Source organism: Pseudorca crassidens, chromosome 14, assembly GCF_039906515.1.
Source record: "Pseudorca crassidens isolate mPseCra1 chromosome 14, mPseCra1.hap1, whole genome shotgun sequence".
Classification (NCBI taxonomy): Eukaryota; Metazoa; Chordata; class Mammalia; order Artiodactyla; family Delphinidae; genus Pseudorca; species Pseudorca crassidens.
Genome location: NC_090309.1, coordinates 26,068,990 through 26,350,795, shown reverse-complemented (window position 1 = coordinate 26,350,795; position 281,806 = coordinate 26,068,990). Strand labels below are relative to the sequence as shown.

The window sequence follows — 281,806 nt, the reverse complement described above, 5'->3', positions numbered from 1 at the left end:
GTTTGTGGCTCCCCAAAGCAATTACAATAGTAACATCAACTCAACCATAAAAAAGAATGAAATAATGTCATTTGCAGCAACATGGATGGATCTAGAGATTGTCATACTGAGTGAAGTAAGTCAGAAAACCAAATATCATATGATATCGCTTATATGTAGAATCTAAAAAAAAGTGTACAAATGAACTTATTTACAAAACAGAAGTAGAGTAACGGATGTAGAAAACAAACTTATGGTTACCAGGAGGGAAAGGGGGGAGGGATAAATTGGGAGATTGTGATTGAAATACACATACTACTATATAAAATAGATAACTAATAAGGACATACTGTACAGCACAGGGAACTCTTCTCAATACTCTGTAATGACCTATATTGGAAAAGAATTTTTAAAAGAGTGGATATATGTATATCTATAACTGATTCACTTTGCTGCACAGCAGAAGCTAACACAATATTTTAAATCAACTATAGTCCCAATAAAAATTTTTAAAAAATAGTAACATCAAGGATCACAGTGATCACAGGTCAGCATAACAAATATAGTAATAATGAAAAAATTTGAAATATTGCAAGAACTACTAAAATGTGACACAGAGACACAAAGTGAGCAAATGCTGTTAGGGAAATCGTGCCTATAGATTTTCTCAATGCAGGGTTGCCACAAACCTTCAATTTGCTAATAATGCAGTATCTGTGAAGCACAATGAAGTGAAGAGAGATAAAACAAGGTATGCCTGTATTTAATATTACTTTAAAAACTTAAAATAAAAACACCTCAACAACACTGGAGTTTGTTGAAACACAGTTGTTTCTACCCACAACTGTGACTATTACAGGAAGTTCTTCAAAATACTGGATGGTTGGATAGCACCACAATACATATTTTTATACAGCCATATAGTGAGCTTTTAGGCATCATACCCCGAATTTTCCTTGACTTTCCTTTCCTTGAGTTTTGACTTAGTCAAGTTTCTCCTGCTAAGTTGAAGTTTTACATTCAAAGCTGCCAACTACCAATTTACAACTTACAATATTTGAAATCTGATAAACATTTCTTCCTTGGGCAACATCTATAAATAACAAAAAATTTGGATTCTACCTTCTAACCATTATTTCTGAATCAAAAAGCACAGCATCTTGGGGGTGCTTCTGCTCTCTCCTGATCTCTTCTTTTAATTAATTAATTAATTAATATTTATTTATTTTGGCTGCGTTGGGTCTTAGTTGCTGCACGTGGGCTTTTCTCTAGTTGTGGTGAGCGGGGGCTACTTTTCATTGTGGTGTGTGGGCTTCTCATTGCCGGGGTTTCTCTTGCTGTGGAGCACGGGCTCTAGGCACGCGGGCTTCAGTTGTTGTGGCTCGCGGGCTCTAGAGTGCAGGCTCAGTAGTTGTGGCGCACGGGTTTAGTTGCTCCGCAGCATGTGGGATCTTCCCGGACCAGGGCTTGAACCCATGTCCTCTGCATTGGCAGGCGGATTCTCAACCACTGTGCCACCAGGGAAGCCCTGATCTCTTCTTTATATACAGTGTCTGCCACAAATTGAAGCATATTCTAATGTTACATTTTGTAACTTAATAAATTGAACTATGCTAGTTTGTTAAACTTTACCACTATTCACTTAGAGGAAATCATGAACAAAATAAAATCTCACCCTACTTGAGTAAAGAAGTAAATAAGAAAATACTTACATTGGTACTAAATGCTTAAATGTGGTTAAGATCATGGCTAGTTCATCATGATTATCCCAGCCTGTCTATTTGATCCCAAACCACTAATTGAAATCTATAAAAGTTTGGTCAATTAACCTGTTGATTTTTACATACGGCACCAGCTGAGCTCTCCACCAATTGCAGATCAGATATTCTAGTGCTGTACAGACACACTTACATGAAAACAGCACATGTCCACTTCTCAGTCACCTAGGTTCTGTTTCAGCTGGAGGTTTGGTGGCAGGAGAAGCTGTGTTCAGCTCACACTTCCCCAGGCCGGGCTATAATTTGAATGCAGTGTGGTGATAACTACAGTCATACACAGACTAAGAACGCAGCACACTGTTTCCAAAGGGTAGATTTTTAAATCATTCCCATCTTTAAGATCTAAATTTTTAGTTACTGAAATTTTTAAAAAGTAGTAAATGTAAGGGCCCACTTCAGAAAATGTGATTAACTTTAGCCAGAATAAAATAAACATTTCTCACCATCTTTAAAGAAATCTGGCCACATAGGATTTGCATTCTTAAATTGGCACTGAAGCGGGAGGATGGATAGTGAAACTGGTCACACGCATAGTCAGCCACCAAATCGAGTGTTTGATTACCCTCAATAAAGACCCAGCTATAAATGGGTCAGAAGGAAGGTGTCAGGTTGAGACATACCCTTTTTTTTTTGGCTTTGAAAAATATTTATTCATGTCTTTCCTACATTTAGATAGGAAAATTAGCTTCTTGCCTCTACTTTATGGGCTCATTTCATAAGTTCATATCAGAGGACCAGAAAATGGCAGGAGGGACTCATACTTGTTGCTCTGGATGGCCTGCCTGTGTTTCAAGGTAAGTTAGCTGCAGTCAGCTTACATTTTATACTGGCTACCAAAGTGAGATATAGCAGACTGTACTTAATGACAGCCCAACTTACAACTACATATATAATTTTTTAAATTTTATAATTAAAATTTCTTTTGCATTATTATGCCTTTACTGACATGATATTGATAAAGCCACCTGTCTTGATCCAGACCGCTTCAGGGGATTGTTTCCTTCAGTTCTCCTTTTCAAGTATTGCATCAAGAAAATCAGCTGACCCTTAAATGAGGGAGATTTGTTTTAATGAGCCGTAATGCTCATTAAACTAGTGGACTAACTGCTTCTGGCATTTAACCAAATGAATGGGAGACCAAAGGTATTATAATCTGACCTTCTCATGTCAGATTATGAGCTCACTTCCAAATTGTTAACTACCAGAAAAAGCCTAGAACAGGCCAAGTCAACATTAGTTTTTAAAAAGCCTGCCTTGAAAAACATCCTGTTTTTTGAAGTTTTTTTATTCTTTAGGATTGTGCAGATTTGATTCAGAAAATAGCTCGATTTGTTTGTATAGAGCAAGTGTTGTGTGCATAAACTTATGATCATTATTTTAAGCCATTGCCTCCACACCAAAAACAGATGGAGATATGGGACATTGACTAAAGAGTTCAAGATATTTTGTAGCTGCAGTTCCTTTAGTCAGTGCCTGAAGTATTAGGAAAGGTATTGAACAATTTCCAAAGCAACAGGAATTTCCTTTTCCACCCAAGATATTCTTTTCTTCCAACAGTTCTCTGTTAAATAAAAGAAGAAGAATCTCAGCCTGATTATAAAGTTTTCTTCCTTTATTTTACAGGTTAATAATAACACACTTATGATAGGGACGGAGTGAAGGGACAAAGTAGGTGATTAAATAGTTAATCCCACTAGGAGACTGTAAGTAGAAAAAAAAAGTGTGGGAGACCCCTGTAAGTTAATGATCACTGAAGAAGGCAGGCTTGCTTAGCAACAAAACCATGCAACAGAAGCATGAGACATGCCCCCAAACAATAAAACAATGATGAACTGAGACCCACATCCTGCCCAGTGAGGTCAGTAAGTTAATGATTCCTAGGACATGCTCCTCTGAGCATATTAAAAACAAAAATACAGGGAAAAGATGACATTATACTGAAACCTGAGATGATTTACCATACTTTAGTATATGTTACTGCCTTTTTGCCCATTTCCATTGTGCCATGACAGTCCCAGTTTGACCATGACCATGTAGGGACAAGAAAACTCCCCCGCCTGACATGGAGGAAGAACTGATGACAGAAGCTTGACATCTACTGAAGAATGAGGAAGAAGGTGGTCTTCTTTCTCTCCCCGCTTTTCCTTTGATTATAAAAATGTAGCCCGCCTAGCTTTCGGCGCAGCACTCCCTTGCCTGCCTGCTTGTACCCCTCACAAGGGTCCTAGTCTAATAAACTCTTTCCTTACCTGTCATTCTGCCTCTCACTGAATTCTTTCTGCGTGGAGACAGAAGAACCTATGCTCTACTAAGCCCCGAAGCATGTTCTGCAGTTTCACTTACAGGTTAATAATGTGTGTGTTGAAGTCTTTCCTCCCTAACCTTGTTTATAAATCTACCAAACCTCACCCCAGACAATGCATTTCTTTAAACTCCTCCTGTTTGGGGGAAGCTGTTACTTCCTGAGGTCCAAAACTCAGGGCACTTGTTTTCTTTTTAATAATGCTAGGGCACTTTTTCGGTGTGGTGTCTAACATGTGATTATTTAATGGTTGCCAAAATGTTTAGAATAACTTTCAATTGGCCAATTGGGTTATGACTCCTTTTGTGGTTTTGTTTTTGTTTTTAAAAATGCTTTCAATCAAACACATCTATAATTCGCCACACAGAATATACTGCTGTTTAAAGAGTCACCAAAAACAAGGAAATTATGAGAAACTGTTTTGAGGGAGAGGGGAGCCTAAGGCGACTGTACGACTAAAAGTAATGTGGTGCTGTGGAGGGGATACCTGGGTAAGACATTATGGAAAACGATGGAAATGTGACTAAACTTTGGGCTTTAATTTGTAATACTGTATCAGTATCGGGGTTTACTAACAAATGTACCATAATAATGTAAGCTGTTAATAATAGGGGAAACTGGGGTACAGAGGAACTCTCCATACTATCTCATTTTTTTCTGTAAATCTAAAGCTGTTCTAAAAACACTTATATTCAATATAAACTGTTCTAAAAACTGCTTATAAAAAACAAAAACCTAAAGTGATTACCTGAACTTCAGTTGTTTTAACTTTTTACTCTTTTATCCATTTGTTTAGCTGATTATTCTCCTCCCTAACGACCTTTTTATTTTCATAACTGCCGGAGAGGCTGCCTGCTGGATGAGACACATGAGACTACTATAGACACTTGGGTTCTGAATAAACTGTGTTTGAATAAAGATCAACATGATTGTTTGTTTTTATTCTTATTCTAAAAGAAATGAAACCATCTGGCACCTTTTACTTGTACCCTCTTATCTGCCTCTTTTATAAGTATTATATTTTCCTCAAAAAATTAAAGTGCATAAATGTTCTTTTAAATTCACAGTGTGCAGTGGTTGAGAATCCGCCTGCCAACGTAGGGGACACATGTTCGAGCCCTGGACCGGGAAGATCCCACATGCCGCGGAGCAACTAAGCCCGTGCGCCACAACTACTGAGCCTGCGCTCTAGAGCCCGGGAGCCACAACTACTGAAGCCCGCGCGCCTAGAGTCCGTGCTCCGCAACGAGAGAAGCCACAGCAATGAGAAGCCCGCGCAGCGCAATGAAGAGTAGCCCTGACTCGCTGCAACTAGAGAAAGCCCAAGCCCGCGCGCAGCAACGAAGACCCAATGCAGCCGAAAATAAATAATTAATTTTAAAAAATAAATCCACAGTGTCAGGGTATTTTACCACAGCCTAAGAGCTCACTTCCGTGAAATGAGGTGCCTAACGGCAGACTTCACCCCCACAACAAATGCAAATAAAAAGGCGTCCAAAGCGTGGCTCGGCGGGCGAGCAGCAGAGACCCCGCCGGCCGGGCGAGGGGCGCCGGGAGCCCCGCAGAGGTTGGGGTGGAGGGAGCTGGGTCTTCGGCGGCGCGGAGCCGTGGCCACGGACCCCAGCCCGAGTCTCCGCCGCGCGCCGGCCGGCGTGTCTGAGTCGTCGCAAGGAAGCGCAGGGCGGGAAGGCGGCCGGCTCTGCTCCCCCGAGACCGTCGCGGCTGGTGGAGGCCCTGCTCTTTGGCCTGGTTCCCGGGTCGGATCCCGCCCAGGGCAGCGTGCCCTCGGCCCAGGTTAGGTCGGAGCTGCACCTGGCTGGGGGGCGTCGCGCACTGCCACGCTTTACTCTGCGCAATTAGGGGCCTGGGGGGTGGCTCCCCCTAGACGGTGGGGGCGGAGGTGAGCTGGCCACCTGCCCTCTGTGCAGCAGCTCCTTAGAGGGAAAAGGGGCTGGGCAGGGCAGGCCTCACCCGTCTGGGGGGCAGAGGTGAGGGATCTAGGGTAGGGGGTGGGTCCCGACTCCTGGGCCACTAAGGGAGTCTGTCTTAAACTTGGGCTCTGGAATCCACTCTCCCCACCCCTCGCTAGCTGGTCTCTTAGACCTGGCAGGGACCAGGTATGGGGATTTTTAAAATACCCGAGGTAGTTGTGACTTGCAGTAGGTTGAGAATCGCTGTCTTTATTTCCTAGTGTTGACTTTCTCTTAACTTGGACTTGCCACTGCCCCTCATGACAGCTCCCAGGCCGGTTTTTTTTCAACTTCCGCTTCTCCTTGACTGATTCTCTCCGTATTTCCAGATTTGAACCAGATTTGTTTTCCCAGAGCTTTCCACCAACCATTATCTGTCCTTTGGTCATTTACCCTTTCCAGTTTGGATTCCGATGAAAGGAAATTGAATCTATTGATCCCCTGCCACTGCCATTGTCTGGGTGGGGCTTTGTGGCCCTAATCCCCTCCCAGGTTGCAGGCCAGCTTGTCCCACAACTGCTAGTTGGGTGCTCTAATCAGGGGTGAGAGGGGCACCACAGGAACCCATGGAACAAAACAGGCCTGGGACCCGGCAGTGTCTCTTACTTAGGTTGACTTGCCTAGCTAGCAATCACCTACCCTAGGACACTTTGGATTTTCCACTGGAAAACTGCACAGTCTTCAAAAGGACCCTTGACTCAGAAAATGTCTCAGGTTAATTCAGCAGTTTCCGTAAGTAGCACTTAAACTCTAGGAGTTGGCTGTATCAGATGCAATGTATATACTGTGGCTGCTAACATGAAACAATTTCTTCTTATTCAGTCAACTAAAAAAGAAACCCAGTCATTCCTCTCCCAACTTGCCTTCTAATTTGTGGGTAAGAACAACTGTGTATGTGTGTGTGTTTGACGGGGGGCGGGGGGGTACATTAAAAAGTTCTTGCCATATTTGGGAACAGACATGTGAGGTGGTAGGACTGACACATTTCACTGGGTCTGAAGAGTCCTCTGGGGTGGGGGTGTGATGAAGCAGAGGCAAGAGTCCCAGTTTCTCTAGTGTCTCCACACTCCTATGAGGTCTTTTCTTCCTGTTCTCCCACTCACCTTTTCCTCCAGTTGAGAATTCCTGTTGTTTCGTCCCCAGTCTCTGCTTTGGAGAATAGAACCCCTACTTCTTTTGGCAGTTGTTCCTCCCTCCACTCCAAACCCGAGTCCAGAGAGAGGCTGCAGTGTACTGTGACTCCCGGACTCCAGGTGGCTCCTGATTCATGACAGGCTGATCAAAGGCCCTCCCTGGCATCCTTTGAAGTGGAAGTTGGAAGGACAGTCTGTCTTTCTCATGATCTGCACATTAAGATATAAAAATTAAGAGCTACTGGCAGTAGAGTCGGTTGTATACTGGCAGCATGTGGTGGACGCTGATTTACAGTAGGAGACAATAAAGCTGATCTGCAGAGAGAAGTAGACAGGAGAGGCAAGGAGCCCCAGTGGCGCTGGTGTTCCTGTTCCTGACATTTAGCTGTAACCCTGTCCTTTCTGAGGTTTGGCTGTTCAACCCTTCCTTCAATATGTGTAATCCCCAGTGTCCTCCTAGTAATGCACAAGTGTATCAGTTATCTATTGCTGCATAAACATTCACCCCGGAATTCCATGGCTGGAAACAACAAACATTTATTATCTCACAGTTTCTATTGGTCAGGAATTGAGGAGTAGCCTAGCTGGGTGGTTCCAGCTGTTTGCAGTCAAGGTGTCAGCTGGGGCTACAGTTTTCTGAAGGCTTGGCTGTGACAGACTTGGAAGGATCCACTTCCAAGATGAATGGCTCTTGTCTTGGCAGAAGGCTCAGTTCTCTATGGGCTGCTGGCAGGCCTACTTCATTGGCTGTTGGTAAGAGTCCTTGGCTCCTCACCACATGGACCTCTCCACAGGCTGCTTGAGTGTCCTCACAACATGGCAGCTACCTTCCCCCAGAGCAAGCAATCCAAGAGAGCAAGGAGGAAGCCACAGTGCCCTTTATGACCTAGTGTCTGAAGCTGCAGTCACTTCCACTTTAATCTGTTCTTTAGAAGCAGATCACTACATCCAGCCCACCCTCAGGAGGAGGACACTTACGCTCCACACAAGTAATCAACATGTATCTAATTCTGTGGTCTTTCTGTTCTCACTGACCACTGCCTTCTTCTTGCCTCTGAGACTTGGGTGTTCCCTCACTATACCACCTAAAAGCTGTCCTGTGGGGTGTCTAGGTCTTTTGGAGGTGCCCTGGGCCCTCAGGAGTTGTTTTATCCTGTCTTTTCAAATCTGATACAACTTAGTGAATCTATTCCATGTAAAAGGCAGTTCTGCCTTGGCAGGACACCAATCCCTCCCCCAGACTGTGGGGTTAGAGAATAATTTTAAACCAAAAATGAGGGCACTGTATGTGAACAGAATATTTAAAATTTGTGCTGCTCCAAAGCTCTGGGGCTTAAGGTTGTTTTACCTACATACTTTTATTTCTTAGGGAGGTAAGAGGGATCTTAAGAACTGATAGTGACCAGTGATTTCTCTGGTGGTCAGTTCCATGAAACACAAAGGAGGCGTTTGAGGAAGGAGTGGATGGTCAACCTGCAATCGCTATGGCGACAGGTCATGTGGAGGACTGAGAGAGGCAGTGGATGTGATTTCTCATAAAGCTATCCAGTGGAGAGATGGGAGCAGGAGGGCAGGAGCCACACTGTGAGGGGCGGGTGAACCCATCAGAGCTCTCGGTTGTAAGCAACAGATACTGACCAGGCCGATGTGAGCAGAAAAGAATTCAGTGAAAGGATATGGGGATAATCATAGAATTTCTGGGAACATTGATGAAGCAGCTTCTGAAAATGGGCCGGAAGAGGAAAACTGGCCAGAGCCCAGATCATATTGCAGACACAGTGACTACCACCATGGACTCCAGAGACAGCGGCCTATAACACCGACACCTCCCAGAACACTGGACATTGCTGCCACAGCTGCCAAAATGGACACGCCACTGCCCCGCTTCTCAGCGTCACTTGCTCCCAACGCAAAGTTCAAGGCAGATCCATCTGGCTGAGTCTAGATCATCTGCCTGTGCCGTGTTTGCCAAGGAGCTAGGAAAGCAAGCCTTTTTAGCTTCTGACACTGGAGGCGGGCTCAACCTCCCACCAAGATGCAAAGGGTGGGGGATCTTCAAACGTGAAGAAGACCCTGATCCAGGCAGCCCACACTCCTCAGAGTTCACTCCAGGAAGTAAGAAACTTGAGGGTCCAAGATCATTCTTGTAAGAAGTTTGGAAGGAAAGGGAAACAGAGTGGTGAACTAAGGGAAGAGCAAAACCAAAGGGTCTTTCCTTTTCTTTTTGGTAAAATTAAGGGACCTGAGCAGTTTCACAGAGGAGGAGAAACAAAGTTTCTTGACAAGACAAGGAAGCTGGCACCCCATTCTGCCTCTAGCATCAGGACAGAACTGTTCAAAGACAAGACCACTTTGAACAAAAGGACATGCTTCTGAAGCAAAGGGACTAAAAGCATTACTCATGACTGTTCAAAAATTTCATATAGTCTTTCTTGGTCTGCTTCTTATTAATTACATTATCCCCATATTAAGAATGTTGCCAGGACTTCCCTGGTGGCGCAGCAGATAAGACTTCTCGCTCCCAATGCAGGGGGCCCGGGTTCAATCCCTGGTTGGGGAACTAGATCCCACATGCATGCCGCAACTAAGAGTTCGCATGCCACAACTAAGGAGCCCTCAAGCTGCAACTAAGGCGCCCACGTGGCGCAACTAAGGAGCAGGTGAGCTACAACTAAGGAGCCCCTGTGCTGCAACTAAGACCCAGCACAAATAAATAAATAAATATTAAAAAAAAAAAAAAGAAGAATGTTGCCTAGCACAGAGCAGGATTAAATAAATATTTTTGTAATGAAAAAATTTTTAGTTGTCTGTTGCCTTTAATTAACATCTAAATAGATATCATATTCTTCTATAATTACAATATGGAAATGTCCATGAACAAAATAGATAAATTTTTTGTCATATGCCTAGGAAAGAATGGTGGCAATAAGATACATCCAAGGTTTCAGCAGCAACATCTACGCAGCCAAGGCGTGGTCAGTGTTTGGGGACAGAGGTAAATATCCGCAGTCCGTGCATACCTTTGATTTCTTCTTTTAGTGCCTAAGGAAGCAGAAGAGCATCATCATTGTTTTGTATTTGACACTGATTACAATAAGTCTCTATGGGAGTATTTTTATATAGCTCTATCTCTGTAGGAAACTTTGCACACACTTTCTTTAACAATGTTTCCTTTTTATTTTTGGAATCAGTATTTAAGCTGGCTCAAAAATCAAAAGGCATAAAAGGCATGCAGTAAAGTCTCCCTCCCACACCTGTCCCCCAGTTTCCACCTCCAAACCAAATAGAGAACTGTTGGTATTTTCATGTGCATCTTTGCAAGAATTTAAAAATGCATATTCAAACTAATATTAATATATATTCCATGCCAATACCTTTTTAAAACACAAATGATAGTATTTCAAACACAGTTCTGCACTCTCTTTTCCCCTAACACTGGGGATCTTTCCACATCAGGCACAAAGCATGCCCTCATTCTTTTTTGTATCAGCATAGCATTCCATTATATGTATCGTAACTTTTTAGCCTGTCCCCTAATGAAGAACTTTCAGGCTGTTTTTTGTGTTTTGCTATTTTGAGCAAAGAACAGCTGTTCTTTAAAACCACACTGGGAGTCCCCTGGTGGTCTAGTGGATAGGATTCCACGCTTTCACTGCAGAGGCCTGGGTTCAATCCCTGGTTGGGGAACTGAGATTCCACAAGCTGAGTAGCACAGCCAAAATTTTAAAAAATTACTTGAATAAAAGAAAATATATAGCTTCATGTAAAAAAATTTTTTTAAAATAAAAAGATAAAACCACACTAATCAGCACCAATTCCCCAATTTTACTCTAAATCAGAAAATAAAATTGTAAATTACGAGATTTGTTTAAAGTTACAAATGATGTCAGGGCCCAAGTGTAAATGGGCAACCACAATCAAACAGATATTTAGCTCTTGCAGTACCAGGAGACACACTACAGGACCTGAATGAGGCATGAGAGTCTAAGTCCTTTTATACTAGGCCCAAGACATCACAGTGGGGTAGACATTTTTTTCCAGTCTATCCAGCAATCTCCCTTCTCCCTTTCCACTTTAATTGTGTACTGCTGGTGGGACTACCAGTTGACCTGTACTGAGGTAGCTATGTGCCCCTGGACCAGCCTGACTGGTCCAGGGGAGGCACATGACTCAAACTGGGCCAATCAGAGTCTTCCCTGGGATTTTTCAGTGTAGAGCCTTCTCTCTTGGTCACCACAGATATACCCTGTCTTACTGCACTTTGCTTTACTATATTTTGCAGATATTGTGTTTTTTCACAAACTAAAGGTTTGTGGCATCCCTGTATTATCAGATGATGATTAGAATTTTTTAGCAAAGTATTTTAAAATTAAGATATATAGTTTTTTTTTTTAGACATAATGCTACTGCACACTTGATAGATACAATATAGTGTAAGCATAACTTTTATATACACTGGGAAACCAAAAAAATTCATGTGCTTGATTTATCCTCATGGTCTGGAACCAAGCCTGCAATATCCCTGAGGTATGCCTGCATACTGGAATATTGTCACTTGGAGGCAACTTGGAGTCCTGTTCCCCACCAAGAAGAGAAAGCCCATCTCCAGTAGGAGAAAATGAGGCCAACATACAGAAACTGGAAGCTCAGAAAAAGACAATATGAAAGAACAAGCAGATGAACTTAAGACCCTGAATCTAGATAATTTCATTACATGGGCCAATTAATTACCTTTGTTTGCTAATGCTCGTTTTAACTTTGTCTCTGCCACTTACAACAAAGAGAATATTAACACATGCGGTCAAGTTTATTGAGTCAGAAGGATCCTTAGAGATAATCTAGTCCTATCTCCATCTTTGATAAAAAAAAGAAATAGAGTTTATCCCTTGTCCAACGTCAGCACGTGAGTAACAGCAAGTGAGAGAGAACCTGAACCCAGGGAATCCTGACATCCTGGCCACCCCTGATGCCAGGAGCTGTGGTTGTGTTGGGAGCCAATGAGCTGCCCCACCATCTCCATATTCACAAATAAGCCCCTCAGCTCTGCAGATAAGCAGAAATGCCCCTGGAAAAAGCCTCATGTCACTGCTGCGAGAGGGAAACACAGCGCCCTGAGCCACATGCTCTCTGCTTTCTGCAGGCATGGAATGTTCCCTAGAGGCTGTCCCTGTGTCTCGGCCACAATTCTTAAAGCCTCTGTGGCTAGATGAGGGCCCAGTCACAGCTTCACATGAAAGACCCTGGACAGAGAAACCATCCAGGCTTTGATCCCTAAGCCCTGTGCACTTCCCCTTCCAGGGCCTTCTCCCCACTCTCTTGCAGCCCTCAGAGGGCTCCCCAACACAGGTCACAGGATCTTACAGCTACAGAGGGCCTTAGAGATCACTTGGGTCACTTTAAATAGGTCAGGAAACTGAGGCCCTAGTAGGGAAATGACTTGGCCAAAGTCCCACAGTTTATAAGATGTACAGTAGGTAAACATTTTTCAGCAACCACTATGCCCATGGCATTATGCTGGGTGCTGGGGACACAAATGAAAAAGGCATGGGAAAATGATAAAAAAGGTAAGGAAAGTAACTCAAGCCCACAAGAAATGGATTCAGCACAGACTGTGATGGATGCTGCCAGACCACAAGCCAGCTCAGCGCTGCTGCGGGTACTGTTAGGAAGAAGCATTTGCTACCGCACTGGCCGTTTGTGCAGGAGGTAGCCCAGGAGCGGGACGGCCGGAGGTGCAGCAGGCACAGGGCCCAGAAGAGCAGGTGAGGAAAGGCTGGGAACCTGCTGCAATTCACCAGGAAAAGCCTGGCTTTGAGTCAGGCCCATGGAGGGGAGACTGAGGCCGACCACAAAGAGGATCAGAAATCCCAGATGAGGGTGGGACGGGCTCCATGGGCAACCAGGGTGCCCAGCGAAGGGTTCTGAGTAGGGGAGCAAGGGCAGAGGCACCCTTTGGGGAGGATGATGGACAACAGACAGGAAAGAGGGCAGAGAAAGGGAGAGGGCAACTGCTATTTACCAAACGCCCTTCCCATGCCAGCACAAGGCGGGCACGTGTGGCCAGCACCTCACGTGGTCTTCACCAACGAGGAATCTGAAGCTCTAGTCGCACTGTAACGTGCGGAGCTGGGATGGACCAGCTCGCCCGACACAGAGGGAACACGGCGCTTGCTCTCCTCTGTGTGGCTGCTCCCCAGGGCAGGGGCAGGATGGATGGGGAAGGAATCCTCATCATCCTGCCATCACTGGGGCCTGGCCCAAAGCATATGGCGGTGACGCCCTCTGCCACTGCCTCCTGCCTCACCCACCCCACGGCAAGCAGTGCTTGGCCCAGCAAAGCGGCTGCTATGGTAACCCAGGCAGTAGCTGCTCCAGGTTAAAAGTACACCAATGCCAGGAGGTGAATTCTCTGAAGTGGAAAGCCTTTCAGGAATTAAACATTTAATTTCTCTGTAAATCAACTAGAAAACCCAGGCCAGCTCTCCTTACTCTCTATAAACTCTCAACAAACACTGATTGAGCTGTTTTATGTACCAGGTCCTTTGTTAGGTGTTGGGGACACAGCAGTGAAGAAAACAGACCTGGGTTGTATAAGTGAATCACTCTGCTGTACACCTAAAACTAATACAACATTGTTAATAAACTATGCTCCCATATAAAATAAAAATTACAAAAAAAAAAAAAGAAGAAAAGAAAAAGAAAACAGACCTGGACCTGGCCTGCATAGTCTGCTTCCAGGGCAATGACAGACAAACGAGCAAGGTTCTCCAGCAAGGACGGGGCCAGGGAAGGTACCTGTTCAGTAGGGGCCCAAAGGAAACCTTGAGCCCAAGATGATGTAGGTGACATTCTCCCAAGCAGAGGAAAACTGCTGCCCCCTGAACTTGTGGCAGGTTCCTCACAGCATTTATAGGTAACAGTGATGATGATGGTGACAGCAGCTGACATTTATGAAGGACTTAGCATGTGTCAGACACTGTTCTCAGTGCTTTACATGACTTTACCACTAATCCTCAAAAGAGCCCTTTGAGGCAAATCCTATTACTCTCCCTGTTACAGATTAGGAAACTGAGGCACAGGGAGATTAAGTAACTTGCTCAAGGTCACACAGCAGAAAGTAGCAGAGCCCAGATTTGAAATGTGGGCAGTCCAACTCCAGAACCTGCATCCCTGTAACCATGGCTTCAGGCCAGGGGATGTGCTGTACTTAACAGCACCCCCAGGAGCCCAGTTGCACTAGGCAGCCTGAGTAGTTTTGATAACAAAGTCCTACCAGTTGGGGATGATCTGGGCCAGTTGGGTCTTCCCTGCCTTGTCTTCTACCTTGGCTCCAATCCCTGGGATCACATGGGGCTAGAAGTGCTTCTGGAGAACAGAAGTGGTTGCTGTTCCACCCCAGATTGCCCAGTCAGACCACCAGCATGCCTTAGGGCTGTATGTGCCCACATCCAAGTGAAGGTGGACTCCACGAGGAATCCAAAGATGGATCCAACAAGAAACCAGACCACAAAGGGCTCGCAGGGCCAAGGGATGGAGGCAGGGACCTAAGTTTCCAGGACACAAGCCAGAAAAGCCTGGAGTCAGGCGGTGGAGGGCATTCATTCCCTGCCAGGCAGGTGGGAAGACAGCATTTGAGCCTGGCAGAGGAGTGAGGGAGGGGCAGCCCAGGTAGGAGGTCTGATCTGGACAAAGGTCCAGATGCATGGAGAGACCAATGGGCAGGGCTCAGAGGTAGACTCTAGGCCAAGAAGGGTGGGGAAAGGCCTGGAAGAGCAGTCTGGAACACCTGGACTCGACTTTCATGACCAGAGCTGTGCTTTACAAAAGTTAAACTAGTTCACAAAGTGCAACTTTCCAGAATGATGTCAAACACACTGGCTGAACGGGGTGAGTTTATAGACATAGGCCCAAGGGTCAAGGCTGGAATAAATTCCAAGTAAAATAAGCATAGAAAATGAATACGTTGGGCCTTAGTCTGGTTTAATCTGATGTTCCGGACCCCTGCTGTTGTCACTGGGTCCAGGGCAGCTGGAGCAATTCTCAATCAGGCCATCCTTCAATTTATCCAATTTAGGACTACTTTAGTAGTCCTAAAAGAGGCTTAAAAAAATGTTCAAATCTACAAAAACATATATATTTTAGTACTCCTGTGTTTACAAATACTATTCAATATGCAACAATAACAGTACACAGTAAACATCGGTAGCACTATACAGGGAAATGCAAAATAACTATTGGGTGGCTTGTTTTCAATTTTGAATAAAATTCATATCTGCCTACAATCCAATCCCAGATAGTTTGTTTATGTTTTTCTCAGATCCTGAGTCCTGTTCACATGATTGTGGTATTGCATTCTTCTTTCCTAGGACTGGTGGTACAATACCATCCCCACTTGCAGGCCCTTTCAGATGCGGAGACCAGTGGCAAGGCCTCTACTGACCTGATTTACCATCTGGTGCTGCTGGACAGTTCTCTTCTCCTTAAATTCTTCTGATTCAATTTGAATTTCATACATGGCCCCACAGCCTCCTGAAATAAATGTGATTTGAAAGTGTTTCAATTATTAAGTTACAGCAGCCACAGTTCCTTATGTCCTTGAAGTAAGTACCACACAACCCAAAGAAGGTCTGAATGTTATCATTCTGTAGAAAGTTGCTAAGATTGTTAGAGGATCATGGCTTACAATCTGACCATGTCCTCCTCCTGGCAGGCTGCCTCAATCCAAAACATGCTCTTCCTTTTGTAAGGTACTTGCACTGCCCAGAATTTTGCTTTTGGGGTAGGAAAGATAAGGCACAAAACATGTAAAGCCTAGGAAATGTAGGTTTTCCTACTATTTCCTTTTATTAAGCCAGCAAATGCCATGGAAGAAGGTGGGAGGGACTGAATTTCAGTGCTCCACCTCCCAAAGGACTAGCAATTGGTATTTTTAAAAATGCAAAAACACACTAAAATGTGATTCAAAAACCACGTGCAATACTATCCAAAATAAAAGGAACAAGGAAGCGTGAGAGACAGGGACACAGCATTACAATAAACAGTGAAAACATGCTGGTCACGGAGCTGGGCTCTCCAGCGCCCCTGCTCTACAAGCAGCATTAAGGGTTTCCCCCTGGGCTGCGGCAGGGAGTGGGTGGCTGTCTGGGGATGCTCTCAAGGCAGCGCTTGTGTGGACCCATCCACCCCCAACCCGAGCTTTGTCTCCACATGGCTGGAAAGCTAGTGCTGATGACTGATGATAATAAAATGTGCTGCTCCAGCATGACACAAAGCGGCAAGAAAGAACTCAATAGGCTTTGTTAAGCTTTTTTCATGGGTTCTAGGAGGCTAAGCTTTAGCTAAACCAAGGTTCCTAGCCTTGATCCCCTTTCTGCACTCTACCCAGGGCTGGGCAGAGTGAGACTGGAGGTCAAGTTCCAGCTCTCCCCTAACTGGGCCTGAGGCAGGTACAAGACTGGTGACATCAAGACCTCAGCACTGGGACTTCCCTGGTGGCACAGTGGTTAAGAATCCGCCCGCCAATGCAGGGGACACGGGTTCGAGCCCTGGTCCGGGAAGGTCCCACATGCCGCAGAGCAACTAAGCCTGTGCTCCACAACTACTGAGCCTGCGCTCTAGAGCCCACAAGCCACAACTACTGAAGCCCACGCGCCTAGAGCCCATGCTCCGCAACAGGAGAAGCCACCACAATGAGAAGCCCGCCCACTGCAATGAACAGTAGCCTGCGCTCGCTGCAACTAAAGAAAGCCCGCGCACAGCAATGAAGACCCAACGCGGCCAAAATTAAATTAAATAAATAAATTTTTTAAAAAAAAAGACCTCAGCATTGCCCTGGGACCCCTGCAGAGGGCTCACCCAACCTACCATTCCAACAGATCTTTAGATGGGTTAATTTCCTATAGTGTCCAGAGTAAAACTACTTTCTAAACTTTCTCCCTATCCTTGTAAATGTTATGTTCCCAGAGAAGCCAGTGAGCCCTCGAGCAATGCAGAGTGACAAAGACTGGGTCTGGGTGTGGGAGATGCCACCCCTGGCCAGCTCTTCCACATGTGTGTCTAGATAAAGGCCTTATCTTCCCCGTCTGGTGTGGGCAGAAGTTGATATCCCAGCCTGCTCCTAACTCACAGTCAGCCTGAACTTTGAGGTGCCAACGGCCATCTGAGAAAGGCAGGGCCTGTCTGGGGCTGGTCACTGGGCTCAGGACAGAGTCTGCCCTGGGTTCTGGCTCTGCCACCTATGCCCTGTGAAGGGCTAGGCAGGTTCTTAGACCTCTCTGGGCTCGTCTTCCTGGAGTCTGTTCTAGCTCTGGCATTCTAGGGTGTCAGAAGAATGTGGGGAAATTAAAGTCTGGCTCATCTCAAAGTCAAATTAAAGGCTGTGGACCGGAGCCCCAGGGTGACTGAGAGAGACCTAAATCTGAGCTGCGCCAAGCCTGCAACCACAAGTCCTCGCAGCTCCCCGCCAATGTTTCTGCATCCCCACCTCCACCCTTGCAGCGGGAGAGGCCAAGGTCTATGTGTCTAAAAGCCACATGTATTGAGAAGCCACTGATGGCGAGTTCCATTCAAGCCTCCTGCCCTCTACCCCTCCAGCGGGTAAAATCTTACCAAACTCTGTGGGAAAGATGAGAGAAAACCTTACCTGAAATGTCAGTGACTTTGATAGCTGTAGCTTGAGGAAATTTTTCTTTGAGAATTTGGGTCACTTTGAGCTCCCCCGCAGTCTGCGAGGCAAACATACGCTGGGCACAGTGGAGAAGAGGAAGCTGCCACAGAACAGAGGAGAGTCACTGTGCAGGCCCCCCCTGCCCTCCCCTGCAAGGCAGGGCCCTGAGCTAAGTCAGGGGGACTGCATGGTGTCTGATGTCCATTTAAGCTCTCCAGGATGCAGAATAAACTTCTTTTGAGGGGGGAGTGGAGTTGTAAATAACTCACTTTGACTCTAGAGATAACAAGGGCCCCAACTTAAATCAACAAGTGTTTAACTCCTCATGACAGTGAGACACTAACATGATGACGGTTTAATAAGTGAGGCACCTGAAGCACTAAGTAATATGCCAAGGTTGGATCCCTTAATAAGATGCAGAGTCAGGAGAGGCCGGGCAGCAGCCTGGCTCAGGCATGCCCTGCTTAGGCCAGCATGCCACTGACCATGTAATGATGGGGCCAAATGCCACCCACCCTTTAAGCCTGATTAACATTCTACATTCTCTCCAGTGGGGTGTAACCCTGTGACCTACTGCTCAATAAGCCAGCTACCCTTTGCAGTTCTTACTGGGAGAAGAAACAGAATTCTATTAAAGGACCTGAAGTCAGAACATTTTTAGATTATTTACCACTGACAGTAACACTCCCCCCTCCCCCAATGGCTACCCTAAGGACCCAGTGCTCCTGATGGGAATGTGTCTCAACTCTTACGGATGAAAGAGCACAAAACCATGTCAGCAGCCCCTTGGCTGGGCTGAGCACATGCTGAAAGGGGAGACTGAAAATAGAGCATGGCAGGCCTTCAGTGTCAGGCCAAAGATTTTGGACTTTGTTAGACAGGCTTCTTGGTGCCAAAGTACCAGTGCCTTTTGAAGTAAGTCAGGAAAGATTCCCAGATAATGGTATCATTACAAAGGGAGTAGTACCAGGCATCCCTGACTGGAGGAGGAAGGCAGGTGGAGGGAGCGCTGTTCATCAAGTGCTGGTGCTGAAGGTAACATCCCTTCTCCTCCTCAGTCCTGCCTAACCTCAGGCCTTTTCTGACGGCCCAGAGCAGGGTCCTGGGTTATAGAACCTCAGAGCGCCTCCTTTAAAATGCCCTGTGCATTGACTCTTTCACCAAGTGGTCTTAGAGGCCAAGACTAGGTCTGTCTTGTTACTGCAGTCTTCTAGAGCTGACCCAGGGCAGGCCCTCAGGAGGACTTGGATTATGGATGAATGAGTGAATGAATGAATGAGCAGGGGAAGAACCACACGATTCAAGGCATATGTACTGGGCACCTGCAAAGAAGTCCTGATTCTAGCAGGCAACTGAAATGCAGGTCAGGAGAAAGATCTGGAGGGAGGCTGTCTGAGTGATGTATACAGGGACAGAATCTTAAGTTGTGGGCCTGGGTAAGACTGGGGGGGCAGGGGGGAATGGGACCTCCTCTGAAGACAGTGCCCTGGGGGGCAAAGGCAGAGGGTAGCCAGGTAGCACGCAGAAGCGGCAATCACTAAGGAGTGAGGGTGGTTAGCACTGCTGACTCCTTGGGAGAAGCCTTTTCCTCATCTCAGCTGATCTGCAGGCAGCGGCCTTTAAACCAGTAATCTACTGACAAAATCCCCGGAAAGCCGACTGTCCACTCTGAGAATCACCAGCAGAAGTGTCCTTCATGCCTGGGGGAGGCAGGTCCAAGAGAAGGAGGAATGTGAGAGGAAAGCGAAAGAAGTGGATGAAGTGAGGAAAGAATGAATCAGAAACGGCGGAGAGAAAATTAGCAGGGCGCGTGGTGAGTGCCCTCTGCTGGCTTCCTACCCCGGGAGTATGGGATTTGGGGAGGGTCAAGGTCACAGAAGCCAGGCGGACTTTCCGGAGCCCTGACCCAGCCAACAGTCCCCGGCACGCACGCCGCGACTCCGGGCTATGAGTCCCATGTCTTCGGCTCAGTAAATCAACATTGCTTTTTCCGTGCCCGCTGTATTATGACTACCTATTCCCCTCGGCCTCAACCCCCACTCCGTTCGGGAGCTCCCCCAGCACGCGCCGGGCCTGACACTTCTCCCAGTGCCCGTAGCTGGGCCCACTAAATGAACGAACCAACGAGGGAGTGAATAAGAGAAATGAAGGGTAGGCCCTGGGCCCAGCGCGCCTCCCTCGGTGGACCACTTCCGCGGCCGCGGCCGGCCCCGCGGTCCCAGCGCAGCTCCCGCCCAGGGGAGAGCAGCCCGGTCCCCGCCCGCGCTCACCCGACGGGTTCCGCGGAGCAGAGGCGCTGCCGCGGCCGGGCTCCACGCCGCCATGCCCGGCCGACGCGGCCCGCCGTCTGAGGTCGCTTTGTCGCCCAAAAGACGCGGAGCCTGGGTCCAGGGCCGCCGCCGCCACGGGCTAGGCCGCCCCCTGCCGTCCGGAGGCCGCGAGCCGCCCCCGCACGCCCCGCCCACGCCGCCCCCCCACGCCCAGGGCCCTGTCTTCTGCCCTGGCTCTGGCACCGGCTTCCCCTGCCTCCCAAGGCTCTTCCCCAGCGGGTCCTTCCTCCTCTGCCTAGAAGACGGTGCTAGGTGCTCGGTCCTGCAGGACTTTCCCTCGTCCCAAGGACCCTGGGGCCCTAGGTGGAACGCCTCCATTCCAACTCCCCACCCGAAAACTTGCTGCTAAACTGAGGAGCTTGGGTTTCTCCCTCCAGGAGGGAAACAGGAGAGGATTTTAAGCAGGGGAGTCGTTTTCAGATTCGCGTTTTAGAAAGATCACTCGCTCCTGCAAGGAGCGGGGACAGAAGGAGGCTGAAATTGGAGACGAGGACAGAAGTCCCAAGGCTATTGCAATGGTCCAAGTGAGACTTGAGGCCCGAACTACAGCAGCAGCAGCAGCAGCAGCAGCAGGGATGGGAGGAGTGGACTGAGACACCTGGGAGGTGAATGGACTGGAGTGACCCGATTGGTGGATGAGGGGATGAAGGTAGCAGGGAGGACCCTCAGGGTTCTGGCTTGGACAATGAAATGAGTAGAGGAGAACTAGGTTTGGGGTGAAGGGGGTCGACTAACTTCAGTTTTGGATTCGTCTGAGTCTAAGGTGCCTGCAGGACACGGCCCAGCAGAGATGCTGCTGGAAACACAGACCTTGGATTCTTCACAATGCAGTGGAAACTGACACCATCGGGGACCGGTATTGATAGGGACTGAGTAAAGGAACAAAGTAGGTGATTAAATAGTTAATCCCACTGAGGAATCATAAGTAAATAAAAAAGTATAGAAGACCCCTGTAAGTTAACGATCACCCAAGAAAGTAGGTTTGCTTAATCACAAATCCAAGCAGGCTTGCCTAGCAACAAAACCATGCAACAGAAGCATGAGACATGCCCCAAAACAATAAAACAATGGTGGAATGAGACCCACATCCTACCCAGTAAGTTCAGGAAGTTGATGATGCCTAAGACATACTTCTCTTCACGCACTGAAAACAGTAATATAAGGAAAAGGTGACATTATACTGAAAGCTGAGATGATTTATCACATTTTAGTATATGTTACTGCCTTTTTTTTTTTGCGGTACGCGGGCCTCTCACTGTCGTGGCCTCTCCCGTTGCGGAGCACAGGCTCCGGATGCGCAGGCTCAGTGGCCATGGCTCACAGGCCCAGCTGCTCCCCGGCATGTGGGATCTTCCTGGACCGGGGCACGAACCCGTGTCCCCTGCATCGGCAGGCGGACTCTCAACCACTGCGCCACCAGGGAAGCCCTGTTACTGCCTTTTTGCTCATTTCCATTGTGCCACGGCAGTCCCAGTTTGACCATGTAGGGACAAGAAAACTCCCCCGCCTGACATGGAGGAGGAACTGATGACAGAAGCTTGACGTCTACTGAAGAATGAGGAAGGTGGTGGTCTTCTCCCCCTCCCCACTTCTCCTTTGATCACAGAACTGTAGCCCACTAAGCTCTCGAGGCAGCACCCTTCTTGCCGGTTGCTTGTAACCTCACAAGCATCCTATTCTAATAAATCACTTATCTATCACTTTGCCTCTTGCTGCATTCTTTCTGCGCTGAGCCATAAAGAACCAGAGCTCCTTGGAGCCCCGAGACACATTTCTGTGGTTTCAGTATGATTATCAGCAAATCTGCCCCACTGCTGGAATGCTTCAGATAGATATCAAAGCCAAAATTCAGCCAAGCCCTTTCTCTAGTAGGATATTTGCAGCATGTGGTCTGGTATACACTGAAGGATGTACCAGCTTTTTCGTATTGCATTCTGGCTTATACAATTAACATGTTCGGTGTTGCACTTGGATGGGTTGTGCAAGCAGATAGGGTAGGAGGTCCCCGGAGAAAGAGAATCAGGCATGGCTTTCTTGACATGAGCCATTTCTGGCCTAAGTCATTTTGTGATCTAAGCCTGGCCACAACACTTGCCCTTGAATAGGTCTCAGTAATTAATGATCTTAAGGAAATAAAAGAATGCAGGAACAAACGACTGTAACCCAGGAAGAGTAGTAACAATCGCAAAGATAATAAATCACTTATAAAGACTCCCAGTTCTGTTTCAACGGTAAAGATTAGCCTGGCACACACTCTTGAGTTGTTCTGCAGAATTCAAACACCATCCCCACCCGCCCTGAGAGCTCAGTCACCAGATCAACTGGAAGCTAAGAAATTATGTTGATCTTTCCTGACCCTTGCGACTTCAACTAAAACTTTGACTCTGTCCACCTGTGCCCCAATTCTAGACTGAATTCTCCTCTGCTCAAGCCCCTTCATGAATATGCATGTACCCTTAGCTTAAAACTTCTCCAATTTTGCTCTTGGGGAGATACTGCTTTGGGAAAGATCCCCAGTGTTATTACTTGCTGCAATAAATCCTCCCTTCTCCTCCTCTTTGACTTGGTTGTGTCATTTGGCTTGACACCCACCAAGAGGCAAACCCAGGTGTGGGGTAACAGTTGGACGTGAGACAGGAGACATTTACAGACAGCCTTCTGTTTACACTTCCAGATAGAAGTAACAAAAGGAACAGGGTAAATAGCTAGACTTTGCCTCCAGTGGACACTTTAAGATAACAGTAATGGCAGGGGCAGAGAGGAGCTGAGCCCTGACCACATAAGAGACAAAGAGACCACATATTTCTCATTCTTGACGTCAAGGAGACCTTCCCGACTACACATAGTAGATGATGTCAACCTACCCATAGGCCTCTTCACTAGAAGCCATCTTGGCTAAGAGATGCACGCACACAGGGAGGACCCTGCGATAAACCAAATACGGACTCAGAGCCAGGCAATGCTAGATGATTGGCCAGAAGAAACCCGGAAGAAATGCCCCATATTAAGTGATTCAAACTACCACGAGGGCATGACTCTTGAGTCCGCCTGTGTGTGTCTATTCACACATACTCTTTTTCCTCCTAATAAACACTTCATTTGTTTCACTACTTTCCATCTCCTTGTGGAAATTCATTTCTAAAAACCGACAGGCCAGGGCCTTGTCACTGGCCACTGTCTCTGGTGGTCTAGTGGCTAGGATTCACTGCCATGGCCTGACTTCAATCTCTGGCCAGGGAACCGAAATCTTGCTTCAAGCCGCTGCAGGCCAAGGCCACCTGATATCAGATGAACCTACATTTGTTGTTCAAAGTGATCAGCTAAAAGTATGCTCATTCATTCTAGTATTAGTTGAATGACTCCTATTATTTTTATTATTATTTTTTTTTTTGCGGTACACGGGCCTCTCACTGCCGTGGCCTCTCCCGCCGCGGAGCACTGGCTCTGGATGCGCAGGCCCAGCGGCCATGGCTCACGGGCCCAGCTGATCCGCGGAACGCGGGATCCTCCCAGACCGGGGCACGAACCCATGTCCCCCGCATCGGCAGGCGGACTCTCAACCACTGCGCCACCAGGGAAGCCTGACTCCTTTTCTTTGCGGTACGCGGACTCTCACTGTTGTGGCCTCTCCCGTTGCAGAGCACAGGCTACGGACGCACAGGCCCAGCGGCCGTGGCTCACGGGCCCAGCTGCTCCGCGGCATGTGGGATCCTCCCGGACCGGGGCACGAACCCGTGTCCCCTGCATCGGCAGGCAGACTCTCAACCACTGTGCCACCAGGGAAGCTCCGACTCCTATTATTAAAAAGAAAACCACAGGCCCCAAATGGGGTCACTTATGCCAGGCCACACCACCAAACTGGGGCTTAATACCTAACTTAATTAATTAAAGCTTTAGTATCCTCCTCTTACCCTCAGTTTTCCACACTGCTATCAGAGCCATCTGAAACGAAAATTTGTCCATTTATTTGCTTACTTAAAATCCTTCAGAGTCATCACCTACAGGTAAAAATCTAAGTGCTTTCATATGATCTAACCCCTACCTACCTGTCCAACTGAAATATACCCTTCACTAATACTGGACTGCTTATACCTCCCTATGCAAACCATGCAACAATTCTGGTTATTTGGTAACTACCCTTTTTTTTTTTTTTTTTTTTGCGGTACGCGAGCCTCTCACTGTTGTGGCCTCTTCCGTTGCAGAGCACAGGCTCCGGACACGCAGGGTCTGCAGCCATGGCTCACAGGCCCAGCTGCTCCGCGGCATGTGGGATCTTCCCGGACCGGGGCACAAACCCGTGTCCCCTGCATCGGCAGGCAGACTCTCAACCACTGTGCCACAAGGGAAGCCCCTACCCATCTTTTGAGCTCCTACTCACCTCTGACTGCCCCACAGTAAACTAAACCATAACTTCTGCATAACTTTTACTACACAAAATAGCCCTTTAGAACTATCAATTTATGTATATGTCTGTTTTTCGCACTGGTCCATAAACTCCGTGACAGGATCTTGCTTTAGTAACCTATGTCAAAGGCCCAGCATGGCATGGGACAAAAAGGGTATGCACGTGACTGACAGTGGTTTAACAATTCTAGCTCCACAGTATGAATCTGAACCTTTTTAGAAAAGGATTTTCAGAACAATCTCACGATCTTAGGCTTCCAAATTAGTTCCAACGTAACTTCACATAATTTTTTATAATAGAAGCAAATCAAAGGCCAGTTTTAGGACTTGGATGAAAAATGCAAAAGAAGAGGATTGGTGGCATAAAAAATAGAGTGAGGGACTTCCCTGGTGGTGCAGTGGCCAATGCAGGGGACACGGGTTTGAGCCCTGGTACGGGAAGATCCCACATGCCGCAGAGCAACTAAGCCCATGCGCCACAACTACTGAGCCCATGTGCCATAACTACTGAAACCCGCACGCCTAGAGCCCGTGCTCCGCCACAAGAGAAGCCACTGCAATTAGAAGCCCACACACTGCAACGAAGAGTAGCCCCTGCTCACCGCAACTAAAGCCCTCATGCAGCAACGAAGACCCAATGCAGCCAAGAATAAATAAATAAAATTATTTTTTTAAAAAAAGGCCAGTTTTACTTTATGATTAGAAGCATAATGCCTTTAGTCTCTAGAAATGGGTCTATCCCTTCTGCATTTACTCTTTTTGCCCTGAACTTGAGATTCTCTCCTCTTCACTTGTATCAGTCCATGATCACTCCCAGCTTTCATACTTATATCTGAGCTAACTGCAGAAAATTCCTTAAGTAGGATCTATTTGGATATATCTTTTTTTTTTTTACCTCATTGGGATGATTTTTTAATTGCAGTCATTTTATTTTACAGTCTCCTAGCACTCTTGAGTACACAGAACTTTTACAAATGCAAGCCAGAGAAGGAGACCCACCTCACTATGTATTCGAAGTCTGAGCTTTTGTGACATAGTCTAAAAAACACTGAAAAATTCCTAACATACCTCTCAACTGTCACCCCTTCAACAGATTGCTGTAAGGATTAAATGAGATAAACCTGCTAGAAGTCTCCCCTAAAACAGGTAGATTCCTCTAAGGAAGTGATATTCAAAATGCTGGTCAGCCACAAGACGAAGAGTTTGGTCAGAATCTGAATCAATAATCTACTTCCTTCAGTTAGCAAATCTGCTATAAAAAAATGTCAGCTGAGCTAAACAGTATACTCACATTTCACTATAATGTAAGTATACTTACATTATAGTGAAAACTCATCTTTTCACAGAACAGGAGCAAAAAGTTCACAGAACAGCAGCCTGTCCAAGCTTTTGGACCATCCAGGATTGTTCAACAATTTGCTATGAACTCTGAACCCCAAGTAAAATCCAGAAACTTTTTCCTAGCCCCTCTTGCAGCCAGAAGAGAGCTATGTGACCTAGGATCTGCCAATGGGAGCCACCATTTAAGCTTTTGATTAGGAAGAGACACGAAAGGAAGGAGGTGCTAGGTAAAATCCTTTATTCTGGTCAAGGCAGATGCATCTAGCTTTGGGGAGGAGGTAAGGCTCACTGACATCTAGTGGTCAGCAACAACAATGCAGGCTACAGTGTCCAAAACTACCTCAACAGCACTGGGGTATTTGCTAAAGAAGGCTCAAAGCATGGTTTGGACACTGTTTCTGGCTGTGCAGCTTCAAAGCCAGACTCTGGCTCTCCCAAATATTATTCGAGTTCTTCTACTCATTTATAAAGTTTAAAATAGCTTTCAAACTTAGCCATTAGACACCTTCACAAACTTAACACTTTTGCAACAGATTTTAAGTTTACTGAAATATAACCATCAAAAAAGAAAGTCCAAATTTTGATTACTAGCTTACCCATACCTTTATACAAAATGAGTGTTAACCCATATTATTTAGCCACATTCGTTAAGTTTTCATTAACTCTACTCAAAAAAAGGTCGAAACAATTCTAGCAATGATATTTTGAATGGACCTAAAATTAGGTATCTGTCATTTGAAACTCTAAAAATAATACTTCTCCTATAATAATGAAAAATGTGTATGATGTGGGGAGGGGTGTCTTATGGATAAGCCGAGTACTAAATTTCAAGGTCAGAAAATTAGTAAGTCTAGTCTTTCCTCTTCCCTTTTCTCAATCTCACAACCAGGAATGTACAAAAAAGGTCAAGAGCTTGGTTAGCATGGTAAGAAGGAGACAACTTATTTTTTGTCTGGGACAGGTTTTAGCCACTGCATCCAGAGGCACAGTCTGTTCCTTGGGGGTGGGCCTGCTATTACAAGATGTTTAGTTCATTTAGGAACTTCCCTTTCTTCTAAGAGTTAAGAAAACATTTTTGCTACTAAATGATAAGCAAAGGTAACCTTCCACAGAACCTGCAAAAATCTCAAGTTTCACATTTAAATAGAAACAAGTGTGTTGAGACATACTTTCATCAGTCCTTCCTTTCTTTCAATATATTTTATTCTGATGAAGTTACAAAAGTAGATACAAAATATATTTTTTTAAAAGTACAGTTAACTGACTTAGAAAAATAGATAAAGCCCCTAAAGGTTTAAAAATACAAAATAAATTTTCATGTAAAGAACATTTAAAAATATTTTAGATGATAACCAAGACTAACTTAAACTATTTTAAATGTAGACCAAACATAGAATGTTGTTCTATAATAAATCTATAGCACACTGGTAATCCATTTGGATTTACAGAATACTTGTTTGGAAAAGAACCTGATAATGAGAGAAAACCCAAGTGAATTTCAATGCAGTTGCTTCAATAAAATTACTGCTATCACAGGTAATATCAATAGCATCCCCCAAAGCCCTTTACAGTCTGAAATATCAAAATCTAATGCAAAACAAAGGAACACTGAGGAACTACTTATCTTCCCTCTTTGCCAGAATTGTACAATAGTAAAAAACCAAATCCAGTTACTGAACTGATATTAGGAGGAAATAATGTCCCTGTTGAAGCTGCTTAGTTTGGTGTACCAGCTGGTATTTTCAGGCCAGAATTCTAGACAGGAGAGACAGCCTCATACAACCAGGCAAGGGTAACAACAGCATCATGACTGGAGTTGCTTAGAAACAAATTTCTAGGACTTATACTCTTCAGTAATGATTTATTTATGCTTATAAGGTGATGATGTTATGTTTAGAAGCTTCTCCACTTCTAATGTGACCTCACTGCTCAGAGAGAAGGCCAAGAGTATAATCAAGAAACCTCAACAATATTTGAAAAATTAAAATCACCACCAGAATTGTTCCTCTTGCATTACTAGAAAAACCTTCCTCTTGCTGTTATCAATGTAATCATGAATACAGATGTGCATTTCTCAAGCAGCTACATGAGCTAGGGATCTACAAGTCTAAGATGAAAGGAAATACTTTGTTAGCTGGCAGCTCACTAAAAATCACTTTATTCACAGTTTGGAGAATAAAGGATACATCTGGCTGTCAATACAAAAACTGTAGTACAAGGAAGTTGCACTATTTAAACAAAAACCTGCACTAAAATCATGGGTTGGACAGTACTTGCTAAATTATGCAGTTAATCCTATGGTGCTTTAATTTCCAGGCCTTTAAAAAAAACTTTCCAGGCCAGAAGTTTTTTTTAAAGGCCTCGAAATTAAAGCACCATAGGATTAACTGCATAATTTAGCAAGTACTGTCCAACCCATGATTTTAGTCAGGTGTGAAGGGCAGTGATCAGACACTGAGAGATGACTTCTGATTAGGAGGAGCCAGGCGAATGAGTGTTACTCAGGGAGATAAATCAAGATTGAGAGGAGTCAAAGAGAGACTGATTTCTTCCAACTTTAATCAAAGGTTGGCCCTCCAGCCAAGTCAGAAAGGTGTCATCCTCTCCCTATTCTCTCCCCTTCCTCCAACTCTCCTGTTCTCAACTCCCTGGCCTTGTATGTAAACAAATAATGTTAACACCAATGTTTAGATGCATTGTTGGTTAAGCCAGATTAGCTTGGGAACCTAGTAATGCTTTTATTTTTTTTTAAAAAAAAGGACATTCTGAATTACCTGAATTCCCAAATTACCAACAAATTTTAAAATTTATGTCCCATTATTAAGCTGCCTCTACTACTGTCCTAAATGTGGCCATCTTTAGTTAGTTTTTGGGCTGAGTCATGAAGAGAGGGAGGATTTCTACCACTGAAAATAAATGGAGAAAAGTGAGAATCCTTTTGTTTGATGATATGTGAAATATTAGAAATGATGAAAGTACAATCCTAGGTGAGAAATATTTCATTCCTTGCATACTTAAAGCCAACAATGTTCAAAGTCAAGAGTCAGTAACATTCTAGGTGGCATGTAAAAACCGTCTTTCTTGTTTGGAAATGATCAACATAAACATACAGAATGTGTGACAGGGACTTTGGATATTCTTAAAACATGGATTATGGAATGTTTCATAGAGGGCTTTTCTCTTTTTTTTCATAAGGGATTTTTCTACTCTTTATTTCCCAAAACAACGATGTACGGTTTCAGCCTAAATCAGATAAAATGTTTTGTTTCCTTTAAAATTCTACATATATTTAAGAATTTATTGAAATTGGATTATTACAAAAATGGAGTTTCTAAGCAATTCTTTTCTTTACATTCTAGTGGAATAATAAAAATAAAACCCTATCAAATTTAACCTTAACCAAAGGTATCAAGATGGAAGATGGTGAGTACTTTGCAAAAAAAAATCATAGCTCTGAAACGAAGAACATTGATGAAATTAAAGTGTTGCCAGTCTGGCAAGTCTTTAGTAATATGTGTGCCTCATTACATTTTAAACAGTCTAAATCTTAGAAACCTAAAGAAAATTAGATCTTTTCTTCCTTAAAGATTCTTTTTATCCCAATAGAAATAGAATAATTTCAAGTTTTAATACAGAAACAAAACAGAATAAAATCCCAATCCATCCTTTGACTATTAACAGATGAAGTTTTCTTTTTTTTTTTTTTAACTTATCCCATTTTGTCTCCTTTAAACATATTACCCCCCCTCGCCCAACACACACACACATTAAAGAACAGGCAGCACATCAAACTTTTAGCTGGGTTATAAAATGTGTACACCTTCAAGGTTTTTTATTGTGGTTTTCCTTACGTTTTATCCTTATTGGGATAAGGTTCGTGCATTTCTACACTACACTTAACTAAGTCTCAAGTCACAATAAAAACGTATAAAAGTAGTTTCTTTTTAAAGGAAAACTCAAAATAAAATAGTCAAGTACTCTGAGTACTTTCTTCCATTCTCCTATCCAAATTTTAAGGCCTCTGAAACAAACATGAATGAAAATAATGGTTTATGAGACCCAAATTTGTCATAATTTTTTGGAAGTTTTTCTTTTCTCAGCCAAAACCTACATATTAAAATTAATCTGAATGAAGCATTTCAAAATAAAAATCTGCAAGACGATCCTTAGATGCCTTAAAAAAATTATTTGATACACACACACTAAAAATTTAGATAGGTTTATGTGAATAAAATCCCAAATAAAGATTAAAAAATAAAGTCCTTTTAGAAATGACTTTGGTTACTCCCATACCACATGTCATATGATGATTTAAACTGCAATCATGGATTTTGAAAAAATATACATATATATAATCTTACCTATAAAAACACTAGCATACAAACTTCAAACTACAAGGTTATCCAAAGTGACACAAATGTTCTAAATCTTAAGGAAATTTTAGAACACCTCTTCTATTTGTAAAATAAAAGCAGAATAAAACTGATCTGTGATTGCATTATTAGGAAATTTGTTCTGGAAACCTGTTAATAAATTATTGGAAATTCTTAATATCCATCGTGCTGTCACCTGAAACAGAGTCGATCATCTTCTTCAGTAAAAGAGTAAGTAAACTAATAAACTACAGGTTAGTCCTCACATTCTACAACCAAGTATGGCTCTATGGCAGTAACAGCAGTGGTCACACAGTGCCTCAGATTCAGCTGTGTCCTGAATTTCTCACTCTGAAGGTATTAGGCCAACCTACCTTTGGGACAATTTTATCAGTAGACACAGACAATAGGTGTCTTTTTATCTTGTTTTCTTAAAGTTTGTATCACTAGTCTATAACAGAAAGCAACGAGATAGCTCTAGCAGTAGATGAAGCAAGAGGGTAACTGTTCTAGAAGAAAAATTTATCTGTCTTTCGATCCAAGCTTCTCAATTAATTCCTGAAGAGGTGCCAACTCACGCCTATCAATCAGATTAAACTCCTAAAATAAAGAAGAAAAATAAAATTTAAAAACAGATCTAAAATTAAAACTCTATAAATGTCATTGAGAAGGGTTTCCCAACCCTAGCTTTCTGAAATCCAAAAGAATGATGAAATAATCTCTATGAACGTTTTAAAATGGGGTCATTTTTACTCCCTGTTTTAAAATACAGGGGACTTAATAAGTAAGCAACCGTACATATTAGCATGATCCTGTGTAAAATCAAAATCGTAAAATGTTTGCATTTACACAGAAATTATCTGAAAACTATACACTGAACCATTGATAGTGGCCTCATCTGGGGCAGCAGACCTTTTACTTTCGTATATCTATATCTACACTCTATCTATGCCATGCAATAATCTCAGAAGGAAAACAAAGAAGAGAGCACAGTACATTCTCCTTTGTGTGGTACATAGAATTGTGACATACAATATCTACTATAAAACTACCTGCTTTCCCTCCAAAATATCTAGAGAGACATATTTATATTTTACATATAGAATTATATATCTCGAAAGTTAGGCTAACGAGTCCCTATTCTTTGATATCTTTTTCAAACAGTGTGAATTATTTTGACTTTAAAAAGTTCTAATTCCAACTAAGGGCCCATAAGGAAATAGGCCACACCTCTGAAGAGGGTGGTTCTTTTTGAAGTTTCTAGCTGCTGGCTTTGTAAGATTTGGCCTGAAGTGGACTTCTGGAAACTTAACCCAAGATAGTAGCTAATGAGTTCTTCCAAAAGTTTCTCTTTTAGGCATAGACATCTCATGAAACAACCCAACCATAGATGTTTTCCCATGGCATCCCTTTACCCAGCGGTGGCGATGGAACAGGAGAGGATGGACAAGCTTTCTTGAGTGTTTGGTGCTTCTTGTCATATCTTAACCAGAGACCTGGGGCAGGTCTCTCCAGAGGCAAAAGGTCCAAAATGGGGGTAATGGTTTCTATGCTGCTACGCACATCAAAGAAATAAACATGGAAAAGGGAACAAAACACGAGAACCCTGCATGCTTAGCTCTACATCTATAAATAAGACTCTAAAAATTACTCTATATAAACTACCAATCCGGATATGTCCAGGTCAAAGGACACAAAAGTCAACGCAGTTCAACTTACCTGAACAAAGAAAATAAAGTGCTTAAAGGAGGTGTTGAGGTGGGCCTCCTCCTGCAGCTGCATCACAGAATCAAAGTGCTGGTGATAAATATGGGCATAAACCCTGAACAGACGCTTTAGAATGGTCTTTGCCACAGACATAAAGTTTTTAGGAAATGGGACACCTGTAATATAGGTATGTATCAATCAGTCTTTTATCAATTCAAGAAAAATAGCAGAAAAGTTTAGATGCTGAAATGAGCAACTCCAATACACAAATTCACAAATACAAGCCTATTTCCATTTTTTTTAAAAGGCAAGGGAAACCCCCCCCCCAAACCTAAGTATATGAGGTATCCTCACATACCACACTTTTCCTGACTGCCTCAGAATAGTAGACACAGGTATCAAGTTATGCAAGATGATGAGGAATCAAAAACAATTTTAGTTGTTTAATACAGGAGAGTTTCTTCCTAAAATTAAATGCAACCAGTTTTTTCTTCTTTTTGGCTGCACGTCGTGGCATGTTGGGATCTTAGTTCCCCAACCAGGGATTGAACCCACGCCCCCTGCACTGGAAGCACAGAGTCTTAACCACTGGACCACAAGGAAAGTCCTGGAGAATAAGTATTTTTGACTATAAATAGAAAATTTTTACTTTTTGCAATTTTTAACTCTAAAAAAATTTTTTTACACAAACACATACACACTCAACCAGGACTGGAAACTCTCCCGAGCAAAAAAAAAAAGAAAGGCACACTTTGAGTCATTATTATCTACTGTCTACAAATAAAAAGTATTTCCTCGGGGCTTCCCTGGTGGCGCAGTGGTTTAGAGTCCGCCTGCCGATGCAGGGGACACGGGTTCGTGCCCCGGTCCAGGAAGATCCCACATGCCGCGGAGCAGCTGGGCCCGTGAGCCATGGCCGCTGAGCCTGCGCGTCTGGAGCCTGTGCTCCGCAACGGGAGAGGCCACGACAGTGAGAGGCCCGCGTGCCGCAAAAAAAAAAAAAAAAAAAAAAAAAAAGGTATTTCCTCTTCTGAAGTACTCTGAAAAGCCAGTTTTCCTTCTTAAACTAGGAGTCCTCAACTTTTTATTTAATTTTTTAAAGTGCTATTTTCATTTTCCTATAGTCTAAGAAGGGGAATAATACTTTCTGTAAAGGGGAGGAATGGCACCTCCCTAGTTTTCAAAGAATATAAACACCTCCTTAGAAAAGAACTGGGAGAGGACTTAGTCATCTCTCTCCAAGCACTGCAGGTGGGGATGTGACTGGTTGCATTCCTGAGAATTTTGGTTGACAAGACCAATGTTTCTTAGAAAACAGGGACAGGAGAAAGACAATACAACTGGCACTGTGTGTAGCTAACAAACACATAAGAAGGCATCTGCTTCCAAAATAACCTAGATTAGTTGGCCTTAAAGGTCTGTTCCACTACACTACTCTTGAACATATTGTTTTCTCTAATCTTTCAGAAAACAAACGCTGTCACTTTCTCCTTCCCGCATTTTGTATTCTTTATTTCTCAACCAGTCCTTAATAGCTTGAAATTTAGTATAGTTTGCTCTTGTTAGCTGATTTGTGTGTGTGTGTGTGTGTGTGTGTGTGTGTGTGTGTGTGTGTGTGTGTATGTGTGTGTGTCCCCACCCCCCACCCTTAGTCTTGGTAACAACTTGCCTTTTCACACATTATTCTGGGGCTTATGGACATGTTTTTTCTGGACTTGGTCTTATATTCATGTACTGAAAAGATGGATTTAAGTCAAATCCTTTTTCTCTCAGAATTCGCAAATGGGCCCCATGCTATTAAAAAGAACATTAAGAATTTTAAAAAAAGAATTAAAAAAAAACAAAGAAAAAAACATTAATAAGTTGGATATATTTGTTTAAAAATGAATAATAGACAGTTTTGTCTAATAAGAATAAATAATTAGCATAAGTAAGCTCTGGATAATAGCCTAATGAAGGGGGAAAGAATTCCAGAACATTAGGATAAAATACTGAAGAATTGGGAAGCCGAGGAAAGAGAATAATGACAAAAGTATTCTTTACCTCCATAAGAGGGAGACTTTAATAAAGAAATATACAAGTGATTTGTTTTAATCTAAGCAGCACTTTCCAAGCTGAATTTAACATTCAGGCACACCCTATACACAATAAAGGATCTATGAGAAAGGAAACAAAAGGTTTTATAGAAAGGAAAAGTTGACCAAAAACAAACAGACCAAACAACATGATATAAATTTTTCTCCTGAAAGAGCCTCTGATTAGACTTCAAAAAGGAATCTGCTATGTTCTGAATGTTTGTGTCTCCCTCAAAATCATGTTGAAATTCTAACCCCCTAGATGATGGTACTAAGAGGTGGGGTCTTTGGGGGTGATTAGGTCATAGGGCATCTGCCCTCATCAATAGGATTAGTGCCCTTATAAGAAAAAACTCAACAAAGATGATTTCCCTCTCTGCCATGTGCGGATACAACAAAAACACTGCTTTTTGCTATCTGTAAACCAGGAAGAGGACTTATGACAGAACCTGACCATGCTGGCTCCTGATCTTGGACTTGCAGACTTCAGAACTGTGAGAAATACATCTCTATTGCTTATAAGCCCTCCAGTCTCCAGTATTTTTTGTTATAACAGCCCGAACAGACAAGACAGAATCCAACAATATGTTGTTCATAAGATACCCTTATACTGAAAGTGACAAGGACCAATCACATCCATGAATACCAATGCCAAAATCTTAATCAAAATAGCAGAAATAAAAAAAATACTCTTGCAGCAGAACATTAAAAAAAAATGGAGAAAACCTTATGATCAACAACAGATACTAGAAGAGTATCTGATAAAACCCTATAACCAACTTGATTTTTAAAAATTCACATACCTCTAACCAAAAGCAAGATTCCTACTTAATGCTGAAATACTAGAAGCACTCACGTAAAAGTATACAAGAAAAGGATGTTTGCCATCATCACCATTAATCAGTACTGCTCTGGAAGTACTAGTTATTGCAATTAGATAAGAGTTACACAAGCAGTATATTTATCAGAAAAGAAGAGGTGAAATTAATATTATCTTAGTATGATGTAACTATATACTTTAAAAACTCAAGAAAACCAATCCAAAAGAAACAATCAGAATAGTTTTCCTATATACTAAACAATAACCAGTTAGAAACCAGATTATCAATAAAAACATTAAGTGCCTAGGAATAAACTTAAGAAACCTGAAGGACTAGCATAAAGTAAAATACAGAATCTTACACGAGGAAATAAGAAATAATTAAAAGACATGAATAAATGAATATGAATTGTTCTTGGATAGGAAGACTCAGTATTGTCAAGAGAACGAGAAATCCCTACATTAATCTACAAATTGAATGAAATCATAATAAAAATCTCAGTTTTTATTTTTTTACCTTGCAAAATGTTTCTAAATTCTTTGGAAGAACAAATTTTCCAGAATAGCTGTAAGTATTCTGAAAAAGAAGAGCAAGGAAGAGAGACTAGCCCTACAAGATGTTCAAAGATACATAGCCATGGTAATTAAAACAGTGTGGAATTTCTAAAACAATAGATAAAGAGATTAAAAGACTCCAAGATATATGTCAATTTGGTGTACACATATGATAATGAGGGGATAAAAGACACATGTATTCGATAAATGGTACTGGACAAACTAGCATTTATAGTTGGAAAAAAGTAAAGGGAGCACTGAGAAAAAATTCCTGACAGAACAAAGATTAAAATAAAATGCAAAAACAAAACCACAAAAGTACTAAATAAAAGCATGGACAAATATTTTATAATCTGTAAGTAGGAAAATCCCTTCTAATCATTGTATTAAAATCCAGACATCATAAAGGGAAAGATTAATAGGTCAAAATAAGAACATTATACATAGAAAAAAACCTCATAAACAAGACAATACGGCAACCCAGGGAAAAAATACACACAACATGCATGACAAAGAGCTAATAACCTTAACATAAAGAAATAGAAAAAGGATATAAACAGAAAACACACAAGGATCAATAAACCAAAAAATGCTCAATGTTATTGATATTTTTTAGAATGTACATTATACTAGAAATTTATTTACCCATATTAGAAAAGATGAAAAACTGAGTAACAACTAGTACTGATGAAGAAACACAGGCAGACACAAACATGGCTAGAAGGAGTATACATTCACAGACTTTTTGGAGAGGAATTTGGCAGTCTTTATTACTTTTTTTTATAGTAACAGAGCATTAAAAAGACAATAACACACTTATCTTTTAAAAAGCAAATTAGTTCTACAACATTAACTCACCAATTTTAGAAGGAAAAAGAGTTTCATCATCAAGTTGATCCTGAACCCAAGTCATCAAATAGTCAATGTATTTTGGTGCAGAACATTTGATTGGCTTTTTAATATTAGTACCATCTGCCCAATGATATTCATATCTGGAGAGAAAAAAGTTTTAGTGATAAAGTTTTCAAAAACATGTTGCAACTTGTAATCAAAGTAGGTTCACAGTTTGTCAACAGAAGTTATATATATAGTACTATAGTATAGTATAGTATATATTTTTAGTAAATTACCTAAAGTTCTACTGAAGATTACTTGAGAGTTCCCTGTAGAAGTACAGTTGACGCTTGAACAATGTGGGTTTGAACCACACAAGGTCCACTTACAAACAGATATTTTTCAATAGTAAATACTACAAGATCCACGGTTGGTTGAATCTGTAGATGCAGAGAACCATGGATACGGAGGGCCGACCATAGTTACACTGTATTCTGAAATGTGATGGTAATAAATGGAAAAGAAAAGGAAGCCAGTGTGGCAGCTGGCTGTGCCAGAATCTGTTTTACAACACAGCCCTGAGAAAAACAAAGGAACTGCATTCCTGTCTGTTAGACAGAGGGTGCTGAGGACTGGGTAAGGTGCTGATGGATCCACCACATTCTGAGCTTGTTGGCCATTAAGTAATCATCAACAGAGCCAAGATTATAAAACCCTGTTTCTTGGAGAGGGTTTTAAAGAAACAATCTTAGGCATGCGTCTTTTTCTACCTCACCTTTGCTGAGCTAGAATGATTAATAAGACTTAATCAAAACTTCACTGTGTGAAGCATTTAAGCCAAAGATAGTTTGAGGAATAAAACTTAACACTTCACAAAATAAAAAACATCTCTCCTAAAATAACATAATAAAAATAGGACTCAAATTCATTGGGGCCCTTCTTTTTTTTCCTTTACATCTATAGCAAATTCAGAAAGGACTATTTTTTCCCAAGAGGTAAATATCTTGCTACCAACTGTCATCACATAAAATCAATCATTTGTTATAGGAAAAAAGGCCGGAAGGACACACTAAAATGTTAATTCCATCACATCTTAACTTTATGGGTGATAAAGAGTTCCATCTCTTTCTCAACATTTCTAGAAATTTATGATAGTCAAAAAAATTTTAATCTAGCATTTTTAAGCCAGATAACTAAAGCAGCACAATTTGGAGGTAACTAACAGTAAAAAGCACAACAACAAAAAAATCAAATATTAAAGGGTCAACTAAAAACTATTCCAAGAAATTAATTTAAAATCCAGAAACAGAACCATAAATATTAATAAAATTGAAAAAAATAACGTTTGTAAAAGCAAGATAAATCTAACTCAAATTTCTTTACTTTCAATCCTACTACTGAATATTCATACTTAATATAATGCAATTATAAAAAATCAAAATACTGGGTACCACATACCGAACTATTTAATAACTAAAAGTTTATAGGTAAACTTTTTGTTTTCACAAGCAAATGGGTAAGAAAAACAAGTCTTTATTATTTAATTTATATCAATTGGTGATTAGCTTTATTTGGTAATAATTCAAATACCTATATAATAGCCAGTATATGTACCTTGGACCTGCAGACATGACTGGACAGCTTGCTTCAGTGCAGAATTCTGTGATAGTTCCATATAACATGTTGATCTGGTTGAAGAAATCCACAGCTGGAAAGATAATAGCAAAACTGTGTTAAAATGTCTGTGTAAACACAACAAAACATCAGACCTCTCAGTCGGAGGATTCAGCCAAGAATCCTCAGGAGATTCAACAATCCAGGGGCACATAAATTCTCTTTCTAAGTTGTTACACCTAAGTAAAGTTAACTTTTAATATACATTAACTTTTAATATACTAAGCTTTTAAACAGCCTGTAAGCAGAAAAATAAAATATTAGGGATAATTCTAACGTAATGGTGATTATTACATTAGAATATACAATTTGATCATATACAAGCAAATGAAAAAATCCATAGCTTCTTACCAATCTGGACCAGACAATATCATTTGTGTTGGGAAAGAGAAAAAAATCGTTGCAGAATATACTGGGAGGGAGGTGTATCAGCTGTGTCGGGCATTTAAAAAATCTAGTTCATCATAAAAAATTGAGACCTAGTGCATATTGAGGACATAAAAAAGACAGGAGATAATGCCCCTTCCCCTAGAGTCTCCAGCTAACAAAAGGGACAAAATTAAAAGAGAGGAGTAATACAACATATAAGAAGATAGCATACAAAGGCCAACAATAAGTGCTAGAAGAGTTCAGAGAAAAGGCAACATCTCGAGGAGCTGAGATAGTCAAGGAGTACTTCCTAAAGGAGCTTCAGCTAGATCTGGAAGAAAACAGAAGAGGAAGGGGGTAAGAAATGAACTTAACTGAGTGAAACATATTACTCTGTGCAAAGAGAACCACATAAGCCTTGGCAAGCTTTTTAAAAAGTGTCTTAGTTCCCCATCTAAAAGACTACCTAAAAAATCAACTAGGGCTTTTCCAAGTTTCTTAGAAAACAAATCAATATTCCACCATGTCAAAAGGAATTTTATACAAAACTCCCTCACTTATAAACCTTCCTCTTAAATTAGTCATGTTTCTAAGAAAGTAATACTTAGGCATTCAATTCATTCAAAACAAAGAGTGTGCCCAGATGGTGTGCTGGTTTATTGATCTGTTCTCAAAATACGGTCCAGAGATCCCCTGTTTCAGAGGGGAATCTGTGAGGTCAGAAACATTGTAATTGCTCTGAATTTTCACTCTCTCTCAGGAGGCACAGTGGAGTTGTCCAGAGGCTCCATAATGTATGACATCACAACAGACTGAATGCAGAAGCAGATATGAGAATCCAGCCAACCTCCTATTAAGTCAGACATTAAATAAGATTTGCAAACCTGTAAAACAATGCCACACTTCTCACTAAAATTTATTTTGGAAAATAGTCATTTTTCATAAAAATATATTTATGTTAACATGTATTTTAAAATAAGTATTTAAACTTGCTCAGTTTTAATTTCTAACACAGTATCACTAAATATAACCCACATAATTAAAAGCCCTTTAAGGTTCTCAATAATTTTTAAGAGAATAAAGGGATCCTGGAACCAAAAGGTTTGAGAACAGTTGATTAGAGCATTAAGTCTCAAAGAAAAATTGAAAGCTGAAGGTCAACAGATGCCTTCAGAATAAAAGATGATATACAGATGGCCAACAGACACATGAAAAGATGCTCAACATTGCTAATTATTAGAGAAATGCATATCAAAACTACAATGAGGTACCACCTCACACCAGTCAGAATGGCCATCATTAAAAAGTCAACAAATAACAAATGCTGGAGAGGATGTGGAGAAAAGGGAACCCTCCTACACCGTTGGTAGGAATGTACCAATAAATTGGTGCAGGCACTGTGGAAAACAGTATGGAGGTTCCTCAGAAAACTAAAAATAGTTACCACATGATCCAGCAATCCCACTCCTGGGCGTATATCTGGACAAAACTATAATTCAAAAACATACATGCACCCCTATGTTCATAGCAGCACTATTCACAATAGCCAAGACATCGAAACAACTTAAATGTCCATCAACAGATGAATGGATAAAGATGTGGTACATATATACAATGGAATATTACTCAGCCATAAAAAAAGAACGAAATATGGGACTTCCCTGGCGGTCCAGTGGTTGAGACTCCACACTCTCAATGCAGGGGGCATGGGTTCAATCCCTGGTCAGGGAACTGAGATCCCACATGCCTCACAGTGCAGCCAAAAAAAAAGAGAACAAAATAATGCCATTTGGACCTAGAGATTATAATACTAAGTGAAGTAAATCAGAAAGAGAAAGATGAATACCATATGACATCACTTATATGTGGAATCTAAAATATGACACAGGGGCTTCCCTGGTGGTGCAATGGTTAAGAATCCACCTGCCCAGTGCAGCAGACATGGGTTCGATCCCTGGTCCAGGAAGATTCCACGTGCCGCGGAGCAACTAAGCCCATGACCCACAGCTACTGAGCCTGCGCTCTAGAGCCCACGAGCCACAACTACTGAGCCCACGTGCCACAACTAATGAAGCCCCCACGCCTAGAGCCTGTGCTTTGCAACAAGAGAAGCCACCAGGATGAGAAGCCCTCACACCGCATGTAGAGCAGCCCCCGCTCACTGCAACTAGAGAAAGCCCACACACAGGAACCGAATACCCAATGCAACCAAAAATAAATAATTAAAATCAATAAATTTTAAAAATAATAAAAATTTAAAAATAAAATAAAATATGACACAAATGAACCTATTTATGAATCAGAAACAGAATCATGGACATAGAGAACAGACTGGTGGTTGCCAAGGGGGAAGGGGTTGGGGGAGGGATGGAGTGGGGGGCTGCGGTTAGCAGATGTAAGCTTTTATATATAGAATGGACAAACAAGGTCCTACTGTATAGCACAGAGAACTATATTCAATATCCTATGGTAAACCATAATGAAAAAGAACATAAAAAAAAGATGTATGTATATGTATAACTGAATCACTTTGCTGTACAGCAGTAATTAACACAACACTGTAAATCAACTGTACTTCAATTTAAGAGAAATCAAAAAAAAGAATGAAAGATAATAATTTGAATAAGGTTACAAAAAAGGGGTCTTTTCTGAATAGATAATATGTCACATGGTTCACATGCCAAAAGATAGATAAAAATATACAGTGAAAAATCTAAGTTCCAACCACTCCAACTTCCCCCCTACACACAGGTAACTACTATACTAATTTTTTCTGTGTCGTGCCCCCTAAGTTTCTTTATCCCATCTAACACAAAAGATAACACATTACATAGTTCTACACCTGATTTTTTTTCTCTTAGTAATATGAATAATGGCTTTTTAATGAGTTGAGAAAAATAAAATTTTTCTTAATGTGGCTACTAGAAAATTTTAAATTCCATTTGTAGCTCACAATGTATTTATTTCTATTGGACCACACTGACCAAGGCAATGATTATCAACAGTTGAATACCACATAAAAAGACAACTAGACACTATGGAAATATCTACACTGTTGGAAGTATATACCACCACCTACGAAGTAGTGTTAAACAAAATCAAACCTGAATCTGATCAAAGCTCCACATCTGTTCTAACATGGTAGCCACTAGACACACAGGGCAATTTACGTTAAAATGAAGTTAAATTTAAAATTCACTTCCAGTCACAGTAGCCACATTTCAAGTGCTAAATGGCCACAGTGAAGATATACAACATTTGCCTAATCACAGAAAGTTCTCTTGGACAGTGCTGCTCTAGATTTAACATTTACAGGAAATAAAAGAACAAGATAATGGACGCCTTGGGGATGTTATCAGCAAAACTCATTCTGTAGAAAACAAACTGGTTTCTTCAACAACAACAAAAAGAGCAAGGAAAAATAACTGCAATGAAGGGCAACCTGTGAATTAAGAGATTCAAGAAACATATGTACAGGGCTTCCCTGGTGGCGCAGTGGTTGAGAGTCCGCCTGCTGATGCAGGGGACACGGGTTCATGCCCCGGTCCGGGAAGATCCCACATGCCGCGGAGCGGCTGGGCCCGTGAGCCATGGCCGCTGGGCCTGCGCGTCCGGAGCCTGTGCTCCGCAACGGGAGAGGCCACAACAGTGAGAGGCCTGCGTACGGCAAAAAAAAAAAAAAAAAAAAAATTAAAGATTCCTGGAACAACTAAAATTCCTAATAGACTTAAACCCTATCATCCAGAACTGATCTCATCTCAGAAATGATAGACACTAATATTCAAACCTCTAGCCTCAGCATATCCTTCCATGTCATGCCCTTACTTCTTGAATTCAGAGTGACTTTCAGCTCATGGGTCCCTCTGTTTTCTCCCAATCTCTCAATTTTCTTCTGACTACTCCTAACTCACAATAATCAAGTGACTGACCATAACAACTGCACTTGACTTTTCTGTATACACAGGCAGATGAAAGCTGCTGGGAGTGGGGGCACAACTATGAAGATGGATTCCTACAAAGTCATGTCCACCACAGGTAGAATCTTTGTATTTATCAATCTTTCATTTGACCTTACTCAGCAATTCAGACCATTCTCCTCAGAGATAACCCCAAAGTACTTTTCATTTCTCCTCAGGTCTCTCTCTATTTAACCACACAAGCTATAATCAGGTACACTCTGAAGAGAACACACTTTGGATGTATTTGCACTTACATGTTTCTTTACAGATAATCTGTTTTACTAAGACAGCTACATCCATAAGAAAGTTCATTAACAAAAAGATTTTAGCAAAATCTTCTTATAAACCAGTAAAGTTGAAAGTTATTAAGAACTTACTGTTAACCGCAATCCATTCATTGAGGTCCTCTCCCTCTGGCAACATAACAGCTTGTCTCAGATTCCCACTTCCTAGAGTTGCTTCTGCATGTTTTAAGAGTTCATACTGATGAGATCCTTCAGGGATATTCTTCTTTGGTTTGAATGTTTTAGAAGAGCGGCTACTACTGTTAGGTTAAAAGTAAAAGTACATCAATTTTTAGGACCGGAAGCAGAATGACAATTTTAGGCATATAAATTGTTTTGAAATTTAAAAATATTCCCTGAAAAGTGCCAAGATGGGGGGTAGGGGAGGAGAGAATAAACACAATAAAAGAAAGAGTTATATTTTTTCCCCTACATAGAAACAGGATTAGCAGCACAATTTCACACAGAAGGCAATTTTGCTATGCCTCATGAAGCAGTCTGGTGTAACAGAAAGGGCACCTTAACCAAAAGAAGAAAAAACCTGGATTCTAGTTCTTGATCTGCCACTAACTCTGTGACTGCCTGAGAAACCTAACCTCCTTTGGCCTCAATTTTCACCTAATAGTGCTGTGAGGGTGTTAGCTTTAAGGTTCGTATAGCTCAAAAATCCAGTTTTCTGTATCAAAATATTTGTGATGCCATCAAAGCAAACCAGAGAAGTAGCACTAACATTTTAGAGTTTATAGCACAGAAAATAAATGAGACAACTGGTTTTTGGGGGGGAAAAACAAGTTTTTATTCCTAACTCACACCATTCATAAGGAAGGTCTTCCTAACATGACACAAAGCCCAGAAAAAATGGACAGCTTTCTAACGGTAACAATTAAAACTTCAGTAATTCAGAACAAGGAGACAAGTAGCCAAAAAAAGTACTTGCAACATATATTAAAAATATTAACTAAATTATAAAGGGCTTTTATAATCTGTTAAGAAAAAGGCAAAGAATGCTTTAGAAAAATGGGCTAAGGAGATGAATACACAATTCAGAAAGAAAAACAGAATGACAAATGAACATATGAAAAGCTGTTCAATTAAAATTAGATTTATTTTTCCTTAACCTGTCAGAAATCAGAACAATTACATTAAGTGTGGGATAGGGTAGAGCGAAATTAGTACTTTAATTCACTAATGGTCAAAGTGCATTAACATTTTAAGAGGGCAACACGGCAATATCTATTAACACTGAAATGCTTCTCAATCCATCCCTTCTACTTCTAGGTGTCTCTCCTCGATATGGATAAGGATGTGTTTCCCAAGATTATTTTTAATAGCGAAAAACCTGGAAATGATCCTAGAGCTTACTGGTAGAGGAATGAATAACTATGATACATCTATATCATGGAATACCATACAGTAGTTAAGAATAACAAGATAGAGGTACTTGTATTCACACCGATAGATCTCAATACATGCTTAAACATATTACAGAATGAAATGTACAGCAGAAGCCCATTTTGTAAATGCATAGAAAGTGTCACCCATCAAACTGATCGTGGTGATTACTTCTAGGAAGGGGAAGGGAATAAAACTGAGGACTTTCACTTTACCTGGGTAATTTGAATTTTAAATAAGACTGATTATGAAGTAAAAAGGAGTTATGAAAACAATAAAAATCAAATATGGAAAGTTTGTGTTTAACATGATAAAGAGCTAAAGTTAATAAGGAAGTACTAAATTAGAGGGAATGGCCCTTTCAATAGAAACAAGCTGTGAATGACAGGTAGCTAAATATTTTCCGTACTTAGCAAGAAATGATGTCTCAAGGTTCAGTAAGATCTTCATCTAAATTAAGACTTTCGTGCTTCAAATGGCACCATCAAGACAGTGAAAAGAATCCACAAAGTAGGAGAAAATATTGCAAATCATAGATGTGATAAGGGACTTGTATCCAGGATAAAGAATTTTTACAACTTAAAACCAAAAAGACAACCCCATTTAAAAAATGGTCAAAGGATCTGAATAGACATTACTCCAAAGAAGATACACAAATGGCCAATAAGCACGCAAAAAGATGCTCAACATCATTAGTCATTAAGGAAATGCCAATTAAAATCACAATGAGATACCATTTCACGTCCACTTAGGATGGCTATAATCAAAAATGCAATTAACAAGTGCTAGGGAGGGTGTGGGGAAATTGAAACTCATACAGTGCTGATGGGAAGGCAAAATGGTGCAGTGCTTTGAAGAAGTCTGGCAGTTCCTCAAAAGGTTAAACATAGTTACCATATAACCAGGCAATTCCCAAGAGAAAGGAACACACACGTACATCCAAGTTTATAGCAGTATTATTCATAATAACCAAAAGCAGAAACTCAAATGTCCATCAACAAAACAAAGTTTAAAAGAAATAGAGCCTCACATTTAGGTCCAAAAAGCAAATAAGAACTGTGCATCCACAAAACAGAAAAAAAGACTGGGGGGTGGGGGGAGGGTAGTGGTGGTTTCTAGTAATATGGAAATTTGCAATTAAAATATAAATCATAAAGATTTTTTAAATGCTAATCATACTCTGAAGACTATACGCTTAAAAAAATAATCCAAAGGAGGGGAAAAGCGATTTAGACTAAGATAGTCTCAGTAGTCCTATTTTATAATAGCAAAATACTAGAAAGAATCCAAACTTCTCACAATAAGAAACGGGGTAAACTCTGGTTATGAAACACTATTTTAGATGTCAAGTATGTGGGTGATGCCCATAACTGAAAATGGATTATTTATTCGCTCATACAATACATATTTAAGCAACATGCTAGGTAAAGAGAGCCACCTGAGAAAAATAAGGTGCTAGAGCAATGCTTCTCAAACCTTAATGCGATTAAGAATCATCAGAGAATTTACAAACTTTCCCATTGAAGGCTCCTTTGGGCCCAGACGTTATCTCTAAAATAGGATTCTACTGAGTTAAAAAGAAGTTAGTTAATTATACAAATTCACAAAGTGGGCTGAATCAGAATCGGATGCAAGGCCCGCAGCTTAACTTCAGCGGCACTCCCACATTTTCCTGGGGCGGCATTTTTCCGCGGGGGTAATTTAATACTGACGATAATAAAGCTGGACGTACGGTGGAGTAAAAATCTAAGTCAGCATGCATCGTTACTAAAAGGCTCGAGACTCAAGACAAATTGAGACCCCCCCAGATCGTCCCTCTGCCCTCAGGTGCCCGGCGGAAAAGTCTGGAGGCACTACCGGCCTCAGGGCCTTTCTACTCCCCAACCTTCTCGCTCCGCTTCCTTTGCCTCGACCTTCATCTCCCTCTGCTTCTGCCCACATCCAAGCCTCCCCCGTGACCCAGAGCGTGGGCAAAGCAAGCGCCGGGCACCCGACCCCGGCCCCGGGGACCCGCCCTCGCCTCAGGCGTCCGTCCACCCCTCCGGGCCTCGGCCCTCAGTCCTGGAGCCCTCGACCGGGCCACACTCACAAGAGGAAGCTCATCTTCTATCCTCGGAGGGGAGGGGAGGGGCCGCTGGCCCCTGCCGCGGACAGGATTCGGAGCCGGCGCGGGACCAAGGGGGAGCTGAAGGTCCTCAGCCAGCGGACAGCGGAAGCCCGCGCCGCCGCTGCTCCGGGCCGGGATCGAGCTGGGGCAAGCAGGTGAAAGCAACTGCACCCGCCTCTCCCCCCTCCCCCACCTTACAGACCCAAAATGCGGAACCAGCAAAATCTCGCGAGCTAAGGCTTCGTTCTGCTCCTCCCCGCTGAGAGGGTCTCGAGAGGCCGCTTTTCGCACCGCCCGCTCCTCCGCCTCAGCCAATCAGCAGCCTCTAGGCCGGGACTTCCGCTGCCGGAGGCGTGGTGGAATTGCGGTCTTCGGACTGGAAGAGCGGCTGAGCCTGTGCTTGGTTGGAATTGTTGCTAATGTCTTGCGTGTTCCATCTCACTAGGTGTCAAGGGGCCTCTGTGAGGGCAAAAATTTTTTTAATTTTTTTTTTTCCGCCGTGCTGTGCTACTTGCGGAATCTTAGTTCCCCAACAAGGGATGGAATCCAGGCCCACGGCAGTGAAATGGCCGAGTCTTAACCACTGGCCGACAAGGGAATTACCCAAATTTTTTTTAAATTTTAATTTGATTTTTAAGTTGAGCTCTAACTCTAACTCACGTAGCATAAAATTCACCCTTTTAAAAAGTACTCTCCTGTGTTTGTGTGTATGTGTGTGTGTGTTCAGAGTTGTGCAACAATAGCCATTATCTGATTCTAGAACATTTTTTTCCATCACCCCAAAAAGAAACCGGTACCCATTAGCAGACCCCATGCCTCCCTCCTCCCAACACCTAGCAACAACTAGTGTACCTTCTTTTTATATGAATTTGCCTAATCTGGATATTTCATGTTAAATGGAACCACACAATATGTAGTGTTTGTGTCTGGCTTCTTATGTTTTTCAGATTCATCCATGTTGTAACATGTATCAGTACTTCCTTCTTTTTTATGGATGAACACTACTCCATTGTATGAATATACCATGTTTTGTTTATCCATTCATCTGTTGATGGACATTTGGGTTGTTTCCACTTTGGGCTGTTATGAATACTGTTGCTACGAACATTCCTGTACTGGTTTTTGTGTGGATGAATGTGTTCTTTTCTTTTGGGTATATGCCTAGGAGTGGCTGGGTCATATGGTAACTATATGTTTAAACTTTGGGGTAATTGACAGATTGTTTTCCTAATTGGCTGCACCATTTTACATTCCCACTGGCCAATATCTGAGGGTTCTGATATTTCCACATCCTTGATAGCATTTGCTATTATGTATTTTTCTGATTATAGCCATCCTAGTGGGTGTGAACTGGTATCTCTTGATTCTGATTTGCATTTCCCTGTTGGCTGATGTTGAGAATCTTTTCATGTGCTTATTGGCCTTTGAAACAAATACATTTTAATCTTCCTTTAAGTTACCTCAGGCCCCCAAAAGACCATCTGAAAAAGGGTCCTGGTCCAATAACAGTCTTCATCCACTATCTCCACAACATTACCATTTCTTTTGTTCCTCAACACCAGTCAGTCCACATTCTGCAGGGTGCCTGCCCTCCCACAGAAAATTCTCTCACCAGGCTCTCCAGTGTCAGTTTCCAAATCCCACAGGCATTTTTCAGTCACTATCTTACTTGCCATTTAGTTCTATCTGGCCCATCCCACTAGACTCCTGATTTGATCACTGATTTTATTTTTCAAGAACCTCTTTGTCCCTCCCTGTGATCTGGCTTCTATAGGGTACAAGCAGGGCACAGAGAAGGGGAAACCATGGCCAGATATGTTGATAATAGTTTACTTTAGCCAGGCCCACACTGTTCATCTTTCCATCAGAACTATCTTACGTTTTCTTCCCCACTAGACTGTGAATTCCTTTGGGGGCAAAACATAACTTGTTTATTTGTCATCGCCAGTGCTCAGCACAGTGCCTAGCACCCAATAAATGCTCAATGAATGAAGGGTGATATAGACTGGAATTCCCAGACTAACAGAGGAGACTGACACAGGAATAAACAGTAATTAGTGCGGTATTACCAGTACTGATAAGATGAAAGGTAGAGGAATTCTAGGCTTTTTATGACTTGGCCTTTAGTTTTCTAGTTTTCTAGCTTCATTGCTTAAGGTGGTTTTCCACCCAAACAACTTCTTGCTGTTTCTCCAATAAGTCCTGGGCCTCTTTGAGTCCATGCTCCTGTGCTTGCAGTTCTTTTTGCCTGGAATGCCTCAACATCCACATCTTACCTTGTCCTTCAAGATCCAGCAGGAAATCCTCTTTCCTACCTCTGAACTCTTGTAGCCCTGTATCTATTGATATATCTTTCTTGTAATATAATTATAGTTGAAGTTAAAGAGTAGTATTTGCATATTTAACAGCTGTTTTGTTAGGTGGTAGGACTTTGAGAGTTTATGTTCTTTTCTATTTTTCTGTCTAATTCCAATTTTTCTCTCAAAGCAAATACTAATATTAATTTCTTTCTTTCTTTTTGAAAAGAGAAGCAAGATAGAATAGTGACTAAAAAGCTCATATTTTGGAGGTGACTATTTGTATTTGGACCCTGCCAGTGCTACTTAATAACCATATAACGTTGAGTATTTTCATAACTTTTTGCCTCAGTTTTCTCATTTGTAAAATGCGGGCAATCTCTTAGGGTTATGAGGATTAAATAAGGTATAGAACTCCCTTAGACAGTTCTAGAACATATATTTACTCAATCAACGTTTGCTATTTAAAAAGGAGGACATTTTGACATGTTTTATTACCTTGGTTGGATGACCAGCCTCTTGAAAGCAAATCCCTGACTTACTTATCTTTGTATTTTAACTGTGCCTATTGTGGAGCCTTGTATGAGATATTTAGCAAATAGAAATGTAGCAAATATTTGCTAAGTAATGCAACTGAATATTTGGCTAAGTATTATTTTATTTATTTATTCATTTTTTGGTGGCACTGCGTGGCTCGTGGGATCTTAGTTCCCCGACCAGGGATTGAACCAGGGCCCTCGGCAGTGAAAGCACAGATTCTTAACCACTGGACTGCCAGGGAATTCCGGGCTACGTATTATTTTAGACCAATTTTTTTAAACAGATGCAGTCCCTGAATTTCAGCAGTTCTTGTGTAGCTTAGGAAGTAGTTGCATCTGCTTGCCCAGGGAGTACATTCTCACTTTTTGTTGTTGTTTTTAACCTACCTCATATTTCCTCAATGGGGAACAATCTTTGGTCAAATGGCAGTAAAATGACCAGGTAAGGCAGTATGTATTTTCTGGAAGGGATGGAAGTGCCTGGATCCTTCCCCAAAATATTTTAATAAGGAAGTCATGTGGGAAAACAACAGAGATATTATATCACGAGGCTACTAGAGTGAGAGCCACAAGGAAAGTCCTATGCCGGTTCTGTAACCTTGGCTTCTGAGAAAGAATGCAGCCATTAAATGATAGAGCAGTGGTTTAAACTGGAAACCTCTTCATTACCCACGTGTTTTCTATGAGAATTTTAATTAATTAATTAATTTGTTTATTTTTTGGCTGCATTGAGTCTTCGTTGCTGTGCGCGGGCTTTCTCTAATTGCAGCGAACAGGGGCTACTCTTTGTTGCAGTGTGTGGGCTTCTCATTGCAGTGGCTTCTCTTTGTTGCAGAGCACAGGCTCTAGGCACGGGGGCTGCAGTAGTTGTGGCACACGGGCTTAGTTGCTCCACAGCATGTGGGATCTTCCCGGACCAGGGCTCGAACCCATGTCCCCAGCATTGGCAGGCAGATTCTTAACCACTGCGCCACCAGGGAGGTCCCTATGAGAGTTTTTATATGGTATTTTCAGTTTGTTGTACACATTCTCTCTTTCACACACACACACACACGCACACACACACAATTATTCTAGAAAGGTGCAGTCTAATAGAAACAGAGTTTGAGTTAAAATAAGTAATTTTAAATTTTAAACTAAGTAATTTTAAACTAAGTAATTTTAAATTTTCTAATATATATAAAGATAGATAGATAGATAGATATAGATAGATATTTAAAGCAAAAATTAAAAAACCGAGTGGAATTAATCGATAATATATTTTATTTAGCCTGATGTATCCAAAATAATGTGATTTTAACATGGAATCAATTTAAACATTTTTAATAAGATATTTTACTTTTTTTGCAAAACATGATATGAATGTACTTACATCTACACACAGCTCAGTTTGGACGAGCCACATTTCAAGGGCTCAGTAGCCACATATGGCTAATGGCTGCCGTGTTGGACAATACAGTTCTAGATCATCTGCATAATCCTCTCATAACATACCTTCCTTTTTGCTCTTTTTGGTATCAAAGTGCCAGTTGTCATGATCTAATAAAACATTAACAGAAGCAAGCAATGTGAAAACAATGCATCAGTACCAACTGACAGCCACATGACACGCCGTGGAATGAAGAAACCAAGAAAAAGCAAAATTGGGAGAGAATCAAGACTAGCTCAGCAAATGGTGGTGCAGGATGCCCAGTGCAAAAGAATTTACCCTGTACCTGTCATGACCACATTCATGTTGCAGGTGATTTTATTTCATCCAAATATTCCCTGTCACATTAAGTACTGATGTTATTTGGATTTTATTAACTTTACTGGTTTTGTTGGTGTTTCATTTATAACTGTAATTTGATAGCTTTTTAAAAGTTATAAACATAAGGACATTTAGAAATTTATACTTTTATAATAATTTATATTATTTAAATAATGTAATTGTCATTAAAAATATTTCCAGACAGCATGAGAAGTGAGTTTGTGAAAATTTTCCTCCCTTTTAATGGGATTGTTCCTTAAGTTGGAGAATCACCGAGGATATGAAAGGCCAGCCATTTATAAGAAAACCTTTCCAGATAGCTACATTTGAGAGCAGAGGGGAGGAGGGGGAGCCTTAGGGATTTGGAAATATTTGACCAGGATATCAATATAGATCACTTAGAGATCAAAGATAAGATTTCTGAATGAACAAATATAACAAAACAGAAACAGACTCATAGATACAGAGAACAAACTGGTGGTTGTCGTGGTGGGGGTGGCGGGGGAGATGAGTGAAGTAGATGAGGAAGATTAAGAGGTACCGACTTCCAGTTAAAATGACTTATTTAGTCATGGAGATGTAATGTAGAGCATAGGGAATATAGTCAATGACATTGTAATAACTTTGTATGGTGACACTTAGTAACTAGACTTATGATGATGATCATTTGTGTATAAAAATATCGACCTGAAACTAATGTAATATTGCAAGGCAATAATACTTCAATTTTAAAAGTAATAAAATGTAAAAAAAAAAATAAGATTTCTGAGAGAAAGATAGAGTAAAACATAGGAAGAGAGTGAGAGAAATTGCTAATTGCTACAGGGCAATTTGCTCCCGTCAGACACAGCCTATAGTCTACAAATACTGGGGAGGTTTTACTCTTTCCTTGGCTCAGTTGGCCAGAGAGATCACTGCACACCATCTGGTCACAGCAGATGCTGAAAGCAGAAGCTAAGCAGCAAATTGTACCGCAGCCAATACTGCCTTTTCTGAACCTCTCCCACCCCCTGCCCCACCGGCATTCATCACGCAGTTCCCCTTTTCAGCTCCCTTGGGCAGAATTTGCAACCTTGCATTTTCATTCTGTGTAAGTGTCCTGTCTCATCATTTGAACAAACTCGCTCAAGCCCCACCTCTTCTCACTTTGGTCACAGCAAGGTTCCTGCCCCTCCCAGCCTAGTTGGTGCTCTTGGCAGCCTGTGTTTTAGCCCCTGTCAACAAGTGGATGAAAAAAGACAAACAGACAGTAAAGTTGCTAAGCTGTCCCTGCTCGTTATCTCATGACTCAGGTCACAGGTCATGAAAGAGAAATCCCAATTTGTTGAAACACAGAAAATTCACTCAGTGAAGAAGCCATGTGAAAGTTTCCACTTTGAAAATGTCTAAGTCTAAGTCTAAGTCTAAGGTCAGACCTCTGTCAGTCACATACACTGGTGAATGCAGTTCATGGTCCTTGCACTCCTGGAGCTCACATTCAGTTGGAGAAGATAGATATTAACAAAGAATTACATAATTACTACTAGGAAGAAAAGCACAAAATGCATTAAGAGCATTAAGAGAGCGTAACAGGAGAGACCTAAGAGAGACTGGGGAGTCTCAGGAGATGTCATTTAAGCCAAGACCCGAGAAGGTGAGGTAGCCGAATGAAGAGAGTGGGAAGAGGGTCTGTTCAGAGTCAACAGCACGTGCAAAGGCTTTGAAGCAGGTAAGAGTTTGCTATGATCAAGGCACCAAAAGAATAGAACTACCATATGACCCAGCAATCCAACTACTGGGCATATACCCTGAGAAAACCATAATTCCAAAAGACACATGCACCCCAATGTTCATTGCAGCACTATTTACAATAGCCAGGACATGGAAGCAACCTAAATGTTCATCAACAGAGGAATGGATAAAGAAAATGTGGTACATATATACAATGGAATATTACTCAGCCATAAAAAGGAACAAAATTGGGTCACTTGTAGAGACATGGATGGACCTAGAGACTGTCATACAGAGTGAAGTAAGTCAGAAAGAGAAAAACAAATACCGTATATAAACACATATATGTGGAATCTAGAAAAATGGTATAGATGATCTTATTTGCAAAGCAGAAATAGAGACACAAATGTAGAGAACAAATGTATAGATACCGGGGTGGGGGGCGGCGGGGGTGATGGGAAGAATTGGGAGATTAGTATTGGCATATATACACTATTGATACTATGTATAAATTAGATAGCTAATGAGAACCTACTGTATAGCACAGGGAACCCTACTCAGTGCTCTGTGGTGACCTAAATGGGAAGGAAATCCAAAAAAGAGGGGATACATTTATACGTGTAGCTGATTCATTTTACTGTACGGTAGAAACTAACACAACATCATAAAGCAACTATACTCCAATAAAAATTAATTTTTTAAAAAAAAGGCACCGGAAGAGGCCAGTGTAATGAGAATGTGGTAGGCAAAGGGAAAGTGGAGGAAGCTGAAACCAGCCACCAAAAACTTAGATCTTAGTTGAAGCCGGTTGGCCAGCCATTGAAAGGTTTTCAGGAGAAGGGTGATGCCATCTACACTTTAAAATGTGGAAGCAGTTAAGAGGCTATTGTTGTTGTCTGGGCAGAAGATGGAGTTGCCCTAGACTAGATCAATGGGGAGAAGTAGACAGAACTGAGGTCTACTCTGGAGAAATAATTCAGTGATGAGCTGACTGTGAGTCAAGGTTAAGTTCTGTGTTTCTGGCACAAACAACTAGCTGATTGTTGCCAATTACTAAGATAGAGAAGATGGGAGGAAAAGCAGCTTTGGGGGTAGATCAGGAGTTCTGTTTTGAATGTATTAACACTGAAATATCTACGATGCAGGTATATACAGGTCTGGAGCTCAAAGAAGAGACCAGGATGAAGATAATCTTGGCAGGTACCAACATATAGATATTTACAGCCATGGCAGTGGCTAAAATAGCCAGGGGGAGAGTAGAGAGTAAGAGATGCCAGGGCAGAACCTCGAGGAGCCCTGATATTTAAAGGCCACATAGAAAGAAGAAACTGGCAAAGGAGGTTGAGAAGGAGCAGCCAGAGAAGTAGGAGGGAAACTAGGAGGGGATGTTATAAAAGCAAGAGAAGAGTGTTGAAGGATAAGAGAGGGGGTCAACTCTATGGAATGATCTTGAAAGTTCCAGGAAGAGGACTGAAGGGAAAGTTTATAAAAGTGGTGACCTTGGGGAAATCTTCTGACTGTGTTCTCATCTTCATGTTCCACTGTGGTGATGTAGGAGAGAAGTTTTATAAATGCCATCATTGTGGGGGAGGAGAGTCAGGCAGGAACCAGATGTACTGATGAAAACCTTTGTCACCCAGGCATGTCCTGTGGTACTCACCGAGGAGTAGCCTTCTCTGAAAGTGTACTCTTTTTTTGCTTCAACTGGTTTTAATTGAATGATTCTTTAAATTCTATAGTGCTTTACAGTTTTCAAAATTTTCACATTTCATATAATCCCCTTGAAAGCATACTCTTGAGTAAGAAATGGTGACAAGAATTTGGCTCAGACTGCCTTCAGTCACAAAGAGAGCCCAAAGACTCTAAAGTTTTTAATGCCTTTTCTCATATTTTTTGCCATTTTCCTTTGCTATCTTAACCCTGCCACTTACTAGCTGTGCACCCTGCCACTTACTAGCTGTGTACTTACTAGCTGTGCACCTGTGCACTTATTTATCCTCTTTGTACCTCAGTTTTCTCATCTGTAAAATAGGGACAATAATAAGACTGATAAGAGGATTGGATAATACATGTAAAATACTCAGAACAGTGCTAATATATGTTGGCTATTATTAGTCTCAGAAACCAAAGTTTGTGTTGTTGACGTCTTTTCTCTTCTCCTAGAGTTCAAAAGCTATTTCTCTCGTGTCTTAAAAAAGAAAGGGACTTCCCTGGTGGCGCAGTGGTTAAGAATCCACCTGCCAATGCAGGGGACATGGGTTCGAGCCCCGGTCCGGGAAGATCCCTCATGCCGCGGAGCAACTAAGCCCATGTGCCACAACTACTGAGCCTGTGCTGTAGAGCCCGCGAGCCACAACTACTGAGCCCATATACCACAACTACTGAAGCCCGCACTCCTAGATCCCGTGCTCCGCAACAAGAGAAGCCACCGCAATGAGAAGCCCACGCACTGCAACAAAGAGTAGCCCCCGCTGGCCACAACTAGAGAAAGCCTGCGCGCAGCAGCAAAGACCCAAAGCAGCCAAAAATAAATAAATAAATTTATATTAAAAAAAAAAAGGAAATGGATTTGAAAATTAAATTTGCCATTTACTAGCTGTGTGATCTTTGGGAAGTTACTAACCACTCTGTGCCTCAGTTTCCTCATCTGCAAAATGGGGATAATAGCAGTACACTGCTTTATAGAGTTATGGTGAGGATTAAATGAGTTATGAAGCGTAAAGCATTTAGAACAGTGCCTGGCACATAGTAAGTGCTACCTGTTAGTTATGTTGTTCTCTGCAGCTAATCATTTCCCTCAGTATTGCCATCACCTTTAATCTTGAATGTGATAAAATGAGGACAAGGAGAAAGTGTGTAAAGGATTTTTTTTCATGATTTTTTTTTCATGATAAAATACAAGTTTTGATTTATTTGTAATTAATTCTAAGGAGATAATAAGGAAGAACATGATGGATTGGCATCTAAGTACTGAAGTTTGGAAGATAAACAATATTTTCCATAACAATTTTTGGTGCTGCTGTTAGAAACATGTATTTTTAACCGCTTTGGTAAAACATCATCTCTCTTCTTTAAAAAATCATACAGGGTTTCCCTGGTGGCGCAGTGGTTGAGAGTCCGCCTGCCGATGCAGGGGACGCGGCTTTGTGCCCCGATCTGGGAGGATCCCACGTACCACGGAGCGGCTGGGCCGGTGAGCCATGGCCGCTGAGCCTGTGCGTCCGGAGCCTGTGCTCCGCGGCGGGAGAGGCCACAGAAGTGAGAGGCCCGCATACCTCAAGGAAAAAAAAAAATCATACAAAATTTTTGTAAATGATAAAAATTTAGTAAGAGTTCTTTTTGGCAAGCCAAAAAGAAGAAAAAGGAGGAAAAAGAAGAGGAGAAGAAAAGGAAGAAGGCAGGAAAGCAGGCTAATAAAGTACAACCTTTGGGGAGGAGCATGTCATTAAATGTTCTGTAACCTTGTCAACCTTCCTGTTCCACTTGCTCCATTCCAGCCATTACATTCTGCCAAATGCCCTCTCTTCAATCTGACCTCACACAACTGTGATAGACATATTTTGTGAAAGAACATGGGTTTTGAATGAAGACAGATCTATGTTTAATCCTGGCACTGCCATTACTAGCTGGTGGTCATGGGCAAATTACTTTAATTTTGTTGCTTCTTCTATAATAGATATAATAATATATTGACCTCACAGGAACATTAGGATTATATGAGTAAATGTAGGGGAAGTATCTAGCATATTTCCTGGCACGTGGTTAATGGTCTATGAAACTAGTTCCCTTTTCTCCGCAGTCTGACTCCCTGCCCCCTTTCCTATCCTGTCAAGTAAGTAAGGTCTCCTTCCTTCTTGAAATTAGAAGAAAACTGAACTGCATCTCCTCAGGATGCTACACGGACTCCCCCAATATCCAGAATCCTTGAAACAGAAGCCACCCCCAGTTCAAATATAAGAATGAGAAGAATTGAAGAAAGAACCTAAATCCTGAAAATTCTGAGGCTGATATTCTCCAACCACTGGATCCTTAACCTGCTGCCTTTCACCCTATAATGGTTTATGAAGGAGATATGCAAAGTGGCCCTGTAAATCACTGGAGGCTTCTGTACAGGCTTCTGAACAAAGTTCCCAGCTTCTTATGAGCTGGGATGGACTGCTTGTGAGCCACGAGCTCTCCTGTTTTCTGTCAGCCTTATGGCCCTGTCAAAAAGGCTGAACATACACCTTGGCCTGCTTCCCTGAGTCCACACTTTCACTATGGCCATAAAGTGATTCCAGTATAAAGGCGAGGACAGGACTTTGCCAAGAGTCAGGGGTCCCTCCACTCAGCTCCCAGAGACCCCTGGGCATACCTCTGTCACTTACCTACTCAATGTTAACATGATTTGTCTTCCACCTCACTGAGCTAGAAACCTAGTTAGAACAAGTTTGTATCTTATTCAACTTTTTAAAAATATCCTTACTTCCAAGCACAGTGCCATTTACCTAAACCTGGGTGTTTCTGATTGGTGCTGGAGTGGGTGTCATTTTATCTCTGCTTCTTAATCTTTTTTGTATTCTCCAGTGTGTATGCGTACATGTGTGTGTTTTATTTTTTTATTTTTTTCATGTGTGTGTTTTAAACAAAGAACATGAATTGCTTTCATAGTAAGAAAAAAGGAACAATTCTCTCTGGTTGGGTGTTTCGGAGACTGGGCTGTCCTGTCTTAGTGCTGTCTACTTTGGTGGTATTGAAATAGAAGGCACATTGCCCCAAAAACAGTATGTTCTAAGATGAGAGAAAGTCAGGGGTATGAAATGGATAGGCATGGCCCAAACTAGCCTAGTGTGAAAGCAGGATCATGGTCTGGGTGTTGATATTAATTTCCCTAGGGAGGGCTACTAGGGTGTGGTAGACAATCAGAGGGCTTGGGAGAACAGGTTTTACCAATCGGTACAGAAACATTTCAATATTTTCACAACTGCAGTGGCTATCCTGATGCCATTATGAGCTCTAGGTCATGAGGGGTGCCCAGCATAGTCCTTACTTAGAAATTGCTCTGGGATGATAATGAGTCCTTGATTTCTTCAGGTAAATCAGTTACACTGGAGGTTTGATGGGTGGTGGAATGTGTTGGTGTTCATAAGCTCTGTGGTTCCTTCTAGACGTGGAACACTGTTAGAGTTTAGCTGCCAATTCTGTGGGTCCCACCACCATGGCCTCCTCTGCCCAACAGTTCTCTCTCACCCATTTATCGTTTTAAGTGATTTCGCCTGTGTGTGGTCCGGTTTTCTCCTTAGCTATCTATTAAATATTCAGGCCCACGTGAAGTGGAGGGCTAGAGGGAAGGCTTCCATGCCAGGCCTCATCTTGCTGGTGAGTGACTTCAGGCAAGTGGTCATCTCTCTGAGTCTCAGTTTTTTCATCTGAAATGCAGAACATAATACGTACCTCACAGGGTTGTTGGGATTAAAGAAGATGGTGCTGAACCCAGTGCCTGGCACAGAATAAGTGCTCAATAAATAGTACTTAATAGCAGAGCATGGACTCTGGAGCCAGCCTGTCTGGCTTCAATCTCTGCCCTCCCCTTACTAGCACCCTGACCTTAGACATGTTCCTTAAACCTCCTGTGCCTCATTTTCCCCATCTGTAAATGGACATAATAATAGCACTTACTTCATGGGCTTACTGTGAAAATTAAATAGGATAATATTTGCAAAGGGCATAAAACAGTGCCTGACACATTATGAGTGTTCAATAAAGCTTAGCTATTATTAGAATGATTATTAATAGATGTTTGATTATAAATGTGCTTTGTGCTTGCATGAATGAAATGAATCATGAGATATGAATTGTCTTGGTTTAATAAGCTCACATCATATTGAAACAGGAGGGAAAGGGGCAGGGCACAACCTTTAAATGAATGACATAACCATAGGACATGACAAAAACTGGCTAGAATCAACTAGGTCCAAGATGGCAGAAGATTTGACTTCCAGTGGACCTTGAGCCTCATTATACGCTCATTGTAATATATTAGCATACTAAATGACACACCCACAGGTGCCATGACAGTTCTGAAGCCAACCATAAAAGGCCCAAAAGTGGGTGGTGACCCAATTCATGAAAATTCCTGCCCCTTCCCCAAAATAGTTGGAATAATCCACTCATTAGCCTATCAAATTACCCAGCCCATAAAAACTAATCATGCCATATTTTGGGGCCTCTCACCTTCTGAGATGGCCCATACTCTGTGGAGTGTGTTTCTCTCTAAATAAATCCACTTCTTACCTATCACTTTGTCTCTCTCTGAATTCTTTCTGCGATGAGACATCAAGAACCTGAGCTTCATTAGGTCCTGAGACCAGGTGTGTGATCTCAATTAAAAGACCATGGGGGACTTCCTTGGGGGTCCAGTGGTTAAGACTCCATGCTTCCAATGCAGGGAACACGGGTTTGATCCCTGGTTGGGGAACTAAGATCCGACATGCTGCACAATGGGGCCAAAAAAAAAAAAAGACCCAGCATGTAAGTCCCAATCTGAGTTGCACAGTTTCAGTATTTGAAGAGATAGACAGATGCACAAATATCAAGATGTCCTTCTGAGGACTGACATAGGAGTATTCTCATATTCTATGATAGCCCCAAAGAGAGGGCAATTAATTCTGCCTATCGGCATTAGGTTGGAGCAAAAATGCTCTTTTGCCCGTGTGTGGTCCCAATTCTTCCTTATGTGTCAATGAAACATGTGAGGCCACCTAATGTGAAGGCCCATAGGCAAGATGGGCAAGTCAGGCAGTCTGGGGGTGCAGCCTTGGGGATGAGTAGCAGTGGTTCTGGGGCGTAGATGGAGGAGGGCAATCAAACAGCAGGTAGAAGTACAGGATGTGCTCAGTGGAGGCCAGAGCAAGGAAAGAGTATGCAGAAAGGCTATTTAGGGCCTGAGTTAGAAGGGCCTGAGCACCCCACAGAATTTGGGCTAAAAATTAGAGCATAAAGTAATTTTGTTAAACAAGTGGTATTTCAATATAATACTGTGGGAGCATGGAGGGAAGTTCTTTCATTAGGCATAGTAAAAAATGTATAATAATGTTCTCATGCCTTCACTCTCAAGAGTTTTCTTTTTGGGAAAAGAGAATTTCCAAAATTTTGCAGAGTGGTGAGAGGGTTGTGTATCCTAAAATCTGGGCATGTCTGGTTCCTTTCCCTCTTCAAAGCCACTGCTGCAAGGTCCAAGTAACTGTAAGGTCCTCCTCACCAGGGCTTGCTGGGGATAGATTCTGCGAGTTATCACACTCAGGCATATAACCTGAGGGCACGCTCTGAGCTGTACAACCTTTCACACCTACTGTCTGGAGGGTTCTCAGCACCACAGTCTTTTTCTTAGTCTCTTCTCCTGATCACTGTATGTCTACCTTTCCCTCAAACCCCAGGAGGGAAGAAATCTGATTTAAAAATTTTTTTTGAAATAATTTCAGACACACAGAAAGGTTGCAGGAAAAGTTCAAGGAATGCTTACGTACTCTTCGCCCAACTCCCCAGTTGTTAATATGCTATATTCACTATATGCTTTATTAGCTTCTCTTTTTGTATATACATCTTTATGGACTGAATTGTGTCACTGCCCCCAAAATTCATATGTAGAAGCCCTAACCCTCAGTACCTTAGACTGTGACTGTGTTTGGAAATAGAGCCTTTAAAAAGGCAATAAAGTTAAAATGAGGTGGTCACGGTGGGTTCTAATTAAATCTGACTGGTGTCCTTATGAGAAGAGGAGATTAAGACATACAGAGAGAGGTGCCAGAGGGGTGCTCCCACAGATGAAAGACCATGTGAGGACAGTGAGAAGGCAGCCACCTGCAAGTCAGGGAGAAAGGCCTCAAGAGAGGGCAAACCCGCCAACACCTTGATCTTGTACTTCCAGCCTCCGGAACTGCAAGAAAATTAATTTTGGTTTTTTTCTACCAATTTTACTGATATATAATTGACATAGAGCCCTGTATAATTTTAAGGTGTACAGCATAATGATTTGACTTACATACATCAAGAAATGATCATCACAATAAGTTAAGCAAACAGCCATCATCTCATATAGATATAATAATTTTTTTAAGCCATCCAGTCTGTGGTATTTTATTGCAGCCCTAACAAAACCTATATATATATATTTTTTAACCATTTGAAAGTAAGTTGTAGATATGATGTCCCTTTATCTCTAACAGCAAGTACATTCTCTTACATAATCACAATATGATTAGCTATAGGAAATTTAAATTGATACAATGCTATTAACTGATCTACAGACTTTATTATCATTTTGCCAGTTGTCCTATAATGTCCTTTATAGCAAAAAAGAGACAGAAAAAGAAGAAGAATGAAGGAAAAAGAAAGAAAATAATTGGGGGTGTGTGTCTGGGATCACATATTACATTGAATTGTCATGCCCAGGCTCCTTTGATCTAGAAAAGTTCCTCATTCTTTGTCTTTCATGACTTTGACATTTTTGAAGAGTACAGGCTGCTTTTCTTGTAGAACATCTCTTAGTCTTGACTTGTCTGATATTTCCTTGTGATTAGATCTACTAGTACATTGCAAAATTTCAGGAATGTGCCTTTTTCCTGGACTGTTTTAACATTCCAGGTCTATGATCTCTCCTCTCACTGTGTAAATAAGAAATCTGTAACAATTTTAGGGAATTCAATGGTTTAGGAAAATCACTTTATTCAATATTTAGACTTGCTAAGATTTATGAAGTGGTGTGTCTTCCTCAATGCGTCATATCTGAGGGCATATAATGTGTTTTTGTCCTATTACTGGTGTTAATTTTGATCACTTGTTTAAGGTGATGACTGTCAGGTTTCTCCACTGTAAATGTACCATTTTCTCCCTTTGCTATCTTTTTTTTTTTTTTTTTTAATTTGGTTGCACCCGGCGGGCTCCTCAGTTGCGGCTCGCCGGCTCCACTGTTGTGGTATTTGAATTCTTACTTGTGGCATGCATGTAGGATCTAGTTCCCTGATCAGGGATCAAACCCCAGCCCCCTGCATTGGGAGCAGAGTGTTTTAACCACTGTGCCACTAGGGAAGTCCCCCCCTTTGCTATTAAAAAAATACTCTGTGGGAGAGATACTTTGAGACTATGCAAATAGGGCAGCCAGTCAGATAAAATACAGGTAGCCCAGTTTAATTTGAATTTCAGGTAACAGACGAATACCTTTTTAGTAAAGTATGACCCCTCCTCCCAATCCAAATTTAACTGGGCATCTTGTATTTTTATTGCAAGATCTGGCAACCCTATATGTAAATAACTTGGTCCTCATCCAACTTCACTCAGTTGTTTTGACATCCATTGATGATTCTCAATCAGTTTTTACTATGATTTTGCCAAATAGTCGTTTTCTAACTGCATCATTCTTCTACATTTATTAGTTGCTATTCCATCTGCCTATCTTTTTATCCACTCTTAAAGCGCCTGGCACACAGTAGGCACTCAGATATTTGGGCAGTGAATGAACGCGTTGGCCAGGCTTCCGTGACAACGTTTGGCAGGGGCTTGCCTTCCTCAGCCAGTCTCGGCAAGCTATCGAGCCTTCGGAACCATCCAGGGCCCCGCTCTTGGCGCTTTTTGCTCCAATCACCAGCATGGCTTTACTGGGCTTCTCTACGTTTGAAGGAAGACAACCGATCGGTTCCTTCAGCTCCAGCGGCCCAACAGACTGCAAGTGGAGAGCCGCAGGGACCAATGGGTGCCGGCAGGAGGCGGGGCCTGCCACGCGGCAGCGGTATAACTGCAGGGCCCGCGCGCGTTTGCCTCCCGGCGCTGGCCATGGCTGCAATGTGCCTCTTATCCACTTTGGCCATCCGGCTGCTCCGGCCGGCGCAGAGCTGCCGCCTCCACCATCGCCCCTTCCACCTCTCCGCAGTTCGGTAAGAGGGTCGGGGGGCTGGGTTAGCGCGGAAATCCGAGGGGAACCGAGCGCGGGGCCCGCCCGGGGACTCCCTTCATGAGCATCTCCGTCCCGGGAGGTGGTGGCCACCGAGAAGGGTGTGGCGGGGCGACGTGGCATCCCAGAGTGGCCGCAGCCTACCACCAGGGCGTTCGTTCGGTTGTGTGGGCTGAAATCGAGAGCCCGCCTTTCGGAGGAGCCGGCCTCCTGCAGGCTCCGGGCGTCGTCCTGTCTCAAGGCCAGTCCGCCGGCTGAACGGGGCCCACGGTGTGGAGCGGAGGTGCTGGCGGGCCCTGCGACTCAGCGACTTACCTGGGAGCATACGGAGGTCACCGGCCAGGGCCTGCCGGCCGCCCTTAGCCCTGATACCAAGAGCGGGAAAGCAGAGGAGATGTTTTGGCGAGCGTGGGGAAGAGTTGTGAGTGAGCAGCCTTCAGTGAGCCTTCCCGGGACCCTAGCGGCGGTGGGGGTTAGGGCGGAGCCTTGCTCGCCGGGTACCAGCACTTCCCTCCTTCTCCCGGTCGTGGGTGTGGCTCGCGCTGCTCTACAAGCTGCCCCTTTCCCTCCTAAGGGAATAAATGTGTTGTGGTCACCAGGACTTTGACTGCAGCCCACCCGGAGTCGGTCAGTGCCAGACCGAGTAAATTGAGGTGGTAAACGCCCGGGAAGAGAAGAGGGAAAGCTCTGTTTGCGTTTTCTTAGGGAGGTAATAAATATTTCCTGATTTTTTTGGACCTCAAATTCCTATTCTAAACCTAGGTTGAAGAATCTTTTTCTGGGGGGGGGGCGGTGGAGGGAGAGCTGTGATTTCGTTCCTTTAAGCTATGCACCCTCTTTCCCGTCAATCTTTAGAGCCTTTACACTGCAGAGACCTAAGCCTTGAAACAGCAGCCCCTTTATCCAGGCACTGTGCTAGGCTGTGCGAATTCAGAGATGGTAAAAGCGATTTTCTTTAGTGGAACTTCCATACTTGTCAAGAGGCAGAACACGTACATGTGGCAGAAAATGTAATTTCCAATCAGTGTAAAAATGCTATTAGAGACGTTTCCAAGGTGCTGTTGGAGCACAGAATGGGGATTAATGCGTTCTTGAAAGAAGACTTCAGAGGGGACATTTAAGGATTTTCTTAGTCTGACCCTGACCTGCCTTTCCAGCCCCATCTTTCATTACTGTCTGTTCTCTTCCCTCTTCCTCCCTTCCTGAGTTCTGGCCACATGTGCTTTCATGATTGAAGAGATTTATAAAAATACTCCAATTCCTTACCTAAAGAACTGGAACAGTTTGCTCACACTCTCCAGTAACAAATGCCCTGCTTTTGGGGCTTCCCTGGTGGTGCAGTGATTAAGAAGCTACCTGCCAATGAGGGGGACACGGGCTCAAGCCCTGGCCCGGGGGGATCCCACGTGCCGCGGAGCAACTAAGCCCGTGCGCCACAACTACTGAGCCTGCGCTCTAGAGCCTGCGAGTCACAACTACTGAGCCCACGAGCCACAACTACTGAAGCCCATGCGCCTAGAACCTGTGCTCTGCAAGAAGAGAAGCCACCGCAATGAGAAGCCCAGGCTCTGCAATGAAGAGTAGCCCCTGCTCGTCGCAACTAGAGAAAACCCGCGCGCAGCAACAAAAACCCAATGCAGCCAAAAATAAATAAACAAAATAAATAAATTTATAAAACACACACAAAAAATGCCCTCCTTTCACTTCCTTTTCTGAATGAAATGTAGGTTTCCACGTCTCTGAAGGCAATAAGTACATTTGGTATTCAGGGTTCTAATGTATTGCTTTGATTACTGCTAGCTGGTAAAATTAAAACATCCTTTAAAAAATATGGGTCTAAGGGCAAGACGGGAATAAAGATGCAGACCTGCTAGAGAATGGACTTGAGGATACGGGGAGAGGGAAGGGTAAGCTGGGACAAAGTGAGAGAGTGGCATGGACATATATACACTACCAAATGTAAAATAGCTAGCTAGTGGGAAGCAGCCGCATAGCACAGGGAGATCAGCTCGGTGCTTTGTGACCACCTAGAGGGGTGGGATAGGGAGGGTGGGAGGGAGATGCAAGAGGGAAGAGATGGGGACATATGTATACGTATAACTGATTCACTTTGTTATAAAGCAGAAACTGACACTATTGTAAAGCAATTATGCTCTAATAAAGATGTTAAAATAAAATAAAATTGAACAGAAATGAAAAAAAAATATGGGTCTGCATATATTCCTTTTTATGGGGGGGGTAGTGTGAGAGTTTTCATGGTTAGAGAGATAGTACTGTAGTTTAGGCGACAATGAGGTAAAGGAAAAAATGGACTTTGGAGGCAGAAGTTTGTGTTTTAATTTTTTTTCTACTGTCCTCAGTCTCTTGTTCTGTATAACATGCTTATAATAGTCCCAAGGTAACTGAGAGTAATATATGTAAAACTCTAAGCAAAATATCTCCTGTTTCAGAGATGTTAGATCCATCCCCCTTTGTGTCTTTGTTCACTCATTACTGGTTCCATTAATTAGTAGATAACAGAACTCTTTCCACAATAAGTTGATCATGAATTATAAAATGCACCTGATATTAATTTTTCATGGACAATTACAGTACTGTAAACTATTGAATTAGAAGGAAAGTGAAGATGCTACTGACTTGGATTTCAGTTTTTAATTTTATTTAGATAGTCCTCTTCTTTCTAGTCTGTTGATGCATAATTTTATTGGAAATTTTTCTAAAAACATCTGTGAAAGCACTTCTAAATGTGTTAGCTAATATGGTTAATAAATTTTGGATTCCCCTTGGGACTGATCTCAGTTTCCATTTCCATTTATTTTGGGGTAGCAGTAACTTTATCTGCCCATTGGCAAAAAAAAAAAACTGTTGGGAAATTAGGTAATGACTCCCTCTCAGGACTGTGTTTCACATTTGGCAGAGTTGTGGTATGCAGGCGAGGGCTAAAACACAGTTATGTTGTAAAAGATACTCGTTGCTTTGTGCCTTTGTTTTGGTTCTTGTTACTCTTTGATTTCTTTCTTTCTTTCTTTCTTTTTAAGCAAATTGGCATAACATCCAGAAGTTGCCTTTGGAACTTGGAACAATGGATTCTCCCAGAACCCTGTGTCCTTAACTTTATTATATCATGCTTAGCCCAAATGTGCTGCTACCATTTTCTCTAAGTTTACTGCTTTCAAAAGGAACTTAAAAAACATTTTTTTAAATGAGCTTTTTAATGAAGTGCAATCTAAGTCCTATTCACTGATTATTTTCATAAAGCTATCCTTATGAGTGTATAAATAGATAAATATATCTATTGTATATTAAGGATGTGTGTGTGTATAAATTTAGCCAACAGAATTAGATATTAATTTTTAGTGAATATATATGCCTGGCACTTTATTTATTTATTTTCTATTTTTGGCCATGCCACGTGACACGTGGGATCTTAGTTCCCCAACCAGGGATCGAACTCCTGCCCTCTGCATTGGAAGCTCGGAGTCTTAACCACTGGACTGCCAGGGAAGTCCCCATATCCTGGCACTTTATTTGTTATTTCATTCAATATAAATGACTGTCCTAAGCACTTTTAAAGTAATCTTTCACTCTATTCTATTCCAGGGTTGGGAATCTATTTCTGGCACAGGGCAGGTATTACTATAATTCAAGAATGTTGGGCTTCCCTGGTGGCGCAGTGGTTGAGAGTCCGCCTGCCGATGCAGGGGACACGGGTTCATGCCCCGGTCTGGGAAGATCCCACGTGCCGCGGAGCGGTTGGGCCCGTGAGCCATGGCCGCTGAGCCTGCGCATCCGAAGCCTGTGCTCCGCAACGGGAGAGGTCACAACAGTGAGAGGCCCGTGTACAGAAAAAAGAAAAAAAAAAGAATGTTGCCGGGGTATTTGTATCAGCAAAGCCCTTTTATTTTATTTTATATTTTTTTAAGATTTTATTACAGTTATCTTTTTTTTTAACATCTTTATTGGAGTATAATTGCTTTACAATGGTGGGTGAGTTTCTGCTTTATAACAAAGTGAATAAGTTATACATATACATATGTCCCCATATCTCTTCCCTCTTGCATCTCCCTCCCTCCCACCCTCCCTATGCCACCCCTCTATGTGGTCAAAAGCACCGAGCTGATCTCCCTGTGCTATGCGGCTGCTTCCCACTAGCTAGCTATTTTACGTTTGGTAGTGTACATGTGTCCATGCCGCTCTCTCACTTTGTCCCAGCTTACCCTTCCCTCTCCCCGTATCCTCAAGTCTTTTCTCTAGTAGGTCTGTGTCTTTATTCCCGTCTTGCTCCTAGGTTCTTCATGACCACTTTTATTTTTTTTTTAGATTCCACATATATGTGTTAGCATACGGTATCTGTTTTTCTCTTTCTGACTTACTTCACTCTGTATGACAGACTCTATGTCCATCCACCTCACTACAAATAACTCAATTTCATTTCTTTTTACGGCTGAGTAATATTTCATTGTATATATGTGCCACATCTTCTTTATCCATTCATCTGTTGATGGACACTTAGGTTGCTTCCATGTCCTGGCTATTGTAAATAGAGCTGCAATGAACATTTTGGTATGTGCCTCTTTTTGAATTATGGTTTTCTCAGGGTATATGCCCATTAGTGGAATTGCTGGGTCATATGGTAGTTCTATTTTTAGTTTTTAAGGAACCTCCATACTGTTCTCCATAGTGGCTGTATCAATTTACATTCCCACCAACAGTGCAAGAGGGTCCCCTTTTCTCCACACCCTCTCCAGCATTTATTGTTTGTAGATTTTTTGATGATGGCCATTCTGACTGGTGTGAGATATCTCATTGTAGTTTTGATTTGCATTTCTCTAATGATTAATGATATTGAGCATTCTTTCATGTGTTTGTTGGCAATCTATATCTTCTTTGGAGAAATGTCTATTTAGGTCTTCTGCCCATTTTTGGATTGGGTTGTTTGTTTTTTTGTTATTGAGCTGCATGAGCTGCTTGTAAATTTTGGAGATTAATTCTTTGTCAGTTGCTTCATTTGCAAATATTTTCTCCCATTCTGAGGGTTGTCTTTTTGTCTTTCTGTCTTTATGTCTTTTGTCTTGTTTCTTTGCTGTGCAAAAGCTTTTAAATTTCATTAGGTCCCATTTGTTTAGTTTTGTTTTTATTTCCATTTCTCTAGGAGGTGGGTCAAAAAGGATCTTGCTGTGATTTATGTCAGAGAGTGTTCTGCCTAGGTTTTCCTCTAAGAGTTTGATAGTGTCTGACTTTACATTTAGGTCTTTAATCCATTTTGAGTTTATTTTTGTGTATGGTGTTAGGGAGTGTTCTAATTTCATTCTTTTACATGTAGCTGTCCAGTTTTCCCAGCACCACTTATTGAAGAGGCTGTCTTTCTCCACTGTATATTCTTGCCTCCTTTATCAAAGATAAGGTGACCATATGTATGTGGGTTTATGTCTGGGCTTTCTATCCTGTTCCCTTGATCTATACTTCTGTTTTTGTGCCAGTACCATACTGTCTTGATTACTGTAGCTTTGTAGTATAGTCTGAAGTCAGGGAGCCTGATTCCTCCAGCTCCGTTTTTCCTTCTCAAGATTGCTTTGGCTATTCGGGGTGTTTTGTGTTTCCATACAAATTGTGAAATTTTTTGTTCTAGTTCTGTGAAAAATGCCAGTGGTAGTTTGATAGGGATTGCATTGAATCTGTAGATTGCTTTGGGTAGTATAGTCATTTTCACAATGTTGATTCTTCCAATCCAAGAACATGGTATACCTCTCCATCTATTTGTATCATCTTTAATTTCTTTCATCAGTGTCTTATAATTTTCTGCATACAGGTCTTTTGTGTCCTTAGGTAGGTTTATTCCTAGATATTTTATTCTTTTTGTTGCAATGGTAAATGGGAGTGTTTTCTTAATTTCATTTTCAGATTTTTTATCATTAGTGTATAGGAATGCAAGAGATTTCTGTGCATTAATTTTGTATCGTGCTACCTTACCAAATTCATTGATTAGCTCTAGTAGTTTTCTGGTAGCATCTTTAGGATTCTCTATGTATAGTATCATGTCATCTGCAAACAGTGACAGCAGTGAAGCCCTTTTAAAGAAGTCATCCTCAACCCTAAATCTGGATTGGATTTGTAAATATTAACATGTTTTCAGTTCTTTAATATATCATGAGTATATATGAAATGCTCTTATATATTTTGTGCTCTGCTAGAATTATCATGTAAAATCGGGTAAATGCATTTGGTTTGCTATAAAATTGTGATATCTTCTTCTTCTTTTTTTTTTTTAAGTGAAAGAAGGTTTATTCAGGGAGAAACACACTCACTAGACAGAGGGTGGGCCATCTCAGAAGGCAAGAGGCACCAGGGTATGGGGTTGTCAGTTTTTATAGGGGTGGGTAATCATAGGTTGATGAGTGGAAGGAGTATTCCACCTATTTGGGGGAATGGGTGGGGATTTCCAGGAATTGAGCCACTGCCCATTTTTTTACCTCTTATTGTCGGCCTTGGAACTGTCATATGGGTGTGTCATTTAGTGCACTGATGTGTTACAATGACCATATACTGAGGCTCAAGGTTTGGTGGAAGACAACTTGTCCACCATCTTGGACCTAGCTTGTTCTAACCAATTTATGTCATGTCCTTGGGCTATGTCATTCTTTTTTTTTTTTCCTGTACGCGGGCCTCTCACTGTTGTGGCCTCTCCCGTTGCAGAGCACAGGCTCCAGATACACAGGCTCAGCGGCCATGGCTCACGGGCCAAGCCGCTCCGTGGCATGTGGGATCTTCCCGGACCGGGGCATGAACCTGTGTCCCCTAGCATCGGCAGGCAGACTCTCAACCACTGTGCCACCAGGGAAGCCCCATGTCATTCTTTAAAAGGTTGTGCCCTGCCCCCTTCCTGTCTCATTCCCCCCTCAGAGATTTTACTCCCATAATCTTATGGGAAGCAGAGGGGCAATGGTCTGTCATCTGTAGCTGCTTCAGGGCTGAGTAGGGGCATCAACCCTGCCTGTCAGGGAGTGAAAAATCTCTGGATGCCTGATCTAGGGGCCCCAGGAGCAGGACGGCTTCTTGTTTTAAGTTGACATGAGCTGGAATCATTGCATAGCCATCATCTTGATGTGGAACTGCTTCTGTAGCCTCCCTATGAATCTTCTTGAAGATGAAGCTCTTTTGGAACAGCATCAGAGTACAATAGTAACTGTCTATAAATGACAAAAGACTTAAAAGGTTAAATACCTGATTACAGTGTAATTGATAAAGAAGCTTGGTTACTGTTGTGACATAGAACATTTTAAGATAACAACTAGAACTATAGCATTATACCAGGACATATCCAAATTTTAGAACCTTTACATAATTTTTAGAATGTCTCTATTAATAACATTCATCCATACAGTATTTTTTAAATAGTTTTATTGCTCTTGTGATAATGCTGTCTATGTAACTTAACATACTAAATAATACTAGTTAAATATTTCTCTCTGAGATGCCTCAGGGGCCCTCTAAAACACCCCAAAGTTAGTTGAAAGTCAAAAGAACTTTAATTAAAATTTGACATTTGGGAAGTTTGTCAAAAAGTTTTAAAACACTTGATCAAATAAAATCATTGGTCACTATGAGACAATACTTATTTCTTAACCGAAGTGTCAAGAGATCTCAAAAGCGAATACAGATTAAAGGCAAAGAAACTCACACAATCTGTTATCAAAAACGGCATAACTTTTCAGTATTTTTTCATTCCTCACACGTTCTTTTACTGAAAACACATATCTTACCTTCCTTATAAGTTTTTTCCTCATTGAGTTACTCCCATAACTAAATTTGCTAACAAATTTGCAATACATATAATAAGGTCTAGTAAATCTAGGTAGAACAGAAGTATTCTTTCTTTAAGTAAGTTTTTTTTTTAATTATGTATTTTTTATTTATTTATTTTTGGCTGTGTTGGGTCTTCGTTGCTGCTCTCGGGCCTTCTCTAGTTGCGGTGAGTGGGGACTACTCTTCGTTGCGGTGCGCAGGCTTCTCACTGCCGTGGCTTCTCTTGTTGTGGAGCACGGGCTCTAGGCGCGCGGGCTTTGTAGTTGTGACACGCGGGCTCCGTAGTTGTGTCTCACGGGCTCTAGAGCACAGACTCAGTAGTTGTGGCACACAGGCTTGGCTGCTCTGCAGCATGTGGGATCTTCCCAGAGCAGGGCTCAAACCCGTGTCCCCTGCATTGGCAGGCGAATTCTTAACCACTGCACCACCAGGGAAGCCCACAACAGAAGTATTATACTTAACATTGATGACTCTAAAGACATGTCTATATTAATCAAACCAACAAGCTTAAGCTACCTTCAATACCAGATATCAGTTTAGTACTGAGTATTTTACAGATAACATGAACCTGAAGTTCATTCTGGCCAGATTACTTTCTATTTCTAAGTATTTGTATAAGCACTTGATTTTCTTTAAGTCAACTAAATAGAGCTCTTTTATGAATTAATTTTTGGCAATACCATACAGCTACAGCACACACATAGATACATACAAACATACAAACAAACACAGAAGCCTCATAGTTCCCATTCCAAAATTTTAGCCAAGAGTCACGTACAGCATCAGTCTATAAAGGAGGTTGGATTAAAATTGGGTTTCTGGCAGGTGGAACAAATCAAGCTCACTTGTCTAGATGGCTAAACCCTTTTTACTAATATTTATGGAAAAGATACTTAAGATTTTTTTTTTTTTTTTGCAGTACGTGGGCCTCTCACTGTTGTGGCCTCTCCCATTGCAGAGCATAGGCTCAGCGAGCCCGCTCCGTGGCATGTGGGATCTTCCCTGACCGGCGCACGAACCCATGTCCCCTGCATCAGCAGGCAGACTCTCAACCACTGCGCCACCAGGGAAGCCCGATACTTAAGATTTTTATTTGTCCATGACAAGTTCCAAATTATTTACCCCCTTTTTCAAAATTTGCATTTTAAAAAGATGGCAGAGATAAGGGTTCCTGGAAAAAAACAGGTAGGATATTTGCATCTCAAAGGCACAGGTAAGTTCCTCCTTTGTTTCCCCTTTGTTTAATACTTACAAGCCTCTTCAGATAAATAGGGAAGGTTTGGGGAGTGGTAAAAGGATTGTGAGTTTTGGATTTGTTTTTTGGAGCTACATCTCTGGTCCTGTAAAGACTACATTTGTAAAATTAGGACAGGTGTTTTTTTTTTTAAAGAATTGGGCGGCTACCTCAATGATATTGAAGGACTGCTATACATTTACCTATGTTGAGGTATGTTTTACTTTCCTCATTTAGCTTAGGGGAGAAGTCCTTCTGCCAAATTTCTATCAGGTATGGTTAGCTTAGTCAGACCAGTGGCCTCCCATTTTGGTACTCTATTTACAAACACTTTTGGTCATCCTCCCTGGGTTTAAGAAATTTTTAAATTATGGCCCTCAGTCAGGCCTTTGATCTGAGGCGGCTTGCCTACGGCCTCACGTGATCGCATTTTTAAAGGTAGCTGGACAATTTCTAGCCCACGTTTTTTTCTTTTTTTTTGGTCCATTCCATTCCTACCATGTAAGCACCCTCAGCTTGAATTTTATAAGCACACAGAGTGGAGGCATTCATGGCATTTCAGTGTCTGGATCTGTCCAGTCAAAGGCAAAGAGATACTGGGGTGCAGGGGAATGCAGAAGAAAGCAACCTTTAGTTCTAGAACTATGAACTAGTTTAACAGCCCATAGTTTAAAAGCTTAGATGGAGTGGAATGGAGATCTCCTCTCGCTGGGACTGAGGTAGATTCCTCTGACCAAGAGCAATTGTTTTTCTTGGTGGGTGCTATCTCTGTGAGGATCTCCAGCTTGGATTATTGTCGGGAATTTAGTGAGCAAGTCCCTTGCCAACAAGGGGAGGGAGCACTCAGGCATGAGCAGAAACTGCTGTGCAAAGGTAAAATTTCCTAGCAAGCAGTTGAGGGGAGGAGTGAATCACTGGTTTGGGGCTTTCCATCAATCCCTGTTATTATACAGCTTGTGGAGGACAAGGGTCCAGGGAAATCAGTCACCACAGAGTAGGCGGCCCAGGTATCTAATAAGAAAATAACTTTCCTACCTTCCATGTCAAAGGTTACCCGAGGCTTCTCCGGAGAAATGACCAGGTGTCCTTTGGGAGCCAGGGAGGGTCCCAGGCCCCATCAGTCTTCGATCCTCTTGGCCATCATTGCTTTGGGAGCTCCGAGTCCCCTTCGGGACTGGGAGCAGTTCTGCTTCCAGTGACCCTCTCATTCACACTTAAAACAGATGCTTTTTGGCAAGATAGTGACTCTGATCCAGCATTCCTGGATCCCGTCCTCACCATGGGTCTTCGCAAGGAATGGTAACCCTGAGGTGGTGCAGTGGTTAGGGCTGCTGCCAATTGCTCTGCTTTTTGCTGTTGTCCCTGAATCCTTTTTGCCTCTCTATTGTTAAATACTCCAAAGGCCAAATCCATGAGCTGATTTATGGGGGTCTGGTGTCTCCAGCTCCTCGGATGCGGCATCAGGGGTAAATGGTCTGGAAGACTGTCCCCCCTCACAATTGGGGGAGATAGGAGTTCACGGTAGACCTCTCGGGGAGGTGGACTCATAAAGAGATCATCTAAAACATTTGGCTCCTGTGAAGAAGGCACTTTGAAAGGGGTGTGAGCCAGGTACACCCGGCAGTTCTTTAGACCTGGATTATGGAATAGAGTCATGAACATTTGGATGTATGGGACTTCCCCCCATTTACCTTTCCTTTTACAAAATAGGTCCAGTTGCAAGGTGGTATTGTAATTCAATGACCCAATTTTTTTTTGGCCAGATCACTTCGTCCCCTAGTTTGTACTGGGACCATACAGTATTGCAAAAGAAAATTAATTTTTTTCTTAAACCGTCCTGTCTAAATTTTCCCCAGTTAGTTAATATGCATCTGTAGCAGGGAGAGCCAAATCAGACTACATGTTGGATCTGTTTCATTTACTTTATCTTTTTATTTATTTATTTGATGTTTATTTTTACTTTTATTTTTGGCTGCATTGGGTCTTTGTTGCTGCGTATGGGCTTTGTCTAGTTGCGGCGAGCAGGGGCTAGAGCAGGGGCTACTCATCGTTGCAGTGCGTGGGCTTCTCATTGCAGTGGCTTCTCTTGTTGCATAGCAAGGGCTCTAGGCGCGCGGGCTCAGTAGTTGTGGCTCAGGGCTCTAGAGCGCAGGCTCAGCAGTTGTGGTGCACTGGCTTAGTTGCTCCGCGGCATGTGGGATCTTCCCGGACCAGGGCTCAAACCCATGTCCCCTGCATTGGCAGGCAGATTCTTAACCACTGTGCCACCAGGGAAGTCCTGTTTCTTTTACTTTAACCTTTGCTTTCTGCTGCTTTTTTCACTAAAAGGATACTGTCTATACATAATGGCCTGCCTTGGGGAACCCTGCCCCTCTGCCTGAATGTTAAACCAAAGTGCCTTTGTTCAGGGAAACATCCAGACCCTGTTCCACTTGTGGATGGCTACAAGAAAGAAGAAATTAACACGTCCCCTCCCCGAGACTGGCCATTCCAGGTGATATTTGCAGAACTTATGGCCTTTTTACTTTATTTCCTCATCTCCTTCCCTTCTCTGTGCTATAAAAGAAACTGGCATCCAAACCACGGTAAGATGGTTATTTTGAGACTTTAGTCTGCCATCTTCTTGGTTTGCCGGCTTTCCGAATAAAGTCGTATTCCTTGTCTCAATACCTCATCTCCCATCTTTTGGCCTGTCGTGCAGCGGGCAGGGCGAGCTTGGACTCGGTAACACATCCTAGCAGCGAGTCCTTCGCGATGCTTGTAGTTGCCCCCATTTTTTTATTGGGATGTCCTGATAAGATGGGAGTCTGATGGATACCGGCCAGGTGGTAGTTATTTGTCCTGACATTCTCCTAGTGTCAACAGTGGGGTCCCTGTGAGCACCCGAAATCTGCCTGGTTGGTGAGCCTGAGTAGGCCCTTTGGATTAGTCAAGGAAAGGAACAAAAGCCAGTGGGAGAAAAAGCAACCAGAGTCCCAGGGCCTAAATCCTTCAGAGAGGGAGGGAGGAGACCTAGGCCCTGAGCCAACTAAATGGATTAACTTTATCAATTAAACAAAAGAAAAACAAATAGAAGGGTAGGACTGAAGGGCCACAAGGCAGTGATAACAATACAAGGTAACAGCTCCCCTCAGGATATGGTCCTTTTGATGTTGAGGAGGGCTTACCTCTCCACAGAAGTAAAGGAGGCAACACCCAACGTGCTGGCAAAGGCAGCTGGGAGGCTCAAGGATCAGTAGACAGTCCAAGAAGTCAGGAGAGAAGGAGGATAATAAGAGAAATCCAGGACAGGAGGGAAGGTGTACAGCCATGATGCTTCCTAAGAGAGATTTGTAAGCCTGCTGAGAAAGGTGCTCACCCACTACCTCCGCTGAGGGGTTGATAAAGTCTGCCTGGGACCCCCACAAGAGAAGTGCTTATGCACACTTCTGCTCAGGGGTGTCTGTGTGATATCTTCTCAATACTTCAAAAGATGCAAATACAAATTAATGTTTAATATAAGGTTTAGATATAAAATTACTGCATTATATCTAAGACATTGAGATTTGGTTTAAAGTAGATATTTAATCACAGTGCAACTGAAAAGCAGGCATTGAAGGCTTAGACCATTAAAGCTTTAAAGTTTTTAATTAACAGTGGCCTTGAGAATTAATTATATCTGACCATACAAGATATCCAGTACCTTGATGTTATCCCTGAGAATTAAATATGTGCTGTAAGGGGAAATAGATTGTTTCAGTGTTTCAAACAATTGTAGTCTTCATTGGTGTTGAGGTTGGAGCATTCCTTATGACACTGGGGACAAAGATCTAACGGGAAAGTCTTGTTTTCAGTGAGGTGTTTTTTCTTTTTCTTTTTTTTTAGATTTAATTAATTAATTAATTTTTGGCTGCTTTGGGTCTTCGTTGCTGCACATGGGCTTTCTCTCTAGTTGCTGTGCGTGGGCTTCTTATTGCAGTGGCTTCTCTTGCTGCGGAGCACGGGCTCTAGGCGCGCGGGCTTCAGTACTTGTGGCTTGCGGGCTCTAGAGCGCAGGCTCAGTAGTTGTGGCGCATGGGCTTAGTTGCTCCGTGGCATGTAGGATCTTCCTGGATCAGGGCTAGAACCCGTGTCCCCTGCACTGGCAGGCAGATTCTTAACCACTGCACCACCAGGGAAGTCCCCAGCGTGTTTTTTCTTAAGGAATAGATGCTTGTCCTACTTTAAATAATGGGAACTTTAAGCATATATGTGGAAATAAGAAAACGAGGAATCTTACATGTTGGAACCCAGGAAGAGCTGTTCTTATTGTTCTTACTAATTCTTATTGGGGAGAGATAGGCTTTCAGAGATTTGAATATGTTTTTGGGAACTGAAGGTTCTTCTAGGTCTGAGTTTTCTCATTGTCTCACCCCCAACAAGCAGTTTCTCATCCCTGTGGTTCTAGCGTGTGAATGTAGTTCAGAGAGGAGCGTTTACTGGTCCAGTTCACTACCACCGCTCCCGGTGAATAAACTTTTGCACCAGCCAGACCACTGGCCAGCCTAGAAATTGTTATTCTTGGCGTCAGATACTTACTCCTGGTGTGTCAGCTGTGGATGGGGCACTGGGGTCTCGGGGTAGAGCACACTGCCACCTATGAGATGGAATCGCCTTAGTCCCCCTTCCAATCCCTGTTCTTCATCAGGAAAGTCTTTTCCAGGAGTGGTTGTAGGGAGTGGTAGGTATTTGAGGTTTGTCTAGCATATTGCTTATTGGTTTAACTGCATAGCATAATTTATATATTTAAACGCACGTATAAATTAAAAGCCAATTCACTAACTGGGAATGTAGGACGTACATGACATCCCTAGTACTTATTCATCTTATAACTAGAAGTTTGTACAGTCATCCCTCAGTATCTGAAGGGGTTTAGTTCCAGGAACCCCCAGGATACCAAAATTCCCAGATGATCAAGTCCCTTATATAAAATGGCATAGTATTTGTATATAACCTCTCCTCCCAATATACTTTAAATCATCTCTAGGTTATTTATACCTAATACCATGTAAATGCTGTGTTAATAGTGTAAATACAATGTAAATAGTTGCCAGGTGCAGGGCAAATTCAAGTTTTGCTTTTTGGAACTTTTTGGAATTTTTTTTGCCAATATTTTCGACCCATGGTTGATGAATTCTCAAATGCAGAACCTGCAGATAGGAGGGCCCACCATGCCTTTTGACCACCTTCCAATTCCCCCTCCCCCACCTCCTGAAGTTTTGGGTATTTAATAACACTTTTGTAGCCTGACCTTTACTCTTTACAAGGATTCAAGCTATTTGTTTTTGTGATTCTATCGCCTTCTGCAGAAATGAAGCTGTTGTCATTTCGGGAAGGAAACTTGCTGAGCAGATCAAGCAGGAAGTGCGGCAGGAGGTGGAAGAGTGGGTGGCGTCAGGCCACAGACGGCCGCACCTGAGTGTCGTCCTGGTTGGTGAGAATCCTGCAAGTCACTCCTATGTCCTCAACAAAACCAGAGCAGCTGCCGATGTGGGTATGTGTCACTCTCAGACCCCGACTGCTGTTACATTGAGACTTATCTGAGGCAAACTCTACTGCACTTTATGATTCCTTTTTCCGATTAGAAAACCCAGGCAGAGGAGGCTAATGTGATTGAACTGTATCCAAATATTTGTCATAAAGAAATCAGGCTGTCTATTGGGGAGGCTTATAGACTAGGACAGCAGGAGTATGGTTGGTATTCTTGGTGTCTTCTGGAATGTAATCTAAATTCTGTTCTAGTCTAACATTTGATAGGTGACCTTGAACACAGTTTACATCTGCTTTCCTTGAGCAATAATGAGTCTGAATGAGGTGTTTGAGCATTTGGTTGAGGAGACCTCAATGATGTGGCGTAGAACACAGTCATGGATTTGAAGGAAATGACTCTGACTTCTTTGAAACAGCCTTTGATTTCTCCACCAGTTGGTTCCAAAGCCAATTAAATCAGCAGTTTAGAAGTGGTTGGAGATTTGAGTGCAGAAGGCACAGGTCTGAGTGATGGGAGGTTTGTGTTCTAGATCTCGCTATACTGCAGACTCTGTGTGGCCGCAGACCAGAGGTGGGTAGGCTCAGCTGTGCCGTTGCCGTTATTTGTGGGTCAGTGGTCTGAGAACTGTGTGCCTGCCCTTCTGAAGGGCTGTAAAACCACTGGCGTGTCTGGCCAGTGTTACTGGACTGTGAGCCCTTGGTATACTCTGTTCTTTATCACTGAGGAATGAAGCCTCCTGCCCTTTTCATTGAAAGACCTTTAGAACCTCTAGAAAATAGTAAGCCATGGCTTTCTAAGACATTGGGATGGGAGGTAGTGTGATACAGTGGAAAGAACATGGACTTTGGAACTGGAAAGATTGTCACCAGCCAGCTTGTGTTTCAATTTCACTGAGCCTTGTCTATAAAATGAGGTTGATGAGGATTATGTAGTATGATATATAGACAGTATCAAGCTAGGGGGAAGGGTAAGCTGGGACAAAGCGAGAGAGTGGCATGGACATATATACACTACCAAACGTAAAACCGATAGCTAGTGGGAAGCAGCCGCATAACACAGGGAGATCAGCTAGGTGGTTTGTGACCACCTAGAGGGGTGGGATAGGGAGGGTGGGAGGGAGGGAGACGCAAGAGGGAAGAGATATGGGGATATATGTATATGTATAGCTGATTCACTTTGTTATAAAGCAGAAACTAACACACCATTGTAAAGCAATTATACTCCAATAAAGATGTTAAAAAAGAAAAGAAAATAAATTATCAAGCTAGTATTCTTTAGTGTTTGTATTTGGGAAGTTACTTAAGTTTACTTGTGAGCCGATTCAAGCTTTCCAGCTACCAGGGTGGGTGTGATGATAAAAAGCCTCGCTGGTAGCATGGCAGACAACGTAGCATTGTCTCAATAAATGCGTCTTTTTTTCTTACCTTGAAATTTTCTTATAGGAATCAACAGTGAGACAATTGTGAAACCAGCTTCAGTTTCAGAGGAAGAACTGTTGAATTTAATCAATAAACTAAATAATGATGATAACGTAGATGGCCTCCTTGTTCAGCTGCCTCTTCCAGGTGAGATTTGGACACCACCATGTAAAATGATTTCTGGGGATTTCCCTGGTGGTCCAGGGAGTAAGGCTCTGTGCTCCCAATGCAGGGGACCTGGGTTCGATCCCTGGTCAGGGAACTAGATCCCGCATGCCGCAACAAAGATCCCGCATGCCGCAACAAAGATCCCGCATGCTGCAACTAAAGATCGCGCATGCTGCAAGGAAGATCCCGCATGCTGCAACTAAGACGCGGTGCAGCCAAATAAATAAATATTTTAAATGATATCTGAGGAATGGAGAGTCTTGTTTACTTTATACAACTGGTCCCTTGTGTGGATTTGATATAAAGTGGAGGTAAACTCAAGAGAGAGAGTATGTTATTAGATATGGGACAGACCTACTCAGAATACCAATTACTCCTTGATTTGGTATTGAGGTCTTAAAGCAAAGGACCGTGGAAGGAAGCAGTTGTACAACAGGACACTGGCTTTGATCTTGGCATTTGGCTTTGCTCGATGTGTGTTCCTTATATGCAGATGAAGAAATAAGTCATGGGGGCGAGCTGTAAAAGCGGAATAGGTTTTTGTGGCAAACCAGGTAAGCTGGAGTCAAGCAGTGCTAACTACGTAACAGTGACTTAAGACCACCGCTCTGATTTCTTTTTCAGAGCACATTGATGAAAGAAAGATCTGCAATGCTGTTTCTCCAGACAAAGATGTTGATGGCTTTCATGTAATTAACGTAGGGCGAATGTGTTTGGACCAGAATTCCATGTTACCAGCTACTCCATGGGGTGTGTGGGAAATAATTAAGCGAACTGGTAGGTATATCCGTCTCAGTATTATCAAGGCAGTACTTACAAATGGTAAAAATTCATGCAAAGAGTGGAAACTCCCACCCCACAGCCTCTAGTCCTGCTCCCCAGAGCCTAACTCCTTTAGCAGTTGCCTACAACTGTTTTTGCTGTTTAATCCAGAAACTTCTGAGGGAAACTTAAGCTTTAATAGTGGTGACTGTGCACACTCATAACATTTTGCAGCTTATAAAATGTTTCCTTTTAGCTTTTGCTCTGTGTAGCGAGTGACAGTCCAGTTGACTGATGAGGCAATAAGCTTAGTGAATTCCTTCATTATCACAATTAGAGTCACATCCTAGGCCATCAGCCTTCCTTTTCCTTAGGTGCTCTTTCTAAGATAATTAGGCACTATCTTAAATGCAAATTATTTATTTTTCATAGGTATTCCAACCCTGGGGAAGAACGTGCTTGTGGCTGGAAGGTCAAAAAACGTTGGAATGCCCATTGCAGTGCTGCTGCACACGGATGGGGCGCACGAACGTCCCGGAGGTAAGGGTTTTACTCCCAGGGATGAGTCCTCTTCTCCCTTACGAGAGACAAGAAACGCTTGAGAGACTGCCCTGTGGATGTTTGGAAGTGTTAACTTTGTTAAACTTTGTTTTTGTTGTAATTTTGTTAATAGGTGCTTGGGGAGTAATCTTTGTAGGAGAAGCTGTATTCAGTGTCACTTGAAAGTTCATTTATATTCACTAGTATGGAACTAGTTCAGAGATAGATATGCCTCAGAAATTTGAGTTTTGAGTATAAGCATGGTTGTAGACAATTAGAATTTCCAGTTATGGCTTTGATAGTTGGAGCTAAGATGTAGAACTTATTCAAAGTTAGTGTCCTGTTCTGTGCCATTTGGTAGAAAAAAAATCTTAGACCAATGCAAAGGATTGAATTGATATTACTGTAATGTGTCATCATTGTGTCAAGTTCTATTTGAGAAAAAGCTTCAAATCAGAGTTAATGTGATTATCATAATATGACTATACATGATTATATCAGAAATAATGTCAAAACTAAATATTTCCAGGTATCTTTCAGCACACGTTTAAGAAAAATCCTTGAGTAATCCTAGTGATATTTTGTTTAGAAAGACTGTTAAATAGGATAAGGAATAAATCTAAAGATGTATGACTCCAAAGGGTGGAGCTAGAACTAACAGGTAAAAGTTACAAGAAATTGAGTATTTGGTTTTTTGTTTGTTTGTTTGGGTTTTTTTTGCGGTACGCGGGCCTCTCACTGCTGTGGCCTCTCCCGTTGCGGAGCACAGGCTCTGGACGCGGAGGCTCAGCGGCCATGGCTCACGGGCCCAGCCGCCCTGCGGCATGTGGGATCTTCCCGGACCGAAGGCACGAACCCGTGTCCCCTGCATCGGCAGGCGGACTCTCAACCACTGCGCCACCAGGGAAGCCCTGAGTATTTGTTTCTTTTAAAAAAGGACAAGTGGCTGCCCAGAAAGTATGGCACAGGAACTGTCAATTATTTTTTCAGAGATGTTGAATTTCTGGCATGTTTTGCCTAGTTGAGATCTCATCCAATCCCAGCTTTGATTCGGAAATATTTTTTAACTCATAGGTGATGCCACTGTCACAATATCTCATCGATATACTCCCAAGGAGCAGCTGAAGAAACATACGGCTCTTGCAGATATTGTGGTCTCTGCTGCAGGTAAGAGCACCAGGGAAGGGGCGGGAGCACGTCTCCTCAGAGGGTGAAGATGGGACTCTCATCTTCGAATTTGCCTGCTGCACTGCCGTTCCATTCATTATTCCCCTAGGATTGATAATGTGAGCTGCTTACAAACATGAGGAGAGAGTCGTGGTTGGAATACTGATTTTTGGCATTCCATTATAGATTTGATGGATGAATGTTTTTTCTACAGCCTGTTTACTATATGAAGTTTAAATGTTTCCTTTGTTAATAGTTGTTATAGGTTTTTGTAAAACAAGCTAATTCGTTCTTCCAGGTCTCTTGAAATTGAAAGTAGATAAGAATCTTATCTAAGAATCTTCTAAACCTATCATTCCTATCTCCATCTCTAGGCATTCCAAATCTGATCACAGCAGATATGATTAAGGAAGGAGCAGCTGTCATTGATGTGGGAATAAACAGAATTCAAGATCCCATAACTGCTAAACCCAAGTTGGTTGGAGATGTGGATTTTGAAGGTAAATGGTATAATTTTTTTTAAATATAAAAGTCAATAAATACTATCGTTATTGGACATTTAGGGCAGACTATTTTAACTTTTAAAGTTATGTTACCTTGGTAATACCATTTAAAATGCTTTCCATGAGATGTGGATTTTGAAGGTAAATGGTATAATTTTTTAAAAATATAAAAGTCAATAAATACTATCGTTATTGGACACTTAGGGCAGACTATTTTAACTTTTAAAGGTATGTTACCTTGGTAATACCATTTAAAATGTTTTCCATGAGAATTAATTAAGAAAAATCTTTTTAACAATTACAGTCATTCTAGAATTATTTTAGGTGTTTGTATCATCAAATTATGGAGAACAGATAAAGAGTTTTCAGAGAATTGTTTTGTTTTTTTCCGCTTAGGTCTATTTTATAATTAAAACAACTTCAAAACTTTTAACAAGTCTGAAAATTTAATGAAGTGATATTCCTAAACTATTGAGTCTCCTAAAAAGTGTTACAGATTTCTCATTTTCATACTGGGAGGAGAGATCACAGACCTGACATGTTAAAAGTATGGGACAGAGCCAAATTGCTAAAATTTTGGAATTTGCTAGTAGATTTCTCCTTTCAGTTCTGATTTTATCTGAATTTTATGCCAATAATCCTATTTCTAGCTTTCTGTTTCTTCTAAAGCAGTCAGACCCAAGCCTAGGTATCTAAGTATTTTTCCCTTTAGATTGGAGTAAAAAAAATCTTACTTTTTACTTTCCAGAAAATTACTTTGCTTGATGCTTTGGGCAAACAGTATAGTTAAATAAATAGGATAAAATTAAGAAAATATTGTAGGCAGGTATTAATTGAAGTAATGCTTATTATTATTATAGTTACACTTCCCATACAGTTAACCTACTGAGATGTTTCTTTTTAAGTTGATTTAATATGGAGGAAAAGTATGGCTGGTAAATTATAGGTTATTTAGATATATTCACTGAACAACTCTGCTTATTATATGTGTGTTATTGATTTATTTATTTTTGGCCGCTCCACACAGAATGCGGGATCTTAGTTCCCCCACCAGGGATCGAACCCGCGTCCCCTGCAGTGGAAGAGCAGAGTCCTAACCACTGAGCTGCCCGGGAAGTCCCTATATGTGTGTTATTTTATATTAGTATGTTCAAAAGCCTTTACTCTTGAGTAATGTAGCTGTGATTTTTTAAATGAGTTTGAGGCTTATGAAGATGCTTATGTATTTTATTGCTTTTTCTTTGAATGCTTCTTCCATGATAAAGTACATACAGTTCCTTTGCCATAATTAAAGCAGTCTGCCTGTCTTATTTCTATGTAGGAGTCAGGAAGAAAGCCGGTTACATCACTCCAGTCCCTGGGGGTGTTGGTCCCATGACAGTGGCAATGCTAATGAAGAATACCATTATTGCTGCAAAAAAAGTGCTGAGGCTTGAAGAGCGGGAAGTACTGAAGTCTAAGGAGCTTGGAGTAGCAAGTAATTAACTATTGCGTCTTCTGTGTCATGAACAGCACTCCAAGCTAGTTCACGAGGAAAACCAGGCCAATAGAAATGCAATATTTATTCTACTTAAATGGTTTAAAACAATGCTTTCTATTTATTTGTAAGCTTAAATGGGTGGGTGTTTGCACACATAGCCCTGCAGTTACCCACCAGGGAACATGCCACTATCGTGCTGGGTCATGGGATCCAGCCAAGAGAAGCCATTAACCTACTGATTAACAGGGGGACCCTGTCACACTGAGAATGGCTGCCTAACTTTGTCAACCACTTCGGTTAAAATTTGTCTTTATTAGGAGGACAGCTATGCTTACCACCATACCACCAACGCTGCACAAATTTGTCTTTTCTACGATTGCATTTCCCAAGTGCTATTCCAATAATGAGTTGATGCTCACTTTAGGTTCCAAACCTTTTGAGTTCAACTGGTCAAACCAAAGGAAAAATGTTGCAAGAGAAAATTAGGGAAAAGGTAAAAAAGAAAGAAATGATGGTAGTTGAGTAGAAAAAAAATTACCCTAATTTAATATATGTATTGATTGATAACCAGAAGAAAAACTACATGTTAATAGTCTCCTAAGCTGTCATTTTGTAGCTTAGTCATTGGGAAAATGTTTGGGGTTGTTTCATTTGCTATTAGCTCTCGTTTTATGTTCGTTACCATCCCTGAGGTTTCCCCATTTTAGTTTTCTAGGATTGAAAGGCTTATTTTATAAATTATTCATGTGTGTTGTCATATTTGACTTTCCTACATCCTTAAACTTCACTGTCAAATTTTTATACTGTTGGGGGTGTCTGTATGGTTTCTTTAGTGTATCTTGAAACCTGTATTTGGAAAACATAACTTGGGCTTAATGATCATTCGGGCAGCTTGTATAAGTGTGCAACTTACTTTTCCACCAAAAAACTGTCAACAGCTGCCGGCTTTTCTCTGATGCACCTGTTGGCTTTTCTTGATTGATTTTTGAGAACTTGAGTTAATACTGAATTTAATCAGACTTTCTGATTAAAGGACTTTTTCCCTTCATTTTGTTTTTTTAAATAAAACACTTCTGACTGGTATAGAATGAGTTTCTGAAATACTGTATCTTTCTGCTACTATCTTGTTGTGACCTAATTTTTCTCATTGGATGTAATCAACCTAAATATTCCTATATTTGGTAATACCCAATCCAATGCCTTAAACAAATTGGTTTAAAGAGCTGTGGAGAAATCAGCCTAGTCCTTTTAATCTTACATCCCCAAAGGTTGTGCCAAGCCAGGAGTTTAACGTGTAAGATTCATTTAAGTGGTTAGTCTTGTTCTGATTATTTTCTAAACCATATGTTCAATTTACACAGGACTTCTTGATGTGCTTTGCCAAGCCCCCCCGCCATATATATAAATTTTTTTCATGTGTCTGTGTGTGTGTGTTTAAAGCATTAGTTTGATTGCACAGATTGAAAGGTATTTGCTGTGGCACATTTGCAGCGAGGATAGGTCCAGTGTATTCTGCTCAAGGGCTAGGTATTTGGCTTTCATGCAGGCAGAAACAACTCCTGTTCCAGGCAGCTTGAGGCAGAGAGGAAGGAGAGCAATGCAGAGCTGACCTTCTCCCCCTCCTTGTTCATATGCCGCCTTTATGCTTTTTCTTATACATTTATTTATTTTATTTATTTGTTTTGGGCTGTAGTGGGTCTTCGTTGCTGCGCACGCTTTCTCTAGTTGTGGTGAGTGGGGGCTACTCTTCATTGCAGTGCGTGGGCTTCTCATTGCGGTGGCTTCTCTTGTTGTGGAGCACGGGCTCTAGAGCACAGGCTCAGTAGTTGTGGCACACGGGCTTAGTTGCTCCGCAGCATGTGGGATCGTCCCTGACCAGGTATCGAACCCATGTCCCCTGCATTGGCAGGTGGACTCTCAACTACTGCGCCACCAGGGAAGCCCGTCGCCTTTACGCTTTTGATAGTTTTCTGGAGATGAAGAGGGGTGATAGTTGCTAGAGATATTTTTGCAAGTGAGGTGTAGTTCCTGTACATCAGCCATGCGTGCTGACTGACCCAAATTATTAAACATGGAGCGAGACGAGCAGACAGGATTAAGTTTTATTGAACTGTAGTTACAAGTTATTGTTACTGCATGGAGAAGTACCAATATGTCAACCTATTAAAAGCTATGGAAATTAAAATGTTCATGTGTATGTGTGTGTGTGTGTGTGTGTGTGTGTGTGTGTGCGTACAAAATGCAAATGACAGGCAATGTGAAAATTACGGTGATCAGTTTACAACAACAAAAAATTAACATTCTAGTTTTCCAGCTTGTTTGATTAATCAAGCACATTTACTCCTGAATCCACAACATTTCTACAATTCAATTTGGACAAAATGCTATTGGAAATCAGCCAGTTTTTAAAACTGAAATGTTAAGGGTAGATTGTTAGCTCTCCCAAAATTGGTGCAGATGAAGACAAAGAATTTATACTTAAGCTCAGGCAATGGTTCTGGATTAGTGAGCAGCTAATTAATTCTGCTGCTCTCAGTAGAAGTGGTGGAGGTTTAGAGCTTTACCTCATGGCAGTATCCTTGGAAGGGCGTTCTGAGATTTAATTTAATAAACACTGAGAGCTTTCTATGGACCAGGCACTGTACTGGGTCTGGGGATTATAGAGGCAATTAACTGTCCCTGTACTCAAGGTGGTTAATGATCTAGTGTCATTTGTCTTTAAAAAATAGAAAGGGATAAAGAAAAAGCACCTGCATTTGTCATCTTGAGTAAATGTGGTAACGGTAACCAAAGTGATTTACTCAAGATTCAAATCCACAGTTTTTTTGGAGAAGGTAAATGTCAGATGCCTTGTGGCTATTAGGCACACAGTAGGTGGTAAATAAACATGGTTGGTGTTTGTTAAATGTGACTTGAAGATAAGAAGACTGATTTTAAGTTTCATGAGGAAAAGAGTTTGCTTCACTATTAACGGGTTTTAAATCTACCCAATTTGTTTCTAATTATTCCTTTAAAGTACTAGTCTGACTAGTATTGCAGAGTTTTAATCTTCTAAAATTTCACATGAGCCCTGCCTAATATGCAATATTAATGTGAATGCAAGTTTGACTTTGGGAATCAGGCCATTGAAAACTTTCAGGAAAGACCTACCCAAATGCATAATGAAATGTGATTCTGGGCTTTAAAAACCAGTGATACTAATTTAAAGGATCATTTTTTTGATTTGCCATGTGATTTGAGGTTTCATTTTAACAGGAACTATTTTGTTTTTAAAATATCCACTCAAACATGTTGGTTCTTTCATTACCAGACTTTTAGAAATAGCTTTCAATCTGGAAAAGCCCCAGTCACACTTCTGTGCTGGAACAAGACTCATAATGCAGATAGTTCAAACTTGTCATATGACCCTTAGAAAACTGAATTGGATGGAGAGATAAGAGGTCCTTTTTAGCATTTCTTAATATGCAAAATTGCAAAACAAATTTTCCAACCTTGGTCTATTAAAGTATGAGTATTTTAAGTTGTTTTAAGACCATCTAGATCATTTAAAATCTCAGCTTTTAAAAAAAAATCTTAACTGATATTTGTTTTAAATAAAAATTGAGTAGTGCCCCTTTATCTTAGCTACAGTTTTGAGAGAAAGCATTTTTTCATTTCAAAAGAAATGTTATAATTTCTATGCTGGACTGCATTTTAAAATAAGGTGTAACATTTAGCTTTAGTTATTTTCATAACTACAGAGGGAAGTAGAGGGCTTTGCATATAAGTAGTACTTTTCATCAGCAGCTCTCCAGTTTTCTATCAAGCAGAATGACTCCCTCTGTTTGGTAAATAAGGAAACAGGTTTGGAAAAGTGAAGGGTTTTGGCCCAGACCCTCACAGTGAAGACTAAACAAGGCCCTCACTCTGTGCCCCGTCCGTCCTCCTAGAGGGTGGTCTCGCTGTCAGCTTCTCTTCCATATCTTTCCATGTCTGTGAAGTCACAGTCTGGCTCCATCTCTATCTTCACCTGTGGCACCATGAAGACTGGGCTCTGTGAGTAGCTGAAGGCAGGTGAAGCTGGACAGGAGATTTTGAAGTGCAGGGTGATGCTGAATGAGAAAAAGAAGAGGGAAGAATGATTTATCTAGGATTTGGTATTTTTTAATGCTATCCCCCAGAACAGGGTTCTAGTGCAAATAGTTCTGTCTTTGCTTTTGAACTCTTAACACATCATAGGAACTAGCAGTATCCTATCTGCTTGGCCTTCAGCTGTCTCAATGACTGGTCTCACTCTTTTTCGACCTATTTATCACATTGCTGCCAAAGTGAACTTTTTGGATCATGAACCTGACTGTGGTTCCCCACTGTTCAAAGGACAGAATTCAAGCTCCTTAGCCTGGTGAGACAAGAGCCTTCTTTGCTCAAACTTCTGCCTGCTTGCTGTTTGCCCCATCCATCCTGGGTTCTTTGCCCTGTGTCTGTGTGATATTTCAGGCCTTTTCTCCATACCTGCAGCGCCTTCTTTTCTCTCTTTTTTCTTTGACTCTGCACATCTGGAAGACTCCTATTTATTGTTCCCAGATTCTCTGGGTAAGGCAGATTCCTCCTGTAGATGCCTGTCCTTTCCCTTATGTGTGCTCCGTTCTTGGCATGTGGTACACATGCCTGTCTTTCTATATTCCCAGAGGTTAAGCATCGTGCCTGGTAGACCATGGATGCTTAATCTTTGTTAAACCAGCTCATGTTGCTGAGTTTTTTCCTCACTGAAATGGAATCCTGCTATTTAGTTGTCTTTACTTCTAGGTACTCTCACAGATTCAGTAAAACACCAGCATAGTTGGGAGGTGCCGTCACTAGTCACGAAATTGTCTGCATTTCTGGCCTTGTCCCCTGCTTTGTGTACTTTAACAGGTTTTTGGAAGTGTCCTATCCTGGACCAAATTCTCTCTCCATTAACTGAAATTAGAGCATTAAGAGGTTTCATTTTGTGTAGGCTACCTTAAAATGAAAGTAAGATAGACAGTGCTTTTCTCTTAACACATGTATTTATAAAGATCTGTGGCATTAAGGGCATAGGAGCCCTGACTGGGGAGGGGGGATGAGAAGGCAGGCAGAGATGTCATTTGGACATGCGACACAGTAGTGCTGCTTAGGGAGGCTTATTACCCTGGTGATAAATCTCTTCTCATCCTGGCAGTGTGATAACAGCTTTGACATATAGCTCAGAAGATCCTGTACATGTTTCCTAAAATCTCTCAGGTGAGTCCCATCTCCGTCTGCAGCCAGCTACCTCTAGTCCTGGGATAGCCCGTGCTTTCACTGTCAGATGTAGCACAGTGATTCTTGTCCAGCTTAGGGCACACTGTAGGAGTGGGACTGCCCCCACCATCTTCCCTAGTAATGACTGAGGCAGACTTTCTTGCCTCTGAATTCCTCTTTTCTATTGTTGATCCCCCCTTGTTTTCAGTCATCAAGTAGCCCCACCTTTTTTGAGGGTGGCTCTCATTAAGGACAGCAAGGAATCACATGGCTGGCATCGGAGTTCCTGGAACCTGGGCCTTGAATCCTTTCTTGACTGTTTTTTATCTCCACTTGATCATTGATATCTAGTTAGCTTTCCTTGATACCCTTTCTGACCTTTGCATAGTAACCATGCTGCTGTTTTACTCCACAGAGTATTAGAGTGCTTGGTGTTTTGATCTTTAGAGTTCATTCATCCTGGCTTTTAATAATAAATACTTAAATCACGTCTAGTTTCTGTTTTCCTTTTTCAATATTTACTTTCAGTTTTCATTCTGCTTAATATTTTGTAATAATTTCCTTTTCTAAAGTTCAGTACCTTTGTGTGGTGTAATCATATTATGTCAATAAGAGGACAGATTTGTTACTTGACACCCAATAATCAGCTCTGTACCTTTGTGTCCTGTGGTGGACCAGCAAAGGCCTTTTACTGAGACACTGGTTAGCCCGGGAAATCCTAGTCCCTCCGCTTTCAAAGCCATTGCTTAGGCTCTTATCTAACACTCAGAGAGTCTTATCTCATGGCTGTTACCTTCGGTCGAGTTCTGAGTCACTGAAGGAGGAATCAGAGTGAGTAACTCCAACTGGAAGATCTTTGTCCTGGCAGGAAAATCAAAGCGTCAGACGTGGAACAGCTTTGTGAACTATTCTGGAGAATATACCCTCTTTCTACAGTGCTCCCCTCACCCATTTCTTCTCCTTTCTATTCTCTAACCCCGTGGCCAGTACCACACGAGAGGAATACAGGGGCCTCACAGAGATGGGTGGCTTCTGGTTCAATTATTCCTTCACCCAGAGGTGGGTGAGAGGCACGGTGAGGGCCAGGGAAGAATGAAGAAAGGTGATGGAGGTATACAAATGAGAAGGGGGAAGGGCATGAGAAATTCAAAAGGAGGAGGTACTTCTGGAGGAGAATGTAATGGGAAGCCCTTCCTTGAAGGGCCCTTGTGGGGGCTGGCCGGATCCCCAGTATGGGCCTTTGGGGAAAGCGGCAAGCCCTTAGGAGCGCCAGGGTCAGGACCCATGTTGGCATCTTTCAGACTACTCCCAGGATAGACTGTGTTGTCTTGATGACAGGACTATCCACCAATAGGAAGCTGAGGCTGGAAGCGGGTAAAGGCAGCAATAAAATCCCCCGAGATCTTCATAAGCCACATCTGATCCTTCCCAGGCAGGTTCCCTTTTCAACATGTGGAAGGTGCTTGTGAATCAGGCACATACAGAATCACAGCCCAACCACTAGGACCTTGACTAATTTATAATCCCAGTGTGATGCTACTTGTTTTCCTAAAGGGGACAACTCAGCTTGGCTTTGAGCTCTCAATCATTTCAGTAACCACTGGCACACATGAGAGGCTCAGCAGGTCATGCAAGAGGGGGCGAGGTGGTACCACAGGCACCTGAGGGCACTAGGGGTAAGGAGGGAAAGAGGGGGTTTGCCTAAACTAATGAAGATTGATCACCGAAGTCTACATGGTTTGATTTGGGGCTTCCATATGGTTGGAGTTCCAGTTCCTGTAGCCCAGTTCTTTTTGAACTCTGCCTAGCACAGGAGTCCTTTAGTATCTAAGACCAATAGACCTGAGTTAGAGACGAAAGTTCCTTGAGGAAGAGGTGGAGGATTAGTAGTAAGTAGGAAGGGAGAGACACCGTGTGCTTTACTTACTGGCAACGCAGTGGATACCGTTTTTGGGATCTGATTGGACACTTTCCATGGGAATCTTTATAACTGAGGGAGGAGGGAACTGGGGCTGGAGAGAAACAGTGGGAAAAGCTGATAAATACCACCAATACGACAGTGTTGGCTTTCTTGCCAAGATGGAAAATACACGCGTCCACAGTGTGCAAACCACCATCCTCTTCATATCCAGACTAGACAGTGGGTGCTGCAATGACCCTGGGGCCCACTGAGGACACTAGAAAGGACAGAACTCTTGCAGGAATGTTACTCTTCAGAACAGTTTCAACTGTCGTGGTAACCAGTCACTTGGGAGTGAACCTCACACAGTAGCTGAAGACGTGTATAAAATGAATTTATGTAAATTGAATCCCGTTTTTCCATCGAATATATCATATAAACCAGAGATGCTTTTTCCCACCCCTGAAATAGTTCCTGGCCTGTGGTAGCCACTGAAATATTTATTGAATGAATCAGTGAAAGAATAATACTTGTCTTTCAAAGGCACTTAGACTCTCAGTTTCTTTGTTCTCAGAACCTAACTTTGCAAATCATCTAAGTCATCAACAAGGGGGAGTTCCCTGGTGGCCTTGCGGTTAGGATTCTGGGCTTTCACTGCTGTGGCCCGGGTTCAATTCCCTGGTCAGGGAACTGAGATCCTGCAAGCTGTGCGGCACGGCCAAAAAAAATCATCAATGAAAAACATGTGAATGGGGATTATGGGCCTCTTATGTTCTGGGAAGAGGACAGTAATTGAGGGCCAGGGGAATTTTGGCCTATCACTACCATCAGAAGATGGTTTAATCGTCACCAATCAGTCAGCAAGGGCTTGCCTCTGAGCAGCTTTGATCTGCACAAGGCAAGATTGCTAGGCGAACAGTTCACGGTGGAGGCAGGGATGTGGGTTTGGGTCAAATTGGGAGAATGGGAGCCAGGCATGGTGTTAGGAAGGACATGGGCAGCTTAGTATGTTGGAAATGATCAGATTCAAAGTCGGAATGGTTTTCTTAGTTCCCTCCTAGACATTTAGCCTATACGTCCATCTTGGGTGAGTCACTTCCCTTCTGGGGGACAGTTTCATCATCTGTAATGAACACTTGAACTAGACAGTCTTCTTCACTAACATTTTGTGATTTACTATAAGTTCTGGACTGGCTTCTTGTCTGTTGACTCCCTGAGTGTTTTGGGGTGAGATGGGGAGGAAGCATGGGAGAAGAGAGGGGCAGATGGGACAACTGAGACTGAGTGGTCCCAGGCATCTGGGGAATGTAGTCACCCTCCTTTCAGGAGGCCACGTGCGTCTTCCCCCACCTCTCTGCCCAGGACCCTATGGACAGGCCCAAGCAAGGCTTGTCCCCCGTCCTCCCACTTGCCCAGGACTCCAGTCTACTAATGAGTCCCTATCAGACCCCTCCCCCTGGGCCTGCTCTGTTCTTTGGAGGTCAGTCCTCATAACCTCCTCCATGATGGAGCCAAGTCTTCTGCCCTGTCCCCTCAGGGACCTACAGTGCTGTTGTAATGGCCCCAAGAGCCCACAGGAATGGGGGAAAATAGGCATGGCCAACTGACTTTTTCCTGGATGAGAGGGCTCTTCACTCTGGCCCACGCTCAGGGTATTCACATGAATAGACGCGATCTCAGCACACCAGACTGACGCGGGGCCCAGGCAGTCGCTCCCGGCTACCTGAGAAGCCTCCCCACCCTGGCCATGGCAGAGGTGGAGGGAGGGTCTCTTGATCCCTCCCATCAGCCCAGGCCTCACATCCTCCCCACCTCCTCTTCACTGTGCTCATGGGCCCCTTTCCTTTTCTTCTTATCTGCCTCCTTTTTCTCCTTCTCTGGAAGGATGTTGTCAATCCAGGCCAGATCATGCTGGGAGAAGATGAGGTCCAGAAGCCTTCGAACGATGATGAGGCCCAGGATCTGTGGTGAGAGTTCAGAGAAAACCATGGGCTCAAGACCCCGAACTTGGGCACAATTCATTTTCTCCCTCAGTCAGCTATGTTCAGGGACTTTTTCTGGTATCTTTGGAACATTCTCAAAGCTCCCCCAAACCATTGTTCACCTCCCACCCATCTTGGTTCCTCTCATCCAGCCTCTCCTCAGTTGAGTGGCGATGCCTACCAGTGACCCAGATGCACAGAGCCTGTGACAGCTGTGGGGGGGGAGCCAGATGGGGCCCGTGGGTGGAGAACTACAGTTATTCTTTAAATTAGTGGTTCTCAGACTTGAGCTTAGATCAAATCACCTGGCAGGCTGTTAATACCCACACTGCTAGGTGCTGGGTGAGTTTCTGACTCAGAAAGTCTGGGGTGGGGCCTGAGATTTGCATCTCTAACAAGATTGCCCGGAGATGTTGATGCTGCTGATTCAGGGATTACACTTTGAGACCAACTGTCCCCGTGCCCCCATTTCTGAGAGCTGCCAATCTCTCTGCTAACAAACTGAATAAAGTATACTGGCATATCTAGAATTTTTAAAGGAAAGTCTAGAAAGTTTGGTTCTGTTCAGGATAAACAAAGGCAAAACACGTGCTCTTTGGAGAAGATTAAACACTGACTTTTAATAGATGCAATGGGTCCAAGTAGCTAGTTATGAATATTGTCCTTTCACCACCAAGAACTAGCCATTAGATGAGGTCAGGGAGAAAAACATCCAGCGGGATTTAACACTGGGTCCTCACTGACCCTGTGTCTTGGAAGCAAGCAGAGCTCGGGAGTTGGTCAGACCTGGTTTTTAAAATTCCTGGCTCTGAAAACAGAGCATGGTTGCTAGGGGCAGAGGTAGGAAGAAGGGCTGTCTACATAGGGACAACACAGAATTTTAGAGGTGATGGAACTGTTCTGTATCATGACTGTGGTGGCGGAATCGCTACTCTGTGTTTTTTCAGAACTCATAGAACAGCAGAGTCCATTTTACTGCATGTAAATTAAAAAATATCAATATGGGGGAAGGTGTGAATCTTGGCTCTGCTCCTTCCTGGTTGTGTGGCTTGAGTCACTCACACATGCTCTCTGAGCCTCAGTTTTCCAGTCTGTAAAATGGTAGTTCTTTAGGGAAGGTGTGGACTAAATGAAATAGCACTCAGTCCATGCCAATTGTGACGATCCTTTCCCCTCCTCACCTCTGAAACCCATGAGGGCCCTGTTGGGGAGGATCCATTTCACTTTCCCTGGAGTGGTGGTTTTCAACCTTGGCTGGACATTTATGCTTACCTGTAGACTTACTATAAATACCAATGCCTGGGTTTCTCTAAGAGATTCTGAGTTCATTGATTTGCGCTGAGGCCTGGGTGCATGTGCTTTTAAAAAGCTCCCAAGTGACTCTTATGAGCGCAGGGTCAAGAATCACTGACTCAGAATCCTGCCAGGATATTTCAGATCCTACTTTGTGTCCTCACTTTGGTCCCGAATCCAGCCCTGCAGGCTTTAGGGCCCACCTAGGGCTTCCCCCCAAGCATTAGCCCACAGTCCCCCCTCCCATTCCCCATGCCCCAGCAGGGGCAGAGGCCACTGCCCTCCATGGGCGATCTAGATGCCAGATGCAACATGTTGTTGGCTTTTCTTCTTTTCACTTTTAATTTTGGAATAATTTCAGACTTACACACAATTTCAAGAATAGTCAAAGAATGCTCACATACTTGCCCCAGCTTCTCCAAACAATGACATGTTAATGACGTTGGACTCTGAAGTTCTAAATCTCTATTTCTAGCTCTCCCCATCCCATCCCCCCATTTATCTTTTCAAATTCAGTTATATTGAAGGGTGAAGAATTATATTTAGTGTAGATCTACTTCCGCACTTGGTTTGAATTTTGGCAGTGGGGAACTCAGTCTCCTTGTTGAATTTGCCCAGCTTCTCCATCGCACTCCGGAGTTGGGAAAGTTGGTTGGCTTTTGCATTCTCACTGAGCCGCCCTGACCTGAGCTGGGTGGAGGCGGGCGTGTGGGCTGTCACTACAGCATCCACCTACCACATACAACTTCCCTCCCCGTCTCTCCTCTGCATTCCACCACACCCCCGCCCCCCAGCTCTACTTGGCCTGGAGTCGCAACCCGAATCTCGAATCTCGATCTGTGCCTGCCTTTGTGACCCTGAGAGAATCAGGCCACTGTGGAGGAGAAGGCTAGGGTGGGTCTCCCCCTGGACACCTTCCCCATCTGAACCTGCTGAACACGAGGGGGAAGACTGTGCTCATCTTACCATGACTGGGAAGATGATGGCGGCCACCGTAGACTTGAGGATCCAGAGCACAGCCAAGCACAGTATCTGCACCAGGGTGAAGAGGTGGATCCGGCGCAGGGGCACGTGCCGCAGGAAGGCATGGTCCGGCTGGTGCTTGGCCGGCATCAGGAAGAGTTTGCAGCGATCCCAGAACTGGTGAGGACAGGGGAAGACTCAGCCAGGCCGTGGGGACCCTGGTGGCCCCTCTGGGGGCTTGGGTCTGGTGAAATGGGTGCTGCAGTGGGGTCCCATAGAGGGGAGCCCCTGGTCAGGCCTTAAGGATGCAAAAGAAGGGGCCTGGAGGTCTCGGAGGATGTATAATGAGATCTTATGGTGGGGGAGAGCTGAGCCCTTGGTGAGGGCTACAGCCCTGGCGCTGGCCCCAGTAAACATTGTCCACATTCAAGGAAAATGCAACTTAACAGCAACACAAGCTATCCAAGACATCTGGTGTATCGTGGTAAATAAAGAACAAAACAAAACAAAATGTTTTCTTCTGTGCAAATTGCCTTAGAGAAGAGAGAGGTGTAGTGAAATCCTCGTAGGAGTCAGCTCGATCTGGGTTTTGAATTCTGAGCCTCAGTTTCCTCATCTGTAAAATGAGGCTTAGAGGACCTAAGGGGAGAGCCTTACCTGGATGCCATTCAGGGAGGCCACACCCATGTAGAGGAAGACTCCATACAGCACTGGCAAAGGGATGTACTGAAATGAGAGAGGGAAGCAGAGCTCTGGACTGGGCCTCTGCCCAAGGCAGGCTATTGGCCACCCTGTTCAGGGTGACTGTCTGTGAGCCACAGAAGCAGCCTGGTCAGCCTCGGCTTTCTCCAAGGGGCGAAAGAGCTTGGATGTTTGGAGGAATGAAGTGTCTGCTAGCAGATCTGGAGCCAGAGTGTCACTGGGGAAGGAGATGGTCTCCGAGGCACTCCTGCCCTCTTCTCTAGCCCAGTGGACAGTTGCTCTCCCAGCCTGGTCCCCCCTGCCCCCCTTTAGGCCTTGCAGAAGCCACGTGGTCTGGCTGAAGATAGACCTTCTGGAACATGGCAATTCTCCACAGACTGCTCATTCCTGCCAGCCCCTTCCCACCTCTAGTGCCAGCTAAGGGCCCCCCCGCCAAACTGCATTGCTCAGCTTGCAGGGGCCTGGGGACCTTTGATGAGCTGACCTACTAATGAGTGGGGAGCACCTGCTGATGAACAAAGCTCGCGCATCATATACGATCAGGTAAAAAAGAATCAACAGAAGTGTATGAAGTAACCCCTACTGGCTGACAACCAACTGCTGATGGGTTGGTGGGTATCTCTCCTTCCCATCATGCTCACAGGTAGTTTGCTGGCTTTTTCACAAGTGGATCATGTCACCCATACTGTTCTACAATCATCACTGGGACTCTTTAGAAGACTTCTGAGGGATGTCTCTCCAAGCTGAGTCTTTGCTTCTTTCATCCTTCCCTTTACCTGCACCCGTGGCTCACCGCTGCGAGCAAGGCTACTCTGCTCGCTCCCAGGGCAGCTGTGCTGAACACTTGTGAGAACACAAAGTACTGTGTCCAACTTTTAGAAGCCATTTAAGAATGTTGGCAAATCCAAACAAATCAATAACCTCTCGTTTAAAATTAGGCTGTGTTCATTTTTTAAACACAAAGCATGATTTGGACCCATATGCTATAAACCTTAAACTACAACACTTGAATTTAAAGAAAGGAAATCTGGGCCCATTGCATCACTCCATTTGTACATGGCTTATGAAGTTTTTGCCTAATTATGAAATAAGGTAAAAATTTCAACCCATCAACAGACTATTGTTTTAATAAGATATATATGTGTATACAAAATGGAATATTATTCTATTACACAGCCATAAAAAATGAAATATTGCCATTTGCAGCAACATGGATGGACCTAGAGAATATCATACTAAGTCAGACAAAGACAAATATTTTATGATATCACATATGTGGAATCTAAAAAATCATACAAATGAACCTTTATACAAAATAGAAACAGGGACTTCCCTGGTGGTACAGTGGTTAAGACTCCACGCTCCCAATGCAGGGGGCCCGGGTTTGATCCCTGGTCAGGGAACTAGATCCCACATGCATGCTGCAACTAAGAGTTCACAAGCCACAACTAAGGAGCTGGCGAGCCGCAACTAAGGAGCCTGTGAGCCACAACTAAAGAGCACACCTGGGACTTCCCTGGTGGCGTAGTGGTTAAGAATCCGCCTGTCAATACAGGAGACATGTTTGAGCCCTGGGCCTGGAAGATCCCACATGCCACGGAGCAACTAAGCCCATATGCCACAACTACTGAGCCTGTGCTCTAGAGCTCGCGAGCCACAACTACTGAAGCCCACAAGCTTAGAGCCCAGGCTCCGCAACAAGAGAAGCCACCACAATGAGAAGCCCATGCACTGCAACAAAGAGTAGCCCTCGCTCGCCACAACAACTAGAGAAAGCCCACGCACAGCAATGAAGAGCCAACGCAACCATAAATAAATAAATAAATTTATTTTTTAAAATTCATATTATAAAAATAAAGAGCATGCCTGCTGCGACTAAGACCAGGTGCAACCAAATAAATAAGTAAATAAATAAATCTACTTCTAAAAAAGCAAAACAAAACAGAAACAGACTCACAAAGAAAAGAAACTTATGGTTACCAAAGGAGAGGGAGGGGGAGGAATAAGTTAGGAATATGGGATTAACAGATACACACTATTATATATACAATAAACAACAAGGATTTACAGTATATAACACAGGAACAATATTCGATATCTTGTAATAACCTATAATGGGAAAATAATCTGAAAAAAATATCTGTACTAATCAGCCTCAAAGGGTGGGAGCAATTAACAGAGAAATAAAATCTTAAAAGACTAAGCTATAGGGGCTTCCCTGGTGGCGCAGTGGTTAAGAATCCGCCTGCCAATGCAAGGGACACGGGTTTGAGCCCTGGTCCGGGAAGATCCCACATGCTGCAGAGCAGCTGAGCCCCTGCACCACAACTACTGAGCCTGCGCTCTAGAGCCCACGAGCCACAACTACTGAAGCCTGCTCACTGCAACAGAGTAGCCCCTGCTTGCCACAACTAGAGAAATCCCACACTCAGCAACAAAGACCTGACGCAGCCAAAAATAAATAAATTAATTAATTAATTTTAAAAAAAGACCAAGCTATAATCTGTAACAACACAAATTTAAGATGGCTTAAAACTTCCCTTTCACCCTAATGAGTGTGAAAACCACATCAAACTGAGTTGTTTTAGTTTATAGTTACCAGTGACTGATTATCAAGTCACCTCATTATCAAGACTAGGAAATTGTCTCCAGTCTTGTCATTTGCAGGCTGAAGCAGCTTTCTCAGAAAATCCCAATGGCCCATGACATCACAAGTGATAGTGCTGTGATCTAGAATTCTAGATTAATCGGTGCAAATCTTTCTTGGATCTCCAGGGAAAGGCCCTTTTCAAATATTAGTGACACAGTCAAGTGGCAAAAAGATGCCTCTGGTGTCAGCTTTATACCACCTGCTAAAGGAATGAACAAGGATCACAGCCCTACAAACATAAGGACATCACAGCCTTCCCATATAATTTGAGGCTGAGATCATGAGAACAACATGGGGACCAGAGGGGGCACTTCCACATGGTCAGGAGTTCCTCTGAGGCAGAATACAGTAATCCACAGTCTTAATGAGCTGTGGTGAGTTGCAGGCAAAGAAGGAAACAAAACAAACAAAAAACCTTTGGGGCTTGGGATGAACTGAGAATCTGCAGAACTGAGTGTGTAAGCCATTTATGCTGCCCATCAGATACATGGTCACTTCATCCCTCAGTGCCCTCGTTTGACAAGATAACCAAATATTTGCAAATTGGTGCTGGAAGGACGGAAGATTATTGTTAGGGGAAACACTGACCGAAGCCGCCCGCCCTGGCCAGGCAAGATAGTAGCCACTCGCATGAGTCATCTTACAACAGGAGGTCCTGGTAAGGAACGAGGAACTAATAAGCTACCACCAACGGGAAGAATTCGGGAAAGTTCAAAGAAGAGAGGAGACACCAATCCATATGTCCTACCAACCTCCCAGAATCCTCGCTGGAATCATCTTGGCTGAGCGATGCGCACGCCACCAAGAAGTTCCCTGAGTCAGAATGATTGGCCAGAGACAACCCGGAAACTAACCCAATCACCATAAAACCTGAGACTTTGTGTGGCAGAGCAGTTCTCCTGGGTACCCTTACCCTGCTGCTCTCTGCCCGGGCGCCCCTTCCCCATAAAGTCTCTTGTTTTGTCAGCATGTGTATCTCCTCAGACAATTCATTTCTGCGTGTTAGACAAGAGCCCACTCTTGGGCCCTGGAAGGGGTCCCCCTTCCTGCAACGTTATCACTGATCCTCTAATAAACATCACCGTATCTAATATCAGTCTAACCATCCATTGATACGGAGAGAGGGGTGGGGGTGATTTTGTTCCTTGCTGCTCAAAGTGTGATCTTTGGACCAGCATAATTTGGTACCATTGGAGAATTTGTTAAAAATGTAGAATTTGGGGGACTTCCCTGGTGGTCCAATGGTTAAGACTCCATGCTCCCAATACAGAGGGCCCAGGTTTGATCCCTGGTCAGGGAACTAGATCCTGCGTGCTTCAACTAAAGATCCCGAGTGCCGCAACTAAGACCTGGCACAGCCAAATAAATAAATAAATTTTTTTTTAAATGCAGAATTTGGCACACCCCCCAAGACCTACTGAGTCAGTATCTTCATTTAACAAGATTCCCAGGTGATTTTTAATACACATTAAAATTTTTTTAAACATTTTTTTTGGAGTATAATTGCTTTACAATGGTGTGTTAGTTTCTGCTTTATGACAAACTGAATCAGTTATACATATACATATATCCCCATATCTCCTCCCTCTTTTGTCTCCCTCCCACCCTCCCTATCCCACCCTTCTAGCTGGTCACAAAGCACCTAGCTGATCTCCCAGTGCTATGCGACTGCTTCCCACTAGCTATCTATTTTACGCTCTCTCACTGTGTCCCAGCTTACCCTTCCCCCTCCCCGTGTCCTCAGGTCCATTCTCTAGTAGGTCTGCGTCCTTATTCCCGTATTGCCTCTGGGTTCTTCATGACCATTTTTTTTTTTAAGAGTCCATATATATGTGTTAGCATACAGTATTTGTTTTTCTCTTTCTGACTTACTTCACTTTGTATGACAGACTCTAGGTCCATCCACCTCACTACAAATAATTCAATTTTGTTTCTTTTTATGGCTGAGTAATATTCCATTGTATATATGTGCCACATCTTCTCTATCAATTCATCTGTTGATGGACACTTAGGTTGCTTCCATGTCCTGGCTATTGTAAATAGAGCTGCAATGAACACTGTGGTACATGACTCTTTTTGAATTATGGTTTTCTCAGGGTATATGCCCAGTAGTGGGATTGCTGGGTCGTATGGTAGTGCTATTTGTAGTTTCTAAGGAAACTCCATACTGTTCTCCATAGTGGCTGTATCAATTTACATTCCCACCAACAGTGCAAGAGGGTTCCCTTTTCTCCACACCCTCTCCAGCATTTATTGTTTGTAGATTTTCTGATGATGGCCATTCTGACTGGTGTGAGGCGATACCTCATTGTAGTTTTGATTTGCATTTCTCTAATGATTAATGATGTTGAGCATTCTTTCATGAGTTTGTTGGCAATCTGTGTATCTTCTTTGGAGAAATGTGTATTTAGGTCTTCTGCCCATTTTTGGATTGGGTTGTTTGTTTCTTTGATATTGAGCTGCATGAGCTGCTTGTAAATTTTGGAGATTAATTCTTTGTCAGTTGCTTCATTTGCAAATATTTTCTCCCTTTCTGAGGGTTGTCTTTTTGTCTTTATGTCTTTTATCTTGTTCCTTTGCTGTGCAAAAGCTTTGAAGTTTCATTAGGTCCCATTTGTTTATTTTTGTTTTTATTTCCATTTCTCTAGGAGGTGGGTCAAAAAGGATCTTGCTGTGATTTATGTCAGAGAGTGTTCTGCCTAGGTTTTCCTCTAAGAGTTTGATAGTGTCTGACTTTACATTTAGGTCTTTAATCCATTTTGAGTTTATTTTTGTGTATGGTGTTAGGGAGTGTTCTAATTTCATTCTTTTACATGTAGCTATCCAGTTTTCCCAGCACTACTTATTGAAGAGGCTGTCTTTTCTCCATTGTATATTCTTGCCTTCTTTATCAAAAATAAGGTGACCATATGTGCATGGGTTTTTCTCTGGGCTTTCTCTCCTCTTCCATTGATCTATATTTCTGTTTTTGTGCTGGTACCATACTGTCTTGATTACTGTAGCTTTGTAGTAGAGTCTGAAGTCAGGGAGCCTGATTCCTCCAGCTCTGTTTTTCTTTCTCAAGATTGCTTTGGCTATTTGGCGTCTTTTGTGTTTCCATACAAATTGTGAAATTTTTTGTTCTAGTTCTGAATACATATCAAAATTTGAGAAGCCCTGGAACAGAACTTGACTGGAGGAACTGGTACAAAAATAGGTGAAGTTAATAAGTGATATAGAAAAATTAATAAAATAAAAATTAATAATTAATTAATAAAAATTAATAAAATAAGTGACATAGAAAAATTAATTAAAATTAAAAATTAATAAAATTAATTTAAAAATTAATTAAAATAAAAATAAAAATTAATAAAAATATTAAAAATAAAAGTTGGATCCTAGTAACTAGGATCCAACTTGCACCCCCTAAATTTGTAGCATCAGAGGGACCTCTCTTCTGTTGGCTACATAAATAAGAATGAAAAATTTCAACTAAAGTATGGTCTTGGGTAGACAGCTCTCTAATGTAAGTTCTCTATGTGTCTAGTACTTGGCTACGCCTAATTTGACAGAACGAGGCAAACTTACAGTTGCAAAAAGTTAAACAAGTTTTATGGAAAATTTTCTTGATTGGTAATAAATTCTGGGATTAAATCTAAGAATACAGATCTGGATTAAGTTGTATTTTCCTTTAACTGGCTATACCAAACATCTCTCCTTTACCTAAAATCAATCTAATATTTAGTACTGGTGTCAGCTAGTGATAATGCTTTAATCACCTAACAATTTTGAACGCCTTGATGTACACCTTGATACAATCTAATGAGAAATCTTAAATCTTATATTCAATAAAAATCTAGATGTCTTCCATGCTATAAAACTTATCAAATAGATTAATGGTTAAATAAAATGATTATATATATTTTTCCTCTCACTGTAAAAGAACATGAGCAGGCAAATTTTTCATATCCTTTTGTGATTGAATGCGAAGACAATATCAGAGCATTTGGAGCTATAATAAACCCCATAAAAACTTTTTCATTACAGCCAAAGCAATAATGAATATTTCCCCATATCTGGCATCTTATCCTAGTTATAGAGCCCATTTAGGGTTTTTTTGGCTGTGCTGGGAGACTTACAGGATCTTAGTTCCCTGACCAGGGATCGAACCCGGGCCACTGCAGTGAAAGTGCCAAGTCCTAACTAACCACTGGACTGCCAGGGAATTCCCCCATTTAAAAAATAATTTTATTTATTTATTTTTGGCTGCTTTGGGTCTTCGTTGCTGCAGGCGGGCTTTCTCTAGTTGCGGTGAATGGGGGCTACTCCTCATTGCAGTGCTTGGGCTTCTCATTGGTGCGGCTTCTCTTGCTGTGGAGCACGGGCTCTAGGTGTGCGGGCTTCAGTAGTTGTGGCACACGGGCTTAGTTGCTCCGCGGCATGTGGGATCTTCCCAGACCAGGGCTCGAACCCGTGTCCCCTGCATTGGCAGGCGGATTCTTAACCACTGCACCACCAGGGAAGCCCCCGCCATTTGTTTTTATAAGATGCATAAATTAATACGGAAATACAGTCTACAGCTTGGAAGTTACAACATTTGTGCCGAAAACTGCAGCAGGGGACTTCACTGGTGGCGCAGTGGTTAAGACTCCGCGTCATGATCTGTCAGTGGCCCTTTCCCTTAATGCCTTCAGAAGGCTTTCCTTTCTTGAATTAAGCTAAATTGTAGTCACCCAATCTTTTGCAGCTAGTTTCCCCTTTGAATATCTTTTTACAAGCTCATTCGCGCGGTAAGTTTGTAAAACAATGAAGACTAAAGAACCATGATGTTAATTCATTTGTTTACAATGGAAAATATTTCTGGCTTGAGAACTGGTGCTGGGCACAACCAAACAGGTTTGAGGTTGGGTATTTTTTTAACGGATGTTTCCATTTGGCAGGAAACAGATTGCATACAGGGGGTGGGGGGCAGGCATTTTGTTTATTTAATAAGAGTATTTTAAATGGCCAGGGAATGTCTACTTTTGTGGAGAGGCTGCCAAAGAGCCATTGCACCTTAACCGACCCCCACACACACACCCCCCCACCCGGCCCAGGCAAATTCATATGTTAAAGTCTTAACCTCTAGTACCTCAGAATGTGATTGAATTTGGAGATAGGTCCTTTAAAGAGGTAATTAAGGTAAAATTAAGTCACATGGATGAAGCCTAATTCAATACAACTGGTCCTTATAAGAAGAGACACAGGACACATTACATAGGACACAGACGTGCACACATGAGGAAAGACCATGATCTACTTCTAGAACATAAATGTCTAGTTTAAGCCACCCAGTTTGTGGCCTTTTGTTGTGGCACCCAGAGCAGACTAATACAACAGGTGAAAGGCTGGAATGGAAAGCCTTTCTGGGGGACCCATGCTCCAAATGCACACCCCATTGCTATCATCTCTTCCAGCTGATCTGGAAGGACATGAGCAAGAGGGGCTTCGAACAGTGTGGGAAAAAGTCACCTATGCGCCCAAGACATGCAACAGAGGAGCAGAAAACAGGCCCCAAGAACAAGGACAGAAGCCTCCCTCTCCCCTGCAAGTTTTAAACTTCAGAAACTAGGTGAGCAAGGAGGCCATAAACCACAACGTGGAAACACAACCAGCTTGAGAAGCTACTGATTTAAGCAAGGATGGAAACTGGCAGAAATGTCTGTGGGAAGTGTCCTTCAGAAAGGTGAGGGTGGACCCTGGGAGGGGTGGGAAAGAGCAGTGAGGATGGCCTGCTGCTGATAATAAAGGATGCAACATTACAGAAAACAGTAATAATGATGAAACATGTCTGGCCTAATAGGATCCTGCCTTTTTAGGGGCCTTGTGGGGAGGCCGTTCCCCCCTCTGAGGCATCGGATCAGTGCCTTCTCAGGCGGACAGGGCCCTAGCAGAGGGTGCAGAGCCTCACCTGCAGGATGGGAGCCAGGAAGACAGAGATCCCTGTCAGGATGAAGACAATGGTGCCGGTCACTCTCTGTTCCCTGGCAGAAAAGAACACATGGTCAGGGTGGATTGGGAGATGCTCCATGACCACTCCAGCCCTCTGTGGGCACTTGAAGGTTGTGTCCAAGGCTCTGGCCTCTGCCTTGCTGCCCCATTCCAGAGAGTAAACCAGTGACGTGAGGACCAGCTGCCTGGCACATGGGAAGAGAGGGAATCCAACTGAGGTGAGGGCATTTGTAGGGGCGTTCAGGAGGTTATCCAGTGCAGTGGCTAACAGGGGGTGCTTGAGCCAGACCAGCTTGGGTTGAATCCTGGCTCTGCCACTTACTAACTGTGTGGCATCAGGCAAGGCCCTAAATGTCTTCAGTATTAGTAGAACATGACTAATGGCATGCACTTCAGGGGTTGTTGTGAGGATGAAGTGGGATATGAAGTGCTCATTATCCCTGCCTTTTGATTATAATAAGATCCCACGCTTGTGAAGCACGACAGATGAGGATTTAAGGGAATGGGGCCTGGCTGCTGGCAGAGCAGGTATCAGGGGCTGGAGGGCAGGTATGTTTTCTGGAGTGCTCAGACCCAGGCACAAGTCCAGGGGAAGCTTGGGGCTCTGGGGCAGATTGCTCAGGCCCAGCCATCTGGGGCTCAGGGGTTGGGGAGGGGACCTTGCCCTGACCATAGGAACCTTGCTCAGGGCTGGCCGGGCAGCCCAGGAATTCCGAGGTAGTGAGGAGAAGCTCTTAGGACAGCCATGTATGAGAATGCCAGGGTCTGATGTGGGCTCACCCCAGAGGTCCGAAGGGGTGGAAGATGCGCTTCCCTGCCTGAAACATTCGCATGAGAGGAGGGGCGAGTGAAGGAACGGAAGTGACAGGCCATGGGCCACAGCCCAGGGGGTGGGAGTGGTCCTGGAAAGGCTTTCTGGAGGAATGGAGATTGAGCAGGACCCGAACCCTGCTTTGGGTTATTTGGGGGACGGCATGGCTAGGGAGTCTTGAAGAGGAGACAAAGAGTCAGGTCAGAAGGGGCTCTGTGGGAACTCTTGAGCAGCCTGTACAGGTGAGAGGTGAGAGCATGTGTAGGGGCTGGGGTGTACTGACTGGAATCTATTAAGAAGAAAGCACCGCTTAAAACTAACTCTTCGTCTCCCTCTTCCCTCCCTTCAGGGATATCACTCCTATCCCTGTGGTTCCTGGGTTGTTAGAGAAGGGGCCCTATTCACCCAAATACCTGGATGGTAAGAAAAACCTGCTTTCTCTCCCCACTACCTCCAATCTGACCCCTCCTGCCCAGGTGGTCCTCGGGCCCTGACCACCACCTACCTGACCCCCAGGAACTGCGGCTGCTCCCCGGGGGCGCTGGTCTCCGTCTCCATCTTGAGGCTGTCGATGTGGGCGATGGAGATGACCGTGGCAGCCACGTACCAGGGGAGCCCCATGAAGGAGCAGAGAGCCATGAGGATGCCCACCCAGAACAGGTCCAGATGGTAGCCAGCAGCCTTCTGCAGGGGCAGTGGGAGGGAGGAAGCTGTCTAGGGAGCCAGTTCCCAACCACCTGTTGGGGTGGGGTGGGGGAGACAGAGCTCTCCCAAGGCAGCCATTGTGTGGAACATGTGTTGAGGGCTCCCCGTGGGCTTCTACACAGCACCCTGAGAGGACTGCCACCCTGAGGTGACCAGGCCTCACCAACCCCAGGGTTTGGTGAACCAGGGAACGGACGCAGGTAAGGGAGGAGAGGGGTGTTCAGGCTTGGAGAGGCCCTGGGTTTGGGTCCTTGGGAAGAAGTTCTCCTACCCAGCAGCCCAGTATCTCTATAGTTCCCTAATGAGGGGTCCCAGGTGGGGCCGGCCTAGACCAAGCCGAGAGTGACCCAGGCTGGGATGGGGGAGAGACTAGTCTGCGTCTCCTCAGACTCAGAGGCAGGGAGGACGGTTGGCGGGGCCAGGAAGGCATGGATGCCCCTCTGCCTTATGGTTCCGGGTCAAAATCCCCTTGTTAGGATCTGTTCAGACTCCCAAGTTCACTGTCAGGAGACAGAGCGGGAGGGTCACTTTGGGAGAAGCAAGGAGCCGTGCCCAGTGGCCCATCCTGGGCTTGGTCCTGGTCCCTGGAGCCTCTCCGCTGGCCCTTCTGGCCTTACCCACATCTGGAGGTCACATTCTCCCCACCCCCGGAACTCCAGTCTTCTGCCCTCATATTTTGCTTCACAAATGGCCCAACATTTTGAAAGAAGCACCTCCTCCCTCCTTCATTCCTTCTGACTCTGTGGGAAGAAAGAGATTGTGCCCCTCCTCCTAGCACCAGCCTTACCCTCAGCTTGTTCTCCTTCCGGTTGACTATGACGGCCGTGATCTGCTGGTCCATGAAGATCAGGATGGTCACCAGCAGGGCGGGCAGGATGCTTACCAGGTACACCCACCATGGGTTCTTCCCAAAGGGGGCCACAAACCAGCCTCGATCAGGCCGCGTGGGCTGAGCAGAGCAAAGGAGAAGGCCCTTTTCTCTCTCCCTTGTCCCGGTGCACTTGTTGTCTAGCCCGCTCTCCCAGACTTCCCGCTATTCCCACACCTGGGGTACTTTTCAAGTGCAATCTTATCCCTTAAAGACATTAGGCACCTGCAACTTTAGAGAGACCCCGGAGGCACAGACCTGGGAAGGGCAGTGGTGTCTACAGAACAAAGGAGATGATTTGCTGCAGCCGCCATGGGCTTGTCTGGGAAACAGGGAGGTGCAGAGTCAGGGGGCATTGGTAGAGAGCTCGTGGTCACTAATTGCAAAAGATGTTAACAAGAAATGGCAATGAGGCCCAACAGCAAGAAAAAAGAAAATGATGGGCCCTGTGCCTGATGCTTTCTGCCTCTTCTCTGAGTCATCTGTCTGGGGGAGGTTATAGAATTGTCTGTAAAACACCGAACATTAATTTAGACTTGCATATTAAGAGTAAAGGATTATCTGTGCAGGAGCTGGGCTGAAGTTTACCTTTTGTTTACTTCAGAGAAAGCAGTACTTTACATTTCAAGGCCAACATGAGTTTTATGAGATGTTTAAGCTGAAATAATATTGCGAAGGTCAAGCCCTCAAAGGCAGGGAGGGTCAGTTCTAGAACCTGTACCTCCCAGTCCAGTTTAGACGGGTCGAGCTCCTTGTGAGGGAGCAGGGCTCACGCGGAGCTACAAGCAAATAGCACCAACTCTAGACTAATGGGAAATTCTGAAGCAGTGGTTCCCAAACTTAAGCAGGCCCCAGAATCTCCTGGAGGGCTTGTTAAATTCAAAGCCCTGAACCCCACCCCCAGACTTTCTGATTCCATGGGTTTCGAGTAGAGCTGATAATTTGCATTTCTAACAAGTTCCCAGATGAGGGCGAGATGCTGGTCTGGGGACCACACTTTGAGGATCACTGTTTTGTTTTTTTTGTTTGTTTGTTTTTGGCCTCACCGCATGGCTTGCGGGATCTCAGTTCCCCGACCAGGGAATGAACCATGGCAGTGAACGCCCAGAATCCTAACCGCTAGACCACCAGGGAACTCCCGAGGATCACTGTTTTAAAGGATCATTTTCAGAAGATGGCCCAACTTGTAGACTGCCATGAGCGAGGGAATTGTAAACCTGTAAGTGGAAATCAAGGGGCTTCAGCTGGGCTGGAGAGTAGATTCCAGCACCTTCCCCATCCTGTGGCTACACAGCAGGAGTTCATCGTGGATATATGTGGTTTGAGGAAACCACTCTCTCAAAGGACCGCCCCTAGCAGGCCGTGTGGGAAGGGTGGAGCATACAGAGAACCCACGTGGTTACGTGGCTGAGCACATAAAAATTTGATCAGCATAGAGGGGAAAGGATCTGCAACTGGTGGGCAGGAGGAGAGAATGCACAGAGCAGGGGTCCTGGGCAAACCTTGATGACGCTGGGCACGAGCAGCTTGGGGGTTGCCAGGCCAAAACAGGCATCAATTCCACAGAATAGCAGGATGGAGAAAATGATGGAAAAGTCAGCTACTAGGGCCCGAACCTGCAGAAAAGAGATGAGCAAGTCAGAGAAGCTCCTGCCCACTCCAGGCAGACCCCATCCTCCAGTAGTGAAGAGGAGAGCTGCTGAGAGCTTGAGCTCCAGAGTCAGAAGACCCATCTTCAGCTATCTCAGAGAGTGCCAGTCACTCTCTAAGTTGGATGAACCTGGTGACACTCCCACCCATCACTTTTCATTTCCAATACTTGGTTTTCCAAGTCCTTTGTGTTTTTACCAAACTGATGGCTCTGAAATGGTACGATCTCATTCTTCTCTGCAACACTAAATTCCAGGTAGCAACATGGCACTTTGTAAGTATTAATTTGAGGGGAAAAAAAAGGTGGTGATAAAAGAATATGACACTAACATGAATTTTATTTCATCCTTCAGGCAATAGATATTCTCAGATGCAGTCACTGCTCTGGAATTTTTATATAAAAGGCAACTTAGGGATATGATCTGGTTGGAAGTTGGAAGGAAGGGAGGGAATTTGTCTTGAGGATGCATTCGTGTTGCAAGTACACTATTTTTTGCTCAGTTTGTATTTTGTAAATCTTCCCCAAAAGTCTTTTATTTAGTCTTTACAAAATATTGGCAAAAATTCAATTATTCATATCAAAGATATTTTTCATCATCATCACTATTATTATTGGTAGTAGTTGTAGTAGAAAATTTATTTAAGATGGCTTTAGAAGAGTGTGCATGTGGTTTCTGTTAGAAGAGCATTGCTAAAAATCTTCCCAGTGCCCCTCCTCACTTCATAACTGTTGCTTACATATGCAAGTGCTGTTTTGATTAATAAATTCTTTATTCTAGCCACAAAACAGTTAGAAAATGAAATTAAAATAGCAGTTAGCATTTACAATAGGTAAAAAATAAAAAATCAAGTACCTAGGAATAAATCTAATCAAAAATGTGCAAGACCTCGGGCTTCCCTGGTGGCGCAGTGGTTGAGAGTCCGCCTGCCGATGCAGGGGACACGGGTTCGTGCCCCGGTCTGGGAGGATCCCACATGCCGCGAAGCGGCTGGGCGCGTGAGCCATGGCCGCTGAGCCTGCGCGTCCGGAGCCTGTGCTCTGCGGCGGGAGAGGCCACAACGGTGAGAGGCCCGCGTACCGCAAAAAAAATAAAAAAATAAAAAATGTGCAAGACCTCAAGATCAAAACCTACAAAATATTATGGAGAGAGAGGAAAAAAAGACCTTAATAGGGACTTCCCTGGTGGCACAGTGTTTAAGAACTCGCCTGCCAATGCAGGGGACACGGGTTCAAGCCCTGCTTCAGGAAGATCCCACATGGCTGTGGAGCAACTAAGCCCGTGCACCACAATTACTGAGCCTGCGCTCTAGAGCCCATGAGCCACAACTATTGAGCCCGTGCACCACAAATACTGAAGCCCGCGCACCTAGAGCCCATGCTCTGCAACAAGAGAAGCCACCGCAATGAGAAGCCCTCGCACCGCAAAGAAGAGTAGCTCCCACTCGCCACAACTAGAGAAAGCCGTGTGCAGCAACGAAGATGCAACGCAGCCGAAGATAAATAAATAAAATAAATAAATAAAAGACCTTAATAAATGCAAGGTATACCATATTCAAGGATTAGAAGACTCAGAATTTGAGAGGTGTAAATTCTCCCCAAATTGACATTTAGAGTCAATATAATTCTATCAATATTCCAATAAGTTTTTATTTTGGTGAAATTTAAGATTCTAAAATTTATGTGGAAATACAAAGGGCCAAGGCATTATTGAAAAAGAAGGACAAAGAGGGAAAGTTTGGTCTGTAAGATATACAGACTTATTATTAGTTTTAGAAATGAAGACTGTGATATTGGCATACGAATAAATCAGTGAAACAGAGTAAAGAACCTTGAAACAGATCCCATCACATGTGAACATTTGATATATGGCAAGGGAAGCACTGCAGAGTAGTGGGAAAAGGATGGTCTTTAAAAAAAAAAAAAATAGTGCTGGCAGGGAGATCAGCTCAGTGCTTTGTGAGGACCTAGATGGTAGGATAGGGAGGGTGGGTGGGAGGCTCAAGAGGGAGGGGATATATGTATGCATATAGCTGATTCACTTTGTTGTACAGCAGAAACTAACACAACATTGTAAAGCAATTATACTCCAATAAAGATGTAAAAAAGAAAAGAAGTATAAACATAATGTACACATGAAACTTATATAATGTTATAAACAAATGTTACCTAAGTAAATAAAATTTCCTCTTTAGTTTGTAAAAATAAAATAAAATTTTAAAGTGCTAGAACAATTGGCTATCTAAATAAAAAACAAACACTTTCTCACACTATATGTTAAAAGCAATTCTGGTAGATTATAGATTTAACATGAAAGGAAAAACAATGAAGCTTTTAGAAGATACCATAGGAGAATATCTTCTATCCAATATTTTCCTTGAGGAAAAATTGGATATATTTGATTACAGTGAAGCTAAGAATTTCTATTAATCAAAAGATACCATTAAGAAAGTAAAAAGGTCAGTCATAGAGCAGAAGATATTTGCAACACATATGATCACAAAAATGTTTCTATCCAGAATATATAAAGAGTTGCAAATTGGAAAGAAAAAGACAGACAACCCAGATGAAAATGTGCAAGAGATTTAAACAGGCTCTTAAAAGAAGAAAGTCAATGGTCGTCTAGTCTGTCATACAGAGTGAAGTAAGTCAGAAAGAGAAAAACAAATACTGTATGCTAACACATATATATGGAATATTAAAAAAAAAGAAATGGTCATGAAAAACCTAGGGGCAGGACAGGAATAAAGATGCAGACCTACTAGAGAATGGACTTGAGGACACGAGGAGGGGGAAGGGTAAGCTGGAACAAAGTGAGAGAGTGGCATGGACATATATACACTACCAAATGTAAAATTGATAGCTAATGGGAAGCAGCTGCATAGCACAGGGAGATCAGCTCTGTGCTTTGTGACCACCTAGAGGGGTGTGATAGGGAGGGTGGGAGGGAGGGAGACACAAGAGGGAAGAGATATGGGGACATATGTATATGTATAGCTGATTCACTTTGTTATAAAGCAGAAATTAACACACCATTGTAAAGCAATTATACTCCAATAAAGATCTTAAAAAAGATAACAGTGACTTCTTTATAAGTCACTTCTTTTAAAATTACAACTCAGTATAAAAAGAAAAAAGAAAGTCAATGGTCATATGTCCATTAAACACATGATAAGATTTTCAACTTCATTAGTCATTGGGGAAATAAAAGGAAAAAACCCACAATATACTACTAGGCTAAAGATAAAAGTCTGACAATATCAAGTGTTATCATGGGGCTTGACAACAAGGGAACCCAGTTCTCTCTGATCCAAAGTCTGTGCTCTTAACTTGAAAAAACCTCAGTGAGCAAGTGCTGATGTGGTGTCCATTCCAACAGTTGGACCAGAACCCTCTCAGGGACTCAGTGGTGGCTTCCATGTGAACTGTCTGACTGTAGGGTGAAGTTACCTTGGTAGGGAAATACCGGCTGAATTTGAACTTCTTCAGGGTCAGGGTCATGGAGTATGTCCCGAAGAAAAGGATGAAGGACATGAGTGCCAAGTCTGGGATGAACTGGCAGGAATTCCCAAGTAGGCGCCCACCATAGTTCAAACACTCCTTTTTGCTCAGCAGGGACCAGTCCAACGCTGTGAGGTTAAGGGGGTTGTACTTGTAGACCAAGACAGGAGAGAAACAGTCAGGGCCTTCCTGGGAGGTCAGCTGTTTCCTCCCCACTGCAGTTTCCAGACAGCCCACGCACCCCTCCCACCCTCCAAGGGGCCCCAGCCCTCCTGCCCCATGATAGTGCCCAGCAACAGAGTGATGGTCCTGGGAACAGGCTGTTTCAAGGAATGACAAGCAGGAGGTTCCCTGGGAAGGTTAGGAGCTGACGTGTGCTTCTTCATTGTGTTCTAGGATGTACTGCTTTGTGAGTGAGGAGGAAAAGTGCAGGACTGGCTCCCATCTCAGTCAATCAACCATGGGTCCTGTCCACAACTCCTTCCTGGAGTGTCTCACATTTATCCTCCCCTTTCCTTCTTCTATGCACACACTTTTTGTGTGCACAGAAGAAGGAAAGGGGCTCACACCCCACCCTTGTCAGACCTCTCTTGGGTTAATCACTTCAGTCACTTGACCTTTGGTGTCCCAGATGCCTAAAATCCAGGGCACACAAAACAATTATATATATATTATATATATATATATATATATATATATATATATATATAACACATTCCTATATATATTCTTATTTATGTTCCTAAGTATGTATAGGTACATATATTTATATATCTATATTCACACATGTATATTAATATATATGTTTCTAAGTGTAATAGAAGGAGAGTAATGTATAATAAAATTTAATTTATATTTTGAAAAATAAATGTGCAAATATTCAGGAACCTACATAATGAAGTAAACAGATGTTTGCAACTAGCCATAATGTATGTTTGTATTAAGAGAAGTGTGGTAGTTTGATATAATAACAGTCCCCAGTGGATCATGGCTCCCTGTGTCCACACTCCTCTGTGATGTGACATCAACCATCCTCCCATCAAAAGATGATTCCCCTTTGAATCTTAGCTGGCCCTGGGCCTGCTTAGATCAATAGACCAATAGAATGGGGATCAACAGACCAAGACAATGCGAATGCCCCCCGCAATGTAGCCGTGCCTCTACTGCCCCACTGGTCTGGCCCAACATCTCTGTCTTGACTTATTTCTCCTGATTTCCCTGTGTGATGCCCCACCCTCACTCTGTCTCAGCAGGACTGGTCCACCCACTGTCCTCAGGACAGATTTTGTGCTTTTCCTCTTGTGCCCTTCTGTCTATGCTGGTCCCTAGGCTTGGAATGTGCTATTCTCTATGGAACCAACTTTCCCAACCTTCAAGACCAGATCGCGTTCTACTTTCTCCATGAGGCTTTCTTCTCTAGTTTGCAGAGTGCGTCCTGCCTCCACTGCTGGAAGGATGCATTTGACCTATATTTGACGCACGGCACGCTCTACTTGTGCTGCCCGTTACTTTTTCAGGTTAATCTCCACATGCATATTACAAGCAGGTTGGAGGGCAAGGACCACATTTGTTTCTTAGATGTTTTTCGAACCATCACATCGCCCGCACACAGCGCCTTACACATAGTAAGTATTCATACATAGGCACTGACTGATTCCATTTTTCCTCCCTCAAAATCAGATATTTGAGAAAATCTTAGGTTAAATTGCCACTGAGCAGTCAGCTGCCTGTGCAGGGGTAAGTTAAGAGGCAAGCTTAGGGACACTAAAAGTCCGAAATTCTCCTCCCAGTACCTACCAGGTGCTACCCTTCACCTGGTTTTCTACTTCCCACCGTTAGTGCCACTTAGGCTAGGTGTCTTCTCCTGACGGCCGCTGCTCATCATTATTGGGAAAGGCAGACCAGACCAGGGGCCCTCAGAGACACGTGAGTGCAAAGGACAGATCAGATTCAGAGAGGGGGGAGCAATAATAAGCTTTCTGGGGCTGCAGGGTAGCATTGTTGGTTAGGAACTGGGAGTCCTCGGTACAAAGGCAGGGAAGAAGGCAGAAAGATGGGCGGGAAAGTTTACAGCCTTGCACAGCCCTACTTACCATTCCTCACCTCAACCCCACCCCCCCCACCCCCCCGCCCCCCCGCGTCGTGTGTGTGTGTGTGTGTGTGTGTGTGTGTGTGTGTGTGTGTGTGTGTGTGAGGGAGGGAGGAGGGGGAGGCTTGGCACAAGGATTTAAAAAAATGAGACAAAATAGGATTTTGACAGTATATACTTAAAAATATTCATTTTCACAGCTCTGCGGGTGACCCTGGTGTGGGTATGCAGCAGGGTTAATCTCTGCAAGTCTGGTCTAAGTTTCCCAAATCTTCTCAATCTCCCCACAAACAGAAGCCCTTGCATGTTTGACATGAAGAAAGGACTTACCAGAGAAGTGTTGGTGTTGGGTGGCGACGTGGCTGAAGCATTGAATGCGGTTGTGTTCGCTGTGGATGAGCACAGGACATGGGGAAGGGTCAGCACCGGCTGAGTGGGGATCCTGCACCCCACCCCGGGCCCCACTCTTTCCCATTTCCTTCCAGCTCCTTAGAGACAAGGACTGGCTTTCATTGTGAGGGCAGCTGCACCCTTCACTCTCCTCACTTTGCTCAGGGAGGGCAAGGGTGGTGGGAGGGAGCCTGGGCCACAGCTCCGACAGTCTGGCTGGGCCAGGTTAGGACAGCTCCTGTCTGACATGGAAGGGCTGGCTTTAAAACCTGCTGCCAAGACGAGATGCTAACACAAGTGGGTAAATAATGTGCCTTGTGAATCCCTGCCACCCGCCTGACAAATGTCTGTGCTCTTAGACTTAATTCACATTTTCAAAGAACTTAAGTCTTTGCCACGCACTGTGCCAAACCCTTACGTACGTCATCTTGCTAAGTTCCTAAATCCCCAAGAAATTTCCACATTTTAAAGATGAGGTAACTGAGGCCCAGAGAGACTAAGTAACCTGCCCATTGCCCAAGGTCACGCAACTCACTCTTGGGGGAGCCGTTACCCATCCCAGGCAGGCTGGCCCAGAGCCTACACACCTCCCAGCTCTACACGACGAGCTTCCTTCCCTGCCCTGCTCCCCTCCACATACACTTCCTTTCTCTCCTGCCCTGTCCCTATGTTTTTTGTTTTTTTTTTTTTCAGGTCAGCTGGGCCTGTAAGAACTTGTTGGGTATCTTCCCTAATCTGCCCATTAAATGCTAGCTGAGGAAAATTAAACCTGGGCCCAGGACTTGAAGGAGAATCAGGACCTCAGAGGTGCTGCTCTCAGCTGTTCACTCTGCATCCCTTGTCCACAATCCCCTGCCCCAGCCTCAGTGTCCCTAAGTGGAGCAGAGGAGGGTTCCCTTCAGGGGCCATGTGATGAGTTGAGAGGAACTGTAATCCCCTGCTTGAGGGATGCAGCCATTTATTAAAAAGGCAGCTTTGGAGGTCACCCTCTCTCTTGCTCCTGCACTGCATGCATAGAGGAGAAGGGCCAGGTTCTCCTCGCCTTCATCCTCCAAGTGAAGACTGACTAAGCAGTTCCTCTGCAGCTGATTTAAGGAGGGAGGGAGGAGGCTCAGCCAGTTTGCTAGCAATAATCTAAATGCATCGCAAACCCCATTTAACTCCTGCTAGGAACCCAGAGGGAATAAGAGGTTATTCCTGAAGCTTCCTTCAACCTCTAACAAACTGTCATGGGGTGGATGTGATCACAGGGCCCTTCTATGTTGCCTACTTCTGGGGCAGTTGGGGCTGGGAGTGGCTAAGGAATTCAGTCTTGACCTAGGGCAGAATATTCTGAGAAGTTCTACAAACCCAGAGTTTTGTTACAACTATTCTAAAGAACGCTTCACTTAAGAGAAATCAGGGACATCTGCTGCCTTTCCTCACACTACTGACCAAAAGAACACGATGCACAGTTAACAATGGAGCAGGGAAGGCGAGCAGGAAGGCTGACTCAGGGGTCCCCTCACAAATGCTACAGGACCCCCAGCTAACACTCAAGCCTGGTGAGTGTAGACGCGCTTCCATTGCCCAAGGTTGTCAGATCAGACATTCTTTTGATGTCTTCTGCTTAGGCTTTGCCATTCTTTTATATCGAGAACTTTGTGAGGTTTATCTGAAAGCCACTTTGAGATGAAGAAGGAAGAATCATAACATGGAAAATCCTAGAAAGGGTCCAAGTATCAAATATTTTTAAATTCTAGTGTTTACAAAGTGGTACTCACTTGGGATTGAAAGCAGCCAAGTCAGTGTGTGCAGCATCAATAAATAGAATACAAATCAGTTACAATGGAAACAAGATTAGATTAAGAAGCGTTCCCGAAACAAGCTCTGACTGATAAAGAGTGACAAAGAGTGATAGTGTGCCACCGTCAAACTGGGTTTTGCAGTAGCACTAGGATTAGGGGACAGTTCGTAAAGGAGTGGCCCATGGACTGGGAAAGAAACCCTCCTAGTTAGCTCCCCCCTCTCCAGTGTCCTAAACATCTAGAATTTTCCCTTTCATATTCTCCTAATCAAAACTAACTTGTCCTGTTTCCAGTTCCTTTACTCTCCACGAAGAAACTGAAAACCTAATCTCACTATGGCTAGTTGCTAATAATGACTCAGTTTAATAGAGCAGTAGTTCTCAAACTTAAGCATACGTGAGAATCACCCAGAAGGCTTGTTAATATACAGCTGTCTCTACCCCAGAGTTTCTGATTCAGCAGGTCTGGGGGGGGGGTGCCTGAGAATTTGCATTTCTAACAAGTTCCCAGATAGTTCTGATGCTGCTTCCAGGGACCAACTTTGAGAATCATGGCAATAGCATGACCCAAAGGAATGAGGTGACATTAGGCACCTGGGCAAGGCCAGAGGGGACACTATTTGGAGGTAGGTGGATCCTATCATAGTTCTCAAATCCTACCTGATGTGCCCTGTTCCTAGGGAACCCCTATGTTTGGTTTCTCCTGTGGACAGATGATTCCCAGAATGGCCGAAGTTCCACATATGACCCTAGAATTTGGACCATTTCTGAAAGAAATTAAGGATGTGTACTTCCAAAAGCCATGTTTGTGGGAACGTTTGTGTTCAGTGCAATGGGTCTGTAGTCCAGAGGGTGTGAGCAGAAAACAAAAGTGCCCTGATGGGGCTTAGTCCACAGAGGTGGGATTTGCTCTACAGTGTGATGACAAGAGCCTGCAGGGAGGATCTCCTCACTCCCCTGGGCAAGCAACATGCCCTGGCTCAGGACAACAGACAGCTTCACCTACTGCTGGGTTTTAATGAAATAACTGAAAATGAATTATAGAAAAAAGAAGAAGAGAAAAAAATTGTCTCGATATCTTTACAAATTCAGAGCAGTGACAGAGGGTGAGAGGGTACAACCAAAACTATGTTACCTGATGTCAGAACAACTTTATCCTTACAAGGCCTAGTCTAAAGTAGAGTGCACAATAATTGTGCAACAAATATTTTTGGTTGACTTATCAATATTTTTTATCAGTTGTATGCATTAAGGTGCTGAACAACACGGTAACTACTTATGTGAAATGCCAACTGAATCTGAGTATAGATATGAAAACCTCACAAGCGTTCCATGAGACTGGAAGGGCCAGCATTGATATCCTCTAGGGAAACTGACATTTGGTGTGACCTTGGGTGTCTCTGGACCTCAGTTTTCTCTGTGGGTCCAGCCTGGTGGTGCTAAGAGGTATGTGGATGGCTCTCTAGCCTCTGCTCTATAGCATCCTGGGCACTCTGAGCACGTCCCACTGAAAGCTCTTAGGGGCATGATTCTGACTGCAAAAGAGGCCAGTGGTTCAGCTATGGAAAGTCCTAACTTTACAGATGACACTTTTTTGGTCAGAAAGGGACTTCACAGGAATGAGTTGACCATTTGGTTGATTCAGCCTCCCACCCAGCATAGGGATCCTTTTTACGATACCTCTGGCAGATGGATATCCAGGTAGTGTCCAAGAAGCTTGCTACCACCCGAGGGGGCCAATACCTCTCAGTGTGGTGGCTTCCACCACTGTTAAGATATACCTTGAATTCAGCCAGCACTTGGCTCCTGGAGATTTTGTTCTTCAGCCCTCATTCTTCATCTTATAGTTACACAGGGTGAATCTGGCCCCTCTGTGTCATGACAGACTTTCTCTCATACCTCTCTAAAAGCCTGGATAACCCCAGGTTCTCAAACCATTCTTTAATGCCTGGATAACCCCAGGTTCTCGAACCATTCTTTAATGACATAGTTGCTTGGATAAAGCCTGGATAACCCCAGGTTATCTAAAAGCCTGGATAACCCCAGGTTCTCGAACCATTCTTTAATGACATAGTTGCCAGGTCCTCCTCCACCCTGACTAGTCCTCCACCCTGGACATGTCCCCATCTGTAGGGATGTTCATCCCTCTGGTGTGAACACACTGGCAGTGATGTGTCAGGGAGAACTCATGGCGTCATGTGCTCATGGAGCTGGGAGGGACTTCAGGCTCCATCAGGTCTACCTCTGGCCTAGAGCAGGCCTCTGGCCCGAGTAGCATTTCTGACTGGTGTGGCCTCCACATTACTCCACACTGAGGCCAAGCATGCCTTCTTCCCTTCCTGGGGTATCGCTATCACTGCTTCCTCCTGACTACGACCCTGGGCTCTGGTATTGTGATCCTCATTAGAGTTCCTGTCCCCTTGATTTCCTTCCAAAAACTGGTTTAAGACCCTGTATTTGCTCCTTTGGGACAGAAAGTCCTTGGATGAACAGCCCCTCCCAAGCAGGCTCTTGCTCCTGCCTTTGAGTAGACAACGGGGTGGAGGGGAGAGGCAGAGGGGGAGTGGGTGTTAGAGGGGAGTGGGGAGTGGGTGGGGGCCTAGGGCACCTCTGGGTTTACCGGTCACCTGTGTCAGGGGCGACGCACTCGCATTTGTAGATGGTGATAGAGTCAGGCTTGAAGTTCATGTTGATGGGGTAGTACTTGAAGGCACCAATCATCTTCTTAATGGCATCATAGATGAAGATGAAACTGATGAGGGTGGAGAAGCCCTCCTCAGTGAAGCGGGTGATATACTTGATGATAAAGCTGGCATCTGTGGCCACCAGGATAAGGCACTGGACAGCTGAGTGTAGGCCAATCCAGAGGCGGAACTCCATGTAGTCCAGGCCATTGCCTCTGGAAAGCAGAGGGAATCGAAGGGCCTCCAGCCCAAGGCTCTTGGCTGTGCTCGGCTCCCCAGACCCACCCTGGGTGCCTCATCTGCCCCTCCTGTGGCACAGATGCCCTCCTAGGAAGTACAAGAGGATTGGGGATGGGGACAGTTCCCGGGTGGGGTTGTCTGGTCTTTGAGAATTCTGGGAAAGGCTCCCATGGGATGGCAGAAAGGTGCTCGCACACTTCGGTTCTTACACATTTGGTAACAAACACCAGAGTGAATGAAAAACAGGGAAATTTCAGAATGACACAGCTGGAGCAGACCTTAGAAATGTTGTAGGTGAGGCAACTGAGCCCAGAGCTGCATGAGTCAGGGTATAGCCTTCTGACCTCCAGCTTGAAACTTTTTATACACTCACTGCATTGACTTTCAAGTCATAATTGCTCATGAGCAGAGCAGTGTGAATTCTCTCCTCTTGTCTTGCCTGGATTTCTCCCCATGGGCTGTGCTAATAAGCACTAAGGTGGCTTAAAGGCAGATATCGGAGGGAGTCAGGAGGGACCACCTGGCAGTGCCTCCTACAGGTAAAGACAGCTTTGGTACCTTCTCACCTCACCTCCCCCTTGGGGCTCTTCCCCTACTCCAACCTTGGCATACTGTCCCAAGTGTGAGAGCAGGCACTGGGGGCCACCAAGGGCACCTACTTGCTGAAGTCGAAGAGGAGCTTCTCGAAGATGAGGATGGGCCCTGTGCTGCTGAGGATGATGAGAGGCTGTCCCGAGAAGAGGCAGAACAAGGAGCCAGCCATGGCAGTGCCCAGGAAACTCTCCATCACTCCCTGGGGGCAGGAGGAGTGTTAGGCTCAGTAGAGGTGTGAGAAAGGGGCCTCTCTGACAGGTTAGACCCCAGTTATCTCAGCAAGGGCCACAATGCTCGTCCTTTATCCTAGGTCCTCTCCTCCTCAAATTCTGCTCCCCATCTCTGACTCCACAACCTCACATAATTGCCAAGCATCGCTCTCTAATTCTAGGTCCCATGTGACTTCCTTTTGTCACCCTAGGGCCTAGAAAACAGGGCTGCCAATGGTCGTGCTTGTTCCTGTGCCCATTCTACTCCCAGAGGACAGTCCATTCATCCACCCAATCATTTATTAATTCAGAGATCTAGCAGGTGCTTTTAGAGGTCAGACCATTCATTCATTCATTCATTCAAAAATCTATTAAGGGCCTACTATGTATCAGGCGTTGTGCTAGACATGGAGGACCCAGGAACAAACAAGATAATGCATCTTCATTCTAGTGGGGGATACACACAAGAAACTAGGCGATTTCCATACAGCAGAGTTTCTTAACCTCAGCACTACTGACATTTCAGGCTAGATAATCCTTTGTTGTAGGGGGCTATCCTGTGCATGGTAGGTTGTTTATTAGCATCTCAGTAGCACCTCACCTCCCAGTTATAAAAACCCAAACTGTCTCTAGATGCGACCCAATGTCTCCAAGGGGTCAAAATCGTCTCTTGTTAAGAACCACTGCCAAGAAATATGATAAGGCTGGATAAGGTAGGAGCATACAGTAAGAGTGAAGGGTTGGTCAGGAAAGCCTCCCAAGAGGTAGATACACGGAAGCTGAGAACCAAAAAATGAGCAGAGAATTGACCAGGAGAATAGGGTAAGTGGATGAGAAAGAGTGTGCCGGGAAGGGCAACAGTATGCACAAAGGCTGGAGCTGAAAGGGAGCACGTCTTTGAAGAACTGAAAGATGATCAGGATTGATGGAAAACAGAATGCAGATGAGTGAGGAGGACAGGAATCTGAGAAAGGGAATACTGGGAGATGAGGCTTGAGAGGCAACTAGGACCATGTCATGAGGGCTACTGGGGGAAGCTGGGATTTATGAGTCAAGGATGATGTGTGAATATCTGGGTCAACCATGGTGTCGCTCATTGGCTGGGGGGAGCAGCAGGCCTGGAGGAAAGGTAATGGATGCAATGTCGGCCCTGTGAGTTGGGGGATCCCAAAGGGCAGCTATATGGACATGCCCAGGAGGCAGCCGGATACTGAACCTGCCGCTCAGGAGAGTGGTGTGGGCTGGAGATAGGCACTCATCTTAATTTATCTGGGAAAGTGGGTCTTCACCTTGGTGCTCCGAGCTTTCCAGTGATACTATCCCAAAGGCCCCCAATGGAGAAGACCCTTGTCTGGGTCTCAGGCTAGTGTCTCTGCTGAACTGTTTTCCCCAGGTATACCTGTGTTGTTGTCATGGTAGACATTTCTAAAAATGTCTTAACTTCAAGCTAAGAATTTAAGGTTAGTTTTTTTAAAAAGTATGGGAAGAAGGTCACAATTAGCAACTCAATTAATTGTGCTCATTAAATTCGTTAAAGCATCAGTAGGAAAAGTATCAACTAACAAAGCAGATGATTTCCCCTTAAACATTTGTTCTATTTACATAATCTTTAAATTTGGTCTTTAGTAATATGATTTAGCTTTAGACCTTTTAATTATGCCAGCTTGTTATTATTTTTCTCAAGGGTAAAGGATTACAAAAAGTGATGGTCTGAACCTGGATGGTAGGTCAAACCCAAACCTTGGTTTTGGGATTATGGGAATAAGCTCCTTACCACTACCTGGTGGCAGCAGATTTTTCTGAGGTTTGCATGCATGTCCCCAGCTCACACACACCTGATAGTTGTCAGTGGCATCCCCCAGAAGCCCACCAAAGGTGATTGCGTTGGTAATGCAGCCGAGGTAGATGAATAGGATGGCAGAGATGGACTGAATGTGGAAGCCATCGTAGAAGTCACTTGGGAACCAGGGCAGCTTCCTCTTGACATCCAGACGCAGGCCACCGAAGAACCTGCTCAAGACAGGCCCAGATACTGCTTTCTCACCACAGACACCAGTGCAGGGGCAGGGCTCTTTACAGGAGCCTGCAGAGTCTGCAGTGAGGAGGGGAACTTGACTAGGGGTGGATGGGGAAAGGGATCTTTCCACCAGAACATTTAAGACCAGGGAAGAATTCTGTCATTAGACTGAGTTTGTGGTTGGCACCATCTCCCCTGGGAAGGGTGGTCACAGACAGCCTGGGTGGGAGAGAGAAGGCCTTATGGGAATATGTATTGGGGTAGACCTAACATTTCACAGGGAATGGAACTCCTGGGGACCATAGACGGCTATCCTCCTCACGTCCCTGATCATCCGCAGGGTGCCTGTGCTTGGTAAACATAGGTGTGTCCAGCTCTAGGAGATGGAGAGATCCTGGTTTATAACAGGTTCATCAAGGGCAGATTCCGAACCTTATAACTGGTTTCCTTGCTTTGTGGAACAAACAAGTGGGGAATTTTAGGTTTAGGGAGAATGTTTACTGGGGACGCTAGTCTCCATAGCTCCTAACACAGTGCTTAGCACAGAGCAGGTTTTCTCAACCTTGGTACTGTTGACACTTTGGACTGGATAATTCTTTGTTTGGGGGAGGGCGGTCCTGTGCACGGGAGGATGTTGAGCAGTGTCCCTGGTCTCTATCTGCCAGATACCAGTAGCATCTCCCCTCCAGCTGGGACAAACAAAAATGTCTCTGAACATTGCCAAGTGTCCCCTGGGTGAGGATGGGAGTGGGGAGTAGGTAAAGTTGGGAACCACTGGCGGGCAGAGAGCCAAGGGCATAAAAAACATGACTCGTTCTCAAAGTTATGATTTACACATAGCTTTGCAGGGCTGTGTCCTTTCCTAAATTCAGATCTACCCAAGTTATTCTAAGAGCTGGCAAAGAAATGAAAGCCAGGAAAATTTTCTATTGTTTTCTTTTAAAACAAGTTTCTTGACTAGGTAACAAAAGGTTAAAAAAATTCAAAAGGTATTCTTATGGGTTGAATTATGTCCCCAAAAAAGATATATCAAAATTCTAACCTGTAACTGTGACCTTATTTTGTACATGTAATCAAGTTAAGATGAATTCATTAGGGTGGGCCCTAATCCAATATGACTGGTGTCCTCGTAAGAAGAGGAAAATGCTATACTATACGAAGACAGAAACCCAGGAAGAACACCATCTGAGGACACAGACAGAGATGGGAATGGGGCAGCTGCAAGCCCAGGAACACCAAGGACTGCCGGCTACCACCAGAAGCTACAGAGAGGCAAGGAAGGGTTCCACCCAGAATCTCAGAGGGAGATGGCCCTGCTGACACCTTGATTGGGAAATTCTAGACTCTAGAACTGTGAGAGAATACATTTCTATTGTTTAAACCACCCAGACTGTGATACTTTTTTTCCGCAGCCCTAGGAAACTAATACAGGTAACAAAGGGTGTCCTGAGAAAAGTTTGGGTTCCTCCCCTAGCTTCCCCTTTCCTGCCAGATCCAGGAGGGGCTTTGAGGGCTGGGGAGGAAAAGCGTGCGTTGGCCAGATCCCAAGGCCAGGAGTGGGTGCTGCTGACAGAGGTGGAGAAGGTTCCTAAATGGTGGGTGGGGAGAAGAGAAATCTAAGACAACTGGTGTCGCTGTCAGGCCTGGAGTGGGCACCTTCCTGTCCAGATGAGCTCTTCCCCGATCTCGTGCACAGTTGGCATCTCTCCATCATCCCCACTGCTCCCTCCGCCGGCCCCACTGCCGCCACCGCCTGCAGCACCGCCGCCTCCAGCCCCTCCGCCGCTTCCCGTCACAGAGCCGTTCATCTGACCTAGCTCAGTCAGGGAGAACACGGATTTCCTGGAAGGAGAAGGGTGACAGGGGACAGTGGGGCTCCCAATCCTAGGAAGAGATCAGCACCTCCAGGACTGTCCTCACAACTCCTTTACCTTTCTAACATCATCAAATAGCTTAAAATACAGACAGAAATGCAGAGAATGATCTAGCAACACCCACACACAGATCACCCAGGTTTTACAGATGGTCACATTCAGCATATTTGCTTCTGATTTTTTTTTTCAGAGAAATAAAGTGAGACTGAAAAAAAAAAAGTATAAACCCATGTACGCTGACATCTTTCTTTCAAATCCAAAAAAAGAAACGGACAGACTGAAAGCTCCCTCTGACCCGGCTCCCCGCTTGCCACCCCCCCATTCATACACACCTCTTGTCAGCAGAAGTCACCTTCTTGGGTGGCTCAATTCGGATATTTGGGTCCCACTCTCCAGGGGGGAGCACGATGACCTCGTCTAGAAACTCATCAATTCCCGCGATCAGATCCTCCCGATTCCTGGCCTTGTAGGCCACGTCGCTGAAGAGCTGGCAGGGAAAGAGGCAGAGGAAGAGAAAGGGCCGCTCTCTTGCTGCGGTCATCATCTCATCCACCTCCCGGGGGCACAACCACATACACTTTCAAAGAAAGTCACTTTGAGCCATTACTCCAGCTGCCAATTTGTTCTCAGTTTCTGAGATGGGAACAACGGGGCAGTTGAAACATAGCACAGTGGGGACAGTGGGACATGCAGCAAGGCGGCTCTTCCCGGACCTGAAAGCCAGGTCTCTGTATTCCAGTTGTCCGACCTGGGTTGAGTTACTTACTTAACCTTTCTGCTCTCAGTTTCCCACAGAGCGAGCTCCTCAGAAAACCCGCGCAGAGCCCAGTCGGAGAAGCTCAGGTATTTCAAATCTGTTTTAACATCCCAGCCCTTCATCTTTGGAGGGTCAGGCTGCATCGTTCCACACTGTCTCCAGAGGGTTCTTTCTGACTTTCCAGATCTGATTGGGTTGTGCTCGTGTTTAAACTCCTCTAGGCTCCCTGTCACATAGTGTCAACTCTCAGCTCTGCCTACAGGCTCCGTATAGTATATGGCTCCTCTCTCTGGTGTTACCTCCTGCTCTTGAAGCTCTTACGCTGAGCCTATATCAAACCACTTCCATCCAGCCCCTCCCTCTCCGAACCGTGGCCCTTTGCCTGGAACGCCTGCCTCCTAGGCTGGGGCTCATCCCTAGCTTTAAAGCCCCCTCGTGTGTGAAGGGCCCGTTGACTGCCTGGGCGGTTAGCACATGGTTCCCTCTAGGACTGTAGGTCTATCTCTCCCACTTGATTGGTGCTCCTAAAGGGCAGTGACTATTCCCTCATTCTCGTAATCCTCACACCCTGCACAGGGTCTGGCATACAATAGGTGCTCAAACATGACTTGTTGGATAAGTGAATGAATGAAGGCACAGTGTTGGACGCAGCAGCCATGACGTTCAGGAGTACATGCTTCTCGTGGCACTTACGTCGTCTACCATGAGGGTTGCAATGGCACGGCCAATTTCATTGTAGGATTTTGCTCTCCCAGAAGGTCCCAGCAGTATGAACAGAAATCTGCAAAGAAGATGGAGGAGGAGGGGGAAAGTGAGAAGGAAAAGTAAAAGCAGGTGGAGAGAAGGATGTTTTGGCCCTAAATAGTATCCATTCTTAATTTTTTAACTGGGCAGAAACGTGTCCCTTCCCTCCTCTGAATCCCGTATTTGCTTTGGAGAGACATTCCTCTTCACTCCCACCTAAGCATCTTTGCCACGCCCTGGCATCCCAGAGCTCACCCAGCAGTGCCTCTCCCAGCTGCTGGCTACTTCTTGTTTATGATTATTTTAAATAAATTCTCTCAAATTCTTCCTGAGTCAGATTGCCATCACCATACAGTTCCCTACTTTTCCTTCTTCGATTTAGGGGTGTCTCCAACTGCACTACTAGCTGACTGCATGGACAGCTGGCCACCCGAGGGTGGGTATGGTGGGCAGATTTCAATGGCTCTCACCTGGTGGGGACAGGCACCTCGGTCACTCCTCCCAGCATGGCTGACTGGATGAGACGCACGAAGGCAATGAATGGCTGGTCCAGGAAGTCCACCTCGCCCACGAGCACATTGGAGGCTTCTGAATCCTTGGGGATCTTCTTCATGAATTTGTTTTTCCGCTGGTCAGTGAGGGGGACACGAGATACCCATGGATACTCACGTGCAGGGGTTTCGGCTCTCACTCAGCCCGTTCAGACTACTGTGGAGCCCTAACCTTACAAAATTCTCCCAGCGTTTCTCAAGAGACTGAAGGAAATAAGCCGACACTCTCCCACAATCTGCAGATGAGGAGACTCAAAGTTGGTTAACCCCAGGGACCAATTCAGCCTTTCGTAGATGGGGAGGAACAGGCAATGACTTGACCCCCTAAGATGTTCCTTGATGGGTGAAAACCTTGTTCTACTGAAGTGTGAGTTGAGGGGTCAGAATAGAAAGTCAGGGCTTACTGGACATCAGGTCTCTTCCCCCAGCAGCAGCTCAAGCAGATGGGAGTCTCGGCCCTTACACTCCAGCTACCCAGCCCTCCCTCTCTGCCTTTACCCTGGATGGCCGTGGGAGGAATGAGACCATCCTGATGGCCAGAGTGGACACACTTTGTTTTTTCTTTACCACCAGCTTCCTGGCTGACAGGAACCCGTGGACCTGGGGGTCCAAACCTGTGAGAGGCTTCTGTGCCCCCAAGTCACCCCTAGAGGACCTCCCAGGAAACTCATGGCTTCTGAGCCTTTCCAACTGAGACTATCGAAGTACCCTCTATCCAGTCCCTCTGGCTGGTGTCTAGTCAGGGCAGGAAGGTCAAATAGGAATAGTGAGTGGGGTCCAATGTGAGAGGTGCTGGAGACAAGCCCTCTGCCCCAAATCAGCCCCACTCTCTGCGGTCATGACTATCATCCTATGGATAAGATGCCAACTCCTCCGGAGCCCTCTCTTATGATGAAAGTGCCCAGGGGTGGTCACATACGCACTCTTCTTAGTCTTTAACATCTTAGGGTACATTAGTTTTTCAGATCACTTTCCCTCTGGGCAGCAAGGGGATAGGCAAGAGACAGAGATAGTTTCATAGATAGAGGTGGGGAAGGAGTGTTTGGGGAGGACCGGGCTGGTGGGAGTCCACAGTGGCCAACAAAGGAAGAAAGGGCCCAGGAGGTGGAGGCAAGTGGTACAGAGAGATTCTGCGGACGCCACAATTTTGCTACCTATTCCCCCTTGATGGGAGTCTCTCTTGTGGGCACAGAAATGTTTGTTTCTCACAAGCTCCGTGAAGATAGTTTCCTTCTGTCCCTGGAGAGGGGTCAGTTATGGGCATGGGCATGGCCAACAGGTCTTGCCCCTTTGGGCCCACAGCCATTTCCTGATTTGACTCGTGGGGGACGAGATACATACTGGGCGGGGGACCTACCAGCACTAGAAAAGGCTTGTGAGCAAGGGCTGCACCCTTATAATCTTTTAAATCCCTTAAAAAACACAAAACTCTCCACCACCCCCTGGGCAACAGCCCCAAGGACCCTAACGCAGTGAGAATAAGCAAAAGCACGAGTTGATGGGAAAGCCAGAATCCCCACAACTCAGAAAGTCCCTTTGTCCCAGGAGCAGTTAGCGGGTCCATAAGCAGGTTCTTCAAGGTGGAGTTCTGGGTGTGCCAGGGCAGCCACTGTCTCCCTGCCAACTCCATGTCCCTGGGCATCAGGCAGGGAGCAGGTGGGTGGCAGGAGTGCCCTGGAGAACAAGGTTTTGAAAACAGCAATGCTCTGGAGTGGCCCACGCAACACGCTCAAAACCATGAGCAGAGAGGAGTTAAAACAGGGCCTTGGTCCTCCCTTGTAGTCTGTCACCCCAGTAAGGAGGCCAGAGTTGTGGCATCCCAGAAACGGGCCATGCTGGTGTTCTGGCCACCCTGGCTTGGTGATGGTCTGGCCACGGGCTTGTCTAACCAGGGTCCTGCTGACCCCACTGCCTGAACCCAGGGGACCCTGGTCCAGCTCTGCTGAGTCACTGCACACAGCGACGCTGTTTGAATCCATACTCTGCTCACCGGGAGCTCACTGGAACTCAGGGCCAATGTGGAGTGGTGAAGAAAGTTGCACCTAAAGAACGGCCAGTGCTGCTGCAGATACTGAGAAGCAGCATCACACAACCAGTTAGGAGAGTCAGACGCTGGTGCCCGGTGTTGGGTTCCAACCCCTAAATCAAAGGCAGCATTGCCGGGGGAAAGTAGCAGATCGTATTCTTCTTACCACATAGGTAATGAAAAATAGGTTGTGAAAACCTTTTACTAGGCAGCGCTTCCTTATAACGGCTCCACTGTCTGTGCGCATGACTACAGTAAAGTGGGGTTCTTCTCTAAATAAGATTCCAGAATACTCGTTCCTAAGTCACTCCCAAATTAAGGGCTCTAGAGTCACACTGAGTGGATCAAATGATGGGTGTGCCACCTTTCAGCTGCATGAACTTAGGCCCGTTATTTAACTGCTTTTACGTTCTCATCTGTAGAGTGGAGATGATATGGTACCTTCGTGATGCACAGAAAACGCACTGCACAATGTAGCGCATGCAATGTGTGGACCTCAGATGTTGGTTGATGCCGTTATTATTGTTATTTTATTATTTTGGCCACCAAAGGGCCCCGGAGACACTGACATGAGGGAATACTCTTGTTTTGCCTTCCACCAAACTTGGGACTGCCTTGGAGGCCTGGAGGTCACCCAAGCTCCTGAGGAGTAGGTGCCAAAGTTCAGGTTTCCCTCATCACCTTCCTTCCCACTCCTGGGGGCACAGGCAAGGAGACCTTGGCACCTTCCGCCCCTGAGATGTGAATGTTTGGAATTGAGGGAAGCCTCCTCTGGGCTTCCCTCGGGGGCACAGTCATGGAGGTCCTGGGCTGTGGACTTAGAACTTGGACTCAACTTGTTTGCGGGATTCTGATCTCATCAAGGAGGTTTCAGACAAGCTGGTGGGAGACAAGAACTGACTTTATCCGGCACTAGCCAAGGAGAAGATACACTGTTGGGCAGTCCAATTGATTCACTATCATTATTGTCCCCACAGGGAGGCCCCACTGCTTTTCTCTACCAGCCCAAGCCCCCACTTCATCCTTAAAAGTGTTTGCGTGTCATGGAGGAGGTGAAATTCTGTGTGGTGGTCTTCCCTCTCCAATAAACCCCAAGGTCAGGGATAGCTGGCATCTCATCTGATCACACTTCTCTGTCCCCTACTCCTTCCAGGGCCTGGCACAGAGCCGGCACCCAAGTGTTGGACTGGGCTGGGTCACCAAGGCAACTCAGAGCCCCACCCGCATCCTTCCTGGGGACTCCCACTTTTTCACGGGAGTAGAGTTTTGCCTGTAGGGGCTCCCTACCCCTGAAACCAAAGACTTCTTCCTGCCCTGGCCCTCCACGGCAGCCAGGTGCAGGGGCTTTACTACCTGGTCTGTATTTGGGGTGAGAGAAATATCATTCATGCTTCTGCTCTGGGCGTGACCTAGGAGAAAAGGAAAAGAAGGTCCATCAGGGGAAGACAGGTTCTCGCAGGCCCTTTTCTCTTGGTCTCTACACAGGCTTTTCCCATCTTCACAACCAAAGCGAACCCCCCTCCCCTAATCCTGCAGCCCCTTTCAGCAAGCATTCTCTCTCTTTTCTTCTTTTCAATGGCAGCTTTCTTAAAAGAATTGCTGGGCCCCAGGTTCTACTGCGTCCTTCTCACTCCTCAGTGTGCTACGCCCTGGTCCCAGCCCTCCGCCCTGCCTTCTTGGGCAGAGACTAAGATGCTGCTCTGTGCCAGGCCCTGAGGTGGGGAGGGACAGACACACTATTGGGTAACGAGCCAGGTGTCACTAAGCTTGGGTCTTGTTGGAGAGAAAAGAGCAGTTTCACCTCTGTCCTCCATGACCCATGCGAGTCTTTAAAGATGGCTGGGGATTTGGGCCAGCAGAGGGAAGGAAGGTGGGGCTCCCCATGGCGAGAACAGTGGTGGTGAGCTATTCGAACAGCTCCTTCCTCCATTAAGGCAGAAGTTCAGCTCTCATTTCCCACCAGCAGCCACATCCAGTGAGCCCTCTCAGGCTTTCTGTGGTCTGTGGTGTCCCCGCACTTCCAGACTCTGCGTTCCCTCGGCTCCCCTCTCTTATTTCCATCCAGGATTCTCTCTTGCTGGGCTCTCCTCAGGGCCTTGCTTTGCACTCAAACCCTCCAGAGGCCTCACGCCCGTCCTCCTCGGTCAGTCCCATCCCCTCCTGTTTCATCCCCATCCACATTTGTGCTGGGGATGCCCAGGTTGGGTCTCCAGTCCAGATCTGTCCTGAGCTCCAGATTCCTCTGAGCAGCCTGACCTGGCAACTCAAACTCAACACACCTGAAACGAAACTCGTTGTCTTCCATCAAATGTCTCCCCGCATAGACCCCACACAGCCAGTGCTTCCTCCCCCTTGTCCACCGGCAATCAGAGCAGACCAGGAGCCAGCCTTGACGCCTCCCTCTTCCTTATTTCCCACTTCCCACCAGTCGCTGAAGCCCAGCGGGGTCCTTCTCTCTGTTCTTGCTCTCACTGCCCGAACACGGTCCCCGTCTCTTGCTCCCAATAGTTCAGCCCCTCCTAGTTTATTTCTCAAATAAAAATCTGACCATGATACGTTCCTGCATAAAACTTCTCAGGAGTCCCCATTACCCTCAGAATACAGGCTGGGGCCTTTTGCAGGATTCATAGGCCCCTTTTGATTGGACCCTCTTTCCCTTAGAGCCTGGTGAACTGAATCACCCTGTTTCCCCGAATATGCGGCACCCTTCACAGCACCTTCCCTTCACCTGCTGTTTGTTTCCTTTGTTCTAAAGAACACCCTCTTCCTCCCCCATGCTACTGGAAATCTTCTATTTATTCTCCAAAACTCAGGCAAGTGTCTCCTCCTCTTTGAGCCTTCCCAGGTGCCACCCTGGGGTGGGGAGGTGTGCACACAAAGTTGTAATCACTTATTCACGTCTTTTATCCAGGTCCCCCCCACAGCAGCATTGGTACTTCATATATAGTAAATAACAGAGCAGAAGGCTCGTCCCAAAGCCGTTCACTGTCTCTGACTGCCAGCATCCCTCTGTGGAATAACCAAGACCAGGGAGACTAAGAGCAGGGGGTCACTAAGAACAGAGAGAAAAGACCGTGACAAACCCCTGCCGGGGCAAAGGTCACATCACTGTCACTGTCCTGAAGCATTCCTCTGGCCTGGTCAGGGGCACAGCCCTGGGATGTGCTTGTTCGTATCTTGTCATTCTAGTAAAAGTATTTAAAGGAAAATACTCCTTCACACTGCTTCTTCTTTTCACTTCCCAAGTTCCCTCTTTTCTTTGCCTCACAGCTCACCTGTCTCTTCAGCCCTGATGAATTGCCTGACAAAAGCCGGTCTGTGACCATGCCCCTCACAGGCTCCACTCACCCAGTCACAGCCCTCAGGGGCTGCAGCTCCACCAGCATTTCACTGTCTGGGGCCCAAGACGGTCATCCAGGGATGAGAACATTCTCTGTCCTGGGGCAAAGGACCTAGCCTGCTTTTAATTGTTTCTAGGAAGACTTCTCACCAAAAACAGGGCTAATGAGCAGTTTGGTGAGAATAAAGCCATAGACTAAGTTAAAAATGCCTAGCACACAGGATTGGGTATTGATTATGACAGGACTTGTTTAGAGCTGCAGTTTTTGGAGTAATTATTTAGAAATTATGGTAGTAAGTTAGACTCGGAGGGCAGCCCAGGTTTAGGGTGAAAGTTAGATTTCTTCTGATGCCTGAGAGTCCTAGACAGACCCTGGGCTTTACCTCCTCTGCTATGAAAGTATGAAAATTGACTCCAGAGTGGCCACAGCCAGGACGAAGCTGCCACACAGTGGCAGAGAAAGAAGATACTCACACAGGCGGCCGTAATTTGTGCTTTGCCGCATCCTCAGGTCCTCAGTGGAGTGGTGTAGGCTGGGGCCCGCCGCGGGGCTCCGGCCTGGGCTGCGATCTGGGAGGAGGAACAGAAGAGATTTGACTTCGGCCGACTTGCTGGAGTGGTGCAGCTTCTTCCGTTAGCACAATTCACGTTTACAATCATGTCACCTAAATAAAGCTGGGCTGCCAGACATGTCTCTTCCCCTTCTAGGAAGAAAGGATGTTCTGGTTTTGGTTCTTGTTTTTCAGGATTTTTCTAAGCAAGTGAATAGCCTGAACATGATTAGAGAAAATATTTGTACCTTTGAAAGTGAAATAGATATACAATTGATTAAATAGACACCAGGTGGTGTAGATGACCCCTGATCCCACAACCTCCTGGCCGTGTGATCTTAGGTAAGTAACTTAACCTCTCCGTGCCTCAGCCTCCTCATCTGTAACCTGGGGATGATGAGAACAGTACCTAGTCATGGGGTTATTGCGAGGATGAAGTGAGTTAATACACGTGGAGCGCTCAGACAGTGCCTGGAACACAGGTAAGTGCCCACCGTAGGCTAAACATTTTCCATTTAAAATAATTCATCTAAGGAGATTCCTCAAGTCTCTTTAGGTAGCAGCGTTATCAACTTTGTACTGATTATTGCATTTATCTGACAGGTCCAGCAAGGCTAGTGTCTGGGCATCTCAACTCTGGGCTATCAAGAGTGGAGGGTTGCAGGTTTGAGATGCGTGCATAGAACAAGCCACCAGCGTATGGCCCGACTCACTGGTGGTGGAGGAGACTGACTTTCCAATGTCAACCAAGGAGCGGTGGATGGGCTTCTTGGTTTGGTGACGGTGTTTCCTCAGTAGGACGTAGCTGACCCTCTCTCGGAGCTCTGGCCGAAGGAGGCCGTCCTCGATTTGCTTTTCAATGACATCATCTAAGTGGGAAACAAACAGGCCTTGTCCACGTGGCACCGAATGACCAGGGGTGTCGGGGTCTTCAGTTTCATCTGTTATTAGTGGGATTAAAAGTGACCTAAGGGAGGCAGGGGATGTAGAAATAGTCCCACCTTTGCCACAGAACTGAAAATTTGAACCAGTCATGAACGCTCAGCCTCCTTATATGTAAAAGGGTGTGTGCATGTCTGTAGGAGTTGGTGTATGTGGATGCATGTGTGTGTGCATGGGGGTGCATTGTGTGCCCATGTGGGTGCACATGTGCTTGCATGTGTGGGTATAGGATTCTCTGCTCTTTCTATCAATAACATTGTGGAAAATAAATGAAATTGTACACATGAAAGTACCCTAAGAAGCACAAGGTACAATGCTAAGTGGTTTTAGTCCTAACATGAATTCTTTTTAGAAAAGTATTTTGGGCAATGTAGTTCTGGCAAAATTGAATGTGCTAAAACAAAATTCACAAGAAGTTTTAGGGATGATAAGACAAGCCGCTCCCTCCCTTTGCCACTCTATCAAACGAGAGCTAATTTCCTAAAGATGAATGGTGATCTATTTACCCTGACAAGAAACAGGTTGCCATGGCAATAGGTGTCTCCAACCATGCTAAGAAGCCCTCCTCCCTTTTGTTACATTGCTGGATGGCATTTCAGACGCTGACGTTTCCCTCTCTACGTGTATCTGAAACTTGGAGCAACTGTGACACTGCCTTGGGGGCCTCAGACCCAAAGCCTGGTCTCTGCAGAATTAGGCAGGCATCAGAGGTGGGTGTGCCATGCAGACCAAGGGTGGGCATGAGATGGGGCAGGTGAAGGGGGATGCTGCCCTTCTTGGTGGGGGCCACAGCGGTCCTTTGCCTCACCTATGATCTGTGGTAAGGAGCTGCCGTCCAAATCCAGCAGCACCGTCCCCGTCTGCAGGCAGGTCCGGAGCTCAAAGAGGCTGTGCAGGGACAGTGTGGACACATGGGGCTTGCTCCAGCGCTCGCCTCCTTCCTCTACCTTTTCTTCAAACTTTATCCACCTGGAAAAGTAAGGATGGGGCTCAGCATGGCCTTTGCCCTCAGGAGGAGCCCAGAGCTGGGCCTCTTCAGGAGAGGGGTGTTGGCTTGTGAGTCATGCTGTGCACATTGTTGGGGCATTGGTCCTAGACTCACAGGCAGAGGATCTCCTGGGGACATCCCCACTCGGTCCCCCACTCCTCCTGGTGTGGCAATGCTCAGGACAAAGTGGCATCAGAGAATGACTATAAATGGGCATGAAGGATACTTTTAGGGTGGTGGAAATGTTCTAAAATTGGATTTGGTGATGGTCACACAACTCTGTACATTTGCTAAAAATCATTTAATTAATACACTTAAAACAAGGGAACTTTATGGTATCCATTAATAATAGAGCTGTTAAAAAAATCGTCCACTGCACCCTAGTTACCCGTCTACTGGTCACACATGTGTTCAGTGTCTGCCTTATGGGGTGTTTGCTGGGAGCAGGAAAGTATTTCCCCACAGTTCTAGGGTAGGGCCTGAGGTTTCCACGAGTCCCACTCGTATTTTGGCTCTGAAAGTTCAAGTTAAAATCTAAACGTCTTTGAGGAAGGAAAGAAATTAAACCAAGGGTATGTAGGAGTCTGTCCTTTCTAGAAGCCTTGGAATCATAGGCTGGGGTGGAGGGGACCAAGTGGGAAGGCCTTGGGCAGGCTGGCAGAGGTAGCCCTGGCCTGTACCTCCCCCGCAGGGGGCAGCACCACACAGCCTGGAGAGCCACAGGGAAGCAAAATCTGGCTGGAGACCTGCTGGCTCAGCTTTACTAGATGTCGACCTCAAGTTAGTGAGTAGCGTCAAGCTATGCCAATCAAAATCCCAGGGGAGTATTTTTGGACTGTGACTATCTAATTCTAAAGTTCCTCTGAAAAAGTAAATGTCTGAGAGTGGTTCGGGAAAGTCTAAAAAAGAAGAATGGGGAGGGGACATGCTTTTAGCAGATATAAAAACTTACTGAAAACCTTGAGTAATTAAAGCGTTGTAATTCCAGTCCAGATATAGACAAAGGGATCAATAAAACAACAGTCTGGAAACAGACCTGAGCCCCCATGGGAATCTGGGTTTTGATGGAGGAGGCTTTAAAAGATGACCAACCTAAATATAAAAAAGTCCCTACTTCTTACCAAGCACTACTAAATTCTATGTGGATTAAAGGCTAGACATAAAAATAGATCTATAATGGAATATTGTTGAGCCTTAAAATAAAGGAAATTTTGACGCATGCTACAGCATGAGTAAAACTTGAAGACATTATGCTAAGTGAAATAAGTCAGTCACAAAAGGACAAATACTGTAAGATTCCACTTCTATGAGGGACCTAGAGTAGTCAAATTCATAGAGACAGAAAGTAAAATGGTGGTTACCAGGGGCTGAGGGGAGAGAGGCAGGGAAATTACTGTTTAAGTGGTACAGGGTTTCAGTTTTGTGAGATGAAGGAGTTCAGGAGATGTATGGTAGTGATGGTTACACAACAATGTGAATGTACTTAATGCTATTGAACTGTACACTTAAAAACGGTTAAAATGGTAAAGTTTATGTGTTATATATTTTACCACAATTAAAATAAATAACCATGTTAAAATCTATAAACAAAAATATAAATATACTAGAAGAGAATATAGGAGAATGTTGTGGTTGTGGAGAAAGACTTCCTTAGCAAGATGTAAAACCATAAAGGGAAAATAAATGGGCACATTTTGTTACATAAAAATAAACTAAAACCTCTGTATAACACAATAAGACATAAATGAGATTCACATAAATGCAACATACTCAGAAAATATTTGCAACAAACAGGGCATCAAAGGATTTTTTTTTTTTTTTTTTGGCTGCACCAGACGGCATGTGGGATCTTAGTTCCCCGACCAGGGATCAAACCTGCACCCCCTGCTTTGGAAGCGTGCAGTCTTAACCACTGGACCACCAGGGAAGTCCACAAAGCTTCTTCACATCAATAAGAAAAACTCAAATTACCCAACTGAAAAGTGAACAATTCTGAAAAGAAATAATGGCCAATAAATGTATGAAAAGATGTTCAACTTTACTAGTAATCAAGAACATTTAAATTGTTGCAAATGAAACAACATCCTTCACTTCTCATATTGGCAAAAATTTAAAAGATTGACAACTTCCTGTGTTGGTGGAAACATGGGGGGTGGGCACTCAAACTGTATGTATGAATATAGTATGTGTGTGTGTATGTATATATATATATAGTGTAGCCACGTAGCCTTCTTGGGGTGGGGAACTGGGGAGTCTCTTTTGTCTTTTGACTGAGCAGTTCTATTTCTAGGAAATTATCACAGGAGTATCATTGCACATCTACACACAGTAATATGTATACCAGGAGATGCTTACTGCAGCTTTGTCCAGTAGGGTGAATAACTGGAAACCACCAGTTTTCAGTAAAGACATGGTTACATCAATTCCATACATCCATGCTGAAGAATAACACTCAGATAAAAAGCACAAGGGTGAACTATGCATACTGACAGGATGGACAATACCATCCCATTCTATAAAAAGAAGAAAACCACACATGTGTGTTTGTGTGTTTACACATGTGTCTGAACATGCCCAGCAGCAGTTTTGAAAGGATGCATGTCAGGTGGTTAAATGGTTACTTCTGAAGGGAAGTGTGGGGTTGTTGGTGGGGGGAGGATTTAAGAGACTTTCAATCTATTGGGGTTAATTAGTGTAGTAAGAGCGCAACCTGTGGAGCAAGACAACCAAGCTTTATTTTTTATTTATCTTTGGCTGTGTTGGGTCTTCATTGCTGCGTGTGGGCTTTCTCTAGTGGCAGTGAGCAGGGGCTACTCTTCATTGCAGTGCGCAGGCTTCTCATTGCAGTGGCTTCTCTCATTGCGGAGCACGGGCTCTAGGCACGTGGGCTTCCGTAGCTGTGGCACGTGGGCTCAGTAGTTGTGGCTTGTGGGCTCTAGAGCACAGGCTCAGTGGTTGTGGCGCACGGGCTTAGTTGCTCCACGGCATGTGGGATCTTCCCGGACCAGGGCTCGAACCCGTGTCCCGTGCATTGGCAGGCACCACTGCGCCACAAGGGAAATCCCGACAACCAGGTTTTGAATTCCAGCTTCACGTTTACTAGCTACGGACTTTGGGCAAGTTACTCAATCTCTCACCACCTTTGTTTTCTTTAGGAATACTAACAGTTTATAGCAATTAGAGGAGTGCCTGGCACGTAATGCACTCTCTGTTAGTGTTAGCTATTAATGTGAAAACAAATAATGTTGCTTTTTTAAGTTTAGAAACAATAAGGAAATAAGAAAGTAAAGACATTCAAAGCTCTCCCAACCAGAAGACACCATGGTTGATATTGTGATGACCTTCATATTAGATCTCTGTGTGCATGAACTCACACGTGCATGCATGCATACACACACTTTTACATTAATGACACCATAAGGGCGTGGTATCTACTGGATATCCTTTCATGTCTATAAATGTCTATAAATATTCATACCATTTTAAAGGCTCTTTAGCATTCCATTGTAGGAGTAGACCATAATTTATGTGAATAAACCTCATTTGGTCGACATTTAGATTATTTCTAATTATTCTTTATTATAAACAAGGCTGGTTTGAATTTCCTTGACCCCTGTTCAATAATTTCCTTACGATAAACTCTCAGGAATGGAACTGCTGTGTCTGCACATTTTTACGTGTATGACATACATTGTCAAACTGTTCTCCAGAAAGCTGTGCCGATTCATACTTCCACCAATGTACAGGAGACCTCACATTTCTTTGAAGTCTCTCAAACTCTAGTATTGTCATTCCTTTTCACTTCTGTGCATTTGGTAATTGAAAAATTATATCATATTTGCATTGACTGCATGTGAGGTTGAACATCTTTTCCTTTGTCAGATTTCTTCTTTACACAATTGTGTGAGCATTTTGCAGTATCAGTGTTTAATATCCTGATTCAATACATTTATTTGAGACCAGTTAACTTGGAGCCTGGTGGGGCCTTGGGGCTTGGATGGACACAGGATGGGGAGGTTCTTTTTCTAAATATATACGTTTGTTTTGTTTTGTTTATTTGCGGTATGCGGGCTTCTCACTGCTGTGGCCTCTCCCGTTGCGGAGCACAGGCTCCGGACGCGCAGGCTCAGCGGCCATGGCTCACGGGCCCAGCCGTTCCACGGCATGTGGGATCTTCCCGGACCGGGGCACGAACCCGTGTCCCCTGCGTCGGCAGGCGGACTCTCAACCACTGCACCACCAGGGAAGCCCTATACATGTTTATTGACTAGCATTATTATGGACCTATTATTACAGGTAAATGATTCTTTTTTAAAAAAATATTTATGGATGTATGTATGTATTTGGCTGTGCCAGGTCTTAGTTTCAGCACACGGGATCTTTAGTTGAGGTATGAGGGATCTTTAGTTGTGGCATGCGGGATCTTTTTTAGTTGCAGCATGCAGGCTCTTAGTTGTGGCATGTGGGATCTAGTTCCTTGACCAGGGATCGAACCCAGAGCCCATGCATTGGGAGCACAGACTCTTAACCACTGGACCAGGAGGGAAGTCCTTAAATGATTCTTTTTTAATTGAAGTATAGTTGATTTACAAAGTTGTGTTAGTTTCTGATGTGCAGCAAAGGAATTCAGTTATATATATATATAAACTTTTTCATATTCTTTTCCATTATGGTTTCTTAAGGGATATTGAATATAGTTCCCTGTGCTACACAGTAGGCCCCTGTTGTTTATCCATTCTATATATGAGTTCGCATCTGCTAGTCCCAAGCTCTGAAGGATGGGGAGGTTTGATTAGAGGAGGCGTGGGAGGTGAAGACATGGCGCTGGAGCAGAGACCACTCAGACACTTGCCTCAGAGACTCACCAAGGTGTAGTGGACATTTTTAATGGGGAAATATGTTTGGGAGAACATTATTTAAATTATGGTAGATCCAAGTCTGTATAATATCAATACAAAGTTTTTCTAAAACTTGTATTAACATAATGGTTTGCAAGGAAGAAATCAAAGGACAGGTCCAAATGTTTTGTTCAGGAGATGCTCACTCTTCTCCCTGAGAGTCCTTCTCCTATTTAATCACTCAAATTGCCCCCTTTTACCTCAAAAATACACGAGATAAACCACACCGTCTCCTGGCCACTGAGGACACTTTTGCTACTCTACAGCCTTACCCCATCCACCCAAAGGTATGATGTGTCCCAGTAAGTGGGGCCACTTGGGTTGATTGCTTTCTACACTGTCTCATAAACATCCTGGGTGGACATTCGGGCAGTTCTCTCCCACGCATCCATCCTTCAGCTTCCTGCCTATACAAATGCAGCTCCATCTGGAAAGGTGAGTTGAAACCCTTCGAAACACGCTTTTAGTAACACTGGATAGCAAGAACAATTGGTTCTCTTCATTTCCCAGGACTTCAACTATTTGTACTGTGTTACAGGCACCCATAAAACATTAGCTCTATACACAGACAAGGTCTCAACCAACCTGAGCACAGTTTGCAGAAAAGCAAAGTTACCAGTATCCAGGTTCAGGGCAATGCCAAAACTAGACTCCTGCTACCACCATCTCTTGAGAACTTGATTTTTAAAAAGTCCATGATACTCAACAACTTCACTAGGGATACCTCTTCAGTTGTCCTTGCAACTATTTTGGGAATCCAGATATTGAAACAGTAAACCCAAGGCCTGAACTTAATTTTGTGTATTTTATGGCTACAGCTAGAAATTAAGCTCACTTTTCACCTTGAGTAGAACATAGAAACGTGGAGGACCCAAAGTCTGCAGCTGTGGTTTTCAACTTTGACTGTCTTTTAGAATTGCCTGAGGAAATTTTTTAAAATACTGATGCCTGGATGGTCATGCCACCAGGAGGGTGGCCTTTCCATGGAAGCTCCTAGGTTATTTTTGCCCTGAGGGTTGATAAGACTCTGCCCTGTAGTCATATACAACCATGTGGCTCAGGAATAGTTGGACTTGTCTGGGGTTCCAACGCAGGCAAACGCTCTGGGCACATAGGTCCCGTTCTTTTTGTATAAGAGGGGACACGGTCTCTTTCCCTTAGAATGGCTCCGAGAACACCAGTTGAAAAGGTGGAGTGGACCTCTGAAGCCTCCTTCCTAGCATGGCCATTCTATGCTTTCATTTCTCTGATTTTTTAAGTAGAGTACATACCTCTACACCAGCATGTCTCAAACTTTAATGTGCATACAAGTCACCTGGGGATCTTGTTAAAATGCAGGTTCTAATTCAGCAGGTCTGGGATGGCACCCAAGATACTGCATTTCTTTTCTTTTCTTTTTTCTTTTTTTTGGCCGTGTTGGATCTTCATTGCTGTGTGCGGGCTTTCTCTAGTTGTGGTGAGTGGGGGCTACTCTTCATTGCGGTGCGTGGGCTTCTCATTGCCGTGGCTTCTCTTGTTGTGGAGCACAGGCTCTAGGCCTGCGGGCTCCAGTAGTTGCAGCACGCAGGCTTAGTAGTTGCAGCAGGTGTGTCCTAGAGCGTGAGGGCTTCAGTAGTTGCAGGAAATGGCCTCAGTAGTTGAGACGTGTGGGCTCTAAGGCATGCGGACTTCAGTAGTAGTGGCACACGGGCTTAGTTGCTCTGCGGTACGTGGGATCTTCCCAGACCAGGGATTGAACCCATGTCTCCCTGCACTGGCAAGTGGATTCTTAACCACTATGCCACCAGGGAAGTCCCTGCATTTCTTTTTCTAAAATTTTTTACTGAAGTATAGTTGATTTACAATGTTGTGTCAGTTTCAGGTGTATAGCAAAGTGATTCAGTTATATATATTCTTTTTTTAGATTATTTTCCATTATAGGTTATTACAAGATATTGAATATGGTTCCCTGTGCTATATAGCAGGCCCTTGGTGTTTATCTATTTTATATATGCTAGTGTGTATCTGTTAATCCCAAACTTCTAATTTATCCCTCCCCCACCCCCTTTCCCCTTTGGTAACCATAACCCCTTTGTTTTCTATGTCTGTAAGTCTATTTTTGTTTTGTAAATTAGTTCATTTGTATCATTTTTTTAAGATTCCACATATAAAGTGATATCATATGATATTTGTCTTTGTCTGACTTAATGCACTTAGTATGATAATCTCTAGGTCCATCCATGTTGCTGCAAATGGCATTGTTTCATTCTTTTTTATGGCTGAGTAATATTCCACACTTGAAGAACCCCTATCCTAGGATGATGATTCTTAAACTTGGGTGCATATAAAAATACTTCAGATACTTCTAAAATCTTTTTTTTTTTTTTTTTTTTTTTTTTTTTTTTTGCGGTCCGCAGGCCTCTCACTGCCATGGCCTCTCCCACCGCGTAGCACAGGCTCCGGACGCGCAGGCTCAGCGGCCATGGCTCACAGGCCCAGCCACTCCGCAGCCTGTGGGATCCTCCCAGACTGGGGCACGAACCCATGTCCCCTGCATCGGCAGGCGGACTCCCAACCACTGCGCCACCAGGGAAGCCCAGATACTTCTAAAATCTTGATGTTTAGGTCATATCCTAGACAAATTTGCATCAGAATATCTGGGTGGGATCCAGGCAACTCTGCTACAGATTGTTCTAAGTAAAGTTCCTGACTTATGGGGCTCAGAGGCTAAAATGACAATTAATTTGTAGTCAATCATGTTTCCTAATTGTTTTGGTATATGCCTGTCCCCCCAAATAGACATCAAGCTTCTTGAGGACAGGGACCTTGTTTCCTCTCTGATGTCCCTTCTGATCTCCTGCCCAGAGTAGTGTTCATCAAATGTTTGCTGCTTCTTGCTTGAGGGTAGTGAGGCCTCAGTGATTACTTTGGGTAATCACTATGAGAATCACTATGAGAAAATGACTGGGAAAAAGAGAGCTCAACAATTGTGGGTTTAAATGTGTTTTAAAATACTCAGAATGATCTAAGCAATGATCATCAGAGTCTAGTAACGTCACAAATATACACACAAAGACCAGCTGGGCAGGAGCTGCCTTTTGATGGAAGCAGAGACCACCACCTATGAAATAGTCTTGTGGAAAAGCCAGACAGGAATCAAATGAGTCTGGACCCAACTACCACTTTACAGGAAAGACAGGGGCAGAGGAAGATGTTAAACACCACCACAGGGATGCAGTTAACAAAATCCAGTATGTGGAAAACCATGTAAGACAAACAATGCAATTTCTTTAGCAATAATGGCAACTGCAAGGGAAAAATAAAGGAGGAGGAACATGTAGATTAAAAATGATGTAGGAGGGCTTCCCTGGTGGCGCAGTGGTTGAGAGTCCGCCTGCCGATGCAGGGGACGCGGATTCGTGCCCCGGTCCGGGAAGATCCCACATGCCTTGGAGTGGCTGGGCCCGTGAGCCATGGCCGCTGAGCCTGCGTGTGCGGAGCCTGTGCTCCACAACGGGAGAGGCCACAGCAGTGAGAGGCCTGTGTACTGAAAAAAAAATGATGTAGGAGACATATCTCCCAAGTGCAATGTGTGGACCAGTCATATTAAAAAGTATATGAGGTGATCTGGGAAATAAATATGAATACTGCATGGATAATTCAATGAAAATAAAGAATTACTGTCATTTTTTTCCAGATGTGACAGTAATATTGTGGTTGTGTTAAAAAGAAAGGCCTTTGAAACCAAGAAGGGCCCTGTAGGATTCCTGGGCACAGAGGCCTTTCGGTGTCCCCCGTTTCTTGTTTGTAGGGAATAGGTTTCAGCCTCCATGACCTTCCCTGCATTCCAAAGGGCAGGTTCAAACAGTTGCTAATTAGGGAAGAGAGAGGATGCAGAGACAAGGGAGGAGCAGTCAAGAAACAATAGTGCAGCCTTGGGGTAGAGTCCTGGTTCCACCTCAAGGGATACACATAACAATATCTTTGAGCTCTTCTGCAGAACTCTTCATTCCAGAGAGAAGGTCACAGTTTGATAACCTCTAGATCCACAGAAGCTAATTAGGAGACCACCTGAGGCCAGATTAAAGGAATGCAGGCCTGCACACACCCTGATCCTCACCAGTAACCCCACACTTGAACCATTGCTATAAAACTCCTCACCAAATTCCCCTGGGTTGGGACACAGTTTTGAGAGCATGAGCCCCCTGGGTCCCCCTTTGTCTGGCAAAGTAATAAAGCTTTTTTTTTTCTTTTCTACTTCACCCAAAACTCTGCCTCTGAGATTCAATGTGGCACCAGTGCACAGAGGCCAAGGTTTCAGCATCACCTTTACCCAAAAGAACTGAAAACAGTGTCTTGAAGATATGTTTGTACAACGATGTTCCCAGCAGTATTATTCACAATAACTAAAATGTGGAAGCAACCCCGCTGTCCACCAGTGGACGAATGGATAAGCAAAATGTGGTGCCTCTGTAGTCATACAGAGGAATATTATTGAGCCTTAAAAAGAATGGAAATTCTTACATATCCTACAACAGGGATGAAACTTGAGGACATTACGCAATAAACAAGTCACGAAAAGACAAATACTATATGATTCCACTTAACATGAGGCATTTAGAGTAGCTAAAAATCATAGAGACAGAAAGTAGAACGGTGGTATCTGGGGTTGGGGGGAAGGGAATGGAGAGTTATTGTTTAACGGGTACTGAGTTTCTGTTTTATAAGATGAAAAGAACTGTGGAGATGGATGGTGGTGATGGCTGCACACCACTGTGAACGTATTAAATACCACTAAACTATATACTTAAAGGCAGTTACGATGGTACATTTTATATTTAAGTATATTTTACCACAATAAAAAAAATGGGGGAAAAAAGAAAGAGGGCTTATCTTTTAGAGTCACCTACTGAAATATTTACAGATGGATTGATATGGGGTGTGGGATTTGTGTCAGCATGATCCAGTGTATGTGTCTGGGGTAGTGGGTAGAAATAGAGGCAGAAAATTGGCCATGAGTTAGCTGGTAACCATTGAAGCTGGGTGATGGTTATTTTGAGGGAAGTCATTCTACTACAGACCACTTTTGTATACAAATTTATATACAATTTTTGTATAAATTTCCATAGTATAACATTTAACCACTTTTCAGGATGAATAAAGGAATGGGCTCTTTAAAAAGCTTCTGGCCAAAGCCAGGCTTAAAAACTTTTGGAAGCCTGATAAAGTGGTTAATGGGTAATCCCAAGCAACTCATTGCAAAGTGAGCTTTATACCGCAGTTGGCTTCGAAAGTGGGGAATTAGAGTTGGAGAAGCAGGTCAAATGGAAAGAAAATCTCTGGACTGGAAAAGAACTCTCAGGGATTTTGTCCAGACCAGGGGCAGATGCCAAGTGTCCCTCTCAACTGGGACGGAGCTGAATGGAAGCTCGAAGAGTCACATGTCACAGAAAGCAGTTCTCAGTCACGCAAAGGGTGTCCAGAACTGAGGCCTTTTCTGTGACTAGTAACTTGGTCACTATATGATTAGAGGAAGTTGCTTTTCAGTTAATACCAAGAGTGGTCGAAATCATCATGGGGCAAGTTACTAGGCACCGCCAAACCACTAGATGGGAGGGTCTCCTTTTAGGATCTGGAAAGGGCTGAAAACTGAGAGACCTGAACTCTAGTTCCATCCTCAGATGGAAATAAGTTATAACCCCCACTGGCCCTGCCCTGGCTAGCAAGTATATCAGTGGCTCTCACCTTAGCTGCAAGGATCATCTGGGAACTTTCAACAAATTCCGACATCCAGGCTGACTCCAGACTGACATCAGAATCTAGGGGCCTGGCGGAGGAGCTTCAAGATGGCGGAAGAGTAAGACGCGGAGATCACCTTCCTCCCCACAAATACATCAGAAATACATCTACATGTGGAACAATTCCTACAAAACACCTACTGAACGCTGGCAGAAGACCTCAGACCTCCCAAAAGGCAAGAAACTCCCCACGTACCTGGGTAGAGTAAAAGAAAAAACAGAGACAAAAGAATAGGGACGGCAGCTGCACCTTGGGGAGGGAGCTGTGAAGGAGGAAAGGTTTCCACACGCTAGAAGCCCCTTCGCGGGCGGAGACTGTGGGTGGCAGAGGGGGGAAGCTTCAGAGCCGCAGAGGAGAGCGCAGCCACAGGGGTGTGGAGGGCAAAGCGAAGAGATTCCCGCACAGAGGATCGGTGCCGACCAGCACTCCCCAGCCTGAGAGGCTTGTCTGCTCACCCGCCGGGGCGGGCGAGGCTAGGAGCTGAGGCTTGGGCTTCGGTCCAATCCCAGGGAGAGGACTGGGGTTGGCGGCGTGAACACAGCCTGAAGGGGGCTAGTGCACCACAGCTAGCCGGGTGGGGGTCCGGGAAAATGTCTGGAGCTGCCGAAGAGGCAAGAGACTTTTTCTTCCCTCTTTGTTTCCTGGTGCGCAAGGAGAGCCCCGCATCCTTACCCCTCCCTACCCCCGGCCTGAGTGAGCCAGAGCCCCCGAATCAGCGGCTCCTTTAACCCCGTCCTGTCTGAGCGAAGAACAGATGACCTCAGGCGACCTACATGGAGAGGCGGGTCCAAATCCAAAGCTGAACCCTGGAAGCTGTGTGAACAACGAAGAGAAAGGGAAATTTCTCCCAGCAGCCTCAGGAGCAGCGGATTAAATCTCCACAATCAACTTGACGTACCCTGCATCTGTGGAATACATGAATAGACCACGAATCATCCCAAATTGAGGAGGTGGACTTTGGGAGCAACGATATATATATATATTTCCCCTTTTTCTCTTCTTGTGAGTGTGTATGTGTATGCTTCTGTGTGTGATTTTGTCTGTATAGCTTTGCTTTTACCATTTGTCCTAGGGTTCTGTCTGTCCGTTTTTCTTTTTACTATTATTACTTAAAAAATTTTTTTTCTTAATAAGTATTTTTTATTTTACTAACTTTATTTTATTTTACTTTATTTTATCTTCTTTCTTTCTCTCTTTTTTTCCCCTCTTTTATTCTGAGCCATGTGGAGGACAGGCTCTTGTGCTCCAGCCAGGCATCAGGGCTGTGCCACTTGAGGTGGGAGAGCCAAGTTCAGGAAACTGGTCCACAAGAGACCTCCCAGCTCCAGGTAATACCAAACGGTGAAAATCTGCCAGAGATCTCCATTTCAACACCAACACCCAGCTCCACTCAATGACCAGCAAGCTACAGTGCAGGACACCCTATGGCAAACAACTAGCAAGACAGGAACACAACCCCATCCATTACCACAGAGGCTGCCTAAAATCATAATAAGGCTGCAGACACCCTAAAACACACCACCAGATGTGGACCTGCCCACCAGAAAGACAAGATCCAGCCTCATTCACCAGAACACAGGCACTAGTCCCCTCCACCAGGAAGCCTACACAACCCACTGAACCAACCTTAGCCACTGGGGACAGACACCAAAAACAATGGAAACTACAAACCTGCAGCCTGCGAAAAGGAGACCCCAAACAAAGTAAGTTAAGCAAAATGAGAAGACAGAGAAACACACAGCACATGAAGGAGCAAGGCAAAAACCCACCAGACCAAACAAATGAAGAGGAAATAGGCAGTCTACCTGAAAAAGAATTCAGAATAATGATAGTAAAGGTGGTCCAAAATCTTGGAAATAGAATGGAGAAAATACAATAAACATTTAACAAGGACCTAGAAGAACTAAAGAGCAAACAAACAGAGATGAACAAGACAATAAATGAAATTAAAAATTCTCTAGAAGGGATCAATAGAAGAATAACTGAGGCAGAAGAATGGATAAGTGACCTGGAAGATAAAAGAGTGGAAATAACTACTGCAGAGAAGAATAAAGAAAAAAGAATGAAAAGAATTGAGGACAGTCTCAGAGACCTCTGGGACAAGGTTAAATGCACCAACATTCGAATTATAGGTGTCCCAGAAGAAGAAGAGAAAAAGAAAGGAACTGAGAAAATATTTGAAGAGATTATAGTCGAAAACTTCCCTAATATAGGAAAGGAAATAGTTAATCAAGTCCAGGAAGCACAGAGAGTCCCATACAGGATAAATCCAAGGAGAAATACACCAAGACACATATTAATCAAACTGTCAAAGAACAAATATTAAAAACAGCATGGGAAAAACAACAAGTAACACATAAAGGAATCCCCATAAGGTTAACAGCTGATCTTTCAGCAGAAACTCTGCAAGCCAGAAGGGAGTGGCAGGACATATTTAAAGTGATGAAAGAGAAAAACCTACAAACAAGATTACTCTACCCAGCAAGGATCTCATTCAGATTTGAGGGAGAAATTAAAAGCTTTACAGAGAAGCAAAAGCTAAGAGAATTCAGCACCACCAAACGAGCTTTACAACAAATGCTAAAGTAACTTCTCTAGGCAGGAAACACAAGAGAAGGAAAAGGCCTACAATAATCAACCTAAAGCAATTAAGAAAATGGGAATAGGAACATACATATCAATAATTACCTTAAATGTAAATAGATTAAATGCTCCAACCAAAAGACATAGACTGGCTGAATGGATACAAAAACAAGACCCATATACATGCTGTCTACAAGAGACCACTTCAGACCTAGGGACACATACAGACTGAAAGTGAGGGGATGGAAAAAGATATTCCATGCAAATGGAAACCAAAAGAAAGCTGGAGTAGCAATTCTCATATCAGACAAAATAGACTTTAAAACAAAGACTATTACAAGAGACAAAGAAGGACACTACATAATGATCAAGGGATCGATCCAAGAAGAAGATATAACAATTGTAAATATTTATGCACCCAACAGAGGAGCACCTCAATACATAAGGCAAATACTAACAGCCATAATAGGGGAAATCGACAGTAACACAATCATAGTAGGGGACTTTAACACCCCACTTTCACCAATGGACAGATCATCCAAAATGAAAATGAATAAGGAAACACAAGCTTTAAATGATACATTAAACAAGATGGACTTAATTGATATTTATAGGACATTCCATCCAAAAACAACAGAACACACATTCTTCTCAAGTGCTCATGGAACATTCTCCAGGATAGATCATATCTTGGGTCACAAATCAAGCCTTGCTAAATTTAAGAAAATTGAAATCGTATCAAGTATCTTTTCCGGCCACAATGGTATGAGACTAGATATCAATTACAGAAAAGATCTGTAAGAAATACAAACACATGGAGGCTAAACAATACACTACTTAATAACCAAGAGATCACTGAAGAAATCAAAGAGGAAATCAAAAAATACCTAGAGACAAATGACAATGAAAACACAACAGAAAACCTATGGGATGCAGCAAAAGCAGTTCTAAGAGGGAAGTTTATAGCTATACAAGCCTACCTTAAGAAATAAGAAACATCTCAAATAAATAACCTAACCACACACCTAAAGCAATTAGAGAAAGAAGAACAAAAAAACCCCAAATTTAGCAGAAGGAAAGAAATCATAAAGATCAGATGAGAAATAAATGAAAAAGAAATGAAGGAAAGGATAGCAAAGATCAATAAAATTAAAAGCTGCTTCTTTGAGGAGATAAACAAAATTGATAAACCATTAGCCAGATTCATCAAGAAAAAAAAGGGGAAGACTCAAATCAATAGGATTAGAAATGAAAAAGGAGAAGTAACAACTGACACTGCAGAAACACAAAAGATCATGAGAGATTACTACAAGCAACTCTATGCCAATACAATGGACAACCTAGAAGAAATGGACAAATTATTAGAAAAGCACAACCTGCCAAGACTGAATCAAGAAGAAATAGAAAATATGAACAGACCAATCACAAGCACTGAAATTGAAACTGTGATTAAACATCTTCCAATAAACAAAAGCCCAGGACCAGATGGCTTCACAGGTGAATTCTATCAAACATTTAGAGAAGAGCTGACACCTATCCTTCTCAAACTCCTCCAAAATATAGCAGAGGGAAGAACACTCCCAAACTCATCCTACAAGGCCACCATCACCTTGATACCAAAACCAGACAAGGATGTCACAAGGAAACAAAACTACAGGCCAATATCACTGATGAACATAGATGCAAAAATCCTCAACAAATTACTAGCCAACAGAATTCAACACGACATTAAAAAGATCATACACCATGATCAAGTGGAGTTTATTCCAGGAATGCAAGGATTCTTCAATATATGCAAATCAATCAATGTGATAAACCATATTAACAAATTGAAGGAGAAAAGCCATATGATCATCTCAATAGATGCAGAGAAAGCTTTCGACAAAATTCAACACCAATTTATGATAAAAACCCTGCAGAAAGTAGGCATGGAGGGAACTTTCCTCAACATAATAAAGGCCATATAGGACAAACCCACAGCCAACATCGTCCTCAATGATGAAAAACTGAAAGCATTTCCACTAAGATCAGGAACAAGACAAGGTTGCCCACTCTCACCACTCTTATTGAACATAGTTTTGGAAGTTCTAGCCACAGCAATCAGAGAAGAAAAAGAAATAAAAGGAATCCAAATCGGAAAAGAAGAAATAAAGCTGTCACTGTTTGCAGATGACATGACACTGTACATAGAGAATCCTAAAGATGTTACCAGAAAACTACTAGAGCTAATCAATGAATTTGGTAAAGTAGCAGGATACAAACTTAATGCACAGAAATCTCTGGCATTCCTATACACTAATGATGAAAAATCTGAAAGTGAAATCAAGAAAACACTTCCATTTACCATTGCAAACAAAAAGAATAAAATATCTAGGAATAAACCTACCTAAGGACACAAAAGACCTGTATGCAGAAAATTATAAGACACTGATGAAAGAAATTAAAGATGATACAAATAGATGGAGAGGTATACCATGTTCTTGGATTGGAAGAATTAACATTGTGAAAATGACTCTACTACCAAAGCAATCTACAGATTCAATGCAATCCCTATCAAACTACCACTGGCATTTTTCACAGAACTAGAACAAAAAATTTCACAATTTGTATGGAAACAAAACACCCTGAATAGCCAAAGCAATCTTGAGAAGGAAAAACGGAGCTGGAGGAATCAGGCTCCCAGACTTCAGACTATACTACAAAGCTACAATAATCAAGACAGTATAGTACTGGTACAAAAACAGAAAGATAGACAATGGAACAGGATAGAAAGCCCAGAGATAAACCCACGCACATATGGACACCTTATCTTTGATAAAGGAGGCAGGAATGTACAGTGGAGAAAGGACAGCCTCTTCAATAAGTGGTGCTGGGTAAACTGGACAGATACATGTAAAAGTATGAGATTAGATCACTCCCGAACACCATACACAAAAATAAGCTCAAAATGTATTAAACACCTAAATGTAAGGCGAGAAACTATCAAACTTTTAGAGGAAAACGTAGGCAGAACACTCTGTGACATAAATCACAGCAAGATCCTTTCTGACCCCCCTCCTACAGAAATGGAAATAAAAACAAAAATAAACAAATGGGACCTAATGAAACTTCAAAGCTATTGCACAGCAAAGGAAACCATAAACAAGACCAAAAGACAATCCTCAGAAAGGGAGAAAATATTTGCAAATGAAGCAACTGACAAAGGATTCATCTCCAAAATTTATAAGCAGTTCAGGCAGCTCAATAACAACAACAACAAAAAAAACAACCCAATTCAAAAACGGGCAGAAGACCTAAATAGACATTTCTCCAAAGAAGATATACAGACTGCCAACAAACACATGAAAGAATGCTCAACATCATTAATCATTAGAGAAATGCAAATCAAAACTACAATGAGATATCATCTCACACCAGTCAGAATGGCCATCATCAAAAAAATCTAGAAACAATAAATGCTGGAGAGGGTGTGGAGAAAAGGGAACACTCTTGCACTGCTGGTGGGAATGTGAATTGGTTCAGCCACTATGGAGAACAGTATGGAGGTTCCTTAAAAAACTACAAATAGAACTACCATATGACCCAGCAATCCCACTACTGGGCATATACCCTGAGAAAACCATAATTCAAAAGGAGTCATGTACCGAAATGTTCATTGCAGCTCTATTTACAATAGTCCAGAGATGGAAACAACCTAAGTGTCCATCATCGGATGAATGGATAAAGAAGATGTGGCACATATATACAATGGAATATTACTCAACCATAAAAAGAAATGAAATTGAGCTATTAGTAATGAGGTGGATAGACCTAGAGTTTGTCATACAGAGTGAAGTAAGTCAGAAAGAGAAAGACAAACACCGTATGCTAACACATATATATGGAATTTAAGAAAAACAAATGTCATGAAGAACCTAGGGGTAAGACAGGAATAAAGACACAGACCTACTAGAGAATGGACTTGAGGATATGGGGAGGGGGAAGGGTAAGCTGTGACAAAGCGAGAAAGAGGCATGGACATATATACACTACCAAACGTAAGGTAGATAGCTAGTGGGAAGCAGCCGCATAGCACAGGGAGATCAGCTCCGTGCTTTGTAACCACCTGGAGGGGTGAGATAGGGTGGATGGGAGGGAGGGAGTCGCAAGAGGGAAGAGATATGGGAACATATGTATATGTATAACTGATTCACTTTGTTATAAAGCAGAAACTAACACACCATTGTAAAGCAATTATACTACAATAGAGATGTAAAAAAAATGGCAAAAAAATAAATAAATAAAAGCTGGTTCTTTGAGAAGATAAACAAAATTGATAAACCATTAGCCAGACTTATCAAGAAAAAAGGGGAAGACTCAGATCAATAGAATTCGAAATGAAAAACAAGTAACAACGGACACTGCAGAAATACAAAAGATCATGAGAGATTACTACAAGCAACTTTATGCAATAAAATAGACAACCTGGAAGAAACGGACAAATTCTTAGAAATGCATAACCGTCCAAGACTGAACCAGGAAGAAATGGAAAATATGAACAGACCAATCACAAGCACTGAAATTGAAACTGTGATTAAAAATCTTCCAACAAACAAAAGCCCAGGACCAGATGGCTTCACAGGTGAATTCTATCAAACATTTAGAGAAGAGCTAACACCTATCCTTCTCAAACTCTTCCAAGATATAGCAGAGGGAGGAACACTCCCAAACTCAACCTATGAGGCCACCATCACTCTGATACCAAAACCTTTGAAGATATCACAAAGAAAGAAAACTACAGGCCAATATCACTGATGAACATAGATGCAAAAATCCTCAACAAAATACTAGCAAACAGATTCCAGCATCACATTAAAAGCATCATACATTATGTTTAAGTGGAGTTTATCCCAGGAGTGCAAGGATTCTTCGATATACACAAATCAATCAATGTGATAAACCATATTAACAAATTGAAGGAGAAAAACCATATGATCATCTCAATAGATGCAAAGAAAGCTTTCAACAAAATTCAACACCCATTTATGATAAAAACCCTCCAGAAAGTAGGCATAGAGGGAACTTTCCTCAACATAATAAAGACCACATATGACAGACCCACAGCCAACATTGTCCTCAATGATGAAAAACTGAAACCATTCCCACTAGGATCAGGAATAAGACAAGGTTGTCCACTCTCACCACTATTATTCAACATAGTTTTGGAAGTTTTAGCCACAGCAATCAGAGAAGAAAAAGAAATAAAAGGAATCCAAATCGGAATAGAAGAAATAAAGCTGTCACTGTTTGCAGATGACATGATACTATACATAGAGAATCCTAAAGATGCTACTAGAAAACCTAGAGCTAATCAATGAATTTGGTAAAGTAGCAGGATACAAACTTAATGCACAGAAATCTCTGGCATTCCTATACACTAATGATGAAAAATCTGAAAGTGAAATCAAGAAAACACTCCCATTTACCATTGCAACAAAAAGAATAAAATATCTAGGAATAAACCTACCTAAGGACACAAAAGACCTGTATGCAGAAAATTATAAGACACTGATGAAAGAAATTAAAGATGATACAAATAGATGGAGACATATACCATGTTCTTGAATTGGAAGAATCAACATTGTGAAAATGACTCTACTACCCAAAGCAATCTACAGATTCAATGCAATCCCTATCAAACTACCACTGGCATTTTTCACAGAACTAGAACAAAAAATTTCACAATTTGTATGGAAACACAAAAGACCCTGAATAGCCAAAGCAATCTTGAGAAAGAAAAACGGAGCTGGAGGAATCAGGCTCCCTGACTTCAGACTCTACTACAAAGCTACAGTAATCAAGACAGTATGGTACTGGCACAAAAACAGAAATATAGTCAAGGGAACAGGATAGAAAGCCCAGAGGGAAACCCACACACATATGGTCACCTTATCTTTGATAAAGGAGGCAAGAATATACAGTGGAGAAAAGACAGCCTCTTCAATAAGTGATGCTGGGAAAACTGGACAACTACATGTAAAAGAAAGAAATTAGAACACTCCCTAACACCATACAGAAAAATAAACTCAAAGTGGATTAAAGACCTAAATGTATGGCCAGACAACATCAATCTCTTTGAGGAAAACATAGGCAGAACACTCTGTGACATAAATCACAGCAAGATCCTTTTTGACCCACCTCCTAGAGAAATGGAAATAAAAAGAAAAATAAGCAAATGGGACCTAATGAAACTTAAAAGCTTTTGCACAGCAAAGGAAATCATAAACAAGACAAAAAGACAACACTCAGAATGGGAGAAAATATTTGCAAATCACAAACGATTCATCTCCAAAACATACAGGCAACTCAAGCAGCCTAATATCAAAAGAACAAAAATCCCCATCCATAAATGGGCAGAAGACCTAAATAGACATTTCTCCAAAGAAGATATGTAGATTGCCAACAAACACATGAAAGAATGCTCAACATCACCAATAATTAGAGAAATGCAAATTAAAACTACAATGAGATATCATCTCACACCAGTCAGAATTGCCATCATCAAAAAATCTAGAAACAATAAATGCTGGAGAGGGTGTGAAGAAAAGGGGACACTCTTGCACTATTGGTGGGAATGTGAATTGGTACACCCACTATGGAGAACAGTATGGAGGTTCCTTAAAAAACTAAAAATAGAACTACCATATGACCCAGCAATCCCACTACTGGGCATATACCCTGAGAAAACCATAATTCAAAAGGAGTCATGTACCGAAATGTTCATTGCAGCTCTATTTACAATAGCCAGGACATGGAAGCAACCTAAGTATCCATCAACAGATGAATGGATAAAGAAGATGTGGCACATATATACAATGGAATATTACTCAGCCATATAAAGGAATGAAACTGAGTTATTTGTAGTGAGGTGATGGACCTAGGGACTGTCATACAGAGTGAAGTAAGTCAGAAAGTGAAAAACAAATACCATATGCTAACACATATATATGTAATCTAAAAAAAAAAAAATGGTTAGAAGTATCTAGGGGCAAGACAGGAATAAATTTGCAGACCTAAGAGAATAGACTTGAGGATACGGGGAGGGGGAAGGGTAAGCTGGGACAAAGTGAGAGAGTAGCATGGACATATATTCACTAGCAAACGTAAAATAGCTAGCTAGTTGGAAGTGGCCACATAACACAGGGAGATCAGCTCGGTGCTTTGAGACCACCTAGAGGGGTGGGATAGGGAGGGTGGGAGGGAGGGAGATGCAAGAGGGAAGCGATATGGGGACATATGTATATGTATAACTAATTCACTTTGTTTTGTTATAAAGCAGAAACTGACACGCCATTGTAAAGCAACTATACCCTAATAAAGATGTTAAAAAAAAAAAAAAAAGAATCTAGGAACCTGAGAAACAATACTTTTTAAAAGGAAGACACAGGTCTTTGAGAAAACAAAGCAATGAGCGGACCATTATGTGTGGTTAGGTAAGAGTAAAATCTGGAATCTATATCTATATCTGTGTCTAAATCTAAATCTATATCTATTTCTAAATATGTATCTATATCTAAATCTATACCTAAATCTAAATCTATATATCCATATCTAAATCTATATCTATGGCAATTAGAGTGAAGGTCCCTTCCTTCTGCACTTACTTTGCGTATCAATATCATTAAATTATATGTGGCTAATTTCTTTGCAAAAATTACTCTTAGGACACCCTGATTTAAATATTTTTTTAAAATTTAGTTTCCTATACCATGCAACCTTTAATGATAAGTTTATGTTGCCTCTCAACACTTGTTTTAAGACTTAGAACTGTATGAATTTATTTCTCAGATGAAGTTAAGTTTACTCACCTAAAAGTTGTAACGTACATACCCACACTGTGTTAATTCTCTATCTACGTAGGCTCATTGACTTTTTTCTGTTACTCTTCCATGCCCACCCTATCATCCATCATCCTAAGACTTGACTTCCATGTATTAGTTACAGAGCATCAAGACAGTGTTTTCACTTTCTGCCTGAGGCTTGTTTGTAATAAATTTTGTGATACTAACAGATTCATTTCTTAAAAGTAATGTGAAAGTCAGTTTATCCTCATTATCCAGCAAAGCTCTCTAACTCCACATTGAGTCATATCAGTGCCCTGAATTTTCCAGCAGAAACCAAAGGCCAGTGTTAATTCTCTTATGGGGCAGTGAAGAACTGTCCTAGAGATACCGGGGAACCATCAGATACTCCCTAGGTTCAGTCTTTGACAGAGGCACCAAGAGATGATTTACAGGAGGAAAGTTTTTCAAAAGACGAACTCCTAAGCAAATTCTTGCCCATTCCTACAATTTGTTTGGCAAATTCATGCTACATGATGACAAACACATGCATTAAAATATGTATGTGAAATAATGTAAAAAGTTATTTATACAACTGATTAAAATTACACATATGGTGTGTATATTTGAAAGGGAGCAGGACCCTGTGGGGCCCTCCTGGGTACAAATTCTTTCTGTGTCCCCCGTTTCTTGTTTGAAGGAAATAAGCTTCATTCAGCCTCCTTGACCTTCCCAGAGTTCTGAAGAGCAGATTCAAACAATTGTTTATAAGGGAAGGGAAAGAATGCAGAAACTAAGGAGGATCAGTCAAGAAACAGTAAGTGCAGCCAGTGGGGCAGGGTCCTGGTTCCTCCTCAAAGAATATACATAATAATATCTTTGAGTTCTGTAGGAACTAAAGCTGCCGCCACCCAGGTGGGGGATGGTAACTTCAGGCTGAGCACAAGATTCCTGGAACACTGCCCTGTTACCTTACCACCAACCAATCAAAAGAAAGTCAGCACACAGTGGAAGATAATGAAGACTGACATCCTCCCCAAATGATTCTCCCTTTAAAAACTTTCATGGTCAAAACAAAAACAAACAAACAAAAAACTTTCATGGTTGAGCAGAATCTTTGGAGCTGGCTTTTGGACAGGAGTCTGCCATCTCCCCGGGTTGCTGGTCTCCTGAATAAAGCAAACTTTCTGTTCCTACCAGCACTTGTCTCTTGAGCATTGGCTTTCAAGTGGTGAGCAGCCAAATCTGAGTTCAGTAATATGTTCACAAACCAAACTTGACAGTGAATTTAAAAGACTGTTAAGCATGCAAGACTGAGCAAGCAGGCATGGGTCAACATCCATATGCAGGAGTTTAGAAGGTACAAAGAGGGGCTGACGGCACCAGAAAGGCCCCACAGGCCTCTTGGGGTACCCACTCCAGACTAGACTCAGAAATTTGTCCTTTTATTGTCCCAGAGATGATTAGGTCCAGGGATATTGACTAACACTAACCAAGTTCACAAGGGTTGATGTATAAACCCAAAGGCCAATTTATTTAATTTACAATGAGATTTACACCAGTTATAAGGGTTAGTCATTCTCATCTTCTAGCCCTTGCATTCTCTCCTTATAGGCAGCCATACATGGAAAATCAAATTATCATCAGAAAATTACAGAATCAGAATGAGGCACATTAGCAAAGTGATTCAAATGTTTAATAGACTCAGAATAAGATGTCTGGAATCCTCCATCCCTGCAAATGAGATTTGCCTGGGCCTGGGACTAGAGAGGTGGAGACCTCTTAGATTGTTACGGAATGAACCCATGAACTTCCATGGCTAACTCCCTGTGATTGAAAGTCTTTCCTCTTGCTAACCTAGGAGTCTCCTCTAAGGACCTTTAGTTATGCAGTGCGATTTGGGCATTACTGGAGAACCACTTCTTCCCAAAAAGTGTACCCAGTAGTGCAGCTGGCAGGGATGGGGCAGAGGTGTGGCATTCCCAGAGCTGTGGAGAATTGAATGGGGTGGGGAGGGCTTGCTCCCAGCTCATGGATTTGGTGAACACACATTATGTCTTCATTCAGGGGTAAGGAGGACCCCGCGGCTAAGTGAATGCCATCAGACAAAGCTACTGGCAAATTCTGAACTGGCTCCTTCAGGGAAGACTTCTGGAGGCAAACTTCTCTGAGGGCTACTTGTCTGTGTGTCCAGAGGGCATTTGTAATTACCTAATGGGCCTGTCATTTATAGACTTGTCAGTCTCCCTCAGAATCTGCCATCACCTTCTCCTCACTGTCCCTCAGGAGATACACCCTCCTACACCTGGATGTTCTCTCTTCCACCTCTGCTGTTCAGGGCCTAATTCAAAGGCTACCTCCTTTATGACAAAGCTCCCCCAGGGGCCCAGCTTGCAGAGACCACTCCTTCCTCTGACTCCCATGCACTTTGTCACATGCACGATAATACTGACAATGGTTAAAGCTTACTGAATACCTTCTATGTGCCAGACGCTATGCTAAGCACTTTACATATATTATATGCTTCAATCCGCAGATCTATCGCCGAGGTAGGTCTGTCACTACTCTCATTGTGTAGGTAAGGAGACCCTTTGAGGATGAGGAGGCTGCCCAAGATCAAGCAGCTTATAAGAGACAGGGTGTGAGGACAAGTCTTTTGACAGAGAGCCATGTTTGCACCACTTCCCACGTACTACCCTGGTTTTTAGGTATCTGCATGTATGAGCACACGTCTGCCTATTACACTAGATTGGGGTGGGAAAACCATGCCCTACAGCTTAAAAGCACACCACAGCCTGTTTTTTATATGGCCAGCTAGCTAAGAATGGTTTTTAAATGTTTAAAAGGTTGCGATAAAAAGAAGGAGAAGAAGAACGCAGAGGAAGAAGAGATCATATATGAGCAAAAAGCCTGAAACACTGTCCGTTTGGCCCTTAACAGATACGTTTGTTGACACCTGAACCAGACAATAAGCATTCTGAGAACAGATTCATACTTTACTCCTTTTAATTCTCCCACAGGACCTAACACAGCATCCCCTAAAACGTTTTTAGAATGAAAGAAGAAAGGTGTGGTGGATAAGACAAACTTTCCAAAGTTCTCCTAGATCCACAGGTTAGAGCTTCCCCTTTTCCACTACCCTAGGGATTGGTGTGGTGTTGTAGTGACATCCACTGGTGTCCATTACAAAGACAGGGCATGACCTCTGAGGTGCCTGTCCAAGAGGGGGATGGTTTTGCAAAACTCCACCACCTATACTCTCATGGGCAACTTGAAGAATGCTAAAAGTTCTGGTTGGCATGAGAAGCACAACAGCGGCCAATGCATAAAGTGCATAGTTTTACTATTACATACGTGTAAAAGATATGTTTGGAGTGTCTGCTCTGCTGCCATCCATACCGATGTAGTCTCCAGGCTATGGCCGGCCCTTCCATACTTCTCCGTAACTCTGATCTGGGGCACAATGATGGGACAACCAAAGTTGGGCAAATTAGATTATCTCTGAAGAATTAGAAATTGGTGGATTGAGGAACACATTCTGGGATGGTCCCTTGAGTAGAGTAGATGTAAGCATAGAGGCTGAGGAATGGCCTAGGGCAGGGACACGTGGAAGAAGCTGGCTGCAGAAGGGTAAAAAAAGATACCCAGAGAGAGGCAGAGACCAGAAGCAGAAAAAGAGAACAGCTTGGCTTCCCAGGCCCAGGCCTTGAGAGATCTGACTGTCCCTGGGTACCATGAGGTCACCGTGTGTTCTGCTGATGCTCCCTCTTTTTGCATAAGTTAGCTTGAATGGGCTTCTGTTACTTGCAGCCTAAAATATCCTGACAATGACAGTGGCTTTCTCTTTCCCTTGGGCAGCATGCACAGGTTCTGACAGTTCACTTGAGCTTGGGCTGTAGTTGCAGAGCTAGACATATCAGATGGGGGTGGGAGGGGCTCTTGACTTTAGCATAAAGAGTTCCTGCCAGAGGAGCTCTCCTCATTGAACTAGCCTTACTATCACACTCTCTGGCCAGCTAATCTAACCTTACCGTACTCAGTCCACTGTGTGAGGCCTTGGATCACGGCCTGGCTGTCACTATGGTTGTGGACTGGTGCTTCCCCAACCTGACTGCAGACCCTTTGAAGATGGCCACTTCTGGTCTGCTAGGCCTCATGCAGACCTGCCCTGGCTGTGCTAACTGTAAGTGATCACTAAGTCCCTGGGGGATGAATGACCCTAGCACAGTCCCCTGTCCTGTGTTCACACAACTCACAGGTGAGAGTGCTGGCTAGAATCAGGGACTTTGAGGCCTGGGGGAACCATGCCCACTTCTACCTGGGACTTGGTCCAGGTTCTGATTCATATAAAATCACATTTTCCCTCCTGGTATTTATCCGAAGAAATAAAAACACTAATTAGAAAAGATATACGCACCCTTATGTTCATTACAACATTATTTACAATAGCCAAGTTATGGAGGTGTCCATCAACAGATGAATGGATAAAATATATATATGTATACACATATATATTCCATTATATATGGAATATTAGCCATAAAAAAATGAAATCTTCCCGTTTGTGACGTGGATGGACCTAGAGGCTTTTATGCTAAGTGAAATAAGTCAGAGAAAGACAAATACTGTATGATTTTATTTATAGATGGAACCTAAAAAACAAAACAAAAGAACAGACCTAATAAAACAGATGCAGAGTCATAGATACAGAGAACAAACAGGTGGTTTCCAGAGGAGAGGGGGCTGAGGGAAGGAGAAAAATAGGTGAGAGAGACTCAGGTACAACCTTTCAGTTGCAAAATACATGAGTCACAGATATGAAACGTACAGTGTGGGGAATATAGTCAAAAGCTATATAATAACTTTGTATGGTGACAGATGGTAACTAGATTTATTGTGGTCATTATTTTGAAATGTAGAGAAATATTGAATCACTATATTGTGTAACAGGAACTAACATAGTGTTGTAGGTCAATTATACTTCAAAATCCAACAAACAAACATGGTAAAAGAGATCAAATTTGTGGTTACCAGAGGTGGCGGTGGGGGTAGGGAGAATTGGATGAAAGTGGTCAAAAGTACAAACTCCCAGTTATAAGATACATAAGTCCGAAGGCTGTGATGTACACATGCTAAATATAATGAACACAGCTGTGTGTTATACAGGAGAGCTGTGAAGGGAGTAAATCCTGAGTTCTCATCACAAGGAAAACCATTTTTCTTCTATTTCTTTAGCTTTGTATGAAATGACGGATGCTCACTAAACTTACTGTGGTAATCATCTCATGATGTGTATAAGTCAAAGCATTATGCTCTACACCTTCAGCTTATTCAGGGCTGTATGTCCGATATCAGTATTTGACTAGAGGAGAGAGAAGGAAAGACCATGCTAGATATTGGATGTGAAAGCAGCTTGACAATGATGAATAGTATGATTATTCGAGCCGGTAGACAAGCATCAAGTCAGAGTCAGACAACCTTAAAATCTTTCCTCTGACCATAAATCTCCACGCATGGCTCCACTAGAGCCAGGGTCTGGGGCTGCTTACCTGCCTCAGAACCACTTGGCCATCTGTACCTCCTCCAGTCAGCTCTTCCACTCTGCTCTCTCTTCAAATGAGAGATAGTGTGGGAATTATCAGCTCAGAACTCTCAACTCCTGCTCAGAGCCCCCAAACCTTGCTGCAACTTCCCTGCCCCCTGCTCCCCCGGGCCTGTCACAGGGCACAGGTGTGGGCCTTTCTGGCTGGGCGAGCCCCCACACTGTGCCCAGGGCCCTGCACCCTCCATCCAGCAGGCCCTCTCTCCCTCTTGCATCTTTAAACCACTCTCTTTCATCTGGCCCCTTTCCATCAGCACTCAATTCACTCTCATCTTTCTCAAAAAAACAAAAGCCTCCCTTGACCCCATGTTCGCCTTGAGAGACTCCTGCCCTTCACAGACAAGCACATTAGAAGAACTGTCCAAGAGAACCCACCTTGGTCCTCCTGACTCTCTTCTCCACCCTCTGTCCCCTTCCCTCTCCCGAGACAATTGTGTCCCTCCATCCTGTGGATACTCTTCAGTTCTTCCCCTACTTTTTGGCCACTCCCCATCTTGCCCCTGTTTGCTGGACACAGCACTCTTCTCATTCCCCTCCTACCTCTCTGGCTGCCCCTTCTCAGTCTCCATTGTGGGTTCTGCTTCCTTTGCCCATCCCTCAAACGTTAGTGTTCTAGGGGGCTCTGTCCTGGGTGCTCTCCTCATTTCACAGATCTTGGGGGGCAACCTTATCCTTTTCTTTGGGTTTGATTTCCATCTAGATGCGAATGGCTCACAAATCTATGCTTCTCCACTGAGCTCCAGGTCTCTATGTCTACATGGTGATCTGCTGGATATCTCCACTTGGAGTTTCCTCAAACATAACATGTTCAAAACTCATCATCAACCTCCCCCAAAGAAAACAAAGCAAAATACCCAACACAACAAAACCTTACTATTCCTCTTGTGTTTCCTAAATTGATACCACAAGTTACCCACTTGCTCAAGCCGGAAACCTGGGCATCTCCTTCTTGACTATCCTTCTCTCCCACATGCCATCTGTCATTAAGTCCTGTTAAGATATGTCTCAAATCCAGTAAAAAGACCAGTGGTTGCCAAAAATTAGGAAGGAAAGAGTGATGAATAGGCAGAGCACAGGCAATTTTTAGGGCAGTGAAACTATTCCATGTGATACTGTAATGGTGGATGCATGTCATTATACACTTATCTAAAAATGTATAATAACATGTATTATAGTACATACATATTATAGTACATATAGAACGTACAATACCAAGTATGAACCCTATGGACTTTGGGTGATAATGATGTCAATGTAGGTTCATCAATAGTGACAAATGTACCACTCTGGTGGAGGATGTTGATAATGGGGGAGGCTGTGCATGTATAGGGCCAGGGGGCACATGGGAACTCCGTACATTTTGCTCAGTTTTGCTGTGAATCTAAAACTGCTCTAAATAATAAAGTATATTTAAAAGGAAATACAGATACACAATACATTATATATATATAATTATACACTCAAAAATATGTCTCAAATCCACACCTTCTCTATATTCCCACTGTCAACATCTTGTTTCAGAGTCTCATCACCTCTCACCTGGACCAGCCTCCTAACTGGCCCAGTCTTACCTTCTTTTATACATTCTTCACATTGAAGCCTGAGTGATCTCTCTCAAACAGACAATCCTCTCTCCTGCCTCAAACCCCTCAGTGGTCCTCCAAATCTCTCAGCATCAAGTTCAAACTCCACAACATGGTCTGCGTAGGACCTGCATCATTGGCCACTCCCTCTCTAGTCCAGCTACAGGGAACTTCTGCCGCTTCCTCTGTGTCTGTTTCCCCTGTTCCAGGGGCCTCTTCCCCATTCCGTACCCTCTCTTGGCTAACTTTGACCCATCCTTCAGGTGTCTATGTGAACAACTCTTCTTCCTGCACATCTGCCTTGATTCCTCCTGTCTGGGTTAAGTGCCCCTACACTGTGCTTTCTTAGAACCTCATCATCAAGTATCTAGTTATTTACCTCTGTGCCCCATTAGACTGAGAGACTGAGCGAGCAGGGATGGCATCTGCCATGTTTTTTGTATCTCTAAGTCACCTGGCTCAGGGCTTACAGACAGTAAACATTTGGTAAATAGTAGTTGAATGAATGGGTGAGGTTTGTTGAAGTCTATACTAAGAGCTCTCAGCTCCCCGCTCTGCTTTCTACATAGAGAGGGCAGCTGGGGCGCTGTAAGAGTGATCCCAGGTGAGTGGTGAGACCAGAGGGCTGGGGCATCTTCTGCTCCAGACTAAGAGGTAAAATGATGGTAGGAGAACATGCTTCAAGGTAGTAAGCAGGAACAGTTTCAGAGTTGAGACAAAGTTCAGGCTTCTTCTTCCATTATGTACAGAGTGAGAAAGCATCCCTGCCTATGTGTGGAGGGGCTTTTGAACATGTACTGATCTGGTCTGACCCAACTAAAATGACCTACTTCTCCTGCCCCTCTTTCTGCCCTTTCCTGGTCACGGCGGGAATCTTTCCAGAGCATATGTGTCTTATAAGAACATTCCGGCAAGTTCACGCTTTTGGTCTGCTCTGAGTTGAGATCAGAGGCAGCTTGGATTTGGGGTTTGCTTTCAGAATTCATGGAAGTCTCAAAGCTGTATTTTTGAGTAACCCCAAAAGCCCCTCCACACTTGGTTGGCTTCCAGCCCATATCATTCTCCTTCCCTTCATCCCCTGCAGCCAGGCAGATTCAAGCTTGAGAGACAATGGAATTATGGGTAAATTGTTTACTCACAGTGAGGGGGTCCACCCCGCCCCACCCAACCCAAGCTTCCCTTCAGGCAAGGTCAGTATCAGCAAACAGCTAGCTGCACTCCCCTCCCGGGAACGCAAAAGAGACAAATTTAATAAAAATCTATCTTATTGACAGCCTGACCTACCAGCATGGATCACATTAGAAATGATGCCCACACACACAGTCCCCATCACGCACAAAGGGCCAGGCTCAGTGGAGCTCCAAAAACCACTTAAGTCTGTCCAGTGGTGATTCTTTCCCCAAGGGCCCAAAACATCCCCCAAACTAATAACCCCCAGAAAAGCACTGCCAGGGAAAATTCCTTGCGGATTTGAGATTTTCACTCTGTTAATCTCCTAACTCAATAAAGCAAACACTCCCATAACAAATTAAATACTTTTATTAAAAGGTCCCCTCCCCCAATCTCTTTGATGTGGGTACAAACCTGCAACCCTCTCAGGGCCTGAGTGTCCACATGAGGGGTTGTTCCCGCCTCCTATCATTTTCTCCTGTTATTCCAAGAAGGCCCAGAACCCACTAGGATTTGCTGATTCTTGTATTCTGGAAACTTTCGAGACCTCTGGCTTCCCTGAGTAGATGGCACAGCCTGTCAGCTGAGGGAAATTCTTCCCATTTTTTGGTGGGGTGACAGGCCCCTAACAGGCCCGGCCCGGAGCACCTCTACTGATGCAGTTTGCCAGGAGGAGCCCCCAGCACAGCTGTCCAGGCCGAGGTGGACTTGCTCACCGATAACCAAACCCTGTCTCTGACTTCTGCAGAGGCCTACTGCTCAGACCTCCAACAGTGAGCTGCAAACCAGCTGGGGGGAGCTGGAGAGAAGATTAAAGGAGGCTGGGGTGGAGAAAGGAGCTCGAGATAAGGAGGCCTGAGCGGCTCTCCCCCCACTGCTTCCTGCCCCAAAGCTGGCCCTCAAGATGCTCCTTTCTCCATCAACCTGGAATTGGGTTCAGCTGTTTAACTTCTTCCAGCCTCCACTTTCCTCTTGCTATGGGTTTGAGGTCAACTTGGGTTACACTGGGGCCCTTCCCAGGGCTCCTTAAATGCTGTCCTTGGAAAGCCTGACTTGTGGGGAAACAACCTGGTTTGCAGATGGTAACCCCAGGCCCCTTTAAATTTTAAAGGAGCCTTCTTCCAGAAACATCATTATCTACAGTTTATCGCTTTCATTGCAGGGTCTATAGTGAGCAAGGCTCTATGGATCAACACTCAGAGAGAAACTGGGTATTTCGTCTATGGCAACAATCATGTCTCTGACAGCCCTGGGGCCTTCTCAGCAAGGGCTCTGTGGGTGCGTACGATAGGCCCTCATGGAAAGTCTGGTCCTGGCAACTATTACCAGGGATTCTGAATGCACACCTTACCCAGGGTAGGGAGAAGTCACCCTCTTCCTACTGGGCCTTGGAGAAGGCCTTTCTCAACTTTCCTTCTCTCTATATGCCCACCCTGGACAAGAAAGTCATTTGCCCAGGGAGGTACAAGCCCCTCAGAGGCATTAAGCCACAGTAGCACAGACTGGGCCCTGGTCATTTGAAATGTCCTCCCCTCTCTTATCAGCCCTGGATGGATGTCCTGGGCTCTGTGGCTGTCGCCGTTTATCTCTCACACCGGTTGCATTCCCTCCAGAATTATATCCTCCCATGGAAATCAAAACAGAGTCCCTGGAAGTTGAAGGAAGGGGAGAGAAGTGGCTGAGAAATTGGAGAAAACATGACGAAGTTCATAAGCACTCAAGTTGGAGAGTCAGATAGCCCTGGGCTAGCAGCCAGACTCAGCTGCCTGCAGGCTCTGGCCCTTGTATCTATTTGACCCTCTAAACCTCACTATCCTCACCTATAAAACGAGGGTTGTTTGGCACGTAGTAAGGGCTCATTGAATGGGCTGATAAGAAGAGGCTCCACAGCTTCCAGACAGGGACTGGGCCCAGCCATGAGGCTAGGAATTCATTCCTTCTGAGGCCTGCAGGAATTTGCTAGTCACTCAATGGCCTTTTTTCTTTTTTTCTTTTTCCAGGAGAGATTGGAGGGGGAAGCTTGGGAATGTTAAATCCGCACCTCGTTCTACAGAAGAGCTACTGAGGTGAGTGAGGTTGGTAGGTGAGAAAGGGGCCCAGGCTGTGACTGGGGCAGCTGCCAGGCCCTGGGTGTCATGGTGGCCCCCAGGCAAAGCCACCTTGGGCACAGCTTGGCAGTTCGTTCAGGCATTCTCAACGGGGGCAATATCAGCCCCAAGGGGGCAAGCATTGGTTCTTAGGAGAGCAAAAAAGTTTAAGATATTACAATGGTTTGTGGCACTCCAAAGCTCAAACCTACCTGACAACATTTAATTTCTTAGCATTTCATTCCTCTCATTAGAAATAAATTTAATTCTAGTTTAACAAAGTTAATTTAAATTTAAAATTTTGGTGGGGGGGACATTAATATAAAAAAAGGTTGAGAAACATTGGTACGCTCTGCTTGCAGACTCTCAACTTCTGCCCCAGGGTCCCTCCTCCTCTCACCAGCCCCTCCTGCTGCCCCTGCTGTATTCTGCCTTCTCCTTGAGGCCTTGGCAGCATTGAGGCCGCTGATCAGTCCAGCTCAATTTAGAGGCTGCTCTGCCCCAGGCACTGGGTGTGGCCAGCGCTACTCCTTACCCTGATTCTCCCTTGGCTCCTGAGACTTCACCGTGTGGTTCTCCTCCAGCCTTTCGGCTCTTCTCTTCCTTCTACTGCCCCTATATACACAGCTCTCTCTGCTTCCCACGTGTGCCTCCAGGGCTACGCCCTGCTTGTCCTGCCCCAGACTCTGCCAAATCCCTTTGCTTCAGTGCTCACTGGAGCTCCCCAAGTAGGTGTTTCCTGGCACGCATTCTTCTTCCTCCAGGAAGCCCTCCTGTCTGCCCCAGCCTGCTCGGTGCTTTCCCTTCTACAACATTTAGTTTGGACCACTTGACATGAAAGGATATATGCCCCTGTGTTACTCTCTCATGGTTTCATGGGTGTCTGTTCTACTTTCCCACCAGGATTTTCATTTCTCTGAGGATGAGACAAAGCCATAAGTTTCTGTTTTCTCCTTAGCATCCAACCCAGTTCTGCCACCAAGAAAGGCAAGTAGGTGGGTCTTTGGGGGCCAGGAAGCGCCCTAGTAGAACTCAAGGTATGAGATGCCACTGGTCAGCTCCGCCTGGGCCCGGGCAGACTGCAGTGGAAAGGCCCCTCTACCTGTCTCCGGGGTTCTGCCTCACCTGGCCGACTCCTTCCACTCCATCTGGTCTCCGTCGTGCTGCAGAGTGTCCATCTCTGTGAAGAGGGTGGGGTTGGGAGCCTCATCTTCCTCCCCCAGGATGTCCTGGAGCTGCTCAGCAGCTGGAGACCCTGCAAAAGGAGGGCAGCAGGTTCTGCTGAGTGCCCCGCGGGAGGTAGAGGCCAGCCAAAATGCAGCAGGACCCAAGGGCAAGGGCAAAGTATTCCCCGACCCACGGCTTCCCTGGTGGCGCAGTGGTTGGGAGTCCGCCTGCCGATGCAGGGGACACGGGTTCGTGCCCCGGTCCGGGAAGATCCCACATGCCACGGAGCGGCTGGGCCCGTGAGCCATGGCCGCTGAGCCTGCGCTCCGCAACGGGAGAGGCCACAGCAGTGAGAAGCCCGCATACCACAAAAAAAAAAAAAAAAGTATTTCCTAATTCAGTAAAACGAAGTCCACCCTCTGGGCAAAGCTAGACTCAAGTTTCTGTGGATTGGATGTAGGTGGGATATTCTTCAAGATAAAAGACATGAAAGGATTTAGTCTGTATTCAGACTCCTGGGTCTTGTAGCTGACACTGAAGAAAGACGGAAAATGGCCAAAGCCAGGGCAGCAGCAAGGACAGGGAACAGAACAAATAAGTGAGGGGAGAAAAACTCTGTCCCAACTTGAGCATAACATGCCCAGAGGGACCCCTTTTCCACTGGACTCCACACACTCAACTCCCAGCATTGGCCTTGAAGGGGCAATCAGACATGTGAAAGGATGTGCTTGTACCAGTGTGGCACGTGGGCCCACTTTCTTCATGAGCAACCTAACAGTCTATCCCTGAGCTCCCAGTCTGCTTTCCAACTGCCCAGGGGATGTCGCCTTCTGGGTGTCTCTCAGGCACCTCAAGTCAGCATTCTGACACGGAACACATACTCTTCCCCAAACATGCTTCTCCTGCCTTCCCTCCTTGCCTCCCTCCCTCCCCGCCTCCCTTTCTTCCTCCCTCCCTCCTCCCTCCCTCCCTCTCTTCCTTCTTTCTCTCACTCAATATTTAATGAATGCCTACTATGTGCCAGGCATTGGTCTAGGTGTAGGGAAACAAAGCTGTGAAGGAGGCCCATATATTCTTGATCTCTTGAGCCTCTCCAGTGGCAGATACAGACAATAAACAAGTAAACAAATCCACAAAATTCAGTTCAGTGATAAGTAGTAATAAGTGTTCTGAAAAAAAAAAAAAGACCACGGAGCTATATTAGATAGCATAGTCAAGAAAGGCCTCTCTGAGGAGGGCGTATTTGAATTGGAACTTGAAAAATGAGAATGAACCACTTCTGCATATCTGGAAGAAGAGTGCTGCAGGCGTGCCAAAGACCTGAGGTGGGGTGTGCTGGTTAGTGTGTCTAGGGCATGGTGGGCCGGAGAGAGAGAGGTATCACACAACATTGAATGCCTTGGTTAGAGGCATAACTGTCCACCCAACCGCACAGGCTAGACACGCTGGCATCATCCTCACCTCACCTCTTTCTCTCACCTCCACTCCCACATTAAAAGTTTTCGAGAATACTCTCCTTCCTCACCAATCCCATTGCCCCTGCCCTGGTTCAGTCTCTCACTGACTGTCTTTACGCTTCATCAAGTCTTCCTCTTCCTCCAAGCCTCTCTATCCCCTCAGTTTATCATCCCTTTGGCTTTCACTTATTTCTCCATGGACTCCCAATGGTCAATAATTTCAACTACCCTTCTCATCACAGTCTCCAGTCTCTTACTCCTTGACTTCCCAATAAAACCAGGCAGCTGATGCCCAAACAAGAATTCACTGGCCCAATCTCCACCTCTTCACATGTGTCCTGGGGTGCAGGGAGAGGCAGTGTGGTATGGTGGTACGGTGGATGCAAGGCACACGCTAGGCTTTCAATCCATCTAGATGTGGGTATGAATCTCAGAGTTGCTACTTACTCATGAGAGAATTCAGTCTGAGTGAACAGGGTTATTGTCCCAATAAATCAGGTAAGGAGAATAACATGTGACACAGGGCCTGGAATATAACAGGTGCCAATCCCCCTTGCCACCAAGCTTAGCACTCAGGCTCATGAGTCTCTCTGGTGAAAACCACCCAGCTGTACAAATGGGGGGCTTCCACTGTTAACAGGTCTCAGAAGTACAGCCACTTCCACTCATCCTTGCATGCCCTTTCCCATGTTCCTCCACGCCACCACTAACTTTTGCTCCTCTCTGCAAGCCTCTTGATCTATCTCTTATCCCACATCACCAAGAAAATAAGACCTCCAGGCATGAAATCCATCAACTTCCTCCTTTCCAGTGCTTCTGTGTCCTAACCACTGCTGCAGTCTATCTCTGAACAAGAGTTCTTCCTCTAGCCTATCTCTGGCCCCGTCTATTCCCTTCTACTGGATCCTTATTTCGTCAACGAGTCTTTCCTTACCTGGGTCTTCAACTTCTCTCCCTCCACCCTCTTTCTCTCAACCCATAAACAGCTCTTCCTACCATGAAACACCTTCCCCTGATCCTGCCTGCCTTCTAAGCTCTGCTGCTCTCTTTTTCCCTTCTCTCTCCTCAACTTATTGAAGGGGAGGTCTACACTCGCTGCCTCTATTTCCTCCTTACCTAATCATTTCCCAACCTGCTGCAACTGATTCATCCCCACCACACTAAGGACATTGACTAAGGCAGAGATTTTAAACTGGAAGCTCAAAGATGTGTTTAATTCAGCCCTCATAGAGTATAAAAGTTTTTGAAATTGTTGCTAATATAAAGAATTATGAGATTGCATATAAAAATCTAGATTTCTGACTTTTCTTGAAAATTCGGATACTCTGATGACAGTGCCCATGTTCCTACCTGACAACAATTAGAGCTCAGTAATGGATAAGAATATGCATTTTAGTTTTCCACAGTCCCCACTACTCCCTATTATTACCTGCTAATCTCATTTATACTAAGCATCCAAGTTTACAACCCTGCTCTCAGATCTCTCTTGTTCTATTCTCAAATCAATAAGTCAATAAAATCAATCAAACCTACAACACTGTGAAGCTATGGTCTGGCTTATGTCTCTGGGACATGAGTGGTGCTGACTGCTCCCTCTGAACTGAAATGCTCTTGGTTCTTATAAGATAGCACTTTCTTGATATTTTTTCCTATCTCTTTGAGGACTCCTTCTCAGGACTCCTGCTCCCTCTGAACTGAAATGCTCTTGGTTCTTATAAGATAGCACTTTCTTGATATTTTTTCCTATCTCTTTGAGGACTCCTTCCCTGGCCCTTCTTGCACGTCTCACTTAAATCTTGATCTTCCCCAGGATTCCTCCTTGGCCTTCTTGTCTCCTCTCTTTCTACACCCCTACTGGACCACCTCATGTTCTTTTTGGTGTCACCCTATAGCCGAGGTTACCCGCGTCTCTAGGTCCTGACTTACTGAGCATTTCCGACTGCCAGCTGGACTGCTCCATCTGGTAGTTCTCCAGCCTTCTCGAGTCAATCTCAACATATTCAAAGCAGCCCTGCCTCCCGTCTTCCAACACCCCAACCTTGCCCTCCTCTGTTTTGATTAATAGTGCTCCTGGCTACCCAGCTACTCTTCTCCAGAGGAGAAGTCTTGGGCTCACTCCTGAAGCCTCCTTCTCTCTCATCATCCATGTCCAATCAGACACTAACGTCTTCCACTCACTTCCTGACTATTTTTTAGCTCTCTCCCTTTTTCCCACCATTGCCACCACCTTTGTTCAGGTTCTCATTATCTCCTATTCCTATCATCGCAAGAGCCACCTACTGCTCCCACTGCCTCTGCTTACCCCACCCATCTCATTCCCTATGTAGCACCAGAGTTTGCTTTAAGACATTGCAAACGTTCACATGGCAAACTCCTGGGAGTCATGGTGCTCTTTGAGCAGCACCATAAAATATTGTGCATATGAGTTAGAAATAATTTTACTAGCAGAAAATACTACCAATTTATCTCAATGGACTGCATTTATTTAAATGGATTTTTATTTCCGAATTTTTCTACTACTTTAAACTTAGTCCTTTTTATTGATTATTGACACTTGCTAGCAGACGTCAAAGATTTAAGGAAATTTTATAGAAGAAAATTTAACAATTGAACACATAACCTTATTTTTTCCTTAAACTGGGAGAAGACTATGACTGCCTGATTCTGAGAGGGCACACCAATTCTCCATGAGATCAGCGTTCAAGAACTACTCTTTTAAAATGTAGATTTGGTCACGTTACTCTCCAGGTGAAAAACATTCAATAGCTCTCTATTACCTAAAGCCTAGGGTCTATGACATGGCTCAAAACATCTCTCATGATCTGGCCCTAACCTGCCCTGGTAGGTTGTCATGTTCCTCCTCCAGACAACCCAGACTCCAGCCACCCTGGACCCTGGATACTCTGGACCGAAGTTACCCTGGATCCCAGCCACCCTGGACACCAGCCATCCTTAAGCCCAGACACTGTGGACCCCAGCCACTCTTGACCCTACATGCCCTGGACCCCAGCCACATCAGACCACACACAGTTCTCTGAAGAGGAGAGCACATCACTCCTTGGACCTTTTGTGCCTACCATTCCCTAAATCTGCAATCCCTTTCCGCCTTCAAGGCCAAATAAGAAGGCAAATAAATGGAACAGTCATGAAATGATGAGACCCGACAGAGAGGGCGATGCCTGAACCAGCCCTGTCTGGGGCATTACCTGCTCCCTGGAGTAGCTGAGCGCTGGGGTCTCCGGCTGTGGACACTGCCTCTGGCCCCAGCCTGTTTCTGCTGCTGCCACCCTGGCTGCTGCCTTCACACGTCCTCTTCCCCACCAGCAGAGCACAACAAACTCACTTTTGTTTCCAGTTAAGCACCAGGGGAGGTGTGGGGAGAGGAGAAGAGGGAGAGGGAAAGAGAGGGAGAGGGGGAGGGGGTGGGGGAGAGAGAAAAGGAATGTATGAAAGACTGAGGAATTGGAGAGAGGGTTGTATGTGAGAAGATGTAGTAAGCATGAGAGGAAAAAATATTGAGAGTGAATTAAAGATATTGTGAGTATAAGAGAATTTTGTGTGTGTGTGTGTGTGAGAGAGAGAGAGAGAGAGAGAGAGAGAAAGGCAGTGGGGAGAGTGAGAGAGAGTTCTCAGGTTCTCAGGTGCGGTGGAGACAGAAGGGCTCTGTGGCGGGGGCAGAACCTCCCGCAGGCAGCCGGGTCTCCACAGCAGCAGGGGGTGGCAGCTGCAGGCTCTGAGAGGACTGGCAGAACTGCCCCTTTCCCCCTCCCCCATGGGCCCTTCCTGCCAAGCCTGGGGGCCCAAGGGGAGCCCAGGCACCTCTCCTCAGGCCCCTTTATAGAGGCAAAGGTAGGATTTTCCTTGAGACTCCCCAGGGCCTCCTAAAGTGCCTTGGTTGCAGGTGTCCTGGCCCTTGGATTCTCTCAGCTGCACAGCCCCAGGGTGGAGGTGGAGTTGTAGGGGGAGAGGGGCTGGGGGGCCTCATGTTCACAGCAACCACCCTTGGTCAGTAATATTCCATGCAGCTGGTTTCTCTCCTTCCCCAACCTTAAACCCAAACTCCTGGTCCTTTCCCTCTTAGTCTGCTTCTAAGACAAAATGCCAACTATCACTCAGTGGGTATTTTCTGAGAGCCCATGGACAGTGGGAACTGGTCACTTCAGGGTGTGTGGTGAACCCTCCTGGGGAATTATTTTGCTCTGCTAAGAAATTCCTAATCTCCTGGGTTTGGTTCAACAAGTGCTTACTGAATACTTACAATGTGCCAAGGTTGATTAGAGGTCATGAGTGGCTGCAGCTCCAAGGAGCTCTGAACCCTGAATTCACTAAGTCTCAGAGCTGGGAGAGAGCTTAGCGATGGATGAGAGGATGAGAAATCGGAGACCTAGTTTACAGCACAGAAGTCCCCACCAGGCCCCAGGTTAGGACAGCAGTCTGCTGACGCCCTCACCCTGCACTGCCCTGCGCTCCCTTACCATGTCTTCATGCCTGCGGCTCAAGGATCAAGTGTGCCCACTTTAAAGCTGAGAACATAGCAGCAGAGGGTCAGGGCTGTGTTTTTAGGTGCGGGGCCCCAAGCAAATGCCCCCACCAAGGACTTCCTGCTTTGGTGGGCTCCTTAGCAGGGCAGGGCAGTGAGCAGATGGGCCCCTCTAAAGGTCCCAGGCTCTACAGTTCGTACCGCACTGAGGCTGAAGTCGGCCCATTTCTTCCTGAGCGCCACGGGGCAGACCCTGCACGCTACACCGAGTCAGGGGCCGTGGGTGACTTCAAAATCCCAGAGGAACACCCAGAGAGAGATCACCAAGGACGCCAGAAGATTCTCTTTACTCGTGTGGTGCTTTAAGAGCCCAGATCTAGGTTCAACTCCCGACTCTGGTAATTACTAGCAGTGGGATTTTGGCAAGGCATTAAGCAATCTTAGCCTTAGTTTCTCCATCTATAAAGTGGGAATAATCACACCTGCTTTACTGGATTGTGGTGGCCGTTAAATGAGATGATATATGTGACATGGTTGGCACAGTGCTTGGCATAGTTACCCAGTAAATATCGCTATGATTGATGTTGTCAACAGGTCTGACACTTTCCTCCCTAATAACGGCCCTTTTAAACATTCCAAGGGCTCAATCCTTTTCAGCTTCTAAATACCTGTTCTACCCCTCCCACTCCACCCGGAGGCCACTCCCTTCCCTCGGGCCCACAGAAGCCTAGCTCTATGAGCTGGGTTCCTGCATCAGGGTATCAGCGCATCTCTAATGCACTGCGGGCCCTTGATGCAAGTTAATCTGCAAATGAGAAAGGCCACAGATAATAGCCCCTTGATAGCTCACAACAAGAATCACATAGCGATGGCCCAACTGGAGGTATGGACTCAACCAGCAGTTTCTGGGAGAAACCTAACCTCTGCAGGAGCAAGCTTCAGGAAACACACGAAAAGAAGCAAACAGAATCGTGCTTTTACTGGGGGCAGGGAGGGGGGCACCTGTCCAGTCATTAGTTGAGCAAAGCACAACATCACCGTGTGGACTGCAACCTGCAAGTCTTCAACTCCTAGAAGAGCTAGGAGGCACTTAGCACCACCAGGAAGTCAGCGTGAGGACTTGGACCCAGGGTCCTCAGCTCTGAGTCTTTTCAGAGGTGCTCTCTCTCAGCTCACAGCATGGACACTCTAAACATTTGCTAGGTGAATTTCACTGCTTAACTCATGAGTATAGCAGCTGGGACTAGCCTCAGCAGCAACAAGGAAATGGAGCTGGGTAGGGAGCCAAGCTCAAGGCCCCCGAGTACTGCGGAGTGGGAGAGACAGAAACTGAGGGCTCCAAAGTCATGCTTGCAGTCATCTGAGGTGGTCTTCAAGAGGGGACTGGAAGACTCCAAGTCATAGTTTCACGGTCAGTAAGGTTTTTTTTCTAGACAGCAGTCCATAAACTCAAAATATGATCTCTGGGAAGGAAGAGGAGAGAATCTGCAGACGTGCAGTGTTTATGGGAATCCATCCTGTCGTCAGTAGCTTTGGGGTTGTCTGCCAGCCCATACAGTCCCCCACCCAAAGGATGACTCTCGGGTAGCCGTGTTTGTGGAATGCTTGACCTGTGCCCCTTCGCCATGGTTAATTGGACAAGGAGCAGTTAATCAGACACCTGACTCAAGCCTGGAAATTCTGAATTCGGTTTCTGAGATAGCTGGGCATTTCCTGACGGTTTCTGAGAGAAGGCGCATGTAAAATGGAAGCTGACGGCACAGAGAGGCAGAAAAGGCTACAGAGAGAGAGGAATAAAGCAGACTTACAGGAGAAGCAGGGGGAAGGCCATGAGTCCCAGAGAGGGTGCTCATCCTCCTGCTGAGCCTGGTTGCTTGTTCTTTTGGGACTGTGAGAAATTCCTTTGCTCTTACAGCATAAACTAACTCTCTCTCCCCCCACCCCCTCACTCCCTCCTTGTTCAAGACAGCTCAAGTAGGTTTCTGATACTTGTGATCAAATTACCATATTAATCATGCGTCTCCATTATATGAAATTCTAGGATAGGGAGGTTTTCTTCTGTATACCTTCTCAAAAACTGCAAGTGGAAGGCTTCCCTGGTGGCTCTGTGGTTGAGAATTTGCCTGCCAAAGCAGGGGACACGGGTTCAAGCCCTGGTCTGGGAGGATCCCACATGCCGCGAAGCAACTAGGCCCGTGAGCCACAACTACTGAGCCTGCGCGTCTGGAGTATGTGCTCCGCAACAAGAGAGGCCGCGATAGTGAGAGGCCCACGTACCGCGATGAAGAGCGTCCCCCGCTCTCTGCAACTGGAGAAAGCCCTTGCACAGAAACGAAGACCCAACACAGCCAAAAATAAATAAATAAATAAATAAATTTAAAAAAACCCTGCAAGTGTAAATGTTATAAAAGAATGTTAAATCTAACTAAAGGGCTAGACTTAGAGGTGATGGTCTTTGTGTTTAGTTCAACACACTGTGTGTCTTTAGCTGTGCAAAAATGGGTGTTGAGCTAAGGTGGGCAGAGGGAAATTGATGTGACTGAAAGGGAGGGGAGTGAGTGTATGTGTTGGGAGGGAGAGGAGAAGCTGGGGGGTGGCTGAAAACTGAGAAGCAGGAGATGTGACGGAACTGGCGAGGGGGAGTGGGGGTGAGGTGGGAGTTGCCAATATGGTAGGAAGCTGAAACTGCAGAGAAAAGTGGCCAATAGGAAATTTCCTGTGACCAGGGGATTTTAAAGAAAGGGGATATCTAGTATCTTACTTTAAAAATTGTGTATCTCTGCAAGGTAAAACTGCTCCATGGTTCTGAACTTCAAGAAAGTCTGCTGCTCACTTGTATGTGGTATGTGACCAATCTGGGGGAGACCAAAGGAGGACTGAATCCCATGCCTGAGCTGGAGCTGGAGGTGAGGGCAGAGAACAGGTACAGGAGGTGAGACACAGTGAGACTGTGAGCCCAGCAGGCAGGACTTGGAGCTACAGTGATACTGAGACTGGAAGTCGCTGGAAATTCACAGAAATTTAGGCAGAGGTAAGGACACTAACTCTCAAGGAATAAGGTAAATCCAGGTAACATATATGGGTTATAATAACTTTGTATTTATTAGAACTTTCATTGGTTCACTTGCAAACTGAGCTTTCAACCCTAATTTCCCCTTAGGTCTTAAGGTCACTAACTCAGGATTCCCTTCCAATAGGGGTTTTTGTTTGTTTGTGCTTTTGTTTGTTTGAATGCTATGTTGATAATTCCAGGAAATCCAGGTTTTAAGATGTCAAGGGCAAGAAGAGAGAGAAGAGCAAATACAGGCTTCCTTCAGGAATTTTGAATTTGCCTTCCTGTCTGCCCAACCTCCCCCCACTACACACACACCGAAGTGGGGCATGCCTAAAAGGCCTAGGACTATACTCTTTCCCCTTTCGTCCCTCCTGTTCCCCTTTGTCTCTGCTCCTCTCTTTACCACTCCTTCTCAGAAACAAGTTGGTAAAGTAGACAGAGGAAACCACCTCATTTTAACGCTTCGAACTCTAAAAGAAATCCAATTGTCTTTGCTCCTATGTTGCAAACACAGCCTGTCTCAGGAGCTCCTTAGTGGAGCAGATGATTTAGAGGTAAATTTGTCTTCTGTCCCAACGCTTGCTCCTTCCTCATCAGAAATGGGAAAGAGGGACTTCCCTGGTGGCACAGTGGTTAAGAATCCACCTGCCAATGCAGGGGACACGGGTTTGAGCCCTGGTCCGGGAAGATCCCACATGCCGCGGAGCAACTAAGCCCGTGCGCCACAACTACTGAAGCCCGCGTGCCTAGAGCCTGTGCTCCGCAACAAGAGAAGCCACTGCAATGAGAAGTCCGCACACTGCAACGAAGAGTAGCCCCCGCTCGCTGCAACTAGAGAAAGACAGTGTGCAGCAGCGAAAACCCAATGCAGCCATAAACAAACAAACAAACAAATAAATAAATAAAAAGAAATGGGAAAGAAAGACCCCATGAAATCTAAAGCCTTTGGAACCATATGAGGCTCAAACACCTGGCCAAAAAATAGCCTTCGTCTCCCTTACTGCTCATCTTGTGGTGGTTTTGATCTTTTAGTGACCCTAGAGTTGTTCAATACTTGGCAAGTAGAAGAAGACCTTAATACTTTTTCACACGCCTCCCACCAGAAGGATCTCATAAGCTTCTCAGTACCAGTGACGGCAGCCAAACCAGATGTCCACTCGTAAAGGAGTGCTTTTATTTTTTATTTATTTATTTTTATTTATTTATTATTTTTGGTTGTGTTGGGTCTTCGTTGCTGCACACAGGCTTTCTCTAGTTGCGGCGAGTGGGGGCTACTCTTCATTGCAGTACGCAGGCTTCTCATTGTGGTGGCTTCTCTTGTTGCAGAGCACAGGCTCTAGGCACTCAGGCTTCAGTAGATGTGGTGCGTGGGCTCAGTAGTTGTGGCTTGTGGGCTCTAGAGCGCAGGCTCAGTAGTTGTGGTGCACGGGCTTAGTTGCTCTGCGGCATGTGGGATCTTCCCGGACCAGGGCTCAAACCTGTGTCCCCTGCATTGGCAGGCAGAGTCTTAACCACTGCGCCACCAGGGCAGCCCAAGGAGTGCTTTTAAATTGGGTTAACATAGATCAGTTGAAGTAACATATGTCAAGTGCCTGTCATGCACTGTGCACCATGCGAAATACTTCATGTCTGTTTATATTTCATCTAGGAGCTCACAACTTAGTGTGACCAACATCCCAGTTTGCTTCGGACTGACCGGTTTTAGCACTGACAGTCCCATGTCCCATGTCCTGGGAAAGCCCTCCATCCCAGTTAAACTGAAACAGTTGGTCACCCTACAACAATCTTTCACTCTGCAGACGAAGGCGCTGAGACCCTAGTGCCTACACACCAGGTTGAACTTGGCCGGTCTTGTTCCTCTTAGATCTTGGCTCCGGTTCTTAACACCAGCCAAGAGATGCCAAAGGGCAGCCATATTTCTACAGCTGCTTTTTACCCTCTTGCTTGTAAGAGCTCTCAAGAGGTTCTCAGAGCCAGAAAATGCATTCTTTCCAGGGAAGGAAGCATGGTACTTGCTGATTCTCACCACAGCTTGATGGTTCTATTCCCTGCCTATGCTCTGCTGGAGTCAAAATTGATTGGCTGCTAAGTACTGACTTCCTAAATTATATCCATATTGGAAGAAGGGGTGGTAATCCAACTGCTATGGCGTATCATATCATGGTGTAACTACTACCTACCTATCCCCGTCATCATAAGGCAATTTGGCTGCTTAAAAGGATACAATTCTCAGCCCATATCCAACATGGTGACTGACCAGTGATAACTTACAAAGGATAGTAGTGTAGTGGAAGGGACACACACAGGTTTTAGAGTCTACAGACCTTGTGTTCAAATTCTAGTTTCACTGATTACCGCTGTATCACACTACATCTCTTCAAACCTTGATTTCCCAATCTGAAGATGAGGGTAATAATATCTCCTTTTTATTAACAGTATACATTTAGTTAACAAAATTACAATGAAATACCATTTCATGGTACAAATTCTTGTCATTGTTTTGTGAGGCAGAAACTAAAGGAGTCACCTGTCAATCCTTCATCTGCACAGCCTGCTTTACTCTCAGGCCTAGCTATGTCTAGCCACCTGCCTGGCCAGCACCCACGCCCTCCGTTCTGCATGATTCCCCTCTTCTGTAGAGGTTGGTCCCACTTGGACTTTGTGGCCAGCTAGACCACCTGCCTGGGCTGTCTGAATGGATTCATAGAATAGACAGGACACTCAGAGAGGGAAAACACATGTGGTCAGTTGTCCTACAGCAAAGAAAAGTGGCAGATTCAGGCAATTATCTAGATGATGCAGTAAAATTACTTGGGCACTGTTTTGTTTTCCCTTCCTCGTGTCATTGTTACTGACCCTGGGATGTGGTGGAGCAGGGTTTATATTTGCATCATACACACAATGCCCTGTTTGGTTTGAAAGAAGTGAAGGACTGAGGGGTGAACCTCTACCACCCCTAAGAGAATGGCCGGAACAAGCTCAGCCCCCATGGGCTACAGAAAACTTGCGGTGGCTGTTGACTTTGCTAGCAGGCTTTGTGGCCCCCTTAAGTCAGCATGTCTGGAACTGTGGTCTGGAAAGTATTCTTAGGGGTAGGTGGGATCTATTAGAATTTTTTAATTTCATGTTTCCATTTTGATGATAATCTTAAAAAGATTTCTTTCATTAGATATAAGGGCAAAACTTTTCTGTTGTTATAATTCAAAAATGTAAGATACTTTTACAGAATAAAACCTTAATTAAGATATTATTTCTCAAACTGGGATTTTTATGGTCCCCTGGGGCTCTACAAATGTACAAATGCATTTTCATGGGTCCACAACCACTTTTCCCTTTAAAAGGGGTTCTTACTTTACCCCAGCTTGAAAGACATGGCCTGAAATTTCCTGTCCTCCTAGGCCCTCCCATTCTCTCCCCTGTTCCACAGCCATGCCATGTGACATGCATGGGAGTAACAGGCTGTGAAGAGAATGAACTGAATGTGCAAACGTACCAAAGTATTCTCCATTCCCTCCCCTTTGGTTTCCAGTGAAAACCAGTGTCCCATTAACCAGAAACCACCAAAACAACATAAAATCCACCGTTCATGACCACTTCTGTGATGCACCATGTTGCATCAGCAAATACCATTTGTTAGACCTCCTCCAAACCCTTCGATAAGAGAGCACCAGCTCTAACCCACTTTCCTCTTCCCTGACTCAGGAAGGATCCAGCAGACTCAACTTTGAAAGGGTGACTTCACCTCTGAATGTGGTGGGGTGACAGGAGAATGCCCCAGAGAGTGAGTGGGAGCATCCAGATCCAACATGGGGAGCAGGCCTTCCCTCCAGGCTAGCCCTCCTTTGGGTCTCTGATATGTCTACCCCGAACATGCATGTGTGCATAAGCCTGTGTGTGCATGTTTGTGTGTATGTGTGCACATGCATATTTTAATCAAAGCTTATCTCTTAAACTAGACACCTCCAAAGGACTCCCCATTAACCCTTCTCCCACAGAGGCACATTTACTTTGGAAAAGTCACAGGCTTTGGTAGACTTGGTGCCAATGACAGCAGTTGTTCAGGGCAGTGCAGGGTTGGGGGTGACTCAGATGGCCTTCGCAAGCGTGTATGTCAGGTCTCCTACAGGAATGTTAAGAGGTTGTTACTGCCTCTGACATTCTTTTGAAGGTTTAGATGGTAAAATAACTCATTTTGCCTTGCTCAAGACAGTGGAACTATATAGTAGAAACCAATTAGGTACCATTTATTATGCAGATTTGGGATATGCTGCAGGTGAAATCATGTCCCTAGAAACAGCGAAGGCTCAAAAGGATAAAATGTCACAGTTGTGCTCTAATCTTTTCACTCCTCCTAAGATTGATACTTTTCTTTCCACAGGAAAGAACAAAAGACTGATGTTTAACCAGCCCAGAACTGATTTCCTCAACAGCAGAGGAAGGCCTCAGGGGCTCTGCTGTCCTGGGAGAAAGCCTCCAGGACTCTGCAAGCTGAGGAGGAGGGTGCCCAGACAATTCCAGACCATTCCTTCAAGCTCAGGTGAAGAGCGAGGGTCGGGGGAATGCAATAAGGAATTCAGTTTACTGAGCACAACACCTCACGCCAGACACTCATGTTTGTTATTGGCTCTTCGGGCAACGGCTGTGTGGCCCCTAGGAATTTGGAAACAGGAAATAATTCTGAGAATTAAACTGTGAAATCAAGGCAGAATGGATCAGAGCAGAGGTCTCAAAGTCACCAGAGAGGGACAGGGGCTCAGCCTGACTAAAGGTGTCCCTGAGCAGAGAGGCTGGTCTGCCATGGCAGCAGAGCAGAGGGGACTGAGAGGCCTGAGCAACATGGGGCGTTCCTCACATTCTCCAGAGAACCCCCCTGCCCTGCCCTGCCCTGCCCCGCCCTGCCCCATCTGGACCACCCAGCAGACGGCTCCCCAGAATGGTCCCCTCAAGAACTCACGTGTCCTGATGACATGATCCACAGTGCTGCAGGCACTGGCCAGCCCCTGCTGCGGCTTCTCTGGCCGCAAGCCCCAGTGGACCTTTTGCAGGCCTGAAAGATGTCCCTTCGGGTCTCTTTTTCTGTGAGGGTAACTGGGGACTGAAAGCCCAATGTGGATGGAACGGCAGTCTATGGGCACAGAATAAAAGAGAGGGTAGGTAGAGTTACTGAAAATTGGCATTTCTCCTTAATATTTTCCAGTTACAAAGAGCTGAGGCCACTGAAGAAGATCAGAAGGCAAAGCATTCCTGGACGGGGCCACTGGGCTTGATAGAATTCCAGTTCTGAACCAACTCCCCAGTTGCTGGAAGGGAGACCCTTGGCCCTATAGTTAGAATTCTGTCAGAATGAGCAGAACTCCCATCTCCCCATTCTTGCTAGTCCAGAGCAGCAATAAACACATATGGTTCATGACACATGGTCCAGGAGAGAGCCCCTCGGTGGGTCACATATTTAGTTCAAAATGCCAAGCCCCGGCTTCAATTGTTATGGGAAAGCCATATGCATTTCCATCAAGGGCCATTTTTACTAACAACCAAGGACTATGTGAACTACTACTCATCAGAGAGGTGAGTTATTAAGGATTTCTCAAAGCTGGTTTTGTAAACTAGAATTTTCAAGAACTAGAGCTACCAAGAACCCTAATTCAGCATTCCACTAAGAAGCCTGGCTGCTATGTAAATCCCCCACTAACTCTGTACACATAGAGGCAGCTAGAATTCCCTCAGACCTCAGAAAGGACGTTCTGCCACCAGTTTCTCATCCGTATTGTCTTGAGTTGGTCAACAATTTTAAAAATAATTAATAGTCTTTTTAGCACAATTTTAGATGTACAGAATAATTGAGCAGATAATACATGAAGTTCCATGTACCCTACCATATGCCACCTCAAGTTTCTCCTATTATTTTTTTAACTTGGGTTGTGATTGACATATAATATTGTATTAATTTAAGGTGTACAACATAATGATTTGATATACGTATATCTGCAAAATGGTTACCACAATAAGTTCAGTTAACATCCATCACCACACATAGTTACAAATTTTTTTCTTGTGATGAGAACTTTCAAGATTTAGTCTCTTAGCAACTTTCAAGCATACAATACACTATTGTTAACTACAGTCACCGTACAGTACATCACATCCCCATGACTAATTTATCTTATAACTGAAAGTTTGTGCCTTTTGACCACCTTCACCCAATTCCTCACATCCCACCCCCAGCCTCTGGTAACCACCAACCTATTCCCTGTTTCCATGAGTTTGGATTTTTAGATTCCATGTATAAGTGAGATCATACAGTATTTGTCTCTCTGTCTAAGACACTTAGCATAATGTCTTCAAGGTCCATTCATGTTGCAAACGACAAGATTTCTTTCTTTTTTATGGCTGAATAATATTCATATGTATTTCACGTTTTCTTTAACCATTCAACTGCTGATGGACACTTAGGTTGTTTCCATGTCTTGACTATTATAAATAATGCTGCAATGAACATGAGAGTACAGATATATTTTCAAGATAATGATTTCATTTTTGGGGGGTATATACCCAAAAGTGGAATTGCTGGATCAAACAGTAGTTCTGTTACTAATTTTTGAGGAATCTCCATACTGTTTTCCACAGTGTCTGCACCAATTTGCATTCCCACCAACAGTGCACAATGGTTTCCTTTTCTCCACATCCTTGCCAACATTTGTTATCCCTTGTCTTAGATGACAGCCATTCTAACAGTTGTGAGGTGATATCTCATTGTGGTTTTAATTTGAATTTCCCTGATGATTTAATGATGTTGAGCACATATTCAAGTACCTGTTAGCCATTTGTATGTTTTCTTTGGGAAAATTTCTATTCAGTTTCTCTTCCATTTTTAAATTGTATTTATGTTTTGTTTTTCTATTGAATTGTATGAATTCTTTATATATTTTGGGTATTAACCTCTTATCGGATATGTGATTTGCAAATATTTTCTCCCATTCTGTAGGTTACCTTTTCATTTTGTTGATAATTTCCTTTGCTGTGCAGAAGCTTTTTAGCTTGATGTAGTTTAACTTCGTTTTTTATTTTGTTGCCTTTGCTTTTGATGTCAAATTAAAAAAAATAATTGCCAAGACTGATGTCAAGGAGCTTACCCCTTATGTTTTCTTCTAAGAGTTTCATGGTTTCAGGTCCTAAGTTCAAGTCTTCAATCCATTTTGAGTTGATTTTTCTGTATGGTGTAAGATAGGGGTCCAGTTTCATTCTTTTGCATGTGGCTGTCAAGTTTTCCCAATATCATTTATTGAAGACACTATCCTTTCCCCATTGTATATTTTGTCTCCTTTGTTATAAATTAATTGACTATATATGTGTGGATTTATTTCTGGGCTCTCTATTCTGTTCCATTGATCTATATGTCTGTTTTTATGCCAATACCATACTGTTTTGAATACAGTAGTTTGTAATATAGTTTGAAATCAGGAAGTGTGATCTTCAAGCTGTGTTCTTCTTTCTCAAGATTGCTTTGGTTATTCAGGGTTCTTTGTGGCTTCATATGAATTTCTGGATTGTTTTTTATATTTCTGTGAAAAAAACATCATTGAAATTTTGATTGAGATTCCATTGAGTCTGTAGATTGTTTTGGCTAATATGGACATCTTAAGAGTATTAATTCTTCCAGTCCATGAACATGGAATATCTTTCCATGCATTTGTGTTGTCTTCAATTTCTTCCATCAGTGTCTTACAGTTTTCAGTGCACAGATCTTTTATCTCCTCGGTTAAATTTTTTTCTAGGTATTTTATTCTTCTTGATACAATTGTAAATGGAATTGTTCTCTTAATTTCTCTTTCTGAAAGTTCATTGTTAGTGTATAGAAATGCAACTGATTTTTGTATATTGATTTTTATCCTGAAATTTTAATTTAAAATAATTTCTTAAATTCTAACCATTTTTTGGTGGAATTTTTATCATTTTCTATTTATAATATCATGCCATCTGCAAATAGAGACAGTTTTACTTTTCCCTTTCCAATTTAAAAATTTCTTCTTCTTGCCTTTTATTTCTTTTTCTTGCCTAATTGCTCTGGCTAGGACTTCCAGTACTATTTTGAATAAAAGTGGCAAGAGTGGGCACCTTTGTTCTGTTCCTGATCTTAGAGAAGAGATTTCAGCTTTTCATCATTGAATATGATGTTAGCTATGGGCTTGTCATATATGGCCTTTATTATATTGAGGAACATTCCCTCTATAGCCAGTTTGTTGAGTGTTTTTTTTTTTTAATCATGAATGGATGTTGAATTTTGTCAAATGCTTTTCCTGCATCTATTGAGATGATCATATAATTTTTATTCTTCATTTCATTAATGTGGTGTATCACATTGACTGATTTGTGGTAAAAATTTTCCCTAGGGCTGGTCAACAGCTATTGAACATTATGACTATTTCTGAAGCCCAAGAATAGCAGCTAAAATTTGAAAGTCTGTGGCAGAGTGGGAAATTGGACTTTGTGTTCTTACATCAAGATCTACACTAACTTTGTGAGGGGTTTTTTTGGGGGGGGAGTTGTTTTGTTTTTGTTTGTTTGTTTGTTATTTTCCCTTGGAGGAGAGGGCTGCCTGTTGGCTCAAACTCCTGAAGCTGACATACTAGATGCCTGGGCATCACTGACTGCACATATCACACTGAAACCACATGAAGCTGAACCTTGAAGAAGCATGTCTAGGCCTTTTAGAGACATGTTGAATGCCCACTCTGGTGAGCAGATTCTGTGTTAGTCTACGCTGGCTGGTGCATTACTAGGCACTAGAGAGTAAGGTTACATGGATATCAGTGTCCAAATCTCTTTAGAACCCCAGCTCACCCCCACCTTATCCTACTGCTTGCTCTTCTGGACCCTCAATCTCTCGTGGGTGTAATGAGAAATTTGAGGTAGATACCTTTATGAAGCGCAGCCTCACTTCCTAGTGAACCAGTATCAGAATGGCTGGTGCATCTCCTTCTTTCTCTCTCCTACACTGAGCCTGAGCAAACTGTAATCTGAGGTAAGCCATGGTCACAAATATTTAGAGATAAGTAGTTCTACTCTAAAGGTTTAGCATATTTGGTTCTTTCAATGATGAGTTCCTATTCTCCACCCTTGAGGCCAGGAATGGAAATGAGAGGCAGCAGATGTATCAGAAAGGCCTCTACCAAGAGTTAGCTGCCCTGGGTGCTCCCTGGCTTGTTCTTCACCTGCTGTATGGCCATGCACATCTGCCTCTTTGGGACTCAGTGTTCTCACTGATAGTGCAGGAATAAAATTTCTTTCTCTACTGGCTAGGCATGGTTCTTGAGAAGATAGAATGGAATGGTGAATGGGAACATGATTTTCAGAATTGTGAGGGGTTATACAAACAAAGAGCACCCTTTTTTAAAAAAAAAATCAGGGGATGGTTGTCAGGGAAATATTTTCTTTCTGCCATGGATCTAACTTGTCTCATTTTCTCCACTATAACCGTCAGAGTGTGGCTGTTTAGCTGGTAAACTGTAGGGAATCACTAGCCCACCCCCAGCTTGTTTCTTTGCTCTGCAGGACCTCTCTTCTCACTGTGAACATCTTGTAGTTTGGCTCAGGACAGTGCCAGCTCCTCACTGCATTCTTCTTCATAAACAGCCCCAGAGTGACTCTACACGTTCCTCAGCTCAGGAAGCATCCAGCTGGACAGGAAGATTACTGTCTCCCTCCAAAAGGGCTGGGGTAGTGTCTCTTCATAAACTCTGTGGCTGCTTTTCTGTAGAATGTAGGATACTTAGGGTCTCTGAGTGAGCAATTCTGGAGCAACAAAAATATCCCCACTCAATATCCTCTTTCACTGGTTTTACCTGAGCTGCCATTTTTAGAATCTATAAAAAGTTGATATTTGGCATTTAGTATGATTTGTAGAGCTTGTAAAATAAGTGAGTTTAATTTTGTGTTGGAGAAGCTATGCCGTAATCCTAGTACCAGTTACCTGCCTCCAACCTGACCACGTGGTCCCTTTAAGACATGGTTAAGGCTGGTCCCACCTGATCTAGGGGAGACACTGTGGGTGGGTCAGGGAAAGGGACCAACTCTCTAGTTTTCCCAGCTGGAAGGGCTGTTATAAGGATATCCAAGGAATTCCCAGACCCTCCAAGAATTTGCATCAAGTTCTCAAGGTGAACTTACCTTCCTGATCCTGACATCGCCTCCTGTAGTTAGGGGGGTCCAGCTTCCCTACCCCAGCCTTTTCCTCCTCCATCTTCATAACTATAAAGTAAAAGATGAACACAGCCTCAAAATGTATATGACACAAAAAGGTAAAATTTCAAGGAGAAATGGTCAAATTCATACTCATAGCAGAAGACCTTAGTGCAGATGAAAAAAATTAAGACAAAAGAACATATAAACAAGTTGAGGAAGCTCAAATATATATATGTTGGGGAGATATATATATATATAAGAGAACACATTTCTTTTTCAAGTACAAATGGAACATTTACAAAGAGAGCACATATACTAGGTCTCAGGAAAGCCTTAGTAAATTTTAAAGAATCTGTATCATACTTCTACAGTAAAAAAACTAAAAACAAAAAAACCCAAAACTATACAGATTATCTGTGGGTTCTGCATCCATGAATTCCACCAACCATGAATGAAAAATATTTTTTAAAAATATTCCAGAAAGTTCCAAAAAGAAAAACTTGAATCTGCTACACACCAGCAACCATTTACATAACATTACATTGTATTTACAACTTTTTACATTGTATTTACATTGTTAGGTATTATAAGTAATCTAGAGATGATTTAAAGCATACAGGAAGAGGTACATTGGTTTATACACAAATACTATGCCACTTCATATAAGGGACTTAAGCATCACAGATTTTGGTATGGAGTGGGCAGTCCTGGAACAAATCACCCACAGATACAAAGGAATGACTGTATATATAAATAAATATATAAATACATATTTATATATATGTGTATAATAAATATATTATATATACATATACTTGGAAATATATATATATATACATATATCATTAGAAAAACAATTTCTAATGATGGGCTTAACAGGAAATCACAATGGAACTTATTACATATTTAGACTTGAATTACAACTTGAAACTTGTGGGTTACAATATACTTTGAGAAAAAAGGGAGAAAGGAAAGAAAGAGGGAGGGAGAGAGGAAAGTAGAAGGAAAATAAATGTGATAAGCAGTTAACTAAAGAACCTAGAAAAAAATGAGAGAGAAAAGAAGGTAGAAGAACATAAATATAAAAGATGAAAGCAACAAATAATGAAATAGAAAACAACTGAGCATAGAGATGGTTAATAAATCTAAAGGCAATTATTTGAAAAGATTATTAAAATAGGCAAACCATGCAAGACTAATCAATAAGAAAAGAGAATATTCATATGTAAACAACATTTGGAATGAAAAAGGGATGTAACTAAAAATATAGTAGAGAATTTTAAAATTATAAGTGAATGCCATGAAAAACTTCACGCCAATATGTTTTAACTTAGATAATAATAACAGCTACTGTTGCAATGTGCCAGGCATTATTTTAAATGCTCTGCTCTGCATGTATGACTTACTTGAATCTTCACTATAAGTAACATTGTTGTTCCATTTTACAGATGAGGAAACTGAGGCACAGAAGGCATAATTGACTGCTCAAAGGGGGGAACAGCAATTCAAACCCAGACTGCCTGTTTCTGGAACTATAGCTCTTAGTCACAAGGCTAATAAACAGATAGTTGATTAGAAAAGTAATAGAAATGATCAAATAACTTAAAAAAATTAGAAACTCCAAATTAACCAATAACTGAAATGGTTATGGGAAAAGCATCACAACCAGTCATCTATTGATAATTATTGAAGGTGCTTTGTAGGGACAAAAGAATCATCATATTATTTTTTCTATTTTTATTAAGTTTGAAAATTTTCTGTAATGAAAAGAAAAATAAACACCAGAAGCATAGAGGGTTTTTTAAAAATGTTTTATCTGAACCTTCAAGTATATATAGTCTCTAACTTATACAAAATTGTTCTCAAAAGTAGAGAAAGGGGAGTTGGAGGTAGTCGTTTCACCTGAACACCAGGATAGAGGATGGGGCCGAAAACAGGAGAGTTGGTTGAAAATCTTCATAAGGACTAAGTTAAACCCTCAGATCTCGCTCCTAGGTTCAGTCTCCTAGAATGGCTCCCCTATCCCAGAAGATGGAAGAGTTAACTCAGATGGCCCTTGGATAGTTGAGAGCAAGAAGATGTCATTTCACTGGGGGAAAAAAGGATTTAATTAAAAATAGTGAGCCACTCAGCCCTCTCCTAGAACAGTAATGAAGCTTACACACTCCAGGTAGGAGACTGGAGGACTTAAAGATTCTGACATTTTGGAGATCTTTAACAAAATAGTTAGGACTCCACCCAATTGCCCACCTTGAGTCTATCATTCAAGAAGTCCAGGCTGTCAAACAGCTGTTTAGCAGCTCCACTCCAAATTATGATGGCCAGCAGAATCACCAGAATGACACAGACCAAAACAAACAGGAAAAGACAAAGTCCCAGAAAACAGGAGCACTGCAAGCAGCCAAAGAACCACTTGAAAACCATATAATTAACATCTTCAAGTGGACTAGAAAAAAAAATTGTATCCATGACAAAAAGAAAAGCAGAATGCTATAAACCTGGAACTTTTAAAGAATAAGATAGAACTCTTGGAAATTAAAGAGATGTTACAAGAAAACTTTCAATACAAGAGTTGGAACGTGAAGTTGAAAAAATACATCAGATAATAGAGCACAAATACAAAGAAAAATTTTAGGAAAAAGACAAGGAAATCAGGGGATCAATCCAGGGGTTCCAAAATCAAAGTAGTAGGAGTTTCTGAAAGAGAAATCAGGAAAAATGGTAGGGAGGAAGTTATTATTATTACTACTTTTTTTTTTTTGCGGTACACGGGCCTCTCACTGTTGTGGCCTCTCCTGTTGCGGAGCACAGGCTCCGGACGCGCAGGCTCAGCGGCCATGGCTCACGGGCCCAGCAGCTCTGCAGCATGTGGGATCTTCCCGGACCAGGGCACGAACCCGTGTCCCCTGCATCGGCAGGTGGACTCTCAACGACTGCGCCACCAGGGAAGCCCCATAGAGGAAATTATTAAGAAAATGACATAAGAACACTTCCCAGAACTGAAGGATTTGACTCTCTTGATTGAAAGGGGCTGCTGAGAGCTCAGAAAAATACTTTTTTTAAAAAAGATCCACTCCAGGACTTCCCTGGTGGCTCAGTGGTTAAGAATCCTCCTGCCAATGCAGGGGACACAGGTTGGAGCCCTGGTCGGGGAAGATCCCACATGCCATGGAGCAACTAAGCCTGTGAGCCACAACTACTGAGCCTGTGCTCTAGAGCCCGTGAGACACAACTACTGAAGTCCACGCGCCTAGAGCCTGTGCTCTGCAACAAAGAGAAGCCACCACAATAAGCCCATGCACTGCAATAGAGTAACCCCCGCTCTCCGCAACTAGAGAAAGCCCATGTGCAGCAATAAAGAAGACCCAACACAGCCAAAAATACATATGTACATACATACATACATACAAAAAATCCACTCCAACTCACATCATCATGAAGTTTTAGAATATTACATATAAAGAGAAGACCTTCTTCCAGAATAAGAATATAATTCACCTACAGAGAATCCACCATGAAAACTGGCATTGATTTCTGAATAGCCACAGTGGAAGCTATAAGACAAGGGATTCATGCCTTCAAAACTGAGGAAAAATTATTTCCAACCTAGAATTTCAGTCCTAACTAAGCTATCAATCAAATGTGAGAGTAGAATAAGGGCATTTTCAGGCATGAAATGTCTCAAAAATTTTCTCAGGAAGTGATTGAAGCAAGATGAAGGAACATCAAAGAAAGGAATATGGCATCTGGGAAATGGGATTCACCACAAAAGATTGGCACAGGTAGGTCCTAGGAGGGGAGCTATGCCGCAGTCCAGGGAGCAACAGGTGCATCTTAGATCACACTCTGGACAGGATGTCTCCAAGGAGAACCTAGAACTGATCAATTATCTGGATGAATTTGACTATTTCGAGAGGGTACCGAGATTCTACCAAGAATAAAGAATTGTAGAAAGGAAAAGTAATCATGGTACACTATGCAAGTCAGCTGTGAGCAAAATTTATACAGTCATAATGAATAAAAATAAACGTTAATTTTATCAAAAATTATGATATAAGTAAAGTTGGTTTTCCAATATGCACCAGTATGGCTTCTGTTTGTGGCTGGTATCCATTCTTAACAGTTGGGTATTCATTCTGATTGGTTGGTGTTGGCGCCATATTGGTTGTGAAATATTTTGAATGTCTCCACTGGATATAACGATTTGGGGATGATGGGGAAACAAGGTGGGGCTGTGTGCATGGAGGCCCGTGTGGAGGACACTGCTAGCTACCTGCCTGATGTCTGTCTCCTCTTCTGTTCTTATTTTGTTCAGGGCAGCAATGTGGCCAACTGAAAATAATCATTTCCCCCAGATGCCCTTCAGCAATCCCTCTCTAAAGAGATGTAGGTGAAAGAACCTGGAGAAAGATTCCCTTCCTGGATAAAGCCTCTCCCAAAGAAACCCCCTTCATTTTTCCTTCTTCTCCCTCCCTCCCTGAATAGGGTTGCTAGATTTAGCAAACAAAAATACAGTTTCTCCAGGTTAAATATGAACTTCACATACACAATAAATAATTTTTAGTATAAGTATACCCTATGCTCTATGTTTTTATTAATTGATTTATTTTTGGCTGCGTTGGGTCTTTGTTGCTGCATGCAGGCTTTCTCTAGTTGTGGCAGTCGGGGGCTACTCTTCGTTGCAGTGAGCAGGCTTCTCATTGCGGTGGCTTCTCTTGGAGCACGGGCTCTAGGCGCGAGGGCTTCAGTAGTTGTGGCACATGGGCTTAGTTGCTCTGTGGCATGTGGGATCTTCCCCGACCAGGGCTTGAACCCGTGTCCCCTGCATTGGCATGCAGATTCTTAACCACCGCACCACCAGGGAAGTCCCCCCGTGCACTATTTGAGATATACTCATACTAAAAAACTATTCACTGTTCATCTGAAATTCAAATTTAACTGGGCAAACTGTATTTTATCTGGTAAACCGTATTATATCTGGCAAATTATATTTCATCCTTATATCTAGAGCCTGGAACATGATGCCTGGAAGTGCAGCAGCCATCTTTTCATCATGGGAGTGAAGGCCATATGCTAACTATGGATACAGGGGACGAAGGAGCCTGTGTCCTTAACATCTTCAGTGAACCACTCTACTAGCACTGGACAGCCCACATTTGGACTTCTTTTTATGGTGAAAAATTAAACCACTAAATTTATAGTTAACTTTTCTGTTACTCAAAACCACACCTGAATTAAAAGACTCTGGGAAAATAAGATTGGGTTCTGCTAGTAAGGAAAACAGGGAGAATGGGCACTGGGTGCTCATCTAGAAGTGTCTGCTACACTTTCCAACGTTCGTTCCTTCCTCTCCTTGCCTGTTTATAGAACCCCATTTTGCTCAGATAGGGACACAGGGCCCTTGATTGCCATACATACCTTCCCCAACCCCAGACATAAATTGTGACCTGTCTAAACCATTCATTGTAATCTTATGGCCCTTGGCCAGTAAATGATCCTAGGAGTAGTCATGTGACCCTACCTACCGAGCCAATGAGATTTAATGGAAGTCTACTGGGTAGAGTTTCCAGGAAAACTTTTATCTTCCTAATAAGAAGTGACAGACACAGTTAGAATGCATGTTTTGCTCTTTACCTTCCCTTTTTTCCTGCACAGACTCTAGGCATGAGACTTCTAGATGAAGCAGTCATCTTGCAACAATGATGTGACAGGTATGAAAACCAAAGCCACAGGCTAAGGACAAAGCAGAAGGCTAGAATAAACTTGGGCTCCTGATAAAATCACTGAGCTCTAGACTGTTTATCTCTGATCTTCCTGTTATGTGAAAGGAAAAAATCTACCTAGTATATTTAAACTACTAGCCAAGTTTTATGTTACTTTTAGCTGAAGGTCTTCCTAACTGATACATAATGGAAAGCTATAGGGAGTTTAAATGAATGAACTAGATCTCTATGTGTCACCTGTAGAAATCTCAGTAACATAATGAATAAAAAAAGCAAGTTGTAAAAAGATACAAACAAAATGACATTATTTATATAAAACTTTAAAACGCACAAAACACTGCCAATGTTATTTATTGCTACATTTATAAGTAATAGAAGCATAAAATCATGCAGGGGAATGAGACACACTAACTTCAGGTTACTTCTGGGGACAGGTAAGGTTTAATGGTGATGTTTCAGCTGTATCTTTGATAGATATAGATATGAAGCAAATATGATAAAATGTTAACATCTGCTAATTCTGAACAATGAAATATAACTATCATTCTACAGGTTTGAAATATTTTATTATTAAAATTTTAATTTTTTAAATAAATAAGATTATTCCCCAGCACTATGACATAGTAGTCTCAAATAAAATGGGCCAACTGAGTACTCTACACAAAGAATGATTTGGGAAGAAAAATCCTCACACTTTGATATGTCAGTATGAAATTTTAGAATATTAAGTGTGAAGAAAAGAAAAATCCTAAAAACTTTTAAGGAAACAGGAACAGGTCACCTATAAATGAATAAAAATCAGACTATCAGAAGACTGCTCTTTAGGAACTTAGACAAGAGAAGATGCCAGACCAATGCCTTCAAAATTCTGTGGGAGAATAGTTTCCAGCCTAGCATTCTCTATTCAGCCAAACCACCAGTCAAGAGAGAGGGTAGAAGACAGTTTAGGATATGCAAAAAATAATTTCACTTCTCTCTCATATCTTCTTAGGAAGTTATGTATGTATAATAGATATTACCTCCGTTAACAAAGAAGGGGAAGACAATGGGATCCAGGAGAGAGGGGTTGAAACAGAAGGGTAATGAAGGAAGGTCCCCGGACAACAGCTGTGATATAGCCCTAGGGAGCAGTCAGTCCTCAAAATAGCTAAAAATGAGGTTTCAGAAAGAACCACCAAGGAAAAGATGAAATTCAAGAGACTTAATACACTCCTTGAGAACTTGGAACAACTTAAGGAAGTGACAAAGACAGAAAGTGCAAAGGGGAACTTCCCTGGTGGCGCAGTGGTTAAGAAGCCACCTGCCAATGCAGGGGACACAGGTTTGATCCCTGGTCTGGGAAGATCCCACATGCCACAGAGCAACTAAGCCTGTGTGCCACAACTACTGAGCCTGCACTCTAGAGCCTGCGAGCCACACTACTGAGCCCACATGCCACAACTACTGAAGCCCACATGCCTAGAGCCTGTGCTCCACAACAAGAGAAGCCACCACAATGAGAAGCCCACACACCGCACAAAGAGTAGCCCCCACTCGCTGCAACTATAGAAAGCCTGCGCACAGCAATGAAGACTCAAAGCAGCCAAAAAATAAATAAGTAAAATTTAAAAATGAAAAAAAAAAGAAAGTGCAAAGAAAAAGAAAGCAATTAGAAACACCAGGGAAAATTAAAACTGTAAGAAATAAAATGTGATTATGGTATATACATAATCATAAGAGCATAAACACTGATTTTTAACTAAAAACAGCAATGATATATCTACATTGGAAGTATAAAGAAGAGGAGATGGGTGTTGTGTATGATAGTTAAATAGTCACCTGTAGGTGACTGATATCTAACTTTGATAACTAGCAGGAGATTTATTATCATTATTATTATTATTTTAGAGGGGTGTAGGTAACCAACAAAAAAACCTAAAAGAATTCCAAGTGAGAGATCAAGATGGCAGGCAGGAAGACACTGGGCTCACCTCCTCCCATGAACACATCAAAACTACAACTAAGAAATAGAGACACAGATGTAGAGAACAAACGTATAGACACCAAGGGGGGAAAGTGGCAGGGGGTGGTGGTGTTGTGATGAATTAGGAGATTGGGATTTACATATATACACTATTATGTATAAAATGGATAACTAATAAGAACATGCTGTATAAAAATATACATAAAATAAAATTCAAAAAAAAATTTACTAACTTTATGAACCAACAAACGAACTGCCTTCAGAATCTTTATTACATTAAAATTTTTCCTCAGTGGGGGGGAAAAATAAAACTACAACTGTATAGGGACTTCCCTGATGGTCCAGTGGTTAGACTCCATGCTTCCACTGCAGGAAGCACAGGTTCGATCCCTGGTCGGGGAACTAAGATCCTGCATGCTGCACAGTGTGGCCAAAAAACAAAAAACAAAAAAAACCCTGCAACTATATATAGAGTGAATCTCACTGAACTTGACCTGCGGACTAGCAAAACAGCTCTTCTACAACCAAGTTGTAAAGAAAGATCCACATGGAATCTGGTAGGAAGGGAGGAGAAGCAATCTGCTCAGGATCTGCACACCTGGAAGGGGTGAAGCTAGCTCCAGGGCAGAGACCACCATCGTTGAGACACAAATCTCTGTGCACACTTGAGAGGGTGCAGGGCCATCCCAGTGGTGTGGCACCAAACCCACCAGCCCCAACCCAGCCTATAACCAAGGTGTGCACACTGGGGAAAGAATGAAACCAGCACAGAAGTGCAGCCCCAAGCCCTCAGATCCCAGGCATGCCTTCAGTGAAGGCCACCACACATGGGATAAACAACTCCCTCAGGGTTCCTGCTTGAGCATAGGATAAGCCACGGCTTCAACCAGACTCTGGCTCTAGCCCCTCCAACTCCATCCCTACCTCCCACAAAGGCTGTGGTTGCCAGCACACCCTGGGAAGATACTGCTCATGCTTACTTCAGATCCAGCTCTCCCACCAAAACCACTGGGCACACACAGGCTGCACAGGGAGCTCCTACACAAGGACATGCCTTCAAGGCCAGGATAAGTAACTGATCACCTAATTTCATAAAGACAGAGAAAGATAAACAATATGAGAAGACAGGAGATTATGTTTCAAATGAAAGACTAAGAGAAAAAAAACAGGAAAAACCCCTAATGAAACAGAGCTAAATAATTTACTGATAAAGAGTTCAAAACAATAAGAATAAAAATGCTAAATGAACTGGGGATAAAAATAGATGAACACAGTGAGAATTTAAAAAAGAACTAGAAAATATAAAAAAGAATGAGCGAGAGCTGAAGAATGCAATAACTGAAATTAAAAGCCACTAAAGGGAATTAATAGCAGATTAGGTGATACAGTAAAATACATAAAAGTGATATGGAAGATAAAATAATGGAAATCACCCAATCAGAGGAGCAAAAAGGAAAACAAATTTTTAAAAATGAGAATAGTTTAAAGGACCTCTGGAACAGCATCAAGCATACTAATATTCGCATTATAGGGGTCCCAGAAGAAGAGAAAGAGAAAAAGGTAGAACATGTGTTTCATGAAATTATGGCTGAAAACCTCCTGAACCTGAGGAAGGAAACAGATATCCAGGTACAGAAACCACAGAGAGTCCCAAAGAAGATAAACCCAAAGAGACCCACACCAAGACATATTATAATTAAAATGGCAAAAATTTAAAGAGAGACTTCTAAAGGCCACAAGAAAAAAAGGAGTCACATACAAGAGAAACCCCAGAAGGCTATCAGCTGATTTTCAGCAGAAACTTTTCAGGCCAGAAGGGAGTGGCATGATATAGTTTAAGTTCTGAAAGGAAAAAAACCCTACAACCTAGGACACTCTACCCAGCAAGGTTATCATTCAGAATTGAAGGAAAGATAAAGAGCTTCTCAGACAAGCAAAAACTAAAAGAGTTCATCAATACTAAACTGACCTTAAAAGAAACGTTAAAGGGTCTTTTCTAAGTAGAAAAGAAAAGGCTACAACAAGAAATAAATTACAGAAAGGGAAAAATCCCACTGGTAAAGGCAACTATACAGTAAACGCTGAGGCAGCTATACAGTAAAGGCTGAGGATCAATCATTTAAATAAGCTACTGTGAAGGTTAAAAGACAAAAATTGTAAAAATCAACTATAACCATAATAAACAGTTAAGGCATAGACATGAAGATGTAAAATATGACACACAAAACATGGTGGGGGAGTAGAAAAATGTAGATCTTTTAGAGTGTGTTTAAAGTGAAATGATTACCAGTTTAAAACAAGGAGATATAGTTATAGGTCAACATATATGAACCCTATGGTAACCACAAATCAAAAACCTATAATAGGGCTTCCCTGGTGGCACAGTGGTTGAGAGTCCACCTGCCGATGCAGGGGACACGGGTTCGTGCCCTGGTCCGGGAAGATCCCACATGCCATGGAGTGGCTGGGCCCATGAGCCATGGCTGCTGAGCCTGCGTATCCGGAGTCTGTGCTCCACAACGGGAGAGGCCACAACAGTGAGAGGCCCACGTACCACAAAAAAAAAAACAACCCTATAATAGAAAAAAACTATAATAGATAAAAACTAGAGAAAAAGGAACATAAACATAACACTAAAGAAAATCATTAAACCACAAGGGATAAGACTAAAAGAAGAAGAAAAGAATGGAGAAGAACTACAAAAACAACCAGAAAACAAGTAACAAAATGGCAATAAATACACACCTATTAATAATTACTTTAAATGTCAATGGACTAAAAGCTTCAATCAAAAGGCGTAGGGTAGGGCTTCCCTGGTGGTGCAGTGGTTGAGAGTACGCCTGCCGATGCAGGGGACACGGGTTCATGCCCCGGTCCAGGAAGATCCCACATGCCACAGAGCGGCTGGGCCCCTGAGCCTTGGCCGCTGAGCCTGCGCGTCCGGAGCCTGTGCTCCGCAACAGGAGAGGCCACAACAGTGAGAGGCCCACGTACTGAAAAAAAAAAAAAAGACGTAAGGTAGTTGATTGGATTTAAAAAGAAAGACCCATCTATATGCTGCCTACAAGAGGCTCACCTCAAAGCTAAAGACACACACAGACTGAAAGTGAGAGGATGGAAAAAGATATTCCATGCAAACAGTAATGAAAACAGAGCTGGGGTAGAAATACTTATATCAGACAAAGTAGACCCTAAAAAAAGTCTATGATAAAAGACAAAGAATAGCATTATATAATGATAAAGGGATCCATACAAGCAGAGGATATAACATTTGTAAATATATGCACCTAATATAGGAGCACTAAATATATAAAGTAAATATGAACAGACATAAAGGGAGAAATTGACACTGATACAATAATAGTAGGGACTTTAACACACATTACATCAATGAACAGATCATCAAGACAGAAAATCAATAAGGAAACAGTGGCCTTAAATGACACATTAGACCAGTTGGACTTAATAGATATCTACAGGACATTCCATCCCAAAAGAGCAGAATACACATTCTTTTCAAGTGCACATGAAATGTTCTCCTGGATGGATCACATACTAGATCACAAAACAAGTCTCAACAAATTTAAAAGGATAGATTAAAGCACAGAAATCTCTTGCATTCCTATACACTAACAATGAAAGATCAGGAAGAGAAACTAAGGAAGAAATCCCATTTACCACTGCAGCAAAAAGAATAAAATACCTAGGAATAAACCTACCTAAGAAGGCAAAAACCTGTACTCAGAAAACTAAAACACTGATGAAAGAAATCAAAGATGACACAAACAGATGACGAGATATACCCTGTTCATGGACTGGAAGATTCAATATTGTGAAAATGACTATGCTACCCAAAGCAATCTACAGATTCAGTGCAATCCCTATCAAATTACCAATGGCATTTTTCACAGAATTAGAACAAAAAATTTTACAGTTTGTATGGAAACATAGAAGACCCTGAATAGCCAAAGCAATCTTGAGAAAGAAAAACGGAGCTGGAGGAATCAGGCTCCCTGACTTCAGACTATATTACAAAGCTACAGTCATCAAGACAGTATGGTACTGGCACAGAAACAGAAATATAGATCAATGGTATAGGATAGAAAGCCCAGAGATAAGCCCACACCTATGGTCACCTAATCTATGACAAAGGAGGCAAGAATATACAATGCAGAAAAGACAGTCTCTTCATTAAGTGGTGCTGGGAAAACTAGACAACTACACATAAAAGAAGGAAATTAGAACACTCCTTAACACCATACACAAAAATAAACTCAAAATGGATTAAAGACCTAAATGTAAGACAAGAAGCTATAAAATTCTTAGAGGAAAACATAGGAGAAACACTCTGATATAAATTACAGCAAGATCTTTCTTTTCTTTTTTTCAGCAAGATCTTTTTTGACCCACCTCCTAGAGTAATGAAAATAAAAACAAAAATAAATGAATGGGACCTAATTAAACTTAAAAGCTTTTGAACAGCAAAGGAAACCATAAACAAGATGAAAAGACAATGCTCAGAATGGGAGAAAATATTTTCAAGTGAAGCAACTGACAAAGGATTAATCTCCAAAATATACAAACATCTCATGCAGCTCAACATCAGAAAAACAAACAGTCCAATCAAAAAATGGGTGGAAGACCTAAACAGACATTTCTCCAAAGAAGACATACAGATGGCAAACAAACACATGAAAAGATGCTCAGTATCACTAATTATTAGAGAAATGCAAATCAAAACTACAATGAGGTATCACCTCACATCTGTCAGAATGGCCATCATCAAAAAATCTACAAACAATAAATTCTGGAGAGGGTGTGGAGAAAAGGGAACCCTTTTGCAGTTCTGGTGGGAATGTAAATTGATGCAGCCACTCTGGAGAACAGTATGGAGGTTCCTTAAAAAACTAAAAATAGAATTACCATATGACCCAGCAATCCCATTACTGGACATATATCCTGAGAAAACCATAATTCAAAAAGACACATATACTCCAATGTTCATTGCAGCACTATTTACATTAGCCAGGTCATGGAAGCAACCTAAATGTCCATCAACAGATGAATGGATAAAGAAGATGTGGTACATATATACCATGGAATATTACTCATCCATAAAAAGGAACGAAATTGGGTCATTTGTAGAGATGTGGATGGGCCTAGAGTCTTTCTTACAGAGTGAAGTAAGTCAGAAAGAGAAAAACAAATATTGTATATTAACACATATATGTGGAATCTAGAAAAATGGTACAGATGAACCTATTTGCAGGGCAGGAATAGAGACACAGACCTAGAGAATGGACGAGTGGACACAGTGGGGAAGGGGGAGTAAGATGAATTGGGAGATTTAAATTGACAGATATACACCACCATGTGTAAAATAGATAGCTAGTAAGAAGCTGCTGTATAGCACAGGGGGCTCAGCTTGGTGCCCTGTGATAACCTAGATGGGTGGGATGGGGTGGGTGGGAGGGAGGTCCAATATGGAGGGGATATATGTACACATATAGCTGATTCATTTCATTGTAGAGCAGAAACTAACACAACATTGTAAAGCAATTATATTCCAATTAAAAATAATAAAAGGAGAGAAATTATATGAAGAATCTTTTCTGACCACAACAGTATGAAACTAGAAATCAATTACAGGAAGAAAAATGGAAAAAACACAAACACGTGGAGACTAAACAGCATGCTATTAAAAACCCAATGGATCAATGAGAAATCAAAGAGGAAATCAGAAAATACCTTGTAATAAATGAAAATAAAAAACACAACTTTCTGAAATCTATGAGATGCAGCAAAAGCAGTTCTAAGAGGGAAGCTTATAGTGATACAGGCATACCTCAAGAAACAAGAAAGATCTCAAACAACCTAATCTACCATCAAAAGAGATTAGAAAAAGAACAAACAGAGCCCCAAGTCAGAAGAAGGAAGAAAATAATAAAGATCAGAAAGAAAATAAATAAGAGACCCACCCCCAAAAGAAGGAAGGAAGGAAGGAAGAAAGAAAGAAAGAAAGAAAGAAAGAAAGAAAGAAAGAAAGAAAGAAAGAAAGAAAGAAAGAAAGAAAGAAAGAAAGAAAGAAAGAATCAATGAAACCAAGAGCTGGTTTTGTGAAAAGATAAACAAAATTGACGAGCCTTTTAGCCAGCACCATGATCAAGTGGGATTTATTGCATGGATATAAGAATGGCTCAACATCCACAAATCAATCAATGTGATACACCACATTAACAAAAGGAATGATAAAAATCACATGATCATCTCCATAGATGCAGAAAAAGCATTTGATAAAATTCAACACCCATTCATGACAAAACTCTCAACAAAGGGAATAGATCACAATATAATAAAAACCATTTATGACAAACCCACAGCTAATATCATACTCAATGATGAAAAATCAAAAGCTTTTCCTGTAAAATGAGGAACAAGGCAAGGATGCCCACTCTCACCATTTCTATTTAACATAGTATTAGAAATCCTAGCCACAGCAATCAGGCAAGAAAAAGAAATAAAAGGCATCCAAATTGGAAGGGAAGAAGTAAAACTGTCACTATTTGCAGATGACATGATACTATGTATAGAAAAACCTAAAGTCTCCACCAAAAAAACTATTAGAACTAATAAATAAATTCAGTAAAGTTGAAGGATACAAGATTAGTATACAGATCTGTTGTTTTTCGATACACTAATAATATCAGAAAGAGAAAGAAAGAAAATCCCATTTACAATTGCATCAAAAAGAATAAAATACCTAGGAATAAACTTAACCAAGGAGGTGAAAGACCTGTACTCTGAAAACTATAAGACATTGATGAAGGAAATTGAATATGATACAAATAAATGGAAAGATATCCCTGTTCATGGATTGGAAAAATTGATATTGTTAAAATGTACATACTACCCAAAGCAACCTACAGATTTACTGCAATCCCTATCATAATACTCATGACATTTTTCACAGAACTAGAACAACTAATCCTAAAACTTGTATGGAACCACAAAGGACCCCTACTGAATAGGAGAAAATATTTGCAAGTGATATGTCTGATAAGGAGTTAATATCCAAAATATATAAGAGCTCATACAAGTCAATATCAAAAACACAAACCACCCAATTACAGAATGAGCAGAGGATCTGAGTAGATATTTTTCCAAAGAAAATATACAGATGGCTAATAAGTATGTGAAGATGTGCTTAATATCACTAAGCATCAGGAAAATGCAAATCAAAACCAAATGCAAACCAAAATAAATAATCTATTAAAAAAATTTTTAATGGAGTATAATCTTTAGAACTATTGAATCACTATGTGGTACACCTGAAATTAATATAACATTATAAATCAACTCTACCTCAATTTTTAAAATTTTATTTATTTTATTTATCTTTGGCTGCGTTGGGTCTTTGTTGCTACACACCAGCTTTCTCTAGTTGCAGCGAGCAGGGGCTACTCTTCATTGCGGTGCTCAGGCTTCTCATTGAGGTGGCTTCTCTTGTTGTGGAGCATGGGCTCTAGGCATGCAGGCTTTAGAAATTGTGACACGCGGGCTCAGTAGTTGTGGCTCGCCAGCTCCAGAGCACAGGCTCAGTAATTGTGCCGCTCAGGCTTAGTTGCTCCGCGGCATGTGGGATCTTCTCAAACCAGGACTCGAACCCATGTCCCCTGCATTGGCAGGCAGATTCTTAACCACTGCGCCACCAAGGAAGTCCTCTACCTCAATTTTAAAAAATAATTCCAGATGCTGGTGGCAGCAGCGCAGAGTGCCAGGCTCTTTTGTTTGGCTGAGGGAAGGGTGGTTGGCTGGCGCCTGCAGAACGCCGCTCAGTGAGGGACTTGACCGTGGTCAACAGGATTGTTGCTTTTCTGGTTCCCACTCGCCTGGTCGGCCGGACAAGACGCACGAGTAGCGCGGCACTGATTCCTCTCGGGTTCACGGGCACTGCTCTGAGCAGCGTCACCCTTTATACCAGAAAGCTGGCGGGCACCATGGGGAAAAGACAAAACAAGAAGAAAGTGGAGGAGGTGCTAGAAGAAGAGGAAGAAGAATATGTGGTGGAAAAAGTTCTCCACCGTCGAGTAGTAAAGGGCAAAGTGGAGTACCCCCTAAAGTGGAAGAGGTTCTCAGATGAGGACAACACATGGGAGCCAGAAGAAAACCTGGATTGCCCCGACCTCATTGTCGAGTTCCTACAGTCACAGAAAACAGCACATGAAACAGATAAATCAGAGGGAGGCAAGCGCAAAGCTGATTTTGATTCAGAAGATAAGGGGGAGGAGAGCAAACCAAGAAGAAGAAAGAAGAGTCAGAAAAGCCACAAGGCTTTGCTCGGGGTTTGGAACCCGAGTGGATTATTGGAGCTATAGACTCCAGTGGAGAACTCATATTCCTGATGAAGTGGAAAAACTCTGATGAGGATGACCTGGTTCCTGCCAAGGAAGCCAATGTCAACATGCCCACAGGTCGTCATATCCTTCTATGAGGAAAGGCTGACGTGGCATTCCTACCCCTTGGAGGATGATGACAAGAATTAACTCTCCTGAGTACCAGCCCCTCTCACATCTGACTGTGGGTTTCAAGTGGGGAAAGAAAGAGTTCTACTTGTCTTGACACCATAGAGGTGGCTTGGGAAGATGTCCTTTGAAGAGCCAGTATAGTTTCCATGCCCTACAGCAGCCCAAGTGCTTTAAAGCCGTTCCATGCTGTATAGTTTGCACACCCATTCCAGTGGAGGGGAAGGAGGGTCAGTGTTTCAAGGCAACCCACTCTGAACTTTGCTGAGAAAAGCAAAGGGCTTTCTATGAAGGACAAAACTTGCAGAATGGGATGTGGGAGGGCAGAAGATACTATAGATCTTCAAAGAGCATCTCCACAACCCACAGCCTTCTTCCCAATAGTGTTAACTCTGCATTTTTACAGCGTAGCATGTATGTAGTTTTTGGCTATTACTGGTGTATTATTTGGGGCAGGAGGGATGGGGTGGGAAAGAAGGGAGATGGGTCAGGATCATTTTTGTTAAAATTTGGGGCCTGATGGGGGAAGTGGTGAAACAAAGGAAAGAACAACTAATGATGATTTGGTTCTGTGTCCAGAATATTTCATCCTTTCAGAACATGTCATTGGCAACCTAAATAAGGACTATGAGAGACTGTTTAAAAGCTGTAAATGCCTGAAACTTAGAAGCCAACGTGTTCCCTGCCTGAGCTTAATGCTGTTCCCAACAAAGGACTAAGCCAGTTAAGAAGTTACCAAAGCTGTCGTCTGTGGGATGGAAACGGGTTGAGGAGGAAAAGTCTTTTTGGAGTGTATACGCAGGCAGGTCATTCTGTCTTAGAGGTGATAATTCTTGAAATTGACAAGAAGACCCTTTCTTTTCCAATTATGAAGTTATAAATGTCAGCTTCTCCACCCAAGCCACTGACTGAAGTATTTGGGGAAGGGCAGAGGGTGGTATAGGAGATGGGAGAGTAGGGAAAGGCAAGGGCTGGTACTCTTAGGGTGGAAAACTCTTGGAGCCTCTGTTTCTTGAACTTTGAAACCATTGGTGGCAGGGTTCAGTCACTGACAGCACAAGTTCACTGAATCACTTCAAGAGCTGAATAATTTCAGAAGCCCTGGTCTCAGGAGAAGATTAAATTTTCATACTGGGGCAGTGGCTCACGTTAAAACAAAACAAGTTTTTTTAATCCTAAGAATTAACTAAAACCCAAAACTCTGTCTTGAATCATGAGATCCATCAGTTCTGACATCAGCTAGACCTGCATCTAGAACTCCATTGTAAAACATTTTTAGGCATGTGTTAGGTTTCTGTGAAAATTTTGTTTAAATGTTAAGCTTCATACCAACACTGTAAGTTTTTGTCTTAATAAAACTATAGATTTATAATCCAAAAAAGAAAATTCCAAGTGACTGTCTTTGGGAATTAGAACTGTGGGGTGTGCAGAAAGCTGAGATGGAGTTCTGTTTGCTTTTTATTATAAGCTCTTACATGTGTTACTTGATTTTTAAATTATGATTATATATTATTTTTACTTTAAACATTTTAAAACAAATAATGTAATATGTGCCCTCACTTTATGTGATAATTGTATTCCCTGAAAATCCATGGTTAAATCTGTTTGTTCAAACTGAATCATGATATTCAGGAGAACTACAAAAAAAGAAACTTTAAGACGGTGGTTCTCAAACTTAAGTGGGCATCAGTCATCTGTGGGGCTGCTTAAAACCCGGATTGCTCAGCCCTACCCGTGTTTCTAAGTCAGCAGATCCGGGGTGGAGCCTGAGAATCTGCATTTCCAGCAAGCTTTCAGTTGATGCTGCTGCTGCTGATCCAGGGACCACACTTTGAGAACCATGGTTTTAAGGAAATAGCTCCTAATTTATATTTTCTATCAAATTGAATCACCATACCTGGAGTTTGCTTCACATGAGGTTTACATACATAATAATATCACATCTTTTCATTCAAACTGGGCATTGTGAACTGGTAAGCTTAGTGAGAACACACTGCTAGCTCCAGTAGGTTGGTGATTTTTTGAAAATCACCTCCTCAGGCATAGCATGAGGACTAAAGAGAAGCTGAGTAACAAATCCTCTTTCTCACAAAGACCACCTCCAACCACAAAAGGGAAAGGCCATGTGACCTAGGCTGGCCAATAAAACACTCCCTAGTCCCCAGTCAGAGATTGATTCAGAGATGACCCCATGGCCAAAGCTGGACCAATCAGAATTATTCCCAGGACATTTCCACTTGGACCGTCCAAAAACACTGCCTTGTTCTGGCTCTTGCTCTGGTTCTGGCATTGTGAAACTTATAAGCTTGGGGGGCTACTATCTCACCTGCCCTGTGGAAGGATGCATCCAAAGAAAGTAGAGAAACAGTTCTGATAACACTGTAACTCCCTGAGTCAGTTAATTCTGACTGACCTTCTCAGTTGTGTTGAGCTGATAAATTCACTTTACTTTTTCTCATGTTTGAGTTGGGTTTCTGACACTTGGAGTCAATAGTTCCTGAATAATACAAATGAAGTAAGAGTTTTCCAACATGTTTTAAAAATGTGTTTTTTCATATTTGAAGTTCTATGGATTTTTCAGATTGGAAACCAAGCAAAAATGAATACAAAATGACAATACAGAGGTAAATAGAGATGAAAACTCTCCAGGGCTACAGAACTATGGAGCTATAAGGTAGCTCGTATTCAGGTAGACGCATAACTTCCAGTTCTGCACTAGCTGAGACCATTCCCTCCTCACCTCCTCTGTGCTGGGTCCCGCGTCCTCACAATTTGAGAGAAGCTCCCTTCCAGGAGTATGCAGAAGTAGAAGAACCCAGACTGCCCAGATTCATCTTCAAAGGAAGCCATCCATTTAAAACAACTCAAACAGAGTGTTGACCATATGGAAAGTGTTTAGATTAATTACTGCTCTGATTGGCAGCTACATGGCCCGTCATAAAAATTCCCAATCATGACCTAAACTTTGAAACAGAAGCTCTATCTCCACAATTTCATATAATATATATTAATTGGCTGTCAAATATTTGTTTTCATAATCTCATTTAATCCTGACTAAAATTCAGTGAGGTGCATAATTTTGATCTCCACGTTATAGATGAGGAAATGGAGATTCAGAAAATTAAGTAATTTTTCCTGAGTCACAGAGCCAGGCATGGTGGAGCCAAGAGTCATACTGGATTCTCTGATTCTGGGACCCAAGGAAGGAAGGAAGACACGGAGGGAGAGAGGGAGGGACGGAGGAAGAAGAGCAAAGAAACAAGAGATAGAGGAGGTCTGGAAGAAGCCTTCCACTTCTGGATTCCAGACCCTGCCTTAGGTGCCAACCATAAGCCCTCCCAATGGCCTTATACTAAACCCCATTTTCTCTTCACCTAGCTTCAGCTGATTTGAGTTACTTGCATCCAAAGAGTATTAACCAGTACAGCTACCCACCTCAATATGTTGCCAAAGGAATTGTGTTAGAACACAGCAGTCCCAGCATGTAGCAAATGAAGGAACTTGTAACAGCAGTTTTACCCATACCAGCCCCTCCACTGCCCAACTAGCTCACTATTATCCTCCCATCCATCTTTAGATCATAGATTGTCTTGGGGATGAGCATGGCTTTACAGTGAGGGATCAGACCAAATTCTCTTCTGTCCCAAGTCACTTAAGGGCCCCATTCCACTTTACTGCCCCTGCCACGAGTGTGAAATCACATCTGGGAACCCTGCGAATCCAAACCCTACTGACAAAAATCAATGTCTTAAGCCTGTAAGGCTAAGGACCAGAGTGCCACACCAGTGAACCCTCAGGGCCCCTGCACAAGTAGCCTTCATGTCCACTGCAGCAAGGAGGTGGTGATACAGCCAGTCTTATGGGCAGACAGTGTGTTTTGACCATCAAAACCCTGGTAATTGAATCACCTGCCGTTTAAACACTCCCCCCACCCCACCCCCACCCCAACCTCCCTTCCACGAGGGCACATCAATTCAGTCCAACAAATTCACTTTGTTCCAGATATTTGCACTAGACACTGCAAACAAAGAGAACAAAATAGTTTATTAGGGAAGAAGGGCAAAATATGGTAAAAAAAATCCTTCAGGTTAGACATTCATATCTCTGGGGAAAAAAACAGAAAAAAAGTTGTGCCACATTCATCAAAAGTCAGCCTTTTGGGAGCTTTTCCTCCCACCCCATCTTTTAAGCCATTTGACCTTATTATACTATCTAAGAACACAGGACTAGCCCAACATGGTATCCAGTGAACTCCTCTGATAGCCCAAAGTATTTGAGAAAAGGACCTCCCCAAGGGCTCCTCTGAGTTTATTTTGTGAACTGAATTGACAAGAATGACATGGGGTCATACTGGGCTTTAAAAAAACTAAGCTAGAAGCCATAGAAAGGCCACTTTCACAACCGATAGTTTATTCATTGCCTCTGGGCTTAGCAGACCCCTAACATGCATGCCCCAGGAGAGGAAAGAAAATCAAGCAAACAAAATATCCCTAAACAAACTTTCAGTAACAAAATGAGGTATCATATCCAACACCTAACAACAGAAATGTCTAATAAAAGGAGGCTAGCCATTAGTCAGTTTCAATTCTGAGATGTTACATTAACAGATATAATCTATTTTCCCATAGTTTTCTGGGGAAGGGGCAAGTCTCAGGGGTTTTGCGTACTTCATAAATACTTCAGTCAGTCTTGTAACTTTGGCAAAGACAATAGAAACTTATTTACCTGGAAGAAAGAGTCTCAGTTGCATCAGATGAGGACAAAAAAGAACTCACCAGGGTGTCAGAGAGAATGAGTCTCTTGTCATTTCTGTTCATTTGGTGTGAGTTCCAAACCAATGAACTCAAGGCACCAAGATGACACACTATACTTTTTTTAAGGAAAGGCAAATATTCAATGCTCATTTGGAGGATTTACTCAGCTTTCATGCTCTTCTCCTTCTCAGTGTGTGTAAAGCTCACTCTTAAATACTCTGTGCTCGTACTGTAAAGCACATTTTCCCTTATCTGCATAGCTTTGTCTACTATCTCTGAAGCTCCAAGCTGCAAACTTACCTTCAAGCTCTAAGCGTTGGAAACCACAATCCAAATCTCAGGGAGGCCAGAGCCACTCGTTCTGTTGCTCTTGGGTGGTGAGAAGGACACTCTGTGATTTCCAGGCTGAACAGTATTTGGGGCATTGGAGATTGACTTGTGGGCTCAGTGGCGGCCAGCCATGTGACCAGAATGGGGGAAGGGATACTCCTGCAGGGTGAGGGACTGATGCCTGGTTGGCTGACAGACAAGGGTGGTGCAGGGTCTGAACAGAGCTGCCCAGGATCATAGGCAGACATCTTTAAGTTTCTTCTTAGATTTTAACTTGGTGATTTTACATGGCAGTGTTGTTTCAGCCTGGATTTTGAAATGCTGGTTTATCTCCCGCATGGTTTCTATCCCAGACCCTTTTGAATTCTGTCTTAGAGGGCTCTTAGAGGTAGAGGTCTAAGGGACCTTAGAGATGATCCAGTCCTGCCCCAGGGCCACCCATTTTATAGTCAGTTAGCAGCACTTCCAGGAGCCTGCAGAGGCCTGGGTCTGAATGCATACTGGCGTGACCAGGACTGGCTGGCACCAATACTACAGCTCACTTGAATATCTTCAACTGTTAGGTCATTAGAGCTTTGAGGACTGCTGAGATGCCAGTTAAATGGATCTTGTCACACTTCAGGTACCTAAAAATCTGCAGCTATCAGATTAGGGCATGGCTTAGAAATTACAGCAATTTGTACTTGTGGTCAATGAGTTTTTGTATAGACATGTGTACTTATGTTTATGTATCTCTATCACAATCTTCATAAAATACTCCAAGATGATCTTTTTGGGATCAGGGAATGTCATGAGCTGGGGAGATCTTGATCTCAAAGATCTTGAAGACTTCTGGAGACCAGAGCTGTATGGGTAACCTTCTAGTTCACATCCGCCACTCCACCCAAATGGTTTGTGCTGGCTGCCTGCTAAAAAAGTGGGGGAGGTGGTAATAAGAACGGAGGAAATGGTAGAGGTGGAAGTGGTAGGTGGAATGGTAGAAGCGGCAATATGGTAGCTGGACATAAATGGAGGTGGTGGACGTATAGATGGAGGTGGTGGACGTATAGATGGAAGTGGAAAAGATGTAGATGGAGGTGGTGGAGGCAGTGGTGGTGATGGAGGAATGGGTGAGAAGACCTCCTAAATGACGGAGTAGGAGATTATTTTTACTATTATGCTGATGACCCTGGATGAATCTGACTTTCTGTGATTAGAAGTGTGAAATGGCGAAGCCTTGGCATTAGGAATCTGGAGAACCTTATTCTGTCCCCAAAGCTGTGTGACCTTGAGAAAATACTTCACCTCTTTGGGCTTCACCATCCTTGCAGCAGAATTGGCACTTAATAAATGGTGGCTTGTTTAGGGGAACTCATCTTTCTCCCTCCAAGCACTTTACTCTTCCCTACAAAGTAGGAGCTTCTGTCCTTTCTGAAGCTTTGAGAAAAGTACTCTCCACTCACCTCTCCTACTTACTCCTGCTTAGTGGATGAGGAGTGGCTCATGTGCTTGATGAATTTGGGAGAATAAAATGGGCATGTGCCATGACTCAGATCCTTCTGAGAACTGCCTGCACCAGAGAAGGCCGAAGCTGCCCTCCTCTCCTCCTCTCTTCTCAGTAAACTTCCCAGGGCAGATTCTTGTCACACAGGTATGGAGTCTTTCAGTGCTGGAAAGATAAGTTTGGTTCTTGGGGAAAGAGTTAGGAAGCCTGATTGTGGTTGTACTTTCTAAACCAAATTCTCCAATCAGCTTTATCTGTTATGAAGTTATTTTAATCTCTAGTGGTTTGACCCCTGTATCTTATTTCTCATTTGATTCCAAGCATAGAGAGAAAGATTGGGAACAAGGATCACTCTCAAATTCCAATGTTGGTGAATTAATGAGAGAGTCAGCATGGAGTTGATTGGACTAAATGGTCTCTAAGTTTCCTTCAAGCTCTAACATCCTGTGATTCTATGAGTCTATTTCTCTGGGAAAAAACCAAACTCTTAGCAAACAACTTCTTAATCTCTGACTCTCCTCCTTCCTGCTTCTCAATACAAAGAAGACCTCAAATCTTCAAACATCTTCTTCTCCTCCCCTCTCCACCAGCCCCTTGTGGCTTCATTTACTCCCTGTTCTGGTCTGGACCCCATGATGAATCCCTTCACTCCTCCCTCAGTGATACCCATAACCTCTGGCTCCTGCCCTGCCAATCTCTTGTTCTAGATCAGCCCACCCATCAACCTTCTCCTCCAGCACTGAACTCCCTTTCATCTCTGAAGAAAGCCTGTCTTCACGGGAGAGAACAAAGTCAATACACAGAGTGGCAGAGGGGTGTGTGTCGGGGGGAGGGTGTGTGTTGGGGGGAGGGTGTGTGTGAGAGGGAGAGACAGACAGACAGGATGGGGAGGGGGAGGGAGACCTAGCCCCATGATGCCTGTGGCCAACACTATCCCTGCCCTTCCCCATGATTGAGTTTTGTGAGCCAAAAACTGTTAAGAGAAGATCTGGCCATCCCCTTTCTCTCCTCCCCCTTCCCGCTGGCCTCTCTCCATGTTACTTCCAAGGAGACTGGTTCACCCAGATGGCTTTAAGCTCCGGGATAAATTGGAGGCTATCGGTCCTTCCTTACCACCAGAGTGCTAACAGTGGAGATCCACGCTTAGGGGAAAGGGAGAAGTTGGACCCAGTGGTTCTCAGTCAGAGGAATCCCCCACACAGGGGACATCTGGCAATATCTGGAGACATTTTTGGTTGTCACACTGAGAGGAGAGTACTTCTGGCCTCTAGTGGGTAGAGGCCAGGGATGCTGCTAACATCCTACATGAGACACCCCCCACAACAAAGAATTAGCAGGCCCCAACTGGCGATGGTGCTGAGGTCGAGGAGTCCTGGATCAGACAGCTCAGCCCCCTCTGGTCTAGGCTCTAGGCTGTCTCTAATCCAGGCCAAAAGAGCATTCCACATGGGCCCATCTTGGTCTGGGCTCTACAAGGAAGAAGGAGGGGCAAAGATTCTTAGTAATTCGCAGTTTCTGACCTCTGTGCTTCCATTTCCTTTAGAGACCTGGTGGAGAGAGATGGCTACTCACAGGGACAGATGCCCTTCCATCTCCTGGCCAGATACCATCTGAACTCCACCTGAGTTTAACATATGGCAGGGTTTAAGCAGGTTTGACACAGGGTCCTGGCATGGAGGGCATAGTATGAAGAGAGAACAAGCCTCCTACCCTGGAGAGGTCTGCAAGGTTTAGGTCCTTGTGTTTGTGAGAATAAGGACACATTTCAAGGCCCCAGCAGGCCTATCTAGAACTTTTATCCATAAGAAATTCTCCATGAGCTGGGCAAGACTCACTCCAGTATGCATATTATTTGGCTCTCAGATTGTTTGTGCCAAGCTTTGGCAGGTGGTACGAGACTGGCTGCCCCAGATTCTTGTCAACTTTAGCTGCTTTTGAACTGTATCCAGGGTCAAGGAGGGAACATACTGTGATGGTGTCAAGTCTGCACAGGAGGGCAAAAAAAAGATGGTATCTTAAAGGGAAGCTGAGATACCCAAAATGCCAGGCTCAGGTTAGGCAGTGGCTGGGTCCTGGCCTTGCACATCTCCATCTACCCCCTGATCACTGCTGTGGCTGTGGCCAGCAACATCAGAGACCTTAGCTCACTCTCCACCAGCCACACTGCATGTCCTGCTGTTCCTCTAACACCCCAAGCTCATTCCTACTCGGAACCTTTGCACTTACTGTTTCCCTAACCTTCAGCATGACTTGCCCCCTTGTGTATTCAGCTCTCTGACCAAATGCCATCTACCCAAGAGGGCTCTCCCTGACCAGCCCATCTAAAATGCCCCTCTCTAGTCCTTAATTCTGCCTTCCTTGTCTATATGACGTTTCTACCCCAAATCATATTTTGTGTTTGTTTGTTTATTCATTTATTGTCTGTTCCTTTAATATGGCAGGGATTTTGTCTTGTTCACAGATTTATCCCTGATGTCTAAAATAGAGGCTTATAAATGGTTGGGTTCAAATCCTGGCTCCACTAACTGTGGGATCTTGGGCAACTTACCTATCATTTTTTTCCTTCATATTCCTCAGCTGAAAAATGAGAATAAGAATTATATCTGCCTCAAGGGTTGTTATGAGAACTGATTGGATCAATGTATATAAAATCTTAGGTCAGGGCTACCCAGGTGGCACAGTGGTTAAGAATCCGCCTGCCAATGCACGGGACACGGGTTCGAGCCCTGGCCCAGGAAGATCCCACATGCTGCGGAGCAACAAAGCCCGTGCACCACAACTACTGAGCCTGCACGCTAGAGCCCACGAGCCACAACTACTGAAGCCCGTGCTCCTAGAGCCCGTACTTGGCAACAAGAGAAGCTACCACAATGGGAAGCCCACGCACCGCAACGAAGAGTAGCCCCCACTCACCGTAACAAGAGAAAGCCCACGAGCAGCAACGAAGACCCAGTGCAGGCAAAAATAAATAAATAAAATTAATTAATTAATTTTAAAAAAACTTAGGTCAATGTCTGGGCCACAGGAAATAATTAGTATTAACTATGAATATTATTATAATTATTATACTCCCAGGAAGCTCATGACCTGTGTATTCTGAGGAGTGGGGAGTGGCAGCTTGCAGGAATGAAGCAGTCATTGTTACTTCTCCAGGAGCCAAGATCCCCCTGCAGGCTCTCAACCAGAGTCCTTGTCTCTCCTCTGCACCTGCTCTCTGTTGCCCTCTGGAGGTCCTGGTTGGACACTGGTGAAAGCTAACTGTGTTAGGGACTCTGCAGATGATGTATTTCCTAGGGAAGAATGAGGCTTTACTGGATGGCAGCACCCTTACTTAAGTTTGGCCCTTGACAAAACCGCCAGCGGAGCCATCATGTGGCAAACATGATTGGAAATCACTGAGGCCACAGAAGAACTGTGGGTACCTAGGAATTCATCTCTCAGACCCCAAGAGGGACCCAGAGAAAGGCCACCCCTCCCCTCCCCCAGGCTGTACTTCCTGAGCCAGGCCACAATGCTCTGGCCACCTGGGCCAACCTAAGACACCCTGTAAAGCCACTCCTCAGATGAGCCAATGCCTCCTCCAGCCTGATATTTTCTTTGCCTCCTTTTCTTTCCCCCAAATAGCTAGACTATTCCATGTTTTGCCTCAGGGAGCGTGTATGAAAGCAGAAAGCAGAGACAAAATGAGCCTCTTCCCTTAGAGGAAGAGAAAAGACTCCTGGCTAACCCAGACTGAAGTGTAGGAGAGGATGTTCATGAGACAGATCAAGGCTGTCCCCTACCCCTCATTCAAGGCTGCATGGAAACATGGAGGGGGACTCTGAGCTCCACAATGACCTGCAGGCACCAATGAACAAGGACTATATGGAACAAGAACAAATGACATCAAGTGTAGGGACCTATGTAGGTCCCTAAGAGTCGAGAACCCTGCGGTACACCCCACGCCAACCCCAAAATGGAAACCACGAGGGACACTCAGAACAGACAGGGATTAAGTGTCAGCACCTTTTAAAAATGAGGGTTCAAAATATAGATGAAGAGTTTTAGAAACTCATGTTTCTTACAACCTTGAGTGCAGGGACCAAAACCAGTATTCCAAAGGATAGATTTTTTAAGAAAATAGTGTTGGAGAAATGCACTATTTCAAAAATTACACTTAGAGGAGAAGCCTGGGCAGCAGACAAAGGCAGAAATCTAATCATTTGCTGCACTCAGCACATTTATCTCTGCTCTGAAATCAGACGTGATTGTCCCTTAATACTGGGGTTGAACTTGCAGCCCAGGTTGCCTTGGACAATCACCAGGTGCCCTGTTGTCTTGGCTTCATTATCAACAGTGCCCTCTTTCATTCTCAAAAGGGATGCAGTCTGGGCAGTAAGTTATACGGTTACTCTGCTCAAGATTTTTAAATGAGTGATCCCATGGGCTGACCAACTCTGAGTGAGGTGCTATGAAATAGAAAGTAAGGATTTCCAGGCGGGGTGGCTGGAGGCTGTGGGACAATGAAGCTCTGGATGGGCTGAGAATCTCACCCGGACAGCAAAGGAAGGGGCACGTGTTACATGATGAGAGGAGTTGTGGTGAGGTTGAAGGTCAGGTGCTGTGTGGAGTTGAGAGGACAGTGGTGGGGGTCAGAGTGGAATGTTCGAACTTAATATTTCAGACATGGAGTAGCGCAGGGTAATGGCGTGGTCTGAGTTATGACCACGGGAGCAGGCAGGAGAAATGGAACCTCATTGCATTTGGGGATAGGAATTGGGCAACTAACAAGAGACATGGAAGCAGGACTGGCTACTCTATACCTTTTTGCTCCTATTGAATTTTGAATCTTTTTACTATATTACCTTTTCAAAAATACATAAATAGAATTAAAATATAAAGGAATCCAGGCTTCTAGGTCAACAGTGGAATCATTTTATCAAGTTTTTAAAGCCCCACCAGTAAAACAAGTTGACTTTAAACATTTGAAAAGATGCTCAACCTTACTCACTTATAAAAAAGAAAAATAGGGAAATTAGAGCTACAGTGAAATACCATTTTTCCCCTTCAGATTGGCAAATAGCAAAAGGTTTCACAACAGCAAGAGTGGAAGGAAATGGGTCCTCTTCCACACAGCAGTTGGACAGACAGCAGATGGGTACAGGCTCTACGGCACCACTTCGGCAATATTCATAACACCTGAAAATGCACATACCTTTGGGTAGCAGCTATTCCTGTGTAGAAAGTTATCTTACAGATACACTCCGACCTGTGGACAAAGACACATATGTGGTTTGAGGCAGTCACTCACCTTCCTGCACTTATGTCAGAGGGTTATCAGGGGAATTAAATGATATAACGCATGGAAAGGATGTTAAAGAAAGCCTGGCACATAGTAAGTGCTCAGTAAATGCCAGCTGTTATTATTACAGCATTGTTCATGACAGCAAAACATTGGAAACAACATGAATGTCTATCAAGAGGGGACTGATAAAATAAGTTTTGCCTTACATTGAAAAATCACAAAGATTTTAAATACAATGAGGATATTCTTTAAACAGTGCTATGGAATGATCTTTTAAAAATGTTGTTAAATGGAAAAAAAAAAGTGTAGAGGAATGCTTGTGGTTTGCCACCATTTGTGTGTGGGGTGTGCCTAGAGGTGCACAGTCTCTCCAGGGATGAAGTCACAAGAAACTCGTAACAGTGATGATTCCTGGGAGGGACAGTGAGAGGCAGGAGCTCAAGGGCTACTGTATAACCTCTTGTACCTTTTATATTGTCCATCATAGTGATGTATTCTCTAGTCAAAAACAATTAAACAAATTGGGGTATATGTCCAAAATGTTGAAAGCAGGGACTCAAATAGATACTTGTATGCCATTGTTTGTAGCAGCATTATTCACAAAAACCAAAAGGTGGAGACAACCCAAATGTTTATTGATAGGTGAATGTATAAACAAAGTGCGGTTTATCCATACAATGGAATACTATTCAGCCTTAAAAAGGAAGGAGAGTCTGACACATGCTAAAACATGGATGAAACTTGAAGGCATTAAGTGAAATAAGCCCGTCACAAAAGGACAAATACTTGTATGATTCCACTTCTATGAGATACTTAGAATAGCCAAATTCGTAGAAACAGAAAGCAGAATAGTGATTACCTGAGGCTAGAAGGAAGGAGAAATGGGGAGTTAGTGTTTAATGGGTACAGAGTTTCTGCCGGAGATGATGAAAAAGTTCTGGAGATGGATGGTGGTGCAACAAAGTGAATTTACTTAATGCCACTGAATTGTACACTCAAAAATGGTTAAAATGGTAAACTGTATATTATGTCCATTTTATCACAAAAAACAATTAAATAATTTTAATAATAAAAATAATCATTTTTAAAATTTTGATCAGAGTTATGTTAAATGCAGAGATTAATTATGAGGAGCTGTATCGAATGAGCCACAACAAAGAATGGTCCTATCGAAAAAAGGACTCGGTCTCCAAATCCTGGCATTTTTCCATGCCAGTTTCTCCTGTTCTGCCGAATGGCTCTTGGGGAATTCATGGTACAGAGCAGAGGTGACAGGCTGAGCCAGGACCGTGGGAGGAGGGCAGCTTCATCCAAGACAGGGAAGAAAATGGAAGGGAAGAGGTGATGGGTGGGGCAGAAGTAGAGGAAATTCCTGCCAGACCACATAGACTTTCTCCATGAGGAATGTTGGGGGTAGATTTTGAGGGGGCTAGAAAAGCTTGGTCTTTGAGGGGAATCACAGAGGGGCCAGACCAGGGATGAGTAAAAGAACCACCACTTTCCTCTGAGGAAGCTGGTGACGCTGGAGATCACAAATGTGTAGAGAGAATTTCCTCTCCTCTCACCTCTTCTCCTTCCCCAGGCAACAACGTTGAAGGGGTTGCAGACCCCTGGTAGCTAAATAAGTGAGGAAGAGCAGACTCCCCATCCAGACCACCAACTACCATAGGCTTCTCTTCTTCAACAACACCAAGCTGGGATTGGCAAGAGGCCTCAGTTTTAAGTTGAAACTGAAGTTTGGGTTATTATTGGGATGGACATGATCATTACTGAAATAAGACTGAGACCAAGGGTGACCAAAACAATCATGTGACTTGTCTAAATTTCATCCAGTGGCAGAGCAAGATCTAGACCTACAGAATCAATTTTAAAAAGCAACAAGAGGGGCTTCCCTGGTGGCGCAGTGGTTGAGAATCCGCCTGCCATTGCAGAGGACACGGGTTCGATCCCTGGTCTGGGAAGATCCCACATGCCACGGAGCAATTAAGTCCTTGCGTCACAACTACTGAGCCCACGTGCCGCAACTACTGAAACCCGCGCGCCTAGAGTCCGTGTTCCACAACGAGAGAAGCCTCCACAATGAGAAGACCGTGCACTGCAACAAAGAGTAGCCCCCTCTCACTGCAACTAGAGAAAGCCCGCGCTGCAACAAAGACCTAACACAGCCAAAAATAAATAAATTAATTTTTTAATAAAAGCAACAAGAGGCAGAAATCAAGTTACTTTCTGATTTTATCTGATGAGTCATGCTTATTCAATGGAATAGTTACACAGTATTATTTTCAATTGTTAATTGAAATGCATGTATCTTGCATATCCCCCTAGATTGTAAGTTCCCTGAAGGCAGGTCCCATGTGCTATTTATCCTCATACTGCCCCCACAGCCTAGCAAAGTGCCTAGCAAAGTGTATGTACACAGTGGGCACTAAAATGGCTGCTGACCAAGAGGGCTTACCCCATAGGAAGCAGCACCGGGCCATTAGTGTGCTTATACAGTACCTAGCACAGAGCAGGTAAGCAACAAGACCTGGTTGAGTTGAAATGACTCTTCCTAAAGAGAGAGCCTGTGTTCTAGGAAGGCTGATATAAAATGATGTTACTCTCACACCAGTCAGAATGGGCATCATCAAAAAATCTACAAACAATAAATGCTGGAGAGGGTGTGGAGAAAAGGGAACCCTCTTGCACTGTTGGTGGGAATGTAAATTGATACAGCCACTGGGGAGAACAGTATGGAGGTTCCTTAAACAACTAAAAATAGAACTACCATACGACCCAGCAATTCCACTAATGGGCATATAGCCTGAGAAAACCATAATTCAAAAAGAGTCACGTACCAAAATGTTCATTGCAGCTCTATTTACAATAGCTAGGGCATGGAATCAACCTAAGTGTCCATGCACAGATGAATGGGTAAAGAAGATGTGGCACATATATACAATGGAATATTACTCAGCCATAAAAAGAAATGAAATTGAGTTATTTGTAGTGAGGTGGATGGACCTAGAGTCTGTCATACAGAGTGAAGTAAGTCAGAAAGAGAAAAACAAATACCATATGCTAACATATATATATGGAATCTAAAAAACAACAAAAAAATGGTCATGAAGAACCTAGGGGCAAGACAGGGATAAAGATGCAGACCTACTAGAGAATAGACTTGAGGATGTGGGGAGGGGGAAGGGTAAGCTGGGACAAAGTGAGAGAGTGGCATGGACATATATACACTACCAAACGTAAAATAGATAGCCAGTGGGAAGTAGCCGCATAGCACAGGCAGATCAGCTAAGTGGTTTGTGACCACCTAGAGGGGTGTGATAGGGAGGGTGGGAGGGAGGGAGACGCAAGAGGGAAGAGATATGGGAACATATGTATATGTATAACTGATTCACTTTGTTATAAAGCAGAAACTAACACACCATTGTAAAGCAACTATACTCCAATAAAGATGTTTAAAAAAATAAAATAAAATGTTGTTGCAGGTTGCCCAGACTTAAGGTAAAAGAGGCAGAGATGAAGGAGGTGTGGATGGTCATTTTCTATTTCTCTGGTAGGGCTGTTCTTGTACTGGATTAAGGAGAGGAAGGCTAAACCACAAGAGAAGGGTGAGTCAGACCTAGTTTACAACCTGTTATACCAGAAGTGAGTATTGCAGTGCCTTATTAGGCCTCAAACCAAGCTGAATTCATTTTTTATTAAGAGAATCTTAAAGGGCTCCTGTCCTCAAGGTTATATAAAATCATCCCAATCATGTACTTTTGAGATAATAAATCAATAGATTTTAGATAGGGAAGTATATCTCAAGTAGCTCAAGGAGCAACCTTTTCTACAATGAAGGTTGAGAAAAGGAAACCCGAGACCAGTTGATTCTGGTTTGGGGAGTGATAACATTGGAGAACACACTCTACTGCCTGATTCTTGTCATGACATCACTCATGCTGAAGTTATCTCCTTTGTTGGCATGGCCTCCATCCCTGTTGGGAGGTAAAAGAGATGTTTGAGTGGCTCCATTACTAAGTTTAAGTAGTTGATTACTGCCTCTCTGGGAAAATGAACTTGACTGAAAGGGGAGTGGGCAAGCATTCAGTCAAGCAACAAATCACTTACTGAGTGCCTGCAATTGATGGGGAAAGATATTCTCTCCTTAGACTGGTCCATCCAAAGTAAGTTGGGACGTGAGAGGGAGAAAGACCATAGTTGGTGGGTCTTTAGGGTACTCCTGAGGTAATACCTCAGGTCATGAGCTTACAGCTCAGTTCCAAATTCCAGGATGCCTGCTTAGAGAGACAGTAAAACACACTTTCTCAGGGACAAAAGCCCACAGAGCCAAGGGCTCAGGGTTTCTGAGTCAGAATTTCATCAAGGGCTGCGTGACACTTTCTTTAGAAAGCCATCTGACCTCCAGGGGTCCTGATACACAAGAACTATGCAGCCTGTTCCATCTAGGGAGACAGATGTGGACTCGGCGCCCCCTCCCCCGGCCTCTCACGCATCCCTCCCTCTTACTGCCTCAAGAGCCCCAGAAGCGGGTCCTTCATAAAAGGGTGCGTCCCTCAGGCCTGAAAGCTTAGCTGAAGTGGGGATTTTTGTACAAGTCCCATGTTTCCTGCATTTTTAGGAGCCTCCAAAAAGTTGCTATGAATAATCATTACTGAACTGGAAGAAGCGTGAAGTAGGCACAGGACCAACCTCTGTGACTTCCATGGCTGAAAAGCATGGATTTAAGGGGGGTAGTTAGACCTCCGTGCAGAGAATATAACTATTCTCAGCCCCTCACTGTAGAAGTCTGACCCTGCACAGGTGCACACACGCATACATGATTCCTTCTCCGAAGGCAGAGATGGGAGCACAGAAAAACAACACTACTATAGGACAAACTGGTCATTCTCTTACTTGTCCTTTACCGTGTTGGAATCATTATAGATTAATTTAAACAATTAGATTGTCTCTTACCTTTGCTCTCTAAGTCTTGCACAGACCTTTAGCAAAAAGCAATAATATTCTCACGTGACACTCGGTGGGCTGAGGATTTCTGCCTATACTACTAAGTTCTTTCACTCACATCGTCAAACCAAAACACACAACCAAGCTGTAACTTCATATATTTAAAATTCACTCTACTCACCCCCAGTGCAGCGGCCTGTTGCTCCTGGGCCCTTGAATCCAATCACGTTAAGGTGGGCCTTGCATTTGGAACCCACCCGTCCCTCCTTTTTCTACTTTTGCTATTAAGATAGCCCCTCCACTATTGCTTCACCAACCATCTATTTTAGAATCAAAAGGTCTTTGTCTATTCATAGACGCTGTAAAAGTAACATTCATTTTATGTTTTTTAATCTACTGTCCGTGTCTTCCATGATTCTCATTGGCTTATCTAATCAGCATGTTCTAGGGAGGCTTATTATTTGCTGGTTTAGCTTGTCCAAGCACAACAGGGCCAGCCGAGGCATTTACTCAAGGAGAATCAGCTTCTTAAAACAGGCAATCCTAGGGAAGGATGTCAGACCTTTTGCCTCTTCTCTCCATAAGCCTGAGATTAAGGAGAATGTTCCACATCCCACTGCCACTCCAGCTCTGCAAACCCCAAGTCCTGACTTTTCAGAGAAGGATACAGAAAAGGAAAACCAAAGAACAAACCAAACCCTGCAAGAAAAATGGTGCATACTTTCTGATTTTTCTAGGTTTTATGCTGATGTTTGCCCTCATTTTATTACTTCCTTCTTCGTAAGTAGGAAACGTAAGATGAGGGAGCAGTAAGTGGAAAATAGGGAGTTTGGAGAGAAGAGAGAAAGGAGAGACAGTGAACGGGAAGTGAAAAGAAAAAAAGCAAGTGGGAGTGGGAGGCCAGGCACCAGCGCAGGGAGGGGGCAGGAAGCATGCTGGGAAGTCTCTGGCAGTTTGGGAACTCCAGGAACCAAGCACTGGGCTTGATACTACACATACCTTCCCTTACTTAACTTCCTCAACGGTTCTGCCAGGACAGCATTTTCATCCCCAACCTTGTAGACATAGAAACTCAGGTTCAGAGAATACAATACTTGCCCATGGACTCATAGAAATAGGAGAAAGCGCAGTGGCTGGAAGCTCCATTGAAAAATGAACTCCACTCCTCTTATTCCACAGGCCCTTCTGTGGATTTTCTGTGTCTTCAGACCTGTATTTCAGGGTTTACTTCCCTTTCACGTAGGAAATTTCTCTCCTGGTTTAAAGTCTTACTTTATTCCTAGATCATGTGGAGTTTTCCCTCAATGGAAAAGCCACACTCTTGGACCTAGTCCTGCCCGCAGGAGACAGTGGAACATGTTCTGGAGGCCATGGCTGAGCCATCGCGTTAACTGTACATCCTAGTTCTCTTCACAATCCAAGGAATGAAAGACTAGCAAGACGACGATGACCAACTCATCCCAGTTTGCCTGAGACTTTCCTGGTTTGAGCACTGAAAAGTCCAGTGACCAAGGAAACCCCTCAGGCTCAGGCAGACCAGGACAGCCTAAGCCAGAGGACATACAGACTTTTGCCTCAGGGAGTTTCCAGCAGGCCAGAGATTAGACAAATTCACAAGCAGAAGAGTGTGAGGCCCCTGAAGAAGCACATAGGGAGGAAGGCATTCAGTAAAAGAGAAACTATGTGTGTTTGGAGAATTAATTCGTTCCACAAATGGTCATTTCTTGCCTTCTAAGAGCATTTGAGGCAGAGGCAAGGAGCCACATAAATGAAGAACTGAGAGTGGAAGAACACAGTATATCCTGGGAATATGGACGTGGTTTCCCTGGCACAGGGCAAATTTGGGGAGAAAAAGGTTTGGGCCTGTAAGATAGGCTGCGCCATTCTAGAGAGAGGAATAAACATCAGCAAACGTGTCTAACTCAAAGGAATGTGGAATGGGACTTGGTACAAGAATGGAGTAATTGGCATCAGAGTAGACTGTAGCACAGGTGGGAAGACAAATGGGGACATTACTGTCAAGAATTCAAGTGAAACCCTTTGGTTTCTACGCACCCAGGTTTTGTCTAAACCATTTGGATATTTACTTCAGATTATTTTAGCTTCTAATTTTTGTTTTTGTTTTTGACTTCATAGAGGTATTTGAGGGTGAGCTTTATCCTGGATTGGGGAGGGAACAAGAAGATATGGGATAGGTAGCTTTCCCTCCAGGATGCACAAAGGGAACAGGTTTGCAGGCTGAGGATCCTTCCTGATGGAGGACATAGGAAGGGAACTGCCCTGGCAGCAGAGTGCTTTCCTCCTCGTGTCCAGTGTCCACTGAGACATGGCTGGAGGACTGCCTGTGCCTCTGTCCAGCCCTAACGTAACTGCATTTTTTTGTGAATTGACATTCATATCCATGTTTATATTGGTGTATTTCCCTTTCCTTATTTATTTATAGGAATTCTTTACCATATATTGTAAATATTTTTCTGTTTGTCATTCATTCTTGTTTATGGTCTTTTTCTTCTTTTCCTTACAGAGGTGTTTAGTTCGTGTGTGTGTGTGTGTGTGTGTGTGTGTGTGTGTGTGTGTGTGTGTGTTTGTGAATTTTAAGGAAGTCAAATTTATCCATATTTTTCTTTAAGGTTTCTAGGTTTGTTGTTAATCTCAGAAATGCTTCAACTATCCCCAAGTTTATGTACACCTATATTTTCTTCTAGTTCTTTTCTGGTTTTGTTTTTTCCGGACTTTAATTTGGTATATGCTATAAGATAAGGATTTAACTTTATTATTTTTCCCAAGTGTTACATCACCATTTGGTATATGCTATAAGATAAGGATTTAACTTTATTGTTTTTCCCAAGTGTTACATCACCATTTGTCAAACTTTGTACCCTGTACCCACTGGTTCAAAATACTACCTTTCTCAAATACTAAATGTTTGTGTGTGCTGAGTCTGTGCTCAGCCAACCATCCTGATAGCATATTCTATACTCAGCCTCCTTTGGCTACTACCTACTCTCCTCTCAAGCCACTGTGTTCCGACTGCTGTCCCCATGGTGCCACAAACATCTCTCTAACAAAGCTCATCATCAGACTCGTAATTGCAAAAGCCTGTGGATGCTTTTCAGGTCTTTTCCTGATGGACCTCTCTGTACATTTGACATTGTTGGCAATTCTTTCCTTCTTGAAATCCCTTCTTTTGAGGTGATTTCGTTTGCCTGTTTGTTTTGGTAAATTTGGGGGACTTCTTGGTCATTGGGTATGTGCATCTTCACCTTTGCTAAATAACACCACAGTGTTTTCCAGAGGTGTTGTAGCAGTGTGCCGTAGTCTAATTAGATTAAAGACAAAGTTGGTATATCTGGCACACGCTGGGTCTCTGCCCCCTGGCATTTGCTCAGTTCCCCTCTTTTAGCTTCTCCCCACAAATTTTCTCCTCTCTCCTGTGAGCTTGCATCCTGCTGCTGGCCTAAGCCAACTCCACCACCATCACCACTCTCCGCTGAAACACAAACCAGTTGAGAGCTTTAAAGACTCACCTTCCTAAAACCTCATTTTTGCATTTTGTTCCCTGTTCCAAAATCAATAGTGGCTTCACAGGAGAGTCAAATAAAGTCTGAACTCCTTGGATTGGCGCCCAAAGCCCTCCCCTGCCTGGCTTCCTCATTTTTTCTAAGACTTATCTCCCCCCACTCCCAAAGGGAGTGCACTTGAATCCAACCCAAGGGCACTCACCCTGCTGGTGAGGGTGTAAACCAATACAGGCACTCTGCAAAAACAATGTGGCAATGTTTAATGAAGATGAAAATACACATACTGAATGACCAAGCAGTTTCACTTGAGTATGTGTGTACCAGGGCACATGAACAAGGATGTTTATGTCGCATTGTTTGTAGGTGCTCAAACATGGAAGCAACCCAAATGTCTATCAAGAGTAGAATGCATAAGTATGTTCCAGTCTCTGCACCCTTCTTCACTCTGTCCCCCCACTGACCCTAGGTCAGTGGGCATGTTTCTTTTTCAGATGTATCTTCATTTAAAACAGGAGCCCAACTACCTACTTCCAAAATAGAAAGTTAGGATACTTTTCCACTGAAAACTGAATTTCCAATATTATTGTATTAATGTGTAGGAAAATTCTCTTTAACAAGCTGTGGTCATGTTTTCTCATTCTGTTAACCTAAGTGTTCCTTTTCTTTTTAAATTAACTTTAGGGCTTCCCTGGTGGCGCAGTGGTTGAGAGTCCGCCTGCCGATGCAGGGGACACAGGTTCGTGCCCCGGTCCGGGAAGATCCCACATGCTGCGGAGCGGCTGGGCCCGTGAGCCATGGCTGCTGAGCCTGCGCGTCCGGAGCCTGTGATCCGCAACGGGAGAGGCCACAACAGTGAGAGGCCCACGTACCGCAAAAAAAAAAAAAAGAAAACTGAATTTCCAATATCATTGTATTAATATGTGGGAAAATTCTCTTTAACAAGCTGTGGTCATGTTTTCTCATTCTGTTAACCTAAGTGTTCCTTTTCTTTTTAAATTAACTTTAGGGCTTCCCTGGTGGCGCAGTGGTTGAGAGTCCGCCTGCCGATGCAGGGGACACGGGTTCGTGCCTCGGTCCGGGAAGATCCCACATGCTGCGGAGCGGCTGGGCCCGTGAGCCATGGCTGCTGAGCCTGCGCGTCCGGAGCCTGTGCTCTGCAACGGGAGAGGCCACAACAGTGAGAGGCCTGCGTACCGCAAAAAAAAAAAAAAAAAAAAAAAAAGAAAAAGAAAACTGAATTTCCAATATCATTGTATTAATATGTGGGAAAATTCTCTTTAACAAGCTGTGGTCATGTTTTATCATTCTGTTAACCTAAGTGCTCCTTTTCTTTTTAAATTAACTTTAGGGCTTCCCTGGTGGCGCAGTGGTTAAGAATCCGTCTGCCAATGCAGGGGACATGGGTTCGAGCCCTGGTCCGGGAAGATCCCTCATGTTGCGAAGCAACTAAACCCGTGCACCACAACTACTGAGCCTGCGCTCTAGAGCCTGCGAGCCACAACTACTGAGCCCGCGCACCACAACTACTGAAGCCCACGTGCCTAGAGCTCATGCTCCACAACAAGGGAAGCCACCGCAATAAGAAGCCCACGCAACGCAACAAATAGTAGCCCCCAATCGCCCCAACTAGAGGAAGCCCGCGCGCAGTAACGAAGACCCAACACAGCCAAAAATAAAATAAATAAGATAGATTTTAAAAATAATAATAATGATAAATTAACTTTTAAAAATGTACACATGTTAAATGGAGTATAATCTATAAAAGTATTGAATCATTATGTTGTACACTTGAAACTAATATTGTAAGTGGACTATACTTCAATAAGTAAATAAATAAAATAGCATATGTTAGAAATAATAAAATAAAATAATATTTATATACAGTAAAATCCATTCTCCTTTGGGGGTCAAGTCTATGAGTGTTTAATGCATACAGCTTATCCTTTGTTTGTTTGTTTTTTTACAAAGGAGTATCAAGATGGGTTTAAAGTAATTTTTCTTAGATACTGTTTATTGGGGCTTTGGAAAACAAAGTTTGACTTCACAACTTAGTAGGCAGGTTGAGTTCATGAAAGTGCAATTCCACCTATTGGTCCTTCCTCAACTGTTTAAGTAGGTACTGATTGCCTGCCAGGATGGCCAGTCCTGGGCTGACCCTTTCCACGAAGATCAGAAGGATCGCTCCTGACAAAACAGGACTGGCTTTTACTCTCTGTAGGAAATTGACAAGCTGTTGCTGCAGATGAAGGATCCAGCCAAGAATCTTTCAAAACCAGGTGCTCCTGGCTGCCAAGTACAAAGGTGATCGAAAACTCCAGAGGAGGGTCTGCCATATCTGAGCTACCTTGTCTTCTAGAAAGTGTCAAGATTTGATGGCATAAGCATTGAGGGAGAGTGAATACTTGTCCTCTCACTTCTCCAAGAAAGACAGGGAACATTGAACCAGTAATCATATAGTTTTCAAATACATTAAATCAGCTAAATTAACTGTTTAACCATAAGCCCACCATTCCATTCCATTTGCTCTGACATTATGCAAAAAAAAAAAAAAAATCAAAATTGTCATTGTTAGAAAAAAAGCCTAGAAATACCTACCTAGTGGTAGACCAGCCACTACCTTGCCCACCCCTTTCACCCCTTCCCACTCCAGTTGTTTTGACCTTTCTACTTCAATGGGTGACTTCACAAAAATGGGATGCTAGGCCTCACCAAGATGGTGACCTTGACGGCCAGCCTCTCTGGGTGGGTAGGATTTAGCATCTCCTACAAGCCTCCAGGTGATGCTAATGTTGTTGGTCAGGGGACCATACTTGGAGAATCACTGCTCTAAATCTAACTAATAATTTATAGGAAATATGAAAGGTAGAGTAACCTATTAACACCATGAGGATGCATTAAAAAAACAGACTCAGAGAAATTGTTCCTTCAACAAATAAATTATAAGGAAAAAGCAAGCAAAAAAGAATCTAGGGATTAAAGGAAACAATAGGCATGGAGAGCAGGGCCAAGACAGTGGCCCAAAGTACAAGCCTTGTCCTGCGCATGAAGCTGGATGTCAATGTCTACCAGATTCTGCCCCAGGCCTCCAATGGTGGCTACAGGCTGGAATTCAGGTCAGTCTGCTTAGACTGTTCACTTTAAAAGGAAAGACTGCCTATATCAACTCGAGTATAAAATATCGGGGGAACTCTTTGCTCAGGCACCAGTAGAACAATATCCTGGCTGAGGAGACAGTGACAGATTCCAGGTTCTATTTTGCAATCTAGCTTCAGGATGACACTGTACATAGTGCTTTCATGGGCATTTGCTTCATAGATCAGGGTGATGTCTTTGACTTTAATATCCCTTTGCAAAAATCACTTCAGGTGGGTAAAGCAGGTATCTGAGATATCCTAAGAATCTCAGGAAATGGCTGCTCATCCCAAGTTGAATCTGGGCTTCAAGGAAGGACAGATCATCAAGTTAAATGATGGGAACGTTAGGACCAAATATGACGTTTCCCAGGACTACAGGGATTGGAGGCCTAAGTTTACTCCCAACCCCATCTGGAAGCAAAGTCACTATTCTCCCTCCATCCTCCAAGACCGACATCAGCAATCATGTCGCCCCACCACCCATCCAAATCTAACCATGGAAGCAGTGATGCAGATTTCCCTTTAGGGTGGGATTCTCCTGCTGCTGTCATGACACCAGCTCCAGTCATTGAGTAATGACTTGGGGAGACCTTGGCACTGCACCCAGCTCTGTTCCAAACCTGGCACCCCAGCCATCCAACTGAGTCTAAGTCTGAAATAGCACTGGCAGGACATCAAGGACACACTTGAAGAATAAAAATGTCCTTGAGAAGATAGGGAAGAAAACCCCATCTTTGAGGAAGAAAATGAAGAAAGAGGAGGAGGTGCGGAAGGTAGACCTGGTAAAAGAAACTTTTTTCTAAAGAATTACAAGAATGATGTATGGGTTTGGGGATGATTAGAATCCTTTTACTAAGCCAGTGGATATTCTTGAAGACTTTGTCATAGAGTTCATCACTGAAATGCGTCAAGGAAACATCAATTGGAAGACAAGGTCAAGTACAAATTGAAGATATCTTTTTTTTTTTTAATATTTATTTAGGCTGCTCCGGGTCTTAGTTGAGGCATGTGCGATCCTCGTTGCCACGTGTGGGACCTTTAGTTGTGGCCTGCAGACTCTTAGTTGCAGCATGTGGACTCTTAGTTGCAGCATGCATGCGGGATCTAGATCCCTGACCAGGGACTGAATCCAGTCGCCCTGCATTGGGAGCAGCAGAGTCTTACCCACTGGACCACGAGGGACGTCCCAGATATCGTCTTCATTTGAAAGGATCCCAGGAAGTTTGCTGAGGTTAAAGTCTTGCTTACTATGAATGAAGAACTGAAGCTTCTTTTATAATTTTAAATTTCTGAAGCTTCATTATTTTCTGGGGCAACCATAAATAGTAACAATATTTTCTACAGTAAGGTCCTGATACCTAACCATGTAAATAAAAGATAAAGAAACACAAGATTTTCATGTCTTTGATTTTTGAGTGATATTTGAGATTTTAATTGCCTGCCTTTATAATACCATACTCAAATTACTTATTGGGTTTTAATGACCACACAAAAGCTAAAGTATCTTGCAAACCATGTAGCTCCTTCTGACTTTTGACTATCTGAATTAAGTATTACGTGTCTTTGTGCCATTGTAGGCTATACTATAACTGTTTAATATGTGAAATATAAATGTCACCTTGGACCCTATGATAAGTGAAAATGTGTTTCATGTATTCTCATTTCTAGACAACAGTAATCTAACAGATTATTAAGGATAGTGAATTAATTTGTGTTTCTCTTTTGTAAGAATGTTTACCTGTCTCAAAAGATAACTTGTTTTAATATTTTCTTCAGATACCGAGTGATTTTTTTTTTTTTTTGAGAAACTAAGTTTCACATGAATGCTTCAGAGTTGGAAGGCTTTTTTTTATTTAAAAGCTTTGGGGCTTATACATACTATTTGTCAAGTTGGAGAAGAACCCATTTTCCCAGATCAGATTAAAGCTTCTAAAATAAATGCTTTCAGTAGTAGCTGGAATGGCATTGCTTAAAAAGCTGACAGCCCAGGAGCTTCCCTGTTGGTGCAGTGGTAGAAAGTCCGCCTGCCGATGCAGTGGACACGGGTTCGTGCCCCGATCCGGGAGTATCCCACGTGCCGCGGAGCGGCTGGGCCCGTGAGCCATGGCCGCTGAACTTGCGCGTCCGGAGCCTGTGCTCCACAACGGGAGAGGCCACAACAGTGAGAGGCCCGCGTACCGCAAAAAAAAAAAAAAAAAAAAAAAAAAAAGTTGACAGCCCAATAAGCATTTGGTATAGTATTTTATTAATATTTGTTAGTACTTGTTCATTGTGGAAAAGTGTCCTTGACTAAAATCAAACATAGCTATAGAAATCACTTGCTCAACTTACTGCCGTCCAGGATACACAGATTTTGAAATTGCATTTAAAGGGATCAATGAATGCTATTATTTGTGAAACTGAACATTTTGTGTGCTGCTTATAAACATTATCTATCAATCAGTACTTGGGAAAGTTCTACTTTCTTAACCTATTAATACCAGGAATAAAATATGAAAAATAAAACAGAAAACAAATTACCCTGGGGGCACAAATCTTTGAGAAGTTGGAAATACCTCCCTCCCCCAGAACTAAAATTACTGGGCAATCTTTTTCTTAGCTTCCCCATTTCATGGGGAAGCTGGTTTATGCCATTCCCTTTGTTGTTGTGCAGCCAAGATGAACAAGATGGGAATAGTGGGTCATACCACACTCATGGCTGACTCTGAAGGGCTCAGCAAGCCAGGGAGAAATGACCTCTAACGTCTGTAAAATTCACCTTTCAAGTTCCTCAACTTATTTCAGAGTCATCTCACGACCCTCATGTGTCTCTTTGTAAAGTCCTATTTAGCAATTTCAGGGGACAAAAAAATCCTGCCACTTCCTTCTCCACTAAGCCAATTCTCTGAAAATGGATAGACTGGCCTCAGTGTTTATAAATCCAGAATTTTGACAGCGATAGGGATGGAGAAAGTCATCTTTTCTGGTCACTGTTCTATACTCTTCCTCACTGCATCAAGTGCTGACTGCAGCTCCATCACTCTCTTGCACGTTTACATGTCTCTTCCTATGATAAAAGGGTTGTCTGTGGCACCTCCACTATTCTGTTTGTTGAAAAGTGCAACATCTTTGGCCAGTGTGGTGTGGCTTGAATGAAGGAAGTTCAAAGGGCTGTTCTAAATTACATTCTATGGAAGTGTTTATTTTCTTATAGCTCTATCCAGTTGCTGCATTTGAAGAAAAGCTTTACTTGGTATTTGCCCCATATTTAAAGTCAAAGGGTTTAGAATTTTGAACCTGACTTGTGGAGCAGAGGTTGAAAGCACGTAACTCTTGTTTAATACCCACATTCCCTTACTGCCTGGGTATCTATCTGACCCCTTTCCATAAACATTTTTTCAATCCTTTCAAATCTTCAGCATAAATTTGCTACATCTACCATCATTTGTAAAGTTGGAGAGTCACTGCTTCAGCTATTTGACAGACTTCCCAAAGTGAAGGGTTTGATACCCATTACCTAGAGTATCTCAAAAGCAAGTTGCTCTCCCATCACTTTCCTTTCCCACTGCCCAGCCTTTCCATATACAATGCTGGGAGGAGAGTACTCCTTCTCAGGTGACGGGCACTATATATTTGGTATATTAATGGGTAATCTGAGGCAAAATCAAGAGGATATAATTTCTTTCCTCAACACCAATTTGGACGCTGTTATGGACTGAATGTGTGTGTCCCCCAAAATTCATATGTTGAAATCTAATCCCCAATGTGATGTATTTTTCCAAGTAAAAGCTTTGGGAGGTAATTAGGTCAGAAAGGTGGAGCCCTCACGAATGGGATTAATATCCTCATAAAAGGCCAGAGAACTAGCTTATTCTCTTTCTGCCATGTGAGGATATGAAGAAGTCAGCTGCCTGCAACCAAAAGAGCACTCTCTCCAGAACCTGACCATGCCGACACCCTGATCTCAGACTTCCAGCCTCCAGAACTGAGAAATCAATTTTGGTTGTTGATAAGTGACCCAGTTTATTGTATTTTGTTATAGCAGCCCAAGCTAAGACAGATGCTTACACTCTGAATGAAGGAAATCCTTATATTTCGTTTCAAAATATATTCTCTCTCCTTGACTTCCATCTTTTATCTCCTAACGACTCTGGGTCCATTTTTTTTTTTCATTGTACTCCCCCTCTGGCAAATCTATTCTTGCAGAGCCATGGCAGGACATCTTTAAATCCATGTTTTACATAGAAAACACTAAAAGGAAAATCTCTACAATCACTAGTGACTACGTACTGGGAACCTCTGTTCTCAATCTTCCTCCACGTTGTGTTCTTTGTATTCTCAGGATAACATAAGCTATATTTGAATTGCTGACACACTGAAAATGAAGTTTAAGATATATGCGTATAAAGTATATGTTGTATTGGTACACTAATGGTAATTTAGAATATGGAACTCAAAAGACAACTATTTGTAGTATATATCTTTTTCTTGAACCTTACCCAAATACACATACTATAATACAAAACATTTATAAGACAATCAGGGAAATTTGAACACGGGATATTTGATGAATTTTTTTTTTAGGTGCAATAATGGTATTGTAGTTTTCTTAAGTGCTCTTTTAGGGATACTAAAATACTTTGGGATGAAATGATGTCTGGGATTTGCTTCAACATAACCTGGGGGTAGAGGAGAGTGAAGAAGAGCTACACAGAGGAAACAAGATGGGTCATGAGACAATGAATATGGGCACAGGGAGATTCATTACACTCTACTCTCTTCATTTGTATGTTAAAATTTCCCACAATAAAAAGTAACAAAACACAGGGTGGCAGACATATATTTACTCTGACACCAGTTATTTGAGCGAGATGAATCCAGGTCTCACCTCCAAACTCCCCAGCCTTCTGGAGAGAAATGGAGGCCGAACATCCCAGGCTACCCCCCCGAGTACCTCAGCAACAGAGGCTGGCTGTCCCTGGGAGCGGCACTGCCTGTTTCCGTTGTCACATGTGGTAGAGATGAAGGAAGCCTGGGTGAATGGACATGCTTCTCAATATACACAGAGGAGGAGAGGGCTACATGGAGTTTAACATCCACAGGGAGGCAGGAGAGGCTGCTCACCCTGATTCCATGTTCTCTAGGTGTTCTGGGCCTACCTGACAGGGTTCAAGGTATTCAGTGCTATGAAGTTTCCCCAGCTGGGCACGTGGGGCTGTAGAGCACACAGGCTCCTGGCTCACTTTCAGCTCCAAGGCTGAGTAGGGCAGAATTGACTCTGGGGCCTTGCACATTTCCTAGGATTAGCCAGCAGAGACTAGGGTCTCTGTATTGCACCCACTCCTGCTTCCCACTCCACGACAGCACAGAAAATGGGAACCACGAAGGTATATTCAAACTGGGGTGAGGTAGGAGTGCCATGAACATTTGACTCTTCCCCAGCCTTGGCCTGCTAACAGTAGGAGGAAACAGTGCCTAGATGGTAGAAAATAGGATGGTAACCACCCATGAAAACAAGCCAAAAACTGGGGCACTGAGGATTGCCTGTCCTTTGGAGCCCAAAATATGATGATTTGTGTCACAAGTGTGTGTCTTGGGAACATGGCTGCTTGCATTTTATTTCCTTTTCATTTGTTCAATATCATCCTCCCCCAGTATCATTTCTTATTGAGTACCTGTGTCAAACACGCTTCCTCATTTAACCTTTCCCTGAAGACTACGAGGAAAAAATACCACTTGAGGAAGGTGCTATTAGCCTCATGTTATAGATACAGAAACTGAGGTTGAGAAGTTAAGCAACTTCCCTTAAGTTCATACAGCTTATAAGTGTAAGAGCTGGGATATAAGCCTTATACTTACTTCACAAAGTTGTCTCCAGGTTGGGGAAGGTGATGTTGACCCTGGAAATCCGCCAAAGAACCCCAAAAAGAGAGGGGCTCATAGGAGACAAAATTGAGACTGTGTTCTTGTATCACAACTGGCAGTTCTGGGTGTAGATGGATCAAAGGAGACTGTTCCCATGCTACGCACCATCCTTGGTACACATAGTGCCTCACTAGGCCTCCCTCCCCACCACCACATCCTATGCGTTTCCAGAAATCTCCTGGGCTCCATAAGCAGCTCCCATTATCATCTACAGGCAATGATGCTTGCGTCAGCTATCTGCCATCCCCTGGCCACCCAACTTCCACCACTGAATAACGGGAAACAGTAGTGCACACGTGCTCCTCTCTCCCCTTTCTCGTCACCACAACCCAGTTTCTTTTCCCTCTATTCCACCAATAGAGGGAGCTCTGACCAGCTCACCGGGCATCTCAGAATCAGATGCCACTTTCTCTCTGAACTCAGGCCCATTTGACCACTGAGCAATACAAGAAACTATCAGCTACCTCCCCCAAATCTCCCTCTTCCTTGGCCCTGTGACACTTCCTCTGGGGGCCTCTGCTCCAGTGATGATCCCTGGGGCTCTGCTGTGGGTTCTTTAACTCTCAGAACTGCCCAGGGCTCCGCCCTTCTCCTGCCCTATACTCTCTCCTCAGGTGATCTGCAGCCTCACCTGATTCCCAGGCCTCTAGCTGCTTACTCTGTCTTGACCAAGTCCTATAGGCCAGTGCCCGTCTGTTCACCTCACACTTCAGGAGTTGTATGATATGCCATGCTGCAGGGCGTGGGATCTGGCTTTTCGGGTGGTCAACTAACACAATCTCAACAAGTGAAGGGGAGCGAACACCAAACAGGGCAAACTTCGAGCAACGAAGGACAGCAGACAGAAGAGAGAGGAGGTGAGTTTGCTCTCTCCATCCCTCCATCACCCCAAACGTAGCATTTCTGAATAGTCTATCCAGAGACATCACACTTGGACAAGTGGCCAGTTATTTGTGAAGCAGTGGCCCACTCATTAAAACAAACCTTGTGTTTTCTGCTCTTTTCCTGCCTAGCTTTCCTCACCCTCACTGCTTGGGGATTGTATCTACCAATAAAGCACTAGCACTGCAGCTTTGCCTCAGGTTCAGTTTTCTAAGTAACCTGAATTAAGACAATACACCTCATCCCAATCATGTCTTCAACCACCACTGACACACTCCCAACCCATTCCCCAAAGTTTACCTCCAATCCAGACTTCTCTGCTGAGCTCTATACCCAGTTGGATCCAACTGCCAGTGGACATCTCCACTTGGACATTCTCACAGGCACCTCAAACTCATTTCTAAAATGAAACTCATAGTGCTGCTCCCCAACCGTGTGCCCTTCTCCTGTGTTTTGGGGGAGTCAGAGATGAAAGACACCTTAAAGGAACTCTCAGTCTGGCTAAAGAAGGAGACAGATGGGTGAACTCACAATTACAATGGAAAGAGACACGTACTGGTATAAAGCAATGCCATAGGGGCATGTACTGAAGAAGAGAAGAAAGGCTGCTTTGGGCTAGGCTTGCATGCGTTCTCTCATTTAGCCTTTACCACAGCCCTGGGAGGTATCGTTATTCCTATTTTGCTGTTGAGAAAGCAGACCAGAAATTAGAAACCTCGCCAAGGTCACAAAGCAACTAAATCCAAGCACACCTGAAAAAAAAGGTTCATATTCTTTGCTGCTCCAGAAGAGGAGCACCTAAGAGGTTACAGGGATTGGAGATTTCCTAAGGTAGCAGTGCCGGAACTGTCTTAATAAATGAACAGGCTGTCAGCTAAGATGGGGTGGGGTGGGGGCAGAGAGATAGAAAGGAAGGAAGGAGGTAACTGGCATTCTTGGCAGTGGGAAGAGGCCTGAGCAATCACATGGTGGCAAAGAAACTGCAGGGGTTCACTAAGCCTAGACCATAAGGCACAAGAGAGGCTGGACAGGTGGGCAGGATCCAAATCATGGATGGCCTCATGCACCATCCTAGTGAATTTAAATTTTAAATTCTAGACACTTGGAGGAACCATTTCAGGATTTTAACTTTTAAATTCTACTTGAAAGAACCATTTCAGAATTTAAACAGAGAATGACACAGCCCAGTGTGCATTTTGGAAAGGTCTCTCGGGCATCCATGAGAATTGGGTGAGAGAGGCAACAGAGGTAGGATGACCATTTCAAAGACTGCTGAAATACCCAGAGCAAGAAATTATACACAAAGTTAGCAGTGGAGGGAGTGGAAAAAAGTGAACAGATGTGAGAGACAGTAATGAAGGAAAAACTGAACAAGACTGGGTAACTAAATTAGCTAAGGAGAGTGGAGAAGCCATCAGATACCCTGGTTTGTGGCTTGTTACATACAGGACATGGAAAAGATGCTTTCCATTTTAGACATGCTGACTTTGAGATAGATACCAGCAGGCAATTGAATAAATAAGTATGGTATTCGGAAAGCAGTAATGGTGAGAAACCACTACCAAGGCAAACGGACAGAACAAGAAAGCCCTATCCTCTTCTCGTACCCCTGGGAGTTGCCCAGTCTTGGCCCTTGGTATCTTAAACACCAATGGGAAGGGAGGTCAGCAGCTTAGGTAGAAAGGACAGGAACACAATCCAATCCCAGGGAAAGAACAGTGTGGTCTGCAATTTCCTCAGCACTAGAGGAGGCCAATTTGGAGAGGTGAGGTAAAGACTCTCTGATATCAAGACACAGCCACCCTCCTCAACCAATTCTGGAAGAATTAAGCCCTAATACCCTAAGGTATCCCTTAGGTATATGCATCTAGAATGGTATCAGCTATGTGTAATCCTTGAGAGTACTGAGGAAAGTCACACAAATCATTTTCTCTTGGAACCCCAGTTGAAAAAGGCTAAGGTGCAGAGCAGGTATCAAAACACCATAATCCACTGGCCTTCCCAAAGGGTACATCAATTGGGAATCCGCCCAGCACTAACGTGTGCCCTGGGCTCCCAACCTGGAACCTCCTTGTCCTGTTTGCTCCTTTCCCACAAGCAGAGGACCTGACCTAGCTGGAGCTGCTCCTAAGCACTAGGGGTCTCTCCCTCCAATTGGATCAGAGACCTCTGGCAGCCTGCGTAGGATTTCCCCAAGAAGGGAATAAAAGAGAGTATCAAGGGAATTCCCTGGCAGTCCAGTGGTTAGGACGCCACACTTCCACTGCAGGGGGACGCGGGTAAACGACGCAGACAAAAAAAAAAGAGAGAGACAGAGAGAGAGACAGAGAGAGAGAGAGAGAGAGAATCAAGGAGTCAGCCAACTGAACTAAACTGGGGTTACGTTCTAAAATGCCGGGGCACTGTTCATTGGCCTAACGGGCCCCAAATCTAGAAGTGATTTCAGTAGGTCTGGGCCAAGGCCCAGAAATGTGCAAATTTTTTTTCAAAGGAGCTCCCCAGGTGATACTAATTTGTAGTGGGACTTGGGAGCAGCTTTTGCAACTTCTATCCTTTCTTACCAGTCTGTTGCTTTGGTCCTCCCTTGCTTAGTAAATGTTCCCTCTGAGAGACCCCAGATCTTATGGGGAGACTGTGCCAGTGCATCAGAAAGTTGTCTGGGGCGATGATCATACCATTAGCCCAGCTCCAAACACTGGCTTGAAGAGCAGTGGAAGATCCAGAAAGCAGAGGCAGGCCTGCTGGCAGAGACGACATACTCCTGGCCTCCTAACTCCATAAACGAACTCAGGAGCTAAGCCCGTGGTCTAGCCCTTTTCCCCTTGCTCCGAGAAACTTACTGCACACAAATTTGAGGAACACGGCATTCTACTGGTCACTAGAGGGAGACCTTCATATGTGACCCAGCCAAAGCCTCCTCAGCATCCCTTCTCCTCCACTCCTGCTCTGAGCCAAACGGCCCAAGTCCCACTCCCAACACCACACAGAGAACACTGAAGCAGAAGTGACTTTAATCAAGGGGTGAAGTCCTCAATCAGGGAGACCTCACTTGACCTTTGGTGGTGGGGTCTCAGCCTACCTACCCACCACGGCCCCTGAGTCTCCTCAGGAAGGAGGGAGCAATTGAACAGCAAGTTCCAGCAGAGGTCGGGGAACGGAACTAGGGGAACCAGGTCAAGGGGCAGGGGCAGGGCACTGACAGGTGGGAGTGAAGCTGAAAGGGGCAGGAACAGCTTCACACAGGCGGTTCTACCTGGGGGCTACCCAGTGGCTATGCATCAGGCAGAGCGGCACCAGGAGGGCTGAGCGTAGAAGAGGACAGCGAGGGAAGGAGCATTTAGGAGATGAGGCGACCATGAAGCTGGTGCAGCTGCTCCTGGGTGAGCACCAGCCGGTGTCGCTGTCCAAGGCCAGCAGCACACGAGAAGGTCACTTTGCCCATGTATACAGTGTCGTCCTGCTGCTCTTCCTTGGCCTGGGAGTTGGGAAGGGGAAGAGGCCTCCAGGTCAGGGGCTCACTTGAGCTGTGTGCCACTGACAGGGTCCCTGAGCACTGAGACCCTGGGTGACTGAGGCTTGAGGCTGCTAGACTATAATAAGCACATTTTCCAAATCAGAATTGAGGTGCACAGCCTGACAAGGGAGTTTTGAGCCCCTTCTGATGTCAAAAGTCATAGAAGATGTTTAACTGCTAAAATATTGGAATTTCAGGAAGCAATGCAAGCACTCTTAAGATACTTGCAAGTAAGACTTGGCCAGATTTCTCAGGATGTTCAGTTGTTGGACCTGAGACCCTAGAAGCCTCTTCAAATTCTGGAGGAGAGGGGAAGGACCCACCTGAGCCCTCCATACTGCCCATCCCCCTCCCCCGCTCCCTCTTACCCTGAGGAAGGCTGATGAAGGGAAGGTAGCAAAGTCAGTGGGGACCGTGGCTCCAGGGCGCTGAGATACAGTCTCCTTAAGGACCTCATCCTGGCAGAGGGGAAAAGGATTCATTTAGGGGACCCCCACAGGCTAGCCCAGTACCTCCCTGGTTTCACAGGAAGGAACATTAATACCAAAGAAGCAGGGACCAATCCTCTTTATCATAATACTTTTGCTCTCAACTCCAATCCCATCCCTACCCAACATCCTTACTTTACAGATACTTACCCTTTTAAGGCTCAACTCAGATTCTATAGCTTCTGGGAAGCCATTTCCAACCATTCTACTCTGCAGTGATATCAGCTCTGACAGAAGTTGTGCCTGAAACCACACACTCTAAAGATGATCCTAGCTCAACCCACTTTGTTGATAAGAATCTGTTTTCTGTTGATGAGAATCTGTTTGGGAGTGAGGGCAGGTTCCCAAGGCAGGAATCCTGCCTCCCCTTCCATCTCCTCCCCAGTGTGTCATCTAGCACAGGGATGGGCCCCCAGGAACCCTGGGAGTTCTTGTGGAAATGAACATGCTAGGGGCTCCACCACGGAATGTTCTGAAGTGGGCACTGTCGGGTGAGAAAGGGCAGGGTCTAAACTAACCTTGAGCTTCTCGATGGTGTCGCTTAGGGACTTGAGCTGAGCCACTTGCTCCAGGAGCTGGGCCGATGGGCTCTTGGCAGCTGTGGGGATAGAAGGCTAGTGAGGCCCACCAAGGCCCAGGCAGGCAGCTGTACTGGATTAAGGGTCATTAGTGCAGATACTGGACCCGCTCATGGAGTAGACATGTAAGAGGGTAGGTGAATCAAGCAAATTAAACACTGAGACCAAAGGGCAGTGCTAGGAAGAGCCTCTCTGGCGTGGGAACTGCCTGGGGCAAGGGGAAGGGGTGTGTTTTCCATCTCAGGATTTGGCTGGTCCATACCAGGGCTGGTGCGGGTGATGTCCACGACATGGGTGTGTGCGCTCAACTGATTCAATGTCTCCAGCAGCTGGTTAGTCTTACGATACAGCACTCCAGCAGCTAGATCACTGCCAGGGCCCTCACGGGGTAGGAGAGAGAGCTTTGCCACGTGCAAAGGGGGCAGGGCTGCTAAGGATGCCTTCATCTGGGCTCCCTGTGGGGGAAGGGGGAAGAAGGGTAGCGGTAATAAGTGATAGAAGGCCCTGCCATCTATCATCAACGAGGCAGTTACACTCCACCTCTACCCATCCTCCCTGTGACCTCCTCACCTTGAGGATGCTGTTCTCATGCTGGAGCTGGGAGATGTGCAGCCTCATGGCAGAGATCTGCTGAAGCAGCAGTGGTGAGTCCTTCACCAGCCCTGGGCCTGGCACAGATCCCGGAGCCTGCCCAGAGGCACCTCCTATGGGTACCATAACAAATGTCATGAGCCCCAGGTGCAGAAGGCTGAAGATGGGCACCCATCCCTACTCATCCCCTTTCCTTATCCCCTCCTACCTCCAGTCTTGATTGCTCCCAAGGGGGTAGTCTCACCCTGCTCCCCCAGCCCCAATTCCCACCAGCCCTGTTAACCCCCCACCAGGATGGGTCTCTACCTCGCTGCTGTTCTTCTGTGCTCAGGATAGCCCATTGGGGAGCAGGAAAAGAGGAGAGAGGAATTAGATGATTTGGGAGTGAGGGGGACATACCAGAGGAATCCTGGGCACGCAAGAAGACTTTTTTCCTAATCACCATACCTTCTCTAACAAGACCCTGCCTCTACTTTTGGGGAAAGAGCAAATATGTGTGAAAAACAGAAAAGGGGAGCCAGGCCACGATACAGGGTGCAACACGTGAGGAAGAGTGGCAGCGGGAGTGTGCGCAGGAGGAGAAGCACTTGAGGCCATTCTTGCCTCCCTGCCTCAGACTCCAGCTCCCAGAAGGGCAGCCGGAACGCTCCTGACACCCTGATATGTCTGCACCCTCAGTGCTCCCTAGCAGCAAAACTGAAGTGGAGGATGTAGACACATTCCCATGTTCCTCAGGTTCCCCAGTGCTCTGAGACAAAAGTCACCCTTTTTTGGGTGTGAAGTTTCATAGACTAAGAACCGATATTTGTTTAAAGAGCCTATGCTAAAGCAACTCAATGCGGTAATTCTGGAGACTCCCCTCCCAAGGAACATGGAGCCGTCTGCACCATAAGAGTCTAAAGTCAAGAAGACGCTTGGTCACTTTCAGGGTCAAGCGGCACCAGTGACGGGGGCTTTGATGAGGACAAGACCCTAGGTGAGGCCAGCTGACAAGGCAAGCACAGCAGGGGAGATCTAGAGATCCTGAGGGTTTAATTCCATTACAAGGAGTTTGCCTTCTGGAGGTGAGAAGGGTAAGTAAGAAACTGAAGAGAGAACAAAAACCGAACTACACGGTAGATGAGAACTAACATGGCGGTGGCCGCCTCCTTGGTCAGGAAACTAAGGAGACTAGGCCTGGAAGCCAGAAAAACTCCAGGTAAGGAGCCCTGACCACACTAAGAGACCAGGCAAAGGTCAGAACACAAGCCCCAAGTGAAGCTGGGAGAATTCAGCAATGGAAGAGACAACTACTCTATAGGGTGAAGCCACGTGAACTCAGTGGGGAAGAGAAAATGCAGTGCCCAAGCAGAGGAGGGATCAAGAGCAAGGACCATGCACTGCTGTGGATACCACAGCACTCAGCCCAGCCTGCTGCAGGCTGGTGACCCTCTGGAATACAGGGCTGGGACAGGAAAGCCAGACGGTAGACCCAGAAGGGACATCTACTGGAGTCCGACTGTCACTGTAATGCTGAGCTTCACCAACAACTTGGTAAGGCCCCACTGCCCCACCTTGGTCAGAACTCTGCACATATCTTCAAGGAGAAGTAAAAACTTGGTGAAAGTTGCCAGAGGGCTTCCCTGGTGGCGCAGTGGTTAAGAATCCACCTGCCAATGCAGGGGACACCGGTTTGAGTCCTGGTCCAGGAGGATCCCACATGCCACGGAACAACTAAGCCCACGCGCCACAACTACTGAGCCTGTGCTATAGAGCCCACGAGCCACAATTACTGAAGCCCGCACGCCTAGAGCCCATGCTCCACAAGAGAAGCCACCGCAATGAGAAGCCCACGTGCAGCAAGGAAGACCCAGTGCAGCCAAAAATAAATTCATTAAAAAAAAAAAAAAGTTGCCACAGAGTGAAACTGGGCAAGCATATTCCTGGTTGAATATCCAGGGGTAAAAGAGGGGGGCAGAAGTCAAACTGAAGCCAAGGGCAGGAGGGGGGCCATCCAATCTCCTCTGGGCTAGTGCTGCCTGTTCCACTGCACTCACCACCAGCAATGCCAGACACCAGGGTAGCAATACCCGAGGGAGGGGGACCCCGGAGCCCCTCGATTGTGCGCTTGGACTGGCTGTTCAATCGCTGCTTTAACTCTGCTTTCTCTGCCTCCAGCTGGTCGATGTCAGCCTGAAGTGCATCCATCGTCTCCTCGAACTCTCTGTGAAAGAATCTGGGCTTGGACAGTGTCCCTTCCCCATGGCCCCACCCCCCCTTCTCAGTCCTAACTGAGTCCTTGGAGTAGCCCTACTGGTGAGGAGCCAGAGGCAGAAGAGGCTCAGACTGGGATGAGATGATGGGGATGTCAGCTGGGAAGGAAGATGGCGTCTGTCCCCCTGGGGAGTCTCACTACAAGAGGCCCTGGGCTAGGCGGCAGGGAGCTGCTGGAAGGAGGGAGGGGTGGAGTGAGCAGGAGCCTGGGAAGGTGCCTGACTTCTCCTTCTTCCGCAGCAGCGCCTGGGTCTCCTCCAGCCGAGTCTGGACTTTCTCGATGCGCTCATCTGCATCCTTGGCTGCACTGTCCAGCTTCTTCTCCAGGAGGCTCAGCCGCACATTGGCCTCACTGAGCTCTTCCCCCTGGACGAGGGCAGAGAGCGTCTAGTTCCCTTACACCCTCCCATGGCCCCCCAGAGACCTGGAATAGACCACGAGATAGAAAGCTTCCTGAGGGCCCACGAGAACTCCCACTGATCACAGGTGCCACTTCTCCCCACTCAACCCCCAGCCCCCCTGAGTTATGATCACCAACACTCACTGCTTCCCTGTGCCCCATGCTATTTCCTGGCCCCCCAGATCCAGAGCCTTCCCTATCCTCACCTTGATCTTGAGTGACTTCTTCAACTCCTTAATAACTGTCTCTCGATCTTCAAGCTTCAAGCCCAGGCCTTCAGCATCTGTGATCTCTGCACGAAGGGCTGCAGCCCGCAGCTCAACTGGGGGAGGCTAAGGGTAGGGACAGGAGACAGAGGGCAGGGATAGGGAGAGGAGGTAATCAAGGCACTCCTTTCAGAGATCCAGTCAAAGGGAAAATCTTCTCCTTGCCTCCTAAGCAGGATGGTGCTCCCCAGATTGCTTCCTGCTGCCGCCCAGCCCTCCCTCCCACAATTACCAGCAGCTCTCCAAGTCCTGCTCCTCCAGGCCCCTGGAGCCCCTCCAAGGAGCGACCCCACCCACCTTGCTAGGGGGCCGCTCTGCATCGTACTCTCCCTCCTGCATGGCGGTGGCCAACTTGTTCATGGTACTGATTAAGATGCTGCATGACTGGCGCAGACACTCATAGGGGCTGCCGGAGGGGGCTCCGTAGATCTGCAGGTGTCAAGGGCAGTAGTGAAAACCCCACACTGGCCACCTGACTGCCCCATTACCACCTTCTGCCCAGCCTTCCCAGCCCACCTGCTCGCCTGCTTTGAAAGCCAGCTCCTCCAGGGCAGCCACAGGCAGGCCTTCATTCTCTGCCAGCGGGGCAATGAGCTGGGCGGCAGCAGCAGCCACCTCCTGCAGCACAGCCACCACCCACGTCAGGTGTTTCCTGCAGTCTAGGAGTGTGTCGGATACCTGTGCAACAGGCCAGAGTCAGGAGCCCACTCTGGGCCCCGCACCACAGCTCCCAGCTACCTCAAAACCATTCTTGTCCCCTGACCATATCCAGATCTTGACACGCTGGGCCCCTCCTGGTTCTACTTGGCTTCCTTCCCATCGCCCTTCACAGCCCAAACCTGTGGTCCAAAGGCCAGTGCAGCTGGGATCCCAGGAGCATCTGTCCCTGGCATTCGCCTCCGGATCTTCTTGCAGAACTGGCGGATATCACTGCACGAAGTTTCCAGGTCCCGGAGCAGGAGTGCAATATCTGAAGCCTCCTGCCCACCCTACTCAGGGAATAGGAAACAGATGGAGAGCCAAGTCAGCATTAGGGCTGGGGCGAGGAGGTGGGGACTAAAAGGAAGAGGAGCTCAAACAGATCTAGTTGTGCTCTCACCTGCAAGAAGGCCCGCAGCCGTCCCACCTCCACACTCATGCAGTCCAGGGCACTCTGGGTGAACTGTGAGGACAGAAGCAGGTCGTTGTCAGCCCCCAACAGGAGCCCTTCTGCCCCATCACCATCTCTAAGAAGTCTCCGCCCTCGGCTGGCCCCCATCCATAAGTGGGTCCTCTGGCTTCCCTGATCTGGCCTTAGTGACCCTGTTCCAGTCTTATGCGACACCCCTTGAGGGTGTGAACTGATGTCTCCCATTTCTGATCTCTATAAGGGGCTCAACCACTGGCCCAGACACCTCACCTTAATGTGGTCAGCCAGCTGTATGGTACTGTCCTCTGGTTGTTCAGAAAGGTGGATGCTGTACAGATGCTGAGGAGGGATGGCAAAGAAACAGACAGTCTTTAGGCCTTGGAAGAATGGAGAATTCTTCCCGAACTGCAATTTGACCCTGTCATCACAGGACTCCAGAGGTATGAGAGCATCCAAAACCCTCAAGGAGCTGCATCCTAAGGTGAGTCCATCTACGAGCCTCAAGCCATCAGCCTGGGACATACAACCTTGGCTACACTGGCAACAGCCTCCAGCAGAAGAAACCCTCCCTCCCTCCTGTGCCAAGGCTGAATTCTCGCCCCAGACCTGGTAGTACTTGATGGCTTTGGTGAGAGGCTCTACGTTGACAGTCTCGTCCAGCTGGTCCTTGTGCAGCAGCTCAATGAGAAAATCCAAGGAGCGTTCGTGGGCACTCATCTCAGGGTAGAGGCTGCCCACCTTCTTATACATGTCCACACTGCACTGAGAGAGGGCACTAGAGACCAGAGAAGGGCCCTGTGAGGCCAGCGTCTACCAGGCAATCTCAGTTCCAGCCAATCTCGGACCCGTGGCCCTGGAGTAGAGGTCAGGGGTTACTTACTGCTCATAACGGTGGAGTGTGGCCTGCAGCAAACTCAGCGAATACACCAGCCCAGCAGCAAAGCTGAGCTGCTCCCCCACAGCTCCTCGAAGTCCTGGACGCTCTGAACAGTTCTCACTTAGTTCAAATTTCTCCTGGGCCTGCTTCCGGATTAGCTCTGCCTGTGGGAAGAAGCACCAGAGACCTGGGGCTCAGAGCAGGGGATGGAGAACACAGACTCAGGAATAGAGAGAGCTGAGCAACTATGTAGGGGGCATGGATACATGGGGGAGAAAGCAGAAACAGCTCTTAGATGGGCAGGGACTATCACATGGGGAAAGGGTAATGATGCGATTACTGGTGGTTATGAAGATTTGGGATGTGGGGATGAAAGGGTGGCAGGACCAGTGGGACCAAGCTCTTTCCCGCCTTAAAGCTGCCGCTCCTGCTACCTTTCTACCTAGAATGCTATCCTGACAACGACCTCCCCACTAACTCCTAGTCATCTTCTAAGTCTGGCCTCAAATGTCATTCCTTCAGTGACAACCCTCTATCTAAATCGGCTCTCCGACCGTGCTCTCTCAAAAACGCTACCTCCACTTCACAACATGCCATCTCCCCTTCACAACATGCCATCTGTAATATACATCCATCTGTGACTTTGTTGACTGTGCTCCTCCACTACATCATAAACTCTGTGAGCAGGGAGAATGACTGTTATCTTTACTTGGCATCCTCAATGCCTGGTTCACAGCAAGTTCAACAGAGTCCTGTTGGGCACGTGATTGATAGACCATACCTTGCAAATGAGACGAGGCATGAGCAGCAGCACCAGGACGCAGTCATGGTCCCCACCTGGCCGAAGGAAGCTGTCAGGCATGAAGGCTGTCAGCAGGGACATGTGCCGGTTGGCCTGTGCCACCTCCATCTGCCTCAACTCCATCTCAATTGCCTGTGAGGTGGACAGGGAGGTGGGCTCTCACAGGCTGCAGAGAGCCTCATAACCACCATGCCGTGCTCCACCACGTTCCCCGCTTCTAGGCCCAGGCCAGGAGTCTTCCAAACCACCACACAAAGCACGCCCCCATCCAGGAAGTGAAGCCCAGAACCCCACACCAGATCAGCCCACCGCCACACCCAGGCTGGGGTCCCCAACACTCAGCCCTCTGCGACCCACCCACTTTCCTGACCTTGGCATGGGCCTTAGTCTCAGCAAACTTGATTTTGAAGTCAAAAGTCTCTGGGGGTGGCTGCTGCTGCCTCTCCACAGATGCTTCCTGCTGGTTTGTCAGTTCCCGGTTCACATCCTGGGAACAGGGACAGACAATGAGGCACAGCTGGGTCCTCAGGGAGCCCTGAGGAGATGGTGGGCAGAGAATAGCAGGTAGGCAGGCACCTGCAGGTGGGCGGTCAGCTGGCGATACTTCTTGATGGTTTGCTGATAGTCTGCAACTGTCTCCTGGGCCGCCTCCACACGCTTCTGGGCCTCTCGCACCCGTGCACCCGCCATATCCAGCTGCTCCCGCAGCTCCAGTTCTGTCTCACGTGCGTTCTCCTGCAGCTCATCATTCATTTCATTCATTGCTTCCTGGGAGGCCACAGGGGAGTTGAGGCAAAGGAAAGTCAGAGTCAGGGTAGCAAGCCAGGGTGGGTTCACTCACCACGCCTCCTACTCAAAGGTCAGGGGTCACATGTCAGCCCTTCTCTCAGCAAGTCACTTCCAACTACCCTCCATCAGGGTCATGAGTCAGAGTCTGCTCTTCTCTTACCAAGTCCCCCACGGTTTCTCTCAATTCCCGCACTTTCTCTTCCAGATTCAGGTTCCGGTCTGTCAGCATCTCCACCATCTCCTCAGCACCCAGGGCAGCATCCACCTGTGTTACAGAGAGGGAACAAGGAGAAGGGCTGAAAGGCACCTAGAAACAGAAGGTGCCTATAACAGAAGCGAGTCAGTGGGGGTGCTCTGGGCAAGGCGCTGGGCTCCCCAGACCTGCTCCTTGAGCTCATCAATGGTGCTCTCTGCCTGGCTCAGCTCCTCCTGCAGACGCTCCCGCTGTTGCCTCACAACTTCCAGCTCTTGGTTCTTCTTTTCCATGAGCTTCTGGAGTTTCACGTGCTCCTGCTTCTCGGAGGAAGAAAGATCCCGCATTCTGTGGGAAAGTGAAGAGAGAGGAGAGCGCGTGTCGGAGTCACCGGGTGGTGGGCGCTCTAACACATTTGGAGACAGGAGAGTGAGCCGCACAACGAGAGGACCCTACCTCACTAGGGCATCCTTTAGGCGGGCGTTCTGCTCCTCAAGCTGCTTGAGCTGATAACTGGACGCAGCGCCATCTGAGCCTGGGGAAAACCATTAATACTTTCAGACAAAGTTCCAACCCCACCATTTGGCCCCCAGCAGCTCCTGGCCCCTTACCCTTCTCTTCAATCTCAGCCTTGAGGATCTCCAAGTCAGTGGTGAGCTCGTCCACACGCTCCTTCAGCGCCTCCACCTCTTGCTGTAGGGACTCAGCCCGCTCTTCGGCCATCTCCTTATCCAGAGTGGCCATCTCGATGGCATCAGCAGTGTCAGCCATCTCCTCCATGTAGCGTTCCTTTGCCTCTAGGGCCTCCTTGGCTTCCTGAAGAGGAGTGGAGGTTGGTTGGGTTACAAGCACAGAGCTGCCTCATGCACCCTTTCTCACAGGACACTCCAGGCTCCAGTTTCAGCTTCCAGTACACTTCCTTGGGCCCCGTGCCTCCCCAAACACCCTCTTCATCCCAAGTCCCACCTTCCGAGCCTCCTTGAGGCGCCGCTGCAGGTCTGCCTGCTGCTCCTGCATTTTGCTTTTCCATTCCTGCACCTGCTCCAGCTGTATCTTGTGTTTCTCCAGCTCTTTTAGCTTTGCCTTGTCTTCTGCACGTTTCAGTCGCAGGGTCTCCAGTTTCTCCTCCAGGTCCCGCACTTGGGCCCTCAGCCCCTCCTCCTCCTGCAAAGGAGAGACCCTTCAGTCTATGCACAGCCTCCCCCGTTTTCCCCATCAAGACTGAGCTGGAGTGGAAAGGACAGGAATGTGTGCAGACATCATTCCAGGCCCAGGGCCAAAGCAAGTGGCATACAAACATCTGAGAAGAGCCTGATACATAAGGGGAAAGTGTGGAAGGGCAGAGAGTATAAGAGCTTAGTCAGTGATGGGGTACCTATATGCTGTGTCCCCCACTCTTCTAATCCAAGTTCCGGGTCTCCCCCAACCCTGGGAAACTTCGAAGACCCTGCCAGGGGTCATAGGCCCTTTCGTGTCTTGGATCTTCTTCACTCCAACCCCAGACCTTACCTTAGACGGGGAAGGAAGCGGTGGGGCTGCTCCAGGAGAGGTGAGGGCTGGCGTGGGGATGATGGGTGCCGCCAGCGGAGTCTGAGCTGGGGTGCTGGGCTCACTGCTGCTCAGCTCACCTGCTGATGCTGAGCCAGAGGGGCCCAGGGAACTACTGGCCCCAGCTACCCCAGTGCTGGCTGGGCGGGTGGGCTATTCAGACAGGGTAGGGGCAGACCAGAATTGTAGGGGACAGGGGTGGTGAAAGAGAGTAAGACAGAATATGAGAATATGGTGAGGGAAGTGACAGAAAAGGAAAAAGGCAGAGAGTATCAAAGCACAAAGAGAACAGAGAAACAGTGACGAGCAGAATGAAAATGACACAGTCAGAGATAGCGACAAAGGACCGGGGCAGGGTGGGGGTGAGAGGATGGCAGGAGAGGAAGGGATGGAAAAAGACATAAGATTACAATGCTCCTCCCTTGGCACTGACCCCACATTCCTCCAAGCTCTGGCAGTAACCCCTTAGAGCAGAATCCCACACTCCCCAGACCATTCCTTCTGTGACCCACTTGTGATCATTCTAGCAATTTCTTAATACTCCCAATCCCATTGTTGCTCTGGGCCTGTGCCCTCCTCCCCCAGAGTGAAAAAGTGCCTCAGTGTCATTCCCAGAGAAAAAGAACAGATTGATCTCTAATTTTCATGTTCCCAGAGAAGGCTGGGCTAAAAGTGGGGGTACTAGGCCCCCCAGCTCTTTAAATCAAGCTGATTCTCCTCCCCTTGATCTACTTCAGGGGACCCTGCAGGTGAAAGAGCCAGGGTGAAAGTTGTAATCCTTGGCTCCCCTCTGAAACAAGGTCAGTACAGCCAACCCATCTGTCACCTCCCTCCCTCCAAGACAGAGGGGCTCTAATCAGATGACACGACCCAGGCCCCTGTGGAGCTGAGGCCCTGGAGCAGACAGGCCTGCCCAGTGCTCCTCCCTGCAGGGCTGAGCCCTGAAGCTCTCCCGATGGGCTGACACTCAGAGGCCACATGCCCAAAGCCTTTCACAGATACACCCACCTCCTTATCTCCTGACATTTACACTGCCAAGTTTTTTCACCTTTCTTCCAATCCCCGCCCTCCCCCACAACACACACACAGCTGGTCTAAATGCCCTACACACACACACACACACACACACACACACACACACACACACACACACACACACACACACACACACACACACACACACACACACACACACACACACACACACACACACACACACACACACACACACACACCCCCCCCCCCCCCCCCCCCCCCCCCCCCGGTCTAAATGCCCTTCCTCAAGAAAGCCTACCTTGATTAACTGCAACCACTCTCGTTTCTCTTCTGCGCTCAAGCTACCGGCTCAGACACCCTCCTTAGAGCCAGAAGTCACTTTCCCCGGAGGGGCCTGTCATTAGCCTCAGTCCCCTCACTCCCCTTAAGAGAACCCAGGGTACACTGTGACCAACTTATACTTGCTCATACACATGCCCACACACATGCACACGCCTAAAATGAGTGTGTGTCCACTCAGCAGTAGCTTGTACAGAGGCCTGTTTTTCCTCACCTTGGGCCGCCGGGTTGTAGTCTGGACAGGCAACAGGAGCCAGAGGAGTAGTAGTCAGGAAAGAAAGGATAATGGCAGAAAGACAGCAAAAGGGACAGCAATGAGAGCAGAAGCAACAGAAATGAGGCTACGCTTAGCGGTCCCACCACTCCTCCCCCATCCCCAGCCCATCCCCTTCATCCAGTGAATCACCTCGTTCCCATTCCAGGAACTCAGAACTCCTATTTCCCGTTAGTTCCTTCTCCCACTTTTGTCCTGCCCTTGCAGACCTCACCCCTTCAGACACCCTGGAAATCCTGGAAGTCCCTGTCTCCTAGGCTGAACCACAGGAGACCAAACACAGCAGCTGGTAGAGAAGACCAGTCCTTCTGCAACAACGTCTCCCACTCTATCCCAGAGCCCCGCCCACCCACCACTCCCAAGGACTTTCCCAGGTCAGCCCCTTCCTTCAAGTGCTAGACTCCACAGAGGACTCCCTAGAAATACCATGTGACAAGAATGATGATATGAGCCCGAAGTGAGCGATATGAACCCAGCAGAGGGAGATCAGGTCCCCAAGGCAGAACAGCCCTACTGTATACCCCACCCCCACCCCCTTCCCCAGGACCAGTTCCAGCAGCAATTCCCTTCCCCAGGGCAGAGGGCTCAGGTGTCAGGACCATGAATACTGCATGAGCCTGAAGCCCAGAGCTCAGCAAAGTAACCCCACCCAGCTGCAAGAAAAGAGGGGGAGGGTGGGCAGCAACATAGGGAAACTACTGCCCTAAACCAAATCCAGAAACCCCTCAGGTTACTGCAAAGTGATACAGATGATTAACTCCAACTCCCAAATAATGTTCCTGATACCCAGTGTCTCATACTTCTGGCAAAGGCAAGATTTGGCCTGGGCCCTGCTTCTAGGTCTCCCAAGGAGACCAACGCCCACCTCTACTACCCTGGGCTAAGCCTCCATAGCTGTGTATCAAAAACTATTCTAGGGAAAGACCCCTGACACAAACCCCAGTGGGGCGGGGATGCTGGTATTCAACCAAGAGTCATTCTAGCAAAGGTTGGGTGAGGTAGGCCTGCTAGAGGCACAAAGACATCTGGACCTGCTTCCCAAGATTCTCTCATAGGAAATGCATCCGGAGCCAGTTTGCAGCAAAAGCTGCCTGAAGCCCAAGCCTGAGAGGCCACTGGGTACAAGGCCCAGAACACAGATTCAAAGCCAAAAGCAGGCAGGCCAGGGAGCAAATGCCCAGGGTGTGGGGCATGGCAGTGACACACACCTCTCCCTGCCCCCCACCTTCATCACCATCCTCTTCCCCCAACCAGGTAGACAGAGGAAGTCAATCAGCCCCCACCCCCACCCCAGCAGCCTGCTGCCACCATCACGCTGGCAACCCAGCAGCAGGACCAGAGCAAGCAAGAGTACCTTTCGGGCAGTCGGTGCCTGTCTCATCATTGCAGAAAACCAAAGAAAGCCAGGATAGGAGAGAAGGAAGGACAGAGGAAGATGGACAAACACAGAGGAAGGACAGACGGAGGGAGGGAGGGGGGGGAAGAGACCGAACAGAGGGAAAGGCGGCGGAGACAGGAGATTAGTGCATCAAATCCCAACAATGCAGCCTCAGCTTCCCAGACCAGCAGCTTCCCAGCTGGCAAATGGCTGCAGCTCAGATGCAGAAGCCCCCACGGTGCGCAGTGGGGACAGCCAGGCTCTGGCAGGCACCGGAGAGGTAGCCGGCCTAGTTCGCCAGCTGAGGCTGATGGCAGCCTCAGTGGCCGCAGCAGCAGCTCCACCTGACGTCATGCACCCACCCTCCTCTGCTCCACTAGGGGTGGAGACACTGCTCCTCAGTCGCCTAGCAACCACCAGGCTCTGATGGCTCCTCCTCCTCCTCATGATTGGACAAAGTCCTCTACTGAACCCGCCCTGCTTCCTCCTCCAAAGAACAGGTTCTGGCTCCTCCCTCTCCTTCCCTCTCCCCCAGCCCCAAGAATCTGCTCCAAGAAATTGGGCTAAGGGCCATCTCATTTCTGGGATGACCTCTCTGGGACCCGGGTATCACTGCACAGGGACACAGGGCCTCACTGCTTCATCAGGCCTCTCTCATACTCACACTCCCCTCTGTCCACAACCCCATCAACTCTACTTCTGTCTCATACACATGGACAATAATACCCTTATGGTGGCTCATCAGGCACATGTACCCACAGCACTCCTGCTGCATCAGCTCAGCAGGGCACACTAAGAAACCTGGGGAACATTCCATCTGGGCTGCAGCAGCTCTAATGACAGTGTTTGGCTCCTCTCTCAACTCTACCCTTGTTGTAGTCAGGTTAAAACCTGTCTCTAAAGGGCTTCCAGAAAGGACTGGGCACCTTGCAGAGACATCTGGGTTCTCTCTTCCACCCTCCTCCTCAAAGTTCCTTCTTTTGTTCTGGTGCTACCTCCCTGTTCCCTGGGTTAAGTGATGTGCTGTGACAGAAGCACTGAAGAGGAAGACCCAGGGGAGGACTTGACTACTTGACTGACATTTTGCATCATGAGCCAAGAAGGTGCTATATCCCAGCACAGGCAGCCTAGGCTAGGCTTTGCCACATTTCTCTAGGCAGCCGCCAAAACCCCAAGACTTGGGCACAGCTCAGGTCCCTTCTCAGGATCAAGTCAGACTGCGGCCAGAACTCCTCCATAGATATCAGACTGCAGGTCCATCCTCTTCTCTATTCAGGGGTCTGGTGTGAGATGGGAACCCCAACCTGGAGCCAATAATCAAGGGAAGAAGCCCAGTGTCTGGAATGGGTCCAGTATACTTTTGAGAATTATTTTCCTTTTTATATCCCCATTCCCTCCCAAGCCAGGACCCCAAAGCAAGTACCATCATGTTGTCTCTTCCAAGGCAAAACTCCAAAGTGAGGACCCACCACCAACCAGAAGTCAAAAAAAAAGATGTTTTACTCTCCCCTCCACTGCCCCAATCTAGTAGCCCTCCATGCAAGGTCAGAAGGGCCTGAAACAGGCTGGTGACAAGGAAATCACAGAATCATACATACAGCACAGCACATACAGGTCTGACAGGCACATGCAGGTCGGAGACAGCTTGGGCATAGCCCCAAGGCATTGGGCTGGTGTGAGGAAGTGGTCATGGCAGCAACTTAAGACTAGAGGAGTTTCAGGGGTGTGGGAGTTGTGGGAGGTGGGCCTCAGGCACACCACCAGAGGAAGGAAGAGGCAGTGAAAGACTGACAGAGCACAGTGAGGGTGGGCATTCATGGCAGCACCCACCCAGAGACAAGAACACAGGCTTTTCAACTCAGGACTGTTCTTCCTGTGCTCTGTTCCCTGACCTCCCACCTTCTTACCTAACCACCTCACTTGGTACTTTCCTCACCTCCAGACCCCCAGTCTCTCCTCCCACTGCCCCCAAGCTGAGGCTAAGTGAGAATCCACTGTAACCCAGTAAATGCTCTATTCCATGCTGCTACTGTTTACAGTCAAATGCTTGGAGTCTCTGACTAGACGTCCTTAGGCGATGGGCAGGAATGTGGGAAGGGGTGAGGATCATCCCTAATGAGTACTACCTGAGCCTGATGTCCTTGCACCCCTCAAAGGAACTCTGAAAGCCAAGGCTGCCATTTCCTCTGGCCATCCCAGCCCCAAGGTCACACACACATGCATGCAGCCCAAGGACATGCAGGACAGCTGGGGAGGGGGCTCATGGCCCTCACCCACCCAGGCACAAATAGTAAACACACCACCTTCTTAGGCTTCAGGCCCCGCTGCATGAGGAGTAGGAAAGGGCAGAGTTAGAGAATAGGCTTAAACATCACACTGTGCTAGCTGGCCAGATATCTTGGGTGTAGGTATTAAGACCAACTCAGGCATAGCCAGGTATGGGGGGAGCCAGGTCACTGTCAAATCCAGGGTAAGTGAGGTGAGGGCTCCCTTAAGGATCAGCTTCCAGGAGGTCCACACCCTGACCCAGAGGAGCTGGAGAGTCTGGAGCCCCACCTCACACATCCTGCACAGAGCAGCGGAGGGAGGCTCCAGCAGGCCCTCTGCATACAGCCTGAAACAGGTGGCAGAGGGTCCACCTCCTCTCCATTCACTTGTGAAAAAGAAAGCACCTTCTTTCTCCAGTTCTTACCTTACCCCTACCCTACACCCATCAGATGCTGGCAGCCTTGGATACCAAAAGGTAGGAAGTTGGCAACAACACTACTGGGGTCAGACCTGTCCTCCCTTTCACCCCCAGCCTCTGTTCCAATTGATCCAGAACTTCTGGGTCTTAATAGCTTTTTCCCTGATACCACCCTTACACCTAAAGCAGCAACTCATACCCAGAAAGCTTCCTTCTCAGAGAGGATGGAGACTGGAGGCTAACTCAATTTACTCATCTATTGCTTCTACCTGCCTGGTATTGAGTCTCCCTCCTCTCTTTCTCCTTTCCCTCTACTACTCCCACCCCCACCCGTAACCACTTACCAGTTTGCTGGTCTTTGCATTTGAGTCAGTTCCCTCTGTAGAATGCAAACAGAAACAAAGTGTGTATTTGTGTAGAGGGGTAGAGGCAGATAACGTCATGGCAGGTTAGGCAAGATATAACAAGGGAATATGGTGGTGATGGAAACTCTCAGGATCCACTGTGGCCCCGTGTTCTGGGGAGAAGTCCTGGGGACTCCTGGATGTGAGGAGGCAACTTAAGTGGGTGGCTGTTACCTCTTCTGAGGACCTTTGAGGCAGAAGAATCAGGTGTCTCTGGGGAAGTAGTATCTGCTCCATCTTCAAATACCTGGATCTGAGGACACAGAATAGACTCTATATAGCTAGATCAAGGCTGGATGTAATATGGGCCCTTCCCCAGGCCTTAAGCAAACCTGGGGTACAGGGCAGCTTCCTTAAGGATAGCTCTTAATCTTCCCTCCCCCATTACCTCCCACTCTACCAACCAGAGACTTATGCTCATGCCCAGGAAAAGGGAGCACCAACACACCAGCCGCACATGCAACAGAGCATGTACACGTACACACACACACACACACACACACAGGAGGTGAGTACCTGGGATTGGCGCACAAAGATGCCATGCCCTTCGTCACAAGTGAAGTACTTCCTGCCTTGGACAGTTCCATCATTCTTGCCTTTTGCTTCATCCAGGATCACACCTACCCATTTGCCAGTGGCAAATAGTGTGGCTCCAACATAGGCCACAGTGCCACGGTAGCCTTTTCCAATCACCTCCACGCGGGAGCCCACTCGCAGAGGCCGGGCACTTGCCTCCGCACTCATTCTGCTGCCGCTGGGAGTCTGAAAGACACATGCAAACATACACAGTTAAAAGCCTCAGGTCAACGGTGTCATCCTAATATATAAGAAAGGCCCCAATCAGGATCCTGGCCTGAAAAGGGATCAAAAGTCACTTCCCTGAACCCCATTCTCAAGGTAAAGTGTCCCCACCACCACCACCAAATTCCCTTTTGAAAATATGTCAGTGCTGTGTTCTAAAACTTCTCAAAACGCCTCTGGAATCTGCCAGAATTTGTAAGAGATTATATTTAAATTTAATAAATCAGAATTCATTGCTAGATCTGTGAATGTCACCCCACATGGCTGCTTTCTCAAGGCGCACTGCCCCCTAGGAGGGGAATGAAGCTCAAACAAATAACTCAGTTTAGACCAGGCTCCCCACAACCCAGGGCCTGACTCAAAAGCCTGAGCTGGGAAGGCAGGTGAGTCAGTGAGCGACCCCACTAACCCTGTTCCCTCCCTACTGCTGCCTGTCCTCCCTGAGGGCACACAACTGTGCCTCCTTCCAGCCCTTAAGTCACTACCACTCCTTCCTGACCTGACTTCCCCACCCCCACCAGCACACTCCTAGATGCCTCACCAAGCCCGTCCAACAATTTACTCCCTTCTTCCTGGCCTGAGTCCTGTTCTATCAACTCTCTACCCACAAGTTCTGGAGATCCTTCACTCATGCGATGTCACTATAAAAAGAAAAAGAAAGGCCAGGTAAATCGGGTACCTCAGATCTGTCCTGCATCTGTCCCCCAGACTCTGCCCAGTGGTTCAAATGGATGGCTTATCACCCTATCCATGGTGATAATAGACAAGGCAAGGGAATAGACTAAACATTGTCCTTGGGAAGCTCTCATCTTCTGACATACCCATGATGACAGGACAACATGAAATGAGGTTCCAAATAGGCCCACGGCTTAGAAGAAAATCACACCTAAGCCATTTTTAGCAATAGCAGCTCTATGAACCAGGGGCCTTGCAACAAACAGAGAAGGAAGCATGAAGAAGTGACAGCATGGCCTTGAAGACTCCACAGGGCCCCCTTCTGATGCCCCCTCTTGGCTTCATAAGAGAGCTCTGCCAGAGCCAGTGACTCCCTAACTCTCTTCCCCAAAGAGCTCATCCAAGAAGGTGAGGATACCGTTCCCTGGGGCTCCGAGAGGCCAAATCATACCTGGGACAGCCGAGTGGCTCTCACGGACCTGACAATAAAAGGAACTGACAGTAACATCAGGGCTGGCCCCAAACTCAGAGACGCTCTCCAACCTCCTAACCCTAATAAGCCTCTCAGAATCAGGTGGACACAAGAGTGGCTACAGATTCAATCTCAGTCAGAAGAGCAAGAAAGCGAGTGACAAACAACAGAGCAGCTCTAAAGAAAGACTTCACTGAAAGACCATTCCAACCCACCAACCCCATTTGTAATCCCCAAGATAGTCTGGCCCCCTCAGGAACCTCTGGCCTGAGGTCCACTTGGAGTCAAAGGTCAGGCCTCACCAGTACCCAGAGAGGGCCCAACTCTGGGAAGGGAAGCCTGTGCAGTCCCACACGGTCAGGGCCGCGAGTGGCCCCAGCCTAGCTACCGCCTGTCTCCCCACCCCCCACAGCAATGTCCACAGCCACCCAAGGCCTTCTCCAGAAGCCCTCCCGTGGCCATCCCAGATCAGGACCACTTACCCGACTGTACACGTGCCTCTTGCTCTGGGCCATGTTGCTCACCCGGCCTCTACCCCCTCCCCCAGCTGGCCAAAGACAGAAAGAAAAGGCAGAAACCTAGGCAGGAGGGTCAGGGCTCCAGGCCCTCATGGACAAACACAGAAGCCAGCCAGCCTGGCCCTCCCTAGTCCATGGACCTCCCTGGGTGGCCTACTGGGGTAGGGGTAGGGACAGAGATGGGGGCTGAGGAGCAAGTCCCCTCTGCTGCTGGAGGATTCCTGAACCCAGAGACACCGAATCCTGCTTGCCAGCTGATGAGTCTCACTCTGCGCTAGTGCTGCTCTAGACTTGTCAGGAATCGAGCTAGCCTCTGGGTCCTAGTGCCCCCTTGCTTCACATGGGCCAGTCAAGAGGGACAGAGTATAAGGGACTAGGCCCACGCCAAAGACCCTCAACACTCACCTCTAAGTACACTGTCCTACGGCTGGGAGCACAGCCCTGCTGATCCTCCTAATCTGCACCCCCTCACCGTCACTGCCGCCCTTCCCACCCCCAGGATGTGAGGCCTCAGCAGACCCACAAGCATCAAGTGACACATTCACACAGCCAAAATTAGGGTCTCTCGCCCCCCTTTCTGGTGCTCTTCCTCCTCCCTCCCCTTTCTAAACTCTGGAGTCACGTCCAAACCCACGTGATTAGGGTCTGAATTTCAATCTCACCCTGGGCCGGAGCAGCCAGGCCCCCTGCCCAATACACAGCAAAGGAAGGGCAGCAATGGAGGCAACTTCACACACACACACACACACACACACACACACACACACACACACACACACACACACAGAGCAAAGCAAGTCAAGTACCCCAGCTCCCTCAACACTGGCAAAGGTTGCCACGGTCATTCTTCCTCCCTTCTAGTCGTTATAAAGGGCCAGGCTCTGAACCCTAAGAGTATCAGGTTCAAACAGATAGTAAGGGTGGTGGTCAGAAACAGAGAGTCCCACTTGCCCCCTACAAGTGGGGGCAGTGCCCAGTCCACCTCAGCCACCTGTCCCCTGTACTCTTGGCCTTGCCTCCTAGGCATCTCCTTAAGAGAAACAATGAGATGGTTTGTTTTCTATTTTTCACAAAATTTCTTTAATAACCATATTACTTTTATAATTTAAAACGTTTAATAAGATTATACATTCTAGTGAGAGGTCTCAAGAGGGCTATGTAACCACTTCATTCATTTATCCATCTAATGGGCTAGAAACCAACAGTCCCCGCCCCTAAGTAGCTAACAAGGTTGCCCTGGGGTCTGATCTATGGCTCTACCAGCTACAGTGTGGATGTAGATTCCCTGGGCCGAGGGATACCTGTCTTGTCGGCACTGGGCTTCACTGGCTGAACAGGGTCTTCCTCTATTCCACCCTCTTTCTAAGGCAGGCCAGATAGCCTAATAGGAGAATGATAGCCAACAGCCAGATATATGGCCCCCAAACATCTTTCCACATCTCCAATCCTGGCCAGACCCCCTAGGAAACCATTTCTCTCCTCCTCTGCAAAATCTCCATGTTGCCCCCTCCTTTCCCTATTCACCATTACACAGGTGGGCAGGGCCATGCAGCTCCTTGCAGCCTAGACTTCTGCATGTTCAGAACACTTTACAGTCTACAGAACACCTTAAAAAACAATTGTATAGTACCATGGTTAAGAATACCGGTTCTAGACTCAGTCTGCTTACATTCAATCCCTGGCTTCACCACTTGGTAGCTACGTAAACTTGGTCCCGTTACTTAACATCTCTGTGCCTCAACTTCCTCATCTATCAATTGGGAACAAAGAACATCTCTGAGAGCTGTTGTGAGGATTAGCTGAGATAATCCATGTAAAACACTTAGGACATTGCCTGGTATTTAGTAAGCACTCAACAAAGGTAGCTAATAACTTAGTTATCATAATATTTGGACATCAAAATAACCCCATAAGAGGCAAGCCAGGAACAATGCTGACAAGAAAACAGGGCTTAGAGAACTGAGCAACTTCCCTGAAGTCACACAGAAGACAAGGAGTGGAGCCATAACTGGAACCAAAGCCTGAACCAGAACCCTCTGCACTTTTTACTCTCCTCATTGATACCACACATATTTCTAGGCTTCCAAAGCTGTGCTCTTCCTCTGGACCACACTACCTTCAAAGATTCAAAAGAGCGCACATCCAAGAACATCACAGCTCACTAGCCACACAAGTGTATATAGTCACCTAACTTCTTAGATGCTGTTTCTTCTATAAAATGGGACTATCACCTGCCATATCTACATTACTGCTCAAATAAGATAAAGCACATAAAAGTGCTCTGTAAAAAAATGCAGAAGCTGTATAGGTATTAAAATAAAATGTCTAGATGATAAATATTATAAGGAATTACAGAGAGGAAAAAGGTAAGCTAAAAAGAAAAGGGATACTTGATTATCCCTTGAATCATGAGGTTTTTGTTTAGATATGTGGAGAGGAAAAGCCTGCAAACATTGTAATCTGTGAGTACAGTATGAGTAGACACAGAAATAATTTTGCTTGACTGGGGAAAGTTAAAGATGACTAGCTTGGCTGAATCAGTGAATTCTGATGAGTTCTCCTATCAAACTATAAGCCTTTTACAGCAGACTCCTCAATTTTTCCTCTTTATGATCCCATCACTCTTAGCTCATGAAGTCAAATATTTATTGAATGAATTAACACTGATATTGAGATGTATTAGAAAGTAAATATGGATAGTCAGGGAATTTAACATCACGTAGAGATAGATGAATTGGATCCAATAACAACAGGAAGCCAGTCTCTTCCTGAGCAGGAGACTGGCATAATGAAAACTATTTTAGGAAGATCAGACAGGTGGCAGAGAGCAGAATGGAGTGGAGGCAAGAGCAACTTGATAAAGACAGGGAAAACAGCAAGGAGGCTATGGCAGTAATGAGCAAGGGGTGAGGAGGTCTGAGCCAGGCTCATGAGAGAAAAAGAGAGGGAAGAGGAAATGGACCGATTCAGAGACAGTACAAAAAAGCCCCGAGAAGGCCCTATGATAGATCAGACATGGGGAAAGAAGCAGCAGGCCTGTATGGGCTGTGGAGATGGACAGACCTGGGTACAGCTTTGGTTCTCTTATTTCCTCATGTGTATGACTCTGGGTAAGATATTTTCAGAGCCCTGGTTACCTCAACTGAAAAAAGGGGGAAATAATACCTACCTCACAGGGATGTTGTGAGGATTAAATAAGACTGAAGTAGAGCATTTAGTACAGTGCTGAGCACAGAATGCGTGTTCAACAAATTGTAGATATTGTCTTCATCATTACCGAGAGGGTACATCAATGACAACTGCACACGGTAGGAACTCAAACCTTGCATGAATAAATGGATGGATGAATGAATGCATGGATAAGTAAAGGAATGAATAAACTTGGGAGTTTTCAAGCAGGAATAATGGGAGAGTGATGATTGATAACAATAGAATTGGGACAGGAAACTGAACATGTTAAGAGAGAGAAAATAAGTCATAGGGCCTTCTCAGAGGCAAATTTAACTGTGACCACTAACACGTGTATTTCACGATCTCCTTCCAAAACGAACCTGTGATGCAGACAACACGGATTCCACTATTTCCATTCTACAGGTGACAGAATTGAGTCTCAGAAGTCAAACAACTCACCTAAGTCTCATAGCCAGCAGGGCACATGTGAGTAGGAAGGGGGGCACATTTGACTAGCTGTACAGGTAGGTGATCCTTCAACAGCACCATTGGGCCCCACCCCATGTCACACAGGACAACTCTGAGTTACATGCTACCTCAGCCAGAAGACAGATACTCCCTGGATTTCTAATCCATTTTCCTCCCCAATGATATTAAATACTAATAAAAACTCTAGGAAAATGGAAATAGAGGAGGGAAAGAAATCTGTTTCTGATAGATTACCAGTGGTCTTGGAGAACATTTCAGAAATGACAGGAAAAGAAGTGGATTATTAGGAATTAAGGAGGAGCCAGTAAGGAGGAAAAGCCTCTTTGGCACCCAGCCTGCACCATTTCTACCTTGCTTTTACTGGTACCCCAGCATCCTTTATGCCCCTGACCTCCTCTTGTCTCACCTTACCAAACCTTGATCCTGGGCTAACCCAACTGTTTGCTTTCTCTGATCCCACCTGTAGAGGTCTGAAATCCAGGCAGTCTGACAGCAGGGTCCACACACTTGAACTGAACTGCATTAGGCACGGGGTATTTTGATTTGGTTGCAAAGAGATAAAATGAAACATAAAGGTAATCAGCAAGATACAGATTTTCTTATAACTAGGGTGAAGTTGTACATCTCTAAAAGCACTAGTAGGAGTGGGATATGTGTGGATATAAGTCCCTCAGGAGTCAGGAAAGGAGAGGGGAATAGAAGCTCAGGTACTGGAAGCTTGGAAGGCCAGATTCCAGATATGCACAGGAACCCCGAAAGAAGATAAACAGAGCTTTTTATTCCTAGGTCCTACTCCAGTATCTGCCTTGCAGATCTCACACAGATAGGACCTAGACCCTAAATAGACTTTTTTTTTACCTCTCCAGCTCTTCATTATCCCCAGAAATTTCTGTAGCCCACTCTCAAACTGAATACAGGTCTACCCCCTCCCAGGATATCCTCCTCCCCTAGGAATACCCAGTGACTACCAGGCCCACCTCCAAAGGGCCCAGACCTCCAAGAGCCAGGAAGGAAAGCTACACAATATGCCTCACTTATCCTCAATGAAGGCACTTCTGCAGGAAGGCAACAAGCACCTGAGTGCAGCCTGGTACTCAAGAATTGCAAGCCGGGACTTCCCTGGTGGCGCAGTGGTTAAGAATCCACCTGCCAACTCAGGGGACACGGGTTTGATCCCTGGTCTGGGAAGATCCCACATGCTGTGGAGCAACTAAGCCCGTTGCCACAATGACTGAAGCCTGCACGCCTAGAGCCTGTGCTCCTCAGCAAGAGAAGCCACCGCAATGAGAAGCCCGCACAACGGAACAGGAGCCCCCACTCGCTGCAACTAGAGAAAGCCCACGGGCAGCAACAAAGACCCAAAGCAGCCAATAAATAAATAAATAAATAAATAAATAAATAAATAAATAAATGTTCTTTGAAAAGAAAAAGAACTGCAACCCTCCCAGAGCTAGCAGCAGTCCTACTTAATAGCCTACTCGAAGTTCCTGCTGCTTTCTCCCCATGATCAACCAGCAAGTCCCTGGCACTAGGACCCTGCAGACAGGGAACCCTGAGCCTGCGCTCTAAAGAGAGAGATGCACCATTTCACAACTTCAGCAAAAGCCAAAGCAGCCAACAAAGCCACAGCCACCTCGGCTGTGCTGGGCTCTGCCATTTGGGCAGCTCACCGGCCACTCCCCAGAAGCAGAGCATTCTGTCCTTTCTCTTTTTAAATCCACGTCATCATCTGATCATAATGGGAATCAATCTCAAGTCACCACGCAAAGGCGTATCCATGGCAACATCAAGAGGAAGGACACAGAAATGATGCTCCAGTGGCTGCAGCAGGAAAAGGTAAGTCCATTTCTCTTCCACCCATGCCATCTCATCATTCTCCCCTTTCACTCAAGTCAGGTGTGCACCTTACCTACAAATTCTATCTATCCCACCAATGGGGAAAACAAAGGTGAGTGTTAATAATCTATGCTATTATGTAAGGTCACAGGTCTGCCTAGTCCCATAACTGGCAGCAAAAATTCTTTTTCTGGCTGACTGAGACAAGATCTCTTTTCTTATTCACCATCTCAATTGACATGGTCTCAGCCTGCAGTACCTAACAAATCATCATCAGTCACTTGTCTTTCTAGTCAGGTTGCTGGGAAATCACACAAGGATTTCAGAATTCTGTATGTAGTTGTAAAAATACAGCAGCAACACTGACTCTACCACCCTGCTCACCCAAGCCACTACCATACCCACAGACTGGCCCTCCTTAGCAGCCCTAAACTCCAGCCCCTCAAGGACCAGAAACTGGCAGTTGGGATGAAATTTCTGCCTTTCTCTGATGCCTCAAGGAAGGAATGCCATTTCTGCAGAGGTAAGAGAGTCATCAGACATAAGTTCTACTAAGTGTAAGTAACACTCCATGCCTCAATTTCTCCTTCTGTAAAACATAAATACTAACAATACCTTTCTAACAGAGTTGTTGTCAGAATCACGTGAGAATGCCTGAAAAGCACTAAGAAGAGTGTCTGGTATGAAGCACTCAATAAAAGTCAGCCATAATTATTATGAAGAAGAGGAAAGAGAGGCCTACAGTGCAGGATTCAAGTTCGGAGGGTACTCAATGTTCTTGAAGCATATCTCAACCCTGCTCTCTTTCCCTTTCCTCTCTGGACAGTTTCAAGTTTCCCTTACCACTATCAAGTCCCTGTTCCTATCCGAGCCCACACCAGGACCCCCACCCCTCAGCAGATAACCTTGCTGAGAAAGGAAATTGAACCTATTAGATAAGAATTCCTTTGCAAATTTAGGTGTATCCATCATTGCCTCTTTCTTCCTACATTCTTTTCCTTTCTTCTGTCATTCCTCTTCAAAAGAAATGATATCTCCTTTTCAGAGACAACCCTCCACCCTCCTCTGCAATCTTCATTTCCTTTGTGCCTTCAAATGCAACCTCTCTATACTGGCTCCTACACATCATCGGATAACCCATGCTCAAGACTTCTATTCTAGGAAAATCTGTCTCTAGTCTCTGCTACTCCTCCACAAGCTGCCACCATCTTCCTTCCTTCCTTCCTTCCCAAACTACTCAAAGTGAGTACATCCTCCCTATCCTCACTTCGCATCCACTCTTCAATCCACCTGGCTCCCATCCAGCTGCTCACACTAAAAAAATAAAAGAGCCCTGGTGACCACAATCTCCTAACTGCCCAATCTCAAAGTACATTTTCCAAGCTCATCCTACTTGACCTCGCTGTAGCAACAGAGGCTGCTGATTCTCTTCCTGCAACTTTTTCCTCTGTAGCTCCCTGGACAACATTCTCTCTCACCTTGCCCACCAATCCCTGTCGTCTCCTCTGTTATCTTCAGTCTTCTATAAGCATGGCTAGGCTCATCCATTCCAACTGCATCAACTACCACTTACATCTACCACCCCTAGACACACACTCTCTTCTGAACTCCAGACCCACATTTCCACCTATCTAAGCGCCACAGACGCCCAAATTCAACACGACCCAAAACACACGGAAGCTTCCCCCAGCAAATGTTCCTCGTCTATACTCCCCCTTTACTACTGGTACCACCATCAATCCAAAATAGAAAACTGAGTCATCCTCAACAACTCCCTCTCTCTTGTTCTCAACAACCAATTAATTAGTCATTACGTCAGGTGAACTCTGTCTCAACAACCTCCAATATATCCCCTCCTTCCCATCCCCACTAATACTTAATTCAGCTTGAAGCCAAGCCCAGGTTACTACAAGAGTCTCCTGATGTCCTGGATCCAGATTCTCCCCTTTCAGTCTATTTCCACAATTAGCTTTCCAAAATATAACCACATCACCTCCCTGCCTAAAAACCTCCAATGGCTTTCCTCCCACAAAATTGAACCTTAGAACAAAACTACAGGCCATTAAAAACCTGGCCTCATTATGAATCTAATCTCATCAATCACCTCTCCTTTGATCCCAAAGTTCTCTTAGATTCCAGCCACTTGGATCTATCTATCTTATGCCTCTGCAAATGTTGCAAACGTCACCAAGTCTCTCTCTTCATCTTCAAGACTCAACTTACTTATCACCTCTTTCCTGAATATTCCCCTGATGTCTCCATGTGAAGCTAGTCATTCCCTCCTCTGCCCAACACTTTGGAAATATTTCTATTACAAGATCCCATTTTACTTACAATATCGTCTCCCTTATCCCATCGTGAATTCCTCCAGGGCACAGAATTTTTATTCATCTCAGTATCCTAAGCACTGAACACAGAAGACACTCAATGTTGAATAGAAGCCTATACCAACACCAGGCTCTAGGGATATAAATTGGTTCTGACAGGTTTCCCAGAGACACCATGGGGGAAGTACAACAGTCAGGCGCACATACACCCCAAGAGATGTAGCTCTTTACTCACCAGATAGGAGCCTAAGAAACTAAAAGTGCAGGGACAGCTCCAGGTCCTATGGAATTTGGTAGTGACAAAAAATCACAACTTCATATGCTTCCAGGGTAAAAGGATGAGAGAGAGAGAGAGAGAGAGAGAGAGAGAGAGAAGAGAGGCAGGGTGGGGGGGACACCTCTAGGCTCTAGGGGAAGTGCAGCTCTTTTGGGAAAATAGCTTTAGCATGGCTTCAGAGTGGCAAGGGTCCAGTCTCTGCTTCAGTGAAACCCTCAGTGGATATGTGGGAGCTTGGGGAGGTCAGACTGGATAGCCAATTTGTCCATCAGCCAAGTACAACTAATATTAGCTGGAACTTCAAAACAAAAATTATATAAAACAAAATTCAGAGACTCCAGGATGGCAAGGACCCTAAGATAGATTTGAATCAGTCAATTGCTCAGCATTTACCTTCTCAGAGGACACTGAGGATCCAGTTCTCAATTCCCTTGGTATGGGACAGCTAACCCAAGGCCCACACACCACCCAGTACCAATAGACAGGCTAAACAACCTAGGAATCCTCTACCACAATCCCTCCCGACCTATAACTCCAAACAGCCACTAACAATGATAGATCCGAGCAAGTACAACCTATGGCAGTTGTCGATCATGTATTATGATTTTCCCAACTATTTTGACTTCTCCCTAACAACTTCTTTTCCTTTGTAACCTCATGTGCATTCAGGCCCAACTTATCAATTCTTCCTCAGTATTGCCTCCTGCATTCTTCCTTTCTCTTTCATTACCACTGTCATCACTTTGGTCTGCCATGTAACAGCTTTGAGAATTAAGGCAAATCATTTACTCTCTTTGGTGCCTCATCTATAAAACTGGGTAACAGCTGCTCTGCCTACCTCACAGGAAAGGTTGTCTGTGAAAGGTTCTGTAATCTGTAAAATGTTATACATAAATAGAAGGCATTACTATTATCAACCTAAGCCCTCTTTACTGATATGTGAAGCATATCTGGCTCCCTGCCTCTCTCCTTCTCCATTTCCAACCACATTATACACCACAGTAAGACAACTACACACTCTAAAACATTGCTTTGCCCAAAATCTTTCACTGACACACCATTTCTTACTTGAATCAAAAAATTCTGGATCTGACGTACGCAGTGTCATCTCTGGACCACTGTCAGCTGCTTAGGATGCTCTCCCTAGTTTTGCAAGCCCCACCCATCCTTCAAAGTCCAGCTACAGCCCCACTACACTCCACACAGAAGGACTAAATTTATGAGACAGAAATTTGAAACAATGTCATGGAAGAATAAAGGATAATTCAGTTTGGGGAAAACTTGGTAGAAACACTGTCATCTCACACTTCAAGAGTCTTTTTTTTTTTTTTTTTTCTTCCACCATGCCACGCAGCTTGTGGGATCTTAGTTCCCTGACCCGGGATTGAACCCAGGGCCTGGCAGTGAAAGCACCAAGTCCTAACCACTGGACTGCCAGGGAATTTCCAAGAGTCATCTTTTAAGGAGGGATTATACTTTTTTTTCTGGTTGATTCTAAGAGATAACCTAGGACCAACAGGATGGAAGTTATAGAGATGTATTTTAGCAATATGAAAAACTTCCTTATTGAGCTATCCCACGATGAAATGGGATGCCTTACATGCAGTAAATTCCCCATTACTAGAAATGTTCAAGCCCAAACTGGCCACAGGGCAAGGATATTTTAGATGTAATTCAATTATCACAAGGGTAACTGGACTAGAATCACAACATTTTAGGTCTGAAGGAAACCTGAGAGATCTTCTAGTCCAGTCTCCTATTTTATAGGTCTGGACAGGGGAAGTGATCATTCAAGGCAGCACAGCTTGCTCTGGAGAGCAGGGAACAGAACACGGTCTCTTTCAATCCAGTGAAAACCCTTTTGCTACTCGAAGTGGGTGTGGTCCATGGACTGGCAGCATCAGCATCACCCGGGAACTTGTTAAAAATACAGAACTAACCAAAATCTGTACTTGAACAGATTTTGTGTATGCAGCATTAAAGTTCAAAAAGCACTGAGCTACACTGCCCCTTCCAAACCTTGAGTTTCTAATTCTGGAACTCCATTTCCCAAACTGTTTCATATGTTAAACAGAGGTAACACCCAAGAAAAACAGTATTTTCCGTTCAAATCTGGGGAACTCTCCATACTATAGTTCCAGTAGGAAATTCGTGATAAAAATATCAGTAGCATACTGAAAGTTCCAAAATATTCTGTAGTAGAGAAAACTTTAACCATGAAGTTTCTGAACATATTGGAGCACCAAATGTCTTTGAAAAAAAAGTTATCCTTAACTACTATCGCTAACATCCCCGGGCCTTGGGCTTCGCCCATACATTAGCTAAAGAACTTCAATCTCCACCTCATAGCTCCTTGACTCTCAGTACATTAAGCATACTGGATTAGTAAGTGGTCAAGACGGGCTTGCTGCTCTCCACACTGTAATAAGTAAGGGTAAGTTTCTAAATCACCGCCTCTTTTTTTTTTTTCTTTTTTTCACCGCCTCTTAAAAATACCGGAGTTCGTCACCTGTGTGATTTAGCTGTGGGGATGCGCTAAGATGATTGCTCAAGGGTGAGCCTGCCAGTTAAGGCGGACGCCAGGAATTGGAGACTGACACACCAAACGCATATCCAGGCCCCCCACCTTGAGTCCGCTTTGTTTTTTGTTTGTTTGCTTGTTTTTCTGTTTGACACAACTTCTAACCGTGTGCCCCACAGGAAACCTGTAGCTTGGAGTGGGTTCAGGGGTGCCTTGGATGCTCCCAGGAAAGGAGGGGAACCCTTGCAGTTCCGGAGGAATTCGGAGACGCAATCACTCGACCCCGGGAGCACACCACACCGGCAGGCTGAAGAGCTCAGGTGGGTCGGACCAGCCCAGACGCAGGGGGCGCCCACCCCCGCCGCGGCCCACCCCTGCCGACCTCCGCCCCGCACACCCGGCTCCCGGCCGCGCCCTAGGCGAGCGCCGTGTCCCCAGAGCACAGCCAGGAGCCTCGCGAACACGGTGGGGGAGGAGGCAGTTTCCAGGGTCGCCGCCTCCGTACCTGTCCTGTCAGGGGCTCCGCGCCCGGCTCCGGGCCCCACCGAAGACCGACGCCCACGCCCTAGCGGGGGCCCGCCCCGCCCTCATGGGCTGCCCGCCGTGCCGCCCGACCCCTGTAGGCCCGTCCCAGGCCCTCTAGCCGCTGAGGCCCCGAGGCGCTCTGGGTCGGGGGAACACGCTACTCTTCCCCGAAGACCAGCCCGGGTTAAATACTGCGCGCTGAGCGCGGCCGAGAAGACTTCGATCAGGCACAAAGCTGGACACCTGGAGCGAAATAAGCGCGTGCGCACTGTACACGGGAAGCCGATTAGGACCACAGGAGAGAGGCGAGCGGTGGCCAGCGACCTCTGCAGGCAGAGGGTAGACAGCCCAGAGAGGAGCCTGAGGATTCCTTTGCGTTAAGCAAAGGGCTCCCCCAGAGGGTGGCTACGCTTCTGAGTGCTAAGCTGTTAATTAAAACAATACTAGTAAACCATCCTTCGTCAGGTAGCTTAAGGAAAAAAATTAAAATTTGCTGCTATTCAGTATTATCCATCATATGGGGATTCAGGCATTCTCATGCCCTTATGCAAATTTACGTAATGGACTTTGGCATTTTTTAATTAAAAAAAAAGAAAACATGGGTGGCAGAAGTGGCAGCGGCTGAAGTAGGAGATAGATGGGCCCCTGGGCTGGATAGCTGGTGCTTATCAAATGGAGCAAAACTGAAGTTTATCCTCAGCCAGACAAGAATGCAAGGCCCATTTCCCTTCCTTCATTGATGTGGAGGGAATGAACTAGCAGTGGGGTATTTGTTGCAGTAAAAATAGAAATGAGACTTTTCTTTTAGGATAAACAAGGAAAATAAGTAAACAATGAACAGGTTGGGGAAACAGCATAACCAGGCCTGAAAATGTTAAGCAATCTTGGTTATTCTTTAGCTGTTACTACTCATAAACACGTGTAGCTAGACTTGTCCTTAGCAAAGCCAATTACTCTCTGACCCCCATATGAATTACCCTTTGCACCTGGCATTTCTTCTCCTACACACCCTTGCAGCACTCTTCATTTCCGAAAGAAGGTCACAGCTGATAACTTCAGGGACACCAGATCCGGTTGCTCAGCTGCCTGATGCCAGCTTTGGCCATAAATTTGCAGAAGAAAAGAAATGCAAGACCTTAATTACTTTGAGCCTTATCACCTACCCCAGACCACGAGCCCCAAGCTATAAAAACCTTTCCCAGTGGCGGGGCCGGGGCACAGTTCTTGAGACTCTAGCCTGCTGTGTTCCCCCTTTTGCCTAGCAAAGAATAAAGCTACTTTTTTCTCCTTCAAAACTCCGTCTCCGTATTTCTTTTCGGCATTGGTGCACAGAAAGCCAAGATTTTGGCATCACTGCCAGGCAACCCAGCTTCGTGAAGATTCGCGGCATGCTGTGGCCCGCAGGCACCCAGCACGCGCCCGCTCCGCTGCCATGGTGTCCAAGAGGAAGGTCAGCTCTGCCGAGTGGCGGAGAAGGAGGAGCCCAAGAGGAGACCAGCGATGCTGTTGGCTAAAACAGCTTCTGCAAAAGTGGAAATGAAGCCAAAAAGGTGGAAGGAAAGGATAAATCTTCAGGCAAAAATGTGCAAACAAAGGGGAAAAGGGAGCAAAGGGAAAACAGGCTGAAGTGGCTCACCAAGAGACTAAAGAAGACTTACCTGCAGAAAACGGAGAAAATAAAAATGAGGAGAGGCCAGCCTCTGATGAAGCAGGAAAGAAAGAAGCCAAGTCTGATTAATATCAAACACCCGGTCCTATCAGTGGTCCCTGTCTCCCTTCTTGTACAATCCAGAGGAATATTTTTACCAACTATTGTGTAAATGCAAGTTTTTTAGTAGCTCTAGAAACATTTTTAAAAAGGAGGGAATCCCACTTCATCTCATTTTTTAAGTGTGTGACAGGGAAGAGCTAAATCGGACTCCACATTGGATCTGTTTCTTTGACTTTAACCTTTGATTTTCGTTGCTTTTGTTATTATAATCATGCATAATGACCTCCCTCAGGAAACCGTGCCCACCTGTGAATGGCTGCAAGAAAAAAGAAACTAACACATCACCTCACTGAGGCTGGTCATTCCAGGAGATGTTTTGCAAGACTAATGGCCCTTTTACTTTACTTCCTCACCGCCTCTCCCTCTCTGATTCTATAAAAGAAACTGGCATCCAGACCCAGATAAGATGGTTTATCGGAGACACTAGTCTGCCATCTTCCCGGTCTGCCGGCTTTCCGAATAAAGTCGTATTCCTTACCTCAACACCTCGTCTTCGATTCATTGGCCTGTCGTGCGGAGAGCAGAGTGAGCTTGGACTCGGCAACAAATTTAGCGAGCCAACCAGGAGCCTTGCTCCTGTCTAGCCAGCCCCGGTCAGGGAATATTGAGGCAAGGCCCTAGCAGCTGCCAGGACCATTTGTCCTGAGGATCTTCCTTTCAAAATTCCCTGAAGCGGCACTGGTTATCCCAGCACTTGGCAATTGAAGCAAGGAACCGACAAACTTCAATTTGGTGCTACGAGGCAATGGACTCGATTCGATTGTGGGACTCGAGGGACATTGTTCCAGCTAATGATTAAGAACTCTCCAGACAATAGGGGCTTCTTAGACAATGGGTGAATTTCCAGGATGTCCGGCCCCCTTCCGAGAAGGAGGGAGATAACAAAATGTAAAAAAGGTGTCTGTCAAAGACCCATCAGGCAGCTGGGGACAAGTTCCCTCTCTGGTCCGAGCCTAAGCCGGGACCAATCAGCAGGAGAACACAACCAAATCTATAATTTACATACGGGGAAGTGGGAACCTATAAAACTGACATATTCGCGCCCAAAAGGGTTTCTTCTTCGACCTCCTGCATGAAGACCAAGGAACCCCGGTGCACCGGCCTTCAATAAACCTCTTGCGTTTTGCATCGACTTCCGACTCTTGTTGTTTCCTGGGCGAGTCGAAACTCCTAGGAGACCGCGCAGGTCTAACATTTGGGGGCTCGTCCGGGATTCCACTCGCCCCGGACCACAAGAACATCGGGAGTTGGAGGTACCAGGTAAGCTCGAGCTTGATTGTCTGTTTGTCCCTTGTTCTTTGTGGGCCATTATCGTAGGAAAGCCGTAAGAATCGGCTTATTATGGAATCTGTATCGGACCTCTGGCTAGGCAGACGTGCTAATAGCCGGCGTCCATGAGCCCTAGGGGACGCCCTGGTGGCTCATCTGGAAGGAGAGGCAAACTCTGTCTCCCCTTCACTCGGTTTCGGCAGTTCCCTTGGTGATAACTGCCATCTGAAGAAGTTTCGGTTTTGAAGCGAGCTCGCGGTGGCCCATGCGTATATGTGTTTCATGGAGTTTTAACTGTTTCTGTATTGTGGTCTATTCTTCTTCTCTGACGGACGACAATGGGACAAACTGTGACGACTCCTCTTTCCCTTACCCTAAGCCATTGGACCGAAGTTTGGGCCAGAGCCCATAATTTTTCGGTAGAGGTGAAGAAAGGAAAGTGGCAGACTTTGTGTGCCTCTGAATGGCCAACATTTCAGATAGGATGGCCCCCCGAAGGATCCTTTTTATTAGACAAGATTAAGCTGCTGAAGTCTAAAATATTTAATATAGATCCCCACGGACACCCAGACCAAGTACCATATGTCTTGGTCTGGGAAGATTTAATTCTCTCCCCACCTCCGTGGGTCCGGCCCTTTGTTTCCTCAACAGGTACGTCCGCGCACACATCAGCAGCGTCGGAGATATTAGCCTTAAAGAAAAACCCCAACACGGAAAAGCTACCTGACGCCCCGGATCCACCGAAGGCGATTTATCCTGACCCGCAGTCCGATTTGCTTCTTTTGGATTCCCCACCCCCTTATCCTCCAGCCCCAAATCCCCTACCACCTAGAGGACCCCCAGCTCCACTGCCCTCGGCACAAAGGGAACCATCCATGATGGAAGAAGAAAGGGGTCCCTCAGCGGGCACTAGGAGCCGGAGGGCTATCTCCCCGGACTCCACTGCCCTACCTCTTAGAGAGTATGGCCCCCCCGACGGCCAAGGGAATAGACCTCTCCAATATTGGCCCTTTTCCTCTGCAGATCTTTATAATTGGAAAATGCATAACCCAACTTTTTCCGAAAATCCACAGGCCCTTACCGCTTTAATAGAATCTCTTGTTTTCTCCCACCAGCCCACATGGGATGATTGTCAGCAGCTGCTTCAGACTCTCCTAACGACTGAGGAGAGGCAACGGGTTCTTTTAGAAGCCAGAAAAAATGTATTAGGCGCCAATGGGCAACCTACCCAGCTGGCTAACGAGATTGATGTTGGTTTCCCACTCGTCAGGCCAAACTGGGATTTCAATGCCCCGGAAGGTAGGGAGCGCCTGAAAATGTATCGTCAGGCTCTGGTGGTGGGTCTCCATGGAGCGGCCAGACGGCCCACTAATTTGGCTAAGGTAAGGGAAGTAACTCAGGGGCCCCAGGAATCGCCAACTGTGTTCCTGGAACGTTTAATGGAAGCCTTTAGACGCTTTACCCCTTATGATCCAACTTCGGAGGAACATAGGGCTACTGTAGCAATGGCTTTCATTGATCAAGCGGCCCCTGATATTAGGAAGAAATTACAGAGGCTAGATGGCTTGCAGGGATTTTCGCTTCAGGAGTTAGTAAAAGAGGCAGATAAAGTATATAACAAAAGAGAAACAGAGGAAGAGAAGGAAGAAAGAAAGCAGAAAGAGCAGGCAGCCCGTGAAAGAAGACGAGATAAGAGACAAGAGAGGAATTTAAGTAAGATACTGGCCACTGTGGTTGGAGGAAGAAATATAGGGGATAGAAATGGGCAGGAAGGGCGAACGGCAAACAGAAGGCGACCATTAGACAAGGACCAATGTGCCTACTGTAAAGAAAAAGGACATTGGGCGAGAGAATGCCCTAAGAAAAAGAATGGAGGAAGGCCAACCAGAAACAAAATCTTAACCTTGGAAGAAGAAGACTAGGAAAGTCAGGGCTCGAACCCTCTCCCCGAGCCCCGGGTAACTCTTAAAGTGGAGGGGGAACCTGTTCAATTTTTGGTAGATACCGGAGCCCAGCACTCCGTCCTTCTCCACTCAAAAGGTCCTATCTCAGCTAAAAGGTCATGGGTACAAGGAGCCACTGGGAATAAACAATATTCATGGACCACACGAAGGACAGTAGATCTTGGGATTGGACGAGTAACCCATTCATTTTTGATTATTCCGGAATGCCCCTATCCTTTGCTGGGAAGAGATTTACTCTCCAAAGTAGGGGCTCAAATCCACTTTCAGCCAGAAGGTCCCACCATAACTGATAATAAAGGAAGGTTACTTCAAATATTGACTATGAAATTAGAAGATGAATATAAATTATACGAGCAGCCTTCATCCTCACGAGTTAATGTTACAGATTGGGTAACTCGGTTCCCTCAAGCCTGGGCAGAAACTGCCGGAATGGGGATGGCCAAAAATCGGCCCCCGGTGCTATTGGAACTCAAGGCAACTGCCACCCCAATAACGGTCCGTCAATACCCCATGAGTAGAGAAGCCAAAGACGGTATCCGTCCCCATATACAGAGGCTACTAGACTTGGGCATCTTAATAAGATGTCAATCAGCATGGAACACCCCTCTCCTGCCGGTAAAGAAACCAGGAACAAATGATTATCGGCCGGTGCAGGATCTACGAGAGGTAAACAAACGGGTGGCAGACCTCCACCCCACAGTTCCAAACCCTTACAACCTCCTGAGCACTCTTCCACCTCAACATACGTGGTATACTGTTTTGAACCTTAAAGATGCTTTTTTTTGTTTAAGACTCTCTCCCCTGAGCCAACCCTACTTTGCCTTCGAATGGAAAGATCCAACATCGGGAATGTCTGGTCAGCTGACATGGACACGGCTACCTCAGGGATTTAAGAACTCCCCGACCATCTTTGATGAAGCCCTCCATCAGGATTTGGCATTATATAGAGAATCAAATCCCCAGGTAACATTACTCCAATACGTTGATGATATTTTATTAGCTGCTGAGACCCAAGAAGATTGTATCAAGGGTACTGAAAAACTGTTAACGGAACTTGGAACCCTGGGATATAGAGCCTCAGCCAAGAAAGCACAAATATGCCAACAACAGGTCAGTTACCTGGGGTATCTATTAAAAGGGGGGCAAAGATGGCTCACGGAGAGCAGAAAGGATACGGTGGCCCAAATTCCGGCTCCCAAAAACGCCAGGCAGGTTAGAGAATTTTTGGGGACGGCCGGATTCTGTAGGCTATGGATTCCAGGGTTTGCTGAGCTGGCAGCCCCATTGTACCCCCTAACCAAAAACAGCACTCCTTTCGTTTGGGGCGATAAGGAACAATGGGCTTTTGACCAAATCAAACGAGCTTTACTTTCAGCTCCAGCCCTAGGACTGCCAGATGTAACCAAACCTTTTCATTTATATGTGGCCGAAAATAAGGGCATTGCAAAAGGAGTATTGACTCAGAAATTGGGTCCCTGGAATCGCCCAGTTGCTTATTTGTCAAAAAAATTGGACCCTGTGGCATCAGGATGGCCCACCTGTTTAAAGATAATCGCTGCAGTGGCTGTTCTAGTCAAAGATGCTAACAAACTAACTTTAGGACAAAATCTAACGATAACAGCTCCTCATGCCCTGGAAAATGTAGTCCGTCAACCACCGGATAGGTGGCTAACTAATGCCAGGATGACCCATTACCAAACCCTGTTGCTAAACTCAGATCGCATCAAGTTTGCTCCAGCCACAGGACTCAATCCAGCCACCTTGCTACCTGATCCTGACTTGGAAGGCTCCACCATCATACATGATTGTCAGGAAGTACTGGCCGCAGCACACGGCAGTAGGCCAGATCTGATGGACCTGCCCCTCCCTGATGCTGATTTCACCTGGTTCACGGATGGGAGCAGTTTCCTGGAGGAAGGTAAGCGTCAAACTGGGGCAGCCGTGGTAGACGGAAAACAAGTCATATGGGCAGCGGCGCTACCACAAGGGACCTCAGCCCAACGAGCTGAATTAATTGCCCTGACGAGGGCATTAGAGATGGCAGAGAATAAAAAAGTAAACATCTACACAGACAGTAGATATGCGTTTGCTACCGCTCATATCCACGGTGCCATTTACCAACAGAGAGGGCTACTAACTTCAGGTGGCAAAGAAATTAAAAACAAAGACGAAATCATGGCTTTGTTGACTGCACTTATGCTTCCTACTAAAGTCAGTATCATCCACTGCCCTGGACATCAAAAAGGAAATACCCCAATAATTAGGGGAAATAATATGGCTGACCAAGTGGCCCGAGAAATAGCATCGGGAGAAGTCATTCTAGGACTGTCAGATAAAGTTCCTGAAAAACCAGGCCGCGACGAAGAAATCATCCCGGCCACAACAAAAGGAACTTTGTCCCCTCAGCAAGCAGAATCCATGTTACAACAGATGCACAGATGGACACATTTGGGGACTAAAAAGATGGTAGCCTTGTTACAAAAAGCTGGGTACGAAACCCCTGGAATGACAAAATTAGCTGAACAAATTGTGCAGGAATGCGTCCCATGTCAACAGGTAAATGCTCACAAAGGGAAACTTGAAACTGGAAAGAGACTCAGGGGGGACCGCCCAGGAACTTACTGGGAGGTGGACTTTACCGAAGTGCGTCCTGGAAGGTACGGTAATAAATACCTTTTAGTTTTTGTAGACACTTTTTCAGGATGGATAGAGGCTTTCCCAACAAAGAAAGAAACAGCTGCTGTAGTAGCCAAGAAGATTTTAGAAGAAATTTTTCCTCGATTTGGAGCACCAAAGGTAATAGGGTCTGATAATGGTCCAGCCTTCGTCGCCCAGGTAAGTCAGGATGTGGCCAGATATTTGGGGACTGATTGGAAATTACATTGTGCATATAGACCCCAGAGTTCAGGTCAGGTAGAAAGAATGAATAGAACTCTAAAAGAGACCCTAACCAAATTGTCCTTGGAGACTGGCGGTACAGATTGGACGGTGCTCCTTCCTTTAGCCCTGTTCCGGGTTAGGAATACACCTTCCCGGTACCATCTTACTCCTTTTGAGGTGCTATACGGGGCCCCACCTCCCCTTCTCACCTTAGGAGAAGAAATAAAACCAGACTGTCAAAATAACACTGACTTGTATGCTAGGCTATTGGGACTCCAACTGGTCCAAAAGGAGATATGGTCCCAACTCGCCGAGGCCTACCAACCGGGAACACTGGGAGAAACTCATCCTTTCCAAGTCGGAGACTCCGTATACGTCCGTCGGCATCGAACCCAGACGTTGGAACCTCGATGGAAAGGACCATACACCGTCCTCCTAACCACCCCAACGGCCATAAAAGTGGACGGCATCGCTGCCTGGATCCATGCTTCACACGTGAAAGCTGCACCAGCGGCGGCATCATCAGGATGGCAGGCCCAAAGGACGGACAACCCGCTCAAACTCAAGCTTCTACGAACCTAAGACTTATAATTTTGGTTTTACTGCCTTTACTGACTGTAAGTGATTTTAGCCCTCACCTGCCCCAACGTCTAACTTGGCAGGTAATTTCTCAAACTGGAGATATAACCTGGTCCATTAGCCATACTGCCCCTCCCTGGACCTGGTGGCCAGACCTTTTTCCTGATGTCTGTAAACTGGCCATAGGAGCTCCCTATTGGGATCTAGAGAGTTATTATGATCAGCATAATGCTCCGTCCCAACTTCTAACTAAAGCTGATTACTCCGGAGAGGGTTGTAAAAACCAGGTCCGAAGAAGTTGGCTCAGAACCCTCTCCTTCTATGTATGCCCTGGGTTCCATCGCCCCCGATCCCTGAATTATAAATGTGGGGGAACTGAAAATTTATATTGCCAAAACTGGGGATGTGAAACCACAGGAGATACTTATTGGAGACCCACCTCAACTTGGGATTTTATTACAGTAACAGCCAACTACACTCATACTTCTTATAGGGGTCCCCGACCCGTCGCCCCCGAATGTTCAGGATGGTGCCACCCCCTCAAAATTTCCTTTAGTAATCCTGGAAAAAGAGATAAAAAATGGGTAAATGGCCACTCATGGGGCATTAGATTTTACAAGAATGGATATGATTTGGGAATATTAATGACCCTTAAGCTAAAGATTGAGACTCCTGCTCCTATATCAATAGGCCCAAATCCCGTACTTGGCCCCCCTTTGCTTCCCCCGGCCCCTCCAACTACGTCAACAAAGAATGAGACTAATGAAACCTCTGGATCCAAAGAACCCACAGTTAAGCCTGGGACTCCTCAGGATAGGATGCTTTCTTTGGTGCAGGCAGCCTTTACGGTCCTTAATGCTACAAACCCGGAGGCTACAAAATCATGTTGGCTCTGTTATGCTGCCCCTCCCCCTTACTATGATGCTATAGGATATAGTTCTAATTATACTAATGTCAGCTCCCCGGACCATTGTCGATGGAAACAGAAAGGGAACAGTAAATTAACTCTGTCTTCGGTTTCTGGAAATGGTACTTGTATAGGAACACCTCCCCAGTCCCATCGACACCTTTGTCATGATTTCAGCCTCCCTTCAGGCTCGGGATATCTTGTACCTCCCCAAGATGGATGGTGGGCATGTAACACGGGGCTAACCCCTTGGGTCTCTCTAGAGGTTCTCAACAATTCAGCTGATTTTTGTGTGCTAGTGCAATTAGTTCCTAGACTTATCTATCATTCAGATTCGTCCTTCTTAGATGAATACGAGGGAAAAACGAGAAGGAAGAGAGAGCCTGTAACCCTCACATTGGCTGTCCTTCTAGGACTAGGAATATCTGCCGGGATAGGAACAGGAACCACAGCCCTCATACAACAACCCCAGTATTATGCAAGTTTAAGACAGGCTGTAGACATCGACCTTCGAGCATTAGAAAGTTCCATAACTCAACTAAAGGAATCACTCACCTCACTTTCAGAAATGGTGTTGCAGAATAGAAGAGGCCTAGATTTGCTGTTTCTTAAAGAAGGGGGATTATGCGCCGCTCTAAAAGAAGAATGTTGCTTTTATATTGATCATTCAGGAACCATTACCAAAACCATGGATAAACTAAGGGAACGCTTAGATAAAAGGCAAAAGGAGAGAGAAAACGAAAAAGGATGGTTTCAATCATGGTTTGATAAGTCCCCCTGGTTTACCACCTTAATCTCTACTCTGTTGGGACCTCTTATTGTTTTATTGTTGATTTTAACTTTTGGACCATGTGTTCTAAATCGCTTGATAGCATTTATTAGAGAACGTATCAGTACTGTACAAGTTCTAATGTTAAGACAACAGTACCAAAGTTTACGAACAGAAGGTTGAGATTCCATGATTGGAATCAATAGTCACAAGAAAAAGGGGGGAATGTGGGACTCGAGGGACATTGTTCCAGCTAATGATTAAGAACTCTCCAGACAATAGGGGCTTCTTAGACAATGGGTGAATTTCCAGGATGTCCGGCCCCCTTCCGAGAAGGAGGGAGATAACAAAATGTAAAAAAGGTGTCTGTCAAAGACCAATCAGGCAGCTGGGGACAAGTTCCCTCTCTGGTCCGAGCCTAAGCCGGGACCAATCAGCAGGAGAACACAACCAAATCTATAATTTACATACGGGGAAGTGGGAACCTATAAAACTGACATATTCGCGCCCAAAAGGGTTTCTTCTTCGACCTCCTGCATGAGGACCAAGGAACCCCGGTGCACCGGCCTTCAATAAACCTCTTGCGTTTTGCATCGACTTCCGACTCTTGTTGTTTCCTGGGCGAGTCGAAACTCCTAGGAGACCGCGCAGGTCTAACAGATTTGCAGGGTAAGTCGCTCCGGCGTGCACGCCAGGAACATATTCCCCCCTCAATCTGGGCTTTTCCTTTACAGGACAAGCCAATCTGGTTGAGGTACCCTGCTGGAGGGGGGAATTGTTGTTGGACTCTGCCTGATTCTGGGAACTGGTTCCCTGGGAACTAGTTCATTGGTTTTGTAGGGTAAGTCTACCCGATCTGGGAACTAGTTCGTTGGTTTTGTCTTGGTTTTGTGTGCATCGATGCTAGAATTTGTGCGTTTTGTGTTGGAATTTGTTGGCGTCTTCTGTGTCTTGGTGTCATCAAACTTTTAAAAGTGGAAAATACTCCATCTATCCTAAAGGAGAGCCCTTTGGGGAATATATTATATAAATGGGCAAAACATAGCCGTGAGCCTATGACTAAGAAAGACATGATGTACTATTGTAATAGGGTGTGGACCCAATATATGTTAGGATCAGAAGAACGATGGCCCCTGAATGGCTCACTCAATTATTATACAATCTCGCTGTTAGAAATGTTCTGCAAAAGAGCAGGGAAAAGAGATGAGATTCCATATGTAGGAGCATTTATGCTATTGCATCAGGAGGAAAAGGAGTCAGAGGGCTGCCACCTTATGGTGCAGCAGTCTGAAAGAAAACCCAAGGGAAAACCTGTTCTACAAGGGAAGAGAAAAAAATGAGAGTGGGGACATGTTATTTCAAAACTTAAACCCCCGTCCAGGCTATCCAGCTCCCCCAGTGGCCAAGCAGGATGAACCAGCAGTTGTTCCAACTGCCCCCCCACCATGCCACCAGCATATTCACTGCCTCCTGTTTCCCCTACCCAAGGGGATCAAACAGAAGTTTCTATGGTAACACCCGGGACACAGGAACCTGGTTTAGTATCACCATCTAAGACCCGACAGGGCACCCAATTTGGACTGGGAGCCACTTCTGCAGCAGGGCAATTTCCCTTGTCCCAATATCTTGTAAGAGGCCAGGACACTCCCTTGGACTTGAGGCTTGCAATTCTGATTTCCCCACAGGAGCCCCGGGTAACATTGACAGTGGGGAACAAGTTGATAGATTTTCTAATAAATATGGGTGATCTTAAGAGGCTTGTAAATATTAAACAAAGGGGAAACAAAGTCAACCTAGGAGAAACTTGCCTGTGTCTTGCCTATATACAAGTGTCCTATCTGGTTTTCTCAAAAACCCTTATCTCTGCCATCTTTTTAAAATGCAAATTTTGAAAAAGAGGGTACAGTAATTTAGAACTTGACTTGTTTTCCATAAATATTAGTAGAAAGGGTTTAGCCAGCTAGACAAGTGAGCTTGATTCGTTCCACCTGCCAGAAACCCAACTTTAATGCAACCTCTTTTGTAAACCGATGGGTTTTACATTGCTGTACCTGACTCAGGGCTGAACTTTTGAAATGAGAACTATGATGTCTCTCTGTTTGTTTGTGTGTTTGTATGTGTTTTTGTCTTTGGATAACATTGCTGAGGTTAATCTGTAAATGAGCCCTATTTAATTGGCTTAAAGAAAAGTAAGTGCTTACAAACCAAACAATTCTGAATACAAGAGAAATTAAGCTAAATGAGTTTCAGGTTCACGTGAACTGGGAAATATTTAGTATGAAATTAATACCTGGTATTAATGTTTAAGTTTGTTGATCTAATTAATACAGACATGTCTTTAGAGCCATCAGCATTATATATAGTACTTTCACTGCACCTAGGTTTAATAAAAGTTAAATGAAATCTTGTTACATCTGTTGCAAATTTGTCAGCAAGAAAAATAACTTGATATGATGAAATTAAAGTAAATATAAATGAAATAAGATCTTTTAGGTAAGCTATAAGAATAATTATGTCTTAAAAATCATCTAAAATAGTTTCTCCAGATTTTGGTAACTATTACTTGCCTCTTGGTTGTCATTGGAAATTAAGGTTTTTAAGAGTCGGGGACTCTAATTTAAATATATAATTAAAGCTACTGAAAATAATAAAACATTTCAAAATGGTAGAATGTGTGTTTTCAGTTAAGAAGGTATGAGGAATGGAATTACATTTTACTGAGAAAGTTTTACACGGCCAGGATTAACTAAATTTCGATTGAAGTTACCTAAGTAAGTGGATTTTGTTAAGTAAGCTAATACAAGACTGGAATTTGATCTCTCTCTCTCTCTGTTAGAAGTGCTCCTTTTGATAACAGATTATGTAAGTTTCTGTGCCCTTAGGTGATCCGTATTTGTTTTCTTTTAATCATTTTGTGACTTTGGTTAAATGAATAAGTACTGTTTCTCAGTGACCTATGATCCTGTTGTGTTTTAAAACCTTTCTGATATTTTTGTGTATCTTTTTTTTTTTTTTTTTTTTTGCGGTACGCGGGCCTCTCACTGTTGTGGCCTCTCCTGTTGCGGAGCGCAGGCTCAGCGGTCATGGCTCACGGGCCCAGCCGCTCCGCGGCATGTGGGATCTCCGCGGACCGGGGCACGAACCCGTGTCCCCTGCATCGGCAGGCGGACTCTCAACCACTGCACCACCAGGGAAGCCCCCTTTTTGATATTTTTAACAAACTTCCTAAATATCAAAATCTGAATAAAGCTTTTTAGCCTCCAGCTGACTCTGAGATACTTCAAAAGAACATCTCTGAGACATCTCAGAGAGAGATGTCAAACTAATTTTATTTGGTATGTTAAATTACTTCAAAAACATTGTCAAGTGATTGGAGATGAACCTTAGGTTATGGTGTATGCATAAATGTCATTTTTATAGATATTCCAAAATTTATATGGAATCCCTAATATCTGCTATGTCCTGATATGTTATCAATCATAATACTAGTTATTCTAAGATGTTATATCCAAGTTTCCTGCTAATTACATTGTACTCAAATCTTTAACCATGCTATTTTAAGTTTTGTCCTGATGCTTTTACAAAATGAAGATCTTCAAGAAGACTGATAAAAAGGAACTTTTTAAGAAATATAAGTTTCTGATAGCCTTTAGATAATATCACTGGACTGGGTAACATATGACAAAACTAATGGGAAACCTGATTATTTCATCCAGATCAATGGGAATTAATTACATGAGACTGAAAACATGGCAGATATGATTTATGACTTTGGGAAATATACTGACTTTAATCTTTGTTTTTCAGAAAAACCTTTTCTCTTATGCGATGACCTACAACAGGTTGATAAAGTATGCCTTTGTAAACAAAGACGAAACATTTATCTTTTTCTCTCTACCTGATCCTGCCAGAATTTTTTGTCTCCAGCAGGCTGTCCTGTGGACTTGATATTATGTTAATCATTGTTTGAATTTGTTCTTTATTTCCAAATTGTTTGTGCTTTGTGTCTCCCTGCAGCACTATGTCTTTGTCATTGCTACTAGCTGCATTACTTATATCCTATTTTATAAGATTGTTGTCTCTTGCAGTACCCAGTGTGTAACCAGGCCTCAAAACAAAACTTCTATGGCTAAACATCTTAAGAAAATAAATCACTTTTATAACATAAAATAATTGTAATAATATTCTAGGTATGGGAAGAAGCAACAAGGGAAAATGTCTCCTGGATCATAATTAGAGGATCCAGAGAATCTTTAATTATCAATAGGGCCTAATCCAAAAATTAGCACCTGGAGTGGCACATCAAGAATCTTTGCCTGACCTGGGATGAGCCTCCCAGCACCGTGGGACAAAATTTGATCGTGAAATGTCTCCCAAATATTGGTCAGATTCCCTACCAAGAGGAGAGGATCAGTCATCGGCGATTGCAGCCCTCCAACTTGAGCTGGTGAACGCTGAGGAAACTCAGGAAGAAGAATACCTGCCATCTAGCAGCCATCAGACTGCAGCCACTCCCTATGGTGAGCCCTGAGGACACTCAGGATGTGAAAATACAGGATATAGGCTAAGATAGGTGTGGTGCATATCAAAGAAATGATTTCAGTGAGCCCAGACTCTTGCATCTTCCCATACATAGGAAAAACGCTAAATTCCTTAACTGGTTATTTGGGGAAAGGTGAGGGGAAAATGGAATTTGAAATGTACCAGAATCGAAGGTATGTCCCAGTTCACTTTATTTATTTATTTATTTATTTATGGCTGGGTTGAGTCTTCGTTGCTGTGCGCGGGCTTTCTCTAGTTGTGGTGGGTGGGGGCTACACTTTGTTGCGGTGCGCGGGCTTCTCATTGCGGTGGCTTCTCTTGTTGCGGAGCACAGGCTCTAGGCGTGTGGGCTTCAGTAGTTGCAGTGCGTGGGCTCAGTAGTTGTGGCTCGCGGGCTCTAGAGCACAGGCTGAGTAGTTGTGGCGCACGGGCTTAGTTGCTCCGCAGCATGTGGGATCCTCCCGGACCAGGGCTCAAACCTCTGTCCCCTGCATTGGCAGGAGGATTCTTAACCACTGCGCCAGCAGGGAAGCCCATACACCTGAAACATTTTAAATCAACTGTACTTCTATTGAAGTTTAAAAACAATGAAGGTACAATAAAGACATTTCAAACAACACTGAAGAAGTTTGCTATCACTAAATCCTGTATTAGTAGTCTACTGCTGCATAACAAATTATTACAAACTCATTGGCTTAAAAGAAAACATGTATTATCTCACAGTTTCTAATGAGTCTGGGTACAGGTTAGCTTGGTCCTCTGCTCAGGATCTCACCAGGCCGAAATCAAGGTGTCATCCAGGTCTGCAATCTCATCTGAGCTCCAGGTCCTCTTCTAAGCTCACTGGTTATTGGCAAAATTCAGCTCCTTGCAACCGTAGAACCGAAGACTCAACTACTAGAGTCCACGTGGCCTTCTCCACAATGTGGCAGTTTGCTTCTTCATGATAAACAGGAGAATCTCTCTGACTTCTATCTGAACGCTTTTAAAGGGCTCACCTGATTAGGCCAGATCCACCCAAAATAACCTCCCCTTTGATTATCTCAAAGCCAATTGGTTACTTGAGTCTTTAACTCACCAACCTATCTAAAATATCAAACTGGGCCCCTCATCATGGCACTCCTTTCCTTTCTTGCTTCACTTGTGTCCATAGCATCATATGAGTGCTATGTAATTTTATCATATATTTTTATTATCTCCCTTACTCCACTAGAATATACACTTCTTGAATTCATGGATGTTTATCTGTTCTACTCATTACTGTAGAACAATGCCTGGATCAGTTGATACTCCATTAATTTATTCATTTAATAAATTAAGTTCATTAAATTTAAGATCATTTAATGAATAAATTAATGAATGACACAGACCATGGAAAGCTTTGAGGAACTCAAATGTAGAAAGATGTGAAGAAAAGTATGGTAGACGAATAAATATTGTTCAGTCACACGCACACAAAGCCAAATGGTTATAGACTTTAATTACATCAGCAAATCCCATTAACCCAATATATAACATAATCACAGAAGTAAAATTCTATCATGTTCATGAGATCTGCTCACACCCAGGGGGAAGAGATTATAGAGAATGTGTACACAAGTGGGTAGGGATCTTGGGAGCCATCTTAGAATTCTGTCTACCGCAAATCCTCATGAAAGGAACTTCTAAAGGATGTACTTCAGGGTAGAAGGAAAATAATCCCAGATGGAAGATCTGAGACACAAGAAGGAAGAGTGAGCAAAGAAAATACTAAACGTATGGGTAAATCCATACAAATATCAACTATTTAAAATAACAAAATATCTGATTTGTGAAATTAATGAAATAACAATATAATTAAAATATTGGGTTACAAAAGCATATGAATTCAAAGAGAATGATTAATGTTAAAGAACTCTAAGCTCTATGTATTGTTTGAAAGAAGAATAAAGATATTGATTAAAGCTGTTAAATAAATATGCAGGGACTACCCTGGTGGTCCAGTTGTTAAGACCCCAGGCTCCCACATGTGGCACGGCCAATAAAATAAAATAAAATAAATAAATATGCAGGTTAAGGGACTTCCCTGGTAGTCCAGTGGTTAAGAATCTGCTTTCCAATGCAGGAGACACGGGTTCGATCCCTGGTTGGGGAACTAAGATCCCGCATGCCACAGGGCAACTAAGCCCGCACGCTGCAACCACAGAGTCTGTGCTCTACAACTAGAGAAGCCCATGTGCTGCAACAAAAACCCCGCACAGCCAAAAAAAAAAAAAAAAAAAAAATGCAGGTTAAAATTTTTAGAACAGAAGTAGATTGTATATTAGAGAGGGAGTTTAAAAATGGAAAAATCGGGACTTCCCTGTGTCCAGTGGTTAAGACTCCATGCTTCCACTGTAGGGGCTGCAGGTTTGATTCCTGGTTGGAGAAGTAAGATCCTGTGCACAGCGCAGCCAAAAAAAAGGAAAAATCATCCCACTGCACTCTAAGATGCTCCCAACCAACCTTCTCTCCTTTATTCAGGGTCAGACTTGTATCACAGTCTGGTGGATCTCCCTGCCTCTTCCCCACTTTCTCTCACAGCCATTTGCCCTAGCAAGTTTCTTGTACCTTTAATCCTCAATTAATTGGCATCTGTTTCTCGTATAATGTCCCTAGACTAACACAAATTCCCAATTTGTTTTATAAAATGAATCTATCCATGACAGCAAAACCAGACAATAGCAATATAAGTAAGGAAAAGTACAGTACAGGCCAATCTCATTTATGAATAAACAGTTCCAAGCAAAAACATGAGTATACTAAATTTAGCCACGTATACAAAATTAACACTCTGACAAAGTTGGTTTAAAT

The 281,806-nt window shown here is 44.4% G+C and overlaps 7 protein-coding genes, 1 long non-coding RNA gene and 2 pseudogenes across 23 annotated transcripts in view; 5 read left to right on the top strand and 5 right to left on the bottom strand.

Moving 5' to 3' along the window:
* Nucleotides 1-9,958: 9,958 nt before the first annotated feature.
* Nucleotides 9,959-20,237, bottom strand: BOLA3 (bolA family member 3). Its single transcript, XM_067704653.1, has 4 exons — nt 20,099-20,237; nt 17,805-17,928; nt 15,603-15,691; nt 9,959-10,204 (listed from the first exon to the last, which is right to left on the bottom strand). Exons 1-4 carry the CDS (start codon nt 20,150-20,152, stop codon nt 10,139-10,141), a joined length of 333 nt encoding a protein of 110 aa, XP_067560754.1. The 5' UTR covers nt 20,153-20,237; the 3' UTR covers nt 9,959-10,138.
* Nucleotides 20,238-27,088: 6,851 nt separating this feature from the next.
* On the bottom strand, nt 27,089-46,248 carry MOB1A (MOB kinase activator 1A). Its single transcript, XM_067704646.1, has 6 exons — nt 46,035-46,248; nt 42,647-42,813; nt 37,882-37,975; nt 36,292-36,425; nt 31,996-32,159; nt 27,089-30,876 (listed from the first exon to the last, which is right to left on the bottom strand). The coding sequence occupies exons 1-6, from the start codon at nt 46,046-46,048 to the stop codon at nt 30,799-30,801; spliced, it is 651 nt and encodes a 216-aa protein (XP_067560747.1). The 5' UTR covers nt 46,049-46,248; the 3' UTR covers nt 27,089-30,798.
* A 15,850-nt stretch (nt 46,249-62,098) lies between these two features.
* On the top strand, nt 62,099-83,945 carry MTHFD2 (methylenetetrahydrofolate dehydrogenase (NADP+ dependent) 2, methenyltetrahydrofolate cyclohydrolase). Of its 2 annotated transcripts, none has more exons than XM_067704644.1 (8): nt 62,099-62,256; nt 76,638-76,822; nt 78,262-78,384; nt 79,030-79,182; nt 79,600-79,707; nt 80,782-80,874; nt 81,249-81,374; nt 82,699-83,945. In XM_067704644.1, exons 1-8 carry the CDS (start codon nt 62,156-62,158, stop codon nt 82,860-82,862), a joined length of 1,053 nt encoding a protein of 350 aa, XP_067560745.1. In that variant the 5' UTR covers nt 62,099-62,155; the 3' UTR covers nt 82,863-83,945. The 2 variants fall into 2 exon arrangements, with proteins under 2 accessions (XP_067560745.1, XP_067560746.1); XM_067704645.1 differs by lacking the exon at nt 82,699-83,945 and adding an exon at nt 82,405-82,670.
* A 1,027-nt stretch (nt 83,946-84,972) lies between these two features.
* Nucleotides 84,973-207,073, bottom strand: SLC4A5 (solute carrier family 4 member 5). 4 transcript variants are annotated; one of them, XM_067704640.1, is made up of 27 exons: nt 205,995-207,072; nt 184,718-184,798; nt 179,508-179,678; nt 165,520-165,649; nt 132,694-132,854; nt 131,657-131,812; nt 130,867-130,962; nt 128,406-128,461; nt 124,946-125,103; nt 124,425-124,512; nt 123,307-123,461; nt 122,757-122,942; nt 120,919-121,093; nt 118,940-119,073; nt 117,984-118,255; nt 113,511-113,569; nt 111,041-111,241; nt 107,445-107,558; nt 105,862-106,023; nt 104,875-105,053; nt 103,518-103,590; nt 94,894-94,962; nt 94,240-94,413; nt 91,811-91,960; nt 90,026-90,110; nt 88,892-88,959; nt 86,808-86,948 (listed from the first exon to the last, which is right to left on the bottom strand). In XM_067704640.1, exons 2-26 carry the CDS (start codon nt 184,794-184,796, stop codon nt 88,925-88,927), a joined length of 3,318 nt encoding a protein of 1,105 aa, XP_067560741.1. In that variant the 5' UTR covers nt 184,797-184,798; nt 205,995-207,072; the 3' UTR covers nt 86,808-86,948; nt 88,892-88,924. The 4 variants fall into 4 exon arrangements, with proteins under 4 accessions (XP_067560740.1, XP_067560742.1, XP_067560744.1 ...); XM_067704639.1 differs by lacking the exon at nt 90,026-90,110 and having other exon boundaries at nt 84,973-86,948; nt 205,995-207,073; XM_067704641.1 differs by lacking the exons at nt 90,026-90,110; nt 111,041-111,241 and having other exon boundaries at nt 84,973-86,948; nt 205,995-207,073.
* LOC137205614 (chromobox protein homolog 1 pseudogene) lies at nt 200,272-200,961 on the top strand (annotated as a pseudogene).
* Nucleotides 207,074-224,247: 17,174 nt separating the features above from the next.
* On the top strand, nt 224,248-225,034 carry LOC137205798 (adaptin ear-binding coat-associated protein 1 pseudogene; annotated as a pseudogene).
* Nucleotides 225,035-234,170: 9,136 nt separating this feature from the next.
* Nucleotides 234,171-264,502, bottom strand: DCTN1 (dynactin subunit 1). Of its 12 annotated transcripts, none has more exons than XM_067704634.1 (32): nt 264,274-264,502; nt 251,198-251,443; nt 250,856-250,934; nt 250,622-250,656; nt 249,895-249,915; nt 247,568-247,585; nt 246,154-246,174; nt 244,566-244,757; nt 244,023-244,220; nt 243,668-243,872; nt 243,513-243,591; nt 243,245-243,404; nt 243,024-243,128; nt 242,651-242,842; nt 242,445-242,561; nt 242,054-242,206; nt 241,276-241,436; nt 241,002-241,170; nt 240,666-240,734; nt 240,366-240,428; nt 240,106-240,255; nt 239,783-239,944; nt 239,564-239,695; nt 239,207-239,332; nt 238,824-238,966; nt 238,384-238,550; nt 236,654-236,668; nt 236,327-236,460; nt 236,019-236,211; nt 235,697-235,776; nt 235,059-235,148; nt 234,171-234,651 (listed from the first exon to the last, which is right to left on the bottom strand). In XM_067704634.1, exons 2-32 carry the CDS (start codon nt 251,423-251,425, stop codon nt 234,514-234,516), a joined length of 3,795 nt encoding a protein of 1,264 aa, XP_067560735.1. In that variant the 5' UTR covers nt 251,426-251,443; nt 264,274-264,502; the 3' UTR covers nt 234,171-234,513. The 12 variants fall into 12 exon arrangements, with proteins under 12 accessions (XP_067560735.1, XP_067560727.1, XP_067560731.1 ...); XM_067704626.1 differs by lacking the exon at nt 264,274-264,502 and adding an exon at nt 253,112-253,412; XM_067704630.1 differs by lacking the exon at nt 264,274-264,502 and adding an exon at nt 253,112-253,412 and having other exon boundaries at nt 238,417-238,550.
* On the top strand, nt 258,392-266,042 carry LOC137206067 (uncharacterized). The gene is made up of 3 exons (XR_010934418.1): nt 258,392-258,643; nt 263,948-264,088; nt 265,311-266,042. It is a non-coding gene; the product is annotated as an uncharacterized lncRNA (long non-coding RNA).
* A 1,629-nt stretch (nt 266,043-267,671) lies between these two features.
* On the top strand, nt 267,672-272,446 carry LOC137206063 (uncharacterized). Its single transcript, XM_067704624.1, is given in 2 exon segments — nt 267,672-272,052; nt 272,055-272,446. Coding segments are annotated over 2 exon segments (4,434 nt in total). The 3' UTR covers nt 272,108-272,446.
* Nucleotides 272,447-281,799: 9,353 nt separating this feature from the next.
* The window catches only part of LOC137206064 (retinol dehydrogenase 12-like), a 5,561-nt gene continuing 5,554 nt past the window's right edge, over nt 281,800-281,806 (bottom strand). Inside the window, exon 6 of the mRNA XM_067704625.1 lies at nt 281,800-281,806. This exon is cut by the window's right edge and continues 1,188 nt beyond it. The gene's annotated coding sequence lies outside the window, so the exon portion shown is untranslated.

Coding starts and splice junctions, on each gene's coding strand:
- BOLA3 (XM_067704653.1), bottom strand. CDS start 20,152: ATGGCGGCGTGGAGCCCGGCCGCGGCAGCGCCTCTGCTCCGCGGAACC. Junction 17,929..20,098: donor TGCTCCGCGGAACCCGTCGG/GTGAGCGCGGGC, acceptor GTTCTGTGGCAG/CTTCCTCTTCTCCACTGTGC. Junction 10,205..15,602: donor AGCACCAGATGGTAAATCAG/GTCAGTAGAGGC, acceptor CTGCTTCCTTAG/GCACTAAAAGAAGAAATCAA.
- MOB1A (XM_067704646.1), bottom strand. Junction 37,976..42,646: donor TGAATGGATTGCGGTTAACA/GTAAGTTCTTAA, acceptor TTATCTTTCCAG/CTGTGGATTTCTTCAACCAG. Junction 30,877..31,995: donor ACTTTATTTTCTTTGTTCAG/GTAAGTTGAACT, acceptor TCTTTATTTTAG/GAGTTTAATCTGATTGATAG.
- MTHFD2 (XM_067704644.1), top strand. CDS start 62,156: ATGGCTGCAATGTGCCTCTTATCCACTTTGGCCATCCGGCTGCTCCGG. Junction 76,823..78,261: donor CAGAGCAGCTGCCGATGTGG/GTATGTGTCACT, acceptor ATTTTCTTATAG/GAATCAACAGTGAGACAATT. Junction 79,183..79,599: donor GGAAATAATTAAGCGAACTG/GTAGGTATATCC, acceptor TATTTTTCATAG/GTATTCCAACCCTGGGGAAG.
- SLC4A5 (XM_067704639.1), bottom strand. CDS start 184,796: ATGAAGATGGAGGAGGAAAAGGCTGGGGTAGGGAAGCTGGACCCCCCT. Junction 121,094..122,756: donor GAGCTCATCTGGACAGGAAG/GTGCCCACTCCA, acceptor TGTCTTGAGCAG/GTTCTTCGGTGGCCTGCGTC. Junction 118,256..118,939: donor CTCCTCTTCGACTTCAGCAA/GTAGGTGCCCTT, acceptor TCTGCTTTCCAG/AGGCAATGGCCTGGACTACA.
- DCTN1 (XM_067704626.1), bottom strand. CDS start 253,144: ATGGCCCAGAGCAAGAGGCACGTGTACAGTCGG. Junction 242,843..243,023: donor GAGAAACCGTGGGGGACTTG/GTAAGAGAAGAG, acceptor GTGGCCTCCCAG/GAAGCAATGAATGAAATGAA. Junction 239,696..239,782: donor CTTTCAAAGCAGGCGAGCAG/GTGGGCTGGGAA, acceptor TGACACCTGCAG/ATCTACGGAGCCCCCTCCGG.